At 41.2% G+C, this 288358-nt stretch overlaps 4 protein-coding genes and 1 long non-coding RNA gene across 26 annotated transcripts; 2 read left to right on the forward strand and 3 right to left on the reverse strand.

Annotated features, from left to right (window-relative positions):
- Window positions 1–3752: 3752 nt before the first annotated feature.
- Window positions 3753–22288, reverse strand: LOC114594486 (visual pigment-like receptor peropsin). 3 transcript variants are annotated; one of them, XM_028724237.2, is made up of 6 exons: window positions 20849–22288; window positions 16743–16948; window positions 7453–7552; window positions 6785–6889; window positions 5106–5329; window positions 3753–4561 (listed from the first exon to the last, which is right to left on the reverse strand). In XM_028724237.2, the coding sequence occupies exons 1-6, from the start codon at window positions 21150–21152 to the stop codon at window positions 4118–4120; spliced, it is 1383 nt and encodes a 460-aa protein (XP_028580070.2). In that variant the 5' UTR covers window positions 21153–22288; the 3' UTR covers window positions 3753–4117. The 3 variants fall into 3 exon arrangements, with proteins under 3 accessions (XP_028580070.2, XP_028580073.2, XP_028580072.1); XM_028724240.2 differs by having other exon boundaries at window positions 17821–20969; XM_028724239.2 differs by having other exon boundaries at window positions 16743–18467; window positions 20849–20954.
- Window positions 22289–30328: 8040 nt separating this feature from the next.
- Window positions 30329–62352, forward strand: LOC114594481 (microtubule cross-linking factor 3-like). Of its 13 annotated transcripts, XM_077925707.1 has the most exons (10): window positions 30813–30936; window positions 31600–31654; window positions 32593–32817; window positions 34914–35072; window positions 46051–46122; window positions 46987–48190; window positions 49832–49988; window positions 53202–53301; window positions 54250–55522; window positions 56686–62352. In XM_077925707.1, exons 3-7 carry the CDS (start codon window positions 32620–32622, stop codon window positions 49957–49959), a joined length of 1761 nt encoding a protein of 586 aa, XP_077781833.1. In that variant the 5' UTR covers window positions 30813–30936; window positions 31600–31654; window positions 32593–32619; the 3' UTR covers window positions 49960–49988; window positions 53202–53301; window positions 54250–55522; window positions 56686–62352. The 13 variants fall into 13 exon arrangements, with proteins under 13 accessions (XP_028580066.2, XP_028580053.2, XP_028580054.2 ...); XM_077925701.1 differs by lacking the exon at window positions 31600–31654 and having other exon boundaries at window positions 30396–30936; XM_077925702.1 differs by lacking the exon at window positions 31600–31654 and having other exon boundaries at window positions 30396–30936; window positions 46987–48162; window positions 49804–49988.
- Window positions 62353–64990: 2638 nt separating this feature from the next.
- Window positions 64991–83848, reverse strand: FEZ2 (fasciculation and elongation protein zeta 2). Of its 4 annotated transcripts, XM_028724243.2 has the most exons (10): window positions 83250–83848; window positions 81176–81284; window positions 80243–80359; window positions 79741–79885; window positions 78401–78669; window positions 75410–75490; window positions 71292–71367; window positions 68450–68515; window positions 66366–66394; window positions 64991–65915 (listed from the first exon to the last, which is right to left on the reverse strand). In XM_028724243.2, the coding sequence occupies exons 1-9, from the start codon at window positions 83735–83737 to the stop codon at window positions 66384–66386; spliced, it is 1362 nt and encodes a 453-aa protein (XP_028580076.2). In that variant the 5' UTR covers window positions 83738–83848; the 3' UTR covers window positions 64991–65915; window positions 66366–66383. The 4 variants fall into 4 exon arrangements, with proteins under 4 accessions (XP_028580076.2, XP_028580075.2, XP_077781837.1 ...); XM_028724242.2 differs by lacking the exon at window positions 66366–66394 and having other exon boundaries at window positions 83250–83843; XM_077925711.1 differs by lacking the exons at window positions 66366–66394; window positions 83250–83848 and adding an exon at window positions 82949–82967.
- An 81-nt stretch (window positions 83849–83929) lies between these two features.
- On the forward strand, window positions 83930–89480 carry LOC144327236 (uncharacterized). Its single transcript, XR_013392180.1, has 2 exons — window positions 83930–85164; window positions 86878–89480. It is a non-coding gene; the product is annotated as an uncharacterized LOC144327236 (long non-coding RNA).
- On the reverse strand, window positions 87777–209159 carry CRIM1 (cysteine rich transmembrane BMP regulator 1). 5 transcript variants are annotated; one of them, XM_028724205.2, is made up of 17 exons: window positions 208428–209159; window positions 193762–193932; window positions 135873–136115; window positions 133711–133831; window positions 131559–131680; window positions 125393–125575; window positions 123891–124088; window positions 115997–116125; window positions 105117–105273; window positions 101474–101595; window positions 100089–100298; window positions 98187–98402; window positions 96662–96883; window positions 94173–94367; window positions 92956–93078; window positions 91900–92087; window positions 87777–90613 (listed from the first exon to the last, which is right to left on the reverse strand). In XM_028724205.2, exons 1-17 carry the CDS (start codon window positions 208777–208779, stop codon window positions 90437–90439), a joined length of 3129 nt encoding a protein of 1042 aa, XP_028580038.2. In that variant the 5' UTR covers window positions 208780–209159; the 3' UTR covers window positions 87777–90436. The 5 variants fall into 5 exon arrangements, with proteins under 5 accessions (XP_028580038.2, XP_028580039.2, XP_077781825.1 ...); XM_028724206.2 differs by lacking the exon at window positions 193762–193932; XM_077925699.1 differs by lacking the exon at window positions 135873–136115.
- Window positions 209160–288358: the final 79199 nt, after the last annotated feature.

A 288358-nucleotide genomic window follows, 5' to 3' on the forward strand; every position in this document is an offset into this window, starting at 1 on the left:
TGTGGATGATCTTGTATAAATGTATTTCAAATGCACTATTAATGAAATCAGCAACATGTTGCTACATACGTCTACAATAAAACAGCAGTCTGGATGGGTTCTACTGCTATTTTATATATTGCTGTCCTTGCCATGATCTAATTCTAGTCCTCATTTTCTATCTCTGTGTATCTTCTCGGAGGTTAGAAATAATTGTATTGCCACGCATAAACACCATATCATTCCACACACCTGAACCACTTGGCAAGATGAGATAGCGAGCTCACTGGCCAGGGGTGGGAGAGTTCACCCCATCATTTGTATGTGCTGTCAGCCTCATTCATAGGCTTGTGGTGCTCTATGCGGCCAAGCATGCCCCCCCAACAACAAATGTGCTTTGCATCTCTTCTGCTTTCTGTCTTGATAATGGCTGTACTTCTCCACATTGGTTTAAAAGCCACTCCATATTTAGTCCTTTATGCCACCTATTGCCTTTCAAAATCTTCATCTTGGCACACAACTGGCATACAACTGAGGGCTGGTGACCAGCCTTTGAGCATGATAGCACTGAGCATGTAGTGCAGGATTAGCTGCCTCTAAACAACACCAAAAGAACATTTGTCTGCTGTTAAATGAGTGGCAAAGTTGTGTTTAGGAGCCTGCACACTTTATGATTGATGCAATATATGATCAAAAAACTATAGCTATGGATTTCATACTTATATGAATAGTGGGAAGGAAGGAAGGAAAGAAGGGAATTTGAAAAATACTCTTGTTCGACAGCATCTATTTTAAAAAGTACAGTTGCCCACTCTGGACTATGATGAGGTTTTGTAAAGGTAAAGGACCCCTGACAGTTAAGTCCAGTCGCAGACGACTCTGGGGTTGCGGCATTCATCTCGCTTTACAGGCCAAGGGAGCTGGCGTTTGTCTGCAGACAGTTTTTCCGGGTCATGTGGCTAGCATGACTAAGCCGCTTCTGGTGAACCAGAGCAGCACACGGAAACGTCATTTACCTTCCCACCAGAGCGGTACCTATTTATCTACTTGCACTTTCTGGTGTGCTTTTGAACTGCTAGGTGGGCAGGAGCTGGGACTGAGCAACGAGAGCTCATCCCGTCGCGGGGATTCGAACTGTCAACCTTCTGATTGGCAACCCAAGAGGCTCAGTGGTTTAGACCACAGTGCCACCTGCGTCCTTAGTTATAGTTATTATGGACCTGACCGGTCTAGCCAGTGACTGTGGCCCTATACAAACAATGCCTCACATGCAAAGACTGAGGCACAGATCTGGTGGCATTCTCCATACAAAGAAACAATGGGGGAAAGACAGCTTTTGCTGTTAGACCAACAGGTGAGCAACTAAAAGGATAATCTGTCACAGACATAATATGTGAAGCATTGTGTTAAACATCAGGAGGGAGTGACAGGACCATTTTTTTAGCCATCCTATGGCCTCCTCATCCTGCTTCAGCTTCCAAGGAAAAGGAAAAGACTTGGCTATTGGCATCATTTGGTTCATTTTGCTTCTGAAATGAACCCAGGATGAAACACACTTATATGTATTAGCTTTTCATTAGTCATGGTAATGAAGTCCCTCAAGAAAAAAATCTCCTATTTTCTCCTAAAAATGAATGTGCCCTCAGTTCGTCTATGGCCATGAAAGACATCATAGTCCTCTTTCTTATTGCTTATAAAGTTTATTTGTTTTAAAATTGAAATTAGAGATGATAATCTCAAAACAAACATGCTGAGGGAGGAAAGGAAGGTTTTTTTGTAACCATCCCAAGGAATACAAATAGAAAAATGTACCTTTTGCAAAGACACATTAGGCTCTCCCCCGCCCCCTCCCATCATGCCAGTGAGTGTAAAATTCCACAAGTTTTAAAAATGATAATGACCCCCCACACACACACACACACCACATTTGGTGGTCAAATGTACAAATATGATTCTATAGGCCCATGAAAAAAGAATATTCCAGAGCACAGATCTTTATCACATGTGCCCACTCATGGATACTGTGCTGTTGTCATGGCAGTCTTTGTATAAAAAGCCAAATGAGAAAGAAAGTTGTTTATATCCATGTTGAAAATGCTGCACCAGGGCCTGAAATCCATGCCAAATCATTTTAAAAACACAAAGAGCTCTCTTTATATAGTGAAGCAGTGTGCTTTTCATGGCGCATGACTGCAGGCTCCTGGTCTCATCACTGGCATTTTAAGGGCTCTCTGATAGAAGGGCAAGTAAACCCCTCAAATGCTGGCCATAGAGAGACCCTAAGACCCCCCCCCAAAAAAAAAATCGTATGCCCCAGACTTACTTCTAACTACAACAGCAGTTCCTACTTAGCCTTAGCACCTTTGTATAAATATAAGACCTCTCCTGTGAAATTTCTGTTTATTTCACAAAAAAATAAAGTATGCCTATTAGGGTTTTGCTGGGGATTTTCTTCCCCCCTGCATAAGCAACACCCCCCTTTTCAGTGGAGAGATAAACAATACAAATCCCAATCTCTCTCTTTTATTAATATAAGGGTCTTGTCCTGCTTGGCAGAAGGTTTAGAGGTAAGATAATTCTATGTGGGCTAAAATAGGGACATAGCATGCAGCTGCATAACTTGCTATTCCTCAAATGATGATAAAGGAGCCTCATTCTTACTGGGATGGCAACCCATGGATGTCACCTGCCTACCACCAATTATCAGAAGAGTCTCCCCCACTCCCATGTATTTTGGAGCCTTGCTTAAAAAAAGAAGTATGTCTTCCCAGTAAGAATTAGGTTCTTCTGCACCTGCAATTATTTAAGACAAAACAAGGTACATACCTTCCTGCTACATATTAAACTCATTTCTTGGTTTGGTTTGATTTGTTGTGGTTTTGCCATGAAGCTGGTGTTGGCAATTAAGAAAAAATTGGTAGTTAGTTCTTCTGTGGTAGTTAGTTGATCTTTGATTTGTCTTTTTTTAATAGAATGATGGTTTGTATTATATGCTTTTATGTACAATGGTTGTAAACTGCTGTGATTTTTTTTAGAAGTGGCGGTATATAGATATAATTATAAATCAGTAAAGCTAGGTGAAGCTGCTTCTGAGGACAAAGAGGGACGCCGTTTCCTCGCCTCAGTCTGCCTCCTCTACATATTACCCACAATTAGCAGGGCAAAGGTGTCATTTGTATTTGTTAATTCAGGCGGGAAAACATGGTAGCAATAGCAACAGGCATGAAAAGTACCGGGTCGTCATTATGGCGTGCAGGGCAGTTTATTACATCTCACCTGTGGCCTGAGGTTCTGTCAAAGTGGGGCTTTGGAGAATGAAGTCCAAGGGTCCCATTCAGAAGAGGAACAGGAAGGCCCCTCCTCCCCACTGGCAAGCAGAGCTTGGAAGTAAGTGAATTGATGCATGTTGCCATCTAAAGAGGGCTTTCCCCCATAAGACCGTTAAGTCCGGAGTCTAAAATGACCTAACTGCACCTGTGATTAAGGACTCAGGACTTCGGCTCTAGTGGCTCAGCGGCAGCCTTCAGATTTAAGAACAAGGGTTTTGGTTCTCATAACTGCTCTCCGGTAGGCAGCACCTGGGACCTGAAATGTTTAGTCTCCCACAGGGAGTATGTTAAAAGATTATCCACCCTCTGGTGGCTGACTGTGGAGCAGCATTGCAGTGCTATTTCCTGACCGGCCCCTGAGTAAATGCACTGTTGTGAGGACTGCGAGCAAAGTGAATAAAGCCAGGATTTTAAGCAAGAAATAAAACCAGCCAAAAAGATATGTAACTTCTGAATTATATTATTTAGGTGGAGAAAATATTGGCGATTTTGTTTTTCTTTTTTTACATGCCAGTGAATGGATTTTCCCACAAAAGCGTCTTTCACTTGCAGCTGCAGAGGGGGAAACGAATCCCTGCTCAGGCTAGATGTGCTGCTCACCTTTATAGTTAATCAGCCACGCAGCAATTTTTATGAGTCTCCCCTATGTACCGCACATGCTTTTAGTGCTGGTTTTATGTGTCCTGCTTCATTGGAAGTCAAGCTGGTATGTCATGTTAAATGCTAGAGGAAAGGGCAGGGGTGAAAGGAATTGGGGCAGCAGTATCCTATGGGTTGTGTTCACCGGCTGCATGTTTTGAACAGCTGGGTCACAGCCTGTCGCATTCGATATCAGGGTTGTTGGACGGGGTATCAAAAGCACCAAGATACACCTCCCTGTTGACAGGGGGCGGGGTGTTAGAACGACTCCCCACACCAGAATCAGGACTCAGTGCAGGATGAACTTCTGGCGCGTATTTCTCCTCTCTCTGAGAAGGCGAGTTCTCCTGCTTCTGCTTGAGGTTCTTGAACCGCTTGAGCTTCACGGGGTCCTTGATCTCTTTGGCACAGTGCAGCAAGACGAGGATGTCCTTCCGGAATTTGGAGCTCATTCCAAAGTAGATGATGGGGTTGTAGAAGCTGGCAGATTTCGCAAAAAGGCTGGCGAGGATGCTGGTTAAATTGGGCACAGAGTAACCATAGGCGGACCACATGGAGATGACCGCGTATGGGGACCAGGCTGTGATAAAGGCTGTGCAAATGACTATGGAGACCTAGAGGAGAGAAAACGAGACTTGCCAGTTTCCATTTTCTTGCCCGAGGGATCCCTGTAAAGAAGGTGGTCCTGGAAAACTGGGAGACTTGGATCGTATTTCCAAGTGTCTCATTGGCCCACAGACCTAATAAATAGGTTTCAATCCTCTAGAATTATCTGTCTCTTAGCTACCTCACATTTTAAGGTTGTCTAAGCTTTAAAAGTGTTTTATATTAGAAAATTTAGTTTGCCCCTCACAAGCGCTGCATTTCCCAGCACCCTCAACAAATTACAGTTTCAGGATTCTTTTGGGGGAAGTCACGGGCTTTAAATGCATGGTTTGTATTCAGCCACACTGTGTGCATGTGTGTTTGAGAGGAAAGGGGGTGGCAGAGAGAGAAAAGGAGTATCCGTCCCACTTTTGACTTTAGCTCCATCCACCACTGGCCTCAACTCCACCTACCCCTTGTATGCTGCTCTGACTACTTCTCTGAAGGAAATGCAGCCCATGGCTTTTAAAAGTTTCTCCACCCAATGCTGACTAAAGAAAAGCCCAGACTGACCCTTGTGACGCTTCGTTCCATTCGCCTCTGTCTATCAGTTGGGTCACCTGCTCCGCTTAATGCATGGCTCGACTTGACAGTATTGATGATGGACACATAAGCGAAAACCATGACAGACACAGGCAGGAAGAAACAGCAGATGAAAATGGACACTATATAAGACTTGTAGATGGTTGAGAAGTTAGCTTTTGCCCAGTCTATTTCACATGTTCCATACATGCGATCTAGGAAGCAAAAGAACTTGGTTAGTCATTCGTTGTTGTTTTTTTAAAAAAGCTTGCTGCGATTTACCAGTTTTAAAATTCATCAAGATTAATTTCTCTTTAGAATTCCAGGTGGAAAAGAAAATTGAAATGTCTTAATGAAGTCCAAGAATTACAGTAGAGTTATTGCTGTAATCTTCACTTTAGTTTAGCTTTCCACCAGAGTAATAAGCAACCACTTATTACTTAGGGACGCGGGTGGCGCTGTGGTCTAAACCACAGAGCCTAGGGCTTGCCGATCAGAAGGTCGGCGGTTTGAATCCCCGCGATGGAGTGAATTCCTGTTGTTCGGTCCCTGCTCCTGCCCACATAGCAGTTTGAAAGCACGTCAAAGTGCAAGTAGATAAATAGGTACTGCTCCGGCAGGATGGTAAATGGCATTTCCGTGTGCTGCTCTGGTTTGCCAGAAGCTGCATAGTCATGCTGGCCACATGACCTGGAAGCTGTCTGCGGACAAACGCTGGCTCCCTCGGCCTATAGAGCGAGATGAGCGCGCAACCCCAGAGTTGTCTGCGACTGGACTTAACTGTCAGGGGTACCTTTACCTTTACCTTTAATAAGCAACCACCTGCAACCTGCCCTTTTTAGCACAGAAATGGCAATGGGTTTGGTTGCACCACCACCAAAAGTGGCAATAACAAAACAGCCATACACTGTTGTGGGGGTGTAAAAATGCACAAGGAAAGAGCTTCCCAGCCTCCTTTGGAGATAGTTCTTCTTGAGTGGGTGAGGCATGAAAGATGCACAATCCAGTGGCATAGCGTGGGGGGTGCAGGGGGGGCCGGCCGCGCCGGGCACAACATCTGGTGGGGGCGCGCGCTCGCACTCGCAGCTCTCTGCCCCTACCTGAATCACTCTCTCTCTCTCTCTCACGGGTTAGGGGGCGCAAATTCCTTGTCTTGCCCCGGGTGCTGACAACCCATGCTACGCCACTGGCACAATCACAGTAGTGCTACAGTGCTCCTATGCTGACAAAGTGATCCCCCCACCACTGCATTCCCACTGAGCAATGCAAAATGCTAAGTTAGAATTTTAAAAATCCATATGAATTTTCAGGATAGATGTGTGACTCTTCCAGTGAGATTTAGTTTGGGATTTTGAAGACTAAAAAAATTAAGATTAGTGATGCAATCCTAAATATGTCTATTGGACTCAGAAGTAAGGAAAATAGGGCTTACACTCAGGAAAGTGCATAAAGGGTTGCAGTCTAAATTGTAAAATGGTGATGCCTACGTCTAGAATGCTTAGATCTAGAAAACTGACCTAGATTCCAGCACTATTAGACTAAAATAGTGTAAAAATAATGCTTTATTTAAATTGCTCATTGTAGATATTGGTTGTTGTGTTTCCAGATTCCCACACATACTTTAGAGAGAAATTCCCACAAAGACCTTCTCCTAGAGAGAAATTAATTACCTGTGTAACTGCCCCATCCCAGGACTGGAGCTACTGACCAGAAGAAAGCTGCTATCCATATAAGAAAAAGGGCCACATTGATGTTGCTATTGTTGATACAATGCCCTGAAATACACAGCAAAAATTTGGTGCTTAACTCATTTTGCTATTGTACACTTAAGGCACACAGTCATAATAAAGAAAAATGGCATGGATACATTTGTGCAACCAGGAATCCTTGTAGATTTCCTACCCTTGATGGAAATATTGGGATTGCAGCCCTTAGGTTGGGAGGTTTTGCTGCAGATTTAATGAACCACAGATTAGCAGTGTTGCCAGAACCATAAACTGTGGTTAATCTTAACAATGGTCAGTTGAAACAGGAAGCAAAAACTGAACTACTCCTGGCCCTGATAAAGGAGAAAATGGCAAGTGAGTGTGCACAAGTTTAAGGTTCACTTGCTTGCTACCTTAATGATAAACCATGGTTTATTGTTACAGTCAAATTAGAACAATATGTCTATAAGAGATTCTCTAGAATCAAGGTGGAGGGAATAACCCAGTTTTCTTTTAAAAACATTTAAATTAGGGCAAGTTTGGCCTATTGTAAGAAAGGAATACCTGTGAGACAGGATATCAAGCCTTAATAACACAAAGCCATGCAGTTTGTGTTGTCCAAAATACCTTACCTCTGTCTGGATGACATCCTTTTATATAGCGAGTCACGCTAATCACTGTGAGTGTGTTAATGCTAGCAAGGCCAAACAGCAGTGTCAGAAATCCATCAACCTGGAAAAACAAATAGTAATAGGGTTGTTCCCACATCTAAGTTTCAGAATGCCAGAAGCAATAACAAATATTGGGATGGTGCCAGTGAGCTCATATGTTCTTTAGGGCATACAAGCATCTTAGATATCAGTGAAATATTGAATGTCAGGGAGAGTTATCATCCATATGATCAGTGAACATGTAGGTATCTGAAAACCAGGGATAAATCATGTGGTTGAGGAGTACATTAAATGAACAAGCAAACACATGCTTTAGACACACACTCCTAAGCTCCTGAATTACTGAAACACAAAATAAAGAATAAAAGTGCATTTAACATTCTGTACAGAGAAAGACTATGAAGCAGTCAATCGAAGTATGCCATTGATTTCAGTGGAAGAGGCTCAGTTAAGTCAGTGGGGCTTGCAAAGTGCTTAACTTTGGATGCACTGTAGCCAAAAGAACTAAGCACAAATCGAGCAGCTGAAACTCCCTATGCCAGGGAACGATTCACCCGCTAAAATAGCTTAGCTACAATGATCCACACTTGTCTGCCAATCTTCCGGTTGGACAACTGTATACATGGAGCTGCTCGTAAAGATAACTCAGAAGTTTCAGAATTTAGTTCAGAATTTGGCTGCCAGAATTCTGTCATGTGGGTAATTATAGAACTTCTTAGAGTATTTCAATGACTGCCCATTCACTTCAGGTCACACTTCAAAGTGCTGCTGCCTACCTTTCTAAATAGAGCCCTGCATGCCCTGCCTTCTCCCATACTATCCTGCCCTTGCAGTAAGGTCTTCTCTAAGAACTGTCACTTGTTGAAGTGTCTTATGCTAGGAAAAGGTCTTTACTGTGGTGGTGCTCTGACGGACTGGCATTGACGTTATTGTCCTTTGGGCACAAGGTTTAGACATGATTCTTTCCCCAATGATTAGAAAGCGACTACATATATTTGGTTTTCAGTTTCTGTCTCTTAGTTTTAGTATGGTTTGTTTTCATTTTTAGGATACTTTATATCTGGTTTTTATTGCATTGTGTTATTGTTGTCCTGCTGTCCATTTGGATTTACACGTTTTTGGAGTTGCGTACTATTTCATTACCCCTATTCTTGTGGTTTTAACAGCAGCTTGACAACGGCGTGCAATTGTTTATCAATAGGGATTTTCAAATAATGCAATGAGCACATTAAAACTTAATGCCAAACCATGGTTTGGTGTTCCAAGAACAATTCTTGAAGAACACTGTGTTTGTGGGCTCTTGCCTTTCACAGCAATCATTCTTGGTTAACAGAAAAGTATGGTTTGAAGACAATAACAGACTATGACTTTAAATGGCAAAGAACTATCATTTGCTGTAAAATTTTCTAAGTGCTGAGAATGAACACAGGAGGGAGAGCATAAGCCCAAAACTCATTTAGCTTATTTGACTAGTTTATTTACTCATTTGGTCTGTGTAGTTCTCTTCTTCCATACATACAATAACTGCTCAAAAATCCTACAAATAATATTCCATTAATAAATTGGGACTATTCAAACATTACACCAAGAACCTACATTGGTGACTGGAATATTATTTGTTGGACTTTTGAGAAGTTACCATACTTACTGAAGTGTGGAATAAAATAACCACTCAGGCATCTAAACTGGCAAATTAACTCTGACAACTTTACTAAACATCAAGGATGTTTAGCCAATCTCAGTATTGACTCTGTCAGCTCTTCTTACCAATTAGAAAATATTAGCAGATTGTCAGTTTTGCTTCCCATCCCACAATTACATCAATACTGTTGTGGGCAATTTAGAGAGTAACAAATTTTTGTTCACTGATTGCGTGCTAAGACATGAACACAAGGAAGGGTCCCGTATTTTAAACTGCAATATGCCCAGAGAACCCTATATCTATATCTCAATGTGCCTTTGCTTGAGGGCAATTCCCGTTTAACTCAAAAGCAATTACTTCCTGGTAAACATGTACAGGGCTGAGCTGCTAAATATGGAATGTATGTTTTTGGGGACTTCAGCTTCAGACAGCAAATTCATTTATTCTCCCAACTCTGGTGCACCTAACAAAAGCCTGACACACAGAAATATAGATGAAGCTTTTTCTGGTATGGATATAAGGGGTGAGAAAAGCTTCACTTGCTAAATTCCTGTATGGAATTCCCAGTACGTTTCCGAGCACAATTCAAAGTGTTGGTGCTGACCTTTAAAGTCCTAAAAGGCCTTGGTCCAGTATATCTGAAGGAGCGTCTCCACCCCCATCGTTCTGCCCAGACGCTGAGGTCCAGCACCGAGGGCCTTCTGGCGGTTCCCTCACTGCGAGAAGCCAAGTTACAGGGAACCAGCCAGAGGGCCTTCTCGGTAGTGGCGGCTTCCCTGTGGAACGCCCTCCCACCAGATGTCAAAGAGAACAACAACCACCAGACTTTTAGAAGACATCTGAAGGCAGCCCTGTTTAGGGAAGCTTAATGTTTGATGTATCACAGTATTTTAATATTCTTTTGGAAGCCACCCAGAGTAGCTGGGGAAGCCCAGCCAGATGGGAGGGGTATAAATAAATAATAATAATAATAATAATAATAATAATAATTTATTATTTATACCCCGCCCATCTGGCTGGGCCTCCCCAGCCACTCTGGGCGGCTTCCATAAAAACCACAAATACAGTAAAATATCACACGTTAAAAACTTCCCTGAACAGGGCTGCCTTAAGATGTCTTCTGAATGTCAGGTAGTTGTTTATCGTAGTCAGGTAGTTGTTTATCGTATGTCAGGTAGTTGTTTATCGTAGGTAGTTGTTTATTATTATTATTATTATGTTCAGCAAAGGTTTAATACACAGGAACACTTCTCCCTAAAAGTTGATAACCATAGGAAGCCCTTGCCTTTTAGAGGACACACTCCTATCTGAAACCCCAGAGAGCTCCTACTAGTCAGTGTATAAACCTTTTGAGATCAGGACACATCACCTCACCCCTTAAATACTGTGTTCTTGGGGCGGGCCCTCCTGCAGATACCATTTTATCAGGAGGCGAAGGAATCAACCCACAGCAATTCCTGTCTGTTAAGTGTTAAGACAGTTGCCATCTCTATTGTCTTTTGGGCAGCTTTTGAAGATCTCCCTCTTCCAGCATATCTCTAGCCATACCTTTCCAGTATAACTGGCAACTATAAATCCAGGTCCTTCAGACACTGAAAGATCCATGCATGGTAGTCAGACAGCAGCAAATATTCTATTTTAAGACTGACAACATCAGAATTTGTAAAGCAGATTTTTGGGGAGGGAATCTCCCCCCACAACCATCTTTCCTATACGGTAGTAGGCAACAGGAAATATTAGTAGGGAAAAAGCTCTCTCCACCCTTTCAGCTTTTGGTTTTGCTCCGTGAGTTTATTTTAAAGAGACTCCATTGTTAATTAACCAGGATGCTGAGGTGAGCTTACACAGCGTGTCTCCTCAGCACTTTTACCACCTGCTTTATCTGTTAATGCTCTTAAGGACTGTCAGGTCTATGGTTTGGTTGTTATTTATTTCCATCTTATACAAATGTCAGGAATAATGAACTATATATAGGCATGAATCCCCAGGAATACCTGTGCTTCAGCTACTACTTAATTAAGTGTGAGAATCTAATTCTCAACGCCCATTCCATTTAACAATTTCCAGAGGGGTATCCGGGTTAGGCTGCTGTAGCAATACCAACAAATGTTCCTGTGGCATTTTAAAAACTGATTATTATTTATCCAGGAGTCAGACTCTCCGTCCCATCCATGCAGTGTTATCCTGAGTTATAGGTAGATATGGAGGAGAAAACTGATGCATTTGAAGGTGAACCTACATAATTCACAATAAAAAATAATAATTGAAATTTGTACTTTTGGAAATCTTTCAATGAAGATCTTCAATCACGTGGAACGTGCTCTATGGGGATGAGGCCCACTGGCAGACCAACTCTGCGCTACAAAGATGCCTGCAAACATGACATGAGCCTGGTAACATCAACCCTGCTGTGTGGGAACCGCTTGCAGACGACCGCCTGGAGGCTGACAGTCAGGTCATGTACCCATAGCAGTGACCAGAGGAGGAATGGCCACTGGGAGGAGGGCAGAGAGAAGAAACACCATGATGCATCTGCAGCAGCACAACCAGACACCTACCTCAGCCCCAGCTGCAACAAAACATGTCACCCCCATATTGGTCTCTACAGACACAGCAGGTGCTGTAACCTTCCAAAAGTTTGACTTCACCTCCAAAGGTGCACTCCTCCATTGTCTTCCAGGACATATGGATGCCAACCAACGATATTTCCCTCTTGTTTCCCAGTGGCTCCTTTTTGGCAATAGTCCTGTTGCCGCTCAACGCCTGAGTTCTCTATTAGGAGTGATAAGGTCCACCAGAATCCCAAATGCTGCTCACGGAACACTACTTTCATGAACAAATGTGTTTTGGTAACTCACGATATGAGAAGACTCACCAGATGAGACATACGTGGAATACCAACATCGCTGTGAGCGCAACTCTAAAACATGTTGCTTACTCAGATGTAAGTCCCACAATATTATGTGAGGCTGCTCCCTAGTATGAGCATTTAGGATTGTAGTCTGTGTGCATTTTGATGCTTCGGGGGATTCTTTAAAAGTCAGTCTGAGTTTCAGTCAGTTCCCTTGCAGCTGACATGACTAATTAATCCATGTTGGCAGCCTCTGCCAAGGCAAAAGGTTAAACACGTCCAGGGAATGAACTGTTTCTGGAGGACCGCTGGGTCAGTTTTGACGCATGCTAGCAGGGTGGACTGAGGAGATAAATAGAACACTTCTATCAACTTCGGCTGATACACCAGCTGCAACCATCCAGCAGGATGGAGAAAGCCTGGCCACAGTTACCCATGCTCTGGTAATCTCCTATTTAGAATACAGCAATGCATTGTGGGTGGTGTTGCCTTAAAAAAAAAAAAAAGTCTAGAAGCTGCAGGTGGTTCAATGTAGGCTACAGTACTGTTAACTACGACTTTGTCTTTCACTGCCAATGTTTCTTCAGCTCCATAGGCCCCCAGTCTGTCCACGGGTTCAACTTAAAGTGCTCATCTAAAGGTTACAGAGCCCTTAATTTCTTGGAACCAGGTTATCTAAATGATTACCTTCTCTTATATATGCATGCTCTCCTTAGAGGCTGTGGTCTATGTTCCCCTCCAAGTGAAGTGAGTAGTGACTAAGGAAAAGGACTTCTTGGTGGTAGCACCTCGGCTATGGAATAGCCGCCCCTTGGAGACTCATCTGGAACTTTATCCAACGACTTTTCAGCACCAAATGAAGGCCTTTTTATTCTCCTGGGTTTATATTTATTTAGTTGATTTGTGTATCGCCTTTTGCACAAACCACAGAGCAGTTTGCAGAAGAAACAAACAAGGCAAAAACAATGCATAAAATCCCACTAAAAACCCACAACCCCTAAATGCAAAACATAGCAACCCACAACGGTTTACTAACATCAGCAGAAACAAACCTTGTACTGCACACTAGAGCTCCTGGCCCTCCTGTCTGATCCTCTTTGGTGATCTTAAGAGCCTTTTAAAACCTCAAATGTCCGCATGTATTCCTAGTCCTCTGGCTACAGCAGATGGTCCTGGCTCCCTTTCTATCTTCCCCATCTCTCTTGGGCTGCCAACTGGCTAGAATTATATTGGTCCAGACGGAATTTAATCCTCGATGCTTGTTGCTGGAACAGCAGTTTGTAAATCCATGTGCATGTTAGTCGGTGTTCCTTGCTGTTCACTGTACAGTAGTTAAGGTGTACAGAATGTATTGAGTCATGAGCGTTCCTACCGCAGTAAACAAATTAGGCCACAATCCAGTGCAGATGTAGGTGGATTTTAAGGCCACACTATTCCCTAAATCTTTTTTCTTTCTTTTTCATTTATTGTCGCCACAGGCTTCTTTCTATTGCATGTCTTAACACTGCTATTTTAAATAAGCCCATTAGTGAGATCCATTTTCAAAGCAACAGCTGATTTCCTTTATGGGGGAAAACACTGAACATACTCAGAAGCACTGTACCTGTAGGTACTTCCTCTATTCTGTACCAGACAGAATCCTTTCCAGCTCTATATTCTGAACTCAGTACTAATAGAGAATCTGTTCCCATTTTGAAGGAATATTTAGCCATGCAGCCTAATCCTGTGCAAGTTTACTCAGAAGTAATTTCCTCACTGAGTTTAATGGGACCTTAGATTTTCTGGAGACAGTCCTGGCCTCTCCAGCCAGATCCTGTCAGGGTGCCATAAGAAGAGCCCTCTTAGATCAGACCAAAGGCAGTGAGCAGTGAGGTGGCAAGTTTGCAGGTGGCATTAAATTATTCAGGGTTTGTAAAACAAAACAAAAAACAGAGTTTCAAAGAGCTTTGAAAGGATTTCTCCAAACTAGATATATGGACTATAAAATGGCAAATGTGGTTCAATGGAACTAAGAGTAAAGAGGTGCACATTGCAGCAAAAATCACTAACCGGTAACTGACCAGAGAACTTGGAGTAGTTGTGGCTCTCTCAGTGAAAATATAGTCTGTGACAGCTATGAAACTGGCAAATTACATGGTAGGAATCATCAGGAAAGGGATTGGCAAAATAAAACTGCCAATATTGTAATGCCTTCATACAAATCTGTGGTGTGACAACACTTGAAGAATGGGTACAGTTCCAGTGATCACATCTCAAAAAGGATTATTGTAGAGATGGAAAGAAGCAGCCAGGATGATCAGGGGCTTGGAGCAACTCCCCTATTGGAAAAGATTACATTGCTTGGAGACTTTTAGGTCAGAAAGCAAGGTGGAAGGACACACACGATAGAGGTGTATAAAATTAGAGGTGTATAGAAATGAATTATGCATGATGTGGATAGAGAGAAGTTTTTATTCCTCATAACATCTGAACCCAGCGAAGTTCAAGATTTAGGGAAGTACTTCTTTACACCTCATTATTAAACGATGGAATTTGCTACCACAATATGTGGTGACAGCCATCGACTCAGATGGCTCTAGAAGAAAAGTAGACAAATTCATAGAGAATAAGAAGGCGATCCATGGCCACTATTCATGATGGCAACACGCTGCCTCCAGGATACCAGTTGCTGAGGGATAGCAGTGTGAGAGAGCTATTGCTCTCATGTCCAGCTTGAAGGCTACCCATAGGCATCTGGTTTTCCGCTGTGGGAAACAGGGTACGAAAGTAGGCCATTGGGCTGATCTATCAGGGGTATTATTATTATTATTATTATTATTATTATTATTATTATTTATTTAGCTCACCATCCTGTTCCCCAGCCTACATTAGGTGTTCATGGTTCACTATTGTGTAACATTCTATTGTGTAGAATCACTTATTCAACCCTTGATCATCATAAACTTCCTATTCACGTTTTACCTCACCCTCAGCAACATCTCCTTATATTAGAGTTTGCAAAAACAATTAACAATCTTGTTTACATAAAGGTCTGGTGAAATGAATGCTTGGGACACTCTTCCCAAGCCACTGAACAAATGAATTTCACTCCTATGTATATAAAGTTTGTTTGCCAAGTATCACACACATCAAGTATTAGGTATTTTAAATTAAGGGCAGAAATGTGTTTCTATACATGTAAAGCCAAATTGTAAATTCTGGTGTGGTTTATTTTCCTTCAAAATATTACCAATGATTTCAGTATTGGTCATTTCATGGAAATCTGATGGCATACTGTGACTGCACGTTCTGAAGTCTGTTAACACAATTTTAGTTTCCTCTTTGCAGGTTAGAAAAATAATTAAAAATGGAATGTTGTTGTTGGCAAAAGTTTGTTTTGTGAGGCCAGAGTTCTAGTCAAAATGACAGCCAAACAAACACTGACAGCAGAAAGACATAATTTTTCTGTCACCTGATATATCTGGCATACCTCTCAACAAATTAGGTGGCAATTAACTCATGCTACACTTTTAAGAAATGTTGGCAAAAACATTTCTTCTTTAATTTAAATGTGGACAACGTTCTTCATATGTTCTGTTTAAAGCTCTGTTATGGACATGCATTTGTTTTAATAAAAAATCTTTACACAGTCACTTGACTAACATTTTTGCATGAAAATTGAATAAAGGGGCATTTGTTTCAGCATCTCTGCCCAAAATGTGGCCCAATTTGGATTTCCATTACCTGCTAAATGGTCTCGGAAACACTATCCCTCAGTTTTTACAGGCAAAATGGAGCCAGAAGTTGACTATAAAATGAATAATCCAAAGGAAAGTGTAATCCCGAATTCAGCTCAGTTACAAAAGAGAGTGCAAACCTGCACTCAATTCAATTGCCTAAATCTTACTGGATATTTTATTGATTGATTGATTGATTGATTTGATTGATTTGATTTGGGATCAGTGGGATTTAAGCTGCCTAACTGTGTGCAGGCCTGTAGCCTAACTGTGTACAGGATTGCAGCCAACTGACAACTTTCCCATGGGGGGAAAAAGATTACATGCTACCTATAGCTGAAAATTGAAGGCCAGTGTTCTGGTACTGCAGCGTCCCACTGAACATCAGTGTCATCTGGATATCCAAAAGTTACATTATCTCCTGCTGGTCTCCCAAGTTTTGAGCAGAGAGGTCAATGATTTTTCATTGCACCTTTTAAAATTTATTTATTTATTTAGCTGGACCAGCTCCACCTTTTTTTCCCACCAAAGGAAGCACTTGTAAATGCTGGAGTAAAACCACACCTCTCTTTCCCGCATTGATCTTGATTTAGCACAGAGTGCACCCAACAGAGCCTCACTGACATATATCATGACCTGCCAAGTACCGTACTTGATGACCCCTCCTCCCGTTTTTTGTATTGCACACCAGGGAGAAAAAAATAAATGGGAAGTTGACTGAATGCCGGATACTTGTATGTAGTTGGTGAAAGGTATTCGGTTTAGTGATTCACAACTTGTGCAGCACTGGTATGGCATTATATCTGCCCTAACCACTTAACCAGGGTTTGTAAACCAGCTTCCAATTAATGAATAAGATGCAGGACATGGTTAGCATTGGTGTAGATGTAACACTAATCCATGATTAAAGTGACAAGGGAAGAAAGGTGGTTGAATTTGCTCTGGAGAGGTGAGGAGGGAATGCATTGTGTCTGTACTAGGCCATGGATTATATGATATTTATGTTTCATGACTGGCCGAGCCACAGAAATTTAGTTCTTACCTGACAAGTCCATATGGATGTGATCAGAAATCCATCATCTCTGAATACGTTGAAGATTTCAATGATCCCGCGGGAATAACCAAAGACAGACACACTGGCATCAGATACAGCTAGGTTAAATGTCAAGTAGTCCGTGGGCTGAAGGGTAGCCCGCTGTCTATAGAGTACAAAAATTACAATGCTGTTCCCAAACCAAGACATCCAACCTGGAAAATAAAAGGAAATGCTTAGAATGAAAAGCTGCAAAAAGCAGCCCTTGTCAAGTAGGAAACACTTCACAGCACGAACGCACAACATTATAATTATCGCGGCTTCTACACTGGAACCTTGTAGTGCTGCAATCAGCTGAACGTAAGTGAGGAATGGGACTGTGTGTTCCTCTTATTTGCTTTTTAATGAACATGCAAGAATATGTTGTGGTACCTTAAAAAGTAACAAACTGTATAATAGCATACGTGTTGGTGAGGAGGGTGAGGTCAGAAGGAAATTAAATGCATGCCGTACTGATGGCCAATTGCATTGTTAAAGCCAGCTGTTCAAGAGCAGTTGACAATGAGCTATGGATAAGTTTGTGAAGGATCCATAGTCAATCCTTACTAATAGCCCACTGAACATCATAGGACTTAGTTCTCAGTAGATAATGGTTAGGATTGTGTCATGCTTAATGAGATCACCAGGGACATGCCCTCAGGCCTCAGATTTGGCCCTGAAATCAAGGTCTGGGGTGCCCCTGACCTGGGAACCCTATAGAGGAGATAGGAGCATACCATTAAAATAAATGCATGTAACTTCTTCCCAGACATAGGAAAATAATATTGGCAGACTGATGGGTAAGATGGTCATACTAGCAAAAGTAGTTTCTTCAAGAAGCATTGATTGAAGGGTCAAAGAGACTTGGCAAAGGCAGGATTTAGAAAGTTTCACCACAGGGTTGAGGAACATTTGCCCATCTGAGTACCAGATTCCATCATGCAGAAGCCTTTGGAGGCCACGTTGGTGGGAGAGATCAGAGGAGGGAGAGCTCATAGTGGGGCAGATCAGAAGCAAAAGTGCATGAAGTCATGGAAAGGGCTCTTACCTTTGTACAGTGGGCTGCATTCAAAGATAGAGGTTTCCATGTGCATCTTTTTCCAGCAAGGCAAGCAAGAGGCCTCATTGCAGATCAAAGACCCATTCCAGCCAGGGAGAAGCACTCAAGAGGGCACAGAGCTGGGCCAGTGAGGATTGTGGCATGGACAAGGAAGGGCTGGATGAGGAGGCCTGAAGGGTTGCATCCTGCACCCAGGCTGGAGATTCCCCACCCTTACTCTGCAGCATCAATCTGCGGATGGGGACCATCTGTTTATCAAGAGGCTTTCAACCCACTGGACATGTATCCATTTTCCTTTCCTTTTTTTGAATTGGGCATCCTTGAGTATATCTGAAGATAATTTTAAGAACACAAGGAAAGCCTGGCATGATCAGACCAAAGGTCCATTTAGTCCAGCATCCTGCTCTTACTGTGGCCAACAAGATGCCTTTGAGAAGCCCGCAAGCAGGACCTGAGCACAAGAGCACTCTCCCCACTTGGGGTTCCCAGAAAGCCCCATTCAGAGTCGTAGTGCCTCCAATGCTGCAGGGAGAAGATAGTCACTGTGGCTCATAGTCTCTGATAGCTTTATCCTCCATGAATTTGTCTAGCCCTCTGTCATGTGTCTGGTTTTCTCTTCTTTCTCCACAATTCTGCTTTGTTTTTTGTTTAAAGAGGAAGTGACACATATACAAACAATCAGCAAATACAGACTTTCAGGTTTAATTTTGTGTTCATTTTTTATGACTTTCTAGTTCATTCTGTTTTCCACACGCCCATCCAGACTGAAGAAGATGAAAATTGTGGTTGTGCAATGTTAAGACAAGCAAACTGCTCAAACTCCAGTTAAGACAAATCAAGGAACATCGTAACTTCAGTAAGTACTGGCTATGTGCTAGAACAACAATTAAGCACATTTAAACAAACATAGTGCACTAATGACACTTAAAGCCCTAATTACTTAGCAGCTGATGATTACAAGGACAAAAAAGGTTTTAAACTAAGAGGTGGTTGTCAGTGGCAATTAAACATTAGGGAGCACCTCCTATAAAATTCTGCCAGTGATGCATTAGAATCTTCTTCTTATTTATCTATTTAACAGGATTTATATACCACTTAATCATCAAAACCTCCAAATGGTTTACACAAATGTATTTCAAACTTGTACCTTTCTGAATCTGGCAATGGAGTTCTCTGATCAAAAAATGTTTTCAAAAATGCACATATTGGGGAAATGTGCGTAAAATGTATATATTAGTGAAAACAGTTGACAAAAATGCATTATACATATTGCATACAGAAATGTACTGGACAAAATTGCATACATAAGGTGAATATTGGGAGAAATCTGCAGTGAAATGCTGATCAGGTCTCATGAGGACTTTTAAAATTTAATTTCACAAACTGATGCAGAGATAGGGAGAACTGAAGAGTAGAAAAATGTGAAACTGAGAGAAACTGAAGTTGACAGATTCATCTATTCCTACCATAGTAAGGCCAACATCTTGGATGGTTTACAACACACTACATTGTGTTGAAGGTGCTCCTTCTGCTAAACACAGGTGAGAGGTGAGGTTAGGAGACAGCATTCCAAACTGTTTGCCCCAACACTTTAGTGTGTCAGTTGCAGTGTGTATGTCTGTCACGCGAACGCTCCCCGTGCTCCTCCCAGGGCTGGAAAGCGGTTGGTTTAACCTCCAGTTTGCTAGTAAAACTGAATTACGGTACTGTGTCGTGAAATGATGTATGTCTAAAAAGTGTCACCAACACGAAATGTTTGGAAAGCTCTGGGTTAGGGCAATGGGTATTCACATTCTCTGTGTGAATTAATTTTAACAAAGCACTCCTATATCAGAAAAGAAACACTTCAGTTTTGAATTATTGTATTCATGTGTAAAACAAAGTTCTAACCAGCTAAAGTAAAAAAGAAAAAGTAGAAAATAAAAGAACAATTCAACCAGCTGTCCTCCCATGTTAAAATTGTAGGAGAAACTGCATCAATAATTTTGACCATTGCCTTAGAAAACACATATTTAGTTTACTAATACCGATGTAGAACGTTATCTAGCAACTTCGGAATATCGAATGCATTAAAAATTAAGAATTAAGAAGATTCTGCTCTTACTCTTGATAGTGTCTTGCTTATTTAAAATGTTTAAAATATTGACACTAGGACTCTCTAAAATATTGGGTCTATAAGAACAGTGATATTCCTATGATAGGCCTCAGCTATTCACCAGCTTGTTATATTACAGGGTCAGTATCTTAAAGGGGGGGGGGGGAATGCAGCACTGCTGTTTTATTATTAAGTAAGCATAGCAGTGCCAGTATGTTCAAACTTCTGTACTCAAATGTCTAGAGTTTAATAATGCTTGTAACAGTAAATGTTACACAGTGTAGATTACTTTTTTGAATGCAGAAACAGCTTAAAGTCTTGCAAATTTAATAGGGCAAATGGCATAATTTATTAGTCTTTTATTGTTCCACAATATTTTTATATTTGCTGCAACAGACTAACACAGTAATCACCCTGGAAATTATCAGCTACATACATCACACACAAACTTTAATAAACTGAATTATTTTTAGCATGCAAAGCAAATACATCTTTTAGTTAGCAAGAGGTAGAGTATTGGAACAGTAAATAAGTGACAGCAGTATTTCGCTAGGATAATATGAGGTCATCTATTTCCACACATGATTCTTCTCCCATCCATTTTATTTCTTTGCCAAAGAATCTTCAACTGCACTTTAGTAGAGGAGCAGCTTGGATTATATGTAGGCTGGTTAACCCCAAGTATTTGGACTCAAGCCATTTTAATCCCTTTGAAATGAATGGGAGCTAATCCAGTTAAAGTCCAGTATTTCATCTTACCTGGACTGGACTTTACAATATTGTCTTCCCCTCCCCGCTTCCAAATGTTTCAATGTTTTCTTTAGTAAAAATGCACCACTGTTCTGTTTCAAACTGATTAGGCTCAACAGAAGTCCCTGTGAATTTTGCAGCCATGCTTAATCCATAAATCCATATACATACCCAGAGCCAGTAGATAGAAGCCAATGATCTTCTCTCCTTGTTCTGAGACAGGAGCGTCTTTGTTCAAAAAGGAGATATTGTTGTTTCTCCATGGTGCCTGAGGGGAACTCTGAAAAGACATTTTCTGTAGTTTCTGACCCAGAACTTGCCCTTTCTCCAGGTCCTGCTGCAAAGAGAAAGAAACCGACCTCTGCCGTCCCGAAACCTCTGATCGCTCTCTTTCTATGGAGCCCCGAGACTGATAAGGCAGAGGGGAATCTAAGGCGACAAGTAGCAGCTTTGCAGCCTGCTGGCCTGCTAGCATTTGCTAATCCTATCTATTAATACTGGTGATCACCAATCTGTGACTAGACAAAGACCCAGGCGCTTTGTCATTTACCTGGGGCTAAAGTATGCAGATGGTCACTTCAGCATGTAAAACTGTGGCATCAAAAAATGGAGGTCAGCTTGAGAAAAAATATGTAGTAGGTAAAAATCAGGCTTACAATATGAAAACACAAGGTGCCCACATTCATTCTGTGCAGAGACACATAGCCATAAATTGTTCTGAAGGAATTTCATCATCATAACAACAACAACAACAACAACAATAATACCCCAGCCACCTGGGTAGCTTCCAGCATGTATAAAAATGTAATATAGCATTGAACATTAAAACCTTTCCAATACAGGACTGCCTTCAAATGTCTTCTAAAGCAGTGTTTCCCAACCTTTTTTGGGCAAAGGCACACTTGTGTCATGAAAAAAATCTCGAGGCACACCACCATGCCAGATGGGGAAAGGTCACTTTTTACTTATGTAAAAAAAAATAAAAAAATAGTAACAGCATAGAAGGTAATGGTAGATGACTGTTAGGGTCTCCCCCCAAATGCAGAATTCTATTAATATCTTCCTTAGCGAGCCGCGTTAACCCCTGTAATGCTTTCTATAGAGTAAGCATAGGGGACACTGGGGGATGTGGAACCAAGGGGGCAGTGGGCCAAAAGAGTTCGGGATCTACTGCTTTAAACGGAAATAAGAGCCAGTGAGTTCTTCCTTTTTTAAAGTATCGTTTCAGCGGGGACAGCAGTCCGGATTTCCAAAAAGCGGCGCTTTTTTGCGTCTGAGCAAAGAAGAGAGAGAGGGGAAAAAAGAGAGAGAGATTGATTTGTGGCTGCGCAAAGGGGGGAGGAGCCCAGGAGTAAAAGTAGGAAGGACGAAGGGAGGGGAAAGGAAAGTTAATAGAAGGAAAGGCGGGTGGGAGAGAAAGAGAAAGAAAGAGGGAGGCGGTAGGCGGACCGCGGCTCCTAGGATGTGGAAAGGGGACGGCGGCGCAGGGGGAGGAGACCCGCACGGCTAGGGCAGCGCGCAGGGGGAGGGGAGCGGGCCGGAGGCGGGCGAGGGGGGCCGCGATCCCGCGCGCCGCGAACATGGCCTCCTTCCCCGCGGGCCCCGCCGAGCCCCCCGGCTGGGGAGGGCGGCGCGCCCCCGCCGCTGGAGGAGAGCAGAGGCAGGAGGAGGAGGACGAAGGCGCTGCCGAGGAGGCGCGCCAACTTCTGCCAACTTCGGCGCCCGCCCCGTCGCCGCAGGCTCCTCCCGGCTGAGAGCCAGAGGACGGCGGCGGAGCAGGAGGAGGAGGATCGGGTTTGGCGACGGCTGCTGCTTCCTCTCCAAGCGCGGGGCTGGCCTCCGCCGCGCCCGATCCTCCGCGCTCGCCCGCTTCTCGGCGGAGCAGGTCTCGTGCGGGTGCGAGGCGCTGCTGCAGGCGGGCGACCCCGGCCGGCTGGGCCGCTTCCTGGGCTCGCTGCCGCCCGACGCCGAGGCGCCGTGCGACTCGCCCGCCTCCCTCCCACGGCACACCAGGCAACGTCTCGCGGCACAGTAGTGTGCCGCGGAACACCGGTTGAGAAACACTGTTCTAAAGGTTGTACAGTCATACCTTGGAAGTCAAACAGAATCCGTTCCGGAAGCCCGTTCGACTTCCAAAACGTTTAGAAACCAAAGCACGGCTTCTGATTGGCTGTAGGAAGCTCCTGCATCTCCTTGACATCTGATGGGAGGGCATTCCACAAGGAGGGTGCCACTGCTGAGAAGGCTCTCTGCCTGGTTCCCTATAACTTCACTTCTCTCAGTGAGGGAACTGCCAGAACGCCCTGGGAGCTGGACCTCAGTGTCCAGGCTGAACGATGGAGGTGCAGACGCTCCTTCAGGTATACAGTACTTTTACTACTAATATAACATAATAATATTTTACCCAAGACTTCCACAAATGAGTTGCATATAACAACAGATTCGTGTTCATGAAAGGAAAATTTATCTTAGATAAACCATGAAATTATTCCTTGTTTCTGTACATTTTAGAGGGTGGGGATTAACAAGCGCATTGCACAACCTTTTCACCCAACCATTTGAGGGGTGGGGTAACCAAATATGCCTTCAAAAAGGGTGGGGTGCAAATTATGTTTGGATAATTATTTCATGGGGGGGGGACACATTGTCACATGGGCATCCCTGGGGGTGCTGCTGAGCTAGAAGCCTGCCTGGAGAGCTAGGTGCTGCTGTGAGCATGCGTAACATTTTTACTTGCACAGTGTTTAAATAAAAATAAAGACTCCCGCAGCCACTTTGCACACTCAAATAAGGCAAACACAGCCCTCCCCATTCTTCAAAAAAAGTTCTTGCCAATTTGCACTGCCCATACAAAAGGAGCAGAAAACAACACCCCCATCCTAAAGTTGCAGGGGAAGCAGAGGAATGCATGACCCTGCAGATTTGGGTAGCAAGTATTTGTCCAGCACTAAAAAGAATGTTGAGAAAGATATAAGGGCACAAGGAGAAGGGACATAGGACAAGATGGTTGGACAGTGTTCTTGAAGCTACCAACATGAGTTTGACCAAACTGCGGGAGGCAGTGGAAGACAGGAGTGCCTGGCGTGCTCTGGTCCATGGGGTCACGAAGAGTTGGACACGGCTAAACAACAACAAAAAGAATACCTTTCTGATCCTGTCACCTGCACACACAGTATATGGCAATAAACATGGCTGCCCCCATAGATCTGTGGGGGTGCCATTCTTTTTGCTATAAAATATCCATGGGAAGCTCTCAGGGCCAGGTCTATGAGGGCAACCATCTGCCCCACCTCCTAGCTTCTGTGCGAGGGAAGGGACATCATCATACCTTCCTCAGCTATCCCTAGCTGCAGCTGCTTCTTTGGGCAACTTTGGGGGCTATAATTCCCAGTCTGGGTTGTGGCCATTTTCTTTCTCCTCAAAGTTGAGGCAGTGCTGTACAGAATGAAGTAGTTCTAGTTACAGGTAGGTAGCCGTGTTGGTCTGCCGTAGTTGAAACAAAATATATATATATTTTTAATTCCTTCCAGTAGCACCTTAGAGACCAACTAAGTTTGTTATTGGTATGAGCTTTGCATGCACACGAAAGCTCATACCATTAACAAACTTAGTTGGTCTCTAAGGTGCTACTGGAAGGAATTTTTAATTTTTTTTTCAAGAATAAAGTAGGTTTAAGATTCTATCCTGTCTGTGGGGGGAGTAATTTGCTTAATTGTCTGTCTCTGATACTGCACAGTTGCAAATTTGACTTTCTTTACAATATTTTATCTTTTTTTAGTTTTTAATTGTGCAGGATGAGCCTCAAGGTTAAGCTGCCATTGTGGATATGTCACATTATACAGTGGTACCTTGGGTTACATACGCTTCAGGTTACATACGCTTCAGGTTACATACGCTTCAGGTTACAGACTCCGCTAACCCAGAAATAGTACCTCGGGTTAAGAACTTTGCTTCAGGATGAGAACAGAAATTGTGCTCTGGCGGCGGCAGCAGGAGGCCCCATTAGCTAAAGTGGTGCTTCAGGTTAAGAACCGTTTCAGGTTAAGAACAGACCTCCGGAACGAATTAAGTTCTTAACCCAAGGTACCACTGTACCACCAAAATTAGACATTTTGGTGTTTTGTAAAAGAGATTGAAATACTAAGCACCCTCAAGTTACATAACAACATAGTTCTCTTGTTGAACAAGCTACATGAATAGCCCTTAATATTTGTATTTTGGAAAAATGACCTCCAACTTTTGGGCATCCACCTCCCTCCCCCCCCCCTTCCAACACGATGGGAAAGGAATCAGCAGTGCAGTTTCTGGGAAAGCAAACTGAGGTTTGGCTTAGCATTGGGTCGCCCCTGGTTCTTTTGCGTGCTCGCCAAAAGAATTGTTTATGGAACGCAGGCATTTAGGCCATGTGGTAAAGAATATGAATTTCATCACAAGGCATTATTTCATCACAGCTCAATAGATGCATCGTTATGTCACAGACAGGATATAAGTATTTTGTGTAGAAACTCCATTTTTGGCACATCATACTGGCTGGCAATTTGAAGCAACCAGCTTTCTGCCAATATAAAGCAAATATAACATTTTATAACCAAACCAATAGTGCAGCCTTTGTATGCGAGAGCTTTTACTCCGAAAGGTACACGACTAATACTGAAGTACTCAGAAGCCATTAACCTTTTAGTAATTAGAAAGACACTAATAATCTTGTTCAACAAGCTAAATTATTCACTGGAAAATCCCCCCCTCATACTGGGATATGTTGCTATGAGCCATGATGTCCCTTTAGGCTTTGGTATAGACAGGTTATTGAAGGCAGGGAGCAGTGATGCCCATATACCTGCAGGCAGAAACATTTGGTTCCAAGCATCTGAAATGTTCTTTGAGTCACACATGAACACAGTTTTGACTAGTTTGGCAGCACTACCAACAAGTTAAGGGGGGGATGGGACGTGGCATCATGGCAGCCTTCTGCACCTCCTTTTTCAAAGCCAACTGCCATTGTAACAATCATGGCCAGTGAGTATTTTGATCACCTTTCCCGTTCACTGTTGAGGTTTTGACCAGGGCTGCATTTGCTGCCTGTCCTCATCCTCATCATTCATGGGCAACCTAGGGTTTATTTCTAGCCTTCCTTACCAGCACAAATCCTCTTCTGTGGGAAGGACAGAAAGAGAAAAACAACAACAAACGAATATAAGCTTAACTTGTTTTAACAATGTCAACATAGCAATAGGACATGGGGAATATTTTCAGACTTAGAAACAACAACGAATGTTTACTCACATTTTTGATAAACTGCATGAGTAGACTTCTTGTGCTAACATCAGAAATGGTTCGTGAACTTCTGAATTGAACAGAATAACAGAAAATAGCTTTTCATTTGGAAAACCATGTGTACCTTAAAGAAGAGTTCCACGCTTGGAGAAGGGACTAGATTACCCTTGAGGCCCCTTCCAACTCTACAGTTCTAGCCCCTTCAATTTATCCTTTAGATCAGAGTGCCCTCTAGAGTCTTGTAGCATTTTATGCAGTCCTCTGATGGTCAGTTTCCTTTCCCAAATCCTGCTTGGTTCCTAAATTAGACTCTCTCTCGGTGCAACGAAGAGCTTCAACCAGACTTGTACACTTTCTTTATTGTGCTCACAATAAGAAGTCTTCCCCCAAAGATAAAAAGGTTTTGAATAAACACCGCCAAAGGGTAACAAGCACCATATAAGCCAAATGTCAATCCTTTCCAATAAAAATGGCCACAGTTGAAAAGTGCTGGAAATTGACACATTAAGCCTTTTTACTGTTAAACAAGCATGTGATTATTATTTTCTGTGAAAACTATTATTCATTTAGAAAATTAATAAACTGCTTGATCCAAAAACAAACAAAGAAACAAACAATTTCCAAGGCCCAGATCCAACTACATAAAAACAAGACTCAAATATACAGGGGTACAGAGTTACAGAAGAACAAGCACCATGTATCTTAACAGGCATGTGGTTAAAGGGGTGGGAGCTGCATAGGTAAAGGTAAAGGGACCCCTGACCATTAGGTCCAGTCGTGACCGACTCTGGGTTTGCAGCGCTCATCTCGCTTTATTGGCAGAGTTTCCAGGTCATGTGGCCAGCATGACAAAGCTGCTTCTGGCAAACCAGAGCAGCTCACAGAAACCCTGTTTACCTTCCCGCCAGAGCGGTACATATTTATCCACTTGCACTTTGACGTGCTTTTGAACTGCTAGGTTGGCAGGAGCAGGGACCGAGCAACTGGAGCTCACCCTGTTGTGGGGATTTGAACCGCCGACCTTCTGATTGGCAAGCCCTAGGCTCTGTGGTTTAACCCACAGCGCCACCCGTGTCCCTGGGAGCTGCATATCACACTTTAAAACTCCTATGTGGATCCACCCTCACTGACCAGCTCCAATACTTCTGGATTGGAGAACTACTTTGGGCCAAGTGGTTTGAATGAGGCTGGGTGGGACATCTCTCATGGATGCTTTTGTGATTCCTGCATTGCATGGGGTTGGAATAGATGACCCTTTAAGTCCCTTCCAACTCTACAATTATGATTCTATTATGAGAAAACTGGCATTAGAAAAGCTGCCCTCTTAGCCTGCATTTTGATCTGCCCAGCCTTACAACAAAGAAAGCAAACATCCAGTGAGTGGGCTTCTGGTCAAAGCTTCTTTAGCAGCAGGAGAGGTACAGTGGTGCTGGTGGTGATGATGATGATGATGATGATGGAGGGCGAGATCAAAGCTTGACTTGGCTGCAGAGATTTAAAAGCAAGCTCCACAGGCGACTGCCTCTGCCTTGGAAGACAGCCCTGCACCTTCCTACCTCAGGAAGCCTCATGGAGCAGCTCCACCCTGCACCCTCTTCCCTGTAGGCACCTTGCACCCATGGGGTAAAACAGCCTTGCCTGGTGGCGTTACTAAACAACCCCTCTGCAGTGCCACAAATCCAACTCAATGGTGTAACATTGGAAAGGGTCGATCACTACCTGGGCAGTTATCTTTCCACAAGGGCCAACATTGATGCCGAAATGCAGCATCGCCTGAGCTGTGCGAGTGCAGCTTTCTCTTGAGGACAGGGACATTCACAGGGAAACCAAAATGATTGCTTACAAAGCTATTGTACTACCAACCTTACTGTATGATTGTGAAACATGAACCACTTATAAAAGCCATCTCCTTGAAAGATTCCATCAACAGTGTCTCTGAAAATTTTTACACATCACTTGGGAAGAATGGTGAACTAATGTCAGTGTACAGGATGAAGCAAAGATCACCAGTGATTGTTCAACATCAACTTCGTTGGACTGGTCATGTTGTTCGGATGGCTGATTATCATCTTACAAAGCAACTACTCATCATGACAAGAAAAATTGATGGACTATGCAGAACTGGCAAAACTGACATACAGTGGTACCCCGCAAGACGAACGCCTCGCAAGACGGAAAACCCGCTAGACGAAAGGGTTTTCCGTTTTGGAGGTGCTTCGCAAAACGAATTTCCCTATGGGCTTGCTTCGCAAGAGGAAAGCCCATAGGGAAATCTCCGGGACAGCGGGGAAGCGCAGCGCGTCTTCCCCACTGTCCTCGGACCTCCTCCGAAGCCTGGCGGCGGGGCGGAGAGACCTCTTCCCGCCGCCAGGCTTCGGAAGGATGCTCCGAAGCTAAAGAAGCTAAAGCAGCCTGCCGCGACCCTCTCCCGGCTGGAGAGGTGACGCGCGCCTATGGCAGGAGCCTCCATAGCCGAGCGTCACCTCTCCAGCCGGGAGAGCGCGCGCGGGGCTAAAGCAGCCCCCCGCGACCCTCTCCCAGGTGACGCGCGCCTATGGCAGGAGCCTCCATAGCCGAGCGTCACCTCTCCAGCCGGGAGAGCGCGCGCGGGGCTAAACCAGCCCCCCGCGACCCTCTCCCGGCTGGAGAAGTGACGCGCGCCTATGGCAGGAGCCTCCATAGGCGCCCGTCACCTCTCCAGCCGGGAGAGCGCGCGCGGGGCTAAACCAGCCCCCCGCGACCCTCTCCCAGGTGACGCGCGCCTATGGCAGGAGCCTCCATAGCCGAGCGTCACCTCTCCAGCTGGGAGAGCGCGCGCGGGGCTAAACCAGCCCCCCGCGACCCTCTCCCGGCTGGAGAAGTGACGCGCGCCTATGGCAGGAGCCTCCATAGGCGCCCGTCACCTCTCCAGCCGGGAGAGCGCGCGCGGGGCTAAAGCAGCCCCCCGCGACCCTCTCCCAGGTGACGCGCGCCTATGGCAGGAGCCTCCATAGCCGAGCGTCACCTCTCCAGCCGGGAGAGCGCGCGCGGGGCTAAAGAAGCCATAGCCCCGCGACCCTCTCCCAGCTGGAGAAGTGACGCGTGACTATGGCAGCAGCCTCTGAAGGATGCACCGAAGCCTGGCGTGGGGGGGGGGGGCGGAGAGACCTTCTCCCCGCGCCAGCCTTCGGATGGCTGTCCTGAAGACTTGGGGTGGGAGAAGGGTTTTCCTTCCCACCGCCAACATTCAGAATGCTGTTCTGAATGTTGGCGGTGGGGAGGAAAAACCCTCCTCCCACGCAAGCCCCGGGAACAAGCCCCTGTGCTGAAGGCTTGCGGTGGGGAGAAAATCCCTTCTCCGCACCGCCAGCCTGGCAAGCGGTTTCCCTAGGAACGCATTAATTGATTTTCAATGCATTCCTATGGGAAACCGTGCTTCGCAAGACGAAAAACTCGCAAGAAGAAAAAACTTGCGGAACGAATTAATTTCGTCTTGCGAGACACCACTGTATAAGCTACGGGACAAGGATAACTGTGACTTTAAAGATGAATGGGAACCCTTTACAAAGTATTTGAAGACGCAACAAAGCAAACTGGACTCCTTGGCAGGCTTTGAATTAACATTCACAAACTTTTTTATTGATGATAATCAGCTAAATAGTTTGAGGATCTATATAAATGTGTAACATGCAAAAACAGCATTCTTAAAGAAATCAAAGACTGGAACTGGGGGGTGGGGGTGGGTGGGTTTTGTGTGGGAGTGTGGGGGGAGGGAGGAAAAATGGGGAAAAAATAAGGATGATATGTTTCTGGATAATATGTTTTGTTTTAATTTTGAATAAAAAAAGTTTTTAAAAAAACAAAGCAAATACTCTATTCCAAACATAAAAATGGAAAGCATAATGCTGGTGGTTAACAAAAGAGGTTCAAAGACTATCTCAAGGCGAATCTAAAAAAAGGTAGTATAAACACCGACAACTGGGAAACACTGGCCTGCGAGCGCTCCAGTTGGAGACCAGCCTTTACAGAAGGTGTCATGGGCTTTGAAGACACTCAAACTCAGGACGAAAGGGAGAAACGCGCTAAGAGGAAGGCGCGCTCGGCAAACCCTCACCATGATTAACTCCCGCCCGGAAACCTATGTCCCCACTGTGGAAGGACGTGTGGATCTAGAACTGGCCTCCACGGTCACTTACGGACTCACTATTAAAACCGTGTTTACGGAAGACAATCTTACTCGGCTACGAGGGATCGCCAAAGAAGATGATGAAGACCCTGCGGGGGGGGGGGGGGCTCCCTTACAAGAACCCCTCAGGCGTGCTTCTCTCAGCCCCGCCAACATCAGCCCTGGAGCAGCCCCCGAGCGGAGGCAGCACTCCTTGTCCGAGGGAAGCCCCCGCCGAAACGAGCAGCAACCGGCCCAGCACCGGCCCTTCCTCGCGTCTCCCTCCTTCCCACCCAGCCTGGGAAGGGCAGTGGGCGGGGACCGCCGGCTGACAGGCAGGCCGCGCCTCTCGAAGGCGCCGAGCTCGGGGCTCCCGGCAGCCCCCCAGACGGAGGGCGGGCGGCTGGCTTTGCGCTTGCTCAGCCGCCGCCCAAGTCCGGGGGGAAGCCGGCAGGTCTCTCTCTGCAAAGCGAGGGAGGGAAGGAGGCAGCGCCGGCTCCTCCATCTTCTTGTGGCGCAGGGAAGGGGCAGGCCCGGGCGGGAGGAAGGATGCCCGCCAATTGAGCGCCTCGCCTCCCATCCCAGAAGGAGGCCGGTGCCGTAGGGGCGGCCGGCCCAGATGCAAAGCAACCAGGGCGACGGCAGCGCCTCAGCGGAGGAGCAGCCCCAGCCCGCGCCTCCCGCCGCCTCGCCGACCCAGTCTCCAATGGCGCTGGCTGGGCCCGAAGAGGGCAGCGGCCGCGGCGGAGCCCCGGGGCCCGAAGGCGCCCTCAGCCTGAACCCTGGGCAGCAGCTGCAGGAGGAGATGGAGAAGCTGCAGGAGGAGAACGAGGCCCTCAAGGTGAGCGGGAGGAGAGGAGGGCGGCGGGTGTGGCCCAGCCGGGAGGGGGAGGGGAGCCCTTTCTTCTGCTCTTTCTTCTGTTGTCAACCCGGCTTGTAGGAGGCGAAGTGATAGAGAACAGATAACCCCCCCCCCCCCATCTTAGCAGCAGGTGCAAGAAAAGGAGAAAGAAAGCAGGGGTCCGTCCTTTTTTGGGGGGGAGGGGTTGTACAAACGATAGTCGTTTTTGTCCGCCCCCGAAAAGGAAAACCATTATATTCCATTCTAGTTCTTAATGGTGCAGCTTCCTGTTGTTCTCTTCCCTTGGTAAAATGTGGGAAACTTCTGCCTCAGAAAAGTTGAGCTCCCTTGGAGGAAACTAGCCCTGGCCATTTCAGACCTGATGGTAGCCCACAGATGGCGAAAAGCACTATATAGTGTGTGCCTTGCCTCATAATCACTCCCTGTGGCATGCTTCTCACATGTCACATACGTGTTTTCCCTTCAGGCGCTCTCAAACATACATGGCTGACCTGCTGTGCAATGGTAAGGCCCTGGCTTTTCATCCAGCAGAGGAAGCCATCCATCCTGTTTGCTGCATGCACTTCTGCCTTCATGACATACTTTATTCTGAATGTTAAGGGAGAATGCTTAACATAACAGCATAACAATTACTCTTTTCAGATCACATTCCCTCTACAGTTTGTCTCATCCGTGAGGGAAGGGTCTTGCATTCCAGGCATGTCTTTAAGAGTACATCTACACTTTTACAGTTAGTGGTAAAATGTTCAGCGGAGTAGCAAGCCATCATTCCGCTGTCTAGCTATGGCTATGGTGTGTTGAGAAAGTGAGGACTCAGCACACAAAATTGTGTTCCCATGTAGAACTGGTAAGCTGTATCACAGGGGTGGGGAACCTTTTTCAGCCTAAGCGTTGGATCAACTTCCAGGAGTTGCATGACACCAGAGAGTATGGTCAGGGGCAAAAGTGGGTGTGACAGCGGATATGACTCTTGCCTTTTTACAGGAGTTTACATCCAGTCACTTGTCAGAAGTTGCTCTACACCAGTGTTTCCCAAACTTGTGTGTCTGGCTGTTCCCATGATCCCTGGCCTCTGGTCCTGCTAGCTAGGGATGATGGGAGTTGTAGTCTAAAAACAGCTCAGGACCCAAGTTTGGGAAACACAGCTTTACACACACACACACACACACACACACACCTTTCTCCATCCAGGCAAGCAAAAGACCATAGACACATCCCATCCCAGCAAGGGAAAGCCACTTGAGGGGGTGGAGCAGGGTCAGCGAGGGCACTGCCTAGTGAAAGGGGGTGTGGCCTTAGAAGGGCACATGGCTTAGGGAAAGTTCTGAGGGCCAGCTATAAAGAGGCCTGGAGGGCCATATTTGACCCTCTGTTCCCCACTCCTGCTGGTGGAAAAACCAAGTTCTTCCCACACTGCATAACTCTCATCCACCCATGATTTTATCATTGATTACCTCTTCGTATACATGTCACACATGTGATGTTTGAAGGGCAGGCATAAGATAGTGATTGATGCTTCTGGTTGTTGTTGTTTTAAGTGAAGATCAACTTAAGTCCCATTTTTCCTTTCGTTTTATTAACGTGAACTTGCATTGCCTGGTGCATTTCCGACTATCCTTTCTGAACGGGTGCCAGAATGAGATAGATGAGTTGAGGACTGAGATGGATGAGATGAGGGACAGCTTCTTTGAAGAGGATGCCTGCCAGCTGCAAGAAATGCGCCACGAATTGGAGAGGGCCAACAAAAACTGCAGGATCCTTCAGTACCGTCTTCGAAAGGCAGAGCGCAAGAGGCTCCGCTATGCACAGACCGGGGAGATTGATGGAGAACTTTTGCGAAGCTTGGAGCAAGACCTGAAGGTAAACAGGACCAAAAGCTGGCAAGTAGGTGGGAAGGCAGTGAGGGGGAAGTACAGGTAGACCATGAAAGTATCGTAGGCTCAAGTCGTTCAACGGAAAGCAGAGATCTGATTTGTCTCATGGTTCTGAGAGCCAGTAATTTGATGACCTGGATCCTGACTCTCAGAACTCACTTTCTAGATAGCTCACTTTCAGATACAGTGGTACCTCCAGTTGCGAACGGGATCCGTTCTGGAGGTCCGGTTGGATCCTGAGGTTTCTGCAACCTGAAGACTGCTTCTGTGCATGCGCGCAGTGAAACCTGGTCAAATACTTCCGGGTTTGCCGCTTTCGCATCCTGAAGTTTACGTAACCAGAGGGTTACGTAATAGGAGGTACTACTGTATTTACCCCTTTTCCAGTTATCAGAGAGTAAATTCCCAGGTGTGTTACACTCTGTTGCTTTGACAGTTGTTCCATTGAGTTCTGTGGAAAGCGGGATGAGGCTGTGCTGCTCACTTGACCTCTCTTCAGCCGAGCCACTACTGCATATTGGGATGGAAAGAAGGGAGGACAAAGACAGCGCAGTAGAAAGGGCCAACTGGAGTGACAGGTTGGCTCCACTGGCATGTTTGCACCTCACTGCCTGACGCCTCAGTGACTCGGCTGGAAGGGAGGTCAGGTGAGTGCTGCAGCCACCAACCCACCATGTTGTTCACTGCTGCTTTTAACTAATTCATTGATCCGTTAATAAGCTGAAATACATTTCTGTAATGCCAGAGCCTCTTAGCTTGAAATGAATCTGCCCATTGACACATCTTGAAAATATAACTTAGAATTTAATAGAGGGTTGAATCCAATTAAATTATACTTGCAGTAGAAAACAATGAACTTTTAAGTTGTATCGATTGTTTTCACTGAGTATGCTTTGAGTGTGATATAAGTTGGATACAATCTGTAATTCATCACTTATTATTAGAAAGAAAAGCCATTTTAAGGGTTTCCTTTGCATTCCATTTTGCATACCAGGAGCAAAATAGCTCAAAAATAAATGTTTGCCCTTCTAGAGCAACAAGTGAAAATCTGTACTCACCAAATAAAATTGCTACCCATGATTTATCTACTAAAGTGTTACTTGATTAATTAACTAATTATAAGGTGTACAGTTCCAGTTGTAAATAGGTTTCACCGAAAAAGCAAGTGAGACTCCCATGTTAAAGTCCAGCTTTGGGTAGCATTGTGTCCAGTGTTCTAATAGATAGAGAGTTGGTCTTTGACCTAGAAATTCCATATACAAGTACTACCTAAGTCCTGTAATCATGGGATACTACCAGTGCTCAGAGTCACACTGTCTGGAAATAATCAGGAATAAGCTAGAGTGTATGTGAACTGAGCTTTAATAATAATAATAACAACAACAATAATAAATTAATTAAATTTCTGTGAAACCCTTCACCCAAGGATTACAGGGTGGTTTACAATATATATATATAAAGAATGCATACCATAGTAACAAACAAAAACAATACCCCCCACAGTTTAAAAGGCCATATAAAGTATTTAATTAGCCAAAGGCCTGGGAGAAGAGTTTTGGCCTGGTGCCTAAATATTTGTAATGAATGCGCTCATGTTTTTAAAATCAGTGGAGACTTCTAATGGAATTGGATTGGAGACAAAACTAATCAGAATGCCATTCTGTCTCTAGAATACACTAATCAGCTCTGTTTTTGTTGGCTGAAAACAGGATTATAAACATCACATGATCATAGGGTTGTATCAAACTTAAGAGTAGACCCATTGCATCAATTGACCTAAGTGAGTTATGCCTATTAATTTTCATGTGTCTATGCTGAGTATGACTAACATTGTATACAACCAGCGCTTTTTTTCTGGGGGATGCAGGGGTATGCATACCCCTAAATATTTTGTGAATCTTTGTACTTTTGTCCATTTACTGTATTTATTTCCCCCGATTTGAACTATAAAATCATGATTTTCTTGAGTCAAAATGAGAGTACCCCTAAACATTTTTTTTAGAAAAACAGCACTGTATACAACCCATAATTATCTTCGCCACAAAAATGTTGTCTTTAAATTTTAAAATTCTGTTCCATTAGGTTGCAAAAGACGTTTCAGTGAGACTTCACCATGAGTTGGAAAACGTGGAAGAAAAACGTACCACCACAGAAGATGAAAACGAAAAGTTAAGACAGCAGCTGATAGAAGTAGAGATTGCTAAACAGGCTCTGCAGAACGAACTTGACAGGATGAAAGAGGTTAATGTTCAGTATTTACTTTTGGGGAAATGAGTTTTTATTCTACCCTGAATTTTATAATGGTTGGAATAGTAGTGCATGCACTTAATGGAGGAGGACGTCAGAGATTCTCAGAATGCTTGACTAAGTAAGGATCCTAAAACGCAATGAATAATTTGCTTCGTAGAAATGAGAACATAAATGAGGGAAACAGTAAACAGTTCCTAGAATTAAAAATGGCTGCCCCTTTCGTACCTTTGCTCTTAGTCAGTTTTTGCCTTCTACTGTGAATTGTTGGTTTTCATGGATGAGTAGAAAGGTTTGAGATTTGTATTTGTTTGCTGAAAAGCATTCCCTGTACCTGTCTTCGAAATGAGATACATTTATTCTTGAATGCTATTGAGAGTGCTCTTGTGCTCCTGTTTTGTTGATGAAATTCTCATAGGTATCTGACAGGCTGGACTGGATAGACACTTGATCTGATCCAATAGGACTCTTCTTACCTTAAAATAAGGCATGTCTGTGCTACTGGATTTTTAGAAAAAGTGAAGCCAAACAAAGCTGCTAGTTCAACCGCTTACACTCCCATTGAGTTTAGAGAACATAAAACTATGGGCCATAATCCAGTGGTCTTTGTAGGTGTATCCAACAACCTGCATGAGTCCTATGAGATTTGTGATAGTGAACTGCAACACCCAGTTCAAATATTACTAGCCCAAATTTCTTTCTTACTGCCGTGCTTCCTAATAACCTGTGTTATTAATTAGCGATAGATAAATCCACATAGCCTTTCAGGTTTACTGAACTATTTACTGGTTTGTATTTGGATAATGAAACTGCTAATGAAGTGCTCAAATGGCTATATTAAGAGTTGTTAAAATTTGGCCTACATTGTGCTGGTGTGGCCCAGTTGCATTGTGCCTCATTACAAAAGGGTCTAGATCATTCACTGGCACCCACGCTGTGAAAGGGAGTGTTTGTATTGGCTTGCATCTTTCGCTGTCAATCTAAATTGACTGCAGAAATATCCTGTCTCTTAAACATCGTATTGGATCCTAATTGACAGCTAATTATACACCAGGATTTATGATGCTCTTTTTGTGTGCGTTTCTGTTAATCCAGCCCCCATTTTTAATATCTCTGCTGCTTCTGTTTTCCCAACCCCTCCTCCCCACCCTGCTTTGCTGTTGTTTTCGGGTGGTGATAAACGGTATTTATTCAAATTCACATTTATTGTTTGATTGGTTGATTACTTATCTTTGGGCAAGCTCTCACTGGAATTATGTATGTTGGTGCAGAGAACATTTCATTGGTAAAAAAATTGAATAGTCCCCAGTTTCCATACCAGGAAGAATTATTTTGTGGCTTCCTGTAATGGAATAAGGAGCCAGAGAAGAAAGAAGTCTGCTGTATCTCTGCTTGTAAGACAAACCAGGCAGAGATTACTGAAAGAAGATAGATGGTGATACCATTGATTAATATCTTGACACTCAGGGTATTGGAAGAAAATAAATGAGACTCTTACCCAGGTAATTTCTGGGTAACATAACACCTCAGTAGTTGGTATTACACCATTCTTTTCTTCTCTCATGAGGAGAAGTAGAATATGTGCAAAGTGACACTGTACCACACTGAGTAAATGGTTAGTTAGGCAACAGGGTGTAGATCTATATGTATTAAACACCAAAAAATGTAATATCTGAATGTATGCAGGGATTGGGTTACAAGTGCTAATAACTGCTCCAAATTATGAATAGTTCTTCTCTTATTTCTGCTCGTACTGCTGCTAATAATAATAATTACCACAGTAGTTAGGTTTGTTTTTATCATGTCTATGGAATGGACAGGGAAAATTGTTCAGTTTCAGTTTCAGTTTCTGTTAATTGGTTCTCGTGGGAAACTTGCAGATTCTGGCTTCTCACAATTAACTCAAGGTGGTGTCAATTTACTCTTGGCAGAAAGCCCAGGTCTGCTTGACCTAGAAACTACTCACTCTGATTGGTTAACGACCAGCACTCTGCTCTGTTATCAAGGGATTGCTAGCTCAGTTTGAGGTGAGGTGTTGTTAGGAGTAGAAGTGCTGTGTATGGTTTTGAGAGAGAGAAAGAGAGGGTTTATTTTACTTTTACTTGTATGCAGAAACTCTGCTGTTTTATTTTCTCCTTTTTAATAAATCCTGTAAATAGTTCTTCTGAGTCTAGCTGACTAGTCATTACTGCCGCAACTAGCTTCTTCGCTGTGCAGGAAAACTCTGCTACGTTTGGGCTAAAGCCAGTAGGGCTATGCCTGACACTCCAAAGTTCCATGAGGTTATGGGTATTGTGCTGCCAGCCTGAGTTGCGGTGGTGTCAGCATCAACGGCGTTGGTTCCAGTAGTTCCAGAAGTTGTTGTTCCTGCTGGTGCAGCAGATGGACTCTGGCTGGTTCCTGACTGTGGTGAGCTGGTGACGCAGCGGACACAAGGACAACAGCTGCAGCGTGTGAGTGCTGGGTGCTGTGGTTCCTGTTTTCTCTCTCGGTGGTCATGAGTAGCTGGTTCCGGGTTCCAGGGACATCGCTCTCAAGATGGCCTCACAACCAGTTCAGATGGCTTTTGAGCGTCTGAATGACTCCAATTACTTGCTGTGGTCGGAACGCATGCAGGCAGTGCTGCAGAGGGATCGTCTCTGGCAAGTGGTGAGTAAGTTTCCTGTGAAGCCTGATGATGAAGACCTCGATAAAGACCAAAGAGCAAGGGCCACAATTGTCTTGGGGCTGGAAGATTCCCAGTTGCCGTATGTGAGGGGAATCAAGACAGCTAGAGGTGTGTGGCAAGCACTTAAAGAACTCCATGTGCGTGAGACAGCGGTTTCCAAGCTGTTCATTCGCAAGGCATTGTACAAGGCAATGTTACAGCCTGGGGTTACAATGCAGGAACACCTACACAGTTTACAGTTAAAGTTTGTTGCGCTACAGGAAAGAGACTGTGCGTTAGACCAGCAGGAGAAGGTGGCTATTATTTTGAGTTCTCTCCCGGAAAGCTGGGATAATTTAGTTTTGTCTCTAGAAGGCATCCAGGAGCATGATTTATCAGTCAGTTACGTTACTGGGCGTTTGATTGAAGAATGGCAGAAAAGGCAAGAAAGGTCGTTGGCTGCAGAGGCTTCTACAGGTGGGCGGTTTGGAAGGAATTCTCATGCCGTGCCAGAGGTGAAGCAAAAGCAGTGTACCGGTGAGAAGTCAGCGTTTGCTGTTAGGCGTTGTTTCCGATGTGGGTCTTCAGCGCATCTAAAACGACAATGTCCGGAGTTGGTCAAGTCTCAGTTGCCGGTGCAGGAGCAGAGACGAGATCAGCAGCAGCGTAAAAAGAAATTCTTCAAACAAAAACAGTCGGCTCAGCTGGTGACCGGCGAGGTCAAGAGTGCTGATGAGAAACAAGCGGTCTGGGTGGTCGATTCAGGAGCATCTCGCCACATCGTGAATTCAGATGAATTGTTTGTTTCCAAGAACTCAGCACAGCGCAGCCAGGTGGCTCTAGCAGACGGAAGTACTTCCGAAGTGATTTCGGGGGGTGCAGTTTTTGTTCCTTGTCTTCGTGAATGTCTGCAAAATGTACTGTGTGTGCCTTCATTAAGGAGCAATCTGATGTCTGTAGATTGTTTGCTAAAAGCTGGGTTTAAAGTGCATTTTGAAGGAGACAGTTGCATTATTAAGAAGGCTGGTGAGATTTTAGGCACTGCTAAGTCAGAGGGAGGCTTGTTTTGGCTTAAAGCAGGATCTCAAGTTGCAGCAGTAGTCAGTAAATCTCAGCCTGCAGTGAATAACAAAGCTATACATGACAACTGTGTGCACTTATTGCATAGGAAAATGGGGCATGCTTGCTGGAAAAGTGTACTAAAAATGTCTGAATTAGCTGATGGGGGTAATTTAAAGACTTGTAACAAGTACCTTGATTGTAATGTTTGTAAAAAGGTTAAAACCCATAGAGTCTCTTACCCCAGAAGTGACAGAGTTAGTGAGGCACCGCTACAGCTGGTTCACATGGACGTAATTGGTCCATTTGCTGTAAGCAGGGGTGGATCGCGCTTTTCACTAACAATTGTGGATGACGCCACGCGTTACTCCTGGGTTTTTCCCATGAAAAATAAGGGTGACGTGTTCACTAAGTTTAAAGGCTGGGTGGCATCTGTGGAAAGATTTCTGTCCATTAAACTTAAAAGGATTCAGACGGACAGAGGTGGCGAATTTATGTCAAATGCCTTTAAAGATTGGTTACAAAAGCGTGGCATTGGGCATAGAAAAACGAATGTTTTTTCCCCAGAGGAGAATGGCGTTGCAGAACGAAAAAACAGATCTTTACAAGATATGATGTTTGCCATGCTTGACGATGCTGATTTGCCCATGTCTTATTGGGGGGAGAGCATGCTCACCGCGTGTTATCTCCAAAACAGGCTCTTTCATCAAACAATAGGTACAACCCCGTACTTTAAATTGTTTCAGAAAAAACCCAAAATTGACCATTTGCATGTGTTTGGATCAAAAGCCTGGGTATTAATTCCAAAACAAATGAGGAAGAAGGGAGATCCTAAGACCAAACAGTTAGTGTTTGTGGGTTACCAGGAGCTGGGAAAAGGTTTCCGCTTTGCTGAAGGGACAAATGGCATTGTAATCTCCAGGAATGCCAGTTTTTGTGAACATAGTGGCTGGGAGAGACTACATGCCAATACTGAGGTTTGGTTTGAACCTTCCCAGGAGCTTCATGACTCTGAAAGTAGACACAGAGAATCAGAGTCTGAGGGGGAGGAAAGTTCAGATAAGAGCTCTCAAGAAAGTGGAGTTAGCCAAAGACCAGTTGTTAAGCAACAAAAGAGAGGTCATAGTTCTGAAGAGGAAAGTGGGTCAGAAGAAAAATTTTCTCCCAGAAGATCTAAAAGACAAAACAAAGGAGTGCCTCCAGTGCGTTTTTCTCCTGATACTGCAAATGTGTTTAGTGTAATTGCAGAACCCAAGAGTTTTCAGGAGGTGTTAAAGTTACCAAAAGAGGAGGCAGAGCGCTGGAAACAGGCAATGGAGGAAGAGATGTCCTCTCTGAATGAGCACAAGGTTTTTACACCAGTAGCAGCGCCTGAGGGGGCAAAGATTGTAGGCTGCAGGTGGGTGTACAAACTTAAACCTCTGGTGACAGGAGAGTACAAATACAAAGCTCGTTTAGTGGCACAAGGATACTCTCAGAGGCCTGGAAAAGATTATGACGAGACTTTTCCCCCTACTGCTAAGGGAGACAGTGTAAGGCTGATTTTAACGCTTGGAGCAAAGAGAAAACTCCTGTTAAACCATTTTGACATTCAGACTGCATATTTACATGCATCAATATCAGAAGACCTGTATCTAGCCGAACCGCCTGGTTATGAGACAGGTTCCAATAGAGTGTTGAAATTAAACAAAGCTCTATATGGTCTCAAACAGGCTGCAAGATCTTGGAACAAATGTTTCCATGAGGCCTTAGTGTCATTTGGTTTCAAGCAGAGTACAGCTGACAATTGTGTTTATGTACGTGGTACAGGCAGTGATCAAGAGTTTTGTCTGATTTATGTAGATGATGTTTTGTATGCCTGCAAAACAGATAAACAAACTAAAAGGTTTGCCAAGCAATTGTCCAGTAAGTTCAAAGTGAAAGACTTAGGCCCGGTTAGGACATATCTAGGGTTGGAAGTGTGCTGGGCCCAAGATGGCAGCTGCTTAATTAGTCAGCAGAACAAAGTTAAACAACTACTGACTACATACAGGATGCAGGATTGCAAAGGGGCAGTGGTGCCTATGGATCCAGGTTTCATAAAAACACTTCATATAGATGAGAGTCCTGAATTTGAACATCCTGATGTATATCACTCTGTAATTGGAAGTTTATTGTATCTAGCACAGTGGTCCAGACCTGATATTAGCTATGCAGTAGGCATATTAAGTAGATTGGTCTCAAAACCCACACTAAATGCCTGGAAAGGGGTAAAACAAGTTCTGAGGTATCTCAAACAGACAATTGGCTATATGTTACAATTAAATTCTTCAGAGGATGAAATGTTGAGTTGCTTCTGTGATAGTGACTGGGGAAATTTGCCGGATAGAAAATCTGTCACAGGACTAGTCATAATGGTCGGTGGAGCTTTAATCAGCTGGCGGTCACGTAAGCAAGACGTTGTAAGTGTGTCATCAACGGAATCAGAGTATGCCGCATTGAGTGAATTGTGCAACGAGGTGATTTATTTCAAGCATTTGTTAGCAGATTTAAATGTAAATTGTGGAGAACCAGTACAAGTTTACATTGATAATCAAGCTTGTATAACATTAAGTAAAACAGAGGGTTTCAAATCGCGTTCCAAACATATCTCTGTAAAATACCAAAATGTACGTTGCTGTGTACAAGACAATGTAATCACCTGTACTTATGTATCAAGTGAAGAAAATGTAGCAGATGTGTTAACTAAACCATTGGCAAAGGTAAAGAACAAGCGAATGTGCAAGGGTTTAGGTTTGCTGGAAAAATGATCTTCTACATAGGTGTATTTGGTGTTAATTGTTCAGCAGAATCTGTGAGGGGGTGTTCAGTTTCAGTTTCAGTTTCTGTTAATTGGTTCTCGTGGGAAACTTGCAGATTCTGGCTTCTCACAATTAACTCAAGGTGGTGTCAATTTACTCTTGGCAGAAAGCCCAGGTCTGCTTGACCTAGAAACTACTCACTCTGATTGGTTAACGACCAGCACTCTGCTCTGTTATCAAGGGATTGCTAGCTCAGTTTGAGGTGAGGTGTTGTTAGGAGTAGAAGTGCTGTGTATGGTTTTGAGAGAGAGAAAGAGAGGGTTTATTTTACTTTTACTTGTATGCAGAAACTCTGCTGTTTTATTTTCTCCTTTTTAATAAATCCTGTAAATAGTTCTTCTGAGTCTAGCTGACTAGTCATTACTGCCGCAACTAGCTTCTTCGCTGTGCAGGAAAACTCTGCTACGTTTGGGCTAAAGCCAGTAGGGCTATGCCTGACACTCCAAAGTTCCATGATTTGGTTACAGTAATTTATGCTGTGGTAACTTCAGGGCTGAATTATTGCAATGTACTTTATGCTGGGCTGCCTTTGAAAATGAGTTGGAAGCTTCAATTACCTTCAAGAAGCTTCAGTGTATCTGCCCAACTATTGACACGTTCGAGGCAAACCTGCTCTGTCCTGGCTACATGTATGCTTCCAAGTCCAATTCGAAGTGCTGGTTTTGACCTGTAAAGCTTTTTCTGGCTCAGGGCCCCAATAATATATGGAACACCTTTCCTGCTGTGAACTGACCTGGACCCTTAGACCTTATTCTGAGACCCTTCTTTGGTTCTGCCCTTTGCAGAGTCTCAAAGGATGGTGACAAGAGAGGAAGGCCTATTCAGTTGTGGTTCTGTATATTCAAGTGTTGCTTCCATGGAATGCTCTACCTAGTGAGGTCTGCCTGGCATCTTTCCTAACTGATTTTGTTTTGCTGTTTGTGTGCTGCCCAAGCTGCCTGTGGCTATTTTTTTTGGGTGTGTGTGTGTGTGTGTGTGTGAGAATGAATTGCAGGTGTTTGTATTCAAATACTAAATTCACCACATTTGTCAGATAAGGAATTTGAAATTTAATTTTAGTTGAAACTTGCATATCCAATAAATTTATTGTTCCAGTTTTCAGATGACTGGCCATCATGCCTTGGAAATATTTCCTCTGCACCTGCTGCCATTCTGGTTGCTTATAATAAACAGATACTTATATTAATTTAAAGCATGATTGATAGTGTCTGCTGTAGAAACCTAATTACCAGAAGCATATGACTATGCCTTTGGTTTGACTCTGCCTTTAATTGGAATAGATGCCAGCAGTTTAGATTACAATAATGTGATTTAGTTCAATGGTTGTAAAAATGACAGTATACCAGGAAAGTAGGCCTTCCTGATATTGGTAGAGGGAGGTAGATTTCACACAGCTCAACTGGTTAGAGCATGGCGCTAATAACGCCAAGGTTGCAGGTTTGATCCCCATATGAGACAGCTGCATATTGCTGCATTGCAGGGAGTTGGACTAGATGATCCTCGAGGTCCCTTCCAATCTACAATTCTATGATTCAGTGTGGTTGACTTTCATTTGAAAGATGCAAAATCTGAGCAGGAGGATTTTCATGAGAACTTAACACAAGTTGGTTAGTTCCCCATCCACTCTAGCACTATATTATTCAGCATAATTAAAACAGCCGGAGAACATGTAGCTTGAATGTAAAAGGGGGAAAATGGATCTCAACCCTATAACAGCACAAAAGATGAGAAAAAACAGCACCTAGCGTTGCACTGAACAGAAAGGTGTGTATTTGATAAAGTAAAGGTAAAGGGACCCCTGACCATTAGGTCCAGTCGTGCGGCGCTCATCTTGCTTTACTGGCCGAGGGAGCTGGTGTACAGCTTCTGGGTCATGTGGCCAGCATGACAAAGCCTCTTCTGGCAAACCAGAGCAGCACACGGAAACGCCGTTTACCTTCCCACCGGAGTGGTACCTATTTATCTACTTGCACTTTGACGTGCTTTTGAACTGCTAGGTTGGCAGGAGCAGGGACTGAGCAACGGGAGCTCACCCCATTGCAGGAATTCGAGCCGCCGACCTTCTGATCGGCAAGTCCTAGGCTCTGTGGTTTAACCCACAGCGCCACTCTTCTCCCCCGTTCCCCAGGCCTCTGTATGTGCTCAAAATCAGCTGTGGAGTGTTGGGTCACCCTCCAAAGCAGATTTGGACGGAAAGCAGGCAAATTTAAAGTCCCATTGTGCCAGCAGTTGTATGTGTGTGAAGCATTGGATACAACCCATTGCTTCCTTCCTCCCCCACCCCCCACCCCCCAAAAAAGTGTGCATCTAACAAACAGGAGAGCAGGGCTTTTTGCCTCCCTGGTGAATATAAGGAAGAGGCCCATCCAGCACTAGGAGGGAGAACCACTCGTGCTTTTTTCTACTTCCATTTGAATTCTTAGCTGGGCTACCTTTTAGAATGCCAGCCTGTCATCTTCCAGTTACTTGCAGTGATTATGGACAACTGTGGATCACTGCTAGTAAAGATGAATACTTTTGCCACTTTTAAAAAACCAGGATCACATGATTATGATGTGGACATATAGAGGCCCATCCTTAAATCCAATTCAAGTACCATGGCTAAATCGAGTTGTGGATTGTCTATTTATTTTTCCTCTGAATTTTCATCAACTTTAATATGCTATTGAAAGCAATATGAAGTTTGTGTATTCCATATATATAGAGGTAGAAGAGTGGTAAACAAGTGCTATCTCTTTCTACTGAACTGTTAATAGGTTGCTTGTCAAAACTGCCTTTAATTTCTGTTGAAATTCAAAGAAAGGATAAAAATGCTTTGCTTTTTGCAAACCTAAAAACATCAGACAGGCAACCGAGGATATTAAACATGTCATGAAATGTTTTTCACAGAACACTGGGCCTCACAAAGCTGTAGGGCATACTGGGGCGGCAGGAACACAGCATTCTTCAACTCAAAGATATAGAATTGTAGGGGATGACAGTATCCAAAGGTCATCTTGTCTACCTCTTGCCTGCAAAGGAACCAAATGTTTTGCATCTGGCCACAGTTATTTATGTACTGGCAGCATCTTGTTTAGTTCACTATAATGCTTTCTACGTGGGGCTGCCTTTGAGGTCTGTTCAAAAATGACACATTTTGCCAATTCCTTAACAGTCAAACTGGTTCCTGGTCTGTTTCCATACACCGTTCAAAGTGTCACTCTTGACCTGTAAATCCCCAAACAGCTTAGGGCCAGGCTACTTGTAGGACCACTGCTTCCCCTTGAAAGCACCTGGGTGTTAAGATCAGCTCTGGAGGCCTTGCTCTGGTTTTGTTACCTTTTGAACTGGTTGGTGGCAGGCCTTTTCCACTGTGGCACTTTATATTTGCAGCTCCCCTTCCGGGAAGTTTGCTTTCCCCTTTCTTTTAGTAAGTGGTGAAAAACTTTTCATACCCCCAGCCCTTAAATGTGTTTCAACATTTAAACCCATATGGTGGTGTGGATGTCTGATGTTTAGAAGACATCTGAAGGTAGCCCTGTTTATGGAAGTTTTTAATGACTGATGTTTTAATGTATTTTTAATCTTTTGTTGCAAGCCGCCCAGAGTGGCTGGGGAAACCCAGCCAGATGAGCTGGGTATAAATATATTATTATTATTATTATTATTATTATTATTATTATTATTCGGTAGGAGTGTGTGTGTGTAATGCTGAGGTTTTATTTCCTGCTTTCTCTTGTTTTGAGATTTTAAAAAATATTCTGTTAAACTGCTTTATTTTAAATCATGCTAAAAGCATTTGCTGAAGACCTCCAAAGAAATAAATAGACCTTCCCATTTTGTGAGGGGAAATGAGTTCATTTATTGCATCCTTAGATCTTCAAAGTAGTATCAAAATCATTCTATTTTAGAATCATGGTAAACAAAGGGCACATATCTGGGAGACAACTATTTACAATTATCTTGGGTCAGTTACTTCCAACTAAAAAGTCTGTTTGCAGTTACATTGAATATGCTTTTTGGTTCCTGGTGAGGTTTTTTATGTTGTTGGTTTTTTTGGACTGTTTGTGAATTATTATTTTTAATATTCAAAGTACTCCAAAGTATGTTATACAAATGAGCAACAACAACCTGAATTGTATAAAAATATCCTGGTCTCTGAATTGTGGAGCAACCAATATTTTTTTGGGGGGGGGGACAACATCTGGTTTTTGAAAAAGCTTCACGTGCTTTCAATGGTTTAATGGATTTATATTGCAGTCAAGCCTATTGAGTTAACTTTTCTCAGGATTAGCCAATTGTTTTTTATTTTGCATTGTTTTAACAGTGTTAAATGTTTTATTGTATTTGTATATATTGTTGTGTATTATTTGGAGATACATGACTGTTTTAAAAAACAAATATACATTTAGTAAAATGCATACTATACCTTATCTTTCTTTTATAGCAATCCATGAAAAGAAGAGGAAGCAAAGACTTGCAAAAATCAGAAAAAAAGTCACAACAGACACCCACTGAGGTAACCTCAAATGCTTCTGTCTGTCCCATGGCACAACTCAGTAAACCTTATGATTATTAAATAAAAAAATCATTGGTGCAAGCCTTTCCTTAGTCAGCATAATTGGAAAACTCTGGCTATTCTTGTGGCACTCATTTAGTAGCCTGTTAGTAACCAAATTTTTAAATGCCGTTTTAGTAAGCTAGTTATAGAAGCTAGTTATAGTTATAGTTATAGAGAAGTTCCTAGCATCTGCACTCCTGAAATTTAAAGTTGGGGCTATTCTTGAATGGCTATTACAGTGATACTTGGAAAAATAATGGAAACAGCTATATTTTACTTGAAAAGATGGCACAGACCATGTCCCTGCTATACTGATGTCGTTTATCTCTTGGTCAGAGAGATTTTCAGCTTTCAGAATCTTAACAGTTCTCATGACCAAACTCAGGGCCACTTCACACATCACTTGCTTTTAGGTGAACCCTTAAAACATAACCTGTGAATGCAATAAACACAAACGTGTCTGACATACAGGTGTACTGTTAAGGGAGTTATAATAGGTTGCAGCTTCCTGTTGATAGTACATTGACAAATGGTTGGCAGATTGTTTCTGTGTAATGTGTGAAATAGCCCTTGGTAGAGAGTAAAACCTACTGCTGAGTAGGTTTTGAGGCGTAATAGTTCAGAACATGGAGTAATGATTTTTTAAATAGGTTTAGTGGCACATTTTGCTTTTGTTTGATATTTGAAATGTGTATCAAATAGAAGCATACCTTCATGGAGTTCACTGGGGCTATTCTATCATTTGGAATTTTCATTTGCTGAATTGCCAAATGGTGTCATCACTTGTCTAGTAACTCTTGGATCTTCTTTCTTTTTTCTAAGGAGGACAATGAAGATCTGAAATGCCAGTTACAGTTCATCAAAGAAGAAGCTACCCTGATGAGGAAAAAGTTGGCCAAAATAGACAAGGAAAAGGACAGATTTGAACATGAACTACAAAAATATCGGTCATTTTATGGTGATCTAGACAGTCCCTTACCAAAAGGGGAGGCTGGAGGCCCACCTACCACAAGAGAATCAGAACTCAAGCTTCGTCTGAGGTTAGTAGAGGAAGAAGCCAATATTCTGGGACGGAAAATAGTGGAGCTGGAAGTAGAAAACAGAGGGCTGAAAGCAGAGCTTGATGACTTGAGAGGAGATGATTTCTCAGGGGCAGCCAACCCGCTCATGGGGGAGCAGAATGAATCACTCTCTGAGTTACGGCAGCATCTGCAGCTAGTTGAAGATGAAACGGAGCTGCTGAGAAGAAACTTGGCTGATGTAGAAGAACAAAACAAGCGCATCACAGCAGAGCTGAACAAATACAAATACAAGACTGGGGCTCATGACAGTTCAAGGCATCACGACAGCGCCAAGACAGAAGCGCTCCAGGAAGAGCTCAAAGCTGCCCGCATGCAGATCAATGAACTCAGTGGTAAGGTCATGCAACTTCAGTATGAGAACCGAGTCTTGATGTCCAACATGCAGCGCTATGACCTGGCCTCTCATCTAGGGATCCGGGGCAGCCCCAGGGACAGTGACGCTGAAAGCGATGCGGGAAAGAAAGAAAGCGATGATGATTCTCGTCCTCCACACCGCAAGAGGGAAGGTCCCATCGGTGGAGAGAGTGACTCAGAGGAGGTCCGCAACATCCGTTGCTTGACCCCCACTAGATCCTTCTACCCAGCACCAGCAGGGTGGCAGAAAAGCTTCACAGACCGGCAGCAAGTGAAGGACATCCGCTGCGAAGCGGAACACCTTGGCAAGACGATTGACCGCCTGATTTCGGACACAAGCACCATAATAACAGAGGCAAGAATTTATGTGGCAAATGGGGACCTGTTTGGACTTATGGATGATGAAGATGATGGCAGTAGGATACGGGAGCACGAACTTCTTTACCGAATAAATGCCCAGATGAAGGCATTTAGAAAAGAGCTCCAGGCCTTTATTGACACACTAGAAGTTCCAAAGTCTTCAGATGATCGAAGTACAGATGAACCTTTGTCAGTGAGTCAGGTAGACTTTTACTTCATAAGATGCCTAGGTAAAAACTTTCAGCCCAAGGTGTTGTATGGATGGTTGACTGGCATTTTCCTTACATTCTTATATATCACGAAAGGCACATTGTTTAAATTTGCTGTGGCTTTCTTAGTTTCAGGTTTGTAGCGTAGTCCTAATAATTGGGTTACTGGCACCACACAGGGCTGGTATGGGTTGGCATGACTTGGCAGCTGCCCACACCTCTTCCATGAGCCCATTGCCAAGAGCCCCCTCTTCCCACCTGCTGCTTCTCCCTGTCTCTTGCCCCTTCCTTTGGACTCACCGGCGACAAATTAAGGCATCGTGAAGGAGAAATACCAGACACTTCCTGCGGTAAGGAGGTAATACAGTGAACAGTAAAGCGGAAGTGGTCTCATAATAAAATTGTCGGCCAAAGGTTCTGCTGCAGTTTATTCTGGGGGAGCGGATCATATTTTGAAATATGCCACATGTTAAAACCATGGTCAGCTCAGGGTTTAGGGAGCCCCCATCTGCACATTAAAATTGAGATAGTAACATGGCAAAAATGATCAGATGCCTGGCAGAATGTTTGAATAATTATCATTTGAGATGCAAAGAAGTGACCTGGTTATATAGAATTATGTGCCATGAAGATGTATGGAAGATGGATACTGAATTTTAACCAGTACTTTCTAGGGCAGTTCTGATGTTCTTCTTCCCTGTCTTACAAAATGCACTTATCTCTTCTGAGCCTGAAACTATTCAGGCCCCTATCCATAGCTGAAAGGACTTCCTGTTACAAATTGTACAGATACATTGAGATACAGTTTGTTCCTCTCTTAAAATGCGGAAACTTGGGTTAATTCAGTGGAATTGGTTGGCAGGCATTTCATAAGTCATTTTAGACAGCTAGCTTCAAAGTGACCTTGTACATATTTCCTTTTTTGGGGGGGGGGGTCAGGCGATTTCTGTAGAGCTTAATATAGAATAATATCTTTAAGCACTCTACAGAAACCAAAAACAACAGCAAGAGGCAATTTAACAGCAATACAATTTAATACAATTCAACAGCAACAGTGTTGCATATACAACTGTTACATTAATGCAAGTTACTAATAAATATAGACCAATATCCTTCTCCTCCTGACACACCTCCTCTCAGCTCCAAGACTGTACACACCCACCCTTGCTCTCATTCAGGGCTGAACAAACTCACAGTTCTCCCACAAAATCTCACAATAAAGAGGGTTCCTGGAATTTGCTGGCATCATCCTAGTTTCTCACTCTAGTCATGTTTTGGAGGACCGGCACCAGGTGGAAAGAGCTTCCTCAGAACTGCCTGCATCATTGTCCCATGCAGCACTCAGCTGTACTGCACACACCCAGTTCAGAAGACTAAGCCTCAGGTGTGGTTCTTTCTTTCTTTTCACTTGAAATGTTACGTTTGCTGCTTCATTAACATAGCGTTATCTTGTCTTTGTATTTACCTTCCCAGATGTTCCAGCCTATCATTTTACTTATTCTCATCCTTGTATTATTTTCATCCCTTTCTTATGCAACAATATTTAAACTTGTCTTCCTTTTCACATTGTTCTTTGTGCTGTAGTAAACAGACCTTTTTCATCATTTTGCCATTCATTGTAGTATTCTTTTCAGTTTGTTTTGTTTTGTCCATCCTTCCAAGATGGCTGTAGTTTCTGTAGTAATCGCTGCTGTAAAAACACTGAAGACTACTCACTGGAAAGAAGGGATGCCAGCCCTCACAAGTCAAATAATATAGAACACAAAAGAAACAAAACCCCCCACAACTGAACCAGAATTGTGCTCAACCAAAAAGCTAGGTAAGCATGTGAAAAACAGGTCTTTATTCTTTTTAGAATAATCTTTCTTTTTTAGTAAGTTTGGGATAAAAAGGAGGCTGAAACTTACACAAAAGTTGGCTTTACAGTAATTGAAACATAATTTAGAATGCTAGAAATGTTGTATGTTCCTCATCCCAAATTCTTACATTGCAGTTGCAAGCTAACTAAAGGTTCCTGCAGTTTGTGCTATGCAAATATACACATTTGTATAGGTGAGAGATAGCAGAGTTGTTCAAAACAGGGACTTTGAGTTTATAATAATTCTACATGGAGTTTGCCTGACTTCTGCTCCTGACTGTTTAAGACACAGAACTTCTACTGATATCCTTTGGGAGCAAGGCTCTCGAGTCCACAAACAGCCCTCTGGCACATGAGTGGCAGTTAAGAAACAACAACAGTGAATCTCTTCTAGTCAAAAGCTTGTCATATAAATTATTAGAACAAGATTGAATTGTAGGTGGGTTTTCCCCCCTGCGTGTGCTTTAAAAAAAATTTAAAAATTAATTCCCTTGAGGAAAAGTTGCTTTGAGAGTCACCATTTCCAGTTTCTGAAAAGCAATTAAAAAAACCCCCAAGAGCAGGCTGCTCTGCTTACTCTCCCTTTCTTCTGTTAGGCTGGGCTACTGCTCAACCCCCAGCACAATAAGCTTGACAAGTTTAAAGATTTAAAATAACACTGGAATGGCTGGTGGATCATGATGGTGCTACTGCAAATAAGTAGAAGGTTCTCTCTTAAAAGACTGCAATATTGCCTTGCTCTGAAGAAATTTGTGCCCAGAACTCCTGATTACAGTCATAATAAGACATGACTCCGGCGACATGTGTCATCAACCCTTTGGAAGCAGAAAAATACACAGCCGTTGGATAACAAGACATTCACAGAAACAGTGCCAAAGTCTGTCATGATGATAAAGAGAAAGAAAGCTAGAGAGATGAACTGTAGATGACCTTCAGAAGTTGTTTACAGCATGTCTACAGCCTTAGGAATATCACACTCCAGTTCCTTTGCTTGGCTTGTGCTGGATTAATTTCAGGCTGCTGCTATTGCAAGGGAAAACAAAAGCCACCCCTGAATTCTATATGCTGGTGCAAAATCCTTACCAGCAAAATGATTATGTGAATGCTATAAATAATCATTTAGTGAAAATGATAGCCATCCATTTCCAATAGGGCACATTAGAAAAGCTACTGTTATCATAGCTATTACTGTTCATTAGATTTATATCCCACCCTTTCCTCCCAAAGGAGCCCAGGGTGGCACACACACACACAAGTGATAATACACTTAAACCAGGTATTTAAAAAGTGAGTGCAGATGCAGACTGGAAAAGACCTCTGCTTAAAATGCTTGTTGAAAGAGGAAGCTCTTCAGTAAAGACTACAGAGATGGCACCTTTCTACTGTTCAAGAGGAGGGAATTCCAGTGCTTAAAGGCCCAATGCCTGTACTGATAAGATGGTATCTGTGGGAGGCCCACACCTGCAGAATGCAGTGATCAGTTGAGACTAGCTTTTAGGTATCTCGAGGTGCCCACCAAATAGTACAAATAAGTGCAGCCTTGCATTAAAATGTTGCAGTGTTGAAGGCTTCTATTCAGAATTCCAGACCACCCCTCTTCCCACTCCCTCTCGGGCTTTCCACCTTCTTCCTCCCTATTCTTTTTTACTTCAGTAAGTCTTCGGGTTCCCCCAGCCTTGATTATACCTTCCTCTTGTATGTAGGTGGTGCTGTTGTGGCTGCCAATAATAATAATAATAATAATAATAATAATAATAATAATAATTTATTATTTATACCCCGCCCATCTGGCTGAGTTTCCCCAGCCACTCTGGGCGGCTCCCAATCAGTGTTAAAAACTGTACAGGGTTACATATTAAAAACTTCCCTGAACAGGGCTGCCTTAAGATGTCTTCTGAATGTCAGATAATTATTTATCTCTTTGACATCTGATGGGAGGGCGTTCCACAGGGCGGGCGCCACTACCAAGAAGGCCCTCTGCCTGGTTCCCTGTAGCCTCACTTCTCGCAATGAGGGAACCGCCAGAAGGCCCTCGGCGCTGGATCTCAGTGTCCGGGCTGAACGATGGGGGTGGAAGTACTGGGAGCCAATGCAGATCTCTCAGAACCGGTGTTATGTGGTCCCGGCGGCCACTCCCAGTCACCAGTCTAGCTGCCGTATTCTGGATTAATTGCAGTTTCCGGGTCACCTTCAAAGGTAGCCCCACGTAGAGCGCGTTGCAGTAGTCCAAGCGTGAGATAACTAGAGCATGCACCACTCTGGCGAGACAGTTCGCGGGCAGGTAGGGTCTTAGCCTGTGGAGCTGGTAGACAGCTGCCCTGGACACAGAGTTATCCTGCGCCTCCATAAACAGCTGTGAGTCCAAAATGACTCCCAGGCTGCGCACCTGGTCCTTCAGGGGCACAGTTACTCCATTCAAGACCAGGGAATCCCCCACACCAACCCGCTCCCTGTCCCCCAAAAACAGTACTTCTGTCTTGTCAGGGTTCAACCTCAAGGTTCAGCCTAGGGACTAGCACTCAAAGATTTAAAATTCCTATCGTTACATGCAAGCGTAACTACATGCAGCTACACCCAAATGTTGTAGTTTATCTCTAATGTGCATGTGTTATCGTGCATTATTTGAGCCTGTGTCTATGGGATTTAGAAGAGGTAGAGTCTTAACAGGATCTGGAGGACAGAAAGTGCCCTGGCTGCACAATAGATGGCCTTATTTTTGTTTTGTTTTTTAAAAAGCAAAAGCTAGTTTTGTTTTTGTTTTGTTTCTACATATGATTGATTGATTGTTAAGATAGATAAATGGAGGAAGGTTGAAACCAGACCTGCACTGAATATCATACATACATGGGCCAGTAAAAGAATGCTCCCTTAGAAAAAGACCACTGCATTTTATAAAAGAAGTCTTAACGTTTTGCACAGGGTGCTTTGGCAAGGTTTTAAAATGAGCTCTCTATGAAACCTAAACATATCATAGACAGGAAATTATTTTTACATAAACTATGAGAATATGCAATGTGATACAGATGGCAGAGACTTCAAAACTCTTCCAGGCGCTGATGTTACATGAAAACCAGTTACTAGAATGATGTTAAGTTGTCTTCAGTTGCAAAGTTGATCTAACAGAGTTCCAAGGGTTTTCCTAGTTGATAAGCTGATTCTCTCCTTTCTTTGAAGGATATGTGTGTAACTGGAGCCCTTTCCCCTCCTCACTGCATTCACTGCTATGTTACATCTGAACTGAAATACTGCTGAAAGGATTCTTCCTCTTCAAAAGGTTGGTGCACAGTTTGTTTTTCATTCTAAATTTTATTCTTATTTGATGATAAGAATAATTTCAAATCAAGATGGGTTTAAGTGTGGTTTTTTGGCACATCTGTCTAGTTTCAATCCTGATTTGAATGTAGATCAGTAATCATGATTTTTTTAAAAAAAGAATATGCTAAGTGAGGCTTTCCTACATGACTTGATGCCACATTTTGAATGTTACTTTTTAAATTTGTGTAATGTGAGTGAGTCTTTGATGTGTACGCACCATAGCACAGAAGTTTGGGATCCAAACTAACAAATGTTATTGTGAGTTCCCAAAAGTCTGGCACAGCTGAATGACTAGGTCACTTGTAAAGAAGGCTGTACATATCTGACAACTGCCTTTAACATCCACTGCTTTCTGCATTTGTCAGACTAGAACACTTCTGCGGCTGACATCTCTGTCCATTATTTTTATGCTTTCGATACACCATTTATTTCAAACAATAAATGGGATATAAACAAAGTGGGATATAAGGATTGTTTAATGCTAGGCAGCATTTTGTTTTGTTTTGTTTTGTTTAAGGAGAATACTTATTTCAGAGAAGGGCGAGGAAAGCAGAGCTGATGCTTGGGTGTGGCTCTTATCTTTGTACAGTAAAGGTAAAGGTAAAGGTACCCCTGCCGGTACGGGCCAGTCTTGACAGACTCTAGGGTTGTGCGCCCATCTCACTCAAGAGGCTGGGGGCCAGCGCTGTCCGGAGACACTTCCGGGTCACGTGGCCAGCGTGACATTGCTGCTCTTTGTACAGTACTTTTCATCAAATAGATAAATAAATGAACATAAACGAGGATAGGTCTCCACTTCAAATTCTACACTGACCATAGACTGATTTGCAGGACTGATTTATGTAGTGCGAAGTGATACAGATGAAAACACTGCTTATCACTTAAAATGCTTTTCTCATTTGTGCAGAAAGTACGTGTTTCCTTTCCTGGGAGAATATGCAGAAAACTGAAATTGCACTAATTACGCAAGAGGTGAAACATGTGCAACGAGAACACACAAGCAGCTTCGGTTGCATTTGAAACAGGAGAAGAAAATAATGGGAAGGACTTGAGTGGCACCAGCAGTTGTTTGAAGGAGATGCAGTCTGATGCTCTTGCTGAGGTTGATTAATTAGACAAAAAGGAAGAAGGGTGGGGAGAGCAGCGAGGAGGGAAATGCATCCCTTCAAAAGGTATTTCTCCCTTGTTCAACAAGCTCTCTCTGCACAGGTTTCTGGAGCATTAGCAAAAGACATAATGCACAAAAGCAGTGGTAAGACCCAAGAACGTCCAGATGGAAATGAATTTATTAATCCATCTTCTGCAAAGCAGTGTCCTGATTCAGTGCCACTAGTGAAGAGTGGAAATGTGTCAGTGGTTCTGCAGTGGTCATCTAAGAAAGGGATCCATCCTTTGAATGAAAGCTGCCAGGAGGATTTTCTCACAGCTTGTAGCCTTGCGATGCTAGCAAATTTGGGAAGTCTTCTAAAAATGGCTCTTCCCCTTGCTCTATCCGGAAGAGTGGTTCTGATGTTTGGGGAGACCATGAACCCAGATGACATGACAAGCCAAGATTTGTGGGTTGTTGCTCCCAAAGCAGCATGGCCAAGAGCATGGGAGAATGGAGACTTTTGAGCATAGAACTCTTTTGCATAGAACTATCAGTTAACATGTGCAGCCATAGCCAATGTGCGATACGGAACTGGAAAGATGTAAATAAAACACTGGAAGCAAAAGTGGATGAGTAGGCCTAAAGGCCTAAAATGGGCTGAAATAGAACCAGAATGCTTCTTGTACCACCCGGAGAACCAAATGCCCACCACATATAGCGGGACTGTATGACTAGCAGAGCACCAAATGAAGAGTCTTTTAGAAAGAGGTACCTGTGCAAATCCTGCAAAGCTTAACAGAGCAACAAAAGTAACTAAATTGATTTCTGGGTGGCTGAGCTGACTCAAGATCCCGCTATGTTGTGCTGGAAAAGCTTCAAAAGAGCTATGGGAGGGGGGGAATTGACTTTCTCCTGCAATTCAAAGTTCCATGAAGAGCAGTGAGTAGAGTCAGGTTCTGAATTTGCCAGAATGGTAGGAATGAGAAACTGGGACAGGAAGGCTGAGGAAAGCAGGACCGGCAGAAGAATTCAACCAAGTACATTGGCGTTTACTCCAAGTATGGCAAAGAGAAGCAAAATTTTGCATGAGGTATAATCTACTTTTAAAAAATGTATCCCATTTTTATTCTGCCCTTCTTCCATTTTACATATTCTGACATAGCAGAAATTTTAAGAAGAGCTCTAAAGGATGATTTAGATATTTGGATTCCCACATGGAAGCTGTCAAAAATGCTTCCTGGTTGCAGGGATTGTTTTCCTGAGGTGAAGCCCCACAAACAGGGGCTACCACTGAAAAGGTCTATTCTCATGTGGCAACCGCCACGCCTTTCTTGGATGAAGCACCTATACCACTGCGAAAGAATATGCCGCTGGTATATATGTTGTCAGTGTTCCATTGGATGCATTCTAATTCTAAAAAGTACAAAGACCTTGATGCAAGCATATGAACAATGATGAGAAGTATGTCATTCTCAGCTAACTGCTTGTCTTTGGTTTAATTATTTTTCCACTTCCTAGAGAGCAGGGTAATTTTCTGATATTCATTTTCATAATAGTAATAACTTTTAATTCTAGAACTTAGCCTTTTTACTCTAAGAGGATAACATGGCATTAGTAAAGGAGAGAAATAATCTCATTATGCTATTGTAAATCCTTTGCCATAATCTTCCTTTTGAACAATGTCATCAGACTGCTATGAACGCAATCCAGATAAAATTACACACTCTTTTTTTCCTGGGAAAGAAAGAGAGAAGAAAAAGGATTAAAAATAAAAGCCACACCAGGTTATCAAACTGGGTTGGAGAAGGAAATATTATTTAATGAGGAAGAGATTATTGTTTCATTATATTTTTCTCTTTCCACCCTTGGAGAAGGCAACAAAAGTACCCTTCCTGTGTGGAAAATAGCTGGCTTCTCTAGTGGCAATAACTGGGCATATTTGGTTGTGCTCTGATTGTCTTGCTAGGTTGCCCCAAGGTTGGGGCTCCTGACCTGAAAGTGGCCTTCTCTAGTGGTAGAAATCACCAGCTCTATTATAACATGGCTTATGGGCAGGGATTATGGGAGCTCTCGTGCAACAACATAGGGAGGGGCAGATTTCTCACCCACTTCAAACTCTTTCTGCCTCAGGCATTTTGTGTCTTCCTTAGTTTCTTGACACATACAAGACTTCCGTCATTTCATCTTTCTATTACATGGTTGCTGAGGTTTCTTCTGACTTCTTTACCCAAGAAGCTGCCTTTTGTTTTCTAGGTGTCTTTGCCAGCTAAACAGTCAATTGGGAAAAGTTTCTCTCAGCCAACTTGACAAGCGACTAGATGGGACCTGCAGGTCAGCACCACATGCAGTGTGAAGGATAGCCTGGAATTGACACACTCCTGGGTTTTTATTGAGAGATCCCAGTGGATGCAAACTCAAAAGATAATTCAATGCTGTTGTGAAAACTCCATACCTCACCTGGACTCTCATTTTCATGTTCCTAACCGTGGCAAGTTCTATTGCAATCGTATGTTGGTCAATGATGACCCCACCTTTTTGACTTTGCTGGAGAAGCATATTGGATTCGTAGATCATCCTTAGAGTCTTCAGTGTTTTTAACAATAAGAACGCCCTTCCCCACATGTGTATATATATCCTTTCGTAGCTCACAGCCGTTTTTGTTTTCAATTACACGTGCTGATGTTCATCGCCTCCATCATTTTTTGTAATTTAAATAATGTACAGCTCTGTATATTCTGACTTTCTCTGCAAACAGCGGGAAGAAATGCTGTACGCATGGTCATGTGTTTGTAAGTGCATGTGTTGGAATAGGAAGTATACCAGTCTGTATTTAGAAGAGACAAAATCAGTACTAGTACTGACACTGAAATTATAGGCCTACACACACACACACACACACACACACACACACACACACACACCCTAACTTTGTGGTTTATTTTGAAGGTTAGAAAATACATAGCTCTGGTGATAATTATATTTTGTATATATTTTACAGGTTTCACAGGTCTGATCTAGTATTTGATATACAGAAACTGACAATAGGCTTTTTGTTTTTGTTTTTGTAAATGGATAGCAGTGATAAGGCATTTGCACAATATTTACCAGAGGCAGAATAGCTCATTGGATCAATTCCTCATTCATGGTTGATGCTCTTTTCCCCCCCTGCTTCACTTCTCTAAACATTGCAGTGCTAGGTCAAAATCAGCTGGGCCTATTTTTCTGAATTAAATGAACTGCTGCTCGTAACTGCATTAGCCTACATACCTAAAAATGATCAACTTTCATAAAGCGCTTACACCTGCCATTCGTTGTCACATTGCTTGGAGACTAAATTCCAGTGCATTTTTATTTGCAGTGTGCAGTGTGTGTTGCACAGAGGGGAAAGGACAAGACGGATGGCTGCACAATGTCTTTGTGGAGAACTCACCCTTACAAGAAATTCAGGGCTTCTGCTACAACTGGCCCCAAGTCTTGAGATGCCCATTTCCCTCACCTGCAGAACGTGATAAGGAGCTGAGGTGGGAAAACACTACCTGTTGCAGTGTCAAGATATGAAGTTAGATTAACTCCATAACATTGCGGGGGAAGGACAAATTTTCCCTTTCCTCTAAAATTCTGTTTATTAAGATGCAGCCAAGCCATTTAGGCAATTGCTGTCAGGGTTTGCTGAACGTTGGGGCTTAAAGCTAAACTGGGTGGATTTTGTACAGCTCCTCCCCCTCCCCATTACATTGGTCCAGACTGCAGTCAGAGGTCTGGCAAGGCAAAGTTTGTTTGGAACACAAGTAGAAGCTGTTGAAGTACAGTGGTCTACTTCTCTTCTGCTTTTCTTAATCTCCAGCTGGGCTTCAGATGTCCAAGGCAATTGCACACATTCTGCTCCCATGGGTGATACAAGCAGCTCTCTGCTGTGAGGTTTGCTTGCATTTTGGCATAAAGTACATGCTGAATCCAGATAACTTTTCTGACTTGCCAGAATATTTAGACTGATGGCATTGGAAGTATCTATTTGTCATAACCCGTCTCTGTGTTTTGGGCTATTAGTGTGCTGTGTACATGGCCTGGCTTGTTTCCCTTCCCAGCAGTCTTAATGAAATATAGATCCTGCTGAGATGCCTTATTTTAAGTATCATAAAAATGCCTTCTTTTTAACCTCCTTAGAACTACATAGGAGGAGCAAACAGCAATCCACTCAGCTTACTTAGGAACAAAGAGGCAGTTCTGTTACATCAGCCTGGTTTCTTACATTTCCCTTCTCAACTCCAACTAAGTACAGGTAGCATGTTCACAGACATTTCGGGCAAGCTTTCAGCATCCACTAATAGCTCAGTTGGTTAGAACATGGTCCTAATGCCAAGGTTGCAGGTTTGACCCTCATACGGGTCAGCTGCACATTTTTGCATTGTAGGGGGTTGGACGAGATGATCCTCAGGGTACCTTCCAATTTGATGTTTCTATGATACCATTTTGCTTAATGGGCATTTTCTTAAGGTTGCAAAGAGAGGGACTTCTGTTGTCTTGTAAGGTGACTGTAATACTCTTGGGGAAGTTATTGTGCTAATCCAGATAGTGATTCTATTACCGTCATTGTGTCAGTAAAAGAACCAGAGAATAGACTAGTTTATATACTGCACTAAAGTTTGTGGTTTTTTTTAAATCAAAATTCTGTGCTGCGTAATTCATGCCAACAAAAGCGTTTTCTCCCTTCCCCCAAAGAATTATATCTTTCTAATCTACATAACCAGATATTTGAATTCTATAAATAGGTAGGTAGGTGGTCGATTGTTTGATTTTTGGATATAAACACTCAGCCTGATAAAACAGAGCTCCCATTGCAAATAGTACCCAGTGGCTGCAAGGGAAGCTTCAGTGCAATGTGTTATCTATCTACATCTCTTTTAAATGGATAATGGTGTGAAATGTGTTTAGCATTGTATAAAGAAAGTTTGAGACTAAACTTTGTGTAGCGTGTGGGTTCTGGTGTGCTGTGCTCACCTCCTGGAACTTCCAAGGAAACAAAACAGACTTATTAAGACTCTTTCTCCCCCCCCCCCCGCCCCGGTTATGGGTTTACCATATTGGCATAGCTTACCTCCTCCAGCCTCTTGTGTTGGTCTTCTGGCTTCCACTGCTCTCTGGACTAGGAAGAGGAGCTGGTAGTGGTAGCAGAGAAGGATAAAAGGAAGAGCCAGGCAGGACAGCAAGTGGTGCAGTCCAGAGATGTTTACAGAGGGACTGACAAGTTGCAGCTGAGCTAAATCTTGCTGCTGCAGTTTCTGTAACCCTGTAGGTTTGTGTCAGTGGGAAACTAGCAAACATTAGGTACTAAATGTCCATTTTCTGCTTGATCAGACCTTGCTGAGTGCTTCCGTAGCTCTAGAAAAATTTCTGAAGTATATTAAAGAACTGCAGTCCTATGATCCCTTACTTGGAGTATGCTCTGGCAAGCAAAGCAGGATTTACTTTCAAGTTAAGATTGGTCTGACATGCTGAAATCCTGAGCATAGTTACTCGGGAATAAATCCTATTAATCACATTTGGACTGATTTGGGAGTAAACATGCCAGAAATTTGGCTGCACCTGAATTTTTTTTCCCCTAATAGACTTTCTAAACTATTATTTTTGTTTTAGACCATCATGATAGAATTCCTTTTCCATTCTGTGTCTTTTCCCCCCAGCTTCACAAACATATATTGAGGCATTCCTTTGCTGCCCTGCTTTTGAGGTGTGTCTTTGTGTTTGGCATTGCCATTGAAATAAACCAAACGTGTGTTTTATGAACCTTGCATGAGAATGAAGTAAGACTGTCTAAACTGCAACAGAACCAGCTATCTTCTTGGGCACAGAGGACTCTGTCATCAAGTGGCTCACACTACCAACTATTAAAATGTTCGTATGGTGAGGCATGTGGGGAAACCCTGGAGTCTGAAAATAGGCTTGATGTAGGCACCCCACTATTTGAAAACTTAGTTTATTTAAAAAGTGGGCTTTTAGGGTGCCTGGGAGCAGGAACAGTGGTTGATAAAGCTCCGATATTTGGAACGGCGAACAGCCCAAAGTTCTCTCCAAATTTGGAGTTGCTCAGTGCATATTTGTGTGCCAGGTGCTGCTTGTCTGTGCAACCAGCATCCAGTGCAAGATTTTGGAAAGCCCACAATATATTTGTCTTGTATGGCCAGAGGGGAAGCCCCTGGAACCTGAGAATAGGCATGATCCCCCTTCCGTTGTTAAAACACAAAAGGGGAAGGTTTTTGCCTAGTTTTGCACTAACCACATCTCTGTAATATGTAGCTCTTTGTGTGAAAACAAAAGCATACCTCACAGTGGTTTCCAAGATGAACAGGACTGGACAGCAATACGTGCTCCGATGATGAGTACACCTCCTGGATGAGAGCTCCCACAGTCAATTTCCTAATTCCAAAGTTGACTGCCAGCTCCCAGCAGCACTTCAGGGTTGCCAGCCACCATATTGAAAATACAACCTGCTTCTCAACTGGAATGGCACACCATGTGACTAGGGTTTATTCGGAGTGGTGGCCTAAGGAGCTCGGCCATCTCAAAGCTGCACAGTTCATCCTAATGTAAGTCATCCTATTAAGTTAACATTTTGTATAAGAACACATTTGGTCTAAAAAGGCTGCTGTTGACTAATATGTCATAGAAAAAGACAGACTTTCTTTTGAGGAGTCACAGTTGTCTGTGGGGTTATCAGCTACATAAATCCAGCACAAGGAACCTCAGCTGGTGGTAAGCATTACTTTCTGGGCACATTTTCTCTAATTCGCCTGAGTGCTAGGAACAGATGCTGCAAGTGAACACTGCCGCCATGTGGTCGTGTTTAAATATGTTTGGAGTCGGGGAGAAATCACTGCTAATGAAATTATAGAGGCAAAATTTTCCATCTTCAAAATACTAGGTTAAGGCCTGATTCAGAAATAAGATGTTAGACTTGAAGACAATGCACTATTTGCTTTTTAGTCATGTGGTACAATATGAAGGCACATTATATAGAACTTTGCTAAACAGTCCTGGGCCTAGACCGTGTCTGGATTGGAGGTTGCTAGGAAAGTTTATATATTCTGCTTTCAACTGCATGGAAGACGGTGGGATATTAATGAGTTAATGACCGATAACATTTTGTTGGTGTAATGTGAACAATGGGTAAAACTGCACAGTGCTTGGGCTCATGTCTTGAGGTGCACATCCCCCATCCCTGGAAGTTCTGAGATAAGATGCCAGGTGCACTGGGTTACCATAGCAACACCAATGAGGCTGAGTCATTCACCCTCCCAATGGTTCGAGATATATGCCTACATGTAGAGATGGGTATAATAGTCTCTAGGGTATCGATTTCATTATGTCTCGCCATGTCCTGTCCTGTTTGCTGTCAGGGTCTAACTCTGAATCTGTGAGAGTCAGGGGAAGAGGTGGTAGGTTTTAACACAACAGCATTAGCTAGCATGGTGATAGTGGATCTCTCTGTACTTACTTATCTTTATTCCAAAGACCAAAAGAACTATATATTGTAGATAGTAGTGTCTAGCTTTGTCTTGTGTCTGGGGACAACAAACACTTTGTTACTTTGAACTGTATGGGAGAGGAGTTTTTCCTTTAACCGGGGACTCTGGAATAAGCTATCTGCTGGAAAACAAAATCTCTGAAGACTCTGCTGGGGCTTCTCAAACTCTGCTGATACATCACACTGCTTGGTGAACTACCAACTGACTTCCACAAGTCAACAATTTCCCTCCTTTTCTCAGCATCTTTATTTAATATGATTTTTTTCTTAAAAACTACAATTTCAAATAGTGTTTTTTTTCCTTTTATAGTGCATGCCTCAAATAATTGTAAGCTTTAATTGGGTGACTGTCAATCATTCCAAAGTTTTGTCATTATAAAAAATTATTATTATTATTATTATTATTAATTATTATTATTATGCTAAGATTCACATTCTTTGTGACGTTATTTGGGCTGATCCATGCCCAAAGCAGCCAGAGTGGGGGAAAGATATTTGCTTGGTGTCCGTGGTATGGACCAAAGGAGGAGGAGGAGTTAGATTAGCTGGTTTGCACACACATTTCCCTCCCTCCTCCCTCCCCCACGCAGGAACACACAAAGAAAATAGTGACACCACAGCCTTTCTGTAGAAGTTAGTGACACAGATGTTTTACCGCAAAATGGAAGGGCAAAGAGGAAATACCCTTATCTCTAATACAGGGGGAAAGAATACAATTTGAAATTTCATTCAGCCCCATTACTGCATGCAGCTTTTTAATGAGATCTGTGATATAATCTCCCTCAAATCAATACCTATTCATCATTTTTAAAATATTGGGCCTCTGCCAGAGGTTTAAGCTCTAAAGCTGAAAAGTCAATAGTGTTAATTTATATTTGATCTGGCCCCATGGGAATGGAAGGTTGTTTTTTTAAAAAGGTCAGGCATTGTTAAGCATTTAGACATACAAAAAAAGGATTTTTATTTTTTTTTAGTTTTAACTTCTAGGATTGGATTTAGAGTCAGTGAGTTTGACATCTCAAAGTCTTCCATTCAGACATGTAAACATGTGGTACTGACCTAAATGTAGAATAGTACAACTAGAAGAGACCTTAAAGATCACCAGTCCTCTGCAATGACAGGATTTATTTGATTTAAACAGCCCCTCACAGATAATGTGGCCAATTCCTCTTTTAAAACTGCCACAGTAAGTAGACTGAAATGTCCATAAAGTTAGATGTCTGTTGCTGTCTCATGCAGCCTGCTTTTCTAGACTATGCAAGAAACAGAAAGGAGACCTAACTATGACCTTTTTAAATGGCGCTTCAAAGAAAATCAATGGTCTGGATCCTGAAAATAACAAGCAGAATAATAATCTGAAGGGGGCTTTCACCCCCCTTCCTTGCAAACCATCTCCAGAGGGTTGGGAGCATCTCCTGAATGGCATGGAATGGGGGGGGGGTTTACAGGGGCAGGGGTGAGGAAACGGGCCAAAATCAGGATGAGACGCATTGTGCAAGTACAACACAACTATCATAATACAAGACAGACACCACCAATTAATATAAGATTAGCAGCAAAAATTCTGTATACAAAATAGTGAAGAGAAAAAGAGAAGTCTCTAATTGCAGATACTGGTACCTCATACTATGTGAATTTGCAACCTTAAGCAAAGTCACCTCCATCTTTTAGGTGAAAAGGGACAAACTTTTTCGGGATTTATAAGAAGCTGCATCTATGATTTTCTCAGATACTAAACAAAACCTTAAACTAAAAGCAAACACAAATTTAGCAAGATAATTTAGGGGGGAAATCCCTACTAATGCTAATTATAATGACAATTATAACTATATCAATACTTGTCGATTTTTGTGCTACTGGTTTAATTGCGTTAAACAGTCTATTGTTTATTGTTTCCTCTGTTAATACTGTGCCATTATTGTTTTATGGTCCTTGAGCTTGTGATTTGACTTTTTTAAGAACAATGCAACACTCTACATCTAGTAATCAGTTAGTCGTTTTCCAAACCAGCTTTGCTGGCAATCAGCCATTGGCCTCTGTAACATGTCATAAATTTAGATACCGTAGATATGCTTAATATGCAATGGACAGGGCTTCAGTATTATTTTCTGCACCAAAATCACCATACACAATGGAGCCACACTGAGGAAGGGGGTGGGAAATGCACCCTGAATTAATTTTTGTTACTTCTGGAAGGTATATGAAAACTTACCAGATGGTTTGTGCCCAGGTATACCACATCTATAAATAAACTGAAAGTCGGTAGATCTTGGAAAGCGCAGGTTAAAATCCATCACAAACACTGTTGCTAAGCACGCAAGCTGCTACCCTCTCAACTAGCTGCTATTTCCGGCTGTCATGAAATATCCTGTGCATGGAGGCAATTTGATCTGGAGGTGGCGAAGATACGTATCGCTGTGGTGAGATTAGCATCCCAGAGGAAAAGTCATAACTTCCTGCTCAGACAGAGATAACGTGAAATCTTCTCAGCTGCAAAATGAATCTGAGATTAGGAGAAGTCCATAAAGATAGGATACCCTTGATAAAAAGAATTTCCTTCTGCCTACCCTCAGACTATATTTCTTACTTTACTTCTAACCAGAGCTGCTGTGATGTGGCTACATTTGATAAAGGAGGAAAGATTGAACCTGCATAGGTGTTCCTAGGAACAGGGTAACTTTCTGTTCTAGTATTAGAGATACCAGCAGATAACTTTTGTATTGGGTCACATTCTTGACATTTCAGGAAACGGAAGGCTGCAGCAAGTTGCAGAATCCTGAAGTGAATGCTTTTTTCAGCCAGTTTTTTAGCACATTCATCTTTTAAGCTATTGCTCTTTCCTGTCTGCAGTTTTAAGGATCGTTTGTAGCTGCTGAGACACTTGAAAACTTGGTGAGACTTCTATTTTGTTGTTATTGCCAAAGTCCCACCTTTGAGAGGAGTTAGTATGTTATGCACCGTAAGCAAAAGAAGTGCAGTGGGCAGACATTGTGCTGCGATACATAAATAAAATCAAATAACAACAGGACAACAGTGTCTTTTTAAAAATGTTCATTAATATACTGCAGCATATAAAATGTTATACTATGACCAAACATTTAACATGTGGACTAAAAAGCACAATAGCAGCAAGATATCCATATTCAACTACATTCATTTAAATAATTAAAATACTGAGCACAATATTAATAGGACAATAATTTGAAACAAATCAATCAAGAAAATTTCCCATGCAAGGCTGACTGTGGTCTTTCACATATCCCATTCATTTCCGTGGGAATTGCGGAGAATAACTTCCTGGTGAATTGTAATCTCATTAAGCGAGCCAACCAGTAATGGAAAAATGATACCCTACCTCTTTTTACTTCTGTAGAGTGCTGAAAAATTGATGAGAATCGGTAAACAGTAACACTAAACACAACAATACTTCTTTTTAACTCTTACATAAAAAAAAAGGTCAGTGCTAGTTCCCATATCACTATTCTAGAGTCTCCAATGAAGAACTTCAGTCAAATTTTGCAGTGCAGGTTCAGCTTTTGAGCCATTTTACACATTTAATGCAATAACCTATTGCCGTTATTATTAAAGTTCTGTTTAATGTAATAGGTTTTTATTTACACTAAGGTTTCTTGTTCTTCCACAGACTCAGATTGTTGTGGAGGATAATTACATGCCATGTGTTTGTAAAAAATACTGTTTAAAAAGCCAAAACAATGCATGTGGATAAAACTGTACAGCATTTGTTCTCTGCTCAAATACATCACACGAGTGAAAAAAAAAATGGATGAATTCTACATACTCTGGAGGACTCACTCCAGGATTCAAAAGTCCAAGCAGGCAATGAAAATAGTAAATACATGAGAGCACAGGGCCAAACTGAAAGGCTTTGAACAACCTTTGTCACAGGAATTAGCCTGGCTGCCTTTCACCAAACACAGCTCTCTTCATGTAGGGCACAAAACTGGAAAAGAATAAAGATATGCATATAGGTATTTTTGGATTGGCTCATCCCAAAACAGTGTCAGATATGAGCTAATAAAACTAGAATGCTGAGATCTCTATTCTAAAAGCGTTACCAAATTCACAGGAAGCAATTGCTATGCATAATGAATATGGACCTCATTCCCCATCACACAAACAAAACAAATCCATAAAGGAACACACACTACCATCAACTAATTACTTACAGAAATGAGTTAAATAGAAGGTCATGTCTTAGGTGACACAGAATAATTTTTTTAAAAAGTAATTGTACTGGATATCTAGCAGATCTCTGAGATACTCCATGCAGCAACAATGAAAGAACAACTCGGATGCCAAGTGTACTCTCTCCACTGACAGATTACAGCGGGAGTCAAGACATGTCCTTTACATATTCCTCATTCCTGCTTCAGAGCTAAAAGACACAAACCTCAGAGCAATCCAGCTTTCAAACCAATGCTAGCACAACACAAAAGCAAATGAAGAAGTAAGGTTTAAGGTTATCAAAAGAGGAAAAAGTACATATTTCTTTAGTATCATGAACATTTTGTGCTAATCTGAAAACAGGTTTTTATTAAGAAAATCTTTACCCTGCAGGTAATAAACTATAAAAGTAGTGTTAAAATCCCATTTTAATTCAAAAGGTTGGAAACAAAACCCCAAAGCTCAAAACCACACCAAATATATATATTTTTTCTTTGATAGCGCACAAACGTTCTCGTGTGTCAAGTTCTTTTCCACCCTTAAGTCAACCTAATGAGATTCTTGGTCGAATCTGCAAAAGATACTCAACCAGGAAGGTGAACAATTTCTCCCTCTTGCAAATGTTCAACACATCTTACACAAAGCTTGACATGGGAGAAGAGGGGTGTAACCCTTTCCCTTCCCAACCCTGTTACATGCCAGAGCTTTAAGCAATTTTCTTTGCTGTTCCTCTGCTGCTGCTTTTTGCCATTGGTTTTCATTCCACTGCCTACTTATTTAGGTTCAGGAACCTTTACGCCAGCAAGGGGTTAAAAGTATTTTTTGTATTCCATTTGATTAGCCTTAAGCATTGCATCGGGTGAAAAGTTTCTCTCTTCAAAATTCTGCTTTATTGGCAGCACCAGACTGCATGGGCAATTGGTTTAAGAAGGTATAAAAAGTTTCATTTCAGATGCCTGCAACAGGAGTTACTACTAGATATGAGAACTGTTTTTATATAGGTCTTTAGGTTATATTTTGTGCCTTACTAATGTGGGACATTGCTGGTTTGAAAGAAATATATTTGGTTAGAGTATTGTTTGGTTTGTTAGACATATTTGTACTGATATGTCACTCCAAGTAAAAAATCACAAGTAAAAGAAATATGATAATTGTTTCCAAAAAATGTATGAGGAGATATTTTTTAACATTTTATATTTTTTATCCCCTATCCTATTTATGCTATTTGCATATCTGCAGTGCCCAATGAATTTTCCAAAGCCTAGAATAAAGCTCATTTCTAGCACTCACACCTTGAATTCCAACAGGCACAAATGCAAATCCTATACTCTTACTGCTACATTGAACTGACACAAAAGTATTTTGCAGCAGTATTGCACCAGGTATGTGAACAGCATTACATTGTTGTACTTGCTTTTTTTCGACAAGTCAAATGATAAAGACAAAATGGATTTTCTAAAAACCAACTTAATGGATTGTTGTTTTTTATTCAGCTGCAAGTTATCACCCTAACCTTTGAAATCCTTTTCTAAAAAATCCTCATACTACGGAAAGATTTCTTTACAGTCGACTCATAACTTGCACACATTTAACTTGTGTGATTGCCGCTTTATGTGCTTGGTGGCCAGCCCCACACACAAATTAATACCATCACACAAATTAAACACACACAAGGTGGAGAGTTTAAAATACCCCTTTGAAACACTGCATAGGTAGAACAGAACACTGCTTTTCTCACAGCTTCTATAAGAATACCAGGTAAACAGTTAATGAGGAATATGTAATAATTCTCTAGAACCTCAAACATTGCATGGGTCTCATTAAGACATGAGCAACATAGCTTTTAGTGCTGGCATATTTCATGAGAGCAGCTTTTCCATGTGGCAAGTTGTTTACAACCCCTATAAAATACTGGTGTGAGGAAGCGTTGCCAAAGCACAGACAAATGACTTTTAAGTCTATGCACCCAATGTTTAATCTCCACATCCCAGAGCTCTCCCCATCTATGGGTCTTCACCTACTCCATTCGTGAAGCCAGCAGAGTGTTTTGATTTATTTACTATTTCAAATTCACAACTCACACCCTTCCTCTCCAAAGGGACCCCAGGGCAGCTCACAATAATTATATTACATAAAACAAGTTTTAAAAACACTGTAACATATTGCAGATCGCAGTTAAAACTAGTAGTGAAATGGCTTTATAAAATTATTGGCCAAAAGCCTGAATGGATAAAAGCCTTGAAATGTAGAAATATTTCGTACTCTAAAAATTAACATTTTTTTTTAAAAAAAGATGCAAGACTAGCTCACCCTTCAAAATGTAGTCTGTTAATAAGCTTGGCACTTTCTCACTGTCTTCTTTCATGGCATGAAGAACTGTAAAATGTGGAGAAGATGATCAGTGGAAGAAGCACCAACTTAGTCAATATAAACATGGCATTTAGAGCAGTTCTTCCCAAACCCTTTTCACACAAACTACTGGAAAATTGCTGAGGGTCTTGGCAGACCATTTAATGATTTTTCTGCCTGTTGTAATGCACTGTGCTAGATAAGGTGTGATTTTAACTGTATTTTTACAGGAACGTCGTCGACTACCTAAAAGAAGTGCACTGACAACTGTTTAGAAACCCCTCGGAGCAACTGTATTGAAAGTTATTGTGCACATTATTTCGCCCCCCTACTTTCATCCAAGTCAACCATGGATAAGAATATTAAACAACCATAGCTTTAATCAAATGTATGTCTCCCCAACAAAGTGGACTGTTCTATTAATCTGTAATAATAGGGTTCATTTTCCATGATAGCACTACTTGCCTGGGCACCCCACAAATGTCCCCCAAGTTCTCATGGTACAAGGGCAGGGGTGCCCAGCTGCAGTATTGGAAGCTGGAGTCTTTAGCGTTGCACTCCATGGTCAGCAAGTGGTAGATAGCTTACTTCATGGCTGCTTTGTTCTCAAGGCACCCAAACAATTATTTCTTAAGTGCATTCAAAGCAACCCCTTCCCACAACAGGTCTAGAAACCAACAGATGCTGGTAATTTGGTAAACTGGCCACTTGTACCAACCTGCCAAGTGGCAAGGATAATTTTACTATTTCCCTTTTGAATCAATATATGTGAATCAATGTTCAATGCCGTATCTGGATTTTCTGCTGGAGAGGGAGAGATGAGAATCTACCCTAGAAGAAAAGCTATCTAAATGGAACTTTATGGACATGGGACACGTTTTCGCTTTACTAAAATATAAAATTCAATGTGTTGAGATCAAACACAACCTTTTGTCAGTTTCTAGAAGCCTCACTTGAAAAACAAACAAACAGATTAATACCTGTAATTAATCCTTTAGTGCCTTCATAAAAGAATAAGAAGGATTTATATGTGGTGCTAAAAAGATGGTTCCTAAGACCCTTCTACAAAAGTAGCCATTATCCACTTTGGTTGCTCAAACCACCACTTACTTTTTAAGAAAGAACTCTTGGAATGTAAAAGACATTCATGCCTACAGGGTTTTAATTCATGCCTATGGAACACTGAACCCACTGCAAATGCAGTAAGAACTTGGGTAGGCACGTGCCTCCAATTTCCAAGAAAGCAAGCTGCAATTGGGAAGCTGCTCGAAGAGTCAGAAGCATTTGTGTGGTGTGACGAATGCAAAAATGTGTTTAAGAATTTGGAAGAGTAAAAAAAAAACTTGGTTAAGACATAAGCCTTTGAAAGTGTTTTTGAATGAATTCCAAAACTTTAAACATAATATAGCATTCTGAATCTAAGCACAGTTACCGTACTCTGTTAAAGCATTCTATACAATCTACAGTGGTACTTCGGGTTACATACACTTCAGGTTACAGACTCAGAAATAGAACCTTGGGTTAAGAACTTTGCTTCAGGATGAGAACAGAAATCGTGCGGCGGCGTGGTGCAGCAGCAGCGGGAGGCCCTGTTAGCTAAAGTGGTGCTTCAGGTTAAGAACAGTTTCAGGTTAAGAACGGACATCCGGAACAAATTAAGTATGTAACCAGAGGTACCACTGTATTCAGACTGTCCAATAATGGCAAAAAGCCTGCTGTTTACAGTATGTAGACTATTTACAAATAGGGACACCGATTCTTTGATAATGCAAATTGCCGCTAATGAATTTCCAAAAAGGTGGCTTTCTTAAATTCTATACAAAAATGTACAGGGAACAAAAATTTCTCTTGTGGGAAGTTTACAACTCAAGTGTTGGCATCAGCCAGCCTCTCTGATTTCTTTTTTTTAAACCAATCATTATATAATTAAAAGCTCACTAGACAGAGGAGTCAAATAATGGGCAGCTTTTATGAAGAACACACCCCAACCTCCTTAATATTTAAGAGTAAATATGTAGAATTATACTTGATTGTAGCACATTTACTGTTATGTTCTGAAATATTTGTATATCAACAGCTGAGAGTCTAGTGCTCTAATTAAATGTTTTGAGGCCTGCCACACAGTGTTAGCAGGGAGAGTCAGGAAGTCTGTTACTGAGTCAAGAATCAAGTTGCAGCTAGTCAGTGGAAAACAATACCGTTAACTCTTTAGACAGTGCTTCCTCTGAAATGTTTATGAATGGAGAAAGGGATAGTTCTTCATTAATATGGCTGTGACTCTTGCCAAGTACTTGATATGGAAAAACAATCTGGAAAAGAAATGTTTCAGGAGAATTGGACAACTATTTGCTTGGAAGTTACTGCTACCTTGGATGCAGACAGCGAACCTGAAGAAATTTGGCTAATTGTATTATGTACCTGAACTTCCTGGCTGATTAAAGATAAACAGTAGAAGTTAGTTCTACCAGTTTCAGAATATTAATTCATATCTGAGCTGGGGAATAACACTGATTTCACCAAAAGATGCAGGAAGGGTACAACCTTTTAAGTCTTCATTTGATCTCTCTGCCATGGGGCAGTTAATGGCCTCTCTGGGTAACATGAACAAGCATATGGCTGCTGATCAACTCCAAGCATTTTTGAGTTATTTCAGAGTTTAGAACATAAAATGCTTGCTTGGCCTTCTAATGCAATTTTCCTCCAATGATACACTGGGAGATGTGCAACACCACTGACTCTTCCGGACACCTGAGAAAATAATCTAGAATTTGACTTTTGAAAGTAGTCACTGTTATATACTTACTTTTTGTTAATGTTTGGAGATCTTCAACTGATGGAGGTCCACTTTTCTTCTCATAAGGAATAACTGTTGTCAGGTACTGCCAAATGAATGCAAGGATTACTAAATAGCATCAGTGATTCGGGGCACAGCTTCCAGTTTACAGTCATACGATAAATATATCTCATTATGTACAAACCAGATCTGTTAAATTCTATCTAAACACACTGAAGCCAATTAAAATATATTCTAGAAAGCAACAAAATGATGTGTGTTAATACAGTGTGTCAAAATTGATCTTAAATTCCAGAATACAGTTTACAAGGTAGTATCCAAGGGTGTCCATTCCCTTACTGATGGAAAGAATCCGTTTGCAGGATGAGGACAGAAACCATTTCTGGTGATTCCGCAAAGCAGATTTGATGCAGACAAAATGCTGAAAATTGTTTTGCTCTCTCATTCTTCTGATGGATTCCTTATGCCAATGGACACTGTTGGATACGACACATTGTAGTTAGCCAAACTCTTCCTTTTAGAGATTTTCTGTACTGTAAGGAAGTTATAACGGGATAGTACACACATTTTATTTTTGCATTTGATAACCTGGATAACCAAATGTAAACCCACAGATCTTTTAAATGTCAATAATAAAGAATAGTTACTATATTTGTTCAGGAATTGTCTGCTCAATTTTTTCATTATGGCTATACTATATGTAAGAGTGTGTGTGTGTGTTGGGAGGTGACTCCATGGAATGACTTGCTGCATGAATTGTGAAATGAGTCAGTGTAACCAACTGACCAGCATCCAGACCAAGGAACACACCCAAATATATTTGGATGAGTGGAATCGCATTCTGGCAGGCCCAGGTCCCCCAACTGTTGCCAGGAAAGGTTGTGTGCTAGCTTCCCCTATGCACTTGCTTGCAGGCTTACTCAGTGGCAGTGGCAACGTAACAGTCCAGGGAGCTGAGCTGCCCAACTGTACTGAACAACCCTTATTTGCTTTCACTTTGTGGACATAGCCCATTTTGCTTGGAAAGCTAGATATTCTCTGAAGCCAGATATTCTTTTCCACTGCAGCTACTTTGTGCTGCTGAAGAAGCAAGGTGCTTTCAATCAGCATTCTGTCTCTAGTTCTTCAGCATTCTTCCTTTGGTGGCATGTTTTATTATTGCCACACAGAAGTGTGTAGTAGTAATAATAGTAATAGAAAATAGTAGCAGTAGTAGTAGTAATGTTTTATGGCAGACACCCGCCCACTACTCAAGTCTTTCCAATTATGTATTTCAACTTTAAACACAGTTATTCCCAATACTTGGGCTTACATTATCCACATCTGAATTTAGTTCAAATTGGTTAGAATAAATATACAGATTTCAGAAAACTGAACGTGTTTCTTTTGCAGCTTTTACTGGCAATATTTTTTTGGCTCCATAATTTCAAATTTGGCATTCATTGGGTTTTTTTTTTTGTAGATCTCAAACCCAAAACTGAACTCTTGGGGATTTCTGAAATAAAGAAGCCCTCCTTGCCAATAGGTAACAAGGCAATATGCAGAGCTGTACCCATGCAAATAACATTTTAAAACTCTTTCAACCATTGAAACCAATTGACTTGTTAACCTATGGCAACATACGCAGAGTATCCCCCCCCATGGTAAGAATAAATAGCATAACCCTATACAAGTTTATTCACAGAATCACGGCACGAGGGTTATCTAGCCCAACCCCCTGCAATACAGGACTCTTGTCCAATGTGGGGCTCAAACCCATAACTCTGAGATTAAGAGTCTCATGCTCTACTGACTGAGCTATATGAAAGTCCTGCTATGTTCAACCACTTATTCCCCTGTAAGTGTGTTCAGGACTGCAGGCTAAATGACTGAGAAGCTGCTGCCTGAGGCAGAATACCTTAGTATGAAAAGAAGTATTATGCATTTTAAAATTCCAGAAAAAGAAATATGCATTAAGCATCTCTCTATTTGGGATAGAGAGCTATAAAACTAGTAAAATACTTATTTTGCAAACTACAGAAGTGGTGTCAAATTAATGTACATAGTACACATACTTTACGATGAGCTTCTAAAACAATGTTGAAGGTTCTGACAGCAAACAATATTGGAGACCCCAAACCGTGCTCAGCAAATGTCACACAGCCCCTCCTTTCAAAACTCTGCCCACACCAAAAGTTGATACAAACTTTGCTCCACTTCAGAGACTGATAAGTAGTACATGGGCTTTTGCAGCCACAGAGTTCTCTGCCAATAAGTTGGGCATTTATTTCAACAGAAGGGCTTAATTTGCAAGCACCAAGTTGAACAGAGATCTAGGCATCTGCAGCAGCTCAGTGTGCAAACGGATTGTATTCGTCTAGTAAAAGGACTACCATGGAAGCACTGGCAGGGACTGCTTGGAATGGGCTCCACTGGGGACACTGACAACATACACAGCAGTCCAAAAGACCCCAGCTCATTCATTTTAGCTCCATGGCCGCCTTCTGGACTTCGATTGCAAACCACTCTAACCAACTGAGCTATCCAGGCTGACCCAATAGAATTATAGTTGGAAGGGCCTCTGAGGGCCATCCAGCTCAGTTGATTAAAGTGTGGTGGATAACAAGGTTGCGGGTTTGATCCCCGTAAGGGACAGCTGTGTGCTCCGACATTGCAGGGGTTGGGCTAGATGATCATTCTCAGGTTCCCTTCCAACTCTATGATTCTATGCAGCTGTCCCATCCAGGGATTGAACCTTCAACCTTGTTTTTATCACTGCTCTTCTACCTTCCGTTTTTATCAGCATCACACTGCTCTTCCATATTCTTTAGGGACCCGGGATTTAAAGAGTTCTCAACCCTAATGTTCCCAGCCTCTCTTCAGGACTCTCCAAGATGAGGGCTGGTCAAAATTAGATTTTACCCTCTCCAAATCCTATTGTCACTACTCACGCCAAAGTTTATGCTAAGTGGTGCTAACTGCAAAGAGAAGCTGTCCAATGATTTTAATATTGTTAAAAGGATAACCACAGACTATGAAATGCATACATAGGAAGTTACCTTGTCTTATACCATCTGTCTCAGAATTGTTTTTTCTACCTTTATTTAAAGCCTGTACAAATATAGAAGTACATGTTCTATCTGAGATTTTTAAAATGAGAGTGTGTTTAGTAAAAAAAATTGCGTGTCTTGTCTTTTAAACAATTTGATCCTCATGAAAATTTGCATAGCAGCACTAGCTGTGGGTCTGATCTAAAACAAATATGCCTGATCATAAAAGCCAGCCAAAATCACATTCACACCTAGTACTTACAGGTCATTTGTGTCAATACTATACAGTGGCAGTTTTTGATCACTACTCTATATACACACTTCTTCAATAGAACCACATAATTGTAGAGTTAGAAGGTACCCCTAGGGTCATCTAGTCCACCCCCTAATTATTGTAAAGTTGTATAGACATACCTTTTCAATACAGTCTAGCAATCTGACATTGGAATATAAAACATCATAATAATAATAATAATAATAATAATAATAATAATAATAATAATAATTGTTTGGAGAAAAAAGTATTGAACTATTTATGGCATTTAATATCCCTTTGGATTGTGGATTACACATATATTTGCTTAAAATGAAATAAAAAATTGTCCAAGGAAACACGTGATGTTTTAGAATCCATAATAAAGAGGCTTTAAACATATTGGAAGTTGCTAGACTTATTTACTATATACTGTTTTCGTGCATTTCTTTCTTCTTGTGCTGAAGTATTTAAGCTGACATGACCTTCTACTGCTGATTTCTTATGCATGCAGTTCATTCCAAGTATGTATTATGCTGATGCCTATATTTTATTTTCAGAGGTTAAATGAACCCTAGAGGGAAATTGTTCATTTGCTGCAATTTTTCTGTGCATATCAAGGCTTGTCTGCTCTTTAACTACCGAGGAAAGAAAACCTTTGCAAACAAATCATAGCCTTGAAGGCAGAGAAGACGCGAGTAAGCATGCTAATATCCCCTCCCCCTCCGGTGATCACTTGTAGTCTGAAAATGCTACCGCTGCCAGCTTTTTAAGGCCTTGATTTATATAAAGACAGAAAGGATAGCACAAGGAAAAAAACAAAGCGTTAGAGGATAGCCCAGCACCTGTTTTTCTCCACCTGAGTTTCCAAACGTTTGACGGAAGCCATTCTGAATAACATTTGAGATCCCTTCCATGCTGAACCGCTATAGGGAGCAAGAACATGGCAGGAGGGAAAAGGGAAGGGAGAACAGAAAAATTTAAAAGCTATTAGTTAGGATTTACTAAAGATGCAAGCAAGGTAAAAGACAGAGATAAGCTGTTAGGAATGAATAAATGCAACTGCAGTTTAAGCGGAGAAAAACTTACTTTTTCAATATTTAGTTCTTTAGCAAAAGAAAACTATAGAATTTAGAAATAGGACCATCAGTACAATTTTATAAACACAGGCCTGATACCAAAGTGTTTTCTACATGAATTATGTGAGATGCTAAATGTCATAAAACAGACTTGTTTGCAAGCCACAGCCTAAAGCTTCAGACGCCTGATGTTTGCCCACCTGTCAAACTAACTTGTGGAGGGTTCACTACTTCTGGATCCGGCCCTCTGGCTGGATCCAGTTCCTCACCCTTGCTATAGTAGCTAGTATTTTACTTTATTCACACCAACCATTAAATTAATATGCAACATGTAGAATAAAGAAGAACACCTAAAACCTAAGATATAAAAAAACTTATACTTAGTTGTTCCAAAGGGTATGTCATGCATAAAAACAAGTCCCACTGGTAAGTCACCTTCTTGACTGGATCCTTTGCATTTAAAAGGATGCTGTGTGTATAGCACATGTGAATGTACATGGGGAGATTGGTACTGTGTAAGGTCTGCATGTGTATCCCCTAACATGGTTTGATGACAGTGGCAGTCACAGGTATGTATTCTACCTTTCTCTGTTCTGATCTCCCCACTGACACAAAAAAGTAATTAAAGATTACAACATGAATAAAACCAACCGTCTGCTTTGACTGCAAGGCGTTATTCTCACGCATCCCAAAAATGTGCAGGTGCACAAGGACCATTGATTTTGGTTAACACATCAGCTTAGTTTCTATTTTACGACCCACAGGTGGGGAATCTCAGGCTTGGGGGCCAAATGCAGCCCTCCAGGTCTCTCTTTTTGGCACCTGGCACTTTCCCTAGGCCACACCACTCACTGGCCCTGCTTTGCACCCCATGTGTTTTTTGCCTGGCTGAAATGTGCACTTGAGGACTGATAATACCTCCTGCTTGTCCTAAAGGAGGATAGAGAGGGGTATGCAAATGTGATTAAAAACTAGCTTACTATACAAATATAACATTTATATTAATTGTTTCACCTCCAGCTCCACCCTCTAATGGAATGTGGCCCTCAGGCTGAAAAAGCCCCCCCCCCCGTTCCAAACCCAATTGTTTTGTATACCAGATGTTCTCCATCTCGTACCGCATTTTTAGTTCCAGCATCTTTTGCAGAGACTGCAGCTGGAATCCTTCCAATGCCAAGAGCACCCCTCTCAAAACTACTCTTGCCTTGGCTGAGGAGGGGAGCAGAAAGAGGAGTTGCATACCAACAGACCTTTTTCCTACAAAGAGCAGCATAAAGAGGTTGCAAAAGGGAGGGTAGCATTTAGGGGCAGCTCCCGGCTGTCCTCCTGCATCTCCTCAAGCCCCTCTCAAAGATAAGCAGGCCACAAGGCCCTGTGCAATGCCAGAACCTCTCTCATCCTTTGTACCACTTGCGATTAGGGCCACTTTTTGAACCTGGATACTATACTCAAGTAAAAAGACATGCAGATTGCATCACACATAAATGGTACACATGATACATGTGAACAAAGGGAGCGAAAAAGACTGTGCCTCGGACGCATCACTAGGGTTCAACTAGAAACTCCTTGATGCTCTAGCACATGATGTTTGAGCATCTGTATATTTCTCACTGGAGCAGATTGACCTTTAAAATGACAGTTACTTATGGTACATGTTCCTATTCCTCCTAAAATTAACAAAGCTTATGACTAACCAATCTCCTGGCCAATGCAGAGCCTATTAATGCTGTTATTTATGCATTTACTATTAAAAGTGCTCTGTCCTTTTTATGGCAATATTATTTATACATGAAGTCCTTCATAAATATATTTCATTAAGCACTTACTCCCTAGCTTTTAATTTTTTTTTAATGAAGGTATAATGCCTCGAGGCAAAGCTTACTTGACACTATAGCACAATCCTACTAAGCACAGATCTTACGAAAATCTGTGGCAGGATCTTTCTGGTCCCCCAAAGTCCCTGACATTAAGAGGATGCACTGTATGTGGTAAGTACTCCCACATCTTTAAGTCGTAGTGTACCTGGAAAGGGGTTTTGAGGGGCCTCTACATGCTGATGACAACACTGGCAAAATAACGTGTGATCCCTGAGCAACTGGAGGAAGCAGAGGCTTGAGCAGGACATAGAAGACATACAGAATTGAGAAAAAAGAAGGCTAATGAAAGGAGATGGGGTATGTGGAAAACTTTATATGGCAAAGGGTATGTATGCAATTGCAGTGACAGTTACTGAAATCTGTCCAACAGTTCTGCATCCTTGTGCACAACTTAACTTCTATTCCATTTCTGTAACTACTCTAATGAAAAATTACTACCAAGACCTCTGTACTTCAGATTTCTAGATTTTAGACTGAAAGGTTTCCATCCTTTTCAGAATTTCCAGGGCAGTATCATTCCTCTTTACTCCTTACAAGTTGCTCAAGCAGGTAAAACAAAGCATGTACAGTATGCATTCCCTAGAGCATAGTAAGTGCAGTGTTTATCCATAAGGAGTACAACTTCTCAAAGTATTTGACTGAATTGTTGTAGTATTGCAAGGATTAGCACTATGCTGAATAGAGCCCACTGTAAATGTATAACTGTTACAGTTTGATGTCATAGTTGCCAATCAGAAGCTATGAGATTCCCCAATAAAGGCAACCAGAAAGACAGGAGCTGTATATACTTTAAGAAGTAAGACGTAGATAGAAAGTGATCAACTAGAGTTAAAATTCTAATTTGGTTTATATCTACAGACACAAAGGACAATATTCTTACTGTTCCAGGCATATGACTCCTCTCTTGCTTGCCATTCTGAGGACTGCCATTTTTCAGTTTCTTTTTCTTCTTTGCCATTTCCTTCTGTTCTCTTTGTTTGTTTTGTACTTCAATAAGGACAGAGATGAAGCTGTTCTTCACTTCCTTCTCAAATTCCAGCTCATCTCGTAGTGCCAACTGCTGTACTAGCTCCTCAGAGTAGTCCTTGATGGCGGTCTCAATCTCTTCTAACAGATCATTTAATTCTGTCACAGATAGATTTTTCACACCTGTTTTCCAAACAGAACAAAAAATTATGTTGCGTATAATAATGCATATCCAAAACAGCATAAATCCAATACTTTGCTCCTAACAAATGCACCCAAAGAGCAACAGCTGCCAAATCTATGAACTTATGATGAAACACTCTTCTGCAACTGCAACTCACTTCACATGTGATGGTGAAGTGGGGTGGACAAGCTATCACCTTCCAAGTGTTGTTGGACTACTTGCATCATCCCTGACTATTGACCAGAAGAATTGAAATGCTATTTTCAAGAGGTGTCACCAGTTTTAAGGACAACATGTACATCTGTCCTACTCAATAGTTGCTTATAGAAGGAGAAAGCCTCCTATCAGGATGGGGCAGAACAACATTTAGTTATCCTGGATAACTAAAATTCCTCAAGACTATATTTCTACAGAAAATTACAGACATGTGCATCACCGAATACAGTCTGCTTCCACTTCCACTTGGACTTATCTGTGGACATGACAGTGAAACTACCAAGAGAAAGACAGGCAAACATCATAAATTGAAACATGGTAAATCAGGTGTTCATCATTCTATACTGGAAAATACTTGGGGGGGGGGATATCACTTTTGGGTATATGAGGCAAACTTCTGTATGTTACACAAACCGGTATTTGCTTTTAAAAGTTTTCTTACAATATTTATTATATCCAGATTGGAGATCAGTGCCATGCAGGCATTAGCCTTTACAGACAAAACCTTGTTATGTGAAGATGACATTGCAGTACACTGGAGCATAAAGGTCTTCAGAAGAATCCCAGCTCATTACAAAATATTCCATAATCAGGCAAGTTCCAAAAAAAGCAAAAAGAATCCTGACAAAATGCAGGAAAGTGTTCTGGAAAATGTTTTATTTTGACAGATCAGAAACAACTCCTTGGGCTTCATATGACTTACTGTTCTGACCTCTTCAGACAAATCATCCAATCAAGGCATCTAATGAAAATCATGCCTAACTGTGTGTATTGAAGTGAAATGCTCTTTCAAACATTGAACAGTTTGTAAGAAGAGGAAATCAAATGCAAAATACAGCAGAAGGATTCCTTACGTTCTTCATAATTGTGGTTTGTACTAGATCTCTTAAGCGTTTGAATTTCCTGGGACAGTAAGGACAGGCGGTCTGACTGGGTTGGTGTTTCTTCATCATCTGGATCTGGAGATTCCTGCATCATTTCCTCTATTTCTTCAATCACCTTTCAAAGTAAACACACAAACACAGAGTTATGGAAAATCAAAGACACAATGTAACATTCAGGGCTGATTTTCAAAACTTAACGATAACTTTCTAAGCATATTCCTTCAATAGAAAATATTGTCATATGAGGCAAATCTTCTCCTGATATTTCATTTGTGTCTTTTTATGAGAAGGAAGCATAGCTGTAAATCCAAACAAAATTACAATATGATAGCAAAGGCTGGACTTTGGGTTACATTCCTGCATTCCTATAGTTTGTCTCCAAGTGTATTTAGCATTTCTTCCATTAGAGAGATAAGAAGCTTAATAACAAGGTGCTGTTATCAAAGCTGCATGGGTGCTTTCCGTTCTTTACCTGCTCAGCTGTGAAGAGCGGTTCTTCATTGATGCAGGAAACTATAATAGAATGCATGTCTAGTTGCTCTCTCAACTCTTCATCATCTGATAAGTCAAGGTTCATGTTGTCATTAACCTAAATAACAAAAAGAAGAGTAAGAAAATTATTATTAAAAGCATCAAGACGTTATGTGCCAAATCCCAACTATTGTTTTTGGATCCTAAATCCTTCCAAGAAATATGTGATCATTTTAAACCAAAGGCAATCCTAAACCCACTGACCTCAGAGCCCCACAACTCCATGGAACTTACTTTTCAGTAAACATGCATAGGATTGCACTGCTAAGCAGTGGAAACAAAACAACTAGGTCAGAACTTTAGCCCAAAATTAGAGGCAAAATTGCTTTTAGCTGTAACCAAAGAAGTCATTTTCTGATTTGGATATACACTAAATAAGGTATGGTTTATGTGCATGGGTACATACACGGTTCAGTATTTTAATATGTTGTAAGTCGCTTTAAGATTTTTCAGAAAAGCGATGAACAAATATAAACAAGCAGCCACTAACTTAAATAGAACTTACATAACATTGCATAAAAGTCTGCACACAACTGCAACTATAAGAGTGAAAGGAATGTTAAATATTATTACTTTAATTTATAACCCAGTGTTCATCCGCAGTCACAAAAAATAGGGTGGGTGCTGAAAATACACAACTCAAGTGTCAAAAGGCCAAGGCAAAGAGGTAAATACGTCAACTCTCATTTCTAATCATAGAAATTTGGCAGATATATTTTTTAAGAGGCAGCCTCAAGATGGAAACAGAATGTTGAGAATTTTATGTCGAAAGTTCCTTCATTTGAGAAATGATGCAACAACATTGTGGTTATGTGCCACAGCATCAAGCATTCAAGAGAAAGCTGTTCAGAAAGTATTGCAGGCGTGTACTTACTCCCTTTTCAGAAAGATTCAGTGTTGGCAAATGCAGTGCTCTGGTGTGTGAAGACTTCCAGTCAACTGGCATTACATTACCATAATTATCTGTCAGAGCATTCCAAATCCTGAGGGGGGGGGGGAATAAATTATATTTTAGCCTTCAAGCTGTACAGCAACTACTATATTAAATCTGACAAATAAACTGAGCAACACTGTAGTTTTAAAAATGCATTAACCAGGTGAATCCCACAGTGGTTCCAAAATCAAACATTTTGGAACTACATACATAACAATAAAAATGAATCTCTCAACTAAGATGGGATGGCCCTAATCCATCCTTCCTTGTGTGCAATAAGCTGTGCCCCAGATGGTAATACTCATTCCTACCCTCCGCCCTTAGGTAAATAAAAAGCTATATCCAGCCAGTTCAATGGGACCCAGATGGATTTCATGATGCACATTTGTAATGCCTATGTGTCCATGGAAGTATACTTGCTTCTGCATGTGGATTTCCCTTGCTGGGATGGAGCACTTTTAAGGTATTACTTTTAAGGTAATAACATACTGTGGGGGGGGGGGGTATTTGATCCCCTGCTAAATTGCCAGTTTGCCCCCTGATGAAGAAATGGCCAGTCCATAATTTTAATGGTAGGTTTATTGTAGCTGTGAGAGACAGAAGAAGAAGAACAGGAAAACCCCCAGAAACCCAGAAGACAAAAGTCAGAGATTGATGTGCATTATAATGAGTGAAATAAGTATTTGATCCCCTATCAACCAGCCAGATGTCAGGCTACCTGGTATCTTCACTGTATTTCTTCGTCAGAGGGCAAACGGGTAAACGGGTAAATTTAGCAGGGGATCAAATAGTCCCCCCCCCCCCTCACTGTGGATACGTGAATAACAGCAGCAATTAGCTTTGCATGCACAGAGGCAAGAATCTAACAATTGCCTTGCTCGGTTAGACTGTATCTAGTCCAATACTCTTGTCTGTAACAGTGGTCAAATCATATTTCTCTGGGAAGCTCACCAGCAAGTCAGCAACACAAATAGCTGACATGTTTATTGTCTCTAGTAACTGGACTGTGTTGTCTGGGTTCACAGGGCTCTGAAGAATATTCCTCAAAGGCTTATTGCTTTTGGGGCAACCCAGAGAATATGTGTTTATAAACATAGAATCTAATCTGAGAGGATTAACTGTATTGGAGAACAAATCAGAGCAGATGACAAACTTGTGCTTGCTAAGAAGCAAACAACATAAAAGGATGAAGTCAAAGTTCCACAGACTTTAAAGAGAAACCTCTAGTGAGCAAGAGGTTTTAAGAACACTGACAAGCTGGCTCTCAAATATTATGGTTTAGAAGCAACAAATCATGTCTGTGTATGGAAGCTTCCCATGCCTGAGGCTGCAATCTTTTGACCAGGAATAAGCCCAATTGAATGCAGCGAGTAAAGGTGCAGAACCAACACGTCTGGACGGTTTTGTAAAGGGCCTCTCCTTAAATAAATCAAAGGGCAGTTTTCGGCGCACAGATAATTCTCCTTTCACCAGACAGAGAAATCCCCGCTCTAAGCCGGTTCTGGGGGACTAGAAAAAAGCTTGCCCGCGTGGCCGAGTCCTGACGTACTAATGAAGCTTCATAGAATGGCAGAGTTGGAAGGGGCCCCCGCGGGTCATCTAGTCCAACCCTTGGCAGGCGCAAGCTGGCACGATACCTACAGGAAACAGCTCTGAGCTTCCGAGCAACCCCCCCCCCCCTCACGAGCAAAAGGCCGAGCTCGCCGAACCAACCCTAGTGTTGCATTCCGACGTCTTCCTCAAAGGCCTCGGGGACCGCGCAGTGCTGGGGAATGCAGAGGGCGGCGCAGCTCCCTCCCGCCTCCTCGAGGGGGCGATTCTGCGCTCCCAGCAGCCCCTTCATCCCCAACCGCCAGCTCTTCGCGGGGAGAAGCCTCTCAGGGCCGACGCTCCCCCAGGGCGTTAATATCTGCCCTCCAAACTATGCACCCCGTCCCGAAAAGGCCACACCGGCCTGGGGGGGCGGGCCCGTCACTCACACCCCCCCGGAAGGGTCCCCGGCCCGGCCACTCACTCGTCTTCGTGCAGCGCGCTCTGGTCGCTGAGAGGCCGCGGCGGGACCCGCGCTTCCCCTTCGGCGCAGCTCGGCGGCGGCGGCGCCTGGAAGCAGAGCGGCAGCTGGGCCGCCAGGTCGTTGCCTCCGCCGCCGCCGCCCCAAGAGCCGCCTTCCCGACACGCCGCCGGGGCCTCCGGGCAGCCGTTCTCCTCGGCCGGGGGCTGGAAGCCCGAGAAGTCCTGCCAGTCCCCGGCAGGGTCCCGTTGCGAGGCCGCCGCCGCCGCCATGGCCGACGACGCAGCGACTGAGAGGAGAGAGGCCGGCCGGGCCCGGCCTGCGCGTGCTCGCCGCCTCGCCTCCGCCCCGGCGCTCCGCAGCGCGCGCTCCCGGTTTGCCCGGGCGGAGGGGCGCCCCGTTAAGGAGGGAGGCCGCCCATCGCTCGCACCGAAACCGAGATCTTGGCCTCTTGGTTTGGGAAGCTTCGCAATCGGAAGCCAGGCCCGCATTGTTGAGCGGGGCTTTGCTCCCTAAGTTTATCCACTCTCCTCTAGAATTTGCAGCCTCTTGGAATTTAAGAGCTAGCCAAGTGCCGTAGTAAACCACACCTGTGCCCGGTGCGAACCGTATCCCGCCCCCATTGCTACCTATCACTACCTGCTTCAATTAGAACAACAGATTTTGAATTGGATTTAAACAAGAAGAGTTACATCAGGGGCCGCTGGTGGTAACATTTCGGGTGGGTTGGGCTGCAGTTTTTAGCCTGGCATGTTTTCATAGGAAGTGAGTGTGCGGCACTTTTTAAGGAAAGGGTGCCATTACACATGTGCAGAGTGCTGCTGTCTCCACACTTTCTCTAAAATAAAGGGGGGGGGGCGGAATTATTCTTGCGCATCTACGGACATTTTCCAGGCAAGAGCACTCAAGTATGATTTTCAAACAAGGTTGACGCCATGACTCTTATTTAGAAATTTAGTTGTTCCATGTAAGTTTTAAAATGCATGTATCAATTTCACTGACCATAGTACACACAACTTTTTAAAATGTGAGGAACGCTTGCTTCCAATGGCATGCAGTTTTCTTGCCCCTACAAATCAGTTTAACATTTAATGGAAAAAAATGCTTTCCCCACTCTTAGGTTTTTTTTAAAGGATTCCAACCAACAGACCAAATAAAATAAAATAAAATAATTTCAGCCAGGGCATAGCAGCACATGCAGAGCATGACACTAGGGTAATCATAATTGGCCTCTGTGTTAGGAATAGTATTTTCCAGATTTGAGGAAGGATGCTGAGTCAGTCACTGTGATATTTAAACAGGCATAGAGACCAAACTTTTCATTTTAAAAATTCACTGACAAACTCTCAAAAAAGCAACCTCTAAATAATAGTGACTGCATTTTCATGCATTCCTTTGCATTCAAGCTATACTGAACTTAAACTAGGAGAGAGGCTTGTTGGAAGCAGATCTACAAGCTCGGTGGATCAGGGGAATGCTGTGGACATAGCGTATCTTGATTTCAGTAAGGCTTTTAAGCATCACTTAAATCCGAAAATGAGTGGTGGGGATGAACTTCATGGATGTCCTCCAAAATGTTTGCACTTTTCCCCTCCAAAAAACCAAACAAAAACATTTTGCTTCTCAGTGAGTGACTGTGAACATGTACAGAACACCTTTCCTATTGGATGGGAAGCATCTAAAAATATATATCTGAGCATAGAGTCCATGGGTAGCCAACTTGGTGCCTTCCAGGTTAATGGATAGGACCTTCCCTACCAAGCAGAGAGGCACTACTTCACACAACTGAATGAGGGTGTAATGGAAAAGCAGCAATTCATTAACTATTTAATTTGTTTCTATTTTAGTGCCAAGGAGGAAGGAGAGGTGCTTGTGGGATTTTATGTCTCAGCTGTCATAATAACTTGATAGGGCTTGGGTAAGCACCTTTATATGCATAGTCATATGCAATTCTGCTTCTTGACATATGCAGGTGTAGGAGTGAATGTGCAAGACAGATAGCTGTATTGCTGCTGTAATGGGCTGGATGAGAGCCAATAACCTGAAGCTTAATCCACAGAAGACTAAGGCAATGGTAGGAAGTGGTTCCTGAGACTGAATGGAGTGGCTTTTGTCTGCACTGGATTGGGTTACACTACCTCTGAAGGACTTTTGGATCCACTACTGTTGCTCAAAGCTCAAGCCTTGCAGTGAGGTGCCTTCCACCATGCACCCTGCATGGACAAGCACAGTTTAACATCTGTTGTCTAGGCTCTGTTTAGATTGCTGCAATGCATTATATGTGGGGCTGCCTTTGAAGATGGTTTGGAAACTGCAGCTGGTGCAGAATTCAGTGGCCAAATTGCTGACCAGGGAACGATGGTCCAAACATATAAAACCAATTATGGTATGACTGCTCTAGATACCAGTTACCTTCTGGGCTCAATTCATAGTGCTGGTTTTGACCTAAAAAGCCTTATGCGGCTCAGAACCTCAATACCTCAAGGACTGCCTATCCCCTCATGAACCAACCTGGAGCCTGTGTTCCCTTTCTAAGACCCTTCCACAGGGTGTGGAAAGTGGTGACATGAGAACAGGCTTTTCAGTGGTGGCTCCCTGCTTGTGGAATGCCTTTAGGCACCAGTGGACAGCTTTAATACATTTTTTTGTGAGCTAGTAAAAATGTTAACTCTAAGTTGTAATTGGCATTTCTGCTATCTAGTACAGTGGTACCTTGGTTCTTGAACTCAATCTGTTCTGGAAGTCTGCTCAATTTCCAAAATGTTCGAAAATCAAGGCCCGACTTCTGATTGGCTGATTGGTCCCGGAAACAATGCTGACAGCCAAAACAGACATTCGGCTTCCAAAAACATTCGCAAACTGGAACACTTACATCCGGGTTTGTGGCATTTGGGAGCTGATTTGTTCATCAGCTAAGCCGTTTGGGAACCATTTTTTTTTTTGCCATTATATGTGTTTCTTTCAGATACTTAAGCCCAGTAACCCTGAAGTAGCACAATTTGAAGCAATAGTTGGCTCCTGTTTCTACATGCTGTGGAACCATAACCATGATTCTGTGTGTACAGCAGGGGTAGAGAACCTTTTTTCATTTTGAGGACCACAGTCCCTTATGAGGGGCCCATATCAGTGGTGGACAGAGGAATAAATGCAGACTTTACCTTTGTACATGCTAAAGAGCGAGCTGGCAGTAAATTACAGAGTTCAGAGTTGGAGAAAACTTTATCAGCAGAAAGACAAACTGCAGAGACAAGGCCAAGTGTCGGGCCTAACGAGCACAGCTGCTCCTCCCCAGTAGGTCTTACTCCATGAATCAGTTGCTGAGACTCACCACAGCTGTCAGTAAGTCCACTCCACTCTAGTGCTTTTTTTTTTCAAGAAAAAGTGCCTGTGTGTAGCCAATCCTCCACCCTTTTCATGCCTTTCCTGGTTCTGGGAGACTGAGGGTGTGGGGAGCTTGTTGCAGCAGGAGAGGGGATACCTGTGACTTTTCAGCAGCCTGACTCATCTCTGCCTCGTTCTCGCCTCCTTCAGCTTCTGCATCTAATTCTGGTCTTCTTTCAGCCACACCCTTAGCTCACTAAGCCCTGTTCAACTTCTGACACCTCTTTCCATTCTTCTCCCTCGTCTCCAGCGTCATCACATCAGTGCTCCATGGTCTCTGAGTCGTCTTCTCCTGGTGGTTCTCCAGCTGGTTTCTCCCACTATTCTGCGTCCAAAGAGTTCATGACAGTACAGCCCTCTAGTTTCTTTGCACTCCCACATCCCTCTTTGGCCTCCATCCAGACCCCCAAGAAGCACCATCAGAATTCAAGGAAACATTCCAGCCAGGTAAAAGCACTCAAGGAGGGTGCAAAGCAAGACCGGTAAGGGGCGTGGATTTGGAGGTGTTGTGACATAAGGAGAGCTTCGAGGGCCAGGCAGAGAGGCCTGGAGTGCTACATTTGGCCCCTGAGCCTGAATGTCCCCACATACAGTGAAAACAGTGGCAGTTGGGTCCTACTGGTTACATAAAGATATTTGCTGTCCCCCTGTGCCACCCCCTTCCCATTTTTGTACGAAAATGCTCTCAATCTCTAAAACAATTGCTGCAGTGCCTGGTCAAGTAAACATTTTTGTCATACATTAGTATTAGTGGCATACCAACAGAATGAAGAGTAATGATAGAAAGTTCTGCATATGTCACAAATTAAGGATTATGTTAAGGATATGAATGCTTAAGTGTTGGTGAAATGTTTGGTACAATTCTTCAAAAATAAAGGGGAGAAATCCCCCTAAACATCCCAATATGGACTGAGCATGCTTAGCGGACACAAAATGCTGACTGTTGGAGGAAGGAAAACAGAAAACTGCAGTCAATATATTGGAATATCCTAGCAGAGGGCATTGTTTGCTGGAATCGTGAACAGGAACACTCTACACTGCAACACTGTGGCAGCAGGTTCCACTGTATACCTTTTTTGCCACAATGTAACTGGGAAACTAAAACACTAAAAGATGTTAAACATAACAGAGAAGAAATCAATTAGAAACTTATGAAAAGTTCATCAAGTTAATTTTTATTGTGCTGCCAAGAGCCAAATTACAAGAAACCGTCTTACATTTTAAAAAGTAAACAAGCAATCTGCCGAATTGCAGTGCACTCCAAGTGCCACATATGCATCTATTTTTTCCCAGAAAATTATCTGCATTTCTCTTACAAGAGCACAACAGGAACCAAAGTAAAAGAATGTAATGGATACAGCACATAGGATAAATAATATCTTCAAAATAATAAAATAATAATAATAATAATAAAATAATAATAATAAAACATTTTACACCATGTCCTATATCCTGCTAATATTTCTCAGAATATGGCCTTGATTGTAAAATAAAAGCAAGCATTTACAATTTCTGGATAACGACTGCTTACTCTTATGAAAGGAATGGATGATTTATCTTGACAGAATCTGGGTAATAACTGGAGAGTAACATTTGTTTCAGTGTTGTCATATGAGTATAAAATGCTGGGGGGAGTGACTACATTTTTTCTTTGTTTTTTGGAAACTGAATTTATAAACAGAAAAAATGTTGAGCCTTTATGATACACCTATTTTTCTCTTTGATGCAAACAGCTAGAACACTTTTTTGATATTCTAAAACAAGACATTTGTTAATCTTCGGATTAATAAATTAGGTCATATAATAAATTAGGTTTTTCAGTTTTAAAGTTCAGTAACCTCTGACCAAGTATTTACAACAATACTTGAGAGTTCCTTTACAAAAAATACATTTTCTTTTCACATTAAGCATACTGGGTATCTGTGTCTTATGACAAGCAACTGTAAAAGAAAGAGGCATACACAAATGGGCAGTTAGTATAAAAGTGCCAAGACATATTTGGAAAAGTTAATGTTGTATGATACAGTTAAAAGTTACGAGTCAAGCTGCAACAAACTTCCAGCTAGTTGTAGACTGTACTCCAGTAGTTGTTTCAAACAACTGTTTTCAAATATATCCAAATGCTGATGCAGTTAAGTTGTGGAACTGATGAGTGCTGCCTGTATGTTATCAGTGTATCTAGCCAATGCATTGAATTAACAGCCTTTTTAAGGCCATGCAGGAAAAGAAAAAGGAACACACCCTGAAATGTAGCAAGTAGCAAGAGCAATGCTTACTGCTAAAATTGTGCACATACTGTACACATCTGCAAACACAAGGGCACGCGTGCACACACACTTGCATACTCACACTTTCAAATCAAATAAAACTAGGTAGAATGAGACACTCTCATCTCGTCTTTCCTAAACACAAATGATTAAGCAAAAATGTGGAATGCCTGTGTTTCTGTTCTGGGTAAAATCTCAGTTAAAAATACATTCAACAGGGGAAAATACAAAATTATACTGATATATACTGTATATATAAATACCATATATATATACTGTATATATACATATATATATATACACACATATATAGTGTGTATATGTGTGTATGTATACACACAGAGATGTATGTATACACATACACACATATACACACACACAGACATACAAATGCTTTGTTTCCAGCATAACTTTATTTACATAAATATTTCTATAAAGCTAAAGTTTTAAAGAAGCATGATCTCCTTTCTTTCTGAGCTTCCAAAAAGGTGCTTGAGTAATATACAATTAAAATTAAGCAGCTTCCTAGCATGGAAGTTGTTTCTAGTCTGCATAATCAGTAACAGAAAAAACCCTTAACATGATTTTTAAAAAAAGTAATCTGAGCAAGATCTTCATCCATCTAATCTATTTCTTTTCCTCCAATGAAATATCTCTGAACCACCTGAAATTGATACACAATGGTAAAAGAAAGAAAAAAAGACACACACACACACAACACGCACACACAAGCTCTGGAATCAGATAGTGTTTTTAACTTTCCCTCCCTTTCTCTCCCTCGCCACTACTGTTGTCAAAAGATCCAGTGCTCATATCAGGAATTATACAGGCCTTAGCCACTTGCTGATTGCAAAAAAAAAAAAAAACTTGACAAACAGCATCAAAAGGAAAAACAAAAAGCAGCACAAGGTATAATTGTACACAGCTTCAATAATTCACCCTTTGTAATTCTGCTTTAATGTTTCCCTCACTATGTCATTAGCTCTTGCAGCTTCTGATCAGGTAGAAAAACATAGTTGCAGCTATACCACACCTGTGATGTGACAGGTACTATATTTTTGTAGCACAGCTGAAAAAAAAACCCCAGACTTGGTTATTTAAGTTCAGGTATGGTTATGCTTATACTTCACTGCAATAAATGCTATTTTGGAGTGATAGGAAAAAAGCTATATTCTTATATTGTTTGACTCCAAGTCAAGCTGACCAGCTTTTCTTCTTTGAGGATTCCTGTTATTACCACTCAAACTCAACCCCAATTTCCCCTTTCCAAACAATCTCTATTACTATGTTACAAGCAAAACATCTTAACAAGTTTTAAAACTTTGGTTCTAAGAAAACACTTGGTCAGTTATCGCAAGGAGAAATGGGAATGCTTGTTCTGGCACACTGCAGGAGTCAGAGCCCATCCCAGTAAGGTCTTAGAGCTGTACATGAAGTCACAAATCCAATACAATCCACTAAGCAAGTGCACAATTCTAGTTTTATCTTAATAGCAGACTCAGTCTTTGTTTCTTCTTAACTTCTTTGTAAGGGTGCAACTTCTCACACTGTCTGATAGAAATTATCTGCCTGTAAGTTGTTCTGTTTTTGCATGCTGTAGAATCCACTGTATCTTGAGTCTGGGTCAGCAATTCTGAGCATCCTTTGAGAACTGTCCACCTGAACCATAGTTCCTTTCTTGCAGTCTACGTACACCAACTGATTGTTTAGACAAGAAGGCTGTTGGAATATAGAAAGGCAAAGAATAGGAAGTCAGGATATATGAAAAGCCACACGAGCTAGTAGCCCTTGCCACATCTTTTGGTAGAGCATTTCATAAGTCAATTATGTGCTGTGCGGAACAGTGATTTCTTTAACTTAGGAAGCTGGCTTTTACCAAGTCAGACAATAGCCCAACTAGCTCAGAATTATCCATAATGACTGGGAGATGTTAACCAAGAATTCACACAGGAATCTCCCCACCCTACCTGGAGGGGCCAGGAATTGAATCTGGGACTTTTGCATGCAAAGAGCATGCTTTACCACTGAGCTGTGACCTGAACCTACTGCCAACAAATTAGCTCATGCTTTGCATGTAAAAAAATCCCAGGTTCAATCCTAAGGATCTCCATTTAAAAGAATTGTGTAGCAGATAAAACCCCGAAGAGCTGCCATCTGTCAGAACAGAGTAGATAATATTGGACAAGATAGACTGGTCTGATTTGGAATCAAACGGCTTCCCAAGTCCCTGTCTAGACAAATGAATGCAAGTTCTAGCATTGTGAGCATCACTGTTAACCATAATAGTTGGTCCCAATAAAGATTGGAATCAAAAGCTAGAGAACACAGTCCAAATAGCAGAAGAACACTCAGTTAATTTGCATGCACAAAAGTGACCTCCATGAGTCCATCATTCAGATCCTTCACAGTGTACTCCTACTCTAGTGAATAATGGCAAGCAGAGAGGATTCAATAAGTACCTGATGCAGCCTTTGGCCACAAATGAAGGTCTCTCTGCTACCTATGATAAGTAATATTAAGGGCAGAAGGGAAAGCTTTATTTAACAAAGGTTGCAGCTGCATCTCTTTATCAAGGCCCAGGCAAGCGTTGATGTTTCAGACCTTGAACCTACTAGGGGGCAAACTCTAGATCAGGCATCCCCAAACTTGGTCCTCTAGCTGTTTTGGACTACAACTCCCACCATCCCTAGCTAACAGGACCAGTGGTCAGGGATGATGGGAATTGTAGTCCCAAAAAAGATCTGGAGGGCCGAGTTTGGGGATGCCTGCTCTAGATCTTATTTGAACTAGACCCCATACAATCTGGGGTGTAATCTAAAACATGTTCAAAGGGAACAGACAGACAGACATTAGTATTTGCCCTCCTGCCTTTTTGGAGCTTTCTGCCATCCCTTTTCAATTTTTGTTCAACTGTCTTAGCCAGTTCAAGAAATCATGCTACCTGTTTATACCAAATGCAGTACAAGAAAGATGGTTTAATGCCTAAATATATGAACTCCATTTACCTTTGTTGGTGCTCTGTAGCAGGACACTGGTATCCACTGCTTTTTCTGATTGATAAGTAGAAGTGCTATTATAAGAACGAGAGCTGTCATGATGGGCACTGTCACCCAGGCAAGAGAACTAAGAGATGCCTCTGCACTTGGTTGCGATCCTCTGGTTTCTCTATAATCCCCCTGAAGATGACCCATATCTGAAAGGTGTGAATAAGCATGTTGGTAATGAACAATTAAATAACACCCCTAATAGAGTAGCAGAAAAGCTCCATCATGCCACTATTTTTAAAATCCCAAGACAAAACACCATAACTGCTACCCTGAGTAACAAGAACTCTACACTTTACCCTATCAAGTTACCCTGGATATGCATTATCTTTCATAGTAATATGTAACAACAAAGTGAAAGAGTACTATAAAATTACAGTAGAAATTACAGTAGAATGCATGAAATATTTCCATGGCACTAAAACATCCTATTGAGGACATGGAAGGGAACTGATTCTGGTAAAGTCCATAATGTTCGAATCCAACATACCACATTTTTCGCCCTATAGGACGCACCGGCCCATAGGACGCACCTAGATTTTTTTTGGGGGGGGGGGAATAAAGGAATTGCTTGAAGTTTTTTTTTTTTAAATGCACCAACTACACTGATTACCCCAAAAGAAATATTCCTTGTGTTTATTATCTGCTTTGCCTCAGGTTGTTTTAATCTCATGAAACCACATGAATTTAGAGGCTAGTCCTATTGTCTTATTGCTATAAGACAAATGTGAGATATGAGGTAGATTGGAAAGGCATCTACAATAGGTGATGTGGGTGAATGTAGACTAAACGTACAATGCTTGTATCAATATAAGCAGAAACTCCTAAGTAGTTGGATGTAAAAAGAGAAGAAGAAAAAAGAAGAGTAGTATGTCGGTAGATACTGAACTTAGGCTCTGTAGTGAAACCTGGTTCTCTTAGTCATGGATACAAGTTTTTTAAAATACCCCAAAAAGTGATTATGAGCAAAAAAACCTCCCAAGCAGCCTCTGATTCATGACATGAAATACAATTTACCTCTGTGGATATGAACAATGTCATTTTCACTGTGTGTAGGCCAGACTGGTGCTTCCAGTTCATTATCTCCTCTATGATTTGTCTTCTCAATTGGAATGTTGGTAGGTTCAGGTACATACATTTCTATTAAAAAATGAAAATTGTCAAAGGAACTTATAGCCATTAAGCTTCATCCCTTACATTTTCTGCATCTTAATGTTCTACTCTATCCTGCCCACCTACTGCTTCTATCATGAGGCCAAAGTAAAACTAAGAAGTGTTTGAGATACCTTTTGATACTTCATTAATGTTTTTCTTGATATTTTCTGGCACATTTGTTGTTCCTGAACATGACCAAGAAGGCAATTTTTGAGTCATCAAAAATAAAATAATTTAAACAAAGGGCTGTTCTAAGTGTTATCACTACTGGAAAAAGGCACAAAACGTAGGCTTATGTGCTCTTCTCTCTTCCTCCAGTACAGCTGCATGGAGGAGATTTGAGAAAGTTGCTTCCTCTTTAACAGTAGCTGTAATTTATTGTTATATCCAAAAAGGGCAAACTGTGGTTCAACTACAGCTTATTTTCAAACAGTTATGCCTGAGAAGACAAAATGGGTGAGTGTGTGAACCTATGGCTACCTAATGTTAAATCACAGTTTACTTAACATCTGAAATAGGCCAAATAAAATACTGTAGAACAAGCAAAACTTAAAAACTGTGGTATAAATAAATAAATAAATAAGGCATTTCTGTTTATTGAAGCATATTTGAATGGCTGAATTATTTGTTCTGAGAGAAAACAAGAAAATATTCATTTGCTGTATTCCAAATCAAGATATATCTGAAACAAAAACAAAATGTTTACTTAATCCTCGGTCTAAATCAGGCATCCCCAACCTTCGGCCCTCCAGATGTTTTGGACTACAATTCCTAAAGTCGCTGACCATTGGTCCTGTTAGCTAGGGATCATGGGAGTTGTAGGACAAAACATCTGGAGGGCTGCAGGTTGGGGATGCCTGGTCTAAATGATACCAGTGGTGTCGCCTTATCTTTCTCAATACAGTAGCTAGATTGTAAGATAGTTGCTGGGAAGGTTTCAAAGGAGACAGTTTGGTTACCAGTACGTCTTGCAATCCTGGATTTGCATAGTATTTGCATGTGTAGGTGAAGTGATTATCTATTTTATGCATGTGCAAAATTCCTGATAAACTCTTAACATAAATATGAACGTAACTTACCTGGACACATGGGACAGCAACTTCCTTCCACGTTGATGGGCTCCACACAAGGAAGAGGAGGGCAACTGACTGTGGAGCAAAGGGTTTGACCCTGCAGACAGTAGCAGTGTGTGCAGCTATCAATATCCCAACGCTCTTCATCTGCGTATGTTTTCCCATTAAAGTGACACACTGCCTTCTTTGATGTTGTGTCTTCTGTTGAAATAATATTGCCACAATTGGGAGTTTAGAAAGCCATTTCAGAGTAATTGAAAAAGAAACAAGTGATTATAGACCCTGCCTTGGGACTAGATGATTTGTTGTCCTCATTGCGTGGCAGGTTGACATTCTGCTCTTGGCTGGAAGCATCTGTTTACTGCTAATCAAATAATATATAGCAGGTACTGAAGTTCCGTTATGAGGAGAAAGGAATCAAATAAATTTTGCAGATCTTCTGAGATCTGAATTGTTCTCTTCAACTTTTCCAGTTAGTGAGAAATTAAAACATTTTTTGTGTTAACATTTTTCAGTTTATAAAATAGATAATGTATCTATTTAATGTGGTGTTGTGATTGGAGTATCAATACTAACCAGCAAAATCAGAGTTAAAACCTTTGCTCAGTTAGTTACGAAGTCATTAGGTTAGTCTCCTTTCTCTGCATTAATTCCTCTTCTGTGAAATGGTAATAACAGCCTGCCTTATACCTGATAAGCAGGTATACCCTGATAAGCAGTGGAAAGACTTAAATGTACTGGAAAAAATTATTAATAGAGTCATTATGCTAAAACCAACACTAGTTTTACTTAAGCTACCTTAAGTAAAATAAGTCCACAGTTGTTATTTCTCTTGGTTTCCAACGAAATTCAAAATAAAAAGTATATATGTCTATGCTTAATGCAACTACTGTTTAATTATATTTTAAAAGTTTCAGAAACTCCAGCAGAGGTGCGTGAAACTTCTCTAACAAAGCAAACCAAAACCACTCTTATTCTGGGCTGGGGTATTTGGCTTAGGTGATCTTTTGGCATCCCACTAGCTGCTGGGCAGTTTATGTAAGGTTCCCCCCAGTGGGAATGGTATGTTCTGAGGGCAAGAAGTGGGCAATGGATGCCAATATGGTCTCACAGCCATTGTGTGACAGCATCAGACACAATTGTCTTGCCCTTTCCTGCACTGCAGTCACAACCCTAAATTGCTAAAATCAGTGACTTCACATTTTAATTCTAACTTTCCTCCAAGATGCTCGCTGGTGTGCACATGATTCCTTCATTTTATCCTTATATCATGGTTCATACATTTCTGGGTTACTGGATCATCTTCCCTATTCAGAAATTTCTGAAGAATAGGGGATTACTCTACAGTGAACAACTAGGATGGCATGATTTGGGTACTGACTTCTATGTAGTGTGGAGAGACCCCAGTGGAAGAGGGGTGTTGAAGAAACACAATATCCCCAGGCTTATTACAGATGTGATGGGGTTAAAATATCAGCCAAATGACCCCTAGATATTTTGGACTACAAATACCATCAGCCTTAGCATGGCCAATGGTTCTAGGTGATGGGAGATTTAATTTTAAACTTGTAGATGACGCTTGGTTGGGGAAGGCTGTCCTGGAGTCTTGACGTTAAAAAATTCCATCAAGCACCCAGCCACAACCTTCACCTATCTGTTAAAAAATCTGTTCAGAATCTTGGTCTTTTGAATATACACCTGCCATATTGAAGGCATGTAAAACACTGGCTGTTCCCAAGGTTCATTGCTGACGGAGGCACTTTTATGTGCATCTGGTCTCTCTTCTGCAGAGTAATTTTATGCTGTTGACAACAAACGGAAGCCAAAGGCATGGTATGGAACCATGGACTGTGCCAGGATGAGTGGGATAAAAAAAACACTTTCAATGTGCAGTGCTGCCCAAAATAGGAGTGTTTGCATATGCAATTCTTTGTATGCTGGGGTGGGGGCAAGAGTTATAAATTAAATCTGTTTCTAGACAGAAGAGGGTCCTCTTAATAGCTAAAGATAATCTTTTTGCAGCAGATTTTCCTTACTAAATAAAGTTTAAAATAAGAGATTAAAGGATAATGCCACTGAATTAAAAACAAACAAACAAACACCCCTTAATGTCTAGACACACCCTTCAGCTCCATTGACACCAATGAAATACGGTTGTTTGGTTAAGTCAAGTTCCACTGCTTTTAGTGGGAGCAAGGCATGATTCATTATGGCTGGATCCAGGACCGATGAAAATAAGAACTTATTTTGGCCCAAAATGCAACAACACATTCTCAAGCCTATGAAATACTTTCATGTTAGAAGATGACATACATAAAAATATATCTGCTAATAGTATTAATAAAAATAGTATCACTGTTCTCAGCAGAAACAGCAGGATACACCAGAAATAAAGCATAGAAGTCAAAGGTGGTAAAAATTGAGAAGGCACCATGATATGGAGTAACTGAAAAAGCCCTCCTATCACATCCTTCTTTCCCCTTTTCAGAACTTACCTATACAATAAGGACAACACTGTCCCTTTCTCAAAACAGGTCTGTCACAAGATACTGGAGGGCAAGACTCAGAATAGCAGCTGATTTCACCATCCATGCAAATGCAACTGGTACAAACATTGGGCTTCCAGGATTCAGCAGTCAGGAAAATATCACCATCATCATTTTTGCAGTAGCTGGGCATGCTCTCGTTGCTTGACAAGGAAGGCTGAACCGGCTCATCTAAAAATATAAGAATGCAAATAAGCAATCAAGACTTGCAAGGCCCTGCCTATCCAAACCAGTAGGAGGAGTCATCCTGTTAAATGAATGTCCTCCAGTCCACTCAGGCAAAATCTAGGAAATGACTTTGGTGAGCAATTTAGTTCTCAGCAGATGATCTCCTATCTTTCATAGTGTAATTTTTATTTAAAGGCTTATCTGCACAGTTTTTTTGTGATACAAAGTACATACAAGCCATGAAAGATTTCTGAATTTTGGCAACTTTACCTATCACACAGTTCCCTCATTCTTATATCACTATAGACTTGCATCTGGAGAAAAAGAGGTACAACTTTGAGATAGCATTATGAGAAAGTACAGCTAGCTGTTAATTTAGTCATGCCCATCAGGAAGTTGATCCACACATACCTTCCCCAAATACAAAGGCCACACTACTTCTGGGGAATGCTTAATCAACAGTAGTGAGACTCACAAAGCCAAAGGAGCAACTTGGCAGGAACAGAAAACTCATCCGTAATTTTATTTTATTTGTATTTAAAGTTAAAATTTAATTAAAATTAAAACTTTTTTTAAAAAAAGAGGACTTAAGTCTGAAGTGATTTTTTGCTGGATTAAGAAGCCCATCACTGATGCTGTTTACAACACTTTTTCAGGAAAACACATTTTAATACCTGTTTTGATAAGAGTTATAAATAGTGAGTTGTATCCAATGAAGCTTTCCTGTTCATGCAAGGACTTTTGCTTGCACAATTGAATCTCCCCTCCCACCATGCACACCACACCACCTACAGCAGGTCAGGGGGTGCACAGGGAGGGGGAAGAGAAGTTCTGTTGAGCAAGTCAAAGTCCTTGTATGAAGGGGGCAACATTCTTGGATATAATCTAGTATTAGCACTGTGCTTTCAAATAATGAATTGTACAAATATACTAATGAAAATTCAGTTTGTCAGAATGTAGGCTCTAGAACAACCCATAGTAAAAATTCTGCATCACAGTATATGAATGTCTAATTAAGCCAATAACTTTTCAGTACTTCTTGTTAAGAACATCTTGATTTATGACTGAATATCTGCATGCTGGCTCTCATACTTCCTGTTAGCCACAGGTTACGCTACTTGTATCAGAGCTTTCAGCCCTACTAAACACTCTTCTAGCTTCACAGACTTTTGTTCAACAATTGTCAGTTTAGCTTACTTCTTGCACACTTTAACGGGGAATAAGTATCATATTTTAGAACAGCATCCTGCACAGAGAGAACAAACAACTGGGAAGTGTATGCTGAAACCTGGAAGGTAATGCTCACCTGGGCACTGTGGACAACATGAGTCCTGAGTACGGGAGGGGTTCCGACAAAGAAGAGGTGGGCAGACTTCCGTGTCACATAAAACTCGTGCATTATGACATGTGCACTGTGTACAAGTATCAATATTCCACGTATCTCCTTCCAAAAAATACTCTCCTCCTGGAACATAGCAGATGGTTGGACCACTGAGTTCCGGCTTCTGCACAAGGGATTCATCTGAGGGGGGAAAAGAACCCCAAAACAAAGTAACAGAAAATTAGACTCTGCGGAATTCAAGCAACACATTAAGTTTTGCAACAATAGATTTATGAACTTGTTTATGCATAGATAACATGTAAAAAAAAAATATAGTACAACATTATTATGTTAAAAACCCAGTTTCCTGTATTTCATCAGCAGTGCGATTGAGTGACACTATTTTTCCGCATGCTATCTCATATGTGCCAGAGCCAAGGAAATTTAAACTAACTACAAATCACCAGTAATGAATATTCCATATAAATAAATGTAAAACGAGGCACAGAATGTTACCATGGCTACCAGTCTTACAACAACTTTAGAATACCAATAACATAGCTGTCCTCGGTCCTTTTTCCTTACACAACTGACCTTCGAAGTTTGAGAGAATTATTAGCAATATGTCAAGATCACAACAGTAAATGACTATTAAGAAAATGTGTTTTTTAGATCATGTTTCTGGACAAATGCCCATCCAAAGTAGCTTAGGGGGAAAACAAAAGATCAAACCAGGGCTAAATTTAAAACCTACAAATCAATCCTTGACAGAAAAATCGACTGAGCTTTCTCACACCATCTCCCCCTTTCCCTGGGTCAAGCGTTTCAATACTGTACTGCACAAGACTTTTATATGCAAGGAGGGAAATAGGAGATTCCTTACTTCTGATTTCTGAGTCAGGTCACACGGAATAACCATGTTTCCTAGAAAGCCTAACCCTCTCATCTCCAGTGATCTACTTTTGTCCATAATTTTTCATGCTACTTTTTCCCTTTCACTATAAAACCACAGTGGACAGCAACTAGACTCTTGCATGCTACTTATAACCTTGAAACAGAGCACAGAAAACTTGCTAAACCCAACACTTTAAAATTGTCCCCCATAATGCTTAATGTGCTTTTGGCACACCTGATAGCTGCTTGCAAGGTATACCGTGAAAATGAAATATACAGATTAGTATTCAAACCCTGACCTAAATTCTGGGCTTGAATACAAATTTGTATTCCAGTGCTCCAATGGTCAAGTATAATGAGAGTTGCAGTTAGCCATCACTGCTTTAGGCACAGGCTAACACATACACACAGCGATTCAGATTCTGTTATGATTCAAGAAAAAGCAATAGTTTGTAGTGATGTTTGGGTTAGTTTCCTTGCCACATCAGGGTGAACTCTGTGCATAGAGTATGAAATAGGTGAACATATGCAGTAAGAAAAAATACTAGCTCAACTAATAAATTGGATTCAAACGTCACTGACAGGTTGGCAGCAACTAGGACAGAATTTGAGAAATATTATGCTGTCTGCCTCACATTAAGTGCATCTAAAATTTAGAGAATTCTACTCCCCTCCCCCTTTATTGGAAATAAAAACTGCTAAATGCTGAAGTACACCTCCTTCCTTCTGCTCTCAAGACTTTATTTGTCTGCATTAAATAAAAATGCTAACAGTACTCAGAAAAAATACGAGGCAATATATTTTATGGCTAAAACTGAACATTTGTGATATATAAACTTAGTGTCAATTGTTAACTTACAAAGGTCAAGGCAGAATTATGTGGAGACAAAATACTTTGTCTTTACTGTTCAATTTTCCTCCAAAAGGAGAAAAAGAGATGCAGATAGAAAGCAAGGTGTGCTTTATAGCCCAATAGGGAACATAAAATGGTACCTGGACATGATGGGCAACATTGCCCTGGATGTATGGTGGGGTTGCCACAGTTTGGTACAGAGCAGGTGATCAAAGCACACATCTCCCGTCCATTATGACAGTAGCATTCACGGCAGCCATCATGCCAACTTTCTTCATTTTCATGACGGTGCCCATCCACTGACAAGCAAGAACCTGCCTTCGCTGGTGGCATTACAGAAGCTGGTATCTCTGTATGAGTTTGTTTTTTAAAAAAAACAACAACCAGTGCATCAATAGGATGGTAATAACAACCAACAGCTAAATCTTCTCTTGTATTTGTTGTAGCAACTTAGTAAAATGTTCAGACTGAGAGGCTATGTAGATTTCTAATATGCTTCCAACAGCAGAATGCTGAAGGGCACACATACAGAGCATTTAATAGTTAATGGGAACAAACTCAAAGAACTAGAAAGAGATCTGTAGGTTATTTTTTCAAAAGTTGGTAACAGAAGAATATTCAAACACTGCATTCATGAAGTAGTATTCTCCTGGATGTATCCACCAAAAGCTGGCTCTGTGAAGGACAATACTATCTTTTAGAATGCATGGGAGAGCGATCTAACTGAAGCTTGTGAATATTTCCCAACTATTTTGGGTATTGAAGTCTGGAGAACAGTTACTCATTGCCTCCTCTCCTTCTGTTTAACATCTACCTAGCCAACAGCTGCCCAGAGTGGCTGGGGAAACCCAGCCAGATGGGTGGGAAATAAATAAATAAAAATAATAATAATTAGTAGTAGTAGTAGTAGTAGTAGTAGTAGTAGTAGTAGTAGTATGCTAGGTATTACAGGGTTGTAGGGTTGTACAGATCTGTTTTATACCACTGTTTCCTACTGAGAACTGGTATCTTACACTAAGGACCAATATCCTGGTCCTGATACTTTCCTTGAGTGATGCTCACATCACAAGGGCTTCCGTGGTCAGTTCAAGAGAAATGAAGATCCATGTGTCCATTCCTCTGAATGCCAATTAGATCTTTCCAGGGAAACACATGCACTTAAGAGCTCTATATCTACATAGATGCTCTGGATAAGGGTGCATAATGGATCCATTACAAATAATTGGCCATTTTCCAAATAACTGACACCTATAATGTACAGTGATCTTTTAACTGTAGGTTAAAAAAACACTTTTTAAGAATATGATACTATACAGAGGTTTTTTTTAGATTGAATAAAATAAGCAATAATTCAATCTGCTTGTTCAACTTTTCATTTTCAAATTCCTATTAATTATCATCATCATCATCATTATTATAGTTGGGGTTAGATGGGACTCGCTTTCAAGACACATTACTGTAATATACATTTCCCTTAATATCAAAATGGGTTGGAAAGAAACAGCTCTGAAGGAGTTGAGTCTACCTGTACATTTGCAGACAAGGCATCCTTGATTGTTTTGCTGGTAGCCCATTGGACAAATCTTACCACATGAAAGTTCTGGGCATTTTTTACAGCGGCAAATTTCACAACCATGTTTGTTCTTCCTACACGATTTAAAAAGATATATACTTTGATTAGTTATACTTTAAAAAGCAGTCTAAACATTTGTAATTACTGCAATCCCCCCCCAAATGACAAATGTTGAAAGTTATTTAATTATAATTCTGTTCTCAAAGGGAGTGAAACAAAAAGGAAAAAAAACATTGTAAAAGAAATTTAAGCCTTTTGTTTGTATTGTGAGATGGCTTGCAGCAAGGTCCTGTTTATAACATCACTTAGGAACTACTGTTTTGGTGTGCATATAAAAACACCTATAAATTACAGAACATTATGAACTCTTCTCCATCTCATAGGCAAAGAAACAGAACAAAACTGGACAACAATTGTGTAAACAAGATTACAAGTTTTTGATTACTTGCAATCTTTTATAACTTTTAAAGAAAACGGCAGCTTCCCCCACCTCAGGACTGAAACTATGGTGGTGGTAACCCTTCTCCTATAGAGCAGGAGTGTGGAACACTTTTGACTTGGCGGGTCAGATATCCTGTGACCACTGGCCAAACATGATGTCACAGAGACATCAGGTGACTGATAGGTGGTTGCTCCCACCCCCGTGGGGGAAAGGGTTGTGCTTCACCATTGCAGTGCCTGTCGGGATGTGATGCTAAAGCAGCATCCAGCAGGACTGAACTGTCTGCTCATCAGACCTTCCTGCTCAATACAGGAATCTCATTCCCCAGTGCATTCCCAAGGGAATAAGCTGGCAAAATAACACCCAGAACAGAACCCTCTGTTCTAGCTGACGAGTGATGGTTAAATTCTGCTGGCTGAAGGGGCTGGTTTCGCTAACACATTCCCCACAGGATGGGGTTGTCAGCTGATGGACAGGTGACCGTGGTTTGGGGGATATGGCCTCACAAGCTACCGTAACCTGGACTTCCAGGTGGGCCAAGATTGTTCTGTGTGCCAGAAATTCCATATTCCTGCTGTAGTGTTTTCACAACAAAAACTGACCGCCCCACTTCAAAAGGTGTTTTCTTTCTTTCTAGGGCAAAAAAGCACCTTTGGGGTATATATTTCTCTGTGTGGGATTTTTGCTGGGAAAATGACATCAAGAAAAGTTTATAGCTCCTTCCCTTGCAAACTCTGACTAGACATACTGAAATTAATGGACCTAAGTTAAGTCGTGCACATTAATTTTAATGGGTCTATGTTGAGTAAAACTTAAGCTGAATATCACCTTCTACCTGCATTTGGGCTCATTACAGCTTTAAAAAAAAGAAGACTTGAGGAGGTACAAAATCCATGCATGCATGTTTAAAATTTACTCGGGCCCTAAGATTGTGATTTTAAAAACATTTACTATGGAGCAACACAAAGTGGGACATACTTTGGAGTACAAGGATTGCATTGTAAATTTATAGAAGGATCTAATACTATGAGAAATCAGAAAAGAAAGATGCACATGAATACCAGAATCAACATTTTAGAAAGGTCTGGCATATCTATCTCGTAAGCTTACCCAAAACCTTAAAAGAACCATTACCACTTAGGCCAACCTTGTGCTCAGAAACTCAGTTGGCTGGACCTCTGGGCAAACAGCTACAATTCCATATTGGAATTGACAACACTTAGAAGTGTGTGCTGGCACTAGCAGCAGCCACAGAAACTTATAGGTAACTTAAGAAAGATATGTCTTTTCCTATGTCATTTTGTAATAGAGCTTGGCACAGCTACTCCTGTTCATAGAATTGTAGAGTTGGGAGGGACCCTGAGGACCATCTAGTCCCAATCCCCTTTAATGCAGGAATATGCAGCTACCCCATATGGGGATCAAAGCTGCAACCTTGGCATCATTAGCACCACACTCTAACCAACTGAGCTATCCAGGCTATTTCAGAACAGAGAAAAATTAATTCTTGTCTAAACTATTTCAGTAAGATTTTGGCTTTGGCCTTGTCTTATCTTCTTTCTAAGTTCAGAAGAAGAAACTCATTTCATGTAGGAATATGCAAGATGCATCAGTCTTTATTCAAAAGTTCAAGTGCAGACATCATCTTATCCACCAGATGGGGCACCAGGACAGAGTCTGACCCAATGGCTAAATTTCACCAGCTTCTCTAGACACAAATGGAAAAGAGAACTAGAGCTGGGTCTCATCTATTTATTGACAACACAGCACTCCAAATCACTGGCTGACCTCTCCCAGTGGTTTCATGTGTATATTGAATAATACGGGGGAACAAGATGGAACCATGTGGAAACACCATAGACCAGCAGCGAAGCAACTAAAAGTAGTTCCACAGTAGTTCCTTTTGGTTTGTCCCTCTGGGAAGGACCAGGAGCCACTGCAGCAAAGAGCATCCAAGTCCTATCCCAACCAGGCAACCTGGAAACTTATAATGGTGATGGTAGTGAAAGCTGAAGAGAAGTCCAGCAGAACCAACAGCCTACCCCCCCCCCCACCGGCCAGTTCCTCATCACTATATAAAACAAGGTGATAATGACTTCTCTCCATCCTGAAACTGAACTTGAGGCTGGACTGATTTAATTAGGTAATTTCTAACATCCAGGAATCCCTTGAATTGAGCTGCGACTACATGCACCAAGCACCTTGCCTCAAAAGAGATTATGGGAGACTGTCTGTAAGTTGTCCAAAATGTTGTGACTTAGAAATAGTTTCTTCAACAAAGTTTTACCACAGCCTTGTTGTAGATTGTGGAGCTATATTCTCCATCAGTCTAAGGAGGCACTGACCACTATCTTTATGTAGTCGCCTCTGGCTGCCTTAAAGGCAAGGGCCAAGCAAGGCAAGGTGCTTGGCATCACAGTTCCAAGAGTCCTGCTTATCTGCTCAGGCAGTACAAATTGGGATCACAAATTGGAGTCACACTTAAGGATGAGATTTGGTAGCTTGTAAGTGCCCAGCTAGGTCCCATTTTAGGAAGAGAGGATCTGGCCATAATAATCAATGACCCATCAAGGCTGGAATATTGTAAAATAGGAGTAAAGAATCTTTGTCAGTCACAGCATGATATTCCCTCATGGACAAACGTCCAGGGGCCATGACTGAAAATAGTCAAAACAGGTGGACATACCCACCCCTAGGCTGATGGATGAGATAAAAGTGCTCAGTGAAGATCAACTATCATTAAGAAGGGGTATTAGGGGTACTTTGCTAAGCAGAATTTGGCAGAAGTTTTTCTTTTGGCTGAATTCACATGAACTACTTCTTCTGATGGTGCTTCAGTAGTGCTCCTCAAACAACTGTTCAGTAATCCACACATCAATTTCAACTGACCACAGGAGGTGGAAGAGATAGTAAGAAAATACTTCTCAAGTTCTCTTTTTATAGTATCATTTTTTGCCATTTCTAGGTAATCAAAAGCATTTGTAAATGTATATACATTCAAAGCTATCCATGTTGATATGTACTTCTGAGTCTATTACATACTCTGCTTGCTACATGTTTTCCTATAATACATAAAACAATGTTAGTGGGCTTTACACAGTATTATTTGTTTATGGATTGTGATAAGTATTTTTTAAAAGTAAGAATACGTACAAGTATCCAAATGGACAGTACTTGTCACATACTATGGGTTTGCATTTCTTAGGTCGTGGGCGGCACTGGCAGGTCTTACAGTTGTGGACGTCAGTCTGGAAGCCAAAGGCACAATCCAAGGAACAATCTGACATGAGGTCAGTACACAGCTCTTCTCCTGTGAAGAACACATGAAACTTAGCAAAAACCGCTAATAGTTATTCGTATCAGAAATGCAGGCACATGAAGATTACTCTCCCCCCACCCCCGCAACACACCTCACAGAGTATGGTATCTTGGAATAGGTCATGGCAGCCTGACTGGAACCACGAGCAAGAACATTTCATTTTGATGCAGTTCACATTGGTGTAGACTACTAGTTAGGCAAATGTTTAAGAAAGCACAGGAGGGAGCCAACAGAACTAGTTGCAAAATGAATTTGCCTTTTCTGGAAGCAATAGATGAAGACAGTAGTTGAAGTCCAAAGACAATCATAACGGACCTCTCTATTCAGTCCCCCCCTTAAGAGTCCCCCCCCCTAATATCTTCTCTACTGCAGCTTCAAAGCATAAATTGCAAACTGCAGTTTAAAAATCATGCTGCCTCCTCAGAACTGGAATCTGTTGCAAAAGACCACCAAATAAAAGCTTTGGGTACATGGGTTTTCCCCTACACTACATAGAAATTGCTTCCCTAGACTGCAAGTAGGGAACCTGCCTACATATACACCAATTAAACTAATTATGTTAATAGTTAAATCAGTAGGAGTTTCATGTAATGCATTCAGAATTAGGCATCAGAGCCTTGCAATTCTGAAAGGGCTACAGAATCCTCAAACCAAAGAAGTCTCTCATTTACAGATTTTCAAACCACTTGCCGTTGAAATTTACATAAAATCATCATATTTTTGTCTAGAATATATCCACAGGATTCGGAATAATACTAATAAGTGAGACCATTAGTACTTACCTGTGAAGTGTTATTTTTCATGCATATCATGAAATCAGGTGGGATGTGAGCTCCACCAAGTGGTTGAAGGCAGAAATTGCTGCTCAATTTGAAGAGGCTTCTGGTGCTTTGTTGTACACACAGCCAATTGTACGCAGATAAGCCATGTATACAAGAAGCAAGAAGCAAACAGCAAACACAAAAAGGCAAACATGCAACAGTCTCTGCCTAGAGAAAACTGGAATGTGGGAAAAACTGGCAAGTTTCAGAAATTTTAACAGAAGGAGTTAGGCAACCAGTATAACCACAATAGGGTGATGTCCTGGTATCATGTTATATGTATGAAAAATAACCTTCACAGGTAAGTACCAATGGTAACTTTTCTCTTGTGTATCATGACATCATGTGGGACATACCCAAGCTGACCCATGTAGGGTTGGACATTAATAAATGGCTGGCTACCTGTTAGGGACAGCATGTTGTAGGACACACTTCCCCAAAGCTGTCTCAGCTGCAGCAAAGAAGTCCACCTTATTTTATTTATTAGATTTATATACCACCCTTCATCAAAAGATTTCCGGGCGGTTCACAATGTATAGTGCTTGATATATGCATTGGGGTTAGCCCAAGCAGCTGCAGTACGGTGCAGGAGCATATAAAGAGAACGCTGCCCCTCTTTTGGGGATCCTTAAGAGACCAGAGATGGATGGAAGCAAATTCCAGCTGTAGAACTTTGCAGCACCCAGCAGCCCAATGTTATGGACCACCACCTATCTCAGTACTTTAGAATATGACCTCCCACTGGTGGCAGGGTTGTGTCAGAACTTTTTTTTTTTTTTTTTGTATTTGAACTGAGAGGAGGAAGAGAACATGCTCTGGGATTGCTGCTGCCCTCTACTTGGGGTTGTTGCCTATCCCAGAAGGGGTGAGAGGACCAGACATATTTTCCTCTGAATGGACAAAAGGACTGAGGCAGTTGGTATGGGTGGTAGAACCAGTGAAAAGGACAGTGATCTTCTAATTTCTTGGCCAAATGCATAGACTTCGTCTTGTCTTTAGACTATACCAAGTCTGTGCAAATAAACAAGAAAAATGTTGAAGGAAAGAAAAAGTGGTAGGTGGCTAGACCAAGGGAGAAACAAGAACTCAGATTAACCACCAAGGAGAGCGACTTTACTGAAAAGAAGCTAGGCAGACCCAAAAGGTTGAACACACTCATACCTACTCCAGAAAATTAGATACAAAAAAGCTTCTTCAAATTGAACAGATATTCCTTCAACCACTAGGGGGAGCTCACATGATATGCACAAGCAAACAGATGCAAACAGTTTTGAGTGACTAATAATGTACTACTGAAAACTTTCACTTTTACCTTACTTTTTAATAGAAACTTAAATAATACGCAATTATTTTACAGCTACTAAGGTTGCAATCCTAGGTCCACTACCTTGGAGCAAGTCCCACTGAATACAAGAGGTCTTAAAGGTAAAGGTAAAGGTACCCCTGCCCATACGGGCCAGTCTTGACAGACTCTAGGGTTGTGCGCCCATCTCACTCTATAGGCTGGGGGCCAGCGCTGTCCGGAGACACTTCCGGGTCACGTGGCCAGCGTGACGAAGCTGCTCTGGCGAGCCAGCACCAGCGCAGCACACGGAAACGCCGTTTACCTTCCCGCTAGTAAGCGGTCCCTATTTATCTACTTGCACTTGGGGGTGCTTTCGAACTGCTAGGTTGGCAGGTGCTGGGACCGAGCAACGGGAGCTCACCCTGCCGCGGGGATTCGAACCGCCGACCTTTCGATCGGCAAGCCCTAGGCGCTGAGGCTTTTACCCACAGCGCCACCCGCGTCCCACAAGAGGTCTTACTTTTGAGTAAACAGTATTGCACCATAAGGCATAAAGGAGCGATCCACAATATAAGGAAATGCAAGGCAAAGGCAACAGAAAAGGAAGTCACGAGTTGAAAATGAACAGATAATAAAAATGGGATGTACCTGAGAATGGATGAAACAATGGATCAAACCATTATGACAAAATAAAATACTGAGAAACTTTCTTAATAGGGTAGTAACTGCATAGTTCAAAAGGATTCTAAACGTCAATGTTGTTAATCTAATACAGTAGAGTTCAGTAAGGATACACTCTGATCTCCTGAATAGAAGAACTAATTTTCTGAATGAGATCAGTGATAATCCAGCACCAGTCAGATGCCACTGAGTTAACAACCCTCTTTTTCCAGAGTATGGTAATCAAAGGTACAAGACATCTGAAAATGAAAATGCCATTTTTAACTATCATTATAGTCATTGATTGATGATTTTTCTAATCCTTTTTTAAAAGAAGATACATGAGCTTATGTCCATCACCATATCTTATGGCAATGAATTCACTAAGGCCAAGGATATATTGCATCAAAAATACGATAAGTATCTTGAAAAGTAAGCACAGTAACAGCATGTATGATATATAATCCATTAATACAGATGTCACAAAGAAAACAGTGCAGCTTTTCCAAAGTACTATGCAACACCTGACATGCAAAACCTCCAACAACATTAATGGCAAATTATGTTCCAATAACATTAAAGTCAAATTAAGATCCTTCAGACCACTTCTTCCAAATACAGCTTATAACTATGTGTGGATGTATATCTTGCAAGTTAGTATAAATTCACATATATTCATAATACAGCATTATTACGCATTACAGCAGAGGCAAAATCTCCTTCCCAAATTGCTCTTGGTAATTTGGATGTGTGGTAATAAAAAATATTTTTACCAAATACATAATGTGGGATTAGCCATTTGTGCCTGCACACAGATTCTTCATACACAATGAAAATCCTGGACCACTTACTTCAAAGACTGTCTATTGAAGCTTGGGACCCAAGAGAAAGAGGAGGCTTCCTTCAACTCCACAGGCAGCTAGTGGCCTCCATTGCTTTTGAAAACCAAGAAAGTGATGGAAAAAAGTTTCACGTTCCACCTAGCCTGGAGGAAATGGAATGGGTCTTTTCAAGTGCTCAGGCAAGACAAGGAAAAGTCATTCAAAACTCAGCAAAGAGATTTAGGAATGTAAGAACAGTATCCTGTGTTTTTCGTTGGTTGCAACTGTACTGCCATATTCCTAGTGTATTTCTGGAGCACTTATATATATAAAAAATAAGTCAATGATCTGAGAGAAACATATTCAATTCTCCTCATGTTTTGCACAGCATTTGCTGAATCAAGTAAGTTCTTGGTCAGAATTGTTTTCCCAAAATGGTGCTACTTTTCAAACTTTGAGAAACATATATGAGGTATCCCCTTCCTCTTTTTAGATGGGTACTTTTATTATAGAGGGCACTTTGTTAACTGACTTCTGATGCATTACATAGTTTTTGCCGGTTTTAAAACTACAGTGTTTTATATTTGCATAGTTTATTGTTACTGGGTTGGATCCAAAGAAAAGTCTGCAGAAGGCGACTCCTAAAAATATATTATAATTTAGTAAAATATAAGTCATAATTATAAATATTTAAAATAAATAAATAATTACTTTCCTGCCCCCTCCTTTCCCTGGCAACTCACTGAAAAGCCTGTTCAAAAGGCGGGGCCGGGGGGTGGGTGGGCTGTGGCTGAAGAAGTGGGCTGCAGCATAGGAAGTTAAAGGGAATCCCCCAGATTGGGCAGAGGCAACTTCCACAAGTGAACCGCTCACACTATTCAGTAGGACCCTCCAACCTGCAGGAGCAGTTTTTCACAGGCTTGCCTGGGGGAGAAGAGGAATGGTAAAATCAGCACCTGGCAGCCCCCTTCTGTGGGCTTTTCCGGATCTACCCCATTATATTTTATGCCAACTGCTTTAGGACTGCAAAGCTTCTCCATTGCTTTAGGCCTGAATTGGATATTTCATCCTAGGCCAAAAGGCCAGGTATAAATTAAGTAACTTATTTTTTTCTATTTTGCCTCATTTTTTATTTGACTTTCTTCTGGTTAAATCCTTTTACCACATTCTATCTCCCCTCCTTTCTTCTTGATCTTTCCTATTCTTTTTCAAAAGATGGTCAGGCAAAACAGTAAAGAAAGAGAATTCCACACTTAGTGGAAACTAATACAACTTGACTAAAAGCTGATGAATACAAATAGCAACCCACTTATTAGGTATTATCTATGAAAGCAAGCAGAACTTTGAGCTACTTGTTCTTAAAACTCACCCAACAAGAGATGCTGCTTTTCTTACTCCCATTTCCTTCCCTTTTACCACACATGTAAAAGGGAAGCCCATCTTGTATGTTGTACCATGTTACTTGGGGACAGAAAAAATAGTAGGTACAAACTCAGTTCAGAGGGAACAGGCACATGCTGCTGCTACACTGTTAAAGCTAAGTAGGTCTCAGCCTAATAACTGATTGTTAAGAGAGATAACCTGGAGATTCCATGTAAACCATTCTAAACTTCTCAGAGTGTGCAATATAAACAAGCAAGCAAACAAGCAAGGTTTGGCAACAACCTGAATATGTTATCTTCAGTTTGTGCTCTCAGCAAAGTGCCGCCTACTACTACCTCAGAAGGCCTATCAAAAATTGAAACAACACCTCCTCTTTGGGAACTTAAGATCCCAAACCCCATTGCATATGAATTTGTGAAAGCTGACAACCTGGTAGTCAATTCAAATGTACAGAAGAAACACGAGAACACTGCAAGTTCACAGATATGTTAGTTTTTAGAATTTTCAAACTATGGTTTGTATGAAAATATTGGTAAGACAGAAAATGATGGTCACAACTTGTGTTGTACAAAATAGTAATGAGTAGCTACAGCAATAACCACATGTGATTTTAAAAGATAAGCTGTGAACATGTATAGAAAACCAGCTTATTATATCATTAAGTATACCTTGTTTACTATATGTTTACAACCATAAGGTGAATCAGAATCATCATAGAATTGTGGAGTTGGAAGGGACCTTGCAGTGGAAATCTCAATGAAAGCATACATGACAGGTAGCCATTCAACCTTTGCTTAAAAACCTCCAAGGAAGGAGAGTCCACCACCTTCCAAGGGAGACTATTCCACTGTTGAACAGCTCTTCCTGATGTTTAGTCAGAATCTACTTTCTTGTAACTTGAAACCATTGGTTCAGGTCCCAGCCTCCAGAGGAGGAGAAAACAAGCTTGCTCCATCTTCCATGTGACAGCCCTTAAGATATCTGAAGATGGCTATCATATTTCCTCTCTGTCTCCTCTTTACAAGGCTAAACATACCCAACTCCTTCAATTGTGCCTTGCCTCATAAGGCTTGGTTTCCAGACACTTGATCACCCTGGGTGTCCTCTGCACATGTTCCAGCTAGCATTCTTACATTGTGGCACCCAGAACTGGACACAGGACTCCTGAAGTGGTCTGACCAAGGCAGAATACAGCAGTACTGTTACTTCCCTTGACTTGGACACAATCGTTATGTTGATGCAGCCTAGTACAAATTGTGTATAAAAATGTTGAACAACAATGGGCTCAGGACAGAACCCTGTGGCACACTACTTGTCCCTTTTTCACAGGGTGACAGGGAACCATTAGTAGTCTTTAGGTTTGGTCAGTCAACCAGCTACAAATCCACCTAACAGTTACCTCACCCAGCCAACATTTTATCACCTTCTCCACAAGAATATCATGGGGAACTTTGTCAAAAGCCTTACTGATATCAAGATACATTATGTCCACAGCATTCTCCTGATCCAACAAGCTTGTAACTATCAAAAAACCAAACCAAACCAAACCAAACCTGATGTGATCCATCTGGCATGACTTGTTTTCGAGAAACTCATGCTGGGGTAATCACAGCCTCCTTTTCTAAGTGCTCACAAATTGACTATTTCATTATCTGTTCTGGGACCTTTCCTCGTATCAATGTCAAGCTGATCGGTCAGTAGTTACCTGGGTCTTCTCCCCCGGCTTTTTGAAAATGGGGTCAACAATTGCAGGCCTCCAATCCACAGGGACCTCACCAGTTCTCCAACAATTCTCAATGATTATAGACAAAAGGCTCTGAGATTACATCCACAAGCTCCTTTTGAGTATCCCTGGGTGCAGCTCACCAGGCCCTGGAGATCTGAATTCATTTAAAGCAGCTACGTGTTCCCTCATCACTCTCTTTTCCTATCTTGGTCTGCACCTCCTTCCTTGTATCATTTATTTTGTTATCACCAAAAAAAATAAAATAAAAATATTTTGTTATCACCAGGTGGGGCACTGTTTTCCTTTTGCATGACGACAGAGGCAAAGTAGGTGTTGAGCAGTTCCACCTTCTCTCTGTCACCCAATAGCACTTTCCCATATTCTCCACACAGAGGACCTGCCACTTGTTTGTTCTTCCTCTTGCTTTGAACATGTCCGAAGAAACAGTTTTTATTATTTTTAACCTCTCTTGTAAGTTGGCTACTTGAGCATACTCCTCCTTTGTGATTTCTCCTTTATTCCATTTATTATACATGCCCTTCTTAACATCTCAGCTCATCCTTACAGCCACACTGGCTTCTTTAGGTGCCTCTCACCATTTTTTCTTGTTGGAATTGCCTGCATTTGTGCCTTCAATATTTCACCTTCAATAAGAAACTCCCATTCACCTTGAACTCCCTTTTTCTTTGAGTATTTCTGACCATGGGATCTCACCCAGTAGCTTCTTAAGCTTTCTGAAATCAGCAGTCTTAAAGTCCAGAGTGCATGTCCAACTACATTCAGCTTTCCCTTGCCTCTGTATAATGAAACCCAAGAGAACACGATCACTTCCTCCCAAGGTTCCCATGTACTTTCATTTCATTGATCAGTTCCTTCCTGTTGGTGAGGATCGTGTCCAAGAGAGATGACCCTCTTGTTACTTCTTCCACCTTCTGGGAAATGAAATTGTCAGCAAGGCAACTGAGAAATTTGTTGGGCTTTACATTTTTGGCAAAGTTTGTATTCCAACAGATATTGGGGTAATTGAAGTCTCCCATGATTCGTATATCTCTCGTTTCTGAATGCTTGGTAATCTGCTCTATCAAGGCACACCCAAGTCTTCAGTCTGCCTTGGAGCTCTATAGCAGACGCCCCCATTAAGGTCACTATTGTTTCCCTCTCCTACAATTTTTACCCATAAACTCTCAATCTGTCTTCCATGTTCCAAGTCACAGATCTCTTCACAAGTGTACACATCCTTTACATATAATGCTTCTCCTCACTTCCAGCAAGGGAACCAACTTGCACTTAAAGGAAGACAAACATGGCATAGGTGTTGCGGGTCACTGCAGCAGCTCCTTCATTGTCCATGTCTCTTGGGGCCCAACTGATGCATTAATTCCCATTTATTGGTGGCAGCAGGGACAACAAACCCTACTGAAACCAAAGGTATGGAGAAGTAGTGCTTCAGGGAGCTCCACACTCAGGACTGATTTTTCATTTGGTGGAGGTAAAAATGCAGATCATGTTCAACTAGATCAACTCTATAATGTTAGAACTGATATACATCACAGTACATTTTGCTAACCATTATTAGTTGTTTAAAAGAATTGCATTATATGGTAGTAATGCCAATGAATATTTCCTCCCCCAGCTTGTATATATTTATTTCTAAAGGTTTTTTTTTTGAGAATCGCAGATTAAGTATTCAGCTACCATAAGCAAAGTGTAGTTCGAATAGCAACTTAACAAAGAAAAAATTGCTAGCCTGTGCTTTCTTGCCTTTTATCATCACTGTTTTTAAGTACAAATAAAACAAAACAAATTAAAGAGGTGGAGGAAACAACAGGACAACTGTCATGGTGCCAGGCAAGTGGCCGAGAAGTAGAATTTCTGGGTCTGGGGGGCCCCAGAGAAGCAGGGATACTAAGGATGGGGAAAACAGGATTGTTCAAGAAGAAGAAAAGCTCCCTGGTTTTTGGCAAACTCTTAAGAGCAGGAGTGGATACCATGCAGGTCACACTGAACCCACTGTGGGTTCCAATCTGTCCCATGAGGCCATTCCCCTCATTCATCAGCTGATTGGCAGTGGGACTGAATAGCCTTTACCAAAGGTGTCATGGGCTTTGAAGACACTCAAACTCAGAACGCAAGGCAGAAACGTGCTAAGAGGAAGGCACACTTGGCAACTCCACACCCTGATCGACTCCTGCCCGGAAACCAATGTCCCCACTGTAGAAGGACATGTGGATCCAGAATTGGCCTCCACAGTCATTTACGGACGCATTGTTAAAACCGTGTTTATGGAAGACAATCTTACTTGGCTACGAGTGATCGCCAAAGAAGAAGAAGAAGAAGAAGAAGAAGAAGAAGAAGAAGAAGAAGAAGGCGGCAGTGGGAGCATGCCCTGCTCCAGAAGTTGCAAGCAGTTTCCCTTCTGTAAACAACCCTGTGCTGCTGGTGCTGCTGGTGCTTAAAACTTTTAAACCTCTGGAAGTTTAAAGAACAGTGCAGGACTATTTAAAACCTCTTTCACAAACTTCCCTACATTCCTCTTCAAAACTCTAAAAACTAGCTGGTTTTCTGAAATTCAAAGAGTAGCACAGGACTGTTTGAAAACTGCCCAGCTGTGCATTACATTCAGAACACTCAGGGCTTTAAAGTGCAGCATCTCCTGATGTCATAGGGACATCTGTGAAATTGGATATGGATAAGGATCTAGTCCACCAGTGAGAAATGGTTCACCATCCCCTGGACTGACCAGACAGAAGAGAAGGGCAATCGAAAAGTACAGCAAATTGCATTCTCTGTAGTCTGAAGCCTCTAAATGACAGTTTGTCAAAAGCACTGTCAGGGTTGGAAAGAAGGAAAATGCAGGACTAAACTCCTAAGTGCAATTATATTTAAACTTGTCTATAATTATAGCTATAGATCTGTCTATGTTTTTAGCTTTTGTTTATTTCAATCTGCGTAAGTGCTATCACAAATCATTGATCATTCTTAACCCCTTGAAAATGCACTGCTGATAAAGTTACAGCTTATGGCTAATACAATCATTGTTGTACTTCCTTCAAAATCCTCTTAAAACTGACCTCTTCCATGAAGTCTTTGGCACATCCCCTTAGTTCCCATGATGCACTAGAACTCAACGTTAAGCTTTCTTTAAATATGTCCAACTAAAACAACCACGTAATGCTTCCCTGTTAACCGCTCCCCTCAGTTCTCTTTATTAGGACTTGACCCCAAACATCAAATTTGCAACCCCCACCAATAAACACTCCTTAGAGGATGTCTGAAATCCAGCATTGTGTGAGTTGACTTCTGCTTGTGTATGGAGACCACTGGGTGTCAGTTTGTGGCTTCACACATTCAGGTCTAAGGTGGAATTCATCTTCCCTCATCCCAAAACCATCTCAGAAGAAAGCCTGGTTGAGAGGAGTTAATCAAGAGTCTAGTAAACCCAGACATTCATGAAAGACAGGGCTATCAATGGCTGTTCTGCCTCCATGGCTGGAGGGAATATCCTTCTGAATACCAGTTGCTGGAAATTGCAATAGGGAGAGTGCTGTTGACTCCCTTAGGATGAACAGGTAGCTATATGTAATGTGTGAATAGCGCTCTCTCCCCACTCCCCATTTTCATGGGCACAGAAATGCTAACTGAACTGTTTTACATCAGTAAATCAGGATCACAAACACCTTTTAAAAATGGTGGATGACCATTCAAATGCTCCCAAACTGTTTATAGAGCCATACTGACCTTTATCTGCAGGGTCCAAAAATATGACTGACAAAATTAATATCAAATATATATATATATCTGGAAATTTATTTCTGTTGCATACATTTTTCAAAAGGGTATTCTCCCACCATAAGTTTATTTATTTATATATTTTTTGGAAAAGAGAACATGGTATATTGTGAATGAGATAGTACTGAAGACGGAAAAAAGAATGCAAAGTTGCTAAGAATGTTTTGAAAATGATTTTGGTCAACGTAGGCTCTTTAGAACCACAATTCAGCATCAACTGTATACTTACTAGTTTTGCACTGGCAGATGCGACAACCATTTTGGTCTACTCTGAAGTCATAAATACAATCCATCTCAGTTAATGTGCAATTCACCAGAGGATAACACGTGGGTGGACCTATTGTGATGTATGTTGGCTCTAATGGAAAGAAAGGAATAATTTATTTTAAAATATGCACATGCTAAGATCTAAGAGTCATTAATGGAAATGCTTATTCAAATGAGTTAAAATTTGGACATTGCCGGCTCTAGCCAACTAGAAAAACTTGACTATGTTTGTAGCAGAACAGCATTTAATTGCTCAGATCCCATTAGCTATCTGCTTTGAAATCTGAAACTGAGATTTGTTACACTCCCCCAGTTCCTGCCCCTAACAGGATCTGACTTTATCTTTGCCATAATTTTGCTCAAGGTGCTAACTGTTGCTTTGTGCAACACACTTGGTATGGCTAGGGACTAAAACCATTGTCTGCAGTGGAGAGCCTACCATATTTGTTCAGTGACTCGTAGTTTCAGCCTGCAACCAAACATATCCCAAAGCTAAGACCAGTCTCACCGGAATCCATCTTTCAGTAAACTTAAACAAAATAATTAATCTCACATATTATGCAAATGAGCTTGTGGCAATCATAGCCTGCGCAACTCCTTTAAAAGATTAACTGGAACTTAATGTGTTGGATCCAATGTTTACTTAAAGCATACAAAGATAAAACTCAACATCCATAAATTTGAACCACATGCCTGTATCTCAACTTTCTGTGGCTTGTTAATTACATTCAAGAGTATGCACACTAGACAGTACATACACAAGTGTTATATTCATAGATGTATGTATGGTGTGCTAAGCTTGCCTAGTAGGCAAGGAAATGCAGTCTTGTTTTGCCACCACAAATACTCTACACATACAGAAGTTCATTGGAACCAGACCACTATTCTTAATTTCAAATCAGTTTTCTAGTTCATATGATAAATTTCCAGACCATCAGACACAGAAATGTACATATTTTATATTGCATAGTATTTGCAAGATATTTTAGTGGCCATTTCTCACTATTTTTGTGAATACATAAAATACACCATGTGAACACACAATACAGATATGCTTTGTCAAGTTTGAAAGACTTATGTATACACATTTCACTGTGTTCTTTAAAACGCACATGACTGAGGTCTCAAACTGGCCTTTTGTTAACACCATTAAATTCATACATTCTATGTGCATAATTTCCTATGAATGCAATGAAAATAATGCTGCCAAGGATTTGTCAGTAATAAGAAAACAGATGATTTTTGAGAGAAATTCAGAACGCCTTACATATTTGTCAGGGAACTGCCATCAGCTCAGAGGCGAGAGGTGGAAGGGCATTTGGGTTACAGGGAGCCTCCAAAGATTGTGAGAAGCAGCACTTGCTCTGCGGAGGAGGGAAGCCACACTTCCAGTGGGATGCAAGGAAGAGCCACAGCACTGAGCATGAACAAAGCGGGAGGGGAGGCAGGTCCCCCTTTGCCCACGCCCTCCCTGTGCAGTCGGTTTACGGCAGAGAGGGGAGGCATAGGATGGGGGTCAAGAGACTACTCTGCTGGGGAAAGTTTAAGGACCGCCCACTCCCAGATTCTGCTAGCGACTGAGAAGACATGGAAAAGAGTCGATCTGCATCGTGAACATTTTGGACAGATAATAAAGCCTTGAAAAGACCAACGGGGAGTTTTGCCTGTTTGCTCTCGAGCAACCACGCCAGCACTCATAACAATATTTAAAGAACAAAACAAAAATATAAGCTATTGGTATTTGGAATCCTCTGATTCTGCAAGGACCAATGCCAGTGCCAAAACAAATTCGGTTCATTGAACTGATAAATGCTGCAAACAATTTAGATGAGCTTGAGAATTCTATTAGATCTACCACAGAGGCATAACAAAGTGAAGCCAGCAAAGGCAGTTATTAGTGAAACCATTATCACTCAGAAAGGCTCTCATGTTTTGCTGTGCACTGTGCAATTATTGTAAAAGAAAACCACTGAAATGGTCCAAATATCTAATTTCTAATGTCATAGTAGTCCCAATAGATTTTAAATGAGTTTGAAATTTCATTTTGTTAGGCACAACGTAAGTAGACTGACTCCACAAAGAAAATGTATAGTCCAGACAGCCATGATCAAGTGTGCTAAATCATTATTTTGTATTTGTGATATCAGATATAATGTTAAGCTGAGAAGAGCTAACATTTTTAAAACCTTCATTTATGTAAACAAATTATTGCAAAATTGGATAATACATGTTAGATAAAGCTAGATGCTAGCAAAACAGCTCCCTGTACATCTGAATGTTTTGAAACTTTAGGTAGGAAAAAAAAATCAAATTATTAACAGGGCCTTGGGGGGTCAATGTGCTTCTTATCTAGCAGGTGCTATGCCACATGTCCAATATGTGCGTCTCAGTGAAAAATCACATTGTTTGATAAGGAAATTCTTCAGAAAACTTGACAAACAATCCTACCAGAATATGCATAGCTTAGTATTTACCTAAGACAAAGGTTTTATTATTCATAAAATTATTCATGGCATGCAGCTAGAGAATGGATATACTTTTCCAAAAGGATATAAGAAGAGCCTGCTGGATCATAACACTAGAATTCATGAACATCAGATGGAATGGAATGTTGGACAATTAAAAACATACTTCTTCATGCAGCACATAGTTTTAACCACCAACATGGATGGCTTGAAAAGAGAATTAAACAAATTCATGTCAGATAAAGCTATAAATGACTACTAGTCATGATGGCTATGCTGTACCCAAAGGAGTGTTCTTGTGGGTTTCCCACAAGCATGGGTGGCCACAATGAGAACAGGATGCATCCACTGGCCTGACCCAACAGGCTCTTATTATGCCCTTGTGTTAAAAGCCTATTGAAATTTTAACATGGTGTTCAGGAAATATTGAAATATTTATTTCAGTCTTTGTTGGATGCTGAGAAGAGACCTGGAAATAAATTTTAAATATTTTATTTATACATTTACATTGCTGTGCTGTTATTCTCAATTACTTCTTTCAACCCTTGAAAACTACAATTGTTTATGTTTTGCATATTCCTGAAGGATAGCTGTTTTTTCTTGAATAATGTGTTAGAACTTCTGTAATGCCTGGCAGAAACAACTGCTGGTAGTTATTCATATGTGGGTTGTTGGTTTTTTATGCTGCAGCTACTCCCATACAGATTCCAATTCTATACATCAATTTTTTTTCTCAGAACAAGCTTATCAATAACTAACTTTTCCTATCCACAAAGGTAAATCCCAAGATAGAGTAATTTTATATGGATGCCTGAGTTTCAATAAGCTGCAAAAGAGGACAAAAGAAATAATTTCAGTCCCCTCCCTCCCCCCCCCCCCCAAAATGCAGTTACAAAAAAAGGAGGGGGAAATCAGCTCTTTTCACTTCACTGAACAAGACTCAACAAATAAAGCTAGTTCAGCTACTGCCAGGCTTCTAGCTATTTGAATAGACAAACAGTTAAGCTTGAAAAAGCACACATGGTCATGTGACCTAGGTTAGCCTTTCATTGCTGCCCTTGACAAACTGCAGAAGAAAGACTGAGTGCACAGATGACGAGACAATGGATGGGAAAATAACATTCCGTCTCTGTATATTTTAGATGTGACTCTAAACTGTAGAAAGATTTTTTTAAAAAAGGGATGGAAATGGTAAAGAAGGCTGCTGTTGATATTACTGATTATAATTATATTTAAAGATAAATGTAATTGCAACAGACAGCCATTAATTCATAGGAATTTCTGTGGAATAACACTGTGGTATTTAACAAACTATATACACCAGCATTCAGAAAGTCTATCGAGAAAATAACATTGACAGACTAAAGCTTAATGCTGAACTAGCTAAATAATGTTGACAGGTTTACTTGTCAGAATAAACACCCAATGTGATGCCATTTTAACAAGTGAATCCACCAACCCAGCTGCATATATGTCTGTAACCACTGGGTAATTTTTATTTTTTAGTTCATGAAGAATTAAAAGAATGCTCAATATAAAGTTTCAGCTCTATTTTCAGTGTTTCCCTGGTATAACTGTCTACTGTAAACAGTTTGTCTACAGAACACCAAATTCATGATGTCATTATAGCTGAAATTGTGCAAGGTCTCCAAACAGTTACAAAATATTTGGTAACGACAATACGACATGCTACATTATTATTGCCTGTGAAGTCTAGGTTTCACATTACTGTATTGCAATCTCTTGGTCAGAAGATGTGGAACCCTGCCCTTAAAAACCAACTCAATCCTCTTACTTTGTGATCACAAAATCGCAGAGAACACAGGAGGCTTTTCTCCGCTGGTCCTACAAGAACTACACTAGTGACCTGGCAACTTTATTTGTAGGTCCCTGTGTGTACTAAGTACTTACAGAAAAAATGAAGGCAGCAGTAGAAAGAGCCTTATTGAAGGATAAGTTAGTTACCGAGGTGTCATGAGTGGGAGAAGAGTTGGGACAGCTAAGTACCAGAAAATACTCAACTTCTCTTTAAATGCCTTCTGTATTCAGATTCTTTAGATCATGAAACACAATGCAAATACATGTTTTCATTTTCTTTATGAACATGAGCTGTATTACCTACAACTACTAAATAATTTCTCTGCTGAGTACTTTCCATTTATGAGTCATCTCCTTTCAAGTTTAGAAGAAAGTGTTTAAAAGTTTCAAAATGCAAGGTGCATATTAGAATTACCTCAAATAATTTGTCCACATCATCTAGATTATGTTGTGTCACAGTGAGAGAGACGGCATTAAGAAGGTGGCACCTCTAATTAGTGGCTTTTCAAAAACTTCTACTCTCCTTACCATAGACTTTAGTTAAAACAATCTAATAATTCAATATACTCTGTCTTCTATAATAAGGACTGCTTGGTTAATTAATTTTTACCTGCCTACATTGCCCATTGATTGCCTATTAAGGCACTGAGGATCAATAAAGTTTTGGTAGGCTATAAAAATTTTGAAATTGCTAAATGATCGGCGTATATGCTTTGCATTATAAAACATTCATGAACATCCGAAAGAATTCAGATTTGGGAATGAATTGTAAAAAAAAACCATGCAGGAAAAGATTTAGCAGACAATACAGTGGTACCTCTAGTTACGAACTTAATTTGTTCTGGAGGTCTGTTCTTAACCTGAACCTGTTCTTAACTAGAGGCGTGCTTTCGCTAATGGGGCCTCTTGCTGCCACCGGCACACAATTTCCATTCTCATCCTGGAGCAAAGTTCTCAACTCAAGGTAACTCTTCCTGGTTAGCGGAGTTTGTAACCTGAAGCGTTTGTAACCTGAGCCGTTTGTAACTTGAGGTACCACTGTATTTAGGTGAACAATTTCTAAGATCTACTCATGCTGTCTGCCAAAAGATAGGAAGGGTAGAACGGCCACCCCATTCCAGAACATGGTAGTCCATCAACATAAACCAAAAATCTTTAAGTGTTATGGTCCTCAAAGGAGCTGGACATATTGTGGACCCCTTGTGTTAAATTCATATGACAGAGCAGGCAATAGAAAGTTAGTTAAGTTTCTTGGATCTTAACTCCCACACACAGTATTCTGCTCATAGAATGGAGCTTCCTTACATCTTCCTTCCTAGCTCAATTCCTTTCCCCCACTGCCCCTGAACAACCCCTGGAAGCTTGGGGAGCCTTCAGAACAACAAGGGTGTGATTCAGGGAGGAGATAGGAAATAAGCAAAAGTTTGGAGCCTTCCTTATATGCATGTGGAAGTTTCTCTCCTCTTATGCCAGGGATCTTTCTATCTAAGCCACAGAGACAAATGATTCATTAAAATGCCTATATTATAGTTTATTAAAATGTTATAAAGATATGCTCAAGTGCACAAAAGTGTGCAGCTGCAAGGTTAACTGATTAATCAAACATAACAGTCTGTTTTGCCCCTGACAAACCTGTTCCTTAATTAACTTTTAAAACTTCCATGTTCTTTGTGGAACATTGTCTGTCTTCCAAAAAAAGTTAAATGCTGCCTCCTGAGCTGCATAATATGCGTTTACTTAAGCTTCCTGGAAAAACATTCATATCATTCCAAGGGTGACTAAATGTTTTCCATCCTCATAGCTAGCATTCCAGACAGCTTTTCTTTTCCCCGAGTTCATTACATGAAAAATACCAGTTCCAAGTTCAGTGCTAGAGAATTTCCTTCCTGGTGCCCAAATTCCTAATGCAGAAACAACAAAGTGGTTTTAAGGCTGCATTGCTTGGTTTGGTCCTTTAATTAAAACTTTACAGAAGAAATAAAAGCAAAGAATTCACAAAGGAGGTGATATTCTACAGCAACAATAGAGGCAAAGGAAGAAACATGAAAACTCTCCCAACAGAGCAGACATGAGTATGGACAAGCCTGGAACCCAGTTGCATTCGTTTCTCTTTTTTCAACATACCTCCACCTTCTCAGCTTTTTATATGAAGGGCAACACAGATTCACCAACTTCACAAGATGCATATCAGTTCAGGAATATTTTCCCAAAACAATGTCTAAACCACTGGACTCCCATAGCTATGTATGGTTCAAGCACTGTGTGTCCTTTTTCAGAAAAGGTTCCAAGACTGATCATTTGAAAGATCATGGCAAACTGCCACAAGTGAGAGTGCTCTTCACCATGGAATTCAGGTTCCAAAATAAATATATAAATAATTTTCACCTGAAGTATCTAGCCAAAAGCCTGGCTCTCTGTGAAATCAATGTCACCGTGGGCATCAAAAAAGGAAAGTCAATCAGGAGTGTGGCTTGTTGCTAACCTATCATAAATTTGGCCTCTTAGAATTTTGAACAGCTGCAGAGCTAGTGCTCTGAAAGTATCTAAAACCACAAAAAACCTAAAAATTCAGGGGGGGGGGGGAAAGCATATTTTTGGTTCTCATGTTCTTATTTTCAGAAGCCTAAATTTTTAAAATGTATTTTATAGTGGGGAGCCTGAAATAAAATTCATTTCTTTCAGAAACAATGTTGTTTTGAAGCCAATTCAGTCTTGTTGCAAATCCCTTAGATCTATGATCCAAAGCTAATAATATTAGTGATGATAGTACTGAACAGGAAACAGGACTTGTTTTTTGAGAGAAATACTTTCCAATGTTTCAGAAAACGGAACATCTTCAAATACTTGGCACCTTCTCATTTTTTCACTCCTAATCAACAGTACTCAAACAACTACTAAGTTGCAATGGGAAGTACATTCATGAAAATGTTCACCGTCCCCCACTATGAAATACAGCCCCTTTTCATGGCATTTGTATTCCTGCAAGAAAGTGTGCAAAGCTGCCAGGAAAGCTTGGGAAGAATTACAGAAAGAATCACCCAGTTACCTGGGCAACAGAAATGTATCCTCTCTCTCCAATTCAGAGTGAGGGCAATGGGAGGGCTTTGTTTGCTTTCACTACTATTATCACATAGTCAAACCTGATCTGATGGTATTCAGAAGGGGGCAAGGGAGGCAATGTACCCTCATCGGAAACTAGCTGAATTTCAATGGCTGATTGCAAAGCAGTAGGGATGGGGACCTGAATCTGCATCTAGAACAGAGCACAAAACATTGATGGGCAACGAAGCTACCAGCAAATATGATGAAACAGTGAAAATTTCTGACCAATAAAGATGTGATCCTTCTTCCTCCTATGCAGAGTGTGGGAAATGGGAAGGCTTCATGTGCCCTCAGGAAAGTTGGCACCTAGTTGCTCTGATGTTCACTATATAATCTGTGCCTGGCTGAGGTCACATACTAGAGAAGCTCCTCTGAATGTTAACAGTAACTCTAGCACCACATCGAAAATTAACACTAGAAAAGTTTTTATGCCAATTCTTAAAATGGTATTTTCCATTCTCCATGCCTTACCTTCACACATTGGACAGCATTCCCCAGGCACTTTTACAGGGTTCAAGCAGCTCTGTCCACAGGCTGTGGCAACACAGTGAGATTCTCCATTGATACATTGGCAGAAAGTGCAGTCATCTTCCCTCCAGCGGTCACCGTGTGCTTGAATCTGGCCATTAGCGTAACACCCAGCAGGGTTACTAACGGGAGATATGGAATCTAAAAACAACAACCCCAAACCACATCAAAATGGTTCAATTTATTTGTAGTGTTTAATACATATGTTTTATTGATAATATAGCATTTTGAACATTCTGAGAGAATGTCAACACAGGATTAAAAATAATTTATTACAAGACCACATTGATATTCATTACAACAGCAAGGGTGCACAGCTTTAAAAGTGTCAAAAATGTAAATTATCTTTCCCAAATGTTATCAACAGTGAATTATATTTTTACAGAACTTTATGAATTGGACTCTCTTTTAATAAGGAAAACTGACAGAAATACTACATTTGCAGAAGATATATAAGCACTAGAGATAATTCAGATTATTTATAAAACTCTTGGGGTATCAAGGAAGTGAATAGCATCCTGAGCAGCCGTCCCAATTTCAAGGTTCTTTTTCCAGGAATTATGAGCTATCGCTTCAACACAGTAAATAATACTAAAATCTATGACGACTTACAACTGGTGCAGGGGTTAGCTTCCAGGGACTACATGTAAAGCTGAAATCATGTACAGTAGTATCTTGGGTTACAGACGCTTCAGGTTACATGCGCTTCAAGTTACAGACTCCGCTAACCCAGAAATAGTGCTTCAGGTTAAGAACCTTGCTTCAGGATGAGAACAGAAATCGTGCTCTGGCAGCGCAGCAGCAGGAGGCCCCATTAGCTAAAGTGGTGCTTCAGGTTAAGAACAGTTTCAGGTTAAGAACGGACCTCTGGAATGAATTAAGTACTTAACCCGAAGTACCACTGTATAGCTAAAATAAGCCCAGAACCACACCCGTGTGACCATCCCAACCTTCCTGAAGCCAGTGGCCTTGCCCCTGGGTGAAAAGTGGAGCCTTGCTTACTGGACTCTGGGACACTTCAGTGAGATCCCAGGACCCATTTGAGACTTTCCCAGAGCCCAGTAAGCAAGGCAGAGAGCTTAAAAGTGCTTTCTGTGACAGGGAAAACAAGCCTGGATAGCCGTTTTAAACTCTCTGGTTTGCTTACTGGGCTCTAGAGGTTTCACAAGATCTCAGATGGTCCTGTGAGATCTCATGAGACATTCCCAGCGTTCAGTAAGCAAGCCTGGGAGCTTTCAAGCTCTTCACCTTGCATGCATTTAATTTGTGCAATCGCAGCTGGCTGGCCACCAAACATGTAAAGCTGTCATTGCTGAAGTTAAATGCATCCAAGTTGTGAGTCGACTGTACTTTTAAATCAAATTCAAAGAGCACCAGAGCTATAATAATAATAATAATAATAATAATAATAATAATAATAATACAGTAATAATAATAATAATTACCTTCACATACTGGACAGCATTCTCCTTCTGGTACATAGTATCTGTCACAATGTAGCTCACCACACTGTGCCGAGAAACAAATAGACACACCACCTTGGCATCGACAAAACCGGCAGGCATCCATTCGAAACATATCTCCATCATAATATTCCACACTATTAAATATACAAGCTGGCTTCACTTCTGAAAATAGCAACAACAACAACAAAATAACTTTTCATGAAGGTGCTTGGCTATAAAAAGCACAGTGACTTAACTCATGAAATTCTCAGGTATATGATTATCTACTCCTTGGTAAAAAAAATAAATCTGGATTTTTGTTTCTGAAATGTTTCATGGTTTACTTAATATATACCAGGCTGAAAGTGCCTCAGCTGAAATTGCTCCTACTTGTGAAAGCTGGGGAACATGATTTTTGCTAATCCTACCTTCACCTACTGTAGTCCTCCATGATACATCCTATTTTGTTCTGGAGGGTCCCCTAACATTCAGGAACGCTTTTCAGGAGGGACTTAAGCTTGGAGGGTATTTTTTTTCTGGATGGCAGCTGCATATTCTATGGCATGTTCTACATCTACAGTTATAAAAAAGAATGATAGTGACAGAAGAACTACTGGTGTACTCCAGCTACTCCATCCATCTATCAAGGAAAGAGCCACTTATTTTGAACTTAGCCTCAGCTTCATCACACCTGAGCTAGGCCTTTTCAAAAAGTCGGAAGAATTCAGGGTGCAGAAACAAAAAGTTCTATACACAGCCTCTTTACTGTGAGGCCGTAGGGTGATATTTAACTCTCTTGTTTTAGTTCTGCTACCAGAGTTTGCTGGTGAACATCCAGCCCATGTTTTGTTTTGTTCAATGAAATATGACTGTTGCTGTTCATTTTACATTTTATTTCAATAAAGATGTATTTTTTGAAAAATGGTCATGACTATGCTTGTTTCACAGATGTAAATTTGGGATAAATTTCCTTCATTGGATCAAATGTCCTGGCAAGCCCCCACATTGCACAGAATCATTTGGCAGCACTCCTGCCCTTTTATCTGAGCCCAATTTATATGCCAAACCCCATTCTAACTTTATGTACTACAAATACTTATGCAAGGAAAAAGGCTCTGTTGAAACATATTGCTAATTATTGGTTGATAATTAACTACCCTAATTTTTATTTTATTTTTTATCAATTATCCTGGAAACATTAATATTCAAGAGTGGCACATGAAAATGAATTATTTTACCGATTCATCTCATGGATAAGAATTTTTAAATATTGTCTATTCTTAATGGAAGCTAACATACCACAGCGGCTTCAGGCCAAATTAGATGCAACATTAAACACCTGCTTTAATGTTGCATGTATACCTTTACAATTGCAAATAGCAGCACCAGCGCCCCCAATCAGTGTATCTGAAGAAGTGTGCATGCACACGAAAGCTCATACCAAGAACTAACTTAGTTGGTCTTTAAGGTGCTACTGGAAGGAATTTTTTTTGTTTTGCCCAATCAGGAAGTGAGGGAGGAGCCTTTTCCTGTGCCTGCACTGTAGCCCTGACCAAAAAAATGCCCTTTTGAATGTATTTACATTGGGAAGGCAGCTCCCACTTAGCCCAACAGGAAATTCCCTCTTAATGAAAATTTGTTGTGACTCTGACCCAAGGGAAGCATTAAGCTCTCCCTCCCTGTTGTGGTCCAATCCTAATTGGGGGATTCAATTACTGCTATTTACGGTTTAAAAAGGGCACATGGACATTAAACAACATTAAACCACAGAATGTGCAGTGACACAGACGTCTCCAATTCAAGGTGGCTTTGGACTAGCAACACACTCTTTCAGCCTTAGCTTCTTTACTGGCAATAAAGGGAAAAATAATATGGATCGATCTCACAGAGTTGTTGCAAGTACTACTGTGATAATGTATACCTAGCACTTTGAAGACACTAAGGTGGAATCTACTCACATATTTAAAACATTCTGAAAATGCTTTTTTTAAAAGCATTTTTAAAAATACACTGAATTTTCCATTAGGCTCACCATCACCATCTATTGTCACATTGTATATTTCACTTAAAACGTTTTATTTGCAGCTGTATAGCTGAGTCCTAAGATTCTGTAGGGGGAAATGATGCTTTCTCATTATGGAGCCAGACCATTGGTCTAACTTGGCACTTACACCGACTGGCAATGGCTCTCTAGATTTCAGACTAGTATTGAACATAGCATTTTCTGCATGCAAATCATGCAGTCTATCACTCTGATTACATTACAAACAAACCACAACCCCTATTCACTCGGTTAACAGAAAGGTAGCTGATATATAGCTAAATGTTATGGGTATTGGGGTGTGACAAATAGTCCTTTGTCTCACAGCCTATCAATTTAGAATGCCTCATAATGCATAATGATTTCAGAAGAGTCCATGTTTGCAGTGAAACATCAGTGCACCTTCTTACAACTTCTACACTACACTGCTGCCTGTGCCTCTTTCTGCTCAAGCAAATCCCAGATGTACCTGGAGCTTAGGAACTGTAGGTGGATCAAAGCAGTCCAAGCATCTCTGGGTCAGGAGTTACATACCTATGTTGTCTGGCAATTCTGTCTGTCCACTGGACTATCCTGGCTTTCATATATGCCTGGGGTTTCTTAGGGTTTAGCTATCTGTACTGACACTGAAGGGAGTTATTTCAGTGCAATGAACAGAAACAGAAAATATTTGATGGTACACTATTGGATTAATTAACAGAAACTGCACTACATCTGGAAAGTTACTGGAACTCAGAGAATGTTTTTAAAAGGCGATTAAGGTCTGTTAAGAGCAAGATCATCTTACTCCAACCATTTTAGAAGTCAGAACACATTAGGAAAACAAAACAATTGCAGACATTTCTTTGCAGACAATTTCTAAAGGTGACTGCAGCGTCTTTTGATTGCTGTGAACCCTGGATGACACTTTTGTATTTAATTCCGAAGATTATCAGCAGGAAGTTCTTTTTCCTTCACTAAGCCATGTAGCACACTCGTGGGATATCTGTTGCCTAAATGTCCTACCTAACCTATCTTAAATCTGCTTTTGCGGCTATGATAATTAGTAGCGGCTAAATTCCACATAAATAATGTGTTTTATTCTGTAACACTATAGGAAATTACCTCATACCAAGTCAGACCACTGGTCCATCTAGCTCATTACGGTCTACACTGACTGGCAGTGACTCGCCAAAGTTTCAGGCAGGAGTCCCTACCTGCGGATTGAAGGAGGGACCTTTTGTATGCAAAACAGATGCTCTACCACTTAGCTACAGTCCTTCCAATTATGAATTTTATTTCACCTGATGCTACACTGCCAGCTCAAATAGTCATCATAATACTGTAATCACCGTCAGACAACTTCTTTTGTCTTTTCAAAACAGGTACCACCACCACTGGGTGAAAGCCCACATTCCCTCTTGGGTAATTTGTTCAGAGCTGCATGCTAGTGCTGGAGAGGGCCAGAACCAAAAGTGCGTGAGCTAGAACCTCCCACACAATTTCTTTCAAAATCATCACCATCCCTCATTCTTTTTCTCAAAATCACCACCATCACTCCTTCTCCTAAGATCATATCCACCCTTCCCACAAGGATTGGATCACACTGCCATCTCCTGCTCCAGCCTGGCTGCATTGATACCATCACTGAACAGCAGCAGCCAGTCCACACAAACTTGGGAGACTTTCAAGATTGCTTTCTAGATCAGAAAACATGATTACAGGTAAACTTGAGACCAGAAATCAAGCCCTACTTTGCCCTCATCTACTCTTCCCCTCACAGTGTTTCCTTCTCTGCTAGAAAACACTAGGAGAAAAATCTAAAATTGCAAAGCACCTAGGTCTCCTACAGAGTATGCTCACTTCATTCTTTTTATCATTATTTGCAGCATGGATTTCCCTCTGACCCAGGTGTGTGTGTGTGTGTGTGTGTGTGTGTATGTGTGAAGTTTCAGGAACCACCACTATGAGGTACTCAGCTTGCTTCCCCATCTCTGGCTCTTCTATATGAAAAGATTGTTGAGGATGCTTCAGGAGCCGTTACTTCAAGGCTGCCGGTGAAGCACACTTTTTCCACTGGTAACCAGTGGGTGGGGGGCAATGAGTAGGCATAGGATGGAAGGGAATGTGAGTGGGCTGTATTTGGCCAGAAGCCAGTAGATCTAAATTTAAATAAAGAACCTCTGTTATATTTATAACTTTATGACTTTGGATATAGAACCCCTAAAGGATACTGATTTTTAAACACATATTTGCACAGTAACATTCATTAAAGAGCGGTACATAGCATGAACAGAAATTTCAGGAAAAGAGAGAAAGAAAGAATAAAATATTAATCCTTATTTGAGTTTGCCTTTTAAAGGCATAACTTCCCTGTTGTTAGATCTATAGCCCAGTAGCACTTATTAGTTTGAGTTGTTATTTGTATAGTAAACATTATTTCAGCAGTGGTGCTTTTTGTAACATAATTCTCACAATGAGAGTTATTATTCTATCATATCATTTTGTTTGTGATCTTTGATGTGTTTTTTATATCAAGCAAACAAAAGATGCTTCACTAGAATACCTGCATCTTGCCTGGTACTTAGGAAAAGTATATTAATGTTTACTTGGTTTACATGTTATAATTACACAGCATCTCAAAGAGTAATTAAAACAGCATGTGTCCCTTTGATTTTTTTCATTCAAAATGAACTCAAAGATATGAAATGTAACAATATAAAGAGAGGTGGCAGAAAACCTCAAAAATTCTACAGATTATAGGCCTGTTCACCCTTAACGCTAAGTCAAATCCTGGCTAAGCATGAAAGAGCAAGCATGTGGGCTCTCACAGCAAAAATTGTGGCGGCTTTACTTTCCCTTGATCCTGCTGCTACTGCCCTAAGCCATGGTTTAGCTAAGCATTACGTACATCTAAATCTGGGTTTGTATCAATATCTATTGCCCAATGTATTAGTGAAGATTTTACTTGCTCATCCTTTGTCTCCTAATCCAATAATATCTTATACATTTTAGACAGCACTTTAACATTACATTCCAACAGATCTCTCTCCAATTGTGATATTTGTTTCCCAAACCCTCGTTTCATATCTTTCTTAAATACTTCATTCAAATGGTTTTAGTTTGTTTTAAACTGATTTGTTTTTGTTCTTGCCATCTGTCCCAGATTTAATTAAGTTTAAACTACTATTTAATTAATCTAATACTGAGATGCACAGACTCTGAACATTTATAGTAGTTTTGTTGATACTTATTTTTTATTATTGATATTTTGGGAACTAATGGGTCAATAATCTATTTACACAGAGGTGTAAAGAGGGCTGGGTTCACCCCTTGAAACATGCCTCCCCTCCATCTACTGAGTTGCTTGTGATGGCACCTGCAGCAGACTTTAAAAAACAACAACATGAACTGCAAATAACAGCAGGAGCAAAGGATTGCCAGGAAGATGGCTGCAAAGTGCTCAGGCACCAAGAAGGGGTGCTCTTTCCTGAGTGGTTTGCAATCATCACCAGGACTCGGAAAACATTGTAGCAGATCTGAGTGCTCCTTTCCATTTTCTAAACGCAGTAAGCACATCATCTTATTTAAGACAGCCTTCTGTTAGCACGATAAATAGGAACATGGTATACCTTTACCAAGAGATAAAACTCTGTAATGATTTTGATCAAAAATAGGAACAAAATCTTGGAGGCAGCAGTTCAAAATCTTGGAGGCAGCAGTTCCTGACCTCTTTTGGGATGAAGGGTAGGCATAAATCCAATGAAATAAATATTTGCACGACTTCTGGCACATGGCTAAAACCTGTCTTTCAAGGTCATCGTCAAAGGTTCTGGTAGTGTGTTCAAGAGGTTTTAAATTAATCTATGGCTGTGGACTATTTAAAATGGCTTTTGTATTGTTGTATTATATGCTTCTTTTTTCTGAAAAATAATTAATTCATAGAAGTACCCTATCATACCCAATATGCACAGACCCCTACTAAATAAGGTTAAGTTTTAATACCCTACAAGTTTTTAGTAGGAATATTGTCCTATGTAAACTTATAGTTTCTACTTGTGCCCCATATTGGACAACATATTTAAATTAGCCATAAACCAAACTCCTCAAAATGTTCAGTCCAAATACACTGAGAACGTAACATACCATTGACACATTCAAAGACATCACAGCACTTGCCAGGTGTTCCGTCTCCACGTGACACTATTTGGGGGATGTAGCCTGCCTCGCATTTTGGAACACCACATAAACCAGAGAGACATTCGCACCTGAAACCGAAGCATTGAAAGCTCCATAAATAAGTGAGGCAACATATGAGGGAGGGAAAGCACAAACATGGGGGGAAACAGCTGGTGATAGCAAGTTGGTTTTCTGCTGTTACATAATAAAAGACAACATGACTATTTAAAACACAACACAGTAAACAAGATTTAACACTTGTTCCAATGGACAATGCTTGGCTTTGATCAGAAGACTGGTGTTCCAAATCTTACATACATCCCAAGCAGAGGTAGGTCTGTTGAAAAGCCACTAATTCCTTAGTTCTTAATCATAAAAACCATATATCTCACAGGGTTTTTGGGAGAATCATCAAAATAATAACGAAGGAGCATTCTATGCTACGAAACTGCTTAAATATTGCTGCTGTACTATACAGTACTAACACTATCTCTTAACTCTGTGATGTGATATTTAATTTGAAATGGCATGGAAATGTAACATAAGGTGACATGAGTAATTAGGATCTGTATAAATATTTCAGAAGCCCAAGGACAGTGTCGCAAACTCAACCATCAACATTTAAAGTTTACTTACACAAGTCATTTCAGCCTCATTCATGGAAAGTGAACAACATCCCACCCCAGACATTTTCTGGTCATTAGCTTTTCAAACACATATGGTTAATAAACCTTAAACTGTCCAAACAATCCAAACAATCCAAAACTCTAATCTACCTACAATGAGTACTTAGGAGGTTTCTGAGATACACAAAAGATACTCCTCTTTAAAGAGGAGATGGCACTGAAGACATTTGCATGAATGAATCATGAATGCTAATCCCTGAAATATCCATCCAGAGAAGAGTTGAAGTGAGAAAAGAAGAATATGGAATCATCCTTTAAGAATAAAACATCATATACTTATATATTAGATGGGGTAACCAATGTGGGACCCTCCCCCCATCCCTGATCACTATCTTTGCTGGTTGGGGCTGATGGGAGCTGAAGCCTAACAACATCTAAAGGGTACCATATTAAGTACGCACATACTGAAAATTACTGAAAATATATGTGGGGTAGAGGGGGACTGTTTGAAAAATGTCAGCACAGGGGAAGAGAATTTAACTATGGCAGCAGATTCCCCCCTCCCCCATTTAGTAGTAAAACACTAAATCACCTAAATTATCTACAGTGGGATTAGATTCCAGATCTTCAGCACATGATGGTTCTTTGTTGCTGAACACATGACAGGAATGGTAGTATTTGGATAGGATATGTGGAACCTTTGGGGAGCAGTTGTTGGGACACTCTCAGGATCTGCTTCATCTTACAATATCAAGTTAGAGAATCCAGAAATGCCCTATAGTTCATATATACCACGTTACAGTAGTCAAGACTTGAGGTTAGGTCATAAATTATTGTTGCAAGATTGAATCTGAAAAAATGTACAGCTTCTTACCAGGAGGCGTTTATTGGTACCATCATATCCCAAGATTCAGGGTCATCCTCTATGCACCCAAGTTTAATCTTATATTTCTATATAACCAAATACATTAAGAAAAAGCTACATGACATTAAGTTCTCTCCTTGTGTTTTGAAATAAAACTGTAGGACATCTAGTTCTCTCCTTGTGTTGTTCCCATCTATAAAATACGCTATTTCTGTACAGCCTTTCTAAATAAGTTACTAAGTTAAGGCTAATAAAAACATGAGAACTGCAAGCTAAAATTACTCCCATTTTATTTTTACATGAATGAGAAACACGTCAATTCCCCCCTAAGGATTTTAGTTAAAGAAAAGATTTAGTCACTAATTCTTCTCATATATCTTATTTCAGAAGTCAAAGCAGTTACTAATTCCATTTTAGTCATGAACACTTTCACACAGCAATTGCTCAACATACACCTACCAAATCTTCAATAGGAATTCAACTGAGAAAAAGCTGTTATGCAAAATCATCTAGAGCAACAGTGATGCTCAGAACTCCTTTGCTACTTGTATCACAACTGCTTTGAGTTCTTAAGTAGAAACCTTAAACGCAGTGACTGTTAAAGTCTTGTATCAAATGTATAACAAACCTGGTAGGGAGAGTACAACATCCATCGGCTGTCAGCCTGACTTGAGTTTCATAGCTATCCAAGGGGCAAGCAACTTGCTGGACAGGAGGACATTCTACTGTGCTACAGTCTATGCTGAACACTGTTGGAAGAAAAATATATTTAAAAATTGATTAGAACTCGTATTGCTTTAGAAAAAATGACAATAAAGAGTCCAATTATTTCACAGGGTACCTGAACGCCCAGAATAAATAAAGCAATCCTCTGAGACCCTCTTCCAGGTGCCCTTGCCAAATGAGGTGAGGCAGACAGCTACTAAACAGAGGGCCTATTCAAAGATGGCATCTTAAGTTACAGAACGCCCTCCGCAAAGATGCTCACCTGGCACCTACACTTAAGACCTTTTGTCACCAGGTGAATACATTATCATTTTCTCAGGCTTTTTAGAAGTGTTTTAGTATTTCTTAGATATTTTACACTACTGCTATTCTATGCTTGTTTTTGGACCTGTATTGTGCTTTTTAATTCTCTTTTAGATTTCATATATTGTTCTATCTTGTGGTTTTAATGTTCACTGTAAACTACCCAAAGAACTTTGGTTATTGGGCAGTGTACAAGGAATAAATAAATAGATAGAATAATATGGTACAAAGGTCACTAAACGCCAACCATAATACTTCAACACCAGCTTCTGGATGATTGCAAATGCAGACAAGGACATATGCCAACCAACAGTCCCCAAACCTAAATTCTCAAAGGTTTAATTCACAGCACCTTCACATAACAAGTAGGTGGAGAGGGTAATTATGCCTGCTTCCATGCCTTAATATAACATGTAAGTCTGATATTTGCATATTAACTCCAAAGCAAGTACAACTGATATGTGCAATCTTTAAACCCCATTTTGAGTCGTGTTCACATTTCTGGAATACATGCATTGGAATTAAGAAGAGAGTGTATGTTGTTTTTATATAATATGCCAAAACATCGAGGCAAGACATGCTCAGAGGTGGCGTAGCTCCAAACCATTCTGGCCAAAAATGGTGACCATAAATTTTATCCTGGAGACAGAGGCATTATAACATTAATTTTATTATTTCAAAATGGAATGCTGTTAAGTGACTTGCCAACCAGCAGTATACAATTTATAAAAGGCAGCTCAGTTGCCAGAAGACTTGGGAGCAGCCATTTCTGGCACAGTAGGCTAGGTGCTTTGCAGAGGCTGCACTGGCATTGCAGAACTTACTAGTAGTTCTCCCTCATGGCGGCTAGATATCCAATCCACTTTTAGTCAGCAGCCAGCCATCACACCCACTGGCTGTTCCAAGTGAAACACAACCAATGCAGCCAGCATGCCGTGTTCATTTGCGACAGCTGAATTAGTGACAGCAGCAGTGTAGAAAGCAAAGGGACCGGACAGAATTTCAGTGATCCACAATGGTAAATTTCCATTTTTTGTGTGTGCATAGCAGAGAGGTGGGCTGTCTGTGTCATATCCTTTATCAATGAAGGAGGTTGTGCTGTGTTTTCCAGTATGTGTTTTGGTATTGCAATCACCATCTAGACAGATTTAGTCCCTTAGTCAGCTGGATTTGACCTTGAGGAGACTTGATTTCAATCAGTCTTGGAATGCCCCTTATTTCTATGAGTAAACAACCAATGAAAGGGAAGGTGCAGGATGGTCTATCTCTACATCTTGTACTCTAAATGGTCAACTTGATCCCTGTGCTTTCAATTACAAGAGGAGATGCTATTCTGTCAGACAAAAGAAACCACAGATCATAATATAGTTATAGTCTAGCTTTTATCATGCACTGCTTTCCACCAAATGGTTTTATCATCATCTGTGAGCACTAACTGCCACTGGACTGAAAGCTTGCATATGATTATCAAACAATTACGTTACCTAGCTTGATAACACAAGGAGTCAGGGAAATCAGTTTTGTAGCACCTGTCTCACATTTCTTTGCATATATGTTATTCCACCAGTGTTCCTGTTTCAAATAGCTTGTAAGATAGGAAAGAGTTTGGCTGGAGTGAAATTTTCTCTGATAGTGCAGTGATAGAGACAGTGACAGGAAAAGACACACACAAAGGAGTTCATTTTTGATAGTCAGCTCTAGGTTAATATGCATAAACACTGAGGTAATTGGGCTGGGGGGGGGGGTAAAGGTACACATTACCTGGTTTACATTCATAGAAGTCACAGCATTCCCCCGGCTTGCCTGATGCTTTAGAAACCAATATATTCAAATAGCCTGGTTGGCAAACTTTCCTCAAGCACCCTGTAGGGTTGCACACGCAGCGGCTAGGTAGAGGGCAGCATTCACCAGGTGGCGCATACCCTTCAATCAAAATAGAATCTTCTGGACAGCGAGGAGAAAACTGTACTTCACAACGGGCCTTGGAGCAGTCAGGCTTTTCTTCTGAAAACAAGACAGTGTGTGGATGTCAGTAATATGTTGTCCTGTTAATTTAAAGCTTTGGACATTCATACCATACAGAAGAGGTATCGCTAGAAACTGTGTTGATGGAGCTATGTCCATTCCCCCAAAAGGGATGTCAGCTGTTTTTGCCAAAATCTGCCATTGCAGGTAGCAGAAAGATGGACAAAGAGGCCCATAACACCTTAAAGCAGAGCTTTACAAACTTTTTATGTTGGTGACACACTTTTTAGACATACATTTCACAACACAGTAATTGAGTTTTACTAGCAAACTGGAGGTTAAACTAACCCCTTTCCAGCCCTGGGAGGAGCACGGGGAGCGTTTGCATGAAACACCTACACACTGAAGCCAACACACTAACATGTCACGATACAGAAGATTGGAAAGCTCTGCCTTAAAAATTAAATTAAAGAAGAAAGACTTTTACTGCCAAGTACTTGTTTCATCATAGGCATGAAGTACACAGCAGGCACACATTTTCATCATTCAAGTTTTTTACTCAGGCACACATGTACACACATACACAAACTTGCTGGTACAAGTACACTGATTATGGTAGCTTTACAAAGGGGAGCGGGGATAATAACCGTCCTGGCAGATTTACCATTCTAAGACATCACTGGTATCAATCACTGAAACCTAGGCATGCCTGAAAAGCAGGGGCGGCCCACCCCCTTTTGCCACCTAAGGCAAAAGCGGAAATATTTTGCTCCCTGCCATACTGCCCACTTCCACTGTCACTGTATTTCCCCCATCTCTCTGAACTTGGAGATGAGCAGCAGCGCTGTGCGCAGGAACACCTGGCTCTTGCTAAACTCCTCCCCCTGGCTCTCACTGAGGCACTCCTCAAAGCATTGTCACTTGTCTTTTCTGCCCCAGAAATGAGGAAGATGGATGTCAATGCTACACGCCAGAATGCCTCCCTCTCACCAGTGAGAGGGGAGTGCTTTGTTACTGGAGGCAGTAGGGCAGATGGGGCACCGACTCTTGTGCTTCCACCACTTGAGGTAAGTTGTTTCTCCACACCCCACTGGTGGGCTGGCTCTGCTGAAAAGTGATCAAACTGTATATACCACAATATACCATAAATATTTAAATCCTATAGATAACCATGGGAAGTATAGGGTGCTAACAGAGGGATAACCTCTGGAGTGGACATGTTGTGTTCCTTCTGGGGTAGACTTTGGTTCCCAACCTCCACACCTGTGGAGCTCTCACCTGTGGCTCCTAGAAGCTCCTAGAAGCCCCAGAAATGGCTTCAACTGGCTGGCTAAACCAGATGAGGGTACCCAAGGACAAGACCAATAGTAGGTCCAATGATCAATAAGGCAGTTTCTGCACATGCTGTAGAGGGAAGTGAGGGGTAGATGGGGCTCATCAAGCTGGGAAAATAGCCCATCTAATAGAAGGAAATCTCTGATTCTGAACCTCCACTGCCTTGCGGGATATCTTCGGGAGAGAAAAAGGCTGAGGAGTAAACCCTACCCAAATCTGGAGTCCCAAAGATGGTTGGATGGCACTTTGTATGCCTCTTTCCAGCAACTCCTTCCTAGCAGCCAAGCTGGTGCCAGACGTATTGCTCTACATTCCTTTGGACCACATCAGTGAGGCAGAGAAGGAGGTCTTGTCGTCTGGGCAGCCCAGGACCACCATGAACTTTGTCCAGGCTTCTGCCCTGGGGAGGTCACTTCAGTACTGCTAATGAGGTAGCTTGGCATCACCCCTGGAAGCACACTTCATTGTCTCGAGATAGACGAATGCCTTATGTAAAAAGATAACCACTTGTAGCCCTTATAAAGCTTTTATGTAATCAAATTTGTCAATGAACTGGGTACAGCCTTAAGTTTAGGAGACAGAAGTAAAATAAGTTTTTAGGGATTAGGTGCTTAGGTATAATGGATTTATGGTCAAGGACACAATGTCCACTTAATCTGACTTGTTCTCCAATCATTTCTGGGTATACTCATTTTCTTCAGTACTAATATATAGAGCTGTGTTGATTATACATGCTATGAGAGTATGCATGGTATAAAATATCAGTAGTATGGCTCACGCTATCACATCAAGAAACTGTTGTTGGCGTATATGAAAAGTATAGCTGGTTATACTGGTGTCCTTCTGGTGAAACCTAATGCTAATGGATGATCAGACTGGATGAGTATAAGCAAACACTAGCATCTTTCCTCAAGTATTTCCTCAAGTCTGCAGTATGCTTTTTGCTTTATTCCCAGAAGCTCCATGTGTGGTACTTTCTTTTATTTCTGTTCAACCCTGACATTTACTTCCCCATCTTTACAGTCTCTAGGCTAGGAGTGCCTTTTTACAGGTCCAGCTGGAATTCAAGCTATGATCTCTTTCAGTAAGAAGTGACATGGCCACTTTGGTAACTTCCAATTGGGTTTTTGTGGCGTGCTGTAAGTGCGGCTGCCCTTGAAGAAAGAAACTTCAATTGGTCTAAAATGCAGTGGCCAGATTACTGGCTGGGATTCCAGTTAAAGGTAAAGGTGCCCCTGCCCGTACGGGCCAATCTTGACAGACTCTAGGGTTGTGCGCCCATCTCACTCTATAGGCCGGGGGCCAGCGCTGTCCGGAGACACTTCCGGGTCACGTGGCCAGCGTGACAAAGCTGCATCTGGCGAGCCAGAGCTGCACACGGAAACGCCGTTTACCTTCCCGCTGGTAAGCAGTCCCTATTTATCTACTTGCACCCGGGGGTGCTTTCAAACTGCTAGGTTGGCAGGCGCTGGGACCGAACAACGGGAGCGCACCCCGCCGCGGGGATTCGAACCGCCGACCTTTCGATCGGCAAGCCCGAGGCGCTGAGGCTTTTACCCACAGCGCCACCTGCGTCCCGGGGATTCCAATTAGGTAACATATAAACCCATATAAACAGTTGCACTGGTTGCCAGATCATTTAGAAGCCCAATTCAAGGTGACATTATTGACTAAAGCCTTTAACAACCAGAGACCCAAATACTGAAACACTGCCCTACCCTTCCATCCTACCTGAACCCCTTAACATAGGGGTCAGCAACCTTTTTCAGCTGTGGGCCGGTCCACTGTCCCTCAGACCATGTGGTGGGCTGGACTATATTCTTGGGGGGGGGGGAATGAATCAATTCCTATGCCCCACAAATAACCCAGAGATGCATTTTAAATAAAAGGACACATTCTACTCATGTAAAAACATGCTGATTCCCAGACCATCCGTGGGCTGGATTGAGAATGCGATTGGGCCGGATCCAGCCCAAGGGCCTTGGGTTGCTTACCCGTCTTAAAATTTTCCATGTAAGCAGATTTCAAGATAATCTATCACATATTTAACAGAACAACATAGTGATCTCTTTTTCATGCATAACAAAGATCAGAGGAAATCTTTTCTTAAGAACTCCTTTGATTTTCATGGGATGTAACAATGTGGCCATTATATTTTTCAAATTACATTTTTATGTTCAAATTAAGCTTTATATTTTCAATGAATTTTACAGTAGGACCACACAATCCATATTGTTAGTAAATCAACAATTTCACATTTGTTCACCAAGAATGCCATAGGGTTCATGTAACTTGTTACTTTCTAATTTGTAAATGAATTGTTCTTCCTCTTCATCTGACATAGTTCTTCAGATATATTCCTGAATGCAGTGGTTTAGGTATGGTGCAACAAATATTCAGCTTTGATAGTTTTTTCTTCAGTAGTCACTTTTGTGATATAAAAATCTTAATTATGTATTTATAGTGTAAGCTGACTTTACATTTACTGTATAGTGTAAGATGCTGAGCACTGAATGCAGAAATGAAGGGTATAAGCTATGTGAATAGTGAGTAAGTATTGCAAATATTGCCCTAGCTGCCTGCTTCTGGCCTTTAAATCAGGTGTATTTGTTAGTTTTCAAATCTGTAGCAATCCACTCCTCAAAGTCTTCACCCATTTATTATTTTATTCAATTTATATTCCATACTTCCTCCAAATGGAGCCCAGGATAACAATTTAAAAGTGATTCAGCAGAGGTTCTTAATTGTTTCTTGAGCAAGACTTCTCTTTTAAAGGTGGTTTCTCACCTATTTAGACCCTGACCCTTTAAGTACAATGGGTTAGTTTTGGACTTGTCCATATACACCCTGGGATATCAGATCATTATTCTATGTTTAAATACTATCTAAGCTTCCATAAACTGAACCACCCACATTACCATTTTATTGTTCAACATTCTAATCCTCACATTTGTTATAAATGACCCTTTTGAAATTTAATATAATGGTTTTGAACTTTCTGGCCATTTCCCATTCCATTATTATATACTGAGGTTAGTTGTGCTGCAATCATTAATTTAAAGCAGTTTGACATCACTTGCTTCTTGTAATAGAGAAGCACCATTTTGGATTAAATCAATGATGCCTTCTCTCATTTCTATGTTAGGGCACCTTAAGCACATATTTAACTCCCAGAGGTTCAGAAATCTAAAATGTTTGAAAAATGTAGTGGGTTGAGGGAGTAGAGATACAAAAAAGCAGAAACTGACAAAAGTTTATTCTAATTGGTTTATTTTAATTGTTTATTCTAATTGGTTTACAAGAATCCAGCTCATCTCAATCTTTCAATGCTCAGGGTTTCTGTGTACCTAAAGTAACATTTATCTCTGTAAAATTTATTCTCCCTAATTCTGGATTTGTAGGGTAACACAGAAATAGCTTAAGAACAGTTCTGAAGAGGTATTTCAGTGCAATACTGCAAGATGTGGGCATTTTCTACAGGATCCTTCCTGTAGGATTCTATTCTTTTCCTCCCTCCTATAGGGCTGAATTTGGAACATGCACTTAAAAGCTGGATCAGTAAAACAGTGACAGCATTAAAAAGTCTGAGCTTACAGATAGCAGTAGCCAGAGTGGTTGTTGTTATTTTTTTAAATCAACACTGTGTGCTCAAAAAGAAACTCACTGAACCAGAAATATACAAAAAAGGGAAAACCAAAATGATTTAAATGCCATGAGTGCCTTCCCTATGATGAAAGGAATCTGGGGCTTTTATAGTTTTGGAGGGGAAGAAGATTGGGGAGATGAGATGCTGAGATGCAGTGAATTCCATTTGTGGGTGGGGCATAGCAGGAGTTTGCACCCACTTTGGATGTAACCTAATAATGAAGTGGATTGATTTGGGAGGTATTCACTCTAAAAAAAAACAGGCCTTGTCTGAATTCAGTGGGCTGCTCAAAGAATTTCAATCCTGTTTTAGGTCTCTTTTTCTTTCTGGCCAAAAGTGGTAAATTTCTCAACCTCCCCTCAAGCTACCCATAAAAGGGAAATGCCAGGCAGGGGGGAGGGTGGCATCTTTTGTGACTGAAAGCTGTAGCTTTCGACCAGGGCTCTACAATCACAACACCTTTGGAGGGAACGTTTCCTTAATGCAAGGGTCAGAAATTTGTGGCCTTCCCAGTGTTCAGACTCTAACTCCCATCAGTTCCAGCCAGCACAGTCGATTGTCTGGGATGATGCAAGTTTGACCCCAGCAACAACAAGAGGACCATAGTTCTCTGCCCCTGAATCAACATATTAGAAGTTATTTCAGTGTTCTTTTGCAAGTTGAAGTTGCAAGTTCATTACAGCATATGCTTTCATGAACTGATGCCCATTTCCTCAAATGCTTCCTCTAATAAATGTGTTAGTCTTTAAGGCACCAAAAGGTTCTGGTTTCTTTGCTGCAGAAGATAAAGCACACCTAATCTTCTGGAGGAGAAATCAGGTTGACTCTGCTAGGAAGGACAACACTGAAGAGCTATGGAGTGGTGGTTGCATTTTGTTATTCATATACAGACAATAAGAAAAGCTATTGTCAACTTAACCCCAATACCATTCCGCGATAGGAAAACCACTACCACTTACCTGTTCTAGAAAAGCTCAGTTATTTGAAGGACTCCCATACCATTGCTGAATGGATGCTTTAGGTTGTTTTTATTTTTATGTTTTATATTTCATCAAAACTTTTGCTATCTCAATGTTCTAAGTCAATATTTTGGATGTGTCATCCACGTGCTCTTTGTTGGGTCTTATGTGCAAGATATAACTGACCATTTTGTTTATAGTGAAATAATAATTTTTTTAAAAAAAATCCTGACCAATCCCTTTCTAAAATCCAAGCCCTTCTATCCCAATTATTTACTCTTGTTGTTGCATTTTGGTTTCTGCCTGGTATGTCAGTTATTAGTTAAGGCCAGAGGTCGGCAATCTTTTCCAGCAGAGGGTCAGCCCACTGTCCCACAGACCTTGTGGGGGGCCGGACTGTATGGGGGGGGGGGGAGATGAATGAATTCCTATGCCCCACAAATAACCCAGAGATGCATTTTAAATAAAAGGACACATTCTACTCATGTAAAAGCATGATGATTCCCGGACCGTCCACGGGCTGGATTTAGAAGCCAATTGGGCCGGATCCAGCCCCCGGGCCTTGGTTTGCCTACCCATAGTTAAGGCCCTTCCTTATACCCCTACCCCATTCTAGCCCTACTTGCATTTGAGTAAAGCTCAGTGTTAAAGATCTTTAAGTCTGTGTATCTGAACAATAGCATAACATCTGTTCGACTGTTTATCTTCCGGCTAAAAATTGATAGGCTCTACTTCCTCAGGAGGAGCTAGCATGCCTACAAATTTCATCCCAGGGCTACCAAAAAAAGAAGTTATGATTTTTTACATATTTTTTTAAAACCAGGGACATTGACCCTGACATTCAATGCTACAAAACTATTAATCTATTGCAACCATATCTGAAGACTACAAAACTGGACAGGCGAGAAATCTCTCTACATACTAGTGCCATACTTATGTCTAGAAAAAAAGATTTATCAAGTTCAACAGGACTTCCAGATTAAGTATGTTTGGGACTACAGGATGAATGAATGTGTAAAGCTACCAGAGGACATGTGCTTCCCATTATGAATTAGTTGACTCTAGAGATGTTTGTTGATTTAGTTGATTCCCAAAATCAATAGCCAAATCACTTGCACAAATAACTAGTCACCCAAGAAGCGTAATATTACAACTTTGAACTCTTCTGGAAGAGGGCAAGTCATAGCTCTTCTGGAAAGGGCAAGTAAACCAGCTGATCAATGTGCATAAATTACTACCCAAATAAAAATTCAGGGATAATTTATATATACAAGTCATTGTTTCAGAAAATGCACACTAGCTTCTGATTTCAAGCAAGTTTACAATAGCAATGTAACAGACATGGTGCATAGTTACTCCACCTAGTCCGAGGAACGGATATTTCACTTAAAGGATGGAAATAAAACTGTATTTGCAGTTGATTGTTGTATTTGCAGAGAGGGGGGGATCAGTCATCATGTGTTTCTCCAAGGCCCAGGTACAACCTGAATTATGCAAAGCACCTAAAAGGCCCTTTTTGAATGCCTGCTATCTTTTCCCACACTCCATCTTAAAACACTTGTCAGACAAAGACATGGATGGCTTGAAACTTTCCTTTCTGTATTTTTTACTATCTAGCCTAATGAAAAATTATGTGAAACTTGAAAGCTTGTATGTGGCATACTATTTTGTGACCGTTTGTTTGGCCTACTAAAGATATTGTCCCCGTATCAATAAAGCTTTTGGACCAATTCTGAAATGCTAACATACATAAAATACAGTATTTAAAAATTACCACTATTTTATAACATATATTACCTTTTATTCTCTATAACCAAACACAAAATCAAGTTTTATTCTTTCAAAACTGATGTTTTGCACAGAAGTCTAATTCAGCTAAAGCAATGTTGTTTTTCAGTGTTTCTGATTATGCTTCTATATAATCTTATCTAAGTGAAATTATTCTTTTGAATGTTTTCCTCCTCTAATGCCTGAAAACTAAACAAATAAGGCATGAGAACATCCATGGGAGAGTTGAAAAACAGTTATTTCAAAACAAAGCAAGATTTGTTGACATAACTCTTTTATTATGTAATTTGTCTTACTCAGAATACAATCCTAGGCATGCTTCCTTGGAAGCAAGTCTCATTGAACATAGTAGCACTTACACTTAAGTAAACATGTATAGGATTGCACTGTCGGACATGCAAAGAGTTCAACTCAAATTATGCCTGGTATTCTTTGTGGTCACTGTGCTGAAAACAGTTGTTCTTTTTATTTTATATCCCTTGTTAAATCCACACTAAAACACAAAACACCTTTCTTCCACTTGGCAGTCCCTTACAGTTGTCATTGAAATAGATGCCAAACAATGGAAGTACTGTACAGTTATACACATGAGCAGGAAGGAAATATTAAAAGGATTAGGGATAAACAAGAAAAATGATTACCCAGCTGAAGCATTCAGCCAGACAGGCATCCCTACAGGAATGCAAAATACCCAAAAGGATTTTCAGGATATCAAAAGGATAGTTAATTAGATTTTAAAGAGAGATTATCTTGGACACACAATATGTATAACATCCCACATGGATGAACTGGTTTGAGATAAAAAAGAACTACACTGAACTTTTACATAATCTTCAAATCGTATCTGGACTTTTTTAAAAAATGCTCTGGATTTTTAGGGACAGGATCGAGGTTTTACACAAAAACATACATGACAAACTGGCAGATTATTTTATATAGGTTTATATAATAGCATTGTAATATTGGCAGTTTTATTTTCAATCCTTTCTTAATGATCCAGGAACAAGGACTTTGCCTTTCTTGCAGCTCCACACACTGGATCAACATTTTCACTGAGCTATCAAAAACAATCTCAAGATGGCTTTCGTGGTCAAACCCTACAAGTTCAGATCACATTAACATATATGCAGATTTAGGATTTTCTGCCCCAATGCATATCACTTTACACTTTTATAGTTACATTTTTGATGACTTGCTGTCATCAGAAAACGTGACTACCTCACTTCTCACTCCTAACTCCAGGTCATCTATGAACAAGGTAAAAGGCACATGTGCCAATACTGACTTGGCAGACCCAACATCTTGTATCCTTCCCATTGTGAAAACTGTTCATTTATTCCTCTCAGGATTCTGCTCTTTAACCAGTTACTGATCCATTAGAAGGGCTCTCTTATCCTATAATACTAAATGATGAATTTAGACCATACACTCCTATGTTCAAATCCCTGCTTATCTATGAAGCTCACTAGATGAAGTTGGGCAGTCACTCTCAGCTTAATCTAAACTTCATGTAGTGGTTGTTGAGGACAAAGAAAGACAACTGGGAAGCATGTATGCTTACTTCAGAGGAAAGAAGTGAGAATAAGAGAATGAAAGAATGAGAATTTCTATCCTAGCCCCTCCCAAACAAGCTACAAAGAGAATAAGGCAGAGCCTCTAAGCCAGGCATCTCCACAGTCCGTTTCGGGGGCCTAATCCAGCCCGCCGGTCAGTTTAATCCAGCCCCTGTGGCAGTTTATTTCCTGGGGTAAAATCCTAAAAAACCTCAACAACTCCAACCCTAAAAAAAAGTCAACAACTTTGGTCAGCCCTTTGGTCAGCCCCCATGGCCCTTCACTTCGTCAAATCTGGCCCTCTTTGAAAAAAGTTTGGAGACCACTGCAAGAAGAGCGTAAGAGATTCCTAGAAGTCAACATCTTATATTTACCTAGGAATTTGATATATTTTTGAGCCCTAACCCCACCCTGCCACATGTTGAACACTCATAATTATGTCAGGTTAAACTAATTTTATTAATTTTCATGATGATCTTTAACAAACTAAAGTTTCTAAGCAGCACAATCCCACCTGGTGATGTAAGATGTGTGTGGCAGATTTCCAGGGGTACTGCACATTAGCAATATCAATATCAATGACTCAGAAAACCACTGTCTATACTTCCAGGAAAAGTGCACAAAGCCAGTTGTGTAGCAAAACTGAATGGTATCACCTGCATTCCAGGAAACATGATTCAGTTTTCTGATTTCCATACAATAGGGTATAAATACAGGTATAGGGGGAAGTAGAAAAGGAGCAACCAGAATGAGAATGTAGCAGCCTGGTCAATTCTTAGTCAATGCTGCATTGGTACACTACAAGTGGGGGTGGGATTTTAATTTATCCAGGAGAGGAAGAAACCTTAATCTTGCCCACTTTACTCATATCAGCCAAAAATACCAGCAGCAGAGAGAGATCAATGTAAGATAAGAGACAAACATTACAAACCCAATATAACTACAAAAGATGAGATGGGAAGAATACATGTCACAAACTGACACTTTATCACTGAATAATAGCATAAACCTGCTATTAGCGCCATATTTAATCCAACTGTCAGAACTGAAGATTAGGTATATAAGAAACTAAAGCAGCTCCCCCATTCTCTCTTCAAAGTTAAGACTTCATACCATTTTGCAAGACAAGAATATGTAAACTGGGAGTAGGTAGAATATTGACTGTGGTGCTCTCATATTCACCATTACATGGGAAACAGCAGAACTGTCAATTTCTTCATCACTTACAAAAGGTTCTGAGAAAGGTCTCTGTCAATTCTCCACCTATGTGGAAGGTACTGCGTTTCAATCATCTATCATGACAAATTCAAAAGCTGTTCTGAGAGCAGGCACAAGGAGGCAGTCACTGGGTTGCACAGGTTGACAGAAGATGAGGAGGGGAACACAATCATGATTTACTTTGTTTTAAGTTAGAGATATCCAATTATAGGATATTCATAAATATTTCACATAATAGATACAGGGGGTTATTACAAACAATTGCAAGAAAGCAATTCATTTATGTGAAATTTATTACTAAAATAATTCAGTAGTAACCATCAAGGCAGAGCGTGGATCCAACAACACACAGACGCAAGAGAAACTAAACATGATAGTGTTTAAAAGAAAAAAAAGATGTGCACAACCCAACCAAAAATATTAACATTACTTATCTGGAAGTATATTTCAAATTCTGAATTCGCAGGCCTTACAGCCATTCAAGTATGTGCTATCAGCTTGTTTTTATGAGATACACTGTTTGTATGTCATGCATCAGTTGTGCCAGCTTTGCTTCACTAGTGTGCAAGAGAAACAAACCACAATTCCTGCCTTAGAAATGTGTCTAAACTGGGAATTGTTAAAACTTCACCCACAATGTAGTATCAATTATACTTATACTTAGTTGAGCAACACAAACTTCAGGAAGTTTTAACTTCAAGTAGAAGAACAACTTAAATATTTTTAAAGTTACCTTGGAAAAAAGGAAGCTACACAAATAAAAAACTTTAATAATGACAACTGGAAAACAGGAGTGAAGAAATGGTGAGAGAATAAAAAAACTCAAGCAGCACACTCAAAACTCAGTTGTAGATTGAGTGGGGAGGATGCGCTGGGTTTTTGGCCCTGGGTGGAGCCTCCTGGGTGACAATGAGTCTAGTTTCACCCCTGTCAAAACTTATGGATCACTTACCTAAGTACCAATTCTAATGCACACTAGTAAATGTAAGTAGCCTGCCACTTATTCTGGATTGATTCACAAACATTACAATAGTGTATATATTCTCATCTAGGGAATTACAGCAATACTACCACCACCTTGGTAGGCTCACACCAAGCATCACTCTCCTCCACTAATTGTCTCTGCAGATATACAAACAAGTTTTGAACACCCAGAAGATAGGGAATGTGAAACAATACTTTGGGGGGAGATGGACACTGGGACAAGTGTATAATTATGATCTAACACAAACCAGCAAAATGAAAGTGGTGAGTAAATCTTGCATGTATCAATCTAGTATTACACACATGGTGTATTTCTTAATGTACAATTAAAAATATAGAACATTTAAGGAGCAGTTTTTAACAAAATTAATCAAGTTTTGGGGCACCTTAAAGACTAGCAAATTTATTAGGGCATAGGTTTTCAAGGATCACTGTACACTTCATCAGATGCATGAAGTGTAATCCTGAGTTGTCAAACATTTGTACACATGGAGATGAAGGAAAGGTATACCTGAAACCAAAATAGTAACAGTGATCAATTAACAAGGCTCTATTCATGGTAAAACATCCTGGTACTGGTAAGCTGATTAACATATACAGCAAGATAAAAACCCATGTTGACTGAAGCCACAGGTGACACAATGGAATTGCCTAGTAAATTGTAATTCTACATTTGCACTGTATTATTCTGTTCAAGTATAACCACCATAAGATCAGTTAGAGACTGTTCTTTGGAATTTAAATTCCCTGTGTACTCCTCAATCCTTTATGCACACACCTTATCATACATGAAACAGTGCAAAAAGAAAGTAGAGCTACTAGTGTGATCCAGCTGAAGACCATTAATTTAGGGGACGCGGGAGGCAAAGATGATATAAACAAAGTTGAATGAAGAAGAGTATTCTTTATTAAGGTAATGAAGCCTCACATAAAAAAAAAATCACTCCAAGCTTTGGTATGAAAGATTATCTTTATAACTTCAGAGCTGGAGGGTGGAGCAAAGGATGGGTCAGAAGAAGAGGAGGAAGAGGCAGATCAAGCAAGTGAAGGACCAGGTGCTTCCCCATCTTCTCCTGCATCACTGCCGCCCAGGACCAAGAGGGGACTGAAAAGGGATGAGCACAGAAAGTTTCCATGTAGGCGTCATCTCCGGCTGCATGTGCATAGCCTATCAGGTACATAAACCAGTTGAGGGGGAGTAGGCTCCTGTTGCTGTAACTGCTCCATGGAGCTGTTTTGCCAATTAACTACAGGTTCTTTACAGGACCTTTGGTAGTCAATATATGAGGCAAAGGATATTTTTATTTGAACAAAATAGGAAAACCTCCTCAAACAGAAAAAAACCAACAACCCTCAAACAGTAACCCGAGAAATAACCCAAAAGGAATAACCCCCAAAAGAACAATTCCCCCCACCAGACCTTCACCCACATACAACACCAGATCCAACCGTGGGAAGCCTCAGAAGTGTTTGGTCCATCATCCTCTTCCTACTCAACCACGTTGCCCTGCACTATTTGTACCTGCCTCAACCAGGCAGGGATCCTAATCTGGGCAATCAAGCCCCATGTGGGCCACATTCAAGGGCAGGAGTACACCTGCAAGGACTCATAGGAAGGGTTGGCTGCGTAAAGCCAAACCTACACCTCCTCGATTTCTCTTCCATGTTTTCCACTAAAAGAGTGCCAATCTGGGAATAGCTGAGTAGACAGTAGATTGGTGAATGTAGGTATCCAGAGTTGTAAAAGCAATTGCAAGTGCTATCTTTGACAATAAAGTTAACTATCTGCCGTGTGCAGTCCTTTAGCTGAGAAGCACCTTTGACAATGGTAGGTTGAGAGCTACACTCAGTCAGAGTTTCAACCTGCAATAAAGGTATAAGAGTGAATACTACTGCTGGTTTGTGGTATATCCTAACGGAAATGTGTGAATAAAAGCACTGAGTAACAATGCATAATTGTTGCAAGCTACTCTCTCTCTCCAACCCCCAACCTGCAAAGGCACCCAACACCTCTAGACAATACTGTGGGGTTCTTGTAAATCACTCAAGAGCTTGACGTACAGTTTACAGTGTGCATTACACTGCAAGCATGTCATAAATGCCTACTCCATCCACGGTCCCTTCCTGCTACACAGGAATGGTGAACTGCATTTTTCTTCAGAACTTGCATTAACAGTTTTTTCCGTTTTAATATTTCACACATTGAATAGAGGAAAAGGCAGCTGTACAATCTGCTTATTGACTTGTGATCATTAAATCACCAAAAAATACTCCCTTCTTCCCTCCAGTCACCAGAAGAGTTTTGTGCATGCATCACCTGCCTAATGTACAAGGATAGGGATAGACTAAAAACACATCTTAATCTTTACTTATGTGAGAGAGAAAAGAGAAAATTTTACTTAACTGAATTGTGGTTTAGAGTCCCCATCCACCAGGTAAATGAATGAATACAAGCATAAAAGACAACCTGCAAAGCTAGGCTCACACCACAGAGAAAGGGCTCACTATGCAGAACTTGTAATAAAACCCAATTGCATCACCTTACTTTCATCATAAAACTGTACACAATTTCCTTAAAACATATAAAGCTGCCTTTTGGTGAATCTGACCTTTGTCCCATCTTTTTAGCATTACCCTCCAAGCGTCAGACAAAATACCAGATACTTGGTGCTTTTAACTGCAGGATCCAGGGATAAAACCTGGGATATATGCAAAGTAGGTACCCAGCCACTGAGGCAAATCTCTCTGCCAAGCACAGCTTCTCATCTCCTATGCAAGTTGAGAGTCGGAGTCTAATCTGAGAGGAAGAGTAGTTGGTGGTAGTAGTGGTGAGGGTCTGCAGAAGAAAGCTACCAACCAGACATACCTAAATGTTTATCTCATCCTCCTGGCCCCCATTTGTACAATATGTAGTTCCATGCTCAAAGTAGTCCAATTGCTCACTTTGTCAATGCTCTGATCCCAAAGATCTACTTGTGACAACACTTGTACTAAGGGTAAAATCAAACATAGTACATGCACATCCTCTTGCACAATGGGGCTTCTTCCTCCCCTTCCCCTTGCAACTCCATGTTCCCTCTTAAAATGTTCCTGAGAGTTTTGGAGCACCCTCAAAAGCAGACTTTGGGGGCACATGAGGACTGGACTGAGTGAAGCAGGAAGTTCCTAAAGCAGCCATTAGAAAGCAATACTTGAAATATTTACTATTGAAGCTTATTATTTACTATTGGCTTTACATCAATCCATTAAAGTATGTTTTGCTCATATATGAATGAAAAGTAGTATTAAGCATGGCATTTCATTATCCTTAATGCAATACAAATAAGAGCAGAGATAATCAGAATTAGAATTTACCAAAGGCAGGCTAGTTAGTACTTATATAACAGTGAAATTCTCTAAACAATGATGTGAGAATTTGGCTGAGGATGCAGAATAGTTATTAAATATGGATTCCTCAATTTGAGCCTTAGCTGGATGTGATGAGTTCTAATGCAACAGAAAGAAGTTCTGAAGAAGGAACAATGTGTTTATGCCCAAACATCAAAGATCTTTCAACATTACCCAGAGTTGTCAGCAAGTTTAAAAATCAAACTCCTTCCTGGCTTCAGACAGCTGGTGGCGCGGGAGGCCCCATTAGCTAAAGTGGTAACTTAGGTAACTTAGGTTAAGAACAGTTTCAGTTGAAGAACAGACCTCCAGAACGAATTAAGTTCTCAACCTGAAGTACCATTGTACTGGCCCAGAAAGTAGACAAGTTATTTTGGCCTGGGGGGAAATCTGGCTTCTGTGGGAAGCAAATCTGGATGACTCAGGAGAGCAGAGGAGAATGTGGCTTAAGGAGCTGCATTTTAGATCAATTAGTTATCAGTCAAGAAGGATTTCCCTGCAATTTGAGCAGTGCAGAGGAGCTAAGAACAAGTGGAAGGATACATGAAGAAAAACCTCTACCTTGGGTGAACAGAAGGGGGATGCTACATCTTACACCTTTCCCCCTTTAGATCTTATAGTGAGAGATGCATCTTTAAATGAAACCATGAAAGACAAATTATTCAACTCATATAGCTGGCCACAGTTGGGAACAGGATGCAACACCATAGGGCTCTTTGGTGCAATCTAAGAAGCAGAATATCTCTGAATACTAGAAAAGCACTGAAAGATTTAATTTTACGCAGTTGATAAATTGGTTTGGAAATTATACAGCATGAGTTTAAGGGCTATTTCAAGACAAACAAAGGGAGGGAGGGAGGGGTGATGTGTAAGGGAAAAGGGTGAAAAATAATAGATTAATAAAATAAATTCCTGGCAAATAATTAGAAGTTTTTGAAACTGAGTTGCAGCTATCTTGGATGAAATTTGACAGTCACTGAAAATAAATGAACAATAAATACCTACACATTCAGACGACAAGAGCAAGGGGCAATCCAATTTTAAATAACTTTTTTTTACAATTGTAAGGACTCTCATGCAATAAAGATTTTCAATCAAAGGTAGAACTCTGGATCAGCATCTTCTCACAACTGTGGTGGGAACAGAACTCCTGATCCAACAGCAGCTTCAGTTTTCTTCCTGATTCAGAACTGTTTTCAGTGTTTCAAGTATAAACAGACTCATTGTCCTTCTATTGTAAAATATCAGAATTTGCTAGGAACTACCCTCCACTTCGAGCAATAGCCAAAAGCAACGTCCTTGTCACTCCATTTATACGGAAAGTAAAGAACTTTAGGAGCTGAGAAGTTGAGGTACAAGCTTGTTACTTCGTGAGCGGCTTGGCAGCAACATCTACTTTTTGGATGAATGGGAAAGAATATGCAATCTACTTTTTATTGGTTCTGATTAGCCCAGCTACTGATCAGCAGGGGAAAGTTTGCCTCGTGTGCAGCTGGACCAGATATTTTCTTTACTCATAAGACAGCACCCAGATTTCCTGTTCAGTAAAGTGGACAAAAAGGGGTGGAGGCAAAAGGGCTGAGCAGAAGTGGGTCCCCAGGTACAGGTGGAAGGATACAGAACACAATAATGACCGAAAGAGTATGTTTTTCCATTTAGCTGACATAACTATTAAGTCAGAGTATTAATTTCCTAAGTACTTTACTCAATTTAAAAAATAGGGTGAAGGAAGCATTTCAATTTCTGCATGTGTGCAAAGGGGGACAATGAATAACATTCAACTTTTTTGCCCTGCATGAGATTGCAAACAAAATGGGCAAGAACAACAATGTAAATGAATACAATTTGTTTCAGCAAGCAAATTGCTAATAAAACAAGCAGAGCCACCAACAATTTAGGACCAAAGGAATGTACAGATTGTTAGAAATAAACAAACCCTAAAACCTGCTGGAGGAGCACCACATTTGCCTAAATCCTAAAAACAAGAATGGAGAAAAGTTGACCTTCAAAGGAAGAGTTGTGAATAAACTTGATATTGATGTTTAAAAGGCTCTTTCCTGTGTAACAACCTTGCCTCAGATAGCCCGGAGAAAACTCTAAAGGTTTAGTTAGATTCTTATGGGAGAAGGCAGCCCTTGAAATGTCCTGGACCCAGAGAGTTTTAGAGTTTTAAAGTGCAAAAGCAACACTAAACTGAGTCAGCACTGAACCACTAAATGATTGCAAAAACTGTTATTTTATATTCCAAATGCCCTACTATTGTCAATACCCTGGAAACCACATTCTGAACCACTTGTAATCTCCAGCTACTCTGAGGTAGCCCCAGATCAGAGTACACATTGTGGTAGACGTCAATACTGTGAATGCTGGAAGAAGAAGAAGAAGAAGAAGAAGAAGAAGAAGAAGAAGAAGAAGAAGAAGAAGAAGGAGGAGGAGGAGGAGGAGGAGGAGGAGGAGGAGGAGGAGGAGGAGGAGGAGGAATAATTTGGATTTGATATCCTGCTTTTTTGACAGGCATTTAACTGCCAAGCAGCAGAATCATGTGCAGTCTGTGATAAAGACAGAACAAATGAACGGAATCAACTACCAAGCAAATAAAAAGTGAATTCATACCATAGACAGGTACCCACAAGAGGACACAATATATGCCTTGTGTCATATTTGTGCCCTCTTCAACAAATGGGATAGATAAACCAGGAACTACAAAATATTAGTATGCCTAACAGACAATGTCAATTGGTGAAACTTTTCCCATAATTGTATTTTCATACCAGGAAAGACTAAATCCCATTGAATTTCTGTTTCTAGAAATCCTGACCTGCCGTTAATTAATTTCAGCTAGGATGGGGTGATCTTCATGAAGATTATACCTTGGAATAGAAGGTTAACTCCTATGTCCCCAGCTGCACTCTCCAGGAAGATCACTGCCCATGCAATTTGGCATTTAAAAAGTTAACACACTTTTTTCCAATTACATATCTGAGAATCCATTCTTACTAGACACAGGTATAAATACCAGCACCTCTTTAGGTTCTTCAACTATATCATCTGGACTTTTACAAAAGTCCATCAACAAGGAAAGCTAAGAAACTAGGTCTCCTCTTTGAGGCTGGAAAATGAAGCACTGCCCTCATTCTGATTTCACTTTTACAAACCTAACTATCAGCATCATGTTGCCACACAGCCAATGTCATGCCTGACTGGCCGTCAATTTAAGTCAAACTGTGAATTGCAGCTGCTATGAACATCAAACAAGCAGGACTAACTCCCGTCCCCTTGCAATCAGAACATTTTTGTGGGCAAAAATTCAACGCAGTCCTAATAAATATAGACAACCATTGAAGTCTCCCCTAAAGATCTATACCAAATCTTGTTCCCTTTAACAAGTTGGTACACACATGGATCTAATGTCACAAGAGCCTATCTACAGATAGCAAATTAAGGTGGCCTAATCCCAATAGAAGGAAGAACTTAAAAGGGCTTTCTTCAAACTATTAATAAGTACCAAAATGACCGAATAACTTAACATGTTATTACATGGAAAATTATCAATACAAGGAGATCATTCCATATCAAGTGATCCAACTTTTTTACCTCATGTCATCCAATTTTATTAATATTTTGTACACTTGTTGAACAATCAAAACTAAGTTTAAATCTAAAACTTTTTCCTGTTTTTGAGTTATGAGGGTTTTATGAGTGTTTGTAATTTCAAAAAATTGACAATTTTGGCCCTGCACAAAAGCCTTTAAAAGCTCAGCTCAGGATTGAGATACATCAAAACTAAAAGTTCATGAGATAAAGTACTAACAAGAATTCTTTCAAAGCGTTAATTCTACCATGCAAAATGGGATGACATGAAAAATTAAAATTTTAGATTTAAACTTAGTTTTGATCATTCAACAAGTGTACAAAATATTCAGAAAAGTGGATGATATGGGGCAAAAAGTTGGATCACTTGATATGGAATAATCCAGGAGTAAAAAACACTGAATTTGACATTCATCAATGGGGTCTAAAATGGCTGGAGCTAACTAGGAAAAAAACAGTTTGAACACTATGCAATGCTCTGGTCACTAATTTCAAAAAGAGTAGGAGCTGATAAAGAAATGTGTCATTTATTCTTTCAGAATACAAATCAGGCCTGCTCCTTGAAGCCTGCCTCCACCATGATGTCATGGAGGTAGATACTTCCCAGTAATTGTGTTCACATCAACTTTGTACCATACAGAGACCTTCTGTTGGGAACACTGTGGAAAAATCCATTATACTAAACCTGTGGAACAAAGGTTCCAAACTCAAGGCCCATTTCTTCTTTGCATTCTGTTCTCCCGCTACCATTGTCAGCCTGATTAAAGTTTCCTGATTTAACAGATGTTCAAATTTAATACAAATATTCACAAAAGTTGTGGTTTGCAGATGACTTCTTAAAAGATGGCGCTCTCCTTTATTTCACTATATTTTGCATGCCATAACATGCCATGTATTCAAGCAGTGGTGCCCAAGCTAGGACTGCTCCCTTCTTGCTAGCTACTCTCCTAGGACAGGCCAGAAGCGATTGGGAACCACTGCTTACGATCAGGGTATATTCAAGCCAGCACCTTCCCAAACGAAATAATAAGCTAAATAATACAATTTATATTTAAAAGTTATTTGACTTCTGTTGAAAGCATATCCCCCCATCTCCTGTCTCTTCTATCCATGCATTAGTACTTTATGTACTACTATCTTTCCCAACTTCAACTTCTGCCTATCCTGAATCTCTTGAATCTGTTGTCCCATTATCCCACCCATCCATTCACTGTACTAATCCTCAGTGGTTCCTCTCTATTCAATATCTTTCCTGAGCTTGTGCCACTGAAACCCTAGAGTCAGCATGAAAAATTTGTGACATTCTATGTTACATGTACAATCTCTCCCCTGCTCCCCATCCTCCTAAACCAAGGTCTACTCAGAAGTAAGTCCATTGACTCTAATGAAGCTTACTCCAAGATAAGTGGAATTGCAGAAAAAGTATTGCCTCTTTACCTTCCCATTCCTCATTAAGAAAGGCTGAAGGAGGATGAGAGGGTAAGAGAAAGATTGCAGCAGATGGCTTCAACTTCCTTACTGAAGAGCCAACACAGTAACTGCTCTTCAGATAATAGCTTCATTTCTACTCTCTCTTCCCCATGCACAATCCAGTCCACCTTCTTCACCATGCAAATCTCTTAAGATTGCTTCCCTTTTTTATATAATCGCTTCATGTATCACCTAAATCCAATTTATCTCCCAATCCCTGGTTGCCATCACTCCTACTATTATCCTGTTAAGTATCAACCGCTCTCTAACTTCTTTCACACTGCCATGAAATATGTAGTATGGGTGGGGACAGGAAGAGCCACTGTTGCCCAACACTGAACAGCTGGAGCAAGCAGTCATCTTAACTCTTCTCAAGTGCACCCACTGTTTTTGGCTTACTGACAAACCACAAGCCTAGGTTCAGAAGTACAGGCATAGCTGCACAAAGCACTGCAGCAGGAGAGGAGTGCTGCAGCCACAATATTCGTCCTGGAACCTGTAGGTTTGTACTATACCATGGTTTGGCTTAAGAGTTGTGTGACAGGTCTGCATATGATGGCACCTACAGTGCCACACAAGTTCATCATCTAAAATACGAAGAAGTAATGGTTTTCAAAACAATTTGTATTCATATGCATATTTATGTAATTTAATCTATAGATCTTAATTGTATAATCAATTAAAAATCTACATGATCAACTTTTTTTTCTAACCAGCCCATGTAATATATTTACACTGAAGTAGAAAATCATTGCTAAAATCATACATGCATGTCCGTTAGTAAAAATATACTTTCAAAACCAATCAGTGTTTAACTCTTTCAAGTACTTTAGATATCTTTGAAGTTTGCAAACTCAAGTAAGTAAATGGGCAGAGTAATCCAAATCCATTTACAACGGTCTGGAGGTAGGGTTTGGATTGAGTTAATAAACAATGTTCATAACAATTTTATTATTTAAACACCACCTATCTGGATGGGTTTCCTCAGCCACACCTTCCAGCCCTGCCAGTCTCTGCCAGTGGAGTGAGACCAACGTTACTCTTGTCAGTGCTGATCCTCCCAGTCTGCCTGCTATAGGTGAAACCAGCAAGTGGAAAGACCCCCAAACAAGACTTTCTCAGATCAGGGAAGGGCCAAGTCTGCCCTAAACCCTGCCCATCAGGTAACTACATCAATTAGGATTGCCTCCTAAGTAAACGAAATGCTGTTCAAAAAGCAACTATGCAAAGCAGTTTGCTCTACAATTGGGTTCCTTTCCCTATCTCATATGTAGAAATAAAAAACAGTTTTTAAACTAGCAGACCCAAAGGAGCAGCTTACTGAAGTAATGAGTACCAGATAGTACTAATTCTCAGTTATAGGAGTAAATATTTTAAATTGACTGCCAACAGACAGTAGGATTTACATGCATGTTCAGGAAACAGTAATCTGGGAATGTCTGATTATTCACCTCCCTTTGTGGGTCATTTAAAAAACCCAACAACCCATGCATTAAGTGCAAAATTAAGATACCAAGAAGTCAAAACAAAACCAGATCTGTAACTCAGTGGTAGAGCAGTTTGCTTTTAACGCACAGAAGGTCCCAATTTCAATCCGCAGTGTCTCCAGGTAGGCTAGAAGAGACCCATCTGAAAGCCTGGAGACTTGCTGCCAGTCTGTGTAGCCAATACTGAGATAGATGAAGCAATGGTTGACTTGGTATAGGGCAGCTTCTTATATTCCTGATTGAAAACTATAGTTGGAGAATCAATAATTTAGATTAAAAATACATTGGAATCTCAGTTACTCTCAGAAAAGGTCTATACATCTGACCTTTAAAAGAAAAAAATGTGGCATTCCAGTGGCCAATAAAAATTAAGAAATCTCCAAAATCCCTGAAGTCTAACTAAAGCTTGAAAAGGTGGTTTTAAGGTCACTTAATAGTACTAAATACTCTTCAAAATCTTGCTAGGTATATTACCTCAAGAACATTGATTTTGAAAGTATGGTATGCAAAACATATCTGAGCATACCTTTTGTCATTCCCCAGTCTACGCAGCTCATTACAATGAGCCCTCAAGAAATAGAGCAGAGTGCTGTTTTGGCTGTGCATTTAGGGCCAATATAAATACAGGAGCCACAAAAACATAGTTACTTCTTTTGGCCTTTGTGCAGCCTTACATCTTGCCTAAAGTGATTTTAACGTGTCTGCCAGCATTATCATGCCAGAACAGCTTGTGCCCATGCAACAGACTGCTGGTGTATGTGAATGTTTTCTCCAAAAGGGGTGTATAAAGAACCCTTTATAAATGTCAGGCATGTATGGCTAAGTTCACTTGTCTACCCTATATCTCACATGCAATTGACACTAAAATGTTGCTGCCTTTTATATTAAAGGTCTAGTGCCCATGGAGCACTACATGGTGCTCTGCAGCTTCCTGTACTTGTCCTTTACTAATTGAAGCCACACACACATATACATACAAAACACACACACAGGATTCTGCAACTTCACATATACTAAGCATGACCACTCCAAGTCAAAGAATAGGGCAACTGAACCTATACTTCAAACCTAATTTCCAAGAATTTGCTCACACTATATTTTGATAGTAGCTGCCATTTACTGATTGCTAAGAAAGACAGAAACCAGAAAATATTAGTTGCTAAGGAGTTCAGCCTTCAGACAAAGTTGGCGTAAGTGCTGCTTCACATACTTCACTATAATAAAAATGCATATGTGAAAATGTAAAATTATATTCTACAGACTGACATACATCAAAGGAGGCAGATTGACCACAGTTCATTGTCACATAATTTATTCAATTACACGCAGGTCCCACTATCTGCCCACTTCCAATGTGAAAATTCATTTATCTGTATGCAAAGAATTATGCCCAAACCTCGCTATACACTCTGCAGATTCAGATATCCAAACATCCTGAATTGCCCACTTCCTATGTGAACCCTCACCTAACAAACAATTTCCAGGGAACGCATTGTGTTTAGTAAGCAGATGCCACAAAATGAATGGTACAGCCTTCAAACAAATTCTTCACCTGTTACAATTATTTTGCTTATGAATCAGAGGACACTGCTTACTCAATGAGATGTCAACCTGGAATTACTACATTTGCATAAGAAAGAATGATAAAACAAAAGTTATCAAATGATATGTCTCACCACTAAAATTAATTGATAGTTGCTATAGAGGTGGTTCTAAAACATATTAGAAATTTTGACTAGCCAAGGGTGGGAAGCAAGAGATAATTCAATTGAAGACTAGATGCACATGGAATACTCATAATAAAATTAATACATGGTATTATAAAAAGAAATGAGAAATGAAACAACTTTATTAAAACAGACTCTTTAGATCTATTTTAAACTCTAGAACAAGTATATGGTAAATACTCTGTACTTTAAAGGGCTTTTGTTTCCAAAATAAGGGATAAAACAACTGATAACTGAATATGACAACACCAGGTAGCTTCCTCTACAATATTCAGAAGTTAGAACTGTGTAGCTGTTGCCCACTAATAATTTTTCCCCATATTTTGCATACTAGTTGATTTTTCACCACCATAAGGCTGGTCCTTTAAAAACATTTAAATTAGTTCCAACCAAAGTAATTCTGCTTTCCGAAGCAGAAAACTCCTACAGTCCACTCTCACTTGAGTTAGTTTAACCCCCTTAATAAAAAGCTTTCCTGTTGAGACAAGTCTGAAAAATTATAGGCCTTGCTTACACAGGTCAAGTATAAGGCATGTTCTCACATACCAACACTGACATAACAGGTTACATTCTTCCATATGTACACACCCATCTGTGCTAACTACCAACCAGCACTAATTTAACGGAAGCTAAGCAAAAAATGGCAAGTCTCCCAAGTTACTTGGCAGAAGCTCAAACTTAGATGCCTACAGTGAGTTATTTATTTGGTATGTGCAAATGACTTGTCTAAAGATCTAAAGCCTTGTTCTGTAAAGTCTATTCTGTGTTCTTTATTCTCCTCAAGGTAACCAAGTTAAATGGTTTTATACATAATGAAAAGAAGTTGCAAGTAAAGCTTAAGATAGGCACACTTACTGCATGCAAGAAAGACACACACAAGATCCTTCTAATTTAACATATCTAGCTGTGCAAATAATGCCAAATTGTTTCAGATGACCTAAAGAGGGGCTGCTTAAGTGCATGAGATTGAAAAATTCTATCCATTTGATATAGTATGCATTGTATTAAACAGCTAATATGGTCAAAATGTACAGGAATGTGTCAACAGTGTGTATTGACAGACAAATTAAGGGAAGGGAAGAACTAGAAGTTGCAAGAGATGTGAGCCTGCCAGTGAAAAGAGTCTTGTAGCAATTAAAATTATGGTAAAAATATGGGCTACAGTATCATGTTGTTTCTCTACCTTGCAAGCTATAGCCAATGAAGTAGAGAAGACTCATCTTGTGCTTTTATTTACTTGACCACTTAAGTCTAGAGGACCAATTCTGTCACATATTATAGAAATGTCTACATAGCAACAGAGGTATGATTTTAAAAAATCATTATGTCCAAGGGCCCGTGTGCACATGTACATCTAAACATGAAATTAACTTACACTTAACTGCTAAAAACTTGAAATTATGTTTATGCTTTACACAGCAGCAGAAGCCAGATTAACCCAATCCATCAGGCAAGAATCTCATGGACAGAATCAAAGATGGCTACTGAACTATATAATTGTGTGCTTATACTTAGTGAATAGGTGATTTCTAAAATATCATGGCCTCACTTTAAATAGGGCTCAACTACCAATGAGAGGCGTGTCATGCTCCTCTATTCCTTCTAATCAGCATTTCAATTGGATTTGATTGCAAACTGCAAGGACTGCATAGAGTACATTAAAACTTGAGGAATGAACACAACTGAGAGAAAACTGTACGCAGTGCACAATTAAGACAGTCATACTTCTTTCAAATGAGGTGCATGTGACCACAGCTCTTGGGAGTCCTGCAGAAGAGAAAGATTGGTGGAGAAAGAAAAAACGGTTGCAGTCCCAGGCGAAGTGTGCTCAGGGTCATCTGGGTTGGGGTGTTGGAAATGAATAGTACAGTAATGGCAAGACAATATCTTGGGATCAAAATGACCATAATTTCATTGATTCCAGATGTCAGTAGGTTTTGGCATAGGCACTGGATGTGTTTCCGATCCAACCCACCCTTTTGCTAGGTGATTATTCCTTCAGGTTCGATCCTTGTTTTAGGATCACTCTATGGCATGTATCAATTCTGGGCAATCCCTCCAGAGCACCATTTGGGGAATTCTATGGCCCATTAGCCCCCCCTCTGGGCATTTGGATAGAATCTTTCCCCTTAGATCCCTTTAATGGGATATTCTGACACTCTGACCGAGTAAAAGGAGGTGGGCCTCCAGCCCACCCCCTCTGCAAGACTAAGGATCCAACCCAATGCCTTTTTTTCTGCCAGGTCAACCTTACCATTTTGGCTTGCAGTCAAACAACTCACATTACCGGGTTTTCCCAGAGCCCCATGCAACCAACAGAACAGAAACACCCATCAGCCACACAAGAGTAAAGGGATTCTCTCCCCACCAACTACACCAAGTTGCAACTGCTCCTGCCTGTCAAACAGGCTTTAGTGGACAACAGAACAGTCACTAGTCTAATATTTCATTTCTATCCTGCTACATTGCCAAGGTGGATAGCATTAAAAATACAGTGGTACGTCGGGTTAAGAACTTCATTCGTTCTGGAGGTCCGTTCTTAACCTGAAACTGTTCTTAACCTGAGGTACCACTTTAGCTAATGGGGCCTCCCGCTGCTGCCACTGTGCGATTTCTGTTCTCATCCTGAAGCAAAGTTCTTAACCCGAGGTACTATTTCTGGGTTAGCGGAGTCTGTAACCTGAAGCGTATGTAACCCGAGGTACCACTGTACAAGTGCCACGGTATTTTATTAGTATTTTATTTTACCTCCCAGAATTGCTCTGGTATAGCACATCCTCTCAAACACACAAATCCTAGTTCTCATTAAATTAACTTGGCTCTTCATATAAGGCTTTCATCACATCACAAACTTACTTGGGAGTAAGCTCTACTAAATTTAAATGTGATGTACTCTCAAACTTAAGATCAGACTGAAAACCTCAGGTGATGTGGGCAGATCTTCCAAACAAGTACATTAATTGTATATTTATCCTGCCTTTTATCCTCAAGGAGCTTGAGATAACATATATGGCCTCCTTTTTATTCTAAAACTCTCTGAGGTTGGTTAGGCTTAGAGTATGTCAGGCCAAAAGTCATTCAGTAAACTTCATAGGTGAGTGGTTATTTGAACCCAGGTCTCTCTAGCCCTAGGGTCTGCTATTTAGAAAATAGCATCTTTCCCCCTCCAAGTCAGGAGTTAGTGGGCCCAACCAAATAAAGGTGCAGTGCATTTCCAACTCAACCCAAAGCATGTAATTAACAATATAGCTCCAAATACTATTTACCATTTATGTAGTATTCTCAAGTGTGCTTTACATTCATTTCTCACAACCTGCCCCTTTCATTAACACATTTGCTTAAGCTGATGTGCCTTTTTCAGCCCTTACTGAACACACACAGCCTGATCACAGCTGACCGCAGTCCTGGTAACATCTCATTTCAATTAAGGTTACCATATTTTTTTTCAATGAATCCGGGGACACTTTAATTAATTAATTAATTAATTAATTAATTAATTAAATACTACATGGGACGTTGATGCTGCAGTGATGGCGGTGGCAGAGGAGCGGCCACTTCCTTGACCTCAACAGGCATGTTCCCCCTTCCTGCAAGGCTTCTATCTCCTTTCTCCACAAGCCTGGGCAGCTCATGAGTTGTTGAGGTGGTGTTGGTGGGGAAGCGATGTGCGGTGTGTCATGCATGGAAGGCGGAGAAGGAGGGCCGAGAGCAGTGGCAGTGGCAAGGCTCGGGCAGCGCGATGCCTTCCTTCCCATCGGAGCAGCCCCAATCCCATTCCTACTTGCATGCAAGTGGGAGGGAGCAGGGATCCCTCAGCTGGGAAGGGAAGCTTCACACTGCCTTTTGGAGCAGCCCCATCCCAACTCCTACCTGCGTGCAAGCAGGAGGGGGCAGGGATCTCTCAGGCAGCGCAATGCCTCCCTTCCCATCGGAGCAGCCCCAATCCCATTTCTACTTGCGTGCAAGTAGGAGGGAGCAGGGATCCCTCAGCTGGAAAGGGAGGCTTCCTGTTGCCTAACTGAGAGATCCCCGCCCTGCTCCTGCTTGCAAGCAAGTAGGAGTTTGGAAGGCTGCTCCAATAGGCAGCATGAAGCCTCCTTTCACAGCTTAGTTGCTGGGGTCAGAGAAAGTGGAGGCAGCCCGGAAGCTGCATCTTAGAGCCCTTGAACCACCATCATATGGGGACTTCCGAGCAGCTCCTGAAGCCAGCCAGAGCCAACTGCACTGGGCTGCTGAGACTGTCGCTGCTGCATTTGCCGGGGGCATTAGATGAAATCCGGGGACATTCTGGGGATGGAATTTGTCCGGTGACTTATTTGCAAATCCGGGGACTGTCCCCGGGAAATGGGGATGTCTGGTACCCCTAATTTAAACACTGTAACTGGCTATATGTGGGCGTGCCTTTTTTAGCATTACTTGGAAATTTACAGTTGGTGAAATACACTGAAGTTACATTATTTATTTATTTATTTATTTATTACATTTACATCTCATTCTTTCTTCATGGAACTCTGGGTGGCATGCATGTGTTCCATTTCAGCCACAGAATCACCCTGAAAGTGACAGCGACTAGCCACAAAGCACCAAGTGATCCTCTTGACTAAGGGGATATTAAACAAAGGCCTTCCTAGTGCATCGCTCTAACAACTACACTACTCTGGCTAATTTATACTATCAGCAGGGAATAATACCAGTTTTGACATTGCTTCTGTGGTGTCCTGAGCAAACACCACCCAAGGAGGACAAATTGCCAGCAGTTTAATTCTTTCTTGATAAAGCATGAACTTACAGTAGGTGCACTAAACATGCACACACGCAGCTGGAACCCCTCCCCAGGCTTGTGCCCCGAGCTAGACAGTTGGAAAAACAGGAGCAAACTTAAGTACCCTTGCGTGACTGTGTAATAGCAACTCCTCCTACATGGAAGTTGTTGCTGTGCCTGCCTCTTCAAGTCCTTCCTGGTTGGAGAGGATGACAATGGGACGTCGATGACAGCAGAGGGTGACAGCGGGGGGGGGGGTCCACAGCAACGATTCTGCCACCTCCTCCCTTCAGGCAGTCTCTCTGTCAGCTCCTGGTGCATCCTGTCCTTCCTTCAGCTCTAGCTCCAGCCTCACATTGTGCACCTCCTCCTCTATCTACGACTGCTCAGACCCCCCCCCCCAATCCTCTGGCTGCTCCCTTACAGGAGGCACAAAACCCCATAAATCACTACCCCCCTTCCCCTGGATCAGCCTCTGGCCCCGCTAACTCTACTACCCATCCTTAACTCTTCTGTGCCAGCCCCTAAGACGTGGTTTCCTATTTATTTCTGAACAAAACAAAAAAAATTCCTTCCAGTAGCACCTTAAAGACCAACTAAGTTAGTTCTAGGTATGAGCTTTCGTGTGCATGCACACTTCTTCAGATAACAAAGTTTAAGATACTGGTATTTAAAAGACTTTATCCTTTCGACTCAAGTAACTGAAAATAGGCCTCAGTGGTGGTGCTTGTCTCACAACAACAACAGTCTTAAGACAGGTTGCTTAGCAGCTTTGTTAGCTTAGGCACCACATTAATATTTTTGCAGTTTTAGGAGTAGGTACTCTGGAGACCTAGGGACATATAGTATGATTTCAAAATCCCTCTGGAAGTGAGCAGTTCAGACTGCTGGCAAGACAATGCATTTCCTCCAGTAGCCCACTAAGTGGAGAGGGAGAGCAAACCATCTGAAATCAGTGGTGGCCTCACCACTTTCAGCACTGACCCTACCCACAGTTGTCTTCGGTCTCATACCAGCATATGACACACACACACACCCCAGCCACCAAAAAGAAGAAGGTATCACACCCTTATTTAAGTGAACAATGATTTGTATTTATCAGTTAAGTATACTGCAGACTCATTTTCTGTTTTATCTGCTATTTAATACCTAATGCTACTTTTTGCTGCTCTGCTGCTATTTGATTTGGAACTCATTCAGGGGAAAAAGCTTACTAAATTGTTTTCTTTTTTTCCTTTTTTAAAAAAATATTTTTATTAAACAATTTCAACAAAACAAATTGTCATTCCAAATAGTCTATTACATTATTTCCTCCCCTTTCATCCCCCCTCCCTCTCCCTCCCCCTGGGCCTTCCCTCAGCTCCCTTCTCTGATTTATTAGTGCTTATTATTCTCTGCATGTTAAAAATTGTACATATTATTACCTTACCAAATGTTTTTCTTTACATTCACCAGAATCCCAATAATGCTGGGTTATTATTTTATTTATTTTTTAAGAAAAACAAGTTTAAATACTTCAGGATTGTGACAAGATTTTTAGAGTTATTTCTCCCATGACAGTGTTATCATAAAGTCATGCAACAATTACCTCTCTAGATATATATAAAACATATGCAGCCTAATTTGAAAATTGGAGGAACATTGTAAAATGAGAAAAGGACTGTTACCAGTGCGGGGTTTTTAATCTGTGTTCACCAGTGTTAGAAACTCAGATAAATAAGCTAATCACCAAATGACACCTTAAATGTAGGTTATGGTTGCCACAATGGAATGAGTAGGTGCCTTTTTAAAAAAATGAAAAAAAATATCCAATTGTTATTATTATTAGTTTCATTTCTATACAACTTCATATTTTAAAGAAAAAATCTCAAAGCCATTTATACCATATTAAAACATCAAATAAAACAATTCAGAATAAAAGAAATTCAAGCTTCAAGAAAAATATTTCAATCCTTTTCTAAATGACATTCTGCTTTCCCCATATTTATTTACCTACTTAATTTATATAGCTGCCCCATAACATAGTACTCCAGGAAGCCAGTGTGGTGCAGTGGTTAAAGTATTAGACTAGGAACTGGGGATCAGGGTTCAAATCCCCACTCAGTCATGAAGCTCACACCTTGGGCCAATCACTGCCTCTTAAACCTAGCTCACAAGGTTGCTGTAGGGATTAACTGAGGAGGGAGTAAACCATGTCTAAATGCAATAAATAAGCTCTTCTGCTTACCTGCTTCAGAAAGCTGGAAGGGCCAGCCAGATGGCGATGTCAGTTGCCAACCTGGCATTCAGAGATTGCCATGTGGTCGCAACCAGACCTGCACTAGTTGCAAAACATGCCTGATGCCTGAGTAATTTCTAACACTGGTGTTCACATGATGTTGTCCAAAACGCATATGTATACCATACTTTTAAATATAAAATATCACTATTTGATGTGTTTTTTCTGAAGCCACCTTCACATCAGTTGGAGTCCTTGGAGTCCTTAAGCTTGGTTACCACAAGTGGAAGAGTGGAGTGGGAAGTTTTCAGCAGCATGCAATAGTATGATGCTCATTCACATTAAACCATGGGTTTATAACCGTAGCTGACTGTGACATGTGAATTAGATCAATGTCTAAACTGATAACATATTCTTCTGTATAAATAGAATCACACAAGGTGGGTAAAACTACATTGATGAGTGTAGCTTGAACTGGCTTTGCTATGATATGGAAGGTAACAAGTTGTAGCTGAAGCTACCATGGTGCAGTTCTGACTGTCAAACTCAGCAGTTATTTGCTTGGAGCTTTAAATAGTCCTCATAACTATTTCAGAAGCAAGGTATTGATGCTTCCAAGACTGCTGTGAGCATTGGTTTAAGGAGCAAGCAGAACAACAAAAAGCAACCAGTTTTATGCACATGAGCAATTTCAAATGTAGTTTGGACCCAATTCGTTCTCTCTGTATCATCAACTATGTCTCTCAAAGAGGGTGAACAGGCTCCATATCACTGGTTACTACCATAACCAATCTCATGAGAAAAACCAATTAGAAACTGTTGATCTTAAGTATATTAAAAATCACAGGAATCGTCATACGGCATATTTCAATAAATATAAATAGTCTAACATTTCTCAAAAAAGCAGTCTTAAAGCAGCAGTCAAAGAAGCAACAGTACTTTTTCAGAGACTTATTTATACAATTTATACATCCTATGGCCTAAAGCAAGTCACTGACTAATTATGAAAACTGGCATCTCAGAATTATTAAAACACCATCCTAAAGGTGAGCCCAAAAATAAAGTGAGTGAAATCACTTCCAGAATATGTTCAGGGTTATTCCTTGAATTACTGTTCTCCATCCCCATGACAGGCTGCTGAAGAACAAGTAACAGCCATAACATTTAGAGGCCACTCATCAAAAATATTGCCCCAATTGTTTGGACGTGCCAGCCATTACCAGGTTGGGTATTGCTGCCATATAACTTTATACATGATCCATATCACCCACTGTGATGAGTGGTCTTCTGCATAACCATTGACATAGCTGAAGTTTCTCCCATGTGGAAGAAAGTATTTCTCTGTCAGTAAATGAGAATCAGCTGAGAAGGCTCTGTGTGGAACTGTGCAGGCCTAAATTGTTGCACAGATAATCTTTAAGACGGCACTGCCACTCAATCTTAAAATTGGTAAATGTCAGACCCGAGCCTGATCGCTTCAAAATGGCAAATCTCTCATCATGTATAGAACTCACAATTAAAGGATGGAGAACATAAGAACACAGGAAGCTGCCTTATATTGAGTCAGACTATTGGTTCACTTAGCTTGATATTGTCTACATTAACAGGCAGCAGCTCTCCAGGGTTTCAGGCAGGGAACATTCCCAGTCCTACCTGGAGATACTGGGGACTGAACTGGAACCTTCTGTATTTGGCAACACCTTACTCCTAGCTGCAAGTTCATACACTTAGGAACCATGACTACTTTATTTTACGTATGCAAAATATTGAGGAAGTAAAGCCCTTGAGGAGGTTGGAAAAAAGAGGTATGTCTGATCAAGTGTTAAACCACATGAATGAAAATAAACTAATTCTTGAATAAACAAAATACTTAAGTAGGAATCACTCGAGTATACTCATGCTATTTCTCCTATAGCCTATCTACAGCATCTTTTTCTAATCTCCAAACTATAGTTCCACATTTATTTGTGATCCCCAGATTGTTCTAAGCATGTATAATGCTATTTGCAGTTCTATTTTAATTTTATCCCCTGCCCCCATTCATATTTTGGTGTACTATTTGATTCATTTTATCAAATATAGCAGCTGTCTACAATTCTTCCCAACTTTCAAATGACAAGACTGCACTTTAAAGTCTTGGAGAGTCACAGAACTTATTCATCCCATGGGACAGAAATCTTTAAACTATTCCCTGGATGCTCAACCAAAAAAATAGATGACAAAATGATGGCCCATTCTACCTCCAAACAGGAGACAAAGGTTCAAACAGAGGCTCAAACATGAGATTTTCCACTATGCAGAGAAACTCCATAGCTTCTGAAGCATTGCACAAAGTTTCACCTTGCTGTGAGCACCCAGATTGGAAAAGTCGCTATAGACACAACCTTCCCAACCTGCCTACAGACAACACCACACATACTTGTGCTACACTTCAGAAGAGGTAGGATGGTGTGTACATTTTTCCCATGCAGATTTATTTCCATCTAAGAAAAGTGTCACTTGTGAAGCAGCCTTAAGGTAATTACACTAAGGACAAAGTATGAGAGCTGGGGAAGAGAGGCACTACAGTCCAGGCCCAAACCCTGGCAGCCTCTACTCACCCTCAGAACTGCTGATGCTGCTCCTCCCCACAATGGATCCAGCTAAGACGTCATCAGCAAAGTGGGAGTGGTCCCACTCTATAGCCAGGTTGTTGGGGAGGGGCGAAGACCTAAACAGAAAAGAGAGAGACACAGAATGAAAGTTTAAATTTTAAAAAAGCTGACTTAGGTTCATTGGCCAAATTGAGTGTCGGATGGCAAGAGTGACATACACCAAATTCCATATCACAAGCTGAGTAAATTCATGTTAAACCACACATCTGGACTACAATGTAAGGATGCATGGTATAACATCTCATTATATAGATCTTTTGGATAACATTTTGATTCCAAACATTTTCCTTTAAAAGTCATTATTTATGGAAGTGTTTAAAAAATTTAAGGCCAAAATTCCAGTTCAGTAACCTATGGCATGAAATAGTACAGCACTAGCGGAAAAGAATGCTTATACAATTTTCTTAAATATACTACATATTTAAGGGTGGTGGTAATGGAAAGCCAGGGGAAACTATAATTTCAAAGTATGGCAGTTTCCACAAGTATTCCAACTAGTTCCTGTGACATCAACTATAATATTCCAAAGTCCATATTAGAGTGATACATTTATTAGGTCAGCCTGATTCCCCTTATATGTTGTTGGAATATTTCTTATAGGCCAACACAGCTACCTTTACTTTTTGTAAAACTTAAAACGTATTTCATTTCATGCTATGACCCTTAAGTAATCCATCAAGAGCTTTCATGCATGCACAGGCATGTGACCGTATTTTAAATTACTGGATCTGATTTACTCATATGACTGGAGAGCACACATTAGCTTCCTCCCTTGAAACCAGCAGAGGTGCCTTACAATAGGTACAGCCCATATACATCTCAGAAGTTCCTCATACACTAGCAACTGCTGAATCAGGCACACAAGTGCAGTTCTGTGCATATGCTGAAACTGAAGAAACCCTATGTAATTATTGGGATCTAGACCCTAACTAAAGAGGCACTAACATTCAAGTCACTGTAGAGTAACATTCAAGTCACTGTAGAGTAACATTCAAGTAACTATTTCCTGAAAAATAACCTAGTCCATTCAAGCTATTAAATTGAGCCATCTAGAAAGTCAAAGTGGAAGCAAATCAGTGAAATAACATTTCAAAATGATGCAGGCACAGGTTATTAGCTTTCCTTCTGATGGGCATGGATTTTATTTTAGTGAAAATGTATTGTTTCAGTATTTGTCCTTGCTGCAAAATGTCACTATATCTGTGCACACCAGCAACTGCAACAATCTACAGTACATACCTTCTCTATTCTTAGCTAGCATCAGTACCAATCACGGTTGTTATTAGAAGTCAAATCTGCATACCACAGTTTGCCTCATGACCAGAAACACCAAATTATAACTTCTGAACTAATACTATGTTCTTCACTGGTTCCTAATGGCTACCAATTCCCATCCAACCCACTTTTTACTTGTACGTTACATGTGAAGCTCTCTTAACAAGATAAACTCCTTTTCCTCAGTCTAAACCACTGGAGTCCACTGGTTACACTGTGATCAACAAACTTTAAAGTTTAGCAAACATTTCAGAACAGATATCAATTTTCAGCATGGAAAGCAAAACTATCTTTTTTTTACTATAGTGGTTCCAGAAAACTATTATGCAGCCCACCAGGAAAGCTTTTTTGAAAGCCATGAAGGCCAGTTAGTCTTGCAACAAGAATCTGTAAAACCCTTGTTTCATTCCAAACAAGTGTTTTAAAGAACTCAACAGCAGAGACTTGTAAACTCATCTCACAGCCTTTCTAGAAAGATACATCACAAGCAACTTAGGCTTCTGAGTTACAGTGAATACCTCATAAAGCTTCAGCATTCTTTCCTGACTTTTTTCAATAGACAGCAGTACAGACTAAAAGTTAGTCATTAACCTTCCCAATAAATCCTTCTTTTTCTATCTTGATTTCAGTGAGGAGCAAGGCAATTTCAAGCTTCTTGATTTAAAACCCATGCACAACATCTGAATTCAGATACTGCCACCAAGATGAGGCAGAGGTATTTAATCTTCCAGACAAAAACAAAAAGGTTGGAAACTGCAAGCTTGCAAAATGGAATGCAAATACTTGTTTTGAAAGCATTCACATAATTAAGCCATTTCAGCAATATACACAGAATATTACTACTTCAATTCCTTTAATGAAGTTGGTATTTTTTTATGCTTAATGCTTCTCAATATCACAGGCTTGCTGAATCAGTTTTCTTAAAACAATTGTTTATTGGTTTTTAAACAAAAACCATTAAACACTTAACTAGCAGTACATCTAATGGTGTATGTTCTATCCACTGACTGTTATTTAGTGAAAAGTTAAGATACAAAGTTCCGTTGCAAATTTTACTTCAGCCTGAAACTGGTTATGTGACCTGAGGAAAACTGCACTTTGAAGTTCATGAAATACGGTAGAAATATGGCATTTATTATGGGATGATTGTAGGATTACTGAGATAACATACACAGCAAATTGAGCACTTCTAACAATTACTTCTTATTTATTTCAATGATTCGTACTGTATAGTGCTTATAGTTATCAAAGTGGTTTACAGGAGACCCAATACAGTAAGATTCAAAGTGAGTTAAAACTCTAAAATCAGAATGCAATTAAAAAGCCTGTTGCAATAAAACAGTCATCAGTAAGTGCTACAGATTCAATGGAAGGGGGCTTGTCTGACCTCAACTGGAAAAGGAGTTCCACAAAACTGGGCCCACAATACTTAATGCACAGCTCCTTGTGAATAGAAGCCTTGAGGGACCACTAACAGTAACTTGTCCAGAGACCTCAGTGTTTGAGCAGGGATCTAAGGCATCAGTCCGTGCAGGGACCAATGTTGTAAAGGGCCTTGTACAGTATTAATTTTCAAAAACCCTGAACCTGGCCTAGTAGCATTTGGGCAGCCAATGTAAACTTTTAAGGGGTTATGTGCTAGCAATAGTATGTTAGTATTTATTACTAAATAGTATTTAGCCACAGTGTTTTGCATCAGCTGGCACCTCTGGATCAGGCCCAAGAGTAGCCACACAGAGAGAACATTGCAGTAATCAAGCCTTGAGGTTAGCAATGCATGAATCACCACAGCCAGATTATCCCTGTCTAACAATGACCATAGTTGGCATACCAGCTGTAGCTGGTAAAAGGCACTCCTACTTGAGCCTTCAGAGACAAAGATAGAAGCAAGAGTACCTCCATACCTGTTTTTTTTCAGCAGGAGTCCAACCACATACAAGACAGACAACTGGCCAATCTCCCAGGCATGGGAACAACCAACCCACAGTGCCTCTGTCTTCCCAGGGTTCCAGCACAGCTGGCCCATATTCACTCCACCACTGACCTTAGACAGTAATCTAGAACATGCACAGCCTCTCTTTACTTAGATGTTATGGAGAAGGAGAGCTGGATCTCATCAGTGTACTGTATTATACTTTGCCCCAAAACTCTGAATGACCACATGCAGTGGCTTCATATAGATAATGAAGAGCATTGAAGACATGGTCCTGTATGTAGGAGCAGAGCCACTGTAGAAAAGTGCCCCCAGTGCCCAATTTGCTACCAATTTGTGTGCATGTGTGTGCGCGCACGCACATACACACACACAAGCAAACAGCTATAATCACACAGAAAGTGACCCAGCACAAATGCTCACACATTTCTACAATCTGCTCCTTGAAAACCAACTCAATCATGAGGCAGGATGGCACTTCGGCCCAGTCTTCACACAGAATGCATTCTCATATGTACTTGCTTTGAACTACCTTGAATGCCAGAAGACTGTATCATAATAAAGCATGCCTAGACCAAAGTAAGTATTTTGATATTACAGAAGATTCTAAAAGTCTTTTACTAGACAATATGTATCACCTTATGTGATCACCATCCTTAGGTTCTGAGGCATGAAGACATCAGCCTTTAAGGAACACTATAGTAGCACACAATCTGCCATAAAAAAACCACCTGCAATGTTTGACAATTTAGTGTTTTCAAAAAAGAATCTCAGTGCTTTACTCCCATTCCATCTCCTGTAGACTGAACTTCAGGTGAAAATATATAAGCTTCTTTAAACACAAAGTTGCCAACACAAACTTTTGTTGTTAAAAACAAAAGAAGTATTACATTTAGTCAAAGTAGTACAACTTTTGACCACTCAGATATATCGTGGGGGGGGGGGGCTGCAGTGTTCGAAATTAAGTCATGCGTCAGGTGCATTTTGCAACTGGTGCGGGTCCAACTGCAACCATGTGGAGATCTCTGGATGCCACTTTGGCGACTGAGATCTCCATCTGGCCTGCCCCTCCAGGTTTCTTAAGCAGGTAAGCGGAAGAGCTTATTTATTGCATTTATATGGCTGATGAAGAACTGAACGAAACAGTAGTTGCTATCCGGAAACACTGTTCAGCGGAGTTCAGAGTTGGACATCAGAATTGGACATTTGCCGATTATACAAAGCTCTACAAGCTTGATTTCCGCCGGGTAAAGTCTGGCACCGTGACTTATTCAAGGACTTTCAGAGACTTCAGTTTGATAGTTTTGATGTTTTGCATTATTCCATAAAGTTTTCTATACTGTAATTGTTTCTGGCCATCATGTTGCTTTCGATATTCTTAAGCAGGCAAGCAGAAGAGCTTATTTATTGCATTTATATCCCATTTCTCTCTCCAAGGAGAACATGGTTCACCCCTCCTCAGTTAATCCCTACAAGTAATATAATCAATGCTGGTTTTCTACAGTAATCTAGGCACAATTTAAGGTGCTGGGTTTTACGCTGTAAATCCTAAATCAATTTTAATATCCCAATGCATTTTAGCCAACTTCTTATTAGACTAGTTTCCATCATTCCTGAACACTGTCCATGCTGGTTGGGGCAGCACATTGGCTATCCCTGCATAGAACAACTACTTCTCTATACTACCGAAATATGGGGCTTCAACCTGTATTTTGGCTGCTTACATAACTTCCACCTGATGTAGAGAAGAACATATGCAAAGTAATTAGAATAATTCGCAGTCTGATTATAACAACCACCAATTGGTTGCCCACTCCTTCCAGTTAGCATAGTCTAGAAACTTACACATGATAAAAAGGAAAGCTATTGGAAATCATAAGTCACAATAAGTAACTAACAAAAGCCAGAATTCCCCAACCATTTTGGACCTGTGGAAACATCCAGATTCTGAGCAAGTGCTGGGGGCACCACACAAAATGAAATAGGCACAAGGCAGGGGAGGGGGGGCTGAGCTACAAAACCACTCTTTTGAACCCAGTTTTCTGTTCCAACAGAACACCCTTCACCAGAAGGCAAAACTCCTATTCATTTACAGAAGGCAAACTTTTTTCTGTCTGCTGAACATATCCTTCCTCACCACCACCCAGAACCATTACCCAAATACACATACACCACTTTTATTTTCCTATCATGGCTACTCCATTTTATTATTATTTTTTGCTCCCCTCCTTCCCTATTCAAGGCTGTTTTTTCTTCCCCCTTTCTTTTTGCCTCCATTTTGCCTCCTTTTCCTTCTTCATGTAGGCAGTGTCAGCTATGTATCTACTGAAAAACAAATATATATCCAAATGCTCAGGAAAACCCCAAAGTTTGCAGAAGTACAAAAAATAATTTAGAAAAAAAATTTAAGAAGACAAACCCCCTCAAAACTAAAGTGGTCCCAGGAAAACTGAGAATGCTTAGTGACCACAGAATGCCAATTCTGAGGGCTAGATAGGAAAGGGTTTCTACCAATGGCAAGCCCTCTACACTTGGAAAAGTGGTGAAGCGACTGAGATGTTGAATTTATACTGGATACTGAATGCAAGTGCAAGTTATCATACACAACATGTAAATAGTATCACAAGCCTGAAATATTTTCAATATTTGGAGTTTAGAAAAAAGTACAACAGTGTATGTTTCATAGTATGCATACCACAGCTTTATTATCACTTCTGTCTCATATTGTCCACCCTATTTACCTGTATACAAATAATTCATTTTAATGGTAATTTACAGAAACTGAAGGGTTTTAATGTTATACTCCACTTCAAATGATCTCAGTAAATTGGTAGAAGTTATTTTCTCAATGTCAGACAGAGAAGTAAGTATCTGAAAAGAAGTACAATGGACTTTACAGCATGAAATCAGGCTAACTTACAAATGGTTAAATCCATGGCGATCTCATGAAAACTTGACACCCTCACAGTAAGCAAGTCAGAAAGACTTGCATGGATTTAATTTGCACAATTTCAACCGGCCAGACTTCAAACACACAAGGATGAAATCACACAAGTTAAGCAGGTGTAAGATGTGATCATACTGTAAAGCAATGCTATAATTCTCTGCCTATTTGAGATACTAAAGCAATTTCCAGACACAATCTCAATAGAATACTGTATACCATTTTAAGAACATGGCTGAAACCTCATAGAAATTCCTTTAGGAGGAAGGGTGGGATATAAATTCAATAAATAAAATAAAGTGTCATACAAAATCACATTAAAATATATTACTTATAGTACAGGCTCAGTTCAAATATGAGCTAGTTAACTTATGGTTCATTAGAATGAATACTATGAAAACTGTGCAATGTACTCCCTTCTATTCTGCCCTTCTATACATTCGATTTTTTAAAACCAGTTTCCTGTTACATCCAAACTGGGAAACAGACTAGAAGCCAGCATATCTAACCAGGATCTCAACCAAGAACTTTGGTTATGCACAGGCATGACACTTTATTAGTCTAATAAACTATGGTTCATAAAAGTTATATGTGAACTGAACCTAAGGGACAACCTGGCCAAGACAAACTTGTCAGATATTCTCTTATTATCCCCACACCAAGGCAAAACCCAGACAGTACTGTTTGCATTAAAATGAGGGTGAGTGGGGAGACACACAGATGGATGGACAGGTTTTAACAGCCACGAGAGGTGTGTAGCAATGCTCTTGATACCCTGTACCATTTTCTCAAATAAGAGATATGAATAGGAATTTAGGCAGGAATTTTAGGCAGGAATGGGTTAACCACTTTTTTTATCATGATAACTATTGATTCAGCATGCCTGACACCTTTAAACTACACAGGGGCTCAATCAAGCCCTGTAGTAACCACTAGTAGTCCATACAGATGTAGACAATATCAGTATAGTTGGTACATTTTACTATGAACACCCATACCAATATTCCTGCCACAGAACTACATCAGCCATAATAAAGCTGACATCTAAACACAGCCAAAACTCTAGGCCCATCTGCATACATTTCTCTGAAAAAAAATGTATTCTTCCAAAAAACATCAAAACCAAAAACAAAACACAAAGATTAATGATCCTATCAGATCACATTATTTATTTAGTGGTAGAAATTTATTTATTTTTTGTTTATATCACTTTTCAATATCTGATAATGCATAATTATATCCAGTTTATCCAGAAGCCCAACTGGTACATCAATGTCCCCTCTACTCTTCCTCATTCATTTCTGATACAAAGAACACCCACTGCAGCATAGTATGACTTTTTTAAAATCTGAAACCTTCAAGACATTCACAGTATTTATAACTTTTTGTTAAAATTAGAAATCATAGAAAGTAAGAAAATAAGAAGAGAAGTGCAAGGAACAAGGATGAGATACCCCGAGGGACTGCTATACAGGGCTCAGAAATTTTGACTTATTTCCCAAAATTTAAGAAAATTTGACCATGAAAAAAGGCTAACCAGAAGTTGTTTCTCTGAAGTACAGACATAGGGCTAGAGTCAACTACCCAGCATTAGCAGAACCCAACACAATGGCTCCCACTAGTGCAACACAGCTTCCAGCTCTCTCTCTCTCTCTCCCCCCCCCCCCCCCCCCCGTTCCTACATATACCACAGATCAGTTCTGGAGGGTTAGGAGATGGCTCAAAACTGGTAGAAAGGTCCTAAATTGAAAATCCTCTGAAATGTTAGAGAGGGATGTAGTAAGCATAGGATATAGTATTTTCTGGCATCTGGTTACAAATTAAGTATGGATAGCCACAGCTGCTGACAGAAAAGCTTACAGAAAAGGTAGTATCTGGGCATTAACAGATTTTCATAAAATGTGTCCAACATTAGTAACTTGAAAACTGGACACTGATTTTACAGGTGTCACTACTCTCTCACTAAGTGATTTATCATCATTGGGACTACTTCAAGTAGTTACTCACTACTTCAATAAACAATAAATTTGAATGAAACCAGTTTGTTTTATAGTTTACTTGTTTGTTTTACATCAGGCTTTTGTGAAATGTGCACAGAAATTTTAGAGCTATCAGGATTACAGTACTGAGGAAACTTTGCATCCTTCATTTTAGACCATTACTATACAAATGTTGTTATGCTTTTCTAGATTTTAACAACACAACCAGTATTTACTCCAGTACGCTAGCACATCATCTTTTAGATACTGTACTTGGAAAGAATCCTATTGCTAATATTGTGTTCCCCAAAACTTGCACTATGAAATTTTATGAAAATGGAGTGGAAACTGCATTACAGTCATGATTAGTAATACAAATCTCTAGTTCAAGCCTACTAAAGTGTCCAGTTAAAGCTACTAGCTAAGTATTTGCAAAACAAAAAAGCTAATATAGAAAACTTCCACTTATTCTTACAAGCTTAGATAACTGCATACTAAGAGTCAATCAATTTAAACACCAAGATTTAAATTTAAACACACACACAAAAATTCACTAATGTCACTATGTTAAAAGAAATCTCTCTCAAGAGTTACAATGCCAAGACTAAACAGCTAAACAGATATATTAGGGAGAAAGTATAGAGTCTGTTTCAAACAAAACTCATAAAGCCAGATTGCATCCAGAGTTCATAGCTGATTTAAGTCATCAGAGATAAGATTTGCCTCTCGCATCATATTACATCTTAGTTTGAGCAAGAAACATGTCTGATAAATCAGAAGAGAAGATGGCATTATCAGACCATGCAAAGAGCTACACTGAGTGCCTGAGAAAACTGTATCACACACTCACACACTTAATATAAAGCACTTGCAGTTCATAAATCCCGAAACAACTCAGGACCAAGTTTCTTAGAGAGTGCCTTGCCCCATATCCTCATCTGGTCTCTGTACTCAGCTGATTAGGCCTTACTGGTGATGCCACACATTCAATGTGTGGGGCCTTCAGTGTACTTGCATTAGCATTATGGAACTCTATCCCATTGACTATTAGAAAGGTGCCTACTTAGTCTGGTAGCATTTCCTGCACTGGTGCCTTCCTTATTTGAACTTTTTAGTTTACAGTCAGAAAGATCTATAAAGAAGGATTTTTATTATGCTTTGCAATTTTGTTTGCCTGGTTTTCTTTTATGCATTTTTATATACTCTTGTTCACCACTTAAGATATTCTATACAGAGTTGTTTATAAATTCTTAAAATAAGGATAATAAAATAGATATGCAACAATGTTGGGTGTAGAGTCTCTTGTGATCTCAATACAGTCTATTTTTAGTACAGAACACCATGTTCATGAGTTTCTGTACTACGTCACTGCATCATACAACACAGAAAGCTGTATTTGGATCTTTCACCTGCCATAGACACTGTTCCTGCAAATATACTTTAAATATACAATGTAATTTTGTGTGTATGTACACAAGCTTTGATAGATTTATTTTGTTAAGATTTTAGTACTTTAATGTTCAAGGTAAAAGTAAATAGTAAGAAAGTATATAGGCAAATTATTCTACCTGCATTTAAAATGCAAGAGTTCCACATAAGCCTTGCTGCCTCACCATGTGCTTCCCTAAGAACATACCAAGTGTTTTCCTACAAAATATTTCAGTGTATCAATATGTTCATCAGATCAATCCATTCTAGATTTCCTACTCTATGCTGTGATTCCCGGAAGGCCTTACTCAGCAGTCTTCAATGTGACATGTTGCAAAGCCTTCACATTATCTTTTGTGTGATCAGTACAAATGAAAAGCAAACTTACCAGCAGTTCTTTTAACAGTAGTCTTCCTCTTCCTTCAGCCTACAACTGAGTCCTTATACTAAGCGTAATGGCTCCACCTACCAGGAAGCAAAAGAATTGTCAATCAAGAACATCACAAGGTACCACCTTGCCCGCTTCCACCTCATTTAAAGCTCTTCTTCGGGAGGATAAGTACGTACTACAAAGGTGATAGAAAAATATAATTAAATGTTTCTTGGGAGAGCTGAGCTTACCAAGAAAATGTTTCACAGTTTGGAAAAAAGAGGAAAACATGTTCACTATAGTAATATATAACATCTTGCACTATTCATACACTTCTCTAGCCTAAATTAGGTTTGCCCAGTGTTTATTAAAAGAATCAAAGAACTCATCTGTGAAATCACTGAAAGCCCAACCACTACCCAAGGGCTGCATAAAACTGAAAAGGTTACAAATGAGCAGCAGAAAGAAGAGCCACAGCATTTCCTATCTGAAAATACAATCACTTGCCAGCTACAGTGAACGAGAAAGTTTAACACACTGCAACTGTTATCTAGGAATCTGTTTTAAGATGTACATTTTAACATGCACACAATATTCACTTAACATGTTGCAACCAAAACTGTATTTTCTAAAAAATCACAATATGGTAGGTTTTACTGCTCCACATAAAACTTGACATCTAATTTTACTGCACAGAAGACACTTCAGATTAGGATTCTTTTACCTACCTATTTCTCCACCTGAAAAAAGTCTAATTGTATAATCCAGACAAAGAAAATATCATAACATACACCCCCTCAAATGCTTGAAGGTGAACTGTATACAAGTCTGGGAATTCGGTTACATGCTCTGAAGCAAAACCAGAGACATGCCAAAGTACAAAACTATTGGGTTGGTTCATATTAAGAGACACCTATGCTCTGTAGAGAGTTACTAATATTTTAGAACTTTATAAAGGTTCTGGGTCCCATCTTTATTAGTATTTCACGCATCACGTGGAGGCTTTATCTGTTGAAGAGACCAATCATATTATCAGAAATAAAACTAAAGGTTGCTGTTTCTCAGTAATAAACGTTTTCCAGATGGTAGCATAAAGTAATCTGCTTTGAGTTTATAAAACTTGAAATGAACATTACTTACAAGATTTAACATAAAATAAAAATAGACCTACAGGATGAAACCAGTGGTCCATCTAGTTCAGCATCCTGTTCTCACAGTAGCCAACCAAATGCATATGAGAAGTCTGCAATGAGCACCTAAGGGCAACAGCACTCTCTTCATTTATATCAGTTCTCTTTATAAAATAGGGGGTTGTTGTTTTTAAAAAATAATCTTGTAAGTAACATTTCTAATGCAAGATACCTTTATGGATGGCAAGTCCATGGAAGTCTGACCAACGGGTTTCATACAGTACTAACACTAACCAGAATATGCAATGTTGTTTCATTTTAGAAAGCTCAACTGAAAAATAGTAATAAAAGAAATGTGCTGTAAATAAAATGTCAGGAAAGAACTGAATAGAATCAGGGGTCTTGGAAGCACACTGGGAAATCCAAGAAGCTATTGTGGGCATCACGAAATGCCCCTAAACAGGAGAAAAACAGGTGATGGTCAAACCTCACCTTAAAAATCAGGCAAAACATCTAAATACACCACAAACATCTACATACACCCCAAAACAAATGAACATAAAGCGAAAAAGAAGACAACTCTCCCCATCCAAATTGAAACCCCCTCAATTCAACAAAAAAATCTCAAATAAAAGTATTAATAATTTGAAGGGCCAAAAGCCTTGATGAGCATGGGGATTGTCTGACATTGGTGTGGTATGCCTGTGCATCACTTTGGAGACACCATAAATAAGTCTTAACAACAATTTTGACTTATCTCCTTTGTACTATATGCAATCTATTGCAAGCTAAAATGCCATCTGTGCAAAGCCTACAGAGAATACAGTTTAAGAACATGACTGGAGCACTGGAGCAAGCAGATATACAAGTGTATACTCTTTCAGACTACAACTGATTAGTTTTTTGTTGTAACTCTCTATTAAAAAAAGAGGAAGATATGTAGGCATAGGATTTCTTTAAAAATCCTGGAACTATCAAATATAAATAATGACAAGTCACTGAAGAAACTTAACGGAAACAAGGTAAGTTGTCAGAAGTTTTAGTGCCAACCAAGATACACACATATAAAGAGAGAGTGAGACTGAGCACACTTCTGCATACACTTTCTACATTTTTCTGTTGATCTGACAGGAAGTACTGATTAACTGTTGATGGAGAGACAGGCAATTGCATTTGGTCCCTTATTCCCTGAACAGGTGATAGTGCTGCTACCTTTCACAAAGTCTAATCATCTGATAAGAACTACATGTGTTGGTCTTGATCTAGGAACAGTTGCTGTTTATGGAGATCCCAGCTTCTGGATGCAGAAATCTGGCACAAGGATTCACACATATCACACTTTTTACCTACACCATTCCTGATGCAGCAGGTGATGCTGGTGTACAAGAAAATAGGGAAAGAACTATTCAGAGGGGGGTATTGGGTTTTTTCGTGGGGGTTATGCATTCTGTATTCCCATTTTGTATTTTTCTATTGCAAATCACTCTGTGACCGTCAGATGATAGGTGATATACAAATTGAATAAATAGTAATAATAAATAGTAATTTATTATTCTATAGCTCTCCTCAGCTAAAGTGAACAGTAAATGACTTTGGATTGTCCCCCACCCCACATTAACATTATTCTTACACTTAGGAAAGGCATTTGGAAGTCTTAATAGAATTTTTTTTTTTACTTGAGATACCAAATATAAATCAGTCACTAATACCTGCTCACACATTCAATATTGGTTTTGGAAACAAGAAATGAGCAAGAAGGGAGATGCTTAGAATCAATTCTATATATTTCTTGGTATGCTCCCTAATGGGTACAAATCAAAGAAAGAATGCTGCAGTCCATATTAACAACAAACCTATAAATTCATACCAGAGTGTATATAGCCATACTTGTACTTTTGCTTCAGACAACTACACTTTTGAAAAGTCATCTAGACACCTAAGTCCTTGTACCAGGCATGGGAAACATATTTCTGCCAGAGAGCCACATTCCTTTGTGCCATATACTAGTGGTGGGTGTGGCCAGATACACACTGTCCATTCCTCCACCCAAGTATTATCACAGTTCAAGGACACATTCCAGCCAAGTCAGATTACTAAAGGAGGATGTCTAGCAGGGCCAGTGAGGGCTGTGCATGGAGAGAATCCTGAGGATGAGATAGAAAGGGATAGTGGGCTGCTTTCAGTCCCTGGTCCTGAAGTCCCCACCCTGCATTATTATTTATTATTATTTTTTTTAATTTATGAATCACTTCCTTTGAAGAATCTCAAAATGATTTTACAATTTGTGTGTGTGTATATCTATATCTACACAATTTCAAATCCAATACAGATAACAACTGGGACTATCATGAGTCCTGAGGTGACATATTGACAGGACTGGTCAGGAGGAATGGGATGAGACAAAAATAGAAGGCTTGTTGAAAAATGAAAATATTCAGATACCAAAAAGGCAAATCTAACCTACATGTTATCCTATCTACATGTAATCCAATCTACATGTTATCAGTCCAGAAATGGCTATCTTACCATCCTAAACTGATATCACCTAGGCCTTAAGTAACAGAGATAGATCCAGGAGCAACCCTAGACATGAACTTGCCTTTCGGGGGTGAGTATGACCCCATCCAAAACAGGAAATTGAACAATAATGTGGACTCAGGAAGCACTACACCGACAGCACTGTCATCAGTTTACTGGCATTCATCCAACACACGTCCAGTCCAGGCCTTACACAGCCTCTCATGATTCTGATGTTACAGAGAAATAGAGCTAAATATCATTAGCATATGGACTGCATCTCACCACAAATTTCCTAATGACCACTCCGAAAGATTTTGCAACACTGTGGCAATTGTCACAAACCAATGGGTCCAGGGGGTGCCTTTCCATGAGTGGTTGACTCACCTCTTTCACGGTGACTAGGACCACTCCCTCCAACTATTACACACTGACTGCATCCTGGATCCACCTGGTCTTTCCCTTTGGGAAGTTTTAATAAGCCAAGAGCTGCAAGGGAACATGTTGTTGGCTGCATCATGGCAAGCACCTTGTCCATATCATTAGACCGCATCAGCGGAAGCATATTCTAAGATGGTCTCCTCCCTGGAGACTGCAGCAAATATAGATGTGGCATCAATATTGAGGGTATAGTTGCTTGTTTCCACAACAAAGTGCCTTATAAATTAAGTCACAAATTAGAAATTCCAAACAATCTAAAACATTAACAGACCCTGGACAATCCAAGAAAGGTCTGCTGGATGGCTACTTTAGAATGCAATAGAGATGGACAAGGCGGCCTGCTTCACTGCCCTCACCCCCCAGTAGGCATGGTTATCCTCTCATATATGTTCAGTCAACTTCACAGCGTGTCTTTCCCTACTTGCACTCTAGCTGTTATCCAGACTATTTCATCAGCTCTAGGTTTCTGGTATAACAAAGTGCAAAATGGGTTCTGCAGTGCAATTCCCCTTTTGCACTGCAGCTCTGTGTGATATAGTCCATGCTACTCACAAGGGCTGCAGGGAGAGGCAGAGACAGGAAAGACTGATTATACCAACTGCCATCTCCTAGCACAACCATAAGATACAACCTATCTCCATTTTGGATTGAGCACTAGAAGCACACTATACCAGTGCTCTTGTTCCTGCTGCGGTTTCACATCTTTCCAAACAACTCAATGTGCTGATACTGCTTTTAGTACCTGCTAATGTTTCAATAATTTAAATGGATTTGAAATAGGTATTTTAGAGTATATACATTTTAATCTTTTTCTGCCCATAGCCCTTACTAGCCGAGGACTAGCCAAAGATCCATGCACATCCACAGAAAGTATGAACAGGTAAGAAGCTACCACTGGTGGTGTTCTCACAATAGCCAGTGGAAGGCTCTGAAATGGGACATTCTGGGGCTAAGTTGAGCAAGGCATGGATCCACTAGATGCTAGGCTAGACAGCTTCCTGGAGAGTGGTGCAATTCAGCCTAGATTTGTAGCAGGAGACAAACCCAGTGATAAACTCAGATAAAGAAGCTAATTGCCAAATGGAGCCTTAAGCCTAGGTTATGGTCTAGGCACTATTCTTTCCACAATGGAATTTGTTATTAGAGTGTCACACGACTAGGACCTGGGAAATCAAAGTTCAAATCCCCACTCAGTCATGAAGCTCACTGGGTGACCTTGGGCCAGTCACAGCCTCTTAACCTACATCACAGCGTTGTTGTAGGGATTAACTGAGGAGTGGGGGTGAACTATTTACTCATTGGAGAAAAAGGTGGGATATAAATGCAATAAATAAGCCCTTCTGCTTACCTGCGTAAGAAAGCTAGAGAGGCCAACCAGATAGAGGTGTCAGTCACCAACCTGGCAACCAGAGACCTCCACGCTGTCGCAACTGGACCTGTGCCAGTTGCAAAAAGCGCCTGGAAGATTTCTAACATTCCAGAGGATATGCCACTCCATACTTCCCTAGCCCTTATGACAGCTATGCCAACCAAATACTTTCCATTATATACCGTAATATTTATGTGCTTCAGTTTCAAGTTTCCCTCCTGCTCCCAGTTTTCCACAGTTGAAAAATATATATTTTATATACCTCAGAGCACAGCAGTTTGTTGCTCCATATTCAGAACCTGAGTATATTTATGAACAATATTAGATATATCCAAAGATAGATAATACTTTTAAATACATTTTATGTTACAGTGTAAAGCTTAGGTTTGGCAAGTAAACAAGCAAGCATTCACCACTCCCATTGAAATGATCAAACAAAAACCAGTAAAACTCAGCACTGCTGAAATCTACATTTGGAATTCAGCCCAGGCAGCCTTTAATTAACTTTAGGCTGCAGTAGTATACATTACTGGGGAATACGTGCCACTGAACTCAGTAGGTACGTGCTTCTGAGAAGACATGCATGGGATTGTGCAGTCAGACAGCAGATTTCTAGTCATTGGGGTACAAGGGTATAACTGGAATTCATTCCATGCATTAACAGTACAGATCTCTGTTCAGTGCTCTGCAAAGTAAAGAACCTAAGAGAACACTACAGCACAATTGTTCTTATTAATATTTTATATGACAGATAGTTCATCTGTCAATTCTTGGCAAATGGTAACTAAACAAATCTGAATGTCTTCCCCTCATATGCATCTGCTGTTAAGCAAAATATTAATGCTTGAATATGTCAACTATCTACATCAGAGGTGGAGAACCTATGGCCCTTGATATTATTCAACTTTCATGAACTCCAGATAGACTACATATTTCACTGATGACTGTGTACCACCTCCAATATCAGAGGTGGTATAAATTAATATTTGGAATGATCGCTGGGAGAAATGCAGAGAAAAGAAACACCATGGTGGATCTGAGGCAGCAGAAGCAGACTGCAGACTGTCACTGGCCCCAGCTGCAACAAAACATGTCTCCCCCATATTGGTCTCTACAGCCACAGCAGACACTAACCTTCCAACAGTTTGACTTCTCCTCGAAGGGCGCACTCCTCCATTGTCTCCTGAGACTGGTGGATGCCAACCAATCAACTCTAAGCATTCATAGTCTGCAATTTTGTATCTTCCTAAGCTTGGGAAATGGTCATAGCTTCGGGGACAAAATAGACATAGCAATATGTTGTTTGGCCTTATGCAATTGTTTTTCCTTTAATCAATAGTAGGGGAGATCAAAACTTTAACATTATTTTAGCAGCTCTGAAAAGCTAAGAATTTATCGACCCTAATCAAAAGATAGATCTTGATTAACTGTGTGGGAAACTCTCAACGAAATAGCGGTGTTAGAAGTTGTGTTTTCATAGCTCTGGTTGCACTACTCTGAAGAGATGCTGTTGCTAAAAGTTAAGATTTGAGAAGGTAGAAAAACTGAAGAACCCAGCACAACCCTGTACTATGACAACTGCCATATGCTCACCTTAATAGTCAGTTCCTGTGCCTATAGACAATTTCCCCCGCCTTTTTCTTATTATAACTGGCAAAAATATGGTAACATATATTCAACTAGTTTATTTTCCACATGACTTTTTTGTTTCTAGAACCAACAGCATGATAGGAATGCACACTTTCCCCCAATTGATTTAAAGAGAACAATTTAAAGAGAACAATTTAATAGGCTGACAAAGCTAACTAAAAGGGCAAGCTTAACAAAGAGAGCTATGCCAAGGGAGTCTGGTAATGGTCTTTGTGCCATGTAGAGTAGAGAGCACACAGGGCTTGCTTTGCCAGCAATCAGGAAAGTAAGAGCAAAACAAGTCCCAGAGGTTAAGAGTAGGACCAGTAGATAAACTGGATCTACTTTCGTTTTTATTAATTGTTGCAAAAGTGATATATTCCTTCTACTGCCTATTTTAGTAACCATATGGAATATATGTTATCATTTTTATTTAACTACAGTAAGCAAATAAAACACTAGAACTACTCTAATCACAGATTTGCTTTTCAACTGAAAGGTGATGGTATTTACCTTTAATGCCATTTACAACCTGACCCCATGTACCTGAGACAATTCTTATTCCATATGTTCCTGACTTTTAAGCTCTGAATATGAAAACCTTTTTGCAGTACCCACCTGTTAGACAGTGGCTACCATACTAACATGCATTCAAAATAAGCTCTCCACACACTGTTGGAGCTTGTCCCTGTCAAGTGAGTAGTTACAACTTTCCTTTTCATACAGTTTTATAATTAGTGTATTGCATTGTGAATTGTAGTATATAAGTAGGTTTAAAATATCCTATATGAATCCTGTTTAAGTTACTAAAATACAGTGGAACCTCGGGTTGCGAACGTGATCTGTGTGGGAGGCATGTTCGCAACCCGCAGCGTTCGCAACCCGCAGCGCCATGTCTGCACAAGCGTGGGTCGTGATTCAGCGCTTCTGCGCATGCGCAAGTGCCAAAACCCGGAAATAACCCCGAAATCGCATAACCTGAAGCGTCTGTAACCCGAGGTACCACTGTACAGCATTTGGAAAGTCCAATCCTAGGCTGTTACAACTGATGTGGATGAAAACCATTCAGTTGTTGAAGATATCCTGGGAAACACTTTGTTCCCTCCAAAGTGTATAACCAATTCACAGTGCCACGAATGTAGTTGTTCATATATAAGTTTAGGCCTCTCTTGCAAATATTCACACATTTAAGCAATGCATTAAAACTATCTTTTTACACACACAAACTTATGCCAAATTAGATAGTGATCTGTAGTGGTTTGAGGTACCATTTATAGATGGTATAAAATTCACTTCCTCCATTTTAGGACCATAATTTTGAATGGCTAAATATTCTTCAAGGTACACAAAAAGCAAAAGGTAGCCATGTTGCCCCATAAGGAGAAAATCCAAATCCACAGAAGCACAAAAAGGATCATATAATATGTGCTAAACTCATCCTGAATTCCAGGATGCAGACATAGGAAACCACTACACTACTTCTGGTTAAACACTAACACAGTTTTAACATCCTGCCTTTTTAAGAGTTCTGGGGAATTCAAAGGCTTGCTCACTATTGCGATATTGGGCACTGTGCTGCTGCTAATTAAGACATAATATTGCTTTAAACATGCTGCTGAAGTTTTTGTGGAATTGAATGTAGTAATCATGTTACTTTCAAGTTTAATTTCTTAACTGCAGAAAGCCAAATTTCTCTCAAGCTATTCTCCTGTAATAAGTTATTTAATTATGCTTAGCTGTAGACCAAAGACACAAACATATTGCTTTTGGCCAATTTGCTATATCTACTTTTTGCAAAACATCTGGCTTAGCTGCCATGGAATAGAGGAAGGAAAAACCAGCTTAAATAACTGTGCCAAGTAACATGAAGACTCAACCCCAGATGCTAGAATGTTAAGCATTTCCTTTGCAACTATATCCTCCAGCCAAAGGTCAAAGAGAACATCCGACAGCCTGTATTCGTAAGCCTTGGGTGAATATTTTCTTTGGTTTTCCAGAACCATGAATGCCCATGTGCAGCATGATTAGCAAAATCTGTTTGAAGTCCAATTCTTTAAAAAACTATCATTACAATTTTGACACTATAAGTGTCAAGTGGTTTTATCTCAAGGCAACTATATAGTTGCTTATTAATAATTGCATTCTTAAGAATGTTTCTCATTAATCTGAACTTTGAATTTTAGCTATGATAAGTAAAAAAATAAAAAATAGTTACTGCCATTGGATTTAAAGCTGCTAATGATAGAACATATACTCTTTGGAGTGCATCTGTTTCATAGTTAACATGATATGGTTCAATAGAGTAAGACATTACTGAGCTGTCACATGATTGAAACTGTCACAAACAACACTGCCAAAGGAATATACTTCTATCTAAAATATTGGTATCAAGTCTACAGAATGTATTATTTCTTACAACCAGTAAGTTTAAGTCTCAGTGCCTTAAGGCAGCTAATAATCAGTTTTTAGTTCTCTGATACAATAAAGTCCATTATTTATCCACAGCATCACTTCTAAACCCACAATAATCCTTTTCTTTTTCAAATGATATAAATATTTGAGGCTCCAAATGTTTTTATCTCTCCCTGCAACAGGAGTGCAAACAGAACACACAGAACTAAGGCTGTCAAAAGTAGCAGCACAGAACAAAGAAAACATACAGAACAGCATGCAGAATAGGATAATATTTGTGTTCATTTTAAAAGCATACTAGCCAGTCTGGTCACAATTTGCTGGCCCAAGCTATTCTAAACAAACTGCAACTGAAGGATAGAACTGAATTACAACCCAGCATTTTTGTAAGCTCTTGGTTTAGCATAGGAGTGCCAGAATATTCTGCCAAAACTGAAATTACACCAAGTGTGAGATTTTCAGGAACATTCAGGGCCACTGTGCATGGAACACAGATGGCTAGATGAGGGTGAAGCTTAATCTGGACAAGATGGCGGTACTATGTGTGAGGTAACCAAATGCCCTGCATGGAAATTTGCAATGAGCCTCAGGCAGGCCTGCATTCCCCCCGAAGGACATGTGCACAAGGTAGCAAATGTTCCAGGAGTGCCTTCTAACAGCTGAGGTTGTACACCAAGTGTGACCCTATCTCAACAGATGGAACATGCTTCAGTTACCCGTGCTCTGGTGACATTCAGAATTGACTACTGTAAGGTGCTTTCCATGGGGCTGCCTTTAAAAACAGTTCAGGAATTTATAATGCTGCAAAATGTCTCTGTCTGGGTAATGGAAAGGGCCAAGTGGATGGAAGATATAACCAGCAATACTTGTTGCCAGTTTTCTGGCCCAGTTTTAAATTATATTGACCTTTAAAGCTCTAAATGGTTTCCAAAGACATGGTCTAGCTGTTCAGGCCCACAAGCAGTCATAAAAAACTTATTTACCATGGCCTTTTCATAACTCAAACTCAGTGTTGTCTATAGCAGAGTTTTCCCCAGCTCTACCTGGAAATGGCAAGGACTCAACCTGGGACTTTCTACATGCAAAGTTTTTAAGCATTCCTAAAGAAATAACACAACACTTTATAGTGTTAAATAAATTGTATTTGACCGTAGGCAATTCTGCAACACCCAAAATGTCAGACAACACAACCAAGTACCTTATATGTTAAGTATGCTATAATTAAGATGGACTGAAATATATAAAAACTATAATTCCTGTGAATTTTAAGTCTGTCACAGGCAAGGGGGGTATGCTATAAGCAAAGTTCCCATTCTGACTAACCGCCAGCATACTATAAACAATTCTCAAATGATCAGTTGATCATGATGTCACTGTGCCCTCTGGATCCAAGCAGGACTACACAGGGGGAGGGGGTTGGGGGGATCATTTAAACACATCAAAATTCTGGCATTTTGCTCAATGATTTCTTCAAAATGATGCATGCCATCTTTAAATATGTTTCAAGAAAGTTTGACTTCTTTAATTTGAACTAGATCCCACTTTGAAGTACATGTGTGGCCTCAGTATGGGCGTGCTAGGAAGAAATAACAGAAAGGACTGTATTCCTCATTGGAAATTTATATAATGTCCATGTATGTATGCTTATGCAAGCCAAACTCTGTAGTTCAGTCACAAGAACAATCCAATTTGTAAGAGGAGAAAAGAGTGCCTTTTTCCTTGGCTAAATGTTATAACTAGCTCTTTGACCGCAAATATTCCAAAAACTTTCGGAGATTCATCTACATGTCATCACAAATTTAAACCTGACAGCTAGGAACTTTAAAAGTATTTGAGAATTCCCCCCCCCCAAAAAAAAATCTTCCTTTAACAGGCAAATGTTAAAATACCTGTTCAACCAGTTTTAGAGTTATTCTGCAACAGGAATGTAAATAGTATGCTGTAAAGGCTCCCAAAAGCTGTTTTAATTCCTAGTGAACTCTAGATTTGAACTGCCAGGTGTGAATAAACTGTCTTCCACATGTTAAATCTGACTTAAACATTTCAGGGATATAGACCTGAATATATCAGGTACCAGTGTTCAGCCAAAGACCTTTTGAACACACTTAAAAGAATTGACAATCCTTAGAAAATTAACAAATTTGTTAGCTTTTATGGACTATAGTCTACTTTATCAGATCCATGAAGTGTTATCCTGACTTCCTGTGTGTAGATAGATAAATACCATTTCCAGGCTGGATATTCAGACTGCCATGGAGTAATCAGTCTGATTCAGGAGGGTAAGGTTGAGAAAGCTATTAAAAGAAGCCAACACTCCTACCCCCCCATGATGTAACCTGCTGATGGAAAGGGTAATTCTTCACCCTATCTTCCTAAATGATCTCAGTTTCACATTAGTTTGATTCAAATTCTACCTTCCTTTTTCTCAGTCAAGTGTCCACTCAAACCAGTCACTCCAAACTGCATCTTCCATACTCCCACCCCAAGATTAATGAGGCTGTACTTCCTTTTCTTACTCAATATGAAAGTGTCTGCAACTGCTGGGTGGTAGGTAAAACATGGCAGGGGGAAAGGAAAGGGCTGGTATAAAGAAAGCATTAAAATCTGCATTTTATAACAACCTTCAAATGGTGTGTGGCAGATGGTAGGGTTTAATTAGATTAGACTCTGCTAGGTACAAAACTGATTTCTGGTTGCATCAAGAGCTCTAGTGTGGCTGCATTTCAAAATCTCTTTTGCACCTAGCAGAGTCTAATCTAATTAATTTATCCTACCATGGGCTGCACTCCAATGTAATTAGATTTGATTCAGTGCTGTTTTGATTCAGTGCAACCTGTTTTGCACATAGTAGACTCTGGTCTACATTCTGGAGCTCCTGACTTGTTCCCATTTCTGAACCTTTGAACTCCAGGTAACCCCAGAAGTAGTTTCTGGGTTAAAATCAGCCTGATTGACCCTGGAGCCATGGTTTAGCATATTATTTTTGTACACTTCCACTTCCAGTGAACTCTACCTTGTAAAGACTTGCTGAGGCTGAGAAGAGTTCTCTTTTTAATATTTTTTTGTTTCACACTGGAGAATACATTCTAAATTGCTTTGCACCGCACTGGTATTTGTTATTTTGATATTGTTAGTTTTCATTGTTTTATTTTATAATTTTAATTGTACACTATAGTTATTTATAGGGACGCGGGTGGCGCTGTGGTCTAAACCACAGAGCCTAGGGCGTGCCAATCAGAAGGTTGGCGGTTTGAATCCCTGTGACAGGGTGAGCTCCCGTTGCTCGGTCCCTGCTCCTGCCAACCAACAGTTTGAATGCACATCAAAGTGCAAGTAGATAAATAGGTACTGCTCCGGCGGGAAGGTACATGACGTTTCCATGCGCTGCTCTGGTTCTCCAGAAGCAGCTTAGTCATGCTGGCCACATGACCCGGAAGCTGTACACCGGCTTCCTCAGCCAGTAAAGCGAGATGAGCGCAGCAAACACAGAGTCGTCCGCGACTGGACCTAACGGTCAGGAGTCTCTTTACCTTTTTATAGTTATTTTAATTATATTTTGTAACCTATCTAGGACCATTTGATGAAGGGCAGGCTATTAAAATTATTATTATTATTATTATTATTAACATGCCTTCTCCCTGTGTTTTAAGCACCAGCATAAAGAAAGGTAAGGTACAACTCTGGTCACCTTTTCAATTCTCACTACACTTTATCTTGACAATTGAAGCAGTCACAGCACTACTTCTTTGGCAGTATCACTTCTTCTTCCACTCTCTTATCTGCGACCACCTTCAATAGTTAACTATTAAATAACCTTTTTAAAATACTTTTTTTTAATAATAAAAGCTTCTATCTGTTGGTACCTTAGTACAAGGACACTCTGCTCTCTTATCTACCATAAATGATCTGAAATTACACACCAGTAGTCTGCCCACCAACAAAGTTGCAGTGGGAAACCGTTCTCTTAGCACATTTAAGTTCAATTCTACCCAGTCATTCCTTTTCTATTATATGGACAGATACTATTGCCTTTGAAAAATGAAGAAATACTAAAGAACATACACATGGCTTAACAGGTGTGAACTGCTTAAAATACTTGGGACATCTTTAAAGTAACAATAATAATCTAGATCAGTGTTTCCCAATTGATGGTCCACGGACCCCAGGAGGTCCACATAACCCATCCAGGGGGTCTGTGGCACCATTCACATAACAAAAACTACCACAGAGATATCAGAATTTTCAAAAGTAGGGGGATCATAGCCTGGTTTTTGAAAAAAAGGTTGTCCACGGTACTTAGCTAATTGGGAACCACTGCTCTAGATTATACTTTAGATGTCACAGTTGCAAGTACTTTCCTTTATTGTAGAACAGTTTTAGTAAGGACGCAACACCAAGACAACTGCTCCCAATTCTAATTTTACACAACACCTTGATAAAGCTGCTATTTCAAGGAACAATCTACATATACACAGTAAGACCCCATGGCTGATAGCAGAATATTTCAATGGCAATTTCACATATGGCATTTTTTCTACCTGACAATATCCTGTGTATATATTCATTTCCTAAGCAGAACAAGTAATTATTTTTCTATATGGACATTAGTAAAGAAATTCCTAATCTCACTAGCTATACCATTATATTCATGTAGACAATATGCCATTTAACATTAGACAATTAAAGGTGCACTGGACAGCTTATTCTACTAACATCTTTGAACGAGGCAGGAAAGACAGAGCAAAGCAAATAAATGTATAATCTTTCACAAACCTGAGAAAAATTAGAGTATTAAACATCGATCTCAACTTGTCAACTGCTCAGACAACAGAACATATTTGATTCAGAACTTTAAAAATCAAAAAGTCTGCACTTTTCAGGGTGCTGTTTAATTATTTCCCTACCACATTTGGGATGTTTTGGGTATTGTCCACAGAGCTATGAAAATCAAGATACCTCTACAGCAGACAAAAGAACACAAGTTTGCTTCACCTGTCTAAAAAAGCCCCATGAGTACTTTACAACAGTCTCAACGTGCACTGCAGCAGAAAACAAATCAAGCCACGCCTTGGGCAGAATGCAATTGTATGGATCATCTCTTTTCACAGGCTTGAAATATCCTTGGATTGGGAAAGGGAAGTTTTCCAGAGACAACAAGGAACATATGTGCAATTACAATAGACACTAGTAAGTAAACGCTGATCAATTTGCCTTTTCCCCACAATAAAAGTCACCTTCTTTATTCAGGATACACAACCAAGCAAAATATCCAATACTCATTATTCACGTACCACAACAGAAAAAAACTTTAAATCATTATATTCAATCACAAAACCAGAAACATCTCATTTGCCAACACTATTGCTCTAACATCTCCTTTCAACAAGCATGGGATACAGAATAAAAAATTACATATTAGGCCTTTAAGGTGATGTGCCAAAAATAATTACAAATCAAGTACTAGTGAATACAGACTTACCTTCAATTCTTTTTAAAGCTGACAGGCAAGTATCCCGGCTTGGAAACTCAAAGGGATTACTACAGGTCCTAATAGTATCACATTCGCATTTTCCATTGATTATATTGCAGCCTGTTATGAGGTTTTCATTGCAAGGCTCAAATCCAAGTAGCTGATCATCCCAGTTTTCATCTAAAAACCAAAATGAAACAACTATAATACCAGTAGGTCATTGATTTGTTTCATTTAATATATTTTGCCAAACACCTACACATCTAAATGAAAATATTAAACTCAGCTTTAGCAGGTACACTATGAAGTTCTGTACAGTTCACATTTCATGTTTGTATAACTTCATCACAATTTTTAAAAAAGTTGTGTGTGAACCTATAGCACTTCTATTCATCACAGAAGCTTCAGAACCACCTTATTCCCTCTTTCTCTTTTTAAAGGTGTTTCTAGCACCTGTAACAGAATAGAGAATATAAAATCCAGAGCATCCTACAGGCTCAGACAAGGGCCTTTATTTTCAAGTCATAACCTCAATTTTGAACAAATGACACTAACTTTCTAGAGGTTTAGACTACCCACCAAGTCCCAATTAGAGTCTCTGTGAAAGAAGTCTAAGCAATTTGGAATATTGGCAGCTTTTCATGAGAAAAATGTGTCTTTCATCAAGCTACAAGCAGTTCTACAGCACCGCCTCCCAGGCATTCCAATATGCAATACATACATACATATACATATACATATACATATACATATACATATACATATATGTGTGTTTGTGTGTGTGTATCTCCACTCAATTATGGACTGCCTACTCTTAAAACACTTTTTATCCAGCACCTGCGTAAGTTTCCATAATGACTGCATACAACATGGATCTGAAAATGGCACTGGTGTGTCAAGCTTAGGACCCATGTATATGATCTCTTATCACATTGTATTTCCCTGCTTTTACTCCAAATCACTGACTGTTCACCACTAGAAACAAGTATACCTGGCAGATAAATGTGTTGCTCATAACTTATAGCTCTGTCTTCTGCAAAGTTTAAAGATACAGTAGCTGCTATAGCACATAATGATAAGCATTGACAGATCTCTGTCATCTCTTCAGTGGTGTAACTAGAAAGGGGCAAAAGAGGCATCTGTACTAGGTAACAAAAGGCTAAGTACTTTACAACGATGGGGTGGAAGTTTTCAACCCATAACTATTTTTTCCCATTTCCACTTTTAGAAATACAATTACATAAATGTAATTAGCAACATAATGAACAGAAGCCAAAGCTGTGGAATTGTATAGGATAAAATACTATTCCAATTTAAAACTGAAATTGCAATTAACTTCTTTATAGGTGACTATCCCTAGTTACCATATATTTAGTGTACAGTTGTTTGGATATCCTAAAATTAGGATATGTTTTTTCAGTATCTTCATTTACCACTGCTCTTCTGATTTAAATTAGGTAAAGCAGGTATATGTTACTGAGTTACTGCTACTGAGTTGTCATTAGAAATGGGAGAAAAAATAGACTAAAAATGAGCCTACATGATTTGCACTTCTCTAAGTTTTGCAAGATATTCACCACAAGCAAAAATACAAAAATGTATACAGTAGGGAAAAAATGCATAAAATGCATGCATTACTGAAAACAGACAAAAATGCATTTTAGTAGGGGAAATTGCTTTACAAAATAATCTATGTTTGAAGAAGTTCACTGATGAAATTTCATTAGGACTTTTTTAAAACAAACAAACTGATGTGCAACTGCAGAAATTGACAGATTTACACATCCCTAGCTGACAAAACTTAAAATATTTAACAGAATTCCAATGGATTGGTTTAAATATAATATTTGATATATAAAGGTATTTCTAAACCTCACCCACAGCATATTTTAGTTCAACAACGTTTGGTTACTGGTGGGGGGGGGGGATTACAACATGGAAAATCAATTGTATTTTTTGCTCTATAAGACTCACTTTTCCCCTCCTAAAAAGTAAGGGGAAATGTGTGTGCGTCTTATGGAGCGAATGCAGGCTGTGTGGCTATCCCAGAAGCCAGAACAGCAAGAGGGATCGCTGCTTTCCGGAATGTAATTCATTCCGGTCCGTAACCCGTAACCCAAAACGCGCAACCCGAGGTATGACTGTATCTGTTATAGTCCTCTGCTTATGATAACCAACCTATTTTAATTTTGCAGCTTTATCTTACATTCCAAGATATAAATGTACTTAAATATCAAGTATCTTTAAAACTGGCTTTATTTCCTCTGGGTCTCTCAAAATTGGGACTATAGCAGCTGCATGAAGATTGACTTAAGTAATTACCTCCTGCTTTTTGCCCAACAATTCCTGGATGTGTTCCAACAGACTCTGCAAACTATTCTATTGAAATGTTAAATAACAATGGTGACAGTGAGCATACTTGACAAGTGCCACTCTGAAATTTAGAATTTTTCCAATTTTACATTATTCACAAATATTGAGGCTGTTTGATGGCACATATCAGTTGAGCAATAAAATGAAAACTATTCCCAATCTTTTTTACAGAAACTGTAATTGATACCTCCATTCTACTCTATCAAACTCCTTTTTGGCATTTATAAATAACAACCCATATGGAATCTTTGTTTTGTATCATTAGGTGCCATTTTACCACTCTTAGGAAACGCCACTTGATCAGCCTTGATATATTTGCCTATAAATATATTCAATCTTTCCACCAAAATATTGTTCTAAAAGTTGAAGCCCTAATTGAGTAAGGCAATGAATGGGTGGCTGGCAGAACTTCTGTTTCTAAAAAGACTACAGAATCCTGGATGAGTATCAAGTATCATTCATTTCAGGGTGTATACAACAAAAACGTCCAAAAGTGTCAATTTTATTCATTATATCTCATCAGTATAACTGTATAATACATGTTTCAGGGAATTATCACCCTTCAGGCTACATTAGAGAATAAAATAAAAATAAAAATGATCAAAGTCTAGTTGAAGTCAAAACCACACTTTTACAGTTCAATTCATACAGTATAGCACAATGTAGATCGCTCCATTAAGCTTCAGTTAGGACTCATGTCCAGAATGTACTCTTCAAAAAGCCATCCAGTTATCCTAAATCTGTTGTTCATAGCACCATATCATATTCTGCTACCAGGAAATTGATAGGGTCACTAAGGTAATTTTCCTACAGGGGTAACCTGTTCACTATTTTCTCCACCATTACTTTTACTTATAAACAAGGTTGCACACACACTTCAACAACAGAAAGTGGAAAAAGAACAAGTTTAACTTAAAGCATAAAGGAAAGGAACAAATCAAATGGGTGTAGCCATGCAGGTACTATTCTTTCATAATGTCTGAAAAGATGAGGCCTCCTAGTAAAGCAACACAGAAAGAGATGATCAGCCGAAAGTAATTGATGTAAAAATTAAAAATCTCTTTAAAAATATGTTTCAAAATATTACAGTATTTTCAAAGTGCACTAAAAATAATACTACAGGCATCAGCCAATAAATACTCCCAACCATCAGAATACAATGACCATGCTTCATGGAAGGAAAATTGCACCCAGTTAAGCAGGCTACCTGCTTAAAAAAACAGCACTATGACCATTACTTCTTGCTGACGCAACATCTCAAAAGTCAAATAAGTAACTGGTATGAATTCTCATCATAAATCAGACATCTGAAAAGGCCCTCTGGTTTAAAATCTGTCAGACAAATATCTGAAGCCATGTAAAAATTCATTAAATTCTCACAGCTTTTACTGCTAATGTAGGTTTGTAAAGTAATATTTTTTTCTGGCTAGCAACAAAGGAAATTAAAAACAATATATATCTCTAGTATATCATCATATGGAAATTGTTCCTTTAAAATGCAGATAGAATGATGAAAACTTAAATGATTACTGCTAGTCCTCAATACAGTGAGACTGATAGCTTTAATTATAGGATAAGTAATATATTTGTACTAGAATAACAGGACAAGAAAATTCAAGTTAATTCAAGAGGGAATATATGTAATACACATAAGATCACTCTTAGGGCTAGTGTGAGTCAGTAAAAAGCCACAATAGTATTTCTGTTTGTAAACATACTTCTCCACACTTTGCAATGTAACTGCTTCAGGTGTATCTTCACATACAAAATATTAGGAACAAAAGCTAATTAACTATAGTCTCTCTATTGAAATACTCATGACAATGAAGCCAGAGATGAGGAAACTAGTGATATGGAAACTGGTTGCTAAAGCTGAATCAGTGGTCAATCCTGATTACATGTGATGGAGTAAATGTGACACTAAATGGAATTCTGGAAATGTCCAACATCGAGCAGCAATCCCTGATAGCTAAAATAATAGGACCCAACACTTATTACATTGTCAGTTCTTTTTTGGAACTGTGTCTGTCAGGACTAGAAAAAGCATTCATAGTTACCAGGATAAATATTCTGGATGCCAACCTCAAGTTTTTCAAGCAAACGAGACAGTGTTAAAATTCTTAGAAACCTAGCTTAACAATGTCACTGAGGTCTTCTCAGTTCTATAAGGTAATGGTAAAGGGACCCCTGACCATTAGGTCCAGTCGTGGCCGACTCTGGGGTTGCGGTGCTCATCTCACTTTATTGGCCGAGGGAGCCGGCATACAGCTTCCGGGTCATGTGGCCAGCATGACTAAGCCACTTCTGGTGAACCAGAGCAGCGCACAGAAACACCGTTTACCTTCCTGCCGGAGCGGTACCTGTTTATCTACTTGCACTTTGACGTGCTTTCGAACTGCTAGGTTGGCAGGAGCAGGGACCGAGCAACGGGAGCTCACCCATCGCAGGGATTCGAACCGTCGACCTTCTGATCGGCAAGTCCTAGGCTCTGTGGTTTAACCCACAGCGCTACCCACATCCCTTCTCAGTTCTATACAAGTCAGATATTTGGGGGGCAAATGTCTTATACGCTTAACAGACAAGGTGACTAAATTACTTACAGTTACTTGCACTGGTTCCATTAATTTGAATGGGAACCGTGTTTTCACACTCATCTCAAAGTGCAACTAACTTGGTATGGATCCAACTGGATATCATCAAATTATTGGGAAGAGAATAACACTTTTTCCAATGTATTTTAAAACATTGATATATAATAATGCAGTATATTAGTAATGAAATGAGAATATATTAGCGAACTGAGATGAAGAATTTAACTTGTTTACTGATCAAAATGGAATAAATCCTTACAGAATTTAACATCAGAACTTCAATTCACACTAATACAGCAAAAACTTATTTCAAGCATAGCATATGCTCTCTCCCCTCTTCCGAGGACTCTAAATACTGCAGAGGAACCCAATAATGAGTTAGATTACATAGTGGAAACCTATAAATTAGAGTTGGATCCAAGTTGCTAGCCGCAAACTTGATCACTCCTGGCCCCTAAGTTTGCAGGGTCAATGTGAATACATAATTTTAATAGTTGATACCCAATTCAAAATAGAAATCCATATAGCTGATCAAAAGTCCTACCTATTAGTCTGCCTGAACCAATAGCTTGGCTCCTCACCTTTCACTCATTAGATCTCATTAGCAAGTTCTGTAAATAGCCACATGTCTGCTCTCCTATGCCAAGTAAGCATCATCCTTGGAAGATCAAGGCAGGAAACCTTTGTAAGCTGGAGAGGTAATGATACAGTTGTACCTCTGGTTATGTACTTAATTCGTTCCGGAGGTCCGATCTTAACCTGAAACTGATCTTAACCTGAAGCACCACTTTAGCTAATGGGGCCTCCCGCTGCCGCGCGATTTCTGTTCTCATCCTGAAGCAAAGTTCTTAACCCAAGGTATTATTTCTGGGTTAGCGGATTAACCTGAAGCGTATGTAACCTGAAGCGTATGTAACCTGAGGTACCACTGTACTAGAAAAGATTACTGGGGGTAAATGTAACAGTAATCTTTTGTGGACAAGTAACTTTGTGGATTTGTTTCCAATACTGGTCAGTGAGCCAAAAATGGTTATTATAGGGATTTGTGATAAGATGGGCTAGCAATAAACCTACATTTGTAGACTTATTTGCAAGGCTGCATGGTCAGTCAGTCACACTCCAATTCACAGAGGGTGGGGACACAGAGACAACAAGGCTTTATGTTTCAGCAAGTTTCAAGCAACTGCATTCTTCCCTTCCAGAATTCAGACCAGAACGCTTTTACTTCAGCTACTAATTTCCACAAATTAAGAACATTTAGGATTGCAGTCCTATACATGTTTACCTGGGAGTAAGTCTTCAATGGGCAGCCATTGTGGAGGTGTGTCACTGTACACATGGCTGCCCAGCAGTGTTGCTGCATGTTGACTGGGGGAATGAGGGAGGAACAAGGCAGTGATGTGATGCAGGTCAAGCAATAGAAGCACTGAACTGGTTCCCCCACTGTACCTGCACCATGCTGAACTCCCCATAACTTCACCCCTCTTCCTCTCAGTAAGCAAAGTGATACTGTTGATAGGTCGGGTGTGCTGCAGTGGAGCTCCACACTAGTTGCCCTCACTTACTTCTGAGTAGACATGTATGAGATTGTATTGTTAAAGACAAAAAAGTTATATGCTGTAACTAAACAAATGACAGTTTAACCCACACATTTACTTTTCTGTTCCTCTTTTATTATTTATCTTGCATAGCTAATATTTCATATTGCAACTTAAACAAGGTAGGGGATTGTGTCATTTAAATGATGCCCGGTTTCCTACATTTGCCTGCCCTTAAATGATACCCCAAAATCTGCTGTCTGAGGCAGGCTGCTTTCTTCTAATTAAAATGGCTATCCCTGCACCTTGTATGTTAAGTATTATACCAAGTAATTAGTATGTGCTTTGATACCTGAAGAACACTGAGCAAATATTAGCAAAATGCCAGTCATGACAGGCAGGTGTGGAGTGCTGGCTAGTATCCTGCAAGCATCTTCAAGAGATGCTTCCCTGCAAAAAAATACATATACTTTCCAGTGGTTTGGGCCAACCATTGTAAGGGATAGAGAGCATGCTTTGTCCCCCATAAAACACTATTTGTAAATAAAGCACTTACTTTTTTCCTGTATGAAGGCATGTCAGACACAAGTTTCATAGATAAAAAGGAAAGGCACATTAACGAGCTAAGGCACAATCTTTCTATGTCCCAGACATTAAGAATCAAGTACAGTGGTATGTCGAGTTAAGAACTTAATTTGTTCTAGAGGTCCATTCTTAACCTGAAACTGTTCTTAACCTGAGGTACCACTTTAGCTAATGGGGCCTCCCACTGCCGCGCGATTTCTGTTCTCATCCTGAAGCAAAGTTCTTAACCCAAGGTACTATTTCTGGGTTAGCGGAGTCTGTAACCTGAAGCGTCTGTAACCCGAGGTACCACTGTATGTTCTTTCCTCTCAAGTGTCCCTTTCTGTGTTTTCCTTCTTGTTCACACAACAGCAAAACAAAAAGTTTGGGACTCTTGTTTCAGTATACTGGGACTACTGTGTGGCTGAAATGACAAACCATGGCTAACTGAGCATAATCCTGGCTTGTATGTCCAATTCTAACCAGTATCATTAACTATGGTTAGCGCCAACAATTCAAACTATTGTTTGGGAGTACCTGCTTCTGCTAAACTTACTTTATTTTAATTTTTTTTTTGCTCAAATTTGAAAATATCTGAGCAGTGTACTTAACACTAAAAATAACAGTTTAAAACAACAGTACATCAGCAGATGCACCAGCAGCCAGTAATTAAAAATTCAGTCAGAAAAGGCGAGTAAATAAAAAGTTCATAAGCATGCATTTGAAAGAATATATAATTGGTGCATGCCTTATCTCAGGTGGTAACACATTCCAGATTAAAAGGGTGACAACACTGAAAGCAAATATTAGGACCTCTCAGTAGCACTGGGGGCAATCTATGCAATGGGTAGGCAGGGGAGAGATGGTCTCTCAGGTAGCCTGGTGCCAAGATGTTTAGGAGTTTCTAAGCAAGTAACAATGTCACACTGAATCTGGCCTGGTAGTATATTGGTAGCCAGTGCAGTTGTGTCAACAAAATGTTTAATACATGGATGATGGTTGGCTCTTGATAGTAATCAGTCTTGATATTATCAGTACATGGATCACTGTGGTCAGATCATCCCTGTCCAGCAATGGCTGTAGCTGCTGTACCAGCCAAACCTGATAGAAAGTACTCCTAGCCACTGAAGCCAAAGATGAATAAATGAGAAGGCCCCAAAGATGAACCAGGTCTTTCAAAAAGAGTGTGACCAGTAAATTTCTCACTTCCTGGACACAAGAACCAAACACCCAAAGGGCCTCTATCTGCCAGGATTCAATATTGGTTTATTGTCCCTCTTGTACATCACCATCCAGAGAACAGCTCAAGCCTTGAGTGTCCATTTCTGAATCACACGAGAAATAGAGCAAAGTGTCATCAGCATAATTAAGACATTGCACTCCAATTGAATGCTCCCAATGATTTCATGTAGATTTTAAACAGTATTGGGGGTAATGTGCCTGGGGTGGATGGGGGTGAAAGTGAGAGTAAGAGAGAGTACTACTCTCTGGAACCAGTCCTGCAGTTAGTAGCAGAATCTCTAAATAATAGTGCCTCCAATCCCCAGCCTTAAAAAAAACCAATCCAGGAGCATACCATGGTTGATCACATCAAAAGCCACTGATTTCACACTGACACCAGATTGTGCCACTGCAACAACATAATCATATATTTTATATCTTTTAAGCTTTCTGCATTTTATTCAAGTTGGTTTAAATTTTTGTAAGCCACCTTGAGTTCCAATTCTGGGGGAAAGGCAGGATATAAATATTATTATAATAATAATAATGCACAAGAAAGCAGCAATTAGAACCTCCAGATGAAGAGGATGTAAAAGGCTAAGGTTGAACAGCTCAGTCTGGTTGACTACTCAAATATCAAAACAGTTTGGAATATTGCAAGCAATATTCACATAGAAGCAGCACACAGAAGCTTAAACTAGACTCACTTCATAGCAAACAGATTTGCCTGAACAGGCTACCACATAATCCTGCCAGTTTTGCTTTTTAAAAATGATACTGCTATTCTTGAGCAAAACTGTAGCAACAGTCAGTTGCAGTACCAAACTGCAGTTAGAGTTACAAAACGTTTAATGAAGTTAACTTACTAAATCCATAGATCTTTTATATCCCAGAGTACTTCTTTAGAAATCAGTATTTATGATAAAGGTGCTGCATACCAATATAGCCTTTGAAGTTTAGCAAGAAAAACATGCCAAGGTGTCAAAGGTAAGACTAAAGGCAATTTCAACAAACTTTACAGTACTCCTATCTTCCCTGAAAATGTTTATTGTTCACCAATGTTTTGCAGTATTTCAATCAACTGCCCTTTCCTGGATTGTTTGAGGAAAGTAATGAGAAAATGATATTAAAATGACAGATCAGTGTGGAGAATCTTTTGCAGCCCAAGTACTGCATTCCCTTATGGGGTTGGGTGGGACCAGAGGCAAAAAGTGGGTGGAGCAACAGACTTTACTTTTACCTTTTTGTTAGCTTACATTCCAGTCACACAAAATTCAGAGAGCTCAGCACACACACATCCGTCCAGGCAAGCAAGAGGCATTAACATAGTTAAGTGCTTTTGCTTGGCTGGAATGTATCCTTGAGGCGAGAACAGAACAGGGACAATGAGGAGTATGTTTTGGGGAAAGTCCTACAGAAGAGAGACCTGAGGTTCCATTCCTAAGTACTGCTTTTGTGACAGTACAAAGTTGATCACAAACATCTCCTACGAAAACTAACATAATTCATTAACTGTAAACTAGAACTCATTTACAACCAATGAAGCTAAATGTTCGAAGATTCATGACAGATAAAAGTAGGCACGATTTCCGGCGTCTGGTCATGAGCAGAAACGATTTTCGGCGTTGTGCTGCACTGGCCCGGCCCACGGAGGATCTCCGCGGGAGTGATGCGGCCCATGCCTGGTAAGCCTTGCCGACCCCTGGACTAGACAAATTCATAGAAGAGAGGGCTATGGCAAGCTCCTTGCTAGGATGAAGAAGAGGAGGAGTTTGGATTTGATATCCCGCTTTATCACTACCCGAAGGAGTCTCAAAGCGGCTAACATTCTCCTTTCCCTTCCTCCCCCACAACAAACACTCTGTGAAGTGAGTGGGGCTGAGAGACTTCAGAGAAGTGTGACTGGCCCAAGGTCACCCAGCAGCTGCATGTGGAGGAGCGGAGACGCGAACCTGGTTCCCCAGATTACGAGACTACCGCTCTTAACCACTACACCATACTGGCTCACTGCCTCCACAGTTGGAGGAAGCAATGCTTCTGAATACCAACTGCTGGAAACCACAGGAGGGGAGAGTGCTCTTGACGCTGGACTAGATGGGCCACTGACCTGATCCAGCAGGCTCTTCTTAATCTCTTATGGAAATTTAGCATAAATTTAGGAAGCTATAGTATTCAGATCCAGGGAACCTGGGACACATAGAGCACTAGCCATAGATGTGTTATTTTAGAATGCTTTAAATGGAAACAAGTAATTTGATAATGTATATTACTAATTTATTACATTCATATCACAGGGAACATAGGAAGCTGCCATATATTGATGCTGACCATAGCTCCATCTAGCTCAGCATTGTCTACAATGACTGACAGTGGCTCTCCAGGATTTCACGCAGGAAACATTCCCAGCCCTACCTGGTGATGAAGAGGATTGAACATGCACACAAAGCAGGTGCTCAACCAGTGCGGTAGGTCACACAAAGAGACAGTGCCTGGAATAAGGTCACCGAATGAGCTTTAGGCACCTTATGTCAATCAGCTGCAGCAACTTCAGACATTCATCACCAATTCTTCCCCTAATAAAAGTAGCATTGCTTAAGAAAAAAAAAAAGCTTTATAAACTTTTACAGAAGTATTGTAAAACTACATTGTCTAGCACTGTTATGGAAAGGGTCAGGACTAAGTTGAGTCCATGACATGCAAATATTCCAGAAGGGAAAGTGAAGGTTTACACAGTTGAAAGGAAACCAAACTATTTCTAAACACAGACCTCCCAGAAGACTATTGCCAAATATTAGAATAGTTTCCAGGCCAAATACTGGAAATAGTTTAAATAGCAGTTTATGTCCCCTAACCAAAGCCAGAATGGACAATGATCAGGGATAAGAGGAGCTGAAGTATGGAAGGCTACAAGTTCCACACTACTTTTATAGAGCTATATTTCACAGCTGCCCTACCCCCCACAGAAAAGCTAAACAACTGCTTATTGGCATCACATACATGACCCGATTACATTGGAGTGACTCTCCAGTTCAGTACCAATCTTTTCTCAGTAATTAAAATGGTGTCAGGGCTTATTTCTAATGCAATGCCTCTGCTGTCAATACTGTTAAAATAGTTTTGAGTTGTTCCATGCTTGTTACTTATATAAAGGTTTATGAAATTAGTTACATGAGTTCATATGGTACTTTACCACAAAGGGATCAAGACCAGCGGAATACCAGTAGCACTGCAGCTTTCAGCAAATAACTGTTGAACTATGGAATCATAGCTAGAGCAATGTTAAAAAGGAACTCCACAATGGTGAATCTAGGAAGCAGAACACAGAGTATAGCTACAGTATAGTAGCAAGTATTAGTTCCAGTCCTGAATGGATATTTTTCCAAAATCAGAATGCACACCTAATGCTGTTATATAAAAGGTTATGTAAATATATAAAATAAATTTTGTTTTCTTCTGAGAACATTTAAATAACACCCTTATTGTTAAGATATCATGACATTACAAAAATATCAGTCAGCTGCTGTGTTTGCTTTATTCTATTTAATACATACTGCTTTCAGAAGATTTGAGATAACAATTTGCCACTGCCGATTAAACCATGATCCATGTTAATAACCACTGGACTGAGAACACATTTTTGGCTGTGTCAGTGTTTTTCATGAACCCATCTAAAAGCTTTAAAAAGAGTTCTACATTGTGACCAGTAGGGGTCGTTTCAGGATAAAAATTCTATTGTAAGAAAGACTGAAAAGAGAATAGATTTGTAAAAATGTGAAAACCTACTCTTTTGTGGCAGATAGGCTTTCATCTACAAATGATATTCATGTCAAGACTGTTACCAGTAAAGCTTTGTTGTATCAACAGATAAAAAGAAACAGTAAACTCAACCACTGGTCCCAATTCAATTGTTGGAATCAGTAACAGATTTTAGCTCTAATATTTTTATGTGAAAGCTCAAAATAATCTTATGAATGTGTTGCCAAATTCAAAGCTACTAATACTTCAGCCCAACTGGTGACCAAAAGCTTCAACTATGCATACTCATGCAGCTAAGTGATTTATATGGCAACAGTTTTGCTAATTTCTATAGACTGTTTCTGTGGGATAGTTGGAACTGGGACAGCTGGGTCTAATGTCAAGTCCACACTAGCTGAAGTCTCTTCTTGAGAGACACTCCATATTATTTTCAGCAGGGGAATGCCAGATGTGCTTTTCATTGAAGTCCAGCATTGCATCACTTCTAAAGAATTATAGTTCTCCTAAAACTGCCAGAAAGCTCTAGACTGCTATACATTAAAGGAGACAGTGTCAAAACATTATAGGAAGTTTTCAATATAATTTCCCTCTTATATAAAAATTAAGGAGTAGTTACATGGAAAATATGCAACATCTGAATGGAAGATCATGACAGATATTTATTCACAATTTAATATGCTTGCATGCTCCTTATATTTAAACTCTCCCCATACAAACATGTAAAGCAACTACAACTCCAAACAGTTGTAAAAGCCTGACAGACCCATGCCGATTCTCATCATCTTCAGAAAACCCAACTGATAATGTGCGAAGGAGAGCTAACCTGTACAGAAAACCACATCTTATTTATGTCATAACCAAGAGTAGTAAAAGTAAAACTAAACTATGAACAAATGTATGTACCAATTGTTAAGTTTAAATGTCATTTTGGGGGATACAAGGGCACTAGCTATCTTTAAACAGTTGGAGTGTGTGCTTTTTTATGACTTTACTACCGTTCTCCAGAGGAATTCCTGAACTCACGGCTGCTCTCTAGCGGATCTACAAAAATCATGGTTTTAAGTAACCAATGAAAAGGAGGGGGAAGACAAAAATTTTCCATATAAATTTTGATTCTCATCTGCACTATAGTATCTCAAACTTTCCTAATGTTTGAAGAGGTGAAAATGGATAGATTAAACTCTCTCGTGTCACTTACGCAGCTATCAGGCAAAATATTCATATATTTCCAAGTTTTTGACTCAAAGAAGAAGAGTGACGTACAATACAAATTATAGCCAACTGAATTGCCCCCTTTTCTGCACGAAAATGAAAGGTAGATTTCTGCCTCCCCAATGATGCATAAAGTGATGGGTATAAGCATTTTAAACATTTCAATAGATGTCACCCTTTGATTCTTTCCTGATTCAAGAATTCTCATTCATTACTGATTACAAGCCATTTGAATCCAGAAGATTGAAAAGACAGGTGTCAATCTGACATTTCAAAAAAAATATGAAACAGGGCTAATAGGTAAGCAATATCATCCAATATAAAGCTACTCTTATCAATAGTCTGCATGTTGCAATGTTTCTGAAAACATACCATTAAACAAAAATTATGCAATTATGATAGCTTTCAAAACTATAATTTCAGAAAAGCTGGATTGCTACATGACAATCAATAGCCATCTGCCTACACATCTGAAGGGGGGGGGGGAGTCAAGACACTGATGGCTGTAGCCCTAAATGCACTTACTAATATACAACTCTCACTGTCTCACTACTAGGTGGAAAACATGGTTAGTGATGGGCTGCAAAAACAGGTTGCAAAAAGAGCAGACCAAAGCCAAAGGAAAAAGAAAATCAAACTGTTAGGACCAGAGATACCTACATTTTAAAAATAAGGAAGAACGTATACCGACTTCAGAAAAAAAATACGCTTTTTATTTCCATGCCCTAGTTCAAAAGCCACTTTAAAATCCACGATCGTTGGGAACAATAAGCAAAGGGAGAGGGAAATGTAAAGGACGAAACAGAAGAGGAAAACGCAACATCCACCTTGTGAGGGGGAAGCAATAGGTTCTATACCGGCAAAACACACGCGTGCACATACTACTCTGAGCCACTGTAGCATTAAAGAGAGATACCTCCTCTTTGTTGTTTTTTTAAGCAGTGCAGATTGGGGGATGAACACCTGCATATGATGTGGGCAAGTATGGAAAATAACTATGAGGAAAGCGGGGGGGGGGGGAGGGGGAGGGGAGAGAAGAGTCAGAACATGCAATCGACGGAGACAACACGCCACACTAGGAAACCCCAACCTTTCCTTCCAATCTACCTACCAGCTTTCACGGTACATGCAGCCAACATTTCACACTACAAGTGTACTGGAAAAAAACGGAGTGGCTTGGCGGGGGTGGGGTGGATAGACCCCCGAAGCACCAGAATACTTTCAAAGTGGGGTCTGACAAGGGCCCCAGTCCTCCCCGCCCCACTTTCCTCCCGGAAAGAATTCCCCAGTCCCTCTCTCCGCCGCCGCCGCCCCCCAACCTCCCAAGACACGCGCTAGCTCGACGCTCGTCGGTCCGCGCCCCTCCGCCTGGAAGGAAGAGGCGCCCGTCCGCCTTTGGAGGGGCTTTTTGCCTTGTTACCTTCGCAGACGCCCGCTTCGTACTCCGTGAGCGAGTCCCCGTTGAGCGGCGGGCGGATCACGCAGCGCAGCCCGCGGTCGCAGGCGCCGTGCAGCCCGAAGAAGCCCCCGCAGCTCTCGTTGCGCTGCCGGGCGCACATGAAGCAGCAGCCGCAGATGTCCATCACGACGCCGCCGGGGCAGTTCTTGGGCTCCTCGCAGCGGGACTCGTCGCAAGGCAGGCACACGAACGCCCGCGTCCCGGACGCCCCCAGGAACGCCACCGCCAGCAGCAGCCGAGGCCAACCCGCCGCCCAGGGCCAGCCGACGCCGCCCCGGCGCCGCCGCCCCGCCGAGACCGCTGCCAGGTACATCCCGGCCAGGGCCGAAAAAGCGCCCCCGAGTCCGGCAGGGAGCAGCCCAGCCCCGGCGACGCCTCAGCCGCCTCTCCTCCCCCGGCTGCGGCCCCTCGAGAAAAGTTTCCTCAGCGGCGGCGACTCCAGCCAAACTTCTTCTACCCCGGGCGGCTTCCCGCTCCTTTCGCCGTCGAGAAGCGCCTTCCGCCCGCTCCTCCCCGACGGTGCCTCCGAAGCCTGCGGTCTCCCCTCAGCGGCCCCGCGCGCGACGGCGGCGGCGACTACGCAGCTGCTATAACGGGCGCCAGAGAGAGCACGAGACGAGCCTCAGCAGCTCCACCAACAAACTCGCCTCCCGACTCCGGACTCTTTCGCCGCCTCAGACTCCTCACAAGCTCTCCCAGAGCTCCGCCCCGCCCCAACGCCCGTGCCATTGGGTAGCGGCGCGCCTGGCTCCGCCCCCAAGGCTGCTTTCGTTCCCGCGGATTGGGCCGCTCGCGCCGCCCCTCTCTCTCCCGGAGCCTTTTCGCTCTGTTGGTGGATGGAAGTGGGAGAGGCGCTGCTGCTGCTTGGGCTCCGCGGCGGCTGCCTGCCTGCCTGCCTCCCTCCCCTCGCGCTCTGCCCCTCCCCTGCCTGTGGCGCTGAGTTCTCAGAGGCGGGCCCGGAGAGCGACCAACCGGAGGTCAAGCGACATGCCCAGCCAGTCCGGGAAAAGGCAGTCGCGGGTGGGAGGGGCCCTAATTAAATAAAGGGCAGCACTGATTGCGAAGGGGAGAGGTGGGGAAGCGAGGCTGCGGGCGCGCCTGCACCGAAAGTCAACCTGGAGGCTGCAAATCCGAATGCGGGAAACTAATTCCACACGGCGCTTAAGTTCGTCACTAGTTCTTCCCTGCCCCTTCTTGGCTCGAAAGCGCAAAGCCAGAAGAAGAAGGAAGAGGAAAGCTCGCGTATCCCAGAGTGCCAAAAATAATGTTATTCAGTTGAAAACGTCATGCTTGCAAAACGCTCATAAATTCACGATGACATCGGAACACCATAATAAATATATAATTGGGGGTGCCCACCCCAAAATATGATCTGAGCCAGGGCAAAGCCCACACCCAAGCAACATCAAAGAGGCTTCTCTGCTATACCAGTAAAAGCCCCAGAACTTCCTGTGAGCACATGGCACAAACAAGGGTGTCTGTGCAAACTGAGGATAGTCAACAATAGGGATGGCTATTCCAAAATGTGCTTTGGGTCAGCATAAATCATAGATACATAAGCAAACAAAATTGCATTTGCACATACCAACGGATCCAGCCAAGCTCAGCTGCCTGCAGATGCATGGTACAAACAAAGACATCTATGCACACCAATAACGTCGGTCAATAAAGTCAATCCTGTTTGGTGGGAGGCGTTCCACAGGGCAGGTGCCACTACCGAGAAGGCCCTCTGCCTATTATTATTTATTAAATTTGTATACTGCCCTATACAGGTAGATCACAGGGCAGTTCATAACATTACAATATAAAAAATACAATATATACAATAAAGACAAAGACAACCCAATAATTTCCCCTCGTTCCCTTCTCACCAGAAGGTCCTCTGAATTGGACCTCAGTGTCTGGGATGAAAAACGGAGACAAGACCTTCTCACCAGAAGGTCCTCTGAATTGGACCTCAGTGTCTGGGATGAACAACGGAGACAAGATGTTCCTTCAGGTATACATGGCCGAGGCTGATTAGGGCTTTAAGTTCAGCACAAACACTTTGAATTGTTCTCGAAAATGTACTGGAAGCCAATGTAGATCCTTTAGGACCCGTGTTATATGGTCCTGGTGGCTGTTCCCAGTCACATCTGGCAGCTGCATTCTAAATTAGTTGTAGTTTTGCAGTAGTCCAAGCAGGAGATAACCAGAGATACATAGGAAAAAATAAGCACCCCAAAATATGCCTTGGGACACCTCTAATCATAAACCCACATGTACAGGATTTGTACACTCTTGCACACTGTTTGCATAGTCGCTCCTTTAGGTGCAGCTGGATCCCATTCCTACTGACACTCAGAAAGGAGGGTGGTGCAAGTGAGCAAGCAGTGGTGGCTTCTCCTTTCAGCTGCCATTCACTTGTCCACTGTGGATGGAAGGTGAGTGAAAAATGCCTCTGCTCCCCTTTCTGTCTGTGGCGTGAAGGTGCAGAAATGGTGTTTTAAAAGAGCAAAGAGGACGGGACCTTTTCCTTGACCCTGGTAAAAAGATGGGAGGCTGCAAAAAATTCTAGGATTAGGAAACTTGACTTCTCTCTTCACTGTATTGTGTGAACCGTAAGTTTGTTATTGTTGTTTTAACCCCATCTTGCTCCAAAGGGTTTTTCTTTTTTTTCTTTTTTAAGAAGGTTGTTTTGCAATCGAAGATGATAGATGTTCTTTATTTCAGAAAAACAAGCCTCTGGCGAATGAACCACAAAGCTTCCCTGTGATGCTCCTTTTAAAAAAATAAAATTGATTTGACAGGTAACCCTGCTTTACAGCCACAGCCTGAGGTGGGAAACTGTGAATTGCTGTGAGGTGGCTTGGTGATTGAAAAGTCATGACATCCCATAAAAGTGTGCCTTTGACCTCCCTGGGAAACCGCTTGTAGAGCAGGGGAGTGGGTTCAAAAGCAGCAAAATCCCCTTGTTTCTCTTGGGCCTGAAAGAGCCTGGAGGGAAGTGTGGGCCAAGTCATAAAGCCAGAAAAGGAGTGACTAGAGTAGCCTTCCTCAATCTGCTGCCCTTCAGGTGTTTTGAACTCCCACCAGCCACCAGAAGACATGTAGAGTCTTGGCTGTGACTCCAAGGGTACCATTTGGGTAGGACAGCTAATACACCCCCCCCCTCCACCAACACATTTTCAGACCATGTGTGATGAGTCTTAGGCTGAGCACTTTCATCTCTGGCCTACTCCTTGGCAACTGAATCTTCTTCCTACACAAAACAGCTTTAACACAGTTGTCAGTCAGCAGGCAAATGCTCAGGAACGATTTAGTTATCTGTTTACCATGTGAATGGAATCTGTGAAGAGGCAGCATGCCTCTGATTCCCTAAGGCTGAGACATGCAACAGAGGGCATCTGTCTCCAGTCTCCACTGTACCCAGGTTGGATATGTTTCTGAGACATTATCTGGAGTTGGCCACTGATGGGCACAGTGCTTGATTCGATGGACGTCTGATCTGACCCAGATGTTGTTAAGCTGCTCACAACAAGTCAGCAACTGTGACACGATTCCTCTTCAGGGGAATTCAGCCTTCTGCCTTTTCCATTCGCATCAACCCTGAGCTTTTCAGCGGCCCTCTCAAAACAGCACATGAAATAGTTTGTGTGTTAACTTTTCTGATCTTAGCAAATGAAGTCCCCAGTTGAATCCCTGGCCTGTACTGGAGCAAAGATCACAAATCTTTCCCAATAATCAGTAAACCTCCTTGTCAAACAGCTCCTGCAAAATGGAACATTCCTCCAAAGGAACACAAGGATATGAAATAACTAAGCGAGAAAAAGGACAAGAGAGGGTGTGAGTCTGCATGGTGGAATGAAGGCCCAATTGAATTAAACATCTGAACCGCAGCCCAGGGGAAGAATAACGAAGAGTGACTAATGAGAGAAGGGAAATGCTGAAAACAAACCCAATGCCTACTCACTTCGCTCTCAGCAAAGTAGTAAGCCCCCAAGAGGGCAAGGTGGAAATATAAAAAGCAAAGAAGTCTAGCAGCTGTTTGTGTCTAGCAGGGCCTTGTTCCTGACAATGCCAAGCGTTCATGACATACACTGGTACACGTTGAAAGCAGGAATGAGTAATAAACACATGGAACTGAAATGCTGAGATGATATAGCTTATAAGGATATTTTGGCAGTGTTATGTACTGAGCTGAATCCTAGAACAATAGGATCCAGAATGCAGCAGTCTGATTGGTCCGCAGGAGCCACCCAATCCAGCTCCAGGTGGAAGTGAATCAGCGACCTGATTGGCCTGTAGGAGCAGCCCGGAATTAGCCAATCACGCGGGGCCCATTGTGTAAATAATGTATATATAGCTAGACGTTTCAGGGAAAGTTTCATTTATTGCTGCTATGAGCTGAATAAAGAGCATGAAATTCACACCCGACTCTGAGTATATTTCAGGCAGTATTAGGCCCACCTCAGAATTTGTGTTATCTGGCAGTGAATTGCTTAGCCTAGGAAAAGCTGCTACCTGTTGACTGCTCTTGTGCATCCCAACAGAAACTTCAGCTGCTCTCCTCCCCTCACCCCACCCCACAAATCTGTTTCAGAGGGCTGGAGGATTTTCCAGAACAGATTTTGATTGAGGGTGCAGGGAAAAGAGAGGAAGGGGAAGTACCATTGCATGACTAGAACTCTGCTCATTCAGTGTGGGGTACAACCCAATGCATGTGTTGGAAGATTATTGGGGTAGAAAGTGCACTTATGCTGAGACTATTGCTTTTCAATATTTGCCTGGTTTTTTCAGGCCTCATCTGCACCATCTCAAAACTCTCCTTGTAGGTTGCCTGTTCCTGCATTTTTTAGCTATGAATCGCATTATGCTTACACTGTCCAGGTGGCATCTCAGTTTCTTGGAGCTAAAATTTGCTTTTTGCCTAACTACCATGAAAAATTATTCTAAAATGATTATATTCCACTGTGCCATGCAACATGTGTTTGCCATATCACGTTTTTGGGGTTATCCCATTTCCCCCTCAGCTCCTCCTCTGTACTGCTGCCCATACTCCACCCACCAAACCTCAAATCTCCTTGTCTCATTTCTTTCTTGTTGTAGCTGATGTTCATTCCAAGGGCACCTTTCTCTTCTTTCTGGGTAGATTTACCTAGAAAGAAGCCCCTTTGCACTGTGACCGAGTTGTTGTTTGTATTAAAGGAACACAGGGTGGATTTTCCTGTATTCACCAGGGGTGAGCTGTTGCGATGGAACAATAGACACCCTCCGCAAACACTTCATTCTTAGCTAGACGTGGATGTGAAGTTTAGCCAGAGTGTAGTAGCAATCTAACAATGCCCTCCAAATAGGTGGGGAAAGTGGAGAAGTAAAGGAGTAGCATAAAAAATGATGTGACGTGACCAGATCAAAAATACTGTTTCACGGTACCCTAATTTATGAGTGGTGCGAAATTCCAGGGGTTCCAGGAATACCCATGGTTCGTATTTCCCTCAGAACGAGGCACAGAGGAGACTGTGGTGTCTTTATGATACATGGTTTATTTAAACACATAAACAACCTGATGGAGGGGTTCACAGCATTATCCCATAGCCTCTCCCATGGCTGCAGCCTTGGATTGCCATAGAAATCAAGCATGCTTCTGACTCTCTGGTTTCAGCCTGCTTCCTCCTCCAGCACAACTCAGCTCTGGACTACAATGGAATGTGAGAACAGCAATCAACCAGCATTGATATGGAACCATGAAGGGCTACAATGAACAAATTGGATTGGGAAAATGTGGATTTCCAAAGGCTGTGCTGAAGAGCCCTCAATTTCCTGAAATGAAGCTAGAATTTTTTAAACAGCCATTGAAAGATTGATGTTAGTGAATGAGTGGTTTTAACTGAGCGTTATTAACCAGCTGTATTTAGTTTTTATTGTTGTCAGATGCCTTGAAAGATCCCCTCTGAGGGTAGGATGTAATTATTTTAAATAAATAAATGCAATAAATATTAGGTACAAATTTACTAATGTTCACATACAGTGCTGGCATTAGAGTACGAAATGAGCTCTCTTACATTGCTATTTAAAGGTATTAATATTTCATTACATTTGTCCAGAAAAGGCTTTTAAGACAAATGGGTAAATTTTAATTGGTAAATCAATCTTAGGAGTATATTCATCTTTTTTATGGAAATGTTACTTAACAGTAAAGTAGGCTGATTAGGACATCCGTTGGCCCATTTTAGCAGTGTTACACAGGAGTGAAGTGTTCAACTCTGACATTTTAAAATTAATCGGAACTATACACCTTGGTATTTATCGTGCTTTGGACAAAGGAGAGAAAATGGAGCATAATGTGTTGTTCATGTCTGAAATTTAGTAAGTCACCTGAACCTCCCTCTGTTCAGGACCTCCTATAACCCCTTTGCGGGGCGGGGCAGGGGAGAGGTCTTTTTACAGTCAGGCAGTGTATAAATTGTATGAATTAAATAATAACCCTAAAATCTAATTTGCAAACGATGAACACAAAGTACATGGATCAACATGGAGAAATCCTTCTACTCCAGAAAGGATCATAGACTGAAGAGGTTTCACGGCGCCACACCTGCCCGCCGGGTCAGGGGAGAGCACAACTGGTCGAGGCAGCTCTTGGTGGGCACATCCCCCCAATGCTGACTGGGGGTCCAGCGGCAAGGCCACACCCCCTGACGGCAGGCCTGGCTAGATGGGGTTTTCTGTGGGGGGTGCCTGGTTCACACCTGCTCAAAATTATGTGCCTGGGCCTACGGGTCCCCTGCCCCCCCCACGCCACGCCCCTGCCAGGTAAGCCACACCCTGCACAATCATTCACAATATGCGGTGCACACAAACACACCATTTGAATGGCAGTGGCCATAAACTTTTGGGGGCAGCCCCCTTAAATATCTAACAAATAAAAATAATTTAAAAAAAAATCCTTTTAAAAAATTGATCCTTAAGATGGGTTGTCTAATGAAGAATAACTCTTTTAGAAAAACAAACTACAGTGGTACCTCGGGTTAAGAACTTAATTCGTTCCGGTGGTCCGTTCTTAACCTGAAACTATTCTTAACCTGAGGTACCACTTTTAGCTAATGGGGCCTCCCGCTGTCACCGTATGATTTCTGTTCTCATCCTGAGGTAAAGTTCTTAACCCGAGGTACTATTTCTGGGTTAGCGGGGTCTGTAACCTGAAGCGTCTGTAACCCGAGGTACCACTGTAATGTGCTTCTCATCACATAGTGATGTATGTCCAGCTTCATATAGCAGCCAGTGTCGTTGACTTTGCAGCACAAAACCAGCAACATGGACTGAGAGCCAGTTTGTCCCTGTGGTCTGTTCACACATAGAATGACATTTATTCTGTGATTTAGGGAAGCCCTCTCTCCTGCCTTGAAGCCTAGTGATACATGTAGGATTTCCATGTATTACCTGTTCTCATTGTGGTCAATCAGATGCCTATGGGAAGCAGGACCTCAGCACAAGAGCCCTTTCCTCACTGGTGATTCCCAGCAGAAAGTGTTCAGAGGCAGTGGAGGCAGTGAATAGCCATCACTTCTAGTAGCCATCTATAAATCCTACCCACCCCTGAATTTGTCTAATCTGCTTCAAAGCCAGCTGTTCTCCCCCTAATGTTCCTAAATCAGGTTAAAGGGAGAAAACCTGTAAATATTTCTTTTTTGGGGGAAAGTTTCTAGTCTATTACCTAGAACAGTGTTACCCAATTAGCTAATTACTGCGGACCCCCTGTTTTTCAAAAGCCAAGCCATGAACCCCGGACTTTTGAAATTTTTGATACCTCTGTGGTAGTTTTTGTTATGTGAATGGTGCCTTAGACCTCCTGGGTAGGTTACACAGACCGCCCCCCCCGGGGTCCCCAGACCATCAACTGGGTACCATGGAACTAGAAAATATTACCGTAAGTTAAGTTGAAGATGGAGTCAGAGCCCAAGAAGTTCTGTCAGAAAACTGGAAGAGGGCAGTTACTCCTCTTCAACAGTCAGGAAGACAAGGATACAAAAGATGATTTTCCTAAGCCCTGTTAGAGCAAGTGGGAGGAGCAAACTCACTGCAGGGTATCATTTCCCACTGATTAAGAAATTTAATGCTTTTGAATTATGGTGCTGGAGAAGACTCTTGAGAGTCCCATGGACTGCAAGAAGATCAAACGCATCCATTCTTAAGGAAATCAGCCCTGAGTGCTCACTGGAAGGACAGATCGTGAAGCTGAGGCTCCAGTACTTTGGCCACCTCATGAGAAGAGAAGACTCCCTGGAGAAGACACTGGTGTTGGGAAAGATGGAGGGCATAAGGAGAAGGGGGCGACAGAGGACGAGATGGTTGGATAGTGTTTTCGAGGTTACCAGCATGAGTTTGACCAAACTGCGGGAGGTAGTGGAGGACAGAGGTGCCTGGCGTGCTCTGGTCCATGGGGTCACGAAGAGTCGGACACGACTAAACGACTAAACAACAACAACAAGAAATGTAGAGTCTCTTGCCAATGAGATCTGGAGGTCTCCCACATTTTTCTTGCTAGTTTTTAGGGCTTTCATAAAATTCTGTGATAAAGCAATCTTCTTTAGATGCTGAATAACCCTGGTTATTCTCCTGGTAGAACTGGGAATCTCCTCTGCTTGCAACCCTGGGGAAAGGCTCCCAGTCAGTCCAGACAATAGTGAGCTAGATTGATCAATGGTCTGATCGGTATAATGCATCTTCCAGTAGACTCCCCCCCACAATATATTTTAAATTGCCATCTTTTAGTTTTCCAAATGCTGTGCTTTGTTCAAACACTTGACCCCAAGGGAAAAAAAATTAATTGCAAATGAGTTACATGTATGATTTATTTAGCTCTCTATATCTATCAAGCACATCAAGTAAACTGGCTTTCTGCAGCTTTGCTCATTCATGGGGTTCATACAGTTTGCAGGAAGTAAGATAAAACATTTTCTTAAAACTTCCAATATTTTTCCTACAGTCATTACATTTTTCGGTACAAGTTTCCTCCTGGGTGATTTAGTAGCCAACACAAATATGTATGAGGGCCTGGCTCTCAGCACACCAGCTAGTATTTTACAGAGTTTTGTGTTAATTTTACAATATCTGATAGTGCATGTCTTTGGTGTTTTTTTTTTTTTAAAAAATGTAGCTTAAATCTGTCTTACATTATTTTTGGAACATCTTTGATGTATTAATTCTGCTACTTTTGAAGTACCCATTTCCTGTTCTACAAGTACTTTACTTTTTCTCTCCTCCCTCTTTCCACTTAAAAATATCTGTTGCAATGTTATGACCAATAATTCCCTTTCAGTGCTTCCCACAAGAATTATGGGAAGTATCGGTAACTTCAGAGCAAACAATAGTCCTACTGGAAATACAGTGGTACCTCGGGTTACATACGCTTCAGGTTACAGACTCTGCTAACCAAGAAATAGTACCTCAGGTTAAGAACTTTGCTTCAAGATGAGAACAGAAATTGTGCTCCTGCGGCGCGGCGGCAGCAGGAGGCCCCATTAGCTAAAGTGGTGCTTCAGGTTAAGAACAGTTTCAGGTTAAGAACGGACCTCCGGAATGAATTAAGTTCCTAACCTGAGGTACCACTGTAACTGCAAATAAGCCATCTCTTTCTGCAAAGCAGTGCCAACCACCCCTAATTCAGGCAGCTGCTCCAGAAGGATACTGTCATGACGATGTTGCGAGCATGAGTATCACAACTACCATCCTAAGCTGGGCAAAAGTTTCTCGGGCTTTGAAAAGGCAGCGCTATGCCTCTGACAGGATGTTGGAGCCTACCTTTGGGAAGGTGATGGGAGGGCTCTTGAACCCATTTGCAGCACTGCACCTCCCATCCTAAGTTGGATAGACGCTTCCTGGGCTTTGGGAAGGAAGCACTAGGCTTTAAGACTTTAATATTCTAATTTGCCTGGAACATTTAGGGGGCTAGCCTAGTCCCCCTAGTCTGCTGACCGCATGCCACTGGCCACTGGCTAGGTCCAACAGGCTCTTCTAAATGGTCTCGGCCCAGTATACCTGAAGGAGCATCTTCACCCCCATCACTCAGCCTCACTGAGGTCCTCTTCCGAGGGTCTTCTGCTGGTTTCCTCACTGTGAGAAGCACAGTTACAGGGAACCAGGCAGAGGGCCTTCTTGGTAGTGGCACCCGCCCTGTGGAACGCCCTCCCACCAGATGTCAAGGAGATAAAGAATTACACAACTTTTAGAAGACATCTGATGGCAGCCCTGTATCGGCAAGTGTTTTAATGCTTGATGTTTTTATTATGTTTTTAGATATGCTGTAAGCCGCCCAGAGTGGCTGGGGATACCCAGCCAGATGGGTGGGGCATAGATAATAAATTTATTATTATTTTTCGCTTATGCTCAACACTTTTTAAACATAGTTTAGGATCTCAGGTGATAAATTATGCTGTAATGCTTCAATGTTTCGTTGATTGAAAATCAATATAAGCTGAGAACTCAAATGTTGAAAATTTCAATTACTTTTTGGAATACCTTTGTACTTTTTTTAAAAAAAGTTTCTAAAGTGCAATCCTGTACATTTTAGTTAGAAGCAACCCCTATTGTGTTCAAAAGGGCTTCCCCCTTATTGAGTGTGTTTAGGGTCATCTGCATACTGTGAAGAATAACATAATTCATAAGCCTTCAAGGACATATGGACCCATTCTTAATGTATGGAATATTCAGTAGAGTCATGGCTTCCGGAAGGTTGCATGGCCATGACCACCTTGAGCTCCTTGAAGGAAAAGGATGAGATATAAAATACATGCCAAAATTAATAAGATCACACCGCAAGTCATGGACTACAGTGGCTAATATGGAATCCAGTCATTTTCAGCCTAATCTTCTGCTGTGTTTGGTGTAATATCGGTGGACCTTAGATGTTTCTAATTCTGTACAGAACCAAGCTGATAACCACATTCCTGAGAGTTATCACATTTCTGTACACAAGCAGATCATACAGTTTCAAAATAAAATCTAAATATTAGTTGGCTGTGTTCAAAAGTGATGCTAAAATTAATATAAAGGATATTATCTGAATATTTAACTCTACCTACTTACCTAATGTTCTAGATAGCCTTAGATTTCCCCCGCAAATGAAATAGATGATTCTGCTTTTAAAAATCATGTCTGCAATTGGGATTTGGTCACAGGTGAAATATTAATGACTGGAAGCAACTGCATAGAATTCTTGTTTGCCTTCTGTCTATATCGTTATGCTATTTACATTTGTGCAAAGTGACTATGAAATATATTCAATTTGAAATTCATTAGTTCCTTTCCCCATCAGTATTTTCTATTAATTCTGCCCACTTCCTCATCGCTTTGCCTGGGGGTAAATTATTAAATGTAATGCAAAGCAATGTAGAATCAGAAGAAGACCACCATTTGCAAATTAAGCACTGATAATTGTAAGCGTTTTTCATTACGCTTTATCAGCTTGTTGTGTTTTCTGCTTCCCAAAGCAATCCAAAAGACCCAGAAGTGCTGGTGAAGAGACATTTGTGATTCCAAGATGACAGCATTCCTGAGGGAATCACCATGCACTGCACATTTAGTACAGCTATATCGACTTCATATCCCTCCTTGTAGTGTGAGAGATATATGGCACTTCATGCGTGGGGGGGAATGTCATTGTGAAAATCTTGTGAAATACGTTACTCTGTTGTTAAACACTGCTAGATGTAACTACCAGCAAGAGGGTTTTGGCTTCTGGGATAGCCTCTTGCTGTTCTGGCTTCTGGGATAGCCGCTGGGATAGCTGGTCTAGCTTTGAGCGAAGCCTCCGCAGGGCACGGGGAGCCTTCATCCCCGTGCACTGCGGAGGCTTCGCAGGGCCATCCAAAAGCCAGAATAGCTAGAGGGAGTCTTGCTTTCCCGGCTTCAGCAAAAGGAACCTGAAGTCTTTGGAGCGCAGCGTGAGTTCCCGCTGCGCTCCAAAGGCTTCAGGCAGCTATCCGTGAAGCCTGGAGAGCGAGAGGGATGGCTGCGCAACGGCCCCTCTCGCTCTCCAGGCTTCAGTGAAAGCAGCACGTAGCCTCCAGAGTGCAGAGGGAGCGCTCCCTCTGCGCTTTGGAGGCTTCGCATTGCTTTCGCTGAAGCCAAGGAGCCTGCATTCACTCCACAGGATGCACAAACATTTCCCCTTAATTTTTGGAGGGGGAAAAGTGCGTCCTATAGAGCGAAAAATACGGCATGTTTGTTCAGGTTGACCAGCTCCCAGCCATCTTGATGTTTCTATTTTACAGTGTGTGCTCTGTTGATGGTCATTATGGTGGTGATATGAATCCTAGAAACCTAGAATTGTAGAGTTCAAAGGGACCATGAAAGTTATGCAATCTAACTCCCTGCAATGCAGGAATCTTTTTCCTGACGTGGAGCTTGAGCCCACCATCCTGCATTTAGTTCAATATATTGAAGGACAAAAGGTGGAACAGGTAAAGAGGCGAGTGCTACAAGACTGCAAGACCCTTCCCCGACTCCATCTGTCAGCCCAGTTGAATGCATCCAGGAGACACACCAAAGGGCACAGCAGCGCTACCAACAGGCTTAGTCCTGCTACTGTTTGAAGTGTTTCTCTAAGCACCATGGCTCCAAAAGTCTCAATTTTGCCAGGGAAGGATATACTAAAACGGAGGCTTAGTCGCTCAGGCCAAGAAAGCAGTAAGCGTACCCTGGCCATTGTCCATCAACATAAACCACAGGAGCGTTCCCACCCTCCGTTCAGTAGACCTGGGACTCTGGAATATAACTCCCTATCCACTTCATAATGCAATAAAGCCTTGAGCTACAACTATGGACTGGTATTTCAGAGGGCTGGTGAGGAGAGCACCACACAGGAGGTACTGTGAAACTCACTGGTAATTGTATTAACACGCACAACGCCCCCCTGCAGAATATTATGTTATGCCCCTTCCTTTCTCTCACTTTTCTGGCCAGTGGCAGAGACTCCACAGCCAAGAGGGCCGAGAGGGCAGTGACACCTCACCTCACCAATCGCTCCTGGGGTGTGTGTGGGAAATTCCATCCAAACATTCGCCTTTCAGTAGGAAGTGTAATGAGCCTATTTCAATTCTAAATATGCTGGAACGGCACATCCTGACCATGTCAGCAAAATCCAGATCTTTAGCCAGTCGTTCCATAACCATTAGAGTTGGTGTAGTTTTCCAGTGCTGGGCTAACATAGTCTTCACTCCCTATTAGAAGATTTAGAAAAAAATAAAATAAAATAAAGTGCCACTTTAAAGGCTTAAGTCAAATAGTACCAGACTCTGCAACTCAAACTATAATCTTAAAACAGTAATTTGAAAATAACCTGCTACTTGAGGCAATAGGATTAAATATAATTATGGTCCCGCCATAAAGAATGCAAATCTGCATGGTCAAAATGACATTTATAGCTTTTAAGGGCATCATTCTATATTTAAGACACATGGGACAAAGGGCTATCCTATAGCTGCTATAGGATATGGTGAAGTTGCAAAGCAGTGGCTCCATGAAAACTGGAGTATGGGATTATTTGGCCCATGTGTAAATATGAAGGAGAAAAAAACCTGACTTCATCAGAGTCATCTGCCAGCAATAAATGCATTGCGTTTCTCTTGATGAACAACATAAAAATGTTTAAGCAAAGATGTGTACACATGCTAACTGAGAGTTCCAAAGGATACTGTATTTCCAAAGTGTATGAATGAGGAACAAATGATCTGGAAATGGTGTGGCCAAAATGACCAGGGACTGGATCACCTTGCCTATGAGGAAATGCTACAAATGACTGGGACTTGCTAGTTTAGAAAAAAGGCAACTAAGAGTAGGTGATGCTGGAAGTGAGTATGATTGTGCACAGCGTTGGGAAAGTGGACAGAGACGGTCTATTCTCTCTTTCTTATAATACCGGCACTGAAATGAACCTACTTGGCAGGAGAATCTGCCAATTAACGTATGGAATTTACTGCTCCAAGACGTGGCGATGGCCACAAGCTTAGATGGCTTTAAAAGAGAATGAGAGAGATTTATGGAAGAGAAGTACTCATATCAGCCGCTACTAGGCCTGTTCCAGGTTTCAGTAGAAGGATGTCACATGGTACCAGTTGCTGAGGAGCAGCAACCTGAGAGGGCTATTGATTTCATATGCTGCTTGCAGGCTCCCCAGTTGCTACTTGGCCACTGTTGCAAACTGGATGGTAGATGAGAAGGGACTTTTGGTCTTGCCCAGCAGGGCTCTCTTTATGTTCTTGTAGGGGAAACTGCAAAGGGTCAGAGGGAAAGGTGTAAGAAGTCTCATGTGGTCACCAGGCACAATGTTTCCCATTCACACAGTACCATATCCTGAAGAAGGTAGCTCCTATTATTGAGGAATCAGTTCAGCAGTTGATAGTAATTTTGCACAAAACTTCTCAAAAACATCTAAAAAGCATTTGTTCTCAAAATGGCCTTTTCAATTTGCTTATTTGCATTGGAGATGAAATAGCGTTTTTAACCTCAGAACTCGATACTGTGGTTATAAAACAAATAAAGTGCCCAACTGGTTATTCACCTATGTAGGGAAAGTGGTCATTACACAGGCTATACCTGCCTATTATGTGTGAAAATGGCAATGCAGAAACGGCAGGAAGGCAGTTTAACAACAGGAGAGACATAAATGAGATGTCTGAACAACTTTACGTTTTGCCAAATGCCTCTCTCACTGTCAGATAGATTCATGGCAATTAAAAAAAAAGTGACATTAAGGCAATTCGTATGATTTCATCACAGGGAACACAAGATGAATTATTCAGCACAATTTCAGATGAAAGTCAATGAGCCAGTGATACCTCCGCTCCACTGTGCACAGGAGTTCTGTCGAGATGGCACCATTATCCCCAATAAAGAACAGTAACCTTTACTCAGGAAACCATCCAGATCACACAGCTATGCTCTCAATGGTTTATTAAAAGGTGGACATTAAAAATACAAGTGATTCGGAACAAATGTAAAAATGCTACAACCATGCTTTGTGATGTATCATATGATCTGCTCACTTGATCCTCCTAAATTACCTTGCTGACCCAGGGGAGAGAAGTAACACCAGTTAGCTAATAGGATGGGGAGATTAATTAAGGAAGTAAGATGAGTCTGCTCTGGTGAGCTAGAGCAGCGCACGAAAACAGTGTTTACCTGCTGGAGTGGTACCTATTTATCTACTTCCACTTTGACATGCTTTCGAACTGCTAGGTTGGCAGGAGCTGGGACCAAGCAATGGGAGCTCACCCAGTCGCAGGGATTTGAACCGCCAACCTTCTGATCATCAAGGCTTTGTGGGAGACTGGTAATACTGTACTGTCCCTTTGAGACTAGTTGTACCACTCCAGCAGAGGGCCTACTGTATTTCTTGTAGCTGAAGAGGGAGTGTTTGTTGCTCAGGGAGCTGAACATGCAGCAGGAGCCTTTTTGTATGTGCTGAACATGGTAAAAGAATACAGGCCTACAACTCCGCAAGAGCCATCCTTTGAGAGCGTGCCACATCACACAACTTAGACTTCGTTGGGATCCTAGAATCCCAGCATCAGGCCCTCCAGGCTTTCTTTAATCTTGTCTCTACCTGTGATCCTCCATGCTCCTCTTTTTCCGCCTCAGAAAACATCGGTTCTACTTGCTCCTTAAAACCAGACTTTGCAAGAGGAACATATATGTCATTTCATTTTCCTGTACAGGATTGTTTCATCCATAATTACTCTAGAATGTACAGTATTTTGAGTGCTTTAATGTATATATTTGAAAACACATTCTTTTGTGTGTGTGTGGCGCTGATAATAGCAGGCTCCAAGAGAATATGAAGCAATTTCACTGGGAGATCAACTTCCCAAGCAGAAAAATGTTCTTTCTTTCATGCCAAACCTCTGTTTAATTCTCTTAAGTCTGTGGGAGCCAGATCTACTGAATGTTTTCATGCTAATTTATATGGATTTTTAAATAAGGAGTCATGGAAATCCATACCTCATATACATTTTCTTTCCATCCAACGGAATTACTTTGGCTATCGTGTACTTCAGTGAAAACCACCTCTGTAAGCAGAGTGTGACTGAGCAAAGGCTAGCAAAATGGAAAATTTCATTTCCAAAAATATAATAAAAGTTTAGGAGTAGTAGAGGAAGTGGATGTTCCTTGAACTTATGGTACACTCATCTATATTTCCCCCATTATACTTCTATTTGCACAAATTAAATTGGCTGTAGCATTTAGAGCCAAGATAAAGATTTTTTTTGCTGCTGCCACCGCTGCTGCTCATTTTGACTTTCACTGAAAAATAAATATTGACACATTTTAATATGTCTGTGATTAAAAGTGTGATGCTGGGGAATGCCTTGGTTTCATTCCCATTATTTTAGTCAAGCAGGAACTTTCCATGACATTTGTTTTTTAACACAAGATCATTCCTGTGTGGAAACAACAAGGACATTCGCTTCTGGAAATCAGTGGGCTTTTTCATACCTCCCAGCATTTCTCTGATGAAAATAGGGACACCCTATTGTACATCAGGAAGCTTCTCCCACATTTGATCTCATCACACACAGAGAAATCATATACACATATACATCTGTCACCTCGAGGCAATTATAACCTCTCCGCCTCACCTACCTCGCAGGATTGTTGTAAAGAAAACTTGAGTGAGGGAAGGGATTGTGTACAGCACCTTCCACAGATAAATGGAATGAAATAATTTTGTTGTTGTAAGCTGCCTTGAGTCCCTATCTGGGGAAAAGGTGAGATGATGATGATAATTTAATAATAATGGAAACTCTAAGAATGATCAGGAACATACCAGAGAGTAAATATTGAAAGTACAGATGGGCCTTTGGTCTAAGCTAGGGGGGCTCGATTACATAATGTTCACCCCGTATATTTGTGTTAAATTATGCTGCCCTGCAGAAGTAACTATGTATGTTTTCACCTGAAGATAGAGAAATACATTTGGCTGGATTCACCTAATGAGTCCTTCTCAGCAGAAGCCCTGCCGAAGGATTTCCACTTGCATAATAGGGCTTGCCCTATTATAATTTCCTATAGAAATTTCCTATAGAGGAAAACAACAGAATGGGAAGAACCAGAGATCTGTTCACGAAAATCGGAAATATGAAAGGAACATTTCGTACAAAGATTACCATAATAAAGGACAAAAGTGGTAAGGACCTAACAGAAACTGAAGACATCAAGAAGAGGTGGCAAGAATACACAGAGGAATTATACCAGAAAGATATGGATGTCTCGTACACCCCAGGTAGTGTGGTTGCTGACCTTGAGCCAGACATCCTGGAGAGTGAAGTCAAATGGGCCTTAGAAAGCTCTGCAAATAAAAAGGCCAGTGGAAGTGATGGTATTCCAGCTGAACTATTTAAAATCTTAAAAGATGATGCTGTTAAGGTGCTACACTCAATATGCCAGCAAGTTTGGAAAACTCAGCAGTGGCCAGAGGATTGGAGAAGATCAGTCTACATCCCAATCCCAAAGAAAGGCAGTGCCAAAGAATGCTCCAACTACCGCACAATTGCACTCATTTCACACGCTAGCAAGGTTATGCTTAAAATTCTACAAGGAAGGCTCAAGCAGTATGTGGATCGAGAACTCCCAGAAGTGCAAGCTGGATTTAGAAGAGGCAGAGGAACCAGAGACCAAATTGCAAACATGCGCTGGATTATGGAGAAAGCTAGAGAGTTCCAGAAAGACATCTACTTCTGCTTCATTGACTATGCAAAAGCCTTTGACTGTGTCGACCACAGCAAACTATGGCAAGTTCTTAAAGAAATGGGAGTGCCTGATCACCTCATCTGTCTCCTGAGAAATCTCTATGTGGGACAAGAAGCTACAGTTAGAACTGGATATGGAACAACTGATTGGTTCAAAATTGGGAAAGGAGTACGACAAGGCTGTATATTGTCTCCCTGCTTATTTAACTTATATGCAGAATTCATCATGCGAAAGGCTGGGCTGGATGAATCCGAAGCCAGAATTAAGATTGCCAGAAGAAATATCAACAACCTCAGATATGCAGATGACACAACCTTGATGGCAGAAAGTGAGGAGGAATTAAAGAACCTTTTATTGAGGGTGAAAGAAGAGAGCGCAAAATATGGTCTGAAGCTCAACATCAAAAAAACGAAGATCATGGCCACTGGTCCCATCACCTCCTGGCAAATAGAAGGGGAAGAAATGGAGGCAGTAAGAGATTTTACTTTCTTGGGCTCCATGATCACTGCAGATGGTGACAGCAGTCACGAAATTAAAAGACACCTGCTTCTTGGGAGAAAAGCAATGACAAACCTAGACAGCATCTTAAAAAGTAGAGACATCACCTTGCCAACAAAGGTCCGTATAGTAAAAGCTATGGTTTTCCCAATAGTGATGTATGGAAGTGAGAGCTGGACCATAAAGAAGGCTGATCGCCGAAGAATTGATGCTTTTGAATTATGGTACTGGAGGAGACTCTTGAGAGTCCCATGGACTGCAAGAAGATCAAATGCATCCATTCTTAAGGAAATTAGCCCTGAGTGCTCGCTGGAAGGACAGATCGTGAAGCTGAGGCTCCAATACTTTGGCCACCTCATGAGAAGAGAAGACTCCCTGGAAAAGACCCTGATGTTGGGAAAGATGGAGGGCACAAGGAGAAGGGGATGACAGAGGACGAGATGGTTGGACAGTGTTCTTGAAACTACAAACATGAGTCTGACCAAACTGCGGGAGACAGTGGACAGTGGAAGACAGAAGTGCCTGGCGTGCTCTGGTCCATGGGGTCACGAAGAGTTGGACACGACTAAAGGACTAAACAACAACAACAAAATAGGGCTTGCCCCCCTCTCTTCCCCCTGTACCTTCTGAATTTGGCTTGAGGGTAGGAAGAACTGCACCCCCCCAACAGTTTGCAGTGGGGGGAGGAGGAGGGATTGTTCCATCTGGCAAGCTCAAATACTTATAGTGACATAACAAACAAAGTTGATTCCCCCCCCCCATCACTCTTCAGTCCTCACTAGTCTAGATAAGATCATGATATTGATTTGTCACATACCAGGAGAGTCGTGGATGTGTTCATTCAATTTTTAAAGCATTAAAGCCATTAAGACTATCACCATGCATAGCAATTCTAGACTTCAATGGTAGCTGCAGTTTTATACTTAGCTTTGGAGCCAGCAGTGAGAATGTGTTGTTCCTACAGAGAAGAGAGGAGCACAGGGCCAAATTACCGTAGGCATAAGGATAGATGTGTCTTTGCTTTCAACATGATAAATCCTTTTTAAAAATGCAAATAACATGCTGTGGTCCTACAGGAAAATCCCGCCTCAGAAGCTTTGAGGGAATTCCCCACCACCACCAAACCCTATGTTCAGTTCTTCATATCAGCTGGAGATTTTTCTTTTTTAAAATAAGCATTTATTGTGAATATCTCCTAATATTTACATAGTCAAAACAAAAAAAATTTCTTCCAGTAGCACCTTAAAGACCAACTAAGTTAGTTCTTGGTATGAGCTTTCGTGTGCATGCACACTTCTTCAGATTCTTCTTCTGTGTATCTGAAGAAGTGTGCATGCACACGAAAGCTCATACCAAGAACTAACTTAGTTGGTCTTTAAGGTGCTACTGGAAGAAATTTTTTTTGTTTTGACTATGGCAGACCAACACGGCTACCCATCTGTAACTAATATTTACATGTTTGTATTCAGTTTTGTCTAACATGCACACTTTTGCAAAGCAACCTTCCCTAATGTAATGATTTTTTGTATCTTATTTTCACTGTACAACTTTATATTATTATTTTACCTGTAGGAACAACATATTCTCACTGCTGGCTCCCAAGCTAAGTATAAAATAAATATATTATTTATTTTTATATGTGCATTTTGGCACATATTACTCGGCTATAGAACTGCATGGCAAAACTTGGAGAAGTGTGAATTTCGAAGGATGGTTGTGCTTAAGTTCTCATATTGCTTCAGAAAGGGTGAATTACGGTAGGTCAATTTGCCTTTAAAGGCCAGCTGAATCGAATGTCTCCCCCATCCCTTGTTTCCTATCACAGAGAGAGATCACTACGTGCATGCATAGGATCAGTTCAAATACCTTCAAAATTAATGTACGCAATCCCATTCCCCCTGCCTTACATGTTCAAGGATTGTGTGAAAAGCCTTGTAAAAGCTGAACTTTGGCTTCCTGCATCCACCAGACCCAGCCAGCACAGCCAGTGGTCAGAGATGCTGGGAGCTGCATTCAAATTCTTGCAAAGTGGATTACAGCATAAGGATCAATCAAGGTTCCGCTTCTCATTCCGAACATCATATTGCAGGTTCAGAAACTGGATCATAAAATGAAATACTCTCACTAAGCTCAAAAGCTAAATAAAGCCAGAAATGCCACCTACAAAACAGGGGGGCAATCCTTTCCTAATGGTGCAGCAATAAAACTGCTAGCACATTTGCAAAACTAAGCAGGGTCTGATATGGTTTCAAATTGGATGGGGAACTGAACTGTGTACAGTCATACTGGAACAGGTTACTTCTGGGTTTCAGCACTCGCCCATGCGCAGAAACGCTAAATCACACTTTGCACGTGTGCAGAAGCGCCAAATTGCGACCCGCGTGTGTGCAGACGCAGCACTGCGGGTTGTGAATGCTGCGGGTTGCGAACGTGCCTCTCGCGCGGATCACGTTCGCAACCCGAGCGTCCACTGTATTGAGATTCCTGCATTGCAGGGAGTTGGCCTATAGATGATCCATGGAGTCCCTTCCAACTCTATGATTCTGTGATCAAGCCCAATTCTTTGGAGGATTTAACTTCCTGCCTATAGAAAGGACTGTGTGCCAGGAGCAGCCGGGATACCTTGACCCAGTAGCTGTTATTTGCTTTGCTCCTGGATTTTGATGTGCGTGCATGTCTATATTCTTCAAGAAGACCAATAAATAAAACACACCAGGGCCAGATTTTGAAGCTTCAGACATTCAGACATGTTTTCAAACAGGTAAAGGAACAATAAGGACTCCTCCAAGTTAGAGGTAATATAAACAAATGAAAGGGTTATGTTTCAATAACACTAACTGAAGGCTCAATTATTATTTACAGTCCCAGGCATGCACAATAATAATCCAGGGGTACAGCAACAGAAGCGTTTTCAAAAGGTACTTATTTCACGTCCTACATACTTAAAAGTTCACCTTGCAATCATTATGTTTGTAGGTTGGATAAGGAGACGACCTACGATTCTCCTACTACAAGCAGTCTATTGAGCCCAGCATTTCTATATAAGGCAGTATCTGTTGTGTCTGTTGACCATTCTCTCTTATTCGTTTCTGGTATGTTTTTTCTCCAGGTGTCTCAACAGTCTGAAATCAATCTGGCAGGCACTGTGTTTCATGTGGAGGTGGTTTCTCAAAGCTCCTTCCTGATTTGGCCTCACTTGAGCAGCACTCTTTTTTTTTTTTTAGTTCAGAGCACCTGTTCAACTAATGCGAATGTTAACTTTAAAATTAATGAGCAAAAGATCCGGTCCCTATGATATTGACATTCTCATGCCATTTGGATAGCTGTCTTACCAGAATAACAGGTCACTATGTACTTCCCATACAAACATTGCAGGCAACACACAAATTCTAGCTTTATTCTAGCTTTATTTGAGAGAGAGAGAAAGAAAGAAAGAAAGAAAGAAAGAAAGAAAGAAAGAAAGAAAGAAAGAAAGAAAGAAGTTGTGTGAAGGTTATGGTCAAAAAGTAAGCCTTATCCCTTTCCCCCTTAAGATCTTTTACTCTACGGAAAGGATGGGAAAACCCAGGACTAGGGACCAAATATGGCCCTTCAGATCTCTCTATCTGGCCCCCAAGCTTTCTCCCTCAGCAGCCCTGCTTCATATCCACCTTCATTTCATTTTACTTTGAATTTGTATACTGCCTTTCTATATGAAATGCTGTAGGATGCTCACACACAGAGGAATCATGGGCCCATATGGCATATTAATGCCGTAATGCAATATTGGTATGACCGGCCCTTATAGAACAGAACTTTCTCTTTCTTTCTGGGAATGAGATTCCTGGATCCAGAAGGGATTCATTAAAATGTGGGAAGAATGCGGTGAACAACTGCCAATGTGGACTCCTCCACCGAATTATATCCTGTGCCTTCCGTACCACAGAGTGTATCTTCCCATAACCTTGGACAGGTGATTCTTGACTCTCCTTGAAAAAGAAAAATGTCCCTTGTCTATAGATCTCCTTTCCTGGGCACTCTTGCTTTGCTTGCCATCACCTGGAGAAGCCACAGGCTACATGCTCCCCCCCCCCCCCGTCCCATTTCCTGTGCTGCTTGACAGGCATAGCAGCAGTGGTGTGCCTTGCTTAGTTTCTCCCCTGGCTCTTGACCTCGCTTCTAAATTTGTCCTGATCTCATAAGAATTCTTCGTGTGCTGATGTAATCCAGCCAATACTTCCACATTCCTGCATCAGGCAAACTGTCTCAGAACCGGTTTCACCGGGAAGCTGTCATTTAGCTATCTTTTTGCAAGCTCAACAATTATAATTGCATATGCCACTCTGCTAGCTGTGTACCCAAATTCTGCATACCACACAGGCACATGGGATTTTACAGCTTGGTCCAGATTCCTATTTACAGCCGAAAGAATATGGCATGCATAATTAGGTTTGAAAGAGAAGTAAAAATGTAACTGAAGTACTGTAATGACTATGTATATATTCAGACTATTTTCCTATGTTAGGTATTTATTAGTATTTCTCGTAACAGCCACAGCACCTTGATTGCAATATTATTTAAATATGAGCATATTTATTCAGATTATATATCATTTCATTTTCAAACTACCTCATCAGTGTCATCTGCATCTAAATCACCCTTCAGTTTTTCTGCTTTGGGCATATATTTGAACAAAGTTTCTAAGATCCAAATTGGTAAGAGAAAAATTTCGGAGTGAAGTATAAACCACATTTTGCCATTGCATTCACTCTAGCTGATATGTTCTTCACACCTTTGGAAGGGAATATATCACCTCCCACCTTGTTGACCCAGCAGTTCCCCAAGAGAACTCTACAGTGAGAAACCCCTTCTCCCCACACCGAAGAGCTGCTTTCACACTGGGAATTTTCTGTGGAATAGCTGTGCTTTGTTCACTCACTTTTTACAGAGCATCTATACAACACTGCAAACAAAACATCCCCATCTCATGTTTCCCCAGCATACATACATACATACATACATACATACATACATACATACATATGGCTCAGAAAATCCAAAATAAAAAACTCAGTGGAATAACCACACAATATCTGCCAGGTGTTCATCATCCACTGTTCTACTGGATTCTGGCTTGGGTAGTTTGCTTTAGCTATTTCCTTCTCAGTGATCCAACTTTCCTATTTAGGAATCAGCCCTGCTATTTTTACCATTGTGTTTCCCAGTAGTATTGCCTTTGTATCACTTCCTTCTCCACCCCCACTCCAATGGGTAGGGGAATAATGAAGGGGAGTGGGGTGTGGGTGTGGATGTATTTAACCCTTGTCCATGGGCACAGTGGTCACAATGGAAATTGCTCTTCTACGGGGAGAGTTGCTATTCTGCTTAAAGCAGCTTAAAGCAGAACAGCAATGGAGCTAAATCACCCACAGGTGGAAACACCCCAGGAATCACTACATGGAGCTGCTTACAGCTTGATTCCACTGCATGGTATGCGGGTGGTGCTGTGGTCTAAACCACTGAGTCTCTTGGGCTTGCTGATCAGAAGGTTGGCAGTTCAAATCCCCGCGACAGAGTGAGCTCCCTTTGCTCTGTCCCAACCTAGCAGTTCAAAAGCACGCCAGTGCAAGTAAATAAATAGGTACAGCTGCGGCGGGAAGGTAAATGGCGTTTCTGTGCGCTCTGGCTTCTGTCACGGTGTTCTGTTGTGCTAGAAGCTGGCCATATGACCCGGAAAGCTGTCTGTGGACAAATGCCAGCTCCCTTGGCCTGAAAGCAAGATGGGTGCCACAACCCCATAGTTGTCTTTGACTGGACTTAACCCTCCAGGGGTCCTTTACCTTTTACCTTTACCTGATTCCACTACACTCCATTTCACCTGTGCATAAGATGTTTTTGTTCACCCTGTCACAATTCAATGTTTGCAATCTTGTTTATGCTTACAAAAATAAAAGGAAAAGCATTTTACAGTGTGTTGACTTGGAAGACCAGGGTTCAAATCCACACTCACCAGTGATGTTACTGTAAATTAACTGAAAATGGCAAGTTTCTCCCTTTTCCTTCCATAATGTCTGGTTAATCAATCTTGTAATGAGGCATCACACTGTTCCACATGTCCTGCACCCACTTCACAGCATTGGTGGGTGAGGATGCAAGGAACTTGGAATGGTGTGACATTAAACGTATAGCTGACATTAAAAGCATAACTGAAGTGTTATGTTATATGCTGTCTGGATTTCTTATGTGATTTTGTATGTACTCTGCCCTAGCACTGTATAGGGAAAGACAATAATAAATACATAATATTTTTTTTAAAACTGATATAAAAAGAGGAAGGGGAAATTAGATGGTCTGCTACTGTTTTAATAATCAACCTTGCATTGGGAATAATACCTAGCTGGGCCCTTAGACTCTAGAGAGAAGCTTGATAGTTTAGAATTTACATTCCTTATCACAGAGAAAGTCTAATAAGAGTAAACTACTGCAGACTCGTTCGAGTTGTTCTGTGATTTTGGACTTGACAATATTGTTATGCATGCCCCAATCTCGAAACAGTGAGAGGTTTCAGGATTCCCACCACATCCCATCCCTTGCACTTGAGTTGCTTGGAACAAAGGTTGCATATCATTTATACATATATTCAGGCTGAGCATGGGATGGAAAGCTCACAACATTAACATTCCAACTGGTCCTGCTTCTCCATTAGATTTCTAGGATTCTCCAGTGTCATAGCATTGAATTTATCGCAGAGAGCAAGCCAAGCCTCTGAGTATCGGGTCCAGGTTCAAGAGCGCCTGACCATTTTAGCAACCCCTCCTTTTCTACAGAATCCCATTTAACAGCTATAAAATCACAGGATTGAAGGGCACCATTTAGTCCAACCCCAAATTCCATTACATATGGCACTGTAGGTGTATATTTGAGAATTTCACTAGCAAAATGCTCTGCGTTCTTCAGTGAAGCTTATCTAGGATCAACATTTTAAAAAATATCCTTGATGCTGATTAATGGTGCACTCACAGTTTCTTTTCTCTGATCAAGCCACCCACACCCACCTTGCCGCCCCACGCTCACATTCCCATATAATTGGGTCTTGGTAGGGTGACCAGGTGAAAAAGAGGACTGGGGTCCTGCACCTTACACCCACTGGAATGTCTTCTTCTGCATGACTATTAAAGATGCAAGAATCCTATTCTTTTTCTTTTCCCCACCTGGCCACCCTAGTCTTGCGAAAGCATTCCGTGAGTTTCCAGGCTAGCAAATGGCAACTCTGACTTTTGCAATGTACTGTTTCATGTCAGCACAAATAGGGAGCCTCATTTTTCAAAAAGGGAAACAGAAGCTAAAAATGAGTCGAGGTCATCTTCCTTTTGTAGTAAATGCAACAAACTGTATGCAGTTTTGTTATTTTTGTTTCAACCAATGATTCACATTAAGCATGTAGCCTACATACCAGGACGGGAACCAGAGAAGCCAACCTTTTAATGCCTGCTCAGCAAGCTATGTTCACAAGTGGTGTTGAGTTTACGCTTAAGACATAGATTTTATCACCCACCTTACATAGTTATTTCCTTGGAAGGTCTGTTACCTATGAAGTACACAACACAACAGAAAACAAGAATGCTTCTTAAACCTTGGGAAAGTGCTCCTACTTTGGCTAGCAGCAATGTGTTTGGATTAAAGCCCTCATTTCTATTGTCATCAATTGCAACATTCCTAATTATTTAAATGGGAGAAAGAAATCTACGTCTTCAGCTTTAAACTGATGAAAAGGGCAAACTCTGCATACATTTGGGGAAATATTCAATCCAAATGCTGAAATCCATTTTCACATGTGACTTAATTAAAAGGGAGGAGGAGGAGAAGAAGAAGAGGAGGAGGAGGAGGAGGTGGTGGTAGAGGAGGAGATTTATCAATTCCATGAACTATAAGTTTGTTCACAGTGTTCGCTGGGGGAACCACCTTAAAAAACAACACCCTTCTTATGGGGCTGTAGAGATAGCTGATGTTTACGAGGGAAGTGGTGACCTGATGAAAGCAAAAACTTGAAACACTGCCGTTTAGTTCTGTGGTTATTAGAAACAGAGAGGAATTCAGACTGGCGTCCTTCCAGCAAACATGAGAAAAGGAATTGCTGGTAGGATTCTTTTATGATATCCGCTTAAGCCTGGATGTGAAACTGCCTTTGCAGGTATCATACTGCCACGTGAGAGAAACAAAGGTGAACCAGGCTGGCTGTTTGATATTTGTGGAAGTAGGTAGGAGGTAGGGAGGCAGGGGAGGAGGCAGGGAGTTGCTGTGATTATCGTTTGTTGTAGCAACTTCTGGTGCTAAAAAGAGAAAACAGCTTCAGAGAACTCGTCTTCTGCCTGCAACAAGAAAGTGCTGGCATGCTCAAAAATACAGAAAACATCAGTGCAGTTAGTATCTCCTAGGGTATATACCAGGTCCCCACAAATTCACGTTGGTCATTTAAATTTACAATAATTTTTCAATTAAAATAATTGAGGCCTTTTACATCATTGGGAGAGGGAGATAAAGAAAACTGCTGTAGACCAGGCTTTTCCCAATTTGGGTCTCCAGCTGTTTTTGGACTACAACTCCCATCATCCCTAGCTAGAGGACCTATGGTCAGGGATGATGGGAATTGCAGTTCAAAAACAGCTGGAGACCCAAGTTTGGCAAACCTTGCCTGTGCAGACAGTCCCAGCAGTGCTTAACCCCTCTGCAACAGGTTTGCATTAGGCCATCAACTCTCGGTCCAAAAAAGAAGAAGGGAAAGTCATATTTGTGGAATCTGGATCTACTTCTGCCTCCATGACACTACCTGTGTAGAACTGAACTTCTTCATTTTAGAATTCTGCATTTTAAACCTTGATGCTTGAAGAAAGAAAGTTTTGGAGTTCCTGATCCCCTCACCTCCTGAAACCATTTTCTACAAGTGAGTGATAAGTAAATAGGATCAAATTTGAAAGTCTAAATTACGGTGGTGCATATACTATGTTATACAGGACGTGGGTGGCGCTGTGGGTTAAACCACAGAGCCTAGGACTTGCTGATCAGAAGGTCGGTGGTTCGAATCCCCACGATGGGGTGAGCTCCCGTTGCTCGGTCCCTGCTCCTGCCAACCTAGCAGTTCAAAAGCACGTCAAAGTGCAAATAGATAAATGGGTACTGCTCTGGCGGGAAGGTAAACGGCATTTCCGTGCGCTGCTCTGGTTCGCCAGAAGCAGCTTAGTCATGCTGGCCACATGACCCGGAAGCTGTACGCCGGCTCCCTCAGCCAATAAAGCGAGATGAGCGCCGCAAACCCAGAGTCGTCTGTGACTGGACCTAATGGTCAGGGGTCCCTTTACCTTTTTAATATACTATGTTGAATAGAATGGCAGAGAAGGACAGTTTGCAGTGTATCCTTGCAATTTACTCTCCATCAGCAACAACAAGCACCACATTCTCAAGACAGCCTATGAAGCTGCTGTGCAGTGCATCAACAGCTTTTGATTGCTTCAATAAACTTCTTTTTATTCATCTGGTTTGGGTCTCTTTCTCTCCCACCCCCCTTTTAGATGATCTCTATTATCCCAGGTTGCATCAGCAGTGATGAGATTTGTTGACGTAAAAGAGGGAATGCAAACCTCATGCAACCGATATAAAACTTGTCTATAGTAGTAGTAAAATAAGTATACCTCTCTCTCCAAAGCAGTACAATAGGTCTCAGAGGTCTTTTCCTGCAATAAAGCAATGGGTGTAACCTAGAGTAGATTTGACAGGAACTTTCTTTCTGGAGAAGAGATGAGTGATTAATTCTTAGTGAATAATTTATCTGACAAATTTAGCCTCTTTTTCTGCTTGAGGTCTGTCTGCCGGCAGATTGAAGCTCCCCTAGTCCAAGTGTACTTGTTACTGGAAGAAATTCAATGATTTATTTTTTAAAAAACACAAATCTGTTCCAGGGCTTGGTGCTGAACAGATTCCTTGTGGGATCTGTTATTCTGATGCTATAGCAAGTTAGCTCTTTCTACCACTAAGGCTGCCAATATTTCAAGTAAATAGAGGCAGAAACGTCAGATAGGCACCAATAAGATTTGGTAGCTGCCACCAAATCTAGCATCAAAAGATTAGAATTATCAGAAAATTGCCATCTGATTGCTGTGAAGGAGTCTGGGTCCAGACAGAAAAGGTTTAGAGGCACTGGAATGATCCCTTAAAGTTCCTTATTAGTCAGTGTTAAAGTTACACGTAAACAACCTAGAACAACTAGGAAACAGCTAGAGAAAGTTCTGGAAGATTACAGAGGGACAGGTCAATTCTAACCCAATGCAAACTTCTTTCTTCTCCAGCTGTTTATTCACTGGGGACCTATTAATGAAACTCAGGAGGAGCCTTGCAACTCCTCATTGTGCCTACAGAAGGCCACAGCAAGGATCCATTCCCCCTAGTCTCCCCAGATCCCCACTACTGTGTGAGGCATAGAGACCAGGCCCTGCAAGAAAGTCAAGTGCCAACTCTGTCCCTCTATCTCTTCAGGCAACTCTATCACAGGGCCTAATAATGGCAGCCGCAATAGCAACAGTTCATTTAGCTGCTGATCTTGTAATGTGATATATGCTATCAGCTGCTAGCAATGGCCGCCTACATTCTACAGGGTTAAACAAGTCTGTCTCTGTGCAAAAGAATAAATGGAGACATATCTGATATCAGAAAGGGCAATATTTACAAACCAGTGGGAGAACATTTCAATGTCCTGGATTATTTGTTGTTGACCTTTTGAAGGAAGACTTCAGTGTGAAACTGATGAATTACCACTCATCAGGAAGTTCAGTCCTATCACCGGAGGCCCAAATTGAGATAATGGTTTCTTTTTATCCCACTGCAGCTCTTAATTAACTTAGCACTGCCAGTAGGATGTTTGTGAATCAATAGTGCTTTGAGAATGGCCACCACAGTGCGTATTTTACATATACTTTAAAGTTATTGTCAGTCTATAATCCAGCAATCTATATTTTCCTCTCTAACCTCATTCTTTGTTTTGTTATCTCTGTACAAATATAAGTAATCAATATACTGCCTAAATTAGGACAAAATATTATGCCATAATAAATTCAATAGTCTTTAAGGTGTTACAAGGCCCTTTGCTGTTTTGTTTAATGTGCGGAACAAAAGTTTTGGTTCTCAACTACTATGTATTTTCTAGGGGGGGGGGGGAGAACTCAAGATAACACAGCAGTACTTCACAATATGAAAAATTCATTTTGTGTGCATTTATTCATTTTATTTCTTTTAAAAATTTAAAACCACACTTTCATACAAAATATTGCAAGGTGGTGTACAACCTTAAAAACAAAAAACCCACATAAGAAGTCAAACTGGTTGACAAAGAATCTAAGGTTTGAAAGGCCTGTGTATATAATACTCTATTCAGAAGCCATCCAAAAAGAAGCAGGGAAGGCTCCTGCTGAATCTCCAGTGGCAAGGAGTTCCACAGGGCAGGGTCTGCTATATGAAAGGCTCAGTCCCTGGTAAAGGGCAGTTGAACCTTAATATATTGCTTGTCAGCATAATGTCAGTGTATCGCTTATGTCATCAGCTAGCAATGCAGTCGCTTTGATAAGTTGGCTCTCCCCACCCTTTTCCAAAACAAAACAAAATGTTAACTATTCTCTCAAAGAGCCTGTATGGAAATGTGCTCTGGAGACCTTTTTGTCCATTACTGCCGCTAGATGGGGCTGAATGTTGCTTGGAGAAAGGGACTTCCTTTCATCTTTTACTACCCTTGCTTTTTTCCTATGGGATGTTGAGGGCTAATTGAAAGGAGGTTGCCGTCGTGCAATTGCAGGGACCCGCAAAGGCATGACTGGTCACCCTTTCTGCGTTGCTGCCAGTCAAAAAAAAATCTCAATTTCAGTTTCATCTTTTACCATTTGAACCCCAAGCCCTCAGCGCAAGGCTTTAAGAATGTACAAGTGCCTGCAGATTTCATTCTTCCCAAGACCAGGCGGGGAATACCTTTCAGAGAGTAATGGCAAAGAACAATTGGTGAGAGGCATAACAGCTCTCTGCCTCTTAAATCAATGCCTTGCTATCAAATAAAGAATAGGAGGCGATGACAGGAACAGAAAGCTAAGCAGCAGGACCAATTCCCCTGTAATCAATCTCCTTCCTTAGCCACGTTTCCTCACCTAGTTATGTTCAGGGTTATTAGTATGATGCACAATAAATGGCTAGGTGTTCTGAGATGTGTACAGATACTGGCCAATAACTTCTACTCGACTTCTGAAACAAGAGGCAAATATCCGCTGCTACCTTTTTGTGTGTGATGCTATTGCAACCCAGGAAGAAAAGGCCAAACAAAAAAAGAGCACATTGGGGGCGGGGGGGGGGGAGATTGTGAAGGGGGGTGGATGGGATTGTCATTCATCCCGCCTGCCAGGAAAGAAAAGAAAGATGTGAAAATTCTGCCCTTGGAACTGGGTTCAGATGTCCATCTCCCCTGTCCCCATCTCCAAACAGATGATCAGTGCTATGAGAGCATTTCCTCCTTAATTGCTGTCAAACTCAGCAATCTAGAAACAGTGCTATCATAACGATTCTGATTTGGAGAACAGGCCTAGCCTAGATTGAGTCTTACCAGGTGTATTCCTCAACTGACAAGATTCGTTCCACCCCTGCTCTCTCTTCCATGCCATTTTCTCTGTGCACAAGTATTACTGAACTCTGAAGGCAGGGTTTTCATTTCATAACCTTTGGGAGACACCTTCCATATAAATAATGTTTCTGCAGAATAACTGACAGGTGTCAACTCAATAGCAATGGTTCACTGGGCTGTCTGTATGGCCATTTTAGCTACATTCAAATTGGAACTGTACCATGGCAGGTAATATAGACTATAGTTAGACCCTTTATACTCCCACCACCCCGAGTCATGGACTTCCTGCTCACATGTGAAAACAGTAATGATGAATGAAATATCAAATCTATCGAAAATTAGGATTGGGGGTTAACTGCTGTGAAATGTTTTCCTTAGTTTACATTATTATTTTGGAAGGATATTATGGATCTCAGTCTTGATCTATCTCAGCACAAAATTAAGGTATAAAATCCAGATTTGTAGCCCAATTCTATTATGGTTTATGAAGATGTTTACTCAATGCTTGCCAATAGTTGTTACTCTTGACGGGATTGGGGACTTCTCCTGAACAGTGTGTACTGCGTTGTATAAGCTGCAATATGTGTTTGTGTGTGTGTTTAGCACCTGAACTGAGACAGAGTCTTGTGCCAGCAGAGCTTCATTCATTTAAAGTTCTTCCGCCTGATACCAGCCAGTTTGCTGCACCAAACACAGCCCCCTACAATGCAGCCCACACTGTTCAGAATGTTATATTTACCTTAACTCATGCCTGAGTAGGCAGACAAATCCTACAGCGTTGGCACATGGTCCACAGCCTGCGACAGAAAGTGCAACTCTAACAAATCTTTTTTTATATGTATCCAGGGGAGAAGCATGGAGAAATAATTTAGGAGATATATTTGTGGCTGCAGAATGTTATTATAGACATGTTGGCCGTTGGTGCCAGAATTTTTGAGCCACCCAACATCCAAATAGTGTGCATGCCAAAAGTCACTGAGCTTGGATTTACACTTTAATATGTTAGTCATTATATTTGGTATTCATCTAATGTAACCTTCCCAATATCCTGGAGACTGTATCAGTAGAGTCAAATTGTTTTACGACACTGTTAATGTGCAAGGACATGCGAACCCATATTTGCAGCCTGCCTACCCACCTACCTATTCAGTTATCAGAAACAAAAGATTTGCTGCAAACTAAGACACACTTTCAGTTACACCTTTATTCAGCATAGTAAGAGAATAAATTCTCTTAGCAATGCATGAAATTTACAGGAACTGCCCCTGGTATACATGATCTAGACTCTTCTCTGGGTGGGATGGGAGAAATGAACAAAGTGGGTGAGAGATCATAAAATCTAAGCAATTTTTAAAGGAATAATTCAGTCTCAAAAATGAACAGGATGTGAGAAGCATATAGACACACATCTAATTCAAACTTTAGTTACAGAGAGTAAATAAAATAATGCTGCAAATAATGTGACTCATACATGAGAAACTTCATCTTGGTTTCTCTGCTTCACAGAAAAATATTTTTCTTCATATTTAGAATTCTGAGAATAAAGGATACCCAGATCATCTCAGAATTATATAATTAAAACTGAAGGTTCTTCAGTGTGGGGAAGGGCATTGCTCCCCAGAGGTGTAGCGAGGTCAGGTGCTACCCGGTGAAGATTTTTTTTTTGTCACCCCCCCCCATCGACGGCTCGGGGGAAGGCATGGGAGTTGTGGGTGGGCGCTGTGCCAAATGTCACCCCCCTCAGTGATGACACCCAGGGCAGTCCGCCCCCCTCTTCCTACGCTTCTGTTGCTCCCTGAGCATCACACATTTTGGGGAAGTCTGAATGTGCTATTTTCTTTTTAGCTTGTCTGGGAAGTTATTTGCATTTAAGTATATTATATCTATATCCATCGTATGCAAGCAAGAAGCAACCATTCACACATTAAACATATTGAATTCCCCACTGCATAAAATGGCTGCCTTTAAACTCCTCTTCATTTTAATTCTTTACCTCCTTTGAATCTTCACCCATTCCTTCTCCCTTTTGGTCACATCCACAGCATATGTTTAAATCAGCATACATTTAAATCACAGCATACACCCACAGCATACATTTAATACCACATTAATAGTCACAGCTTCCCCCAAAGGATTCTGGGAACTGTAGTTTGTTAAGGGTGCTGAGAATCGTTAAGTGACCCCTCTGAGCTACATTCCCAACAGCCTTAACAGGCTACAGGATTTCTGAGTGGGCGGTGGGGAAGAGTGCTCTAAATGTATGCTGTGGATGTGTTCTTTGAGGGTTTTGAAATTCAGTAATCAACTCCTTTTGATGGATCTAAATGAGTGTACCCGAAAGTAATTTTTATTCAACATGTCTCATAATACACTCTAATCCTATGCTGTTGTGTTATGATGCAAAACATCTCTATAGTTTAAAGAGGTTGCCTTCTGCGTGTGTGTTTTTATGTATTAGCATTCATAAAAGAGATTCCACTTGGGAAGATTTACAATGTTTAAGGATGGTGTGCCAGATGGCAAAAGCCATATGCATTGCAGAGTCCTCTGAGGGAGGGGCTCTCCCCCCCATTTTGCATTTGTTTTTGTTTACTGAGGAGAATATTTTTCCTGGGTTCATAAAGTTTCCACATGGCGGGCCTCTTGCGTCATGGAGGGACACACTAAATCTGTCCTACTAAATCTGAACTATTGGGAATTGTATAAATAGTAGTTGAAAGAAGAGATGGACAGATTGAGGCTACATGGGTGGAGTAATTGTTTTTAAACTCGTACATGGGCTTTAATTGCTCCAGTTAAACAATATTGCCTTATCCTCTGGCATGCTGTATGCAAGATGGGCATCCACAGTATGTGGAACAGTTAATAATTTCACAGGCAAAAGTGGCCTTCAGCAAAACAAGCAAATGAACAAGAGTTTTCATTCCGCTATATTTAATGGGAAGAACTTAGGAACAAGCTGCAAGGGAAAGTGCTACAGTTCCAGACAGAACAAGTTATCACCCAAGACTGGGGGAATAAGTTTAAAAGTGCACTGAGAGAAAATGTTCATTGCACTGTCTTTAGAATTCATGGCCATATATGTCAAGATAATAGTTGAGAGTTATTTATTTCAGGGAATTTCTACTTTGACTTTTGTCCCCCCCCAAAGCATCCCTGAACCGAATATTGTAACCAGACTTCCAAAAAGAATAGTTAGGATTAATGAAATATTAAATGTGAAGCCTAAATAGCTAAATCAGCTTAACCTCTCCCCACTGAAGAAAGCTTTGGTTTAAAGTCTCATGCTAGGGGCGCCCTAGAATCAGTGGCGTAGTGTGGGTTGTCAGCACCCGGGGCAAGGCAAGTAATTTGTGCCCCCTAACCCGTGGATTTGCGCCCCCTAACCTGTGGATTTGCGCCCCATAACCTGTGGATTTGCCCTAACCCCAGATGTTGCACCCGGTGCGGCCGGCCCCCCCTGCACCCCCCACGCTACGCCACTGCCTAGAATATCTCTCTCTCTCTCTCTCTCTCTCTCTCTCTCTCTCTCTCTCTCTCTGTGTGTGTGTGTGTGTGTTTGTGTTTGTAGGAATCAACCTATTTAAATGTCCTGTTTTAATTTCCAGTAATGGCAATTTTTGGAGACAGGCTTCCAGGCTAGGTACGTTGTCACCTCTTACACTGTACATTCTTATATTCTTGCATTCTTTCCTCTCCTAAAGGCACACGCTTGAAGAGAACAACTTACATATGGATCTAAATAGTACAGGGGCATGAAATCGCACACAGATTTTTCTTTTCCACAATCGGAAATACGATTCAGGAGGCATCTGTAGATCTGGGAGATCAAAATACTTCATAGTGCATTTGTGGAGTCAAACAAGTCATGCAGACGCACACATGCTTTGGATACAAGTTAAGGGGCTAACCCTTGACCTGCAAAATCCCAAATGCCTCCTTGTCTATGTGCCATCAGGTTCATAGGGCAGCCTCGGGACTCGTGCTTCAAGAGCAAACCACAGAGGCACATAGTGCAAACCACAAAGGTATTTAGAGTTTCAAGTGCCAACCACAAAGGCACATAATGAGACACAACCAGGGGCTGTTCTGTGTCTTTCAAAGGCAATCTTCTTATTGAGCATTCATCCTGCTTTGTGTGTGCTAAAGCCTATGCGGAGGTTTAGATTAGATCCAGCTCTTCATTGAGCATTAATACTGATTTTATTTATTTATGGAAGTGTTTACATATACCACTAATTCATGTAAAATATGAGAGCAGTGAACAACAGCATAAAAACCATGCAAAAATCATCATTAAAATGACTGGCTCATTGAGAAATTGTAAACAGCTGCATAGGCCCATCAGCATAAAAAGGTATTCAAGAGAAAGTCAAAAGCGAGGGTGCCTCTTGAATATCTGCTGGAGGAATATTTCACAATTTGGGACTAGTGACACCAAATGCCTGACTTCTAGCTGAGGTCAGTCACAGACCCTCCAATTTCCCATGGACAGTCTCGGATTTACAGAAGCTGTCCCAGTTTCTGATTTAAACCCAGAATGTTCCGTTTTTCCTTAGGATGTCCCTATCTTCATCTGAGAAATGTTAGACGGTATGGAGTTATTCAACCCCCAAGCCATCTGAAAGCAGGGCGTATAGAGAAGTTTTTTTTAAAAAAAGTTTAATATTTTATTGTGTTTTTATATATGATGGAAGCCACCCAGAGTGACTGGGGCAACCTAGTCAGATGAGTGGGGTAAAACCATCATCCTCATCATCCTTCATGGTGTTCCATTGTGCCAGAAGTGGTTTAGTCATGCTGGCCACATGACCCAAAAATCTGTCTGTGGACAAACGTCAGCTTCTTTGACCTGAAAACAAGATGAGCGCTGCACCCCATAGTCGCCTTTGACCAGACTTAACCATCCTGGGCTCCTTTACCTTTTACCTTTATTATTATTATTACTAGGGATGCGGGTGGCGCCGTGGTCTAAACCACAGAGCCTAGGGCTTGCTGATCAGCTCATCGGTTTGAATCCCCGCGACGGGGTGAGCTCCCGTTGCTCGGTCCCTGCTCCTGCCAACCTAGCAGTTCGAAAGCACGTCAAAGTGCAAGTAGATAAATAGGTACCGCTCTGGCGGGAAGGTAAGCGACGTTTCCGTGCGCTGCTCTGGTTCGCCAGAAGTGGCTTAGTCATGCTGGCCACATGACTCGGAAGCTGTGCGCTGGCTCCCTCGGCCAATAAAGTGAAATGAGCGCCGCAACCCCAGAGTCATCCGTGACTGGACCTAATGGTCAGGGATCCCTTTACCTTTTATTAATATTACTATGTAATAGGACGTCCGTATTTTCATTGGAGAAATGTTGGAGGGTATGCAGTCAGTCTTCTGTTAACACTTGGGACAACTAACAATGTTGATGATCTAAGTGATGAAGCTGAGATATAAGGACTCAGGCAGTCCTTAAGGGGTATCTCTTGTATAATAACACATTGGTTTGCTGGGACGTTATATAACAATGAACATTCATTCTGATTTGCTTGTGGAGTAATTTATGCATCTTCCTGTTGGTCATTTGCTCATTCTGCATTTTTCAATGCATTTGCCTGTTGCTTCCCTAACATCAAAAAGTCCATTTCCTTTTAAAAGTTTCTTTTTTTGCAATAAGATGACAGAGCAATTTAATCCAATTTAATTGCAGAAATCTAAATACTGACAGTCTGGAGGCTCCCATGCTCTTTCCTGCAGTGAGGCCAACTGAAGTCCAAGCTTGAACATCTGCTAGCCTAGCCAAGAACCAGTGTACATGGCGGAGTTGGCATAAATGCAGAAAGCAGCCATGAGTTGCCATCCAACCTGAGTAAAGAAACCAGAACCCACACATTTAATTCTGGCCACTTTGTCAAACTCCAAAGAAAGCAAGCCTGAAGGCAAAGTATGGAGAGTGGTTGCCTACAAGTAACACCAAAAAACTTGCTTCTTCATCTAGTCAATCCTCTCTTTTGGACTGCTAATGGTATACTCTATCCAGCCATGCATTGGCAGAGGTGAAAAGGAAGGTAGTAAAACACATACAGTGGTACCCCGCAAGACGAACGCCTCGCGAGACGAAAAACTCGCAAAACGAAAGGTTTTTTCGTTTTCGAGTTGCCTCGCAAGACGAATTTCCCTATGGGCTTGCTTCGCAAAACGAAGCTTGCCCCGGGGACAGCGGGTCTTCTCTTTTGAAGCAAGGGGCGGCGGGGAGATCGCTTCTCCCCACCGCCCCTTGCTTCAAAAGAGGTCTGCCCCCGGACCTCTTTTGAAGCAAGGGGCTGCGGGGAGATCGCTTCTCCCGGTGCTCCGAAGCGGGGTGGGGGGGGGCGGGAACACCTGCCCCAGCCGCCGGGCTTCGTAGCGCTGCTGCGAAGCCGGGCGGGGGGCGGGAACACCTGCCCCAGCCACCCCGCTTCGGAACGCTGCTCCGAAGCGGGGTGGGGGGGCGGGAACACTTGCCCCAGCCGCCGGGCTTCGTAGCGCTGCTGCGAAGCCGGGTGGGGGGCGGGAACACCTGCCCCAGCCGCCGGGCTTCGTAGCGCTGCTGCAAAGCCGGGCGGCGGCGGGGGGGGGCGGGAACACCTTCTGAAGGCGGGCGGGGGGCGAAAGTCTTTGTCCCCCCTGCCTGCCTTCCCAGGGGCTTTTAAATCGCCCCGGACAGCGGAGAAGTCCTCCGCTGTCCCAGGGGTTTTTAAAATGCTGGGGGTGGGAAGAAAAGCCCTTGTCCCCCCCCAGCCTTCAGAAGAGGTCCGGGGACAGTCTGTCCCCGGACCTGGTCTGAAGGCGGTTTCCCTAGGAACGCATTAATTGATTTTCAATGCATTCCTATGGGAAACCGTGCATCGCAAGACGAAAAAACCGCAAGACGAAGAGACTTGCGGAACGAATTAATTTCGTCTTGCGAGGCACCACTGTATTGACCGGCTGCTCCTAGATCCAGGCCCAGAAAAAGAAATGTTCTGTGAAAGGAAAGCTGATAATGATATAGTTAGTAGACAGGAAAATGGTTTGCTTTTTACTGCCCTGAAGGGGGCATAAATGAAAATGTTAAATTAGAATCTCTTAATACAAAGAGGAATGAGGGATAAAGAGACTGCCAAATTCCTTCCCTGTTAAGAACCTAGAGCTCCAGTTGCGAATAGAAAATGTAACTTATTTTTAAAAATTGAGGAGGAGAAGTCTGGCTAATGGTCACATGGCATATGAATTATGCCAGTGACAGGTGCTGGGTAAATATTTGGGCCACAATTCAAGGAACAATTGTTATTCATGAAAACCTTTTAAAGCTTTACCTGTGTCTAAACTCAGTTGAATCCCATAGGACATCGGGGTGGGCATACTTAAAGTTAAACAATTTGTGCTGCAATTTCCTTGATATGCAATGTTAACTCTTGGGCATTTAAAAATTACGATATTGGGAATTCTGTTCTCTTTAAAGGCAGATTCCACTTCAGAGGCTATGCGTACTGCAGAATATTACTCAGGAGAAAGCATATTGCGAAATATGGCACTCTTTCATTTTGCATTCCTTTTCCCACTGTACATTGAAATAATATATTGAAGAAGTGCTTTTTGTGCATTAAAAACCAAAACAAGATCCATCTGCTTATCATGAAGCAATATCTCTGGTTTACCATAAGTATGGAGAAATAAAAACCAAATGCCACTTTGCATGATTTTTGCTACAGTAAACTTTTAAGGCTGTATAATAATTGATTTTATTGTATCCAGAATATCTCCTCCTTCCTTTTTATGGTAACATTTAAGCTGTTAAATCCTGAAAGTGACTTTTAGAAGACACTTTAAAGAATTTGTCTGTTTTGAACTATAAACTTTTTTTTTTCACAACGGGCAAAGCAACCCTGTATTACATACCGTAAGTGCTTCCACTTGAAGACTAAATAGGCAAACGGATTGTTGAGGTATTGCAAATGGGCCATTCAGAAAAGTTTTTTTTTTAAATAAAAGAAATCTTATCAGATTTCCTCTGGAAGGGGTAAATCCAGATAAATTTGAAGGGTGTGTGTGTGGACTAGTGTTTTGATGCGAACAGTATCATGTAGATGCTTTAAAAAAGCTTGTAAACTTGGGGATCACCAAGCCCAAAATAAATACTCATTTGGTAGAACCCATTTTCAGTGGAATCTACACACATATAAAAACCGTTCTGAAAATGCTTTTTTAAAAAGCGTTTTTTAAAAATACATCAAATTTTACATAAGACTCGCCATCACCATTTAGTGTCACATTGTATACTGCATACACATTGTATACTTAAAACGTTTCATTTGCAGCTGTATAGCTGAGTCCTAGATCAAGGCAGCATCTATGTTTGTGCAAGATGGTGTAATATGTGCTGTATCCTATACACTTCCAAGGGAAAAAATACAGAATGGAGGAAGCTTGCCAGGCATGGGCCCAGTGTTCAAGACAACATGGGCTGAGGCAGTGGCAACACCACCATGTTTCTCAGCCAGGGATGGAGAACCCTTCACCCCACAATCTATCAGAGAACCTTCCACTGGGAGTCCCCTGAAGATGGACACCTGCAAAGCCAGTTAGATTACACAGATGGAATCTTGCAACAATGTCAAATGTGTAAACAGGCCCCAAAGCACCCAAGTTGTGCCCATAGAAGCAAGTACAGGAAAGTGAATGGTGTGTAGTGGTGAACCAGAATTGGCCCAGGGAAATGGCCCAGTTCTTTCTGTAAAGGCAGCTGTTGGCTTACGGACTGAGAGAAGCTCGCCGTTTCTCTGGTTCCACTCTCACATGGCCTTCTGTAGGCCACGCTCCCACACACCAGAGTCTAAAATCTAAAAGCATGGCATGCTGTAGAGTAGGGGTAGGGAATCAATTTTGGCCAAAGGGCCTCAGACCCTTGTGGGTAACCTTTCTAGGCCACAGTGACAGGTTGAGCCAAAGCCAAACTGTTAGAATTCCTGCTCTGTGATTGCAGTCATGGGATTGTTGTATTTCACATGACGGTATATGTTTTGACTCCACAGAGTGGGAAGTGATGAAGACAGGATGTTTGTGTTACTGTGTTCCGTGAAGTGGGACTATTGTCCCTTTTTCTTTTTTTCTTTGCTGTCTGATGCTAGAGGGAGCCATGTTGCAGTGCTCCGTGTGTGTTTATATGTAAATAAAGTAGATTAGCCAAAATGCTGAGTTGCTGAGGTCTGTTACGCATGATGCACGAACTCTGTGGATCCCTAAGTGTGCCGGTGTCTGTTGGCATCAGTCGCTGTGATATTCGGGCAGAAGAAAGCTTTTGAAGCTCCCGAACGATCGACTAGAAGGGAAGGAACATGCCAGTTGGGCATGTGACTCTGCCAGGGTCCTACTTGAGTGTAGGCCGAGCTCCTAAGAGGGCTCATGCACCCTTCATTCACATAGCATCCAAGTGTCCCGCTTTAAGTGGGACATCCCAAATTGACAGAGGTTGCCCCGGCTTCGGATCCTGACTCTGTGCAGGCCGGTGCGACTTCCTACCATTCTTCTGCATCCAACCAGTCCCTGACACCACCCACCCACACTTCCATCACCATTCAGTATGGTCTGCATCTGCATTGTAATTGTTTTAAGATGTTCTTAGGTGTTTTCATTGCTTTATTGCTTGTGTGTTTGCTTCCCTGGGCTCCTTTAAGGGTGGAGTTTAAATGTAAAAGATAAATAAAATAAAAAAATCACACACATGCAGTGTAGAGAGTAGGCAGGTGAATGCTGCTGTTGTAAGGACTCCTGGGAGAAATCTTTCTTGGTTTCAGTGAACTGTATGTTAACTGGCCTGTGGATTTCTGTCTTGTTTATGTTTTTGTTCTGGATGGTGCTGGTTCGTGCATGGAAGATAAAAACTAGTAGCACTGACAGATATGAAGCTGATTGCTTTAATTAACTGGCTTAATTAATCTATTAATATATTGATCACAGCTCAGAATGGAGTAATAAAACATTTAAAATAGCACATTTAAATGTGAACGAACATTGCAACAAAGGAATCGAAGAAGAAATGAATGTCATAGGATGACATGCTTGAGATTCCATTGTGGTTTAATTAATGCATTTCATTAATCAGTTAATGAGACGAAATCAACCCACTTGCATAATTGAAAATTTCAGTCTGTTGACAGTTCTAAGTGAAGGCAGATGTCCTAAGGAAATGTGATGTTACTTTAAAAGTTAACAAAAGGGGAAACTTGATGGGTCTGAAAATGGAGGGAAGTATAAAATGAGTGTATACAGTGTTGTCACTTCTGCTATTGGTCGGCACCTACCCAATATATAGAAATTGTGCAGTTTAAAGCAAATATAAAGCTGTAGCTACAGCTGTGGGAATTAAGATAAAGAGTTCTATGAAATTCAGGATAACATTTGACACGTTACTTGCATTTTCCTATCTTTATCTTCTCCTCTCTTACTTACTCGCATTCGCTTAAACCGTCTATTTAAAGCCAATTTGGCCTTGCGATTTTAATGGTTTCCACAAAAGTTAACAATTTCCCCAGTGTTTAATTTTTTTTAAAGTCCTGATAGTTCAAAGTGGCTACATTACTTCATAATTTTGGAAATTATTATTTCACACAAAGATAATAACATTCTACTTGAAAGATAATCCAAATGATTATATGGTTCAGCATTACGGGCAGTTGCGTTATCATATGATTACTTAGAATAAGTAAATTGCAGTGTGTGTGAGCTGCCACTCTAGCATGACACTAAAATGTCTTTCTGGTAAAAAGCAATACTTAAATGCTCGAAGTAACCAAAAAATCATAAAGCAAATGCCAGATTTGGCCCATAGTTCACCAGTTGCCAACTTATAGAGTCTCAGGGGATATTAGCCTCTGTAGCGATTTAGTCATCCGGAGGGGGTGGGGGGGAATGCCCTGACACCAGCAGAAATAATAATTGCTTTTGAGTAGGGCAACCTAGTCAGATGGGTGGGGTACAAATAATAATAGTTTTTTTGATGGCTCAGAGTTCAAAGACAACAAGCCAGCTATAGTCCACTTGAGTCTCTTCACTCTTACACATTCCACCAGGGAAATATTGGTGAAAGATCTTAATGCCGGGAAAACCCTACTGATAGTTGTGTATTATCAATCCATCTATATAGACATGAACATAATATCTGCATTAGAAGAGAAAAAGCTGAGTAGCTGCTGCAGGAGCCAAGAAAAACATTTATTTTGGATGCTGCCTTTTTAGAACTGATGGCTCTGCTGAATTTCAGAAATGTGTTTGAAATCAGAGAGGTCTGTTTATTGGGAGGTTATAAAAAATAGATGGGAGAAGAAATGATTTAGAGACGATTTCAAGTCTCTCCCTCAACCAGTTAGTTGCCCTTTGCTATGACCTTGACCTTTAGTTCCATCACGCCAAAAGTTCCTTAAATATTTGTTCAGATATTTTGGGAATAGGCAGGTAACAGCTATGCTGCTTGCTTTGATTAGTTTCCAAGCTGAAGAATATGATATAAAGGAAAATATATTGTAATCATTACTAGGGAGACATTATTTTGAAAACGGAAGCATTCCTGTCTAAACTGCATGTAGAAACATAGTTTTTTTTTAAAAAAAGCAATATCCCTTTTTATTAGCCAAACCTTTCAGTACCAGAGAAATAGGAAATAAATATGACATTATTTTAAGCCACCCCTCCATCTTTATTTTCCAGTGACCTGTGCACTCAGTTTTGAGTGCTATACATAGCAAAACGGATATATAGCGTTCACACTTGTGCAAATGTTTGTTGTATGTGGAATTCATGGTCTTCGCAGGGGATGCCTTGTTTGTCCACACTGAACGTAATTGGTTTCACACATGTAGCTTGAACAGCAGCTTCTGGTTCTATTAATAGCCAGTGTTGCCACACACCCAGCTTCCAAATGCTGTTCCGCATTTGCACTAAGTGACCAGTGGGAAATAAGCAGACTCAATTTCTCTCTCAGCAGTCTGGTGAAAATTAGCAGCTGTTTTGGAGATATAAACACATACACAGCTGGCTTAGGGGCTGACACAGTTGTCCTCTAAAGTACTAATTTGATGTTGGCATACCAAAGTAATGGATACCTCCAGACTGTTATCAGCCACTGTCAAAGGATGCAGATAGAAAGTGGAGCACAGCAAAGTCCATATATGTGGATGCAGATAGAAAGTGGAGCACAGCAAAGTCCATATATGTGGCTTAAGAAACGGCTCCTCCTAAATCCCAATGCTCCATCACATACCCTAAAGTCGACTGTAGGGGCTCACCCACACTTCTGATTGTCTCATGCCTTGAATGCAAGGGTCTGGGCAGCTGACCCACACTTTCTAGGTACAGGTCCCAGTGGTTTTCCCCTTGCCCCACTCCTTTCCCAGGAAAAAAACCCTGCTCTTTAGTGCTAAATATGATCAAATGTCAATCTGGAGGAAATTGCCAAAGACATGATGATGACTGGAGACAAAATGTATCTCTTCATCTTGCTAGCATGCAAGTTATTTATTTGTTTAGATCATTCCCCACTTAATAGATACAAATATCCCTAAGCAATATCCTGTATAAGCGATTAAAAAGAAATATTTTTTTTAAAAAAAATTCAGCTGCAAATAAAACATTTTAAATGTGTTGTAAAGTGCAGTATACAAATGCGACACTAGATGGCGACAGTGAGCTATGCAAAATTCAATGTATTTTTCAAAATGTTTTTTAAAATAATAATAATTTATTATTTATAGCCCGCCCATCTGGCTGGGTTTCCCCAGCCACTCTGGGTGGCTTCCAACAGAACACTAAAATACAATAACCTTTTAAACATTAAAAGCTTCCCTAAACAGGGCTGCCTTTAGATGTCTTCTAAAAGTTTGGTAGTTATTTTTCTCTTTGACATCTGGGGGGAGGGCGTTCCACAGGGCGGGTGCCACTACTGAGAAGGCCCTCTGCCTGGTTCCCTGTAACTTGGCTTCTCGCAGCGAGGGAACCGCCAGAAGGCCCTCGGCGCTGGACCTCAGAACGATGGGGGTGGAGACGCTCCTTCAGGTATACTGGGCCGAGGCCATTTAGGGCTTCAAAGGTCAGCACCAACACTTTGAATTGTGCTCGGAAATATACTGGGAGCCATTTTCACAACGTTTTTTTAATATGTGTGTAGATTCCACCTTATACCAATTCCCAATTCCTTCCTTGTTTTGTATGTTTTATGGTAATTGCTGTTGCAGTTTGATTTAGCCTTTGTATTGCAAATTTATTTTGTAAGTTTATCTATTCTTCACCCCAAGGTTAGAAACATTTATGTCTACCAGGGAGAAAGACATGGGTATGCCAGTAGTTTATCATACTCAGAATAGGAAATGAGAGGGTGGGGGGAAGGTTGGAGCAAGACTAATATCTACAGGAATAGATAGACTGTAAGTGGAGATGGGGTGCAAAAGTTGAATTGGACAGGTGTACAGAAGATCGCAGTATGGAAGGCCAAGGCCATGGATGCCCTGTAAAAAGAGAAGGCAGGAAGTGGGTGGTTAGTTTACTGACACAAAGGAAGTGGTGGACTTATTTTGAGTGCACTTGAGGAGGTGGAAGAAACAAGAGATAAGGCAGACAAAAAACAAAAGCCACGGGCTATGTCGCCTATCACCTGACTGTTTATTCCAGAGAAGTGCCACTGAGAGTGGTTCTTCAAAATGCAAGTTTAATACAAAGTTCCTTCAGATGCAGCTTTCATGTATCATTGGGATACAGCATGTAAATCGGAATGGCGAGCTAAAGATAAAATAGAATGTGGGACATTGGGGTGCAGGGTAGGGCAAATGGTGGAAGGATGGAAGGGGAAGGGAGATGAGAAAGATTGGGTGTTCAGCACTGGAAGAGTTTCACCCAGTGGGTGGGCACCTGTGAATTCATGCTAGAGAAACAGCTGGCAATGTGAGATGAAGCAGAAGAGCAGATGTCTCTAATTCCTAGCTTCCTTCTCACCACTAATTTAAATAACACTTTTAAATCTATTTATTTTAGAATATTGATATAGGGCTTTATATTTAAAAAGCATCCAAAGCGGTTCAGAACCATAAAGCACAATGCAGCAACAGTCTAGCAGTGTTTCCCAACCTTGGGCCTCCAGCTGTTTTTGGACTACAACTCCCATCATCCCTAGCTAGCAAGACCAGTGGTCAGGGATGATGGGAATTGTAGTTCAAAAACAGCTGGAGGCCCAAGGTTGGGAAACACTGGTCTAATGCAATAGGTCCATAAGATGATAACTGGGGTGAGTGGGCAGGTCTCTATGGGAAGGCAGAGTAGTGTTTTGATATGTGTTTGATATATGAGCTTGGTTTATCAAGGAGCAGGCAAAAGTACCAAGTGCAATAGTTCTCTGTTGTCTGTACAAACATAGAAGATTCTGGGGAAAGCCATGGCAGTTCTTTAGCTAGTGCTGCTACTTCAGGGACAATCATGCAATCATCAAGTTTTATCATTCCACATTTTGGCACCTGTTTTTCTTAGCCCTCTGTGATAAGATTTTTTTGTAGACTTTTTAGAATGGAGACAAATAACTGATACTGGCCACCTTTATATTAGATCCTAGTACCTTGTGTACCTGTGGGGCTGCTGGAATTGTTCCCAATCTGAGGAAACATCTCACACTCTTTGAACAGTCTTTCTAAATAAAGTTTGGGTCAATCATGCTGGAGTTGGGTTCTTTACATGACTAAAACATATTCTAAGATGATAACAAGAAAGGCAACAACAAAGGCTAGGTATCAACGATTACTGGTGATAGAAACTAATACAGTGGTACCTCTGGTTAAGTACGTAATTCGTTCCGGAGGTCCATTCTTAACCTGAAACTGTTCTTAACCTGAAGCAAAGTTCTTAACCTGAAACACTATTTCTGGGTTAGTGGAGTGTGTAACCTGAAGCGTATGTAACCCGAGGTACCACTGTACTGTAATACATTAAGAATTATATTAATGTAACAAGCACATTCTTTTTAAAAATAAAAATCTTATACGTCTCTTGCCTTCTTTTCTGTCAGGCACCTGCAGGAAAAGTGGCATATAATGCACTAACTATGATTGAGTGTTAGAAGATGGATAAAGTCGGCTAGCAAGTGTCACCTTATGTGGCTGAAACTTTGGGGTTTGCCAGCTGGTACTATGTGAGTCCCATGGACTGCAAGAAGAACAAACCTCTCCATTCTGAAGGAAATCAGCCCTGAGTGCTCACTGGAAGAACAGATCATGAAGCTGAGGCTCCAATACTTTGGCCACCTCATGAGAAGGGAAGACTCCCTGGAAAAGACCCTGATGCTGGGAAAGATGGAGGGCACTAGGAGAAGGGGACGACAGAGGACGCGATGGTTGGACAGTGTTCTCGAAGCTACAAACATGAGCTTGACCAAATTGCAGGAGGCAGTGGAAGACAGGAGTGCCTGGCGTGCTCTAGTCCATGGGGTCACGAAGAGTCGGACACGACTAAACGACTAAACAACAACAACAACTATGTGATAATATTATCTAGCACCACATCTTCAGTAAAGAGCTGATAGCCCAAAACCAATTCATATACACTTGGATGGCATTTATAATGCATGTAGACAAGGGAAATACTCAGCAAGCTCTCAGAGGTCCCTTTGGGGTGACCATTGTCCACACATTACACAGTGTTACTGTGTAATGTAAGGTAGCTGTAAAATAACTTCTGCTGTACTCTAAAAATGGTATGCAAAGTTACTTTTTATTTATACATTTGCCATTCTGAAAATCACTATTGTTATGAGTTTGGGGGGTGCCAGGCTCCCCTAAATTCCTGGACCCAGTAAGTGTTAGAATTTAATCAAGCCTCCTGGATCCAGCAAGGGTTAAAATATAAGCCAGGCTAGCTTCCTTGTGAGTTAACCGCTGGTGTGATGAGCCATTAAGAGAACAAAGGAAAAGGTCACAGGCCATTAAGAAAGCAATAGAGAGGTGACAGATGGCAAATGAGTGGGGCCATATATCATAAAGACATCGCAGTCTCCACAGTGCCTCATTTCCAAAAGGAAACACAGAACCCCTGGAATCTCGCACCACTTGGAGATTATAGGTTGTATCCAACAAAGTCACCCATTGGTGCTAGGAGTTCTGCCTGCACCACAATGATTCCTTTCCCTGCACATCCCCTATTCTGGGGGTTTCCCTCATCCCTCCAGAACAGCTCTGGAGGGAGTGGCAAGGAGAGAGAGAGAGAAAGCTGGAAGTCCTAGTGGCAATGGGATGACTTTGATGGATCTAACTCTATCTATCTAAAATGAATGGGAAACTGCCTTCTTATCTACACTGCGCCTTGCCGATGGTGGGAACAGTATGCTCAGAGGTGCCTCCCCATCAGCATTCCTTCTGTGTAGAGAAAGAGAAGTAGTGACCCCGGTCGTACCTGGGAATAGCCAGCAGCAATTTCTGTGCTTGGTGGGCCATTTCCCCCAGCTGCCAAAATCAAGGGGATTACTGCCTCTATGTGGATCTGTATGCTGTACTTATCTTGCCAGCACATGGATCAAGATGTGTTTTGTTATACAAGATGTTTGCTTTCTCCCTTTTGAAAGGGAACTAAAAAAAGAAAAAGAAAAAGAAATTTGTACATATGGTACAAACCTCTGGCATATATTCATAAGCACGATGACACCGGCTTTCTTCAGGACCATTCTCCTGTTATTTCTAATTTTGGATGCTTCTTCTTACGCAATGGCACCTGCTCACTTTGAGCTACTTTTCCATCACAAAATGCTGGTGGGAACAATGTTGTCTGCTGTTGAAAGGAGATGCCGTGTCATCCTTCCTGGATGTGACTGAGCTTTGTCCTCCTCATTGTGAGCAATGACTCAAATTTTTCCCACCCAGCCTCCAGGCAGTACTTTCCTAAGAGGCGACAGAGAGAATGAGGGGGGAAAAACATCAAAAGTGCAATGTACTACCAGCTGCTTTCAAATTTTAAAACCCAATACATGCAGCTACTTCAGTAAGCTCATAGATATTGCTTCCTCTTGAACTTTTACCACTAAATAAAAAAGCTAGGGGCCTGGAACATCTTCATACTGATGGAACATCTTCATTTTAATGAAAATAATAGGATGAGGGAGCTCAGTTTTCATGCTTTATGAAATTGAGGGATTCACAGTTGTTCCTGCAGTACACCTTGCACAGCGTGCTAGGCAAGAAGATTTGTGCTAGCACTGTGTAGTGTTGTAGTGTGGGTGTGGGTACAGGCAGTGGCGTAGTGTGGGGGGTGCAGGGGGGCTGTCCGCACCGGGCGCAACATCTGGGGTTAGGGCAAATCCACGGGTTAGGGGGCGCAAATCCACGGGTTAGGGGGCGCAAATTACTTGCCTTGCCCCGGGTGCTGACAACCCACGCTACGCCACTGGGTACAGGGAACAAGAATGGTACACAGGCTGAGGTGGAGTCAATAGGCCACCCCTCACAGTCTTTGGGAGGGCATAAAACAGGCTGTTTGTGGCCTGCTTACTGACTGTCAGGCATACTGGTTGTACCTCAGTCCATACCATCAGGGGAGCCCCCAGCCTGCAACTTGGGTGTGTGGCAGGCTGAAGCATGTCAACAAATATGCCACCAGGATTTTCTGGGTCCGATATGCAAAAGAAGGCACACATTTGCATATGTATATTTATGCACCCTTTCGCAAGTGCAAGTGCAGAACCCCTAAGTAAATGAGGGGCTGCTTGCAAGTAATAAGATGTCCAACAGACACAACGTCATCTTTCCCCTGAATTTCATTTCCATGCTGGAAAAGGCTTCCTCGGATTAATTTCTGCCTGCCGAAAAAGCACAAAGGTGCTGCTTTCCCTCAGTGCCAACCCTAAACCGGGCAAAGAAGTCAAGTTAAGCATAAAAACAACATGGTAGAGTTAAGACAATAACAGCAACAAACATTTGAGCAACTTGATGGTATATTTTCAGATGAAATGAAGATAAAACTGAACACCTGTAACTGTGAGGTAACGAGGCACTAGAAATAAAAGCATACACAAAGCCAGGAAAAGGAAGCATTTCCCTACTCCCCCCCCCATGCCTTCTAAAGATGCATTTTGGATGATAGGGTTTTCTTGCTTTTAAAAAAAGATTATAGACACAGGACCAGATACCAGGTGCCCCTATGAAACCTCAGGCTTGGGTCCCAAAGAAGGCCTTCCAGGCATTTCTACCTAGTCCTCAGAATGTCCCCATGCCATGCCCTCTCTCTGGGTGACATCCCTCACTGGCCCAGCTTGTACTCTAAGCAGGTTGTTGCCTGGCTGGAATATGTTTTTGAACTCAGATGACACCTCTTGTTTGTCTGGAGGGACAACAGACAGGGGAATGTGTGTGTGTGTGTGTGTGTGTGTGTGTGTGTGTGTGTGTGTGTGTGTGTACACACACAGAAAGAAGCTTACCATGCAAAGATAAAATGTGGGCCTGTTGCTCTGCCTACTTAAATTATACCATCCAACATTTCTCCAATGAAAATAGGGGCATCCTAAGGAAAAACGGAGCATTCTGGGATCAAATCAGAAACCGGGACTGCTGCTGTAAATCCAGGACTGTCCCTGGAAAATATGGACACTTGGAGGATCTGCTTTGGTCTCTGGCCCTGCAGCATATAGCCCTTGAAAAGTTGCCCAGAAGGGCAATGCAACTCTCAGGCTGAATAAAAGGTCCCACAACCTCTGCCCTATGAGAAATGGAGGAGAAAGGCTAATGTTTATTCTCTCCACCTTCATACCACAAAAATATAGGTTGTACTCTTGACTATTTTTCTCTGACTTCTCTCCTCTCTCTTTTTCTTGTTCATGGCACTTTTAATTTGCAAAGTGCTTTATTGTGTTTGCCTTCCCAAAGCCCTCAGAAGTAGGTTACCGTTATTGCTGTTTTACAGAGGGGGAATTGAACTTGTAAGATAAAGAATACACTTTGAAATATACTCTGATGGCTCAAGCAATTTCGCCAGTTACATGTTATAGGGGAGCATTATTATTTTTATATATATCATGGTTAGCAGTTGTTCTAAAAAGTTTTAATTATTCTTTCTTTGACAAAATGCCTTGCAGTAAAATTAACTTAGTCTTTAAAAACAGAATGAGAATAGCAGGGAGGAAATGACAAAAACTGGGATGTTAGGGCTGTAATCCTAAATAAACTTACTAGGGTGTAGATCCTGTTGAATTTACTGGCACTGACGTCTGAGTCAATATGCTTAGAATTGGACCACAAAAGTATGGAAGCAGTGAAAAGATCTGAGGAAGAGGGTGAAGCAAGCGGCACCTGCTCCTACTTTTTCTTCCTGTTGCTGCTCATTTGCTCAGAGATGCAGATCCTTCAACTGTCTCTATTTTCCAGGGACAACCCCAAATTTACAGAAGCTGTCCCAGTTTCTGATTTGATCTTGGAATGCCGCGTTTTTCCTTAAAGCTAAAGGGACCCCTGACCATTAGGTCCAGTTGTGGCCGACTCTGGGGTTGTGGCGCTCATCTCGCTTTACTGGCCGAGGGAGCCGGCGTACAGCTTCCGGGTCATGTGGCCAGCATGACTAAGCTGCTTCTGGTGAAGCAGAGCAGTGCACGGAAACGCTGTTTACCTTCCCGCCCGAGCAGTACCTATTTATCTACTTGCACTTTGACGTGCTTTCAAATTGCTAGGTGGGCAGGAGCAGGGACCGAGCAATGGGAGCTCATCACATCGCGGGGATTCGAACCGCAACCTTCTGATCGGCAAGTCCTAGGCTCTGTGGTTTAACCCACAGCACCACCCGCATCCCTGTTTTTCCTTAGGACGTCCCTATTTTCATTGGAGAAATGTTGGAGGGTATGTATGGAGATGAACAGGAAGTGACAGCATGAAGGGCAAATGTCAGGGCTTAGAGACTCCAGAGGCTGACAGGCAGAGACAGGGAGCCTTGACGGTTGCCCAGCAATGCCAACCCCTGGGACCTATCTGGACAGATGCTAATCCAGCCACACCAAGTGTTTTTAGCATGTTTTTATGGTGATTGCCTGGGAATAATGTGTTTCTCACTTGGCTCTGAGCAACTAACACGTTAGATTAAATTAGAAATCTTCCATGACGGATGGCTTCTCCTCCTCCGCATTTGTTATTGCTGGTGCGTGTGTGCATTTGCTAGAGAACCTTTGGTGGCAGGCAGGCACGTGCAGGGGGCTTCGCGCATCACTTCCGTGACCAAACAGAAACCCATTTTCAACACCAGCAGAGGACAGGGGTCAGTCAGCAATGCACATAAAGGAGCAGGATTTCAGGGGCAAAGTATTTCCATTGGAATTTATTAAATTGTTTGGCTTCTTAATAATTTAAGAAGCCTCGTTACCAGACAAACAAGAACAGGTTGGCTATTCACCCTGGAAAGATGGCGTTTTGTATTGCCTCTATTACTGAGAAGAACTCGCAGAACTAATGAAGAAGCATAAAAATGCAAATTATTGCAGCTAATTGGCTCTAGCTCCTTACACTTCCTGAATTATTAATTTATGAAGGCATAAATCTGCCCCTTCCAAAAATATATAGTAAAGAACAGCATGCTGCGCTCAGCTTTGTAACCTGCAAGTGTTTGTTCATTACCTGTGTGCCGTCGTTTGGCTCCTTTTATTATTAAGGAAAAGAGACGGGTGAGAGATCATTACCGATTGTGTATAGGCAACTTTTATCTTTATATGACAGCCTGCTTAAAAGCAGATGGTTATGTGCGTGGTATAATAATACAGGGGTCACGTGGAAGTTACAGGGCACTCCTGAAAGACAGGCACATGTAATAGAAAAACACCCAACCTCATTGAGTGTGTTTCCATGCACCGAAACAGGAAGTAATGGATCCAGACTGGTGAACTGAGGGCTGAATTTGCTTCTAAGGAACCTTCCGGAAGCCCCATGCCAGTGACAGGCAGGGCCAGAGACAAAAGTGGGTGGACTCACACGTCCCTGTCCATTATCAGAGTTCAAGGAGACATTCCAGCCAGGCAAAAACACTCAAAGAGGTTGCAAAGCAGGTTTGGTATGGGGCATGGTCTAGGGAGAGGGTGCTACCTGGGCCAGGTGGAAAGGCTTGCAGGACTGCATTTGGCCCCCAGGCATGGGGACCCCACCTCTGCTGTAGGACCCAGACAAGGAACTGAAAACTCACACAATGGTTAGTGAATTGACTTGAGAGAAACAAAGAAAAAACCTTGAATGATCTCTGTGCAACTAAGAGCCAATTACTATGTAACCTACGGAATTGTGGGCAACTGATCTATCAATCTCCTCTATAGCGTGGTTCGTGACTCTTGCCTGTGGTGAGATCTGAAGCTCGTGGGTCCAGTTGCGGATGAAATCTGAGAGACCTCACTTTTCATGATAGTCTGGAGGGGAAAATCCAAAGCACACTGCTCGCATCTTAATGAATCTTGAAACTAATGAGAGTGCATATTGAATATGAATTTCCCCAAGTTCAAATATTTGGGTGGGCTGTGCTCCATAAAGTGGCATATAAATAATTCCATAAATACAAATTGATAAAGCAAAACATTCCAGTGTATCTAGTTTCTGAATTGGGTAGAAGATATTATTCCAGGGAAACATCTTTCCTGAGCTCAGCAGGGAAAGTTCACTTCTAAGACTTTAGAATGAGATTTATCATGCAAAATCTCATACAAATTTACTCAGCATGCTTTAAAATGGATGAGATTTCTTTCGTTGCCCGACAACGCCTGGGGAGGCTATTGCATGATTTCGTTCCGTTAGTGTGGTTAAAAATCATCTTATCTCTCACCTAAATGCATCAATGGACAATCATATCATATTATTTTCAGGACGATATTTCTCATATTTGATTTAAGTCCAGAGGATTATTTTTTGGGGTGTGGGTGGGTGTGTGGAAGCAAATAAAGTGATAGGTATTAGACTCAGGGAGTCAGGATGGATGTGGGAGAAGACTTCGGAGAGCTTTCTCTTTGGAAGGTAATTTTTCAAAGAGATTGCTTGTTCCTTCCTCCCAGAATGTTTGGAGTCCCTTCTGGCTATATTGAACACATCCCATTACGTGAGTGATGCCAGCTTTTCTGTCATGCAGGTGCTTTGAACTTTTGACTCTGCAGGATTCAAGGGGATGACAAAGGGCCCATGTATACATTAAGAGCCATATGCAAAGACAACAATAGGAGGAAGTAGAAGGAAGGGCTTCTGTGGGAAATAATACACAATGACAATATGAGAGGAACGCAGCAAAATCATACGTTAACGATTATAGAGTAGACTTCAGGCAGATCTCCTGAAAAAAACTTTGCTTGACATTTCATTATCTGAATTCTTTCTTTCTTTCTTTCTTTCTTTCTTTCTTTCTTTCTTTCTTTCTTTCTCACTTTATTCCAGCGTGAAAAATGTATGTTTCCAACTGTACCATCTGTTTCCTGTTTTCCAAGCAGTCTTACTCCACCAAGGGACAATGCTGCTTAGGAGCATCTGGAGAAGGTGGTGGCCATGGTGGCCTTACCAAGTCAAACATTTTTCTGACATCTGTGTGCACAGATTGAATGGATTTGTTTTATTTTAATTATTTAGCAGAATTTTTCAGACCCCCCTGAGCATTATATATATATATATATATATATATATATATATATATATATATGCAACATAGTACATAGCAGGATAAATCACATTTCTCTCCATCACAATGCTGGTTGCAGACATAAAGCTGGGAAGGCTGGACCACCCATGAAAATTCCAGAAAGGTTTGTCACTACAGTTACGAACTTAATTCGTTCCGGAGGTCCATTCTTAACCTGAAACCGTTCTTAACCTGAGGTACCGCTTTAGCTAATGAGGCCTCCCGCTGCTGCCGCACAATTTCTGTTCTCATCCTGAGGTAAAGTTCTTAACCTGAGGTACTACTTCCGGATTAGCGGAGTCTGTAACCCGAAGTGTTTGTAACCAGAGGTACCAGTGTATGCTGTTTCAAGTTACAAAATTTATTTATTCCAGTACAAGAGATTGTCAGTCAACCACAGTTCCCTCCAAGGCTGGCAGAGGTAATGCTTCTGTTGTTGGAGACCACAGAAGACGAGATTGCTCTTGTGCTCAAATCCTGCCCTGTGGAATTCCTGCAGGCCCACTGAGCCTCGCACCCTGTTCTCACAGCATTTAATTATTATTCATTAAAATTGTTAGTTGCTTTATCTTGCGCAGGGCTTACAATCAAGTGGTCAACCCGTTGCCTATGCCAATGTCTCTTAGGAGCTATACATGTAATACAGCACATATCTGCATATTTTAATGTGTAGCCCCACTTCCACAGCCACCCACTTTTCCCAGGTACTTAAGACTCTGGATTCCACCAGCTCAAGCTGCCAGACCCACCCACTCCTACACTGTGGGGGTCCCTGTTTTCATCCATGAAATATTGGAAGGCACAGATAAGAAAAAGCAAAAAACCAAAAGCAACAACAACCCCAACGTAATTTTTTTTTAAAAAGCGAAATCTTTTGCTTATAGCACTTCTTTCAAAGCGAAAGACTGGTGGGAGAATGCAGAGCTGTTTTCTTCTTTCAGGCCTCCTTTTATACTCTGTAATTTTATGTTTTGCTTTTGAAATACATCTATATAGGGCTCGGCAAAGTTGTTAGAAGCTGGACACGTGATGGAAGAATAAAGCAGGCAAGTCAGACAGGAGGCACGTCAGAGATGGCTCACAGGTTGCAGCAAAGACAAGCACCTGTTATTTTGGGAACCTTGCCAAGGTAGTTGCGGTTAGAGATTGTCTTAAAAGAACTAAACTTTGTTATCTGAAAATCTTTTGTGGTTTTTCTTGATATAAGTGATTTTCCTACCGAAAATGGCCCATTCGTAGCAGAGCTTCTGAGAAACCTGCTGGCTTCCGCTAAGCAAAGCAGAGGCTCCTTCCTCTCTGCAGAAGGATCAAAATAGTGATAGTTTTGATAAGGATTTTACTTTCTCTTTGTCTTCAGCCTCATCTGAACTGTCCAGGAACTTTTTAAAACTGAAAATAATCCTAATAACTATAATCAACTTTTTATTTGTTAATCTTTGGTTACTGCATAATATATTATATGTGATTATTCTGTGTTTTACGCTTCTTTAACAATTTATTGACATTGGAGGCCCTAAGCACTGAAAAGATTATGGTGTCGTCCACATGTAATTCAGAATAAGAACAATACTAGAGCATAAATAAAATTTTATTTTTCAAAATGACACAAAACCTTCCTATAGGCTTAAATTGAAATAGCCTCTTTCTAGATGACTACCTCAATGCTTTTTTTGAAATTCCAAATCTTAAATCTTTTTTTAAAAACTCATTTTTGTGTGTGCCCCTGCTTTGTTGGTTCCCTAAGCACGCACTCTGCCAATTGGGTAATCAAGCACTGTCTGAATGTGTGTTTTAATCCTGGTATCTGAAGAAGTGTGCATGCACACGAAAGCTCAAACTTAGTTGGTCTCTAAGGTGCTACATGAGAACTTTTTAATCCTGCTCAGTAACACTTGCACTCAGGACCTGCTATGCATCGCATTGGCATCTCCTTGGCCACTGGGCCCGGAAAAGGATTTTCCTGACCTCCTTTAGAGTATCTGATACTGTCACTTCTTGGGATGGGCAAATGTGTCGATTTTGGTTTCTAACTTTCCCTAGTCTTGAAGTTTCCTCAAGAGTTTGTGAATTTTTTTATTTTTAGAAAAAAGCCCTCACCCAAATCCGCAGGATTTTAGTATGCATTTCTCCTAATATATCCATGTTCTAATCAATGTTGCCCAATCTATACATTTGTGCAAGCAGTTTCCCTCAGTATGTGCATTTTTGTATGTTACTTCCACCAATGTAGGTGGATAGCTCAATCAGCAGAACACTGGATTCTTAATCTTGGGGTTGTGGGTTTGAGCCCCACATTGGGCAAAAGATTCCTGCATTGCAGGGGGCTGGACTAGATGACTCTCATTGTCCCTTCCAACTCTACAGTTATATGATTCTATGGTTTCTGTACACAGTTCCCTCTAATATGCACATTTTTGCATGCATGTTTTGGCCTGAGAACTGTATTGCAAAATCTGGGGAAGCGTGAATTTCAAAGGATGGCTGTGTCTCAGTTGACATCTGTTGTTTCAGGCAATACCAATTAGGAAGGTTCACATTAAAATGCAAACCAATCCGAATTTCTTCCCCACCTCTATGGCCTGCAACTAGAGACAGGATATTTGATGAGGTTTTATCAGGTTTGCAGTCTGGCTGAGTGACATACCTGAAGTTAGGAAAGAAGTTTCCTCCCAGCGAAAGTAGTTTGTTGCTCTGGGCTGTAGGGTTCTTCCATCAGCAAGAGGCATTCAGAGCTGTAGTTCAGCAGGCAGCTTCTATAATCTCAATGCTCACTGATTTACACATACTGAGGTTTGAAATGTACAGATGAATTGGTGCTGGATGGATGGGACAAGGGTGTGGTTTGAAGAAGCAGTGGGAGGGAGTACTTCCTTTCCCTCCTGCTGCTTCTCTCATAGGGAAATGTCAAAAGAAAGACTGTGAAACAGTCTGGGCATGCAAATCTTTTTAGGGGCTCATTTCAAACTGAATTCACACCAAAACAAATGGAATTGCTTGCAGATAAGAGAGAGAGAGAGAGAGAGAGAGAGAGAGAGAGAGAGAGAAGGAGAGAGAGAAGGGAGAGACTCAAAGACATTTGTCTTTTAGAAGAGATACTAATAGTCCCTTCTGATCAGTTGGGAAACTAATTAGCAACATAACTCAGTATTCCTGCCTATAATTTAGTAATGAGCTTCCCGTTCCACTCAGCAACGGTATTGCTGGACAGAAAAACACTGCAGCAAAACCTCCTGCTTCATTGGAGATGCCATTCATGATGATCTTGTTTAATAGACCTTTGGCATCACCAGCTGTGACAAAGCTGTCCATTTCCTACATTACACTAATAAATCCTTTGCGGTGTGTTCTAATCTATCTGAAGGGCCTTGTGGCTACCTATCCAACTTGTTCAGATAAGGGTTTGTGTCTAGGGGAATAGCATTCAAACAAAGCTTGGCATATATGATAACAAGAGCCATATTCGCTTGCTTCGAAATGGACTGCCTGGGAGATGTGTTTTCTGGACCACCTTTGCACCCAAGTGTGCCTTCTGCACATATACCCAAATGAGTTCAGGCTGCTGTACGTGTAAAGTAGTACCTTCCTAGAGTACTGGATTGTACATACAGGACCCTATGCATATTTGGGTGTACATGTGTGGGATCTGTGCAAAAGTATGTGTGGAAGTCAGGGGCAGGGCCAATCATCTGTCTTAATGCATCCACTTGTACCCAAGCGAAAGAGTGAAGAGGACTAGAGTATTGCTCAAATGTCTGACTTTCAATGAATAGGTATTCTATAGATGTATAAGTGAAAATATAATTAATATAATATAATATAATATAATATAATATAATATAATATAATATAATATAATATGATTTGCATGTAACACATACACCCTGGGGAATGTACAAAGGAAAGGCCTACCAGAAACAAGAGGGCCTTGCTCTCTATGGATGGAGTTTCGGGAGTTATTACATTGATCAGTAAACACCATACAACAGTGTTCTAATGTTAGGATAGGAGTGCCCTCTAGTGCTGACAATTGTATGGGAGTCAACTGCAGCATAATATAGAAGAACTCAACATGGCTGCCTGTTGAATGTAAAATGAACCAAAAGTGACAGGCAGTAATGGGTTACGAGCATATTTTAATGGAGACAACTACTTAGGTGCTGATGCTCTGCCATTATCTTGGCATTGTAGTATTTCCTCCTTGCAGAGGTGCCTCTGGCACCTTCACTATGCAACTTTTGATGAAAGCTTGAAGAAAGCTTTCTCTTGGCCTGGCCTTTGACACCTGAGACATGTGTTCTCAGGGCCATAATTGTTAAGTGTTTTTAATTCTGAATTTTAAATTGTTTCAACTCATTTCATCTTTAAATTGTTTCTACTGGCGGAAAGCATGTAATAAATATAATAATAACAATGCAAAATGTCCACATATGTAAATACACGATGCATTTCTAACCCTCAGCACTGTCTTCCTGCCCACCAGAAGAGAACAAGACTTTTAAAATAAAAGTGGGCATGGTAGCTTTTAATCTTAAAATGAGAACCTTATTAATTTATAAAAGGGTTCATGTTCTTAGAAGAACATGTTGGAGATCTAAAGCCATGTTATCCAAAATAAGAGAGTAAAATCTGTGTGTACATAGATATTCTAAGTTGTGGGTTCAGCTTATGTTTGTTTATATACGGTACTAGATGAATATAGGAGAGACCCTAGACTGGGGCAAAAGGGGCCTTATGGTGGCATTTTTTACCTTGATTATACAATTCTACTTTTTAACGTGATCAGTATTTCATGTAGTTATAGTCCACTTTGGGTTAGTTGAAAATGCCTCTTCCACGAGCAGAAGGGACTGTCCACTCACCGAGGAGCAAAGGCACATTTAGACCAAGCACTGGTATTTAGCTGAGATTTATGGAGCCAAAATGGGCTGCAAAATAAGTAGCAAAGTATGACTTTGTAAGCAAACAAGGGCTTAGCAACAGGACATAAAACTTTTAAAAAAACCCTTGAATAAAGTTTTAATTACATTAATGGGGGCGTTATTCACAATGAACTTAACTCCATTTATTTCAGTAGGACTTGAGTACAATCAACTTTTCCTGGATTGGGGAAAATGTATTCGACTATGGACCAGTGGGTTAATTCAGACTGACTTCAAAGGTGTTTCTGAAGATGTCTGGTGATGAAGTCTCATCAAAGCTAAGACAACTGTTATGTCAAAGGAAAAGTAGGCAGAATACTTTTTTTCTCTGTTTCCTTCCTGCTTACTTTCCACTACTTTAATTGAACATAATGAGTGATAAAATATTTTGTCTGATGTGGAGCCAAAACCTATAGCTCCCTCCACTGCCAAATACTCTTATTTCTGCAAAGTACATTTTTTCCTCTTATTTTCCCTACTTTCCTTTAAAACAATATCCCTGGACAGTCACATGAGCTTCCCAAACCACTTCCCAGTGCAGGATTATTGCTACTTTTTAGAATCAGAAATAATAAAAACAAACCCTTGTCCTGATGTTGAATTGGATTAAACTCAAAAAGTCTGGGTCCATCACTCGGGCTGTCTCCTTCTCATTTTACTGGCAAGGGCTGAGCTAGGTTGTGCTTTCTGCCTCTGTAAGATTTAAAGGTGATGATGATGTTGTGCTGTCAGCACTGTGGCCAAACTAGTCTTCATTGTCAAAGATGCATAAATTCATATCCTCAATTGGATGGGTGCTAAAAGCAGAGGCAGGGCAAAATTTGGATTGGGGCCATGACACAGAGCAGATTCCCCCCCCCCCCCGCCAATGAAATAAATAAATCCAGAGATACTCCCAGGTTGTCATTTTTTCTAGTTAGTGAAAATCATGTCTTTGAATGTGTTGTTAGCTCCACAGGAAAACAAACAAACCTACATGCAGTGCAGTAAGGTCCCTGCCTGTAAACTTCCCCTTCCACAGGTAATAGCAGGGGTTTTTTTTGGATGTTGATGATTTGCATTGTGGAAGGGTCGTGTTAAGTTGTGGGTGAACATATCAGACGACACAGCAATTCTCCAAACAGCTCTTGTTTATTCACAGGTCAGAACAGAACTGAACTGAAGGGTTCAGCTAGCCTGCTTATATAGAGCTCCAGTACAACGTAACTGTAACAACTTTCTGTAACTATCCAATCACTGAACGTCACTTTCAATCCCTTATTTGCATATGTGACCTGAACTATCTACAGTATCCCCCTGCTGGCCCAGGGTGAGAACTTCAGTACATAACAGGTCGAATCCTCTCCACCCTGTGTTCATTGGGACTACATCCTGGCTCCAGATCCTACAACTTTGCTTACCTGGTCTACAAGAAGGCTGATGACAGCTAACAAATGTCTGTTATGATTGTGATGCTACTAAAACCTTTTATTAAAGTTCAAAAATAGAGAACGTAATGAATAGGAATGTCATCTTTTCATTCCAACTGAATAACAGATTGATGAATCTACCCAAATACTGTACCTCAATATATTTGTGATACATTTCCATGAGGAGCATGTGTCTTTTGAAACATTTGTGTAGGATGGATGCAAAAATAGATGGCTGGCAATGAAATTATCTCACTGGTGCAGAAGCACAGACATCAGAGATCAGGCTAGCGATTCACCACATCCAATATGTTTGACATGTAATTTTAACATGAATATTACAACATGGAATTTAGATTTGGCGTTAGGTTCTTCATATCACACACTGGTCATTCAGATATCACAAACAGGTTGCTGGCTATAGGCTCCCCCCTCCACTTTTCTTTAATGTATTAGATTTCCCAAGGAATGGGTAAATCAGGATTAGATGGGGGGAGGTGTAGGGATACAGGCTGCTGCGGATGTTGTGTGGATGCTGCAAAAACCATGTGCAAATGATCCCCCAGATCCCACAACAAACACCCATCTGGATGCTCCCATAGAAGGAAGTCAATGAGCCAGGAAGGCTGAGTCAACTGCATGCTACCTTTTAAATTGCAACTGATGCTCTTATCTCGACAAATATCTGATCACTCCGATTCCTGTTAAGACAGATGATGTAAAGTCTAGTTTAGCTAAAACATTTAAACTAATCACACAAAATAGGGTTTTTAAGTGCAACACTTTGCAGTTTCATTTAATGATCTCTGGTTTTGATTCAACCCCCCCCCCAACTTTTCTGTGTTACCGTCTTCAGCATAGCTGCTGTACATTTCTGGTTTTGTCTTCACTAATTTAAAAATAACCAAGTAACCCCCCCCATGCCCTTCCACATCTGCTTGTTGTACTCTCCATAAAGATTTAATGATCTCTGAAATGATCTCTATTTTGGATGCAGTATTTTAAAAGCAGCCTGCCCCCCCTCCCTGCATGATTGTTTTCTAATGATATTGCAGGGTTATATGCCTTCTGCTCGTGTATTATTTGCTTTTGAGACAGCCGCACTGCACAAAACTTTGCCGTTTATCTGCTCACAATGACAGGCTGAATCTCCACAGTTAGTAGAGTAGAGTCATATTAATCAGATATGGTTAAGAAGCGACACAATATGCCACTTATTTCTCTCATTGTACATTTCCTGATGACAGACCAAAATCTTGACTGTTGCTATTGCTTTGTCCACTCATCCTTCAGAGTTGAAGTTATTTGCTGAACTACTTCACAGTCTTTTGTAGGTCTGAGTGAATTAAAAATCACTTTGGAACATTTTGCCACTTTGCTGCTTGCTCTCTTTGCCAGATAATTAATGAGCATATTAGACCTTTGGCCATTGTGAAACTGACTATTTAATCACATTCTTCTTCTTTTTTGCAGGGCAGAAAGTCGGGGAGGGTTTCACTTAGCCATTATTTAATAGAATTATCCTTCTCATTCCTGCATGCTGATCCAACCCTATCTTGAAGGTTCAGGGGGACCCTGCTGCATACCCAGCAGAGCTGTCCTTTTAATATGGCCCATTATTGATTGATTGATTGAATTTCTATACTGCCCTATAACCGGAGGTCTCAAGGCGGTTCACAGAAGAAAAAATTAAAATATAAAACCACAAAATATATAATCAAAATAAAAACAACAACCCAATAACCCCCCCAACCCATATTTTAAAAGGGCATAGGATGTCAATCAAATCAGCCAAAGGCCTGGCTAAAAATGAACATTTTTACCTGGTGCCTAAAGGTGTATAATGAACACGCCAGGCAAACCTTCCTGGGGAGAGCATTCCACAGATGAGGAGCCACTGCAAAGAAGGCCCGTTCTCATGTTGCCACCCTCTGGACCTCTTGAGGTGGAGGCACACGAAGAAGGGCTTCAGAAGATGATCTCAGGGTCCGGGTAGCTTCATGTGGAAAGAGGCGGTCCTTGAGGTATTGTGGTCCTGAGCCGTTTAATGCTTTATAGATCAAAACCAACAGTTTGAACTGAGCACAGAAACTAATTGGTAGCAAGTGCAATCGAACCAAGATCGGTGTAATATGCTCAAACCGACTTGTTTCAGTGTGCAACCTGGCTGCTGAATTCTGCACTAGCAGTGTGGTCCTTGCTGGGCAGCAGCAGCAGCAGCAGTCCTTATGAAGCCTGTTAGGCCCTGCCCTGGGCCAGGTGCATAGAGTCAGCAGCAGGGCCCTCGGGCTCTCAGCAGGCCCATTTATTCTCTTATCCACTATAGACCACTTTACACATACAGTTTCCAGCACGGCAGGCATCCCTGCCTCCACAGTTAATATCATGCTGCTCTGGGCATGTATAAAGGCTTCCATCCATGCTGCTCAATATCCCAAAGCATATAAAACCATATAAGCTGTCAGGAGCAGCTGAGATCTGTGGGGAGCTGTTCCACGTTGCGAGTCACTAGACAGCAAGCAAAGTATATTCAGGCCTTGGACAGAGTCTACTGATCAAGGCTGGTTATTGGATCCTTTGAGCTTTATTTTTATTTTTACCAACCAGTTTCTATTGATATTACTGCAGAATTGAGTTTTTATTTATTTATCAATAGTTATATTTCTATATTGCCCTTCATCCGAGGATCACAGGGAGGTTTACAATATAAAAACACAAAAATGCACAACATAGTAATAAATAAAGGCAATACCCCCACAGTTTAAAAGGTCATAGATTGTTTATTTAGCCAAAGACCTGGGAGAAGAGGAACGTTTTTGTTTGGTGCCTAAATATATGTAATGAGGCACCAGGCGAGCCTCCCTGGGGAGAGCATTGCACAAACATGGAGCCACTACAGAAAAGGCCTGTTCTTGTGTTGCCACCCTCTGGATCTGTTGTGGAGGATCTGTTGTGGAGGAGGGACATGAAGAAGGGCCTCAGACGATGATCGCAGGGTCCGAGTCAGTTTATAAGGGGAGAGGTGGTCCTTGAGGTATTGCGGTCCTGAGCCATTTTTACGTTGTACACTGCTTTGTTACATTCTTAATGGAAGTGCAGGTTGTAACTATTGAAATAAACAATAAATACACTCCTTTAAGAGGGCTTGCTGTTCCAGCTGAGCTTTTCCTGAGCAACAAGGTCTTTCTGATTTGGAGTGTGTCTTTGTATTTGGCCCTCACTTTTTGCTTGCTCCTCAGTCTTGCCTTCTAATTGGCTCCCTGGCCCTGACATAAGTGATACAGTTCCCATTGGATTGTTTGCATGCTGTTGTTCCGTTGTAGGCCGTGGCCTCAGCTGAATGGGCTTCCAGCCTGAATGGGATGTATGATTGTGGGGTCTGGGAACAAGTTTGAGTTTCAACTTGTGAAGTGAGGCAAAAGCCAAGGAAGTGCAAGTTTAGGTTCAGGCAAAGCAACAACATCAAGCAAAGCAGAGATCAGATTCCAATAAGATGAAACCAAGTAAAGCCACTCACATTCTAGACGGGATAGCTCCGTATGAAACGGATAGCCGAATGGTGCCACAGGAACAAGTGAATCCATACATAGGCTTTCACCACGTTATTGACCACTTTGGCCAAGATGCTAGAAGACTCCAGTTTTTGATTAAAGCGTTTTGTATTATATTCACCACAGCCCAGGCAGATTCTGTGTAAAAGGTGTGAAATTCAACCTTTGTTGTTTAGTCGTTTAGTCGTGTCCGACTCTTCGTGACCCCATGGACCAGAGCACGCCAGGCACTCCTGTCTTCCACTGCCTCCCGCAGTTTGGTCAGGCTCATGTTTGTAGCTTCGAGAACACTATCCAACCATCTCATCCTCTGTCGTCCCCTTCTCCTAGTGCCCTCCATCTTTCCCAACATCAGGGTCTTTTCCAGGGAGTCTTCTCTTCTCATGAGGTGGCCAAAGTATTGGAGCCTCAACTTCACGATCTGTCCTTCCAGTGAGCACTCAGGTCTGATTTCCTTAAGAATGGATGCGTTTGATCTTCTTGCAGTCCATGGGACTCTCAAGAGTCTCCTCCAGCACCATAATTCAGAAGCATCAATTCTTCGGCGATCAGCCTTCTTTATGGTCCAGCTCTCACTTCCATACATCACTACTGGGAAAACCATGGCTTTAACTATACGGACCTTTGTTGGTAAGGTGATGTCTCTACTTTTTAAGATGTTGTCTAGATTTGCCATCGCCTTTCTCCCAAGGAGCAGGCGTCTTTTAATTTCGTGACTGCTGTCACCATCTGCAGTGATCATGGAGCCCAAGAAAATAAAATCTCTCACTGCCTCCATTTCTTCCCCTTCTATTTGCCAGGAGGTGATGGGACCAGTGGCCATGATCTTCGTTTTTTTGATGTTGAGCTTCAACCTTAGGGGCTTTTAATTTGGTTTCAAGTCCTATGGTATTGTTGTTCAACTGACAAACTGAAGCTGTATGTGTTTCTAGCACCTTTCTCTGTGGTTGTTTTAGGGACAAATAAAGCAATTTGCTAGAAGTTACTTCTGAAATGTATAATCCCAAGCGATACAGTAAATCACCAACAGGCACATGCCTTTAAAACAGCATTCTTTCCCTCAAAGGATGCTGGGCATTGTAGCTTACCCTTCACAGTCACAATTCTCAGCGACCCTTTAACAAACCACCATGCCCAGAATGCTTTGAGGGAAAGAATGTGCTTCAAAAGTTGTTTAAAGGCAGCCTGAGTCTTGAAGAAAACTGCAGTTCCATTTGGGTGCCTAACCATCTCTGGTGATTGAGGAATTTTCTGCTAGGCTGTTGTGGTAGCCATTGATTCTGAAGACGCAGGCGAGATGGTGGTTCTGCTGGGCCTTCTGGGCTGGAGTCTTCAGAGCCTGAGGATAGCAATGTGACCTCTTCAGGCTGGAGAGCTGCCAGCTAAACAGGCTCCTCTTGTGCTGGATCTGTTGTTGAACTTCAGCTTTCCATAATCCCAGTTAGAATGGCAAGTTGACATGGGATGGTGGGAGCTGGATACCCGAAGGGCCACACAAGTTCCCCACCCCAGCTTAAGGGGGGGGGGGAAGGAAAATCCGGCACTAGAATAATAGAACAGAGTTGGAAGGTAACCCAAGGGTGACCTAGTCCAATCCCTGCAATACAGGAATCTCAACTAAAGCATACCCTAAATCACTTGTTAAGTGCAGCAATAGACCTGCAAGGTGATGGTCAAAGAAGTTTTACTCGGAGTAGACTCACTGAAATTATTGAACACGGCTCCTTTAGGTCTATTAATTTCAATGGGTTCACTATGAGTAAAACCTAATGGAATATCACCCACAGGCTTGTGATGTTAATAATAATAAAAATATTTATTTCCCACCCATCTGGCTGGGTTTCCCCAGCCACTCTGGGCTGCTCCCAACAGAATATTAAAAACATGATAAAACATCAAACATTAAAATATGTTTAGGGCTTTAAAGGTCACTTTGAATTGTACTTGGAAACATATTGGATTGTGCTCGGAAACATCTTTGGATCGGGACCATGCTTTATTTTCAGAATCTTGGCGTTCTTCTTTGAAGTAGTCGCTTAAATATTGGAAATTCTTTTTATGCTTGCTCTGAGTCATCTTTCCTCTGAACTGCATGTACCATTTTGGTAATGCCTTCTGAGACTTTTCAATCTATATATCACACGTTTCTTTACTGGTTTGCCCCTAGCATGTAACATATGTCAAGGTGTTTTATACATCTAATTAATTTTTGTCTCAGCACTGATGTAATATATATAGATCCATTATTCCCTGTATGACCCTTACCAACTTTTTAAGGGGCGGGGGAGTGAGAATTTACAATTCTCAATTCTTCTTTAATGTGAAATCACTTAAAAAAACCCCACACAACTCATTCTCCAACTCTGTGTGATTGCACATTATTTCTACTAGTGGACCAATTGCTATTTAAATTACTGATGCTTTTATATGTTAACACATCCTCTTTTAATACTTTACTTTCTGATAGTGTGTTATCTTTACTACCCGGAAAAGAGTAGCGTGGAAAAAGTTGTTTTTCTAATATATTCCTGGGCTGAAGAGTGATAGAGGGAAACTTATAATTTCTTGGCTTGTAGGTTTTCTACTTCTGATAAAATAAAACATTTTATATTATCTTTTAGCCTTCGGATTTTTAATTTGTGGGATAGGAGAGCATTTTCTTTATGTCTCTTGATACCTAATTTTGGTAGTACATAAAATATTCACATCATTTTACAATCTGCAACAATTTTGTGAGGTAGACAAACATGATTCCCATATTGTGTATGCGCAGCTGAGACAAGGAGAGTATAGTATGCCCAAGATGTGAGTCCAAGGTGTGATTTCCAGGAAAGAGCTACTCATGATCATGTAGAAACTGAGGGATCTTGTAAGGAAATATGAGAAGGAGAGAAGCAAATAACAACAGGTGTGGGGAACCTGTGGTCCTCCAGAGGGTACTGGACTACCATTCCTATCATTCCTGACTATTGGCCATATTAGCTGGAGTTGATGGGGTTGTAGTCAAGCAGCATCTGGAGAACAGGTTCCCCACACCTGATGTTATCTGGTCCTTCTCTTTCATAGAATCATAGAATCATAGAGTTGGAATAGACCACAAGGGCCATCGAGTCCAACCCCCTGCCAAGCAGGAAACACCATCAGAGCACTCCTGACATATGGTTGTCAAGCCTCTGCTTAAAGACCTCCAAAGAAGGAGACTCCACCACACTCCTTGGCAGCAAATTCCACTGTCGAACAGCTCTTACTGTCAGGAAGTTATTCCTAATGTTTAGGTGGAATCTTCTTTCTTGTAGTTTGGATCCATTGCTCCGTGTCCGCTTCTCTGGAGCAGCAGAAAACAACCTTTCTCCCTCCTCTATATGACATCCTTTTATATATTTGAACATGGCTATCATATCACCCCTTAACCTCCTCTTCTCCAGGCTAAACATGCCCAGCTCCCTTAGCCGTTCTTCATAAGGCATCGTTTCCAGGCCTTTGACCATTTTGGTTGCCCTCCTCTGGACACGTTCCAGTTTGTCAGTGTCCTTCTTGAACTGTGGTGCCCAGAACTGGACACAGTACTCCAGGTGAGGTCTGACCAGAGCAGAATACAGTGGCACTATTACTTCCCTTGATCTAGATGCTATACTCCTATTGATGCAGCCCATCAATATTCCCCTGAAGTAGATTAGGCTGAGAGATATTGACTGGCCCAAGGTCATCCAGTCCAACACCAACCTTTAAACCACAATGGTTAGACAACATTCACTTAGGAGTAAGCACCATTACATCCAACATAGAGTACTTCTGATTGCCTAGGACTGCACTATAACCCTATAAATGTCATTCTGAGATTTCCAAATTCCTCTAGTCCACCAGTTTATGGCACTCCTAAAGACTCTTCATTCAGACAAAAGGGCTGCCCACCCCCCACCACCAGCAACCAGTGATTTGGCCCCACAAGCAGGACTTGAAAACCATAGCTACCCAGGGCATATGCTCTCTCAATCTGGAGGTTGCATATAACCAGCATGGGTGGCATTCAACCAAGTCTTACTTAGAGTAGACCCATAAAAATGCACGAACATGTCCAAGTTAGGTCCATTAATTTCATTTCGTCTACTCATTTCGTAAAACTTGATTGACTACCCACCCTACTACTAGAAATCATTGACAGACCTATCCTCCATGGATTTGTCGAAAGAAAAACTTTCTTGTAGAACCACCAGCATCAATGGGAAGATTGGCTTACTGCTGTTCATCTGCAAAGATAATGGAAGCAAGCTTGAAAACAGCATGTTCATTTACCTAGCAACAAAGTGCACAATACCTCAAAGCCACGTTCCTCATATTGATTCCGATCCTTGCATTAAACCTGCTCCCATATTGTTACCAATACATACTACGCTGGGTATCATTAAGCACAGTATTAACTGAACCACAGACTGATGCGTTTGTTATTTCCCCCCTCTACAATAACTATCATGACCGGCAAGATTCTCCGCAGAAACGCCCACACACCATTTCGGTTTATGTAAAAGGCTCTTTTGAGAAGAAATGTGCAAAAGGGATGATGAACTTGCTAATAGGCAACAACTCAAAGCCTGAGAATGGAAGGAAAAAACGTTGACAGCATGAGTCGTCACCATATTGATCTCTGCTATTAAAACTGTATATGGCTTAGCCTTTTGTATCTAACAGCTAGCAGCAATTTGCGCATCACTAGCTGAACTGACAGTTGACTTATTAAGAATGAAAACACACATTTATTAGACCCTATGGATCTCCCCAACAGCAAGACGAGGGCTGATTAGAAAGAATTCTGGGTCTTCCTTGTTAAGAGTGCAAATAGAAGTTTCTGTGGAACTTCTGAATGAGATAGGTACTCCACTGGGAGAGGCCAACAGCTAGTGCTATGGTAATGATCTTTTGAGTGAAGTGCTGAGCAGCTGGTTCGTGTGTGATCACAATCATTTGATTGCTCAGTCCTTGATAAGCCTCTGCCCCAATGTGGGGATGGTCTCCATTGAAAAATATCGCATTGGAATTGTCAGCTGCTATGAAATGTATGCCTATGGTGAAAATTCAAATAAATGTTTTCATCACTCAATATCAGTTCAAGCCACCTTACATGTCTGGATTGTTCAGAGTTATGCTAGGTGAAAAAAGAAAGTGGGAAGGAAGGGTATGTTAGTGAAATCAATAACTGAAGTAGCACTAAGATGGAAATAAAGGGAAAGAACTGATAGAAAGATTTGATGCTCTAAGAACTGGTGGCTAAAGACAATTATAATTGCCTTACTTGTATGTTAGGTATGTTAGGGCTGGTGTAGGCCTTTGGAGGGCCAGGCCCATAGTAGTGTAATTAGGGAAGCTGAAGGCAACTCTTGAGATGAAAATAAAAACCTGTTACATAGCCTGTGTTGTAATTGTATAGCAAAGCCATTGTTTCAAAGCAGTATCAAGCTAGAATGTCTGTCATAGCTTTGGAAACAGACCAGCAGGGACCAGAACACTGTCAGCTGCTCCACTGGCACCAGCTTAGAAAGTGGATCAGGATATTGGCTCTGAGCCTAATGTGTCAGTTTGCATTTCTTAGTGCAGAAAGTATTGATCTGATGTGTAGAGATCTTTCCTATTCTACTTAATTCAAGAGGATTCTGGATGCTTCTCTGTGTGAAAGAAACAAGCAGAAGGTTCCTGATGTTTGGGTTATTCCTTCTGAGAAGCTGAGTACAGCTAGCTTAAACTGGTTCAGTTATCTCTTCTTCAAGGTGTAGTGGTTAAGAGTGGTAGACTTGAATCTGGTGAACTGGGTTCGCGTCTACGCTCCTCCACATGCAGCTGCTGGGTGACCTTGGGCCAGTCACACTTCTTTGAAGTCTCTCAGCCCCACTCACCTCACAGAGTGTTTGTTGTGGGGGAGGAGGGGAAAGGAGAATGTTAGCCGCTTTGAGACTCCTTCGGGTAGTGATAAAGCGGGATATCAAATCCAAACTCTTCTTCTTCTCCTCTTCAAGGTCATGCTGACTATAATAGTGAGGCCAGAAGGAGCCTGGGTTTCACTCTCTCTTTCTATCTGTTTTCCTGCTGGTGTGGTGTTCTGTATGCAGTGTTAAGGTTTTAGACTTACTGTAAGTTTTTGTAAGTTTAAGTCTGCTGCAACTGGACTTCATATGGACAGTGCCAATCTTGAATTGGATTTGTGACCATTATGCTCATTTGCCTTCAGTAGCAGTAAAGCTCTGCTGGATGAAATGCCCCTGGTCTATTTTTTGGGAATCCTGCAACGTGTTTAAATTTTTACTCTGCTAACTACTATACATTGGAATCTGCTCTGGATCAGTATTGAGTAGAATTTCAATGACATAATGTCGGTGACTAGGGCCCTCTAAATCTGAGGGTGGCAGGCAGGAGCTCACTGAACTGGGGCACATGGGCTCATAGAACCAGAGTCAAAGCCTTCCCTGCCACCTTCGCTTGGGCCCGAGGAACTGAATGCCTGCTATGCTACTTAACCAGTCCATCAGGAAGGAGGCTGTGGAATGAAAGAGAAGTGCTCGTCTTCAGGTGAGAGGGTTAGCCTCTTAAGGATTTGAAGTTCTCAAAACAAAAGGTGGGGTAGAGCAATAAGAGAAACAGACTGGAGGCAGAAACTCCAAAGGCCTTAGTTCATACTCAGCCCTTGTTGGAGCTTGCCTGGACCTGTGTGCACCACCTTGGGACTAGAACAGGACAATGTCCAGTCAAGTGGGTTTTCCACACTCAGTGGTGATGCACAGCAGATAAAGATCATGCTAGTCAACATGATCATCATTATAGTGCCTAATGTAGCATGGTGAACGAGGGAACAAATTCAAAACGGAGATACGATGACTACAGTATAAGCAGGGTTGAAGTACTACCAATACTACTAAACTCTATTCCCCGCTTCCTCCCAAAGTAGTGAAGGGTGACAAACACCAAAGTGGTAAAACATTATGATTAAAAATAAAAGAGAATATTTAAAACCGTGGTTCCCAAGCTTAACCCCCCACTGGGCCACCTGAAAATTACTGAGGGTCGTTGTGGACAACCTATTGGTTATTCTGTGAGTTATTTAGCAATTGTAGCATGGAGTGCTAGATGCTAAAGTGATTTTTTTTTTAATGGAATTCAAATTATAATACAATAAAATACAGTAAGAAATAAAGGAAGCAATAAAAATATAATTGAAAATCAATATGAATACTTTAATGTGATGGATGTGCCTGCTGGGCTAAACAAATTTATTTGACATTTGCTGTAATTTATGCCAGCCAACTTCCACTCTGAGCCACTCTTTCTTATGCATGTGTTTTCCCTTAGTTTCTCCTGCTCTTTTTCTCACTGCTTGCTTCATTTCCATGACTCTTTCCTCAGGGGCTTTGTCTCCCTTGTTTTACTGCTTAGGACCTTCCGCCATCTTGCTGCCAGCCCCACCTTTATTCCTTTATTCCTTTGAGGAATTATTCATTGGATTAATACACTACTGCTCCTCCTAAAGGAGCTCAGGCTGGTGTACAGAGGCACAATGGAAAAACAAAGCAAACAGCTTATCTAAAACAGCTTAAACATTCTAAAGACAATTACAACGAGTCCTCCCTCCATCACTTCCAATGTACCTACCTCATACCATTCCTCACAGACATGGCTTAGCCAATCTGCAGAGTTGCCACCATGGAACACCTAAATGAACCTCATGGACCACTGGTGGTCTACAAGCCACACTTTGGAAACCCCTCATTTAAAACGTTTGAAAACTATTAAAAACATCTAAAAACATGTAAAACAGTTACATATTCCCACAGCTGGGAGCTTGATGGAAAAGCAACCATTAAGTGTTCTCTGAGCAACTGAGAAAGGTTCTCTTGCTTTCTAGATCAACTTACTAGGGTTAGCCTTGCTGTAGATATAGGGTTTATTTTTTATTTTAAAAAATTAATTGTCTATTGTCTATTGTCAATAAAAAATATTTATTGTCTCTCAGCAATGGATGTTACAGCAATATAATAATAACAACTTAAATGACAGCAACCACAAATAATGACGATAAACATCAGAACTGAGATAAAACGACAGGAGAAAGGTGAAAATGAAATAGCTTTAAAAGCTGGGCATGCTACCTGGACAACAGCGTCTCCAGATAGTATCCAAATATCATAATTAGGGACTGATGGGGAAGTTAACGGTCAAGGTGAGAGAGTTCCACAGATGAGGTATCACTACCAAAAAGGCCTGTCTCCAGTCACTTCACTGTAGAGGGTGGGATATTCTGAACAAGGCCTGTGATGATGATCTTAAAGACATTTGGGAGTAGGTTGGACAGTTTTATTGGACAGTTGGATCAAAATGTATTGTAGGGAGCCATAGCAAGGCAATTTTTTATTTATACCTTCAATACTGTATATACTGTAGAATGTCAACCAGTACTCTTGCAGTTCACAAAGTTTTGCTGAAGGGCAGAGTATCAATATTTTAATTAAATGTAAATACCTTCTTTGATGAACCCACATAGCTCACCGGGTAGGATGTCTTCAGAGAATCACTCGCAGCGTTCCCCTTCCTGGGACACGAGTTCAAGTTCCGCCCAGGGAGGAAAAACTCTTTATGTGGAAGGTCTGTTGGTCAGTGGTAGAACACACACTTTGCATTCAGAAGGTCCCAGGTTCAATCCCTGGCATCTCCAGATAGCAGCGTAAGTCTAAAATCCAGGAGGGCCACAGCAAGCCAGCATTGACAACACTGAGATAGACAGGACCGTGTTCTGGCTCAGTTAAGGCGGTTTCCTAGGTTCCTGGCAGGTAATGACATTTTTATTTTAGCAGACTTTTACCTGCCAGCTATACGATGATGTTTTATTTAGAGCTATGTTTTATCTTTGGTTGCTCCCTTCATATTTGACTCTGGTCTTCATGCGATTATTTTTTATTTATTGAAAGTATTGTAAAATGCAGCATGCTTTTAATTTGTTGAAAGCCACTCTGAGTGAACACTAGAAGGATGTGATAGAAATCTCTCTCTCTCTCTCTCTCCCTCTCTCTCTCTCTCTCCCTCCCTCCCTCCCTCCCTCCCTCCCTCCCTCCCTCCCTCCCTCCCTCCCTCTCCCCCACCCAACCCACACAAAATAAAAAGCTTCCTGTGTAATTTTAGGGACATTAAAAAATAGGCAAGTGTATTGGAAACTGTCAGGGGCTCAGGGACTGAGCCACAGGAGAGAGAGAAAATGGAGAGCGAGGGGGAGGAATCTGAAGGTAGCGGAGAACAGAATGACAGTGAATCGAGAGATTCCATAAGCCTCTCCAGTGAATCAGAAGACTCCCAGAAGGGGGCGCCGACGGCCAGGGAGAAGGGGGTCCCAGAGGGGACACACCAGAAACAAGGGGCCAGCGGAGACTCCCAAAGTAGTAGCTGGAGATCAGGACCAGTTTCCCCACCGGAGCGCAGTGGGGGGGAAGAGGAGTCAGGTCTGGCCACGCCCCCGTCGGAGAGTGAGGGAATGGAGGGGAAGTCAGAGCCAGGCAGCACCCCTGGGGAGGAGAGTAGCGACAGGAGCTGTGTAGCAGTGAGGAGGAAGGTGTCGGGCTGCGCGCGCGCGCCAAGTTCAAATGTACAGGCGCACGGGACTGCTGACAGCCCGGAGTGGGAACCAGGTCCTAAAGCCCGCCGGAGGCTGGGGGAGGACTCGGGAGACTCAGCTTCTGAAGAGTCTAGGAAAGGCGAGTCCTCGACGGGCAAGAGGACCCAGAGGAGGAAAGAACAAAGGAAGAGGTGGAGCAAGGCTAGGGTCTTAAACTGGTGCCTGGGGGGAGGAGACTCAGACGGAGCTTCGGCGGTCTAGAGTTCGAGACGTAGAGGTGCACGCTGGGAATGTAAGAATGAAACAGAACTTAAATAAAGACTATTTCATACAGCAACGACCTGGCGTTGGTCCTTTGTGAGCTGGGACCTAGGGCAGGCTCTGACAGAAACCAAAAAAGCGGAGGCAGACTCTCAAGAAAATACTTAAAATGCCAAGATTTATTGAAAACTATGACTTGCCTGGTGCAGTTGTAATGCCATGTTTTGCAAATGTATCGCCTTGATTTGCAATGTGCAAAAGCACATTGTTTTGCTTCCTGTTTGTACCACTGTTCCAATCATGCAGTCCCTAAAAAGCTTAGGTGATCATCCCCAAATGACTTTTCAGCAAAGACAGCATTGAATATATGACTAACAAGTATGCTGCTGTTCAGTGCAGACAGTGTTAATCCATCAGATTAGCTCAGGCAACACGGAATCTCATTCAGTTAAGAAGGGACACCTGGATGCTCATCCTCAAAGTAGCAACATAGCAAAATAACAGCAGAGCCCCAGTCCACGCTCACAATCGGATTATTCAGTGTAGCAGAGTCAGTGCGAGTACCTGCTACCTCTGAGATAACAACAAGACCTGTAAACAGAGATCTGCAGACTGATCTACTGTTTATGGGTTCTTCACATCATGTTTTCAACCTCATCTTTTTAAAATGTTGTTTTTACAGAAGAAATCACAGGGAGTCTTGACATCTTAATATGTTTTGCATCTTGATATTAGTTTGGAGTTTAGGTCATGACAGTAAAATGCAATGTTTAGATGAAGGATACTGTACAAGCAGCTGACAACCTGATCCTACACTTGTTCCTGAGATGCACAAGCCCCACTGAAAGCAATAGGCCTCCCTGCCATGAGATAAGCTTTAGAGCAGGCTTCCTCAAATTCGGCCCTCCAGATGTTTTGAGACTACAGTTCCCATCATCCCTGACCACTGGTCCTGCTAGCTAGGGATCATGGGAGTTGTACGCCAAAAACACCTGGAGGGCCGAGTTTGAGGAAGCCTGCATTAGAGTGTGGGTTAAGGACAGTACATTTGCGTTCTCTGCATTTTATATCAGCATGAAACTAAATCAGAGTCACTTTATCTTGAAAGAAGGCACCAAAAGATTCAATTTTTTAAAAATCCCATGGACAAAAGTTCTGTATGTGGAGCATGGGCAACAAGCAAAATGAAAGAAAGCAAAGACAAGGCTTTTGGAACTGATGGAGATGAAAGTGTAAGAAGACTGGGACAGAGTCAGCTCCAGAACTGCATTCGGCTGTTTGTGTGTATCCAGCAGATCCAAAGTTGCCTCCTCTCCCTGCTTCCTTTTGCTCTCTTCGCCATCAGAATTTCCATTATTCACAGTCTGAGAATGGAGGTGGAGACTTCCATGGCCTCTATGAGCAGGCCTTCTGCTCCATCCACAAATCTCCTTTGCCACCACTAGCAGATTAGAAGATCTGCACTATCCTATGGTTCCCAGGCCTTCCCAGAGAATTATGGCCTTAATAAATGAATAAACAAATGAATGAATGAACAAGCTTCGTGAGTACTCTGAATGAATGAATAAATGAATATGAGCCAGAGGAAGCTGCCGAGACAAATCAAATTAAAGGAGAGGAAAAAGTGGAAGGATTATAATCAACCGAATAGGCACAAGCCAGAGAGCATTGCTGAATTGTTGAAAATGTTGACCTCGACAGACGCTGGCTTTTACTTCAGGCTCTGCCCCAGAGCCTTTAATGTCTCTACAGCAGAAAGCATTTATCATGCAACTTTCATTGGTTCCTTTGCAAAGACAATTAGACAGAAAACCTTTCAGATTCTCTCTCCCCCTCCCCCAAGCGTGCTTTCCTGCCTTCACTACCACCAGTGTAAGTGATGGACTATTTTTGGTATAGCTCTTAGGACACATTTCAGGCTATTCATCTATCTCTTCTTAATGGTTTAGGAAAGAGAATCTTGTCAATGGAAAGGAGATATTATTGAGTTTCTAGATGAGCTTTGCGGCAGTTACTTTTATCCTCAAATCTCTCTCTCTTAAAAGCTGTACCTAGTTATTGTGCCGAAATGCTGAGTTTCAGCCGTTTCAAAATGCATTTTAAGCATTGCACATGAAAAAGATATTAAGCAATATTTCGTCTTTGCCCATGAATCCCATAGAGTTTGCTTTTGAGGCAGGAGGATTAAAAATAGTTTTAATAAGTTTTTAGCAAGTACTCCATAAAACAGACTGATTTTAAAATATAAAAGATATAGCTAGGGTATTGGAGACTGAAACAAAGCTGAAGATCATTGGGCTGAAGTCTCTAGAATGAGAGCCCAGCTTCCATAGGCAAACTTTACAAGTCTGCTGGCATTTGGGGAAAATCAGGGACTCACCTAAGGCCAACTATTGAGGGCCAGTTGGCACTCTTCATTTTGAACCTGGGAATAGATATCCACTTCCAAGTGCAAAATATGCAATTCTTGCATCAGCTGAGATTATAATTATGATTGTTATTATCATTGCTTTTTATTGGGGGGGGGGACACAGGGGTACGCATACCCCAAAACATTTTGTGAATCTAGGTTGGCCTCATCGAGGGGCAGTATTTCAATATGAGTAGGAAAATGAGAGTACCCCTATTTTATTTTTTTTAAAAGCACTGGTTATTATATATTGTAGCCACACTTCACCAGCAAGTCGCAGGGTGGGTTACAACAATTTAAAATTCAGTATTAAAACCAGCTGAAAACAACAGCACATGCACATCTAAATTGCACTTTTCTTTGGCAAATATATCCATGCCATGGCTGGGAAAGAAGCATCTCCCTTGCTCTGCATAGTCTGCTGGTGTCATTCATAAGAACATCAGAAGGGCTCTGCAGGATCAGACCAAAGGCCGATTGAGTCCAGAATTGTGTTCTCACAGTGGCCAACTAGATGCCCATGGGAAGCCAAAAAGTGCCTCATGAAATAGCCAAGGGCATACCTGCCAACAAGAGGTGGCAGTGACTATAGCAGGAGGTGAATTTATCTCTTGGGGACAATGTGGCAAAAAGAAGTGAATTAATCTTCACTTTTAGCTTAATACACTTTTCCCAGCATGACTCAAAGGAGCCACTAATGGAGCATAAGGCAGAAGATTAAAAACATACATTGTTTCATAATTTTTTTAAAAAAATAACAAATACCCAGAACTGTTGGCATTTTCTCCTGAACCTTGACAAAAAAAACCCCCATAACCTTTCAATTACACTTATATGATCTACTTAAATAACTGCATGCTCGGTATGACAATGTTTATTGTGAAGATTCTTAAAATATTTTTTCCCATTGAAAGGAGTCCCAGTCCTCTTAGCAAATGGATTTCAAAAAAAGATTTTTAAATTGCCTGATCAGTTTGAAATAAAAACTATCAATTCTTCTTCATATCGTGAGGGAAAGCATTGGATCCTTGTCTCTCATGGTTATTCAAGGTGTTTTATGTTGTGTGAATAGATTTTTTTAAGACACATTTCAAGTATTCCAAACACTTCATCAGCACAGACCCCAACAAACAGATTAGTAACATCCAAACCTTTCTTTGTGATGGTTCTCATGGGTACAGAGTACCAGCACCTCTTACTTTGCTGCTCATAGCAGCCATTTTGTGCTGGAACCCACAACAAATTTACCAATATGTGGGTACTGGCACCTCATTATTTTTTTGAACAACAACAAAATACTGGTAATATTATTCTTCTATTGCAAATATGCAGACTGAGAGAACAGAGGCTTTAGGCTTACGCAAGACCATCAGTGAATTTAAGACTTAGGCAAGATAGGTTTAAACCAGAGATTTCCTGGCTAATAGCGAGGGTGGCCAGTGAAAAAGAGGACAGGGCTCTTGCACTAAAGAGTAATTGTGGAGATTTTAATTACTTAAAGGTGCAGGAGCCCCATTCTCTTTTTCACATGGTTATCCCATTAACACACTTTGCTTCATATATTTCTTAGATGAACTTCCAGCCGAACAAGTTTTTAAAGAAATTTGTTTTGAGAACAAAATATTCAATCTCCCTGAGATTCAGAATGAAATTATGACAGGCCTTTTGATGGCTGCATGCATTCTTCTTCTATTATTATTATTATTAAAAATTAAGAGTGCACATATGCATATCTACTCACAAGTAAATCCCACTAAGTTCAGTGTGACTTACTTTTAGGTTTTTGTTTATTAAGTTCAATAAGGTTTTCTTCCAGGTAAGTAGGGGATTGCAGCCTGAATTTCTTAATAGCTTCTTTAAAAATAGAGCTGATTCTTCTAGCTTAAATCACAGATGCCAGTGAATGCTAATGTCAATCTGTGAATTGCTTGTATTTGTAAAATTACTTGTATTGTTAGATACTGACAAACTATTCAAATACACAGCTTAAGAAAAAATTGCTGGGTGAGCAGGTTAATTCTTTTACTGACATTTCTTTCCCCATCAATTTTTCCCACCTATGGGCATTAAATTGTTGCCTAATTACATATTATCAAAACTGCACATTGCCAGTTTTTGCTCCGCACATAAAAACTAGCAGAGACAAGCCATTGAAAAATGTACCTTGCATGTCACCCTAAACTGAAGCCAAGAGCACTAAGTAAATCAGTGGGATTTAAAGTGCTTAACTTCTTTATGTTGTTTGTCTAACTTAAATACACTTCTGGTTCTCCCCAAAGCTCAGAGTGGCTTAGGTGTGATTCCTGGGCACTTTCCCCATCCAGGCAGCTTACAAGGTCATAGCTGCTTAGCTTTTTGTGGTGGAAATGTGCCATATAATTTCATCCCACACTCTGGGCAACTTTAAAATGTCAGTACTCTTATAATGTCAAATGATATGCCTTGTCTTAGATTTTACACCTGCAAGGCAAGTTTCTCTCCCTCCCTCTCTCTCCTGATGCTTTTTCAGAAATAATATCAACACAGCCCAGATTATGTAGAACACAGTCCAATGAAACCACAGCTGGGTGTGGGGTGGGGTGGAGCAGAGGAAGAATAAGAATAGACATGGTGATTGGGTTATAACCAGGCCACAAGTATATCAATTCACAGCTTGTCCACCAGATTTGGCATGGCATGGGGCAAAGGTTTCACTACCATGATCTGCTTGGTCACTGCCTGTGGTACTCTCAGGCCCACAGGAGAAATGCCAATTTAAGGCAGCAGAAAGTCATCCACAGTCACTCATGTGACTAGCTTGGTAGCATGGCTAGGGTGACCACTCACACAACACAAAAAAGGATAAAAAATGGCATAAAATTTGCACATGCTAACATTTATTGTATACATGCAAATTTAGATACTGGGCAGTATCCATTGATGTTGTTCCATTTGTGTGTTAAGATCCCCAGGGGCTTCCCAACAATAAAGACACAACTGGCACGGAATTTAGTTTTAGGTTATTGGTATAATTTTGGCCACAACTTTATTGATTACAGATAGTGAGTGGTTTGTTTAGGCATTGGTTCCTGATTAGCTGCACCTGACCTCAGCAGGACAGCGCTGACGACTGGACCCCACCATATCGTCAGTACAGGTAAACACCGTGGGGGAGCACTGGTACAGTCACGTGACTCAAGCTCACCCCAAAATGCTCCCAGGGACTCTTGCGTGGCCCTTCCCCCCGAAAGGGGTCGACAAAAGCATGGCGAGTCCCTGGATTCCGTTAATGGAACACCTGTTGCGTATTGGAGGGGCCAGGTTCTCCAACTTCCCCTCCAGACCACCTTGAACCAATGCCTAACTGCCAAACCTTACAAAGTTGTGACGATTTGCTACGCGGCAGGCGAAACCCAAGTGGCATCAGCCAATCAGCCAAATGGGAAAATTCCTACCGGGCCCCTGCCCCAACAGCAGACGACCCACGACGGCATAGCAAGGTCATAGCAAGACCCTAGATATAGGGAGGGTGGGTGGGCGATCTGGTGCACGAAGTGAAAGCAGGAAGCGCGATGCTAAAGGTCCCTCGGTTAATACACAAAAAATCCCATTGGCCGGTCAGACCAGCAACTGAGGGACCACCAATCGGGTTTTTGTGGCTATCCAATCGCTTCCACCCACACAGCAATGAGGTCAGTCCTGATCTCACTGCAACACGTGCCCTCTGTGAGGAGGACCCGATTAGTGCAAGGCCTTCAGGTGTACAATGTAACTTCCCCTCCATTTCCTCTCCCTGTGCACCCCATAAATCTATTCTGGGGTCTCCCCCAACCCTCTGAAGCAGATTTAGAGAGGGTGTATCGAGAGAGAAGAGGGAGAAAAAGTTCCATTGTGTAAACGGAAGGCCTTGCAATAATGGAACTGCCTTGTAGGATACCATCCAACTACTACAACTTTTTTTTTTAAAAAAAATATTTTTATTAAGTTTACTTTCAAAGAGTCAGAAGTTTACAGAATAAAGAATAAAGAATGAAGATAAAAAGAAAAAGAAATACATAAAAACCAACTTTCCAGAATATTTTTACCATTCCAACCGGACTTCCCCACATCTTCCGAACCCTGCGTTCTTTGCAATTAAAACATCAGCAATTTGTTACCTTGTTTCATATCTTACTGTATCTTTCAAATACTATGTATCTAAATTCAAAATACTGTATCTCCGTTATTTGTACCTTAAAAATAAACATAGTATAGTTATTTCATGTTGTCCACCTCATCTTTCTTATAACTTAGTTTCCAATTCAC

Source organism: Podarcis muralis, chromosome 3 (assembly GCF_964188315.1).
Source record: "Podarcis muralis chromosome 3, rPodMur119.hap1.1, whole genome shotgun sequence".
Taxonomy (NCBI): domain Eukaryota; kingdom Metazoa; phylum Chordata; class Lepidosauria; order Squamata; family Lacertidae; genus Podarcis; species Podarcis muralis.

What these genes read in the sequence shown, in the direction of transcription:
- LOC114594486 (XM_028724237.2), bottom strand. Translation starts at nt 21,152, where the DNA reads ATGCTAGCAGGCCAGCAGGCTGCAAAGCTGCTACTTGTCGCCTTAGAT. An exon ending in CATCCATATGGACTTGTCAG is followed by an intron (nt 7,553 to 16,742) that starts GTAAGAACTAAA and finishes TTGTTTTTCCAG; the next exon opens with GTTGATGGATTTCTGACACT. An exon ending in GGGATGGGGCAGTTACACAG is followed by an intron (nt 5,330 to 6,784) that starts GTAATTAATTTC and finishes TTTGCTTCCTAG; the next exon opens with ATCGCATGTATGGAACATGT.
- LOC114594481 (XM_077925701.1), top strand. Translation starts at nt 30,715, where the DNA reads ATGCAAAGCAACCAGGGCGACGGCAGCGCCTCAGCGGAGGAGCAGCCC. An exon ending in AACTTGACAGGATGAAAGAG is followed by an intron (nt 35,073 to 46,050) that starts GTTAATGTTCAG and finishes TTTCTTTTATAG; the next exon opens with CAATCCATGAAAAGAAGAGG. An exon ending in CACAACAGACACCCACTGAG is followed by an intron (nt 46,123 to 46,986) that starts GTAACCTCAAAT and finishes CTTTTTTCTAAG; the next exon opens with GAGGACAATGAAGATCTGAA.
- FEZ2 (XM_028724242.2), bottom strand. Translation starts at nt 83,737, where the DNA reads ATGCGGGCCTGGCTTCCGATTGCGAAGCTTCCCAAACCAAGAGGCCAA. An exon ending in ACTCAGGTGGAGAAAAACAG is followed by an intron (nt 71,368 to 75,409) that starts GTGCTGGGCTAT and finishes TTCATTTGGCAG; the next exon opens with TACCTGACAACAGTTATTCC. An exon ending in TCTCCAAACATTAACAAAAA is followed by an intron (nt 68,516 to 71,291) that starts GTAAGTATATAA and finishes CACATTTTACAG; the next exon opens with TTCTTCATGCCATGAAAGAA.
- CRIM1 (XM_028724205.2), bottom strand. Translation starts at nt 208,779, where the DNA reads ATGTACCTGGCAGCGGTCTCGGCGGGGCGGCGGCGCCGGGGCGGCGTC. An exon ending in AGCTTTAAAAAGAATTGAAG is followed by an intron (nt 136,116 to 193,761) that starts GTAAGTCTGTAT and finishes TCTTGTTTTCAG; the next exon opens with AAGAAAAGCCTGACTGCTCC. An exon ending in CTTCTATGAATGTAAACCAG is followed by an intron (nt 133,832 to 135,872) that starts GTAATGTGTACC and finishes TTCTTCCAACAG; the next exon opens with TGTTCAGCATAGACTGTAGC.